This window comes from Lytechinus variegatus, chromosome 13 (genome assembly GCF_018143015.1).
Source record: "Lytechinus variegatus isolate NC3 chromosome 13, Lvar_3.0, whole genome shotgun sequence".
NCBI lineage: Eukaryota > Metazoa > Echinodermata > Echinoidea > Temnopleuroida > Toxopneustidae > Lytechinus > Lytechinus variegatus.
Genome location: NC_054752.1, coordinates 30,381,234 through 30,655,234, shown reverse-complemented (window position 1 = coordinate 30,655,234; position 274,001 = coordinate 30,381,234). Strand labels below are relative to the sequence as shown.

Below are 274,001 nucleotides of genomic sequence, written 5' to 3'. Positions count from 1 at the left end.
TTCTCCAATCTAAATGCTGAGCGCCTAGCAAGAAGGCAGAAGGTTCCATTTTTATAAGTCTTTGTGACACGGCCGAGGATCGAACCCACGACTTCCCGTTCATGAGGCGGACGCTCTACCACTGAGCCACCATGCCCGGTTTTTAATAGGGCGCCGTGGTCTAGTGGTAACGACTCTCGTCTTTCAATCAGACGGACGTGGGTTCGAATTCCAGGCATGGCGTGTTTTCCATTCAGCAGGAAATATACCCACAATGTGCTGCACTCAACCCAGGTGAGGTGAATGGGTACCCGACAGGATCAACTCCTTGATTGCACTGATCGCTAAAGGGTAGCTCGAGCTAAAGTCGGGGGGGGGGGGGGTAATTATGATTATAACAATGTGCCTCGGAAAAATTATTTCTAGATAGATGGCGCTATATTCCCACAAAATAAGTTTTGCATATCAAAATTTATTGACTTTTATATAATCGGGGAGGGAATAAAATATTGTTTTGATGCAGGGCGAGATCTTCCTCGACTTATACTTCATTATTACCAATAGAATTCTAATTATACTTCATACTATATTTGTATAATTTATGAATTGGATGTTGTTTGAAGGTTTGCATGGTGGCATGTACAATTGCTGATGTGGTTTACGGTACACCATGTGGAGTGTTATAGAAGCAGTGGATAGAAGAAGAGAGGAAGTGGATAGGCGAGAAAGTGGAGATTTGAGAATAGAGTATTCTTTCTTGAGAATAGTCCTGAAAAGGACTGTAAACCAGAAGGAATGTTGAGTGAGAACAGCTTGAGTAGTAGAGCTGATGAGGAGATGCTGGCTTGCGTCGGCGAGTAGAGATGATGAGTAGTAGAGAGACTCGACGTTTCGGACAGGTTGACTGTCCGTCTTCACTCCTGAAGACGGATATAATATTAAGATGTAATATTATGATTTACATGTATTTCATCAACGTTGACATACATGTCAATGAGAGGCTATTACATTTTTAGATAACAGATTTACTCTGAACACACAACATGCCCAATTACTGTAGACAAGCTTGAGCATATAAAAGGATGCGTGTACAACCATGGTTAACTGATTATTAAACCTGGTACATTTACTGTTATTCTACTGAACGGTATAATAAAAAAGTACCTCGAAAGACAGAATGTAATTAAGGAACATTGAATCAGCCTATGATTATATATATAATTATTAATCAATTGTTTCTCAATGAACAATCCTAGGAAATTAATCATTGAAATATTCCTCAATTCATCTGCATGGCAGATTATCTCAAATCAAGTATATATCATGCTTTTATATAATCCATTGATATTAATGTGAAATATTTTCAAATAATTTTATATCATCTTAAGGTTTTCTACATCAGCAGTAGAGGCGAAAATGGTCTCAATGGAAGAGCCATATAAAATATTCGAGGTTAAGATAAGAATTAATGTAGGAAGATTCATTGTAGGATGAAAATGATCAGATCTAAAAAGTCAAAATATATCTCTATGATCATATCAAAAGGTTGATTAAGTGGTGAAGGAGGTCATTAATTATTTAGAAAATGAGGCATTACTAAGGCATCGTGGTCAGATAGTATAAAGTGTAAAAATTGTAAATCAGTTTTTAATCTGAGACAAGAATACTAGATTTTTTTAGGGGGTTCCAATGGGTGAATACTAGACAGTACTCTTTGCGCACCTTTATTCTCATACCAGTACTTTAGAAATACAAGGCAAACGCCAAGCGTTGTCTCGCCTGCATATTGCAGTCATGAAGAGAATGTATGTCAAAACTATGCTATATGATTTCCGAGGCTGTCAGCAGTTTAGGGGGTGAATTGTGGTTCTGACAGTTTACATATGCAATAATGCTATAGGCCTACTTTATCCCTAGGAAATGAGATAACACTAAGAATGCTGTTAATACTATGAAGCTATAATGATTTCCATGGAAGGAAATGAATGTTAGTGAAAAAGAATGTAATTCATAATAATGTGAGTGAAATAGTAAAATTGAATTAATTATTAAGGTGTTATGGCAAACTTATTGTCATGGAAAGTTCATTGACCTTTGACCTTAATCAAATTCAACTCACATTCGAACTTGACCTGCACCTTCAAAAGATGGACCTCTTGTATGAATTTGGCAATCCTACCTCGAAGCTGTAGAAAGTTATTGGGTGTACAACACAGCACAGTGCCAGTCATGGAAAGTTCATTGACCTTTGACCTCATTCAAATTCGACTCATATTCGAACTTGACCTGTGCCTTCAGGAGATGGACCTCTGGTATGAATTTGGTGATCCCACCTCGAAGCTGTAGAAAGTTATTGGGTGTACAACACAGCACAGTGCCAGTCATGAAAAGTTCATTGACCTTTGACCTTATTCAAATTCGACTCATATTCGAACTTGACCTGTGCCTTCAGGAGATGGACCTCTGGTATGAATTTGGCGATCCCATCTCGAAGCTATAGAAAGTTATTGGATGTACAGCACAGCACAGTGCCAGTCATGGAAAGTTCATTGACCTTTGACCTTATTCAAATTCGACTCATATTCGAACTTGACCTGTGCCTTCAGGAGATGGACCTCTGGTATGAATTTGGTGATCCCACCTCGAAGCTGTAGAAAGTTATTGGGTGTACAACATAGCACAGTGCCAGTCATGGAAAGTTCATTGACCTTTGACCTTATTCAAATTCAACTCATATTCAAACTTGACCTGTGCCTTCAGGAGATGGACCTCTGGTATGAATTTGGTGATCCCACCTCGAAGCTGTAGAAAGTTATTGGGTGTACAACACAATTGTTGACGACGCCGCCGCCGACGCCGACACCGGAAATAGTGATACCTATGTCTCGCTCCGCTACGCAGGCGAGACAAAATAAAATCAAAAATAAATTCATACTTGAAGGGAACAAAATAGTGATGTTCAAATAGTTCTCTCATCGTACAAAATAACTTTCACGACAACTCTTGAAAGTGAAATTTGGATGGTACATTCAACGTTTGAGCACACTGGACGTTATTGCTGTCAGCACAGAAGAGCAGCATATTGACGTCAAAATAAGAAGATATAATTTATGATTGTCCAAAAAAAGATTAAAATTCAACAATGGTACAATGAAATCGAATCAAACTTCCTTGTAATATGACGTGCCAAGTAAAAAGATATTCTCCCGAATTGGAAGTCCATAAAATTGCTGTAATGTATTTAGATGTAAGCATACTTGAAAAAAAAGCTTCCTGAAAGATTTATACAATTTGATAACCATGGTTTAGATTAAATGAAATTTCATGTTTTCAAAAAAATTGTTCGATTGATAGATTTTATCATTACAATCGATAAAGAGTTTTATTGCTGTCAAACACGATTAACACTGTAACCATGTAGTAGGTCCATGCTGTAACTAAGACAAGGAGCTCGACAAGGATTTGTAGGCAGTAAATTTCCTTATTTCAATAATACTTGATTATCAGCATAGTCATGATAGTGGTGGTCGAGGTCGGGGATGTAGTTTACAGCACAGCTTGAAAAATAAATTGGAGTTTATTCTTCTAATCAAACATACGCATCAAATTTAAATAGTTTATCACATTGGTATTCATTTGTTTATGAAAAACAAACAAGTTCTAAAAATGTCTTGTTCTAGGGCATAGGTGCCGTGCAAGAAATCGATTCCTAAACATTTTTACTTAGTAGTTGGCAGGTCAGATACCAGGCCCCCATCTCCCTAGGAAGGCGATCATGGCGACCATGGCGATCTGTGTAAATCCCGCAAACCATAGCAGAATCTTCCTCGAATTCTATTTTTAGCCTGCGAGGCGATTGCATTGCAACTTCTCTGCGACCACGCGTTGAATACGATGGTAATACGTTGTAAGTACGACGCTGCCACTCTCTTGCCAAGATTCGAGGCAGATGTGATGCGCTGCTTCTGCGATCAAAGCGACTTTACAAGGCTCATACGCTAATTAGGACCTCGCTACGGTGGTACAATGAATGGAGCGATTGTGTTACGTTCATGATAGGCTCTTGAAACGATTTCAAGCAATCGCCATATTAAGCGCGGCACATGAGACATTCTTCAATCGATTGCCAACCTCCGACTAAGATGGATGTCCAGAATTTGGTTGGACTTATACACCTATAGCATTCTACAACAACATCGGTTAGAAGTTGGATACGAGGACAGGAGAAGGAAGAGGCCAAAACGATACTGGGTCCGATCCTGCCTGTCACTTAAGTCATAATAATATTCATTAAAATTTAATTCAAAAGATGTCGATGAGCCTAATAGTTGATATAAGGGATGCATCCAGAATTTTATAGAAGAGCATAGAAATCTTTGATATCTGTTTATTTTTTTTCCACAATCATGACAATAGTTTGTCACTCATTTTTGGGGGGTAAATTTGCTGATAAGAAATAGTCTACTGACGTGAGAGCACTCATAAAAAAGAGGCACAATGCCAGAACCTCCCTAAAGAGTGGCTTTCCCATTCAATACATTTTAGTGATCGAATCATTAACAAAATTTGATATTGTCTACTGTCAATGTGGTTAGAATTCAATCTATTTTTTTTTACATAACATAGTCTATTTATATATTTTTGCAGAGGTAACTAATTTCGTCATCAAGACATGAGAGCGTCTCTTTTCTCTTTCCAGCTCGCTCAGCAGTAATATTTTCATCATCCTCCTGTACCCCCTCCTCCAGACCTCTACACTGTTAAAAAACACGTGATTTTACAGAAAATAAACAGAAGATTTTGCAGAAAGCAATAACAGAATCATTCTGTAAATTCATAAAACGGGAATTTTTCTGCAATTTAACATAACAGGAGACTGTTGCATAAAACTTTTTACCTGAGAAAACTCTGGTAAAAACTGAAAACTAAGGTTAGTCTGATTTCTGCCATTGACTTTAACACAGGGCAAAAACTCCGGTAAAAACAACCTGATTTTTCTCAGGTTAAAAGTTTTATGCAACGGGCCCAAGGTCTGTTAAAAAAGGGGGAAAGGGTGTTTTATTCAAGGAAATTTGGAAGATTCCATACACCAAATACCAAATTCCTGTAAGATTACGCAATTCAATAAGATTACAGATGATCTCGAGACTCTGCTGCAGGAACTTCTTTTATTTTAAGGATAAATTTTCTAACAGTGTACCACCACCATAACCTCTTGTTCTTCCTCTTGGACTGCCGGCCTAACAGGGGTAGCTTGGGCAGCTTTCCCTCTTTTGGTCCTTTTTCTGGGAGGTATGTTTCAGGGGCCGCGGAACGGTTTTAAAAGTGGGGAGGGGGGCTAACCATGCAAAACATCACAAACCTATGGTTCATTTTATTACGTTTTTGTACACCGTTTCGGAAAAAAGTCGGGGTGGGGGGCTGAAAAACATTTAAACGTTAATGCTCCACAGAGGCGGATCCAAGAAGGGGAACATGTGGCCTGTGCCCCCCCTTGAGAGCCATAAAAATAATTTAAAATAATGTGCACATTCATGCAGGCGCGGATCCATAGGGGGGGCCGAGGGGGCCTTGGCCCCCCCCCCTTCGGCTAAAAAAGAGAGAGAGGGGGAAAGAAAGAAAGAGAAAAAGAGGGGAAGAGGGGAAAGAAAAGAAGAAAAAGAAGAAAAGAAGAAGGGAAGAAAAAAAGAGAGGAAAAGGGGGAAAAGAAAAGAAAAAAAGGGAAGGGGGAAGGAAGGGAAGGAAAAGAGAGAGGAAAAGGGGAAAGAAAGAGAAGGAAAAAGAGAGGGAAAGGAAAAGGAGAAAAAAAAGAGAGGGGAAGAGGGGAAAGGAAGAGAAGAAAAAAGAGAGGAGAAAGAAAAAAGAGAGGGGAAAGAAAAGAAGAAGGGAAAGAAAAAAAAAGAGAAGAGGGGAAAGAAAGAGAAGAAAGAGGAAGAAGGGGAAGGAAGAGAAGAAAAAGGGAGGGGGAGGGAGAAGAAAAAGAGGAAGAGGGGGGAAGAGAGAGGAAAAGGAGGAAAAGGGAAAGAGGGGAAGAGGGAAGAAAGAAGAGGAAAAGAGAGAGAGAAGGGGGCAGAAAATGGGGAAAGGAAGAGAAGAAAAGGGAAAAGGAAGACAAGAAAAGGGAGGGGAAGAGGGGGGAAAGAGGGAGAGGGGAAAGAAAAGGAGGGAGAGGAAGAGGTAGGAAAGAAGAAAAAGAGAGGGGAAAGAAAAGAAGAAAAAAAGGGAAAAGAAGAGGGGAAAGAAAGAGAAAAAAGAGGAAGAGGGGGAAGGAAGAGAAGAAAAGGGAGGGGAGGGGGAGAAAGAAAGAGGAAGAGGGTGAAAAGAGAGATGAAGAGGGGAAAAGGAGAAAGAGGAAGAGCGAAGAAAGAAGAGAAGAAAAAGAAAGGGAGGAAGGGGAAAGAAGAGAAGAAAAGTGGAGAGGAAGAGGGGAAGAACGAGAAGAAAAAGAAGAGGAGGAAAGAAAATGATGTTCGAATCAAAAGGGCGCTGAAATGCTGTTCGAAAGGAATGTCAAAATGCTGTTCGAACTGGGGGCAGAATTGATGTTTGAACGGGGGGGGGGCAATTGATGTTCGACGTAGGGGCGCCAAATTGATGTTGGAACTAGGTGGCGCCAAATGGATACTCGAGCTAGGGGGGGGGGGGCAAAATGGTATTCGAACTAGGGGCGCCAAATTGATGTTGGACCTACATGTAGGGGCGCCGAATCGATATTCGAACTAAGAGGGCGCCGAAATGATGTTCGAAGGGATGCCAAAATGATGTTCGAACTGGGGGCCGAATTGAAGTTAGAACGGGGGGGGGGGCCGAACTGATGATCGACCTACATGTAGGGGCGCCGAATTGATATTCGAACTAGGGGCGCCAAATTGATGTTGGACCTACATGTAGGGGCGCCGAATTGATATTCGAACTAGGGGTCGCAAAATTGATACTCGAGCTAGGGGGGGGGGGGGGGATGATATTCGAACTAGGGATGGCAAATTGAGTTCGAAGGGATGCCAAAATGATGTTCGAACTGGGGGGCGAATCGATGATCGACCTACATGTACGGGCGCAAAATTAATATTCAACTAGGGGCGCCAAATTGATGTTGGACCTACATGTAGGGGCGCCGAACTGATATTCGAACTAGGGCGCCGAAATGATGTTCGAAGTGGGGGCGCCAAATTGATACTCGAACTAGGGAGGGGGGGGGGGGCGAATCGATGTTCGAGGTAGGGGGCGCCAAATTGATACCCAAACTAGGGGGCGCCGAATTGATGTTCAAACTGGGGGGGGGGGGCGCAAAATTGATACTCGAGCTAGGGGGGCGAAATGATATTCGAACTAGGGAAGGCAAATTGAGTTTGAAGGGATGCCAAAATGATGTTCGAACTGAACCCCAACCGCAAGGTTCAATTTTTGAACCCCAAATCAGGGGTTCAATTTTTGAACCCATAGGGTGCTGATTTTGCATGAACCTTTCGGGGTTCAATTTTGAACCTTTATTTCTTAGTGTGCAATATGTAAAAGAATAAATGAAACTTTCATTGTAATGGTGAAAGTTTCGGATGCGTTTTTTTATTTTTTGACGAATCGTCAAATACTCAAATAACTGAAATAACTCTATGGTTTATATCGTTCCTATATTTTTGTTTCATGTAGTAATGCGTAAAAGACAGCTATATACAGTTGATACACCTTTTCGTTTCCAACCTACAGTGGGAAATCACGTTTTATTTCTTTTAAACGAATTCCACTGAAACTATTACGTGGATTTACTCAGGCCTAAACTGCATTGCTATCATAATTTACATTGTTACATCTTGAAATAGTTGATGTATACAAGATACATGGGACCTTGGAATTCATTTTTCACTAGTATTGTATGAAAGAGAGAGATAAGAACTTATCGTCCAAAATGATGCGAACTTAAGAGCATTGTTTTCATATTTATAAAGACACTGACAATAAAGTATATTTTTACAGTATATTTATCTTTAGTATCTTATATTCTTTTTATATACACCGTTTACACGCATTCTGTTTCTTTTGAAAATCTATTTGGAGTATATAAAATTTGAGCAAGATTATAAGATACATAACCTTTTGATACTTTATATGATTGTTGCAAGAGCCGAAGAGCCAATGTTTGTTGATTAGGATTGACAAGACAACTCACTGTTTTGAATGGATTTCGAGCGAATGACAAAAGATTATATAATATATCCAAACACTTACAGATCTAAGTAGGCAGTGCACTCCCAATTAGTAAATGCTGAGTGCTGACTACTGAGTCTACCTCAACTATATAATAAAAAACATGTAAATTTATATCTTTTCAAGAATATTTTACCCAAAATAAAATATTAATTTTCTTTCATGCAGAATATGCAATTTAGTTATTGCACAACCAGTTTTCATACGCGGCGATCCGCGCCTGGCTCCCGCTCACATAATTCTAGCAGGGCCTATTCTGATGATTAAACGAAATTGAAAGCATCAAATGGTTGAAATGGAAATCGCTCGAGTTTCCCGCTCGCATTGATTATTTTTTAAGGTGATATTACATTTATTCATGAACACATCATTATAAAACCATTATTCAATTGCCTCTTCTTCATGCATAGGCGGATCCAGGTGGGGACCTGAGGGGCCCGGACCCCCTTTTGGTAGAGCCAAAAAAAGGGGAAAGAAAGAAATAGGAAGGAAAAGAAAAGGGAAAAAAGAAAAAGGAGGAAGACGAATGAATAAAATAAGATGAGAGGAAGACTTGGAAAAAATATTTTATGTCACTATATAAAATTTTCGCTCGCGCTTCGCGCTCGCATTACCTGTTAAGTGATCCACATATCTTGTTCAACACGGAGCTTAAATATCAAGATTGGAAGTCAGTATACAAAACATATTTCTCCTTGGAAATTGAACTTTCATTAATTTTTGTGATTTACATATTGATTTTTAAAAAGTGCTCTGTAAAAATGTCAGTTTTATGGTCTGAAAATTAACATTTTCCAGTTGCGCTGCGCGTTCGCGAATTTTGATTTATCAGGTACCTATTATTTTCAAGTATTCCATAAAGTTTTCAAAATATCCCTTTTCAGGTCTGATTGTCAAAACGCATCAGCTAGCGCTGCTATGCTTGCATTTTTGATTGGCGGGTTATGTATGTCTCAATATTGATTGTATAACAAACTACTTAAAATCCCCTTTTCATGACAGTTTATCAAAAATTTCGGCTCGCGATTTGCGCTCGCATTAACTAATTAATGATGCATCCTATTCATAAATAAAAAGGTGCTTGAAATGTTCAGTGTTCAGGCCATAACATCATCAGATTCCGCGCCCTCATTATGCATTAATACTAAGATATCAATTCAATAATTAAATTGTCACTTTTGGTTTAACTCGCGCTTAGCAAAATGAATAGGAAGATATATAGTCATCATATTCATATGATAACATGTCCTAAGGATGTCAAGGTCCTATGTCTCAAAATTAAAGTAATAATGAAACATATCAGCTCTTTATCAAGTGCGATTTATATCCACCTTACAAGTTTCCTACAAAGTGTTTGAAATATCAGATCGGAATATCAAATATTTTAAGCTCGCGCTTCGCGCTCGCTTTTATTTTCATGATAAAAGATTGTTTAGAATGCCTAGATTCTATGTCTAAATCTGAAACATGCGCGAGCATTTTCATTCAGTTATCAAGTTTCAGATCACAATATCAAAATATTCTTCTCGCCCTTTGTGCTCGTATTATTAACGTAGGAAGATCCCCTTTCATGATTTACAAAACATGAATAGAGTATCCCGTTCAAGGTCGAAATCTCTTCGCGCTCGCATAATTTGATTGTGAAATATGTAATGTCTTCATGGCTAAATGCAAGCAGTCCTTAAAAGGCACTTTTCGATCAGTTCAAAACGTATATAAACATTTTCTGCTCGCGCTTTGCGCTCGCATTATTAATGTAGGAAGATCCCCTCTTATCTTTTTCATGATTTAGGAAACATGAATAGAGTGTCCCGTTCTAGGTCTAAATCTAGAATTTTTCCGCTCGCACTTCGCGCTCGCATCAATTGTTTAGTTATATAGCTATCTTGTTCATGATTACAAAAACTGATTAAAGTTTTCCATTCTTTATGTAGAAATGTCAAAAATTTTCAGCTCGCGCTTCGCACTCGCATTATTTGATTGTGAAATATGTAATGTCTGCATGGCTAAATGCAAGAAGTCCTTAAAAGGCACTTTTCGATCAGTTCAAAATGTGTACAAACATTTTCTGCTCGCGCTTTGTGCTCGCATGGTTAATGTAGGAAGATCCCCTCTTACTCATCTTTTTCATGATTTAGGAAACATGAATAGAGTGTCCCGTTCTAGGTCTAAATCTAAAATTTTTCCGCTCGCATCAATTGTTTATAGTTATACTGTATAGCTATCCTGTTCATGATAACAAAAACTGATTAAATTTTTCCATTCTTTATGTAGAAATGTCAAAAATTTTCAGCTCGCGCTTCGCGCTCGCATTATTTGATTGTGAAATATGTTATGTCTTCATGTCTAAATGCAAACAGTCCTTAAAAGGCACTTTTCGATCAGTTCAAAACGTATACAAACATTTTCTGCTCGCATGGTTAATGTAGGAAGATCCCCTCTTACTCATCTTTTTCATGATTTAGGAAACATGAATAGAGTATCCCGTTCTAGGTCTAAATCTAAAATTTTTCCGCTCGCACTTCGCGCTCGCATCAATTGTTTATAGTTATACTGTATAGCTATCCTGTTCATGATAACAAAAACTGATTAAATTTTTCCATTCTTTATGTAGAAATGTCAAAAATTTTCAGCTCGCGCTTCGCGCTCGCATTATTTGATTGTGAAATATGTTATGTCTTCATGTCTAAATGCAAACAGTCCTTAAAAGGCACTTTTCGATCAGTTCAAAACGTATACAAACATTTTCTGCTCGCATGGTTAATGTAGGAAGATCCCCTCTTACTCATCACTTTCATGATTTAGGAAACATGAATAGAGTATCCCCGTTCATGGTCTAAATCTAAAATATTTCCGCTCGCACTTCGCGCTCGTATCAGTTGTTTAGTTATACTGTATAGCTGTCCTGTTCATGATTACAAAAACTGATTAAAGATTTCCATTCTTTATGTAGAAATGTCAAAGTTTTTCAGCTCGCGCTTCGCGCTCGCATTATTTGATTGTTGAAATATATAACGTCTTCATGGCTAACTGTATGCTGTCTTTAACAGGACTGGTAGGCCTACCTTTCCGATCAGTTCAAAACGTTTATCAAAAATTTCTACTCGCGCTTCGCGTTCGCAGTAATTATTGCAGGCACATCTTTTTTCCGAATGTTCAAATTTTAGGAAAAAATACATACAATTTCAAAAAAAAAATGCTCGCGCTTCGCGCAGGCACTATAAAATAAGGATTATGATATTATACATTCATGTTGATTTAAAGAATAAAGCTAAGAAGTGACTTATAGGACTACCCCCTTCAAAGAAACAAACGAAAAAAAAAACATCTTCGAGCGGCCGATCGGGGAAAATATGGCTGAAAATAATTCCGGGCCCCTTTGTTGGCGAAGTCTGGATCCGCCCCTGATTCATGTGCTTATGAAATAAGATAATTCAACATGCATTTAAGGCACTTATGATAGCCTGGGGGAGGGAGGGGCCGCCATTTTTCCGAAAAGTACACAGGGGCGCCAAAATCAGGTCGAATTTGGGCCCCCCTCCCTACGAAATCCTGGATCCGCGCCTGCATTCATGTGTGTGATGTAAATCACCTTCATTTGGGAGTGAAAACCATTTCACTTATTCATATTTTTTGTTTGTCAAAAATTTTCGGAACAGAAATGGCCCCCCTTAAAATTCCTGGATCCGCTCCAATCACTAAAAAAAAGAAAGATACAATGGAACAAAAGTGATCAACTAACTCTCTTTCTACGCGTGTGGCAACCATGGTAACGCTAAGTCTCTCGTCTTTTGAATTTTTATGGCGCAATTCAGATAAAAAATAAGGAGTTTTCGCTCACCGACGCACGGGAAGTTCTAAAACTGAGAAACTGTATCGTCAAATGTCTTTCATGACAAAGAACTAAAAAGCATTTGTCGAAAATTGGTAAATCAAAAGAGCAGTTTCGTCTTTGACGCCGGAAAAACGAGAGTTTGCCATTTTTCGTCAACCCCGAAACTCAGAACGAAACTGCTGTTCCGGTTTACCAATTTTCGACAAAGACCAGGGGCCCGTTGCAGAAAGAGTTGCGTTTAAACGCAAGTCAAAACATCAAAGCAAGTCCCAAATGCGCGCTGTTGATTGGTTGAAAATCAAGTTGCGCATGATTTTTAGAGTTGCGATTGATTGCAACTCTTTGTGTTACGGAGCCCAGCTGTACTTTATCATTTAACGGGTATTTTCAATAGATTTAATGCATTCTTGAACCCTCGGTACATCGCAGAGTGAAAACTCACTACTAGTAACGAGGGAACACAACCCTCTATTGTGCGCAAGGAAATTCGCACTGCTTCTGAACTCAGTCGTACTAAAGTCCCTATGAATAATGCCATGGTCACATTTGTTCCATGGCGGCCGTACGTCGAGTCGAAAACAACCGTTTTAACATTTTTTGTCCAACTACATATAGGTGGTTTGAATCAAAATTGATAAAACGGCTGTTTTCGACTAGCCGTACGGCCGCCGTAGAACAAATGTGACCATGGTATAAGGAGAAGAGTAATCTTACTTTCCCCAACAAGACGATGTCTGAAGCAAGCTTCAAGGAATGGCCATGCATGATGGGAAGGCCAAATTTGCTAACCAAAGTCGATCTGGATTTATTTGAAAAACCAGAGTTTGCAATTTTTCGTCAGCCCCGAAACTTAGAACGAAACTGCTGTTCCGGTTACACGGGCCTAATTACAACTGGCAGGGTCTTTATTCTGAACTCCTTTGTAACCATCAGATGGTCTAAATAAGTTTTGGTTTATGTAGGGGTAGCCAAGTGAGACAAATTTCCCCACATCTGGATGATAACTTTATCATCACATTTGGCACTCAAGGCATTATGAATCCAGGTGGATGTTTCATAAAGATACGAAAGACTTTACGCACGACTGGTGACCCTTTCTTGTGCAATGTGATATCCCTGTACAATTGAGTTAAGACCTAAGAACATGTTCCAGTCGTGCCTGATAAAGTCATTCGTAACTTTGCGAAGAGCCTTATGAAACATTGAAATAAATAAACACAGTAGTTGTTTTCACCATGATGAAATGTGGAAAGATCCAAGTAAATTCACAGGAAACACAGAGTGTAAACAAATTTTTGACACGTATACACTGTAACAACTGTGGTGTTAAAACTGACACCAATTGGTGTTAATAGAGGACCACACCCTGAGGTGTTTAAAATACACCCTAAAGATTGAACATAACACCAAAGAGTGTAAATGTAATAAAACAATGTGTTTTAATAACACCTATAGGTGTAAAACTAACACCACTAATTTAACACCGGTGTGAAATAACTGGTGTGGTCCTCTATGTACACCGGTTAACACCACCGTTTTGCTGTGTATGTTCCCATAATTTCAGCTTAGACCTGGACCATTTGGTTTAAAAATTAAACATGAGTTGAGAATACGGGCCATGAAGTTTAGCGTGAGATACCACTTACTGAGAAATCACGGTTACATTTATGAATCTACCAGTATTAGATTAGCAAAAGAAACCATTATAATAATTATCAATAACCCGATGATATTACTCGGCATAATGATCGACGGCATGATGACCGTCATCATAAGTTGAAGAGAAAACTGGAATACAACTCACATTCTAATGATATAGTAAACCATTTTCTCTGAAGTAAAAAAATGTAATACAAACAAAACTAATATTGCCACAACAAACTCAATCCGAAGATCGCTAAATGGTTTTCCTGCGACATTTTCTTCTCGGAATCATAATCATGATAATATTGTCTATTCCGTTTATTGTCCCAACCTCAGTCGACTTTGTCGAAAACAGCCGATTTAACATTTTTATTGCACCAGCTACCTAATAGGTTGTTTGAATAAGCGAGGTCTTACCGTACCCCGGTACGCGCCGTCGGGTTTGTGGCGCAACCACTAAAAAAATACAAATTAAAAAATTGCGCACTGTGACGGATCCGCTTCGTGTCGTCCTGTAGCACGCATTTTGGTGTACACGAGTCTTCATTATTTAGGGCATATGTAAGACAACAACGTCCGCACACCACTTGATACGATTGCCTTGTCTGGATGAATAGCATCTCTATTTGAAAATCCTACTACCATCGACCATTGATCTATGAATCCAATTTTATTATCATAGCTCTTGAATACGTCTCGGAGTTTCAAATCCAGTTCCTTCGCGTACCAATCACTATATGTCGCAGAAGATCCCCAACTGGGATGAGAGCGCGTATTCGCGCTTTTGATGACAACAAGGGTTTCGGGACTCCGACGGTGCAATCTTTCTACCGCGGCCTTTATCCTTCGAACTCGATGCTCATAGAAAGACATGTTTACTGTTGTTAAATGAGCCCATATTGTAAACATGAAAACCGTATCCGGTGTCGCGGCAAGCTCGTCAAGCGCTTCCTCGATGTACTGCACTTCGGATGCATCGGTCCAGTTATTCCGGATCGGGTATCCGTGATGTCGATAGTGAACCGTGAAGTTGTGAACACGGTCTTCAGCCAGCGAAGGTCCTACTTTCCAGTTCGATTGCTTGGTGGGCGGGTTCGGTTTGAGGGTTCCTTTCAGAGTTTCCACGAGGTATTCAAAATACTGTCTGGTTGTTGAGTCGCCATGGAAATAGAGGGTTTTGTTGGTAAGACACTTCAGAGTTTCGGGGATTGCAAACGCACGAAGGCGACAAAAGTTGGAATACCACTGCCCCTTCAAGAGGTAGCCCGCTGATACTGAGCTAGAGAGATTGTAGGAACCTAAATAGCATGGAGGCAGTCTCTCGTTATGGCAATGCGGTGGTAGAGATGATGTATCTGAAAGACAAAAAACATTTATAATGTGAAGCAGTGGCATTCTGAGTCAAAAATTTCTAGGGAGCCAACTCTTGCGTACAGAGATAGGGAAAGGGGCTTCTGAATAGTCGCGAGAGAGTGAAGTAAGCGAGAAAAATGACCTTGTATGAGAAAGAAAATATAATTTGGTGATATTTTTGATACCCAGTAGATAATTTCATTTTTTCCATTTTACTTACTTTCTTTTTCTTCTCCCGTTCTAGGTAGGCTACTAGTGCATGATGGGTCTTACATTACAATTTTTCCAGTATTTTTTTTTATCTTGGTGATGACTCTTGACAGGTGGGCAACTAAGTTTTAATCAAATTGTGGAAAATTCCATAGACCAAACGAATCTATAGCTGTCAATGAATTACCCGTCGCTCCTTTGACAGACAACGGCCTATATACCAAATCTGTTGATGGCTGGAAACATAATATTTCAAGATATTGATTTACTTTTGAAATAGGTGTAATGTTTCAAATATGGACAATATGGAATACTAGTACATGTACATGCAAGCAGAAAACCCGATACCACCACGGGAAAAATTGTGGGCACATAGTGGACCACTTATAGTAAAAAATCATTGAAAAATAAAATATTTAGGATTAGAGTCCCTCACCCTCCCCCCAAAAAAAAGGTTTCGAATATTAAGTAGTGTGGGTGTTAAAATATGTATTCAATCTTATAAAATTAAGTTATTTTTATTATATTTGACGCAACATAATGCATAACAGAATAACGATCATTTTTGTTTATTTCTTTTGAATTCAATTCAATTCCATTGACATTAAATGAGATTCAGTTCCGGTTGAAAAAATGTTTAAAAATATCAATAGTTATAAAAACCATATAGATCTAAATCCATAATTGACACTAGCTGTAAAAAAATAAGGTTTTGGCCAAGAAAGTTTCCCTTGTAAATAGGATTAAATAATATTGTTGGTAAATTATGAATATATACATAATAAAAACAGGATCATATCATAAACAGAATTAGTGGCTGTGTTTTGATCCATACGGTATAATTTGGACTGTAGCTGCAACAAATGACCTGGGCCCCGTGTCACAAAAAATTGCGACTGATCCGATTAACCGCCACTTTAAAGCCAGCGACATCTGTATTGCTTTTCATACGGTTCCATGACATTTGCTCCGGCGACAATTGCTCCACTGTAAATTCCACACACTAATGACATTACCATCTCCAACCTTTGATTTAAAGTGATTGGTTAACATTGGTTTGACTTTTAAAAAATCTGAGCTAGAAGGTCATACTTGTCACCTGTGTCTGTGATATGTTACAAAAATGAAGCCCTGAAAAAATTGCGTTCAAAAATCATTATTTAGTGCTTCAAAAATTGAAATATAAAGTGACCGGAAATACCATCTTAATTTCATCCTATACACTTATGTGTACTATTTAGGCGTCTATAAGACGCCTATTTACAAAATCGGGGTTTGCCTTGTAGTTTTAGCTTTTCATTCTCAATAATGGTTGTTTTCAGGGTTTATTAGTTCTAATACATGCACTTGTACACATGGTTCATCTTGGATTGAGAATTTTTTAAATCGGCTGCCCACAAAGTTAAACAATACCTTTAACACTATACCCTATCCTAAACCTAACGTAAAACCCTATATTACAAATACAACCATATACCCTATATCTTAGACGAAAAGCCCGGAGCAATTGTCGCCGTTTTCTTAAACGAAGGACATTGTTTCTGTTTCTGTTTGTGGTAACTCCCGTAGGAACCCGGCAGGACAGCATTTTGCTGGTAAACGCCAAGCTGGTATATAACCAATTACCTATGAAACATTTTACGTCTAGGTTAATCAGTCACAGTGGCTGACGTTATAGACGACAGATATCAATCTCGGGCCTTTTTATCAAAGTGGAGACAATGGCAGAGTTGGGATTCGAACTCACAACCTTGCGATTATGAGTCCAGTGCTCTAACCACTGGACCACACGACCCGTGTAAATTGTGCAAATTCCCTATAGAAAAAATGTGACTTTGATGGATTTCCATAGTTGAGATTGATCGGATCAATCACAAATCTTTGTGTGACGGGATCCTGTTTTTTACCACTCACTTTTGTCTTGGTCGGTCACTGTGACAAAATTGGCACCTTGTGCTCTGATTTCCTTCTTTTGCCTGTAACATATATAAACACAATTATCATTATGGGTATGTTCATTATACAAATTAAAGGTAAAGTCCACCCCAGAAAAATGTTGACTGGAATCAATAGAGGAAAATAATATTTAGATACAGAAGCCCCTGACGACATACAAAAACCACTAAACCACTAATCACAAGCAAATTAGTACAGCTGCAAATGTGAGGGTTTTTTTATGTCTGTAGTCATTGAGGCCAGCGTTGCTTTTATGTGTGTGATTGAATTTTACTTAATAATACTGTCTACTACCCAGCATTAACAAAGTATAGGCCTAAAATATCAAAGCAGAAGTTACTTTTACAACACTAATTGCACGGTTAAGTAAAATATTACCACTATTGGGTAGAAACGAAGCTTTTGCATCTTTGTAGGCCTATAGTAAAAAAGATATTGGGTGTGTATGGTGTATCAAGTTAAACTTTCACACAATACTGCTTTAAAGATCAAGTCCACCCCCAGAAAATGTTGATTCGAATCAACAGAAAAAAATCCAACGAGCATAATGCTGAAAATTTTCATGAAAATCGGATGTGAAATATGAAATAAGTTATGACATTTTATTTTTTTTCAAAAAATAACTCAGTTATATGCACAATTTAGTGACATCCAAATTAGAAAGTCGATGATGTTCCTCACTCACTATTGTTTTATTGTTTGAATTATGTAATATTTCAGTTTTTACAGATTTGATAATAACGACCACCTAGATTAAATCAAAGAATGTTAAAACAACGCGGTAATTCCACTTGGGAGGTTTAAAGCTTTCTATCACACATGAAACCGCATACATTCGTAAAAAGCTTCGTTATTCCGAAGGTTCGGATATTTTGAAGGTTCGTTTTTCAGAAGGTTCGTATTTCCGAAGGTTTGTAATTCCGAAGGTTCGTTAGTCCGAAAACGAAATGAGGTTCGTAATTCCGAAGGCTCGTTAGTCCGAAAAAGAAGTGAGGTTCGTAATTCCGAAGGTTCGTTAATCCGAAAACGAAATGAAGTTCGTAATTCCGAAGGTTCGTTAGTCCGAAAACGAAATGATTAACGAACATTATTTCGTTTTCGGACTAACGAAACTTCGGAACAACGAACCTTATTTCGTTTTCGGACTTACGAACCTTCGGAACAACGAACCTTATTTCACTTTCGGATTAACAAACCTTCGGAACATCGAACCTTATTTCGTTTTCGCATTGTCGAACCTTCGGACCAACGAACCTTCGGGATAACGCCACAAATGTTCGGATTAACGAACCCTTTTACGTTTTCGGATTAACGAACATAGAGGTATAGGCAATTTACATGTTACGGAATTACTAACCTTCGGAATTAAGAAGTGTAACCGACAATAATAACAATGTTCCAATATTTTATATTTCATATAATCATAGAATAATTATAATCTATTGTATCATCATTGCTATCATTTTACCATTAATATAATAACACGTTCTTTATGATCATTATCATCATCGCAAAACAATTTATATTACTATTATCATAATTATACATTGTCAACAGAAAGTCTCACTATCTCTGTAAAAAATATGTACACATAGAGATAAGTGAATAATGAAAACACAAATTTGAATAGTCATGGCAATAACATTTTGAAAATAGAGGCTTTGAACAAAATCATATATATACACACGCACACATTCACACACACACACCCACACCCCCCCCCCACACATATATATATGTATATATATATATATATATATTGGCGGAGAAGCTCAAAAAGCATTGAAGCGGGAGACGTAGCCTAGATTTCTTCAACTTTTATTAATACAAGCTTTCGGCCATTTAGTTCGGCCTTCTTCAGGTATCTGAAGATGTAAAAGACATAATAGCTTTACATGTAATATGCATATATTTGGATTAATTTACTAAATAGAGGTATATCTTAAAAGAAGATGTTTTACATCGGTAATGTTTAATTAGGATTATCCAATAGCTATTAAAATTAATTAAGTTTGCGCAGATTTTTATTACGAACATTTTTGAAAGTATATAATATATACTTTCAAAAATGTTCGTAATAAAATTATGTAGACATATTGGGTTATGTGTTGTATAATACATATATCTCAAAATGAATAATATATAATATATATCTCAAAATAATACATATATAAGGTATTGATTCAATGCTTGATTCAACGCTTCAATGCTTTTTGATCTTTTTCGCCAATATATTACTCACTGAAGCACCCACGCAATGTTTAGGTCCTTGCTCATCACAATTATATACACATACAACATATATATATGTATATATAAGGTAATAGACACTGTCGGAGCTTTTATAAGATCCTCCTATATTTAGTCTAGTTTCGCTTTCATTCTTTGATCTTCATCAGGAGGAGTAATGGGGATCCAGTAGGTACTTTGCTTACCGTGTGAATAATTTTTGTTCTTCTGTTGTCATAGTGTGCTCAAGGAGAGACTTGGAGTAAACCGAGTTGCCACTGGTCCATGAAAAATCTGAACAACTCAAATTCGCCTTTTTTGGAGCTGTGCAGAACCATGGTGCGTCTATACCAGACCGCGTTAAATCACATATGCTTACCTGTAAGGGAATGTAAGATGTGGAAAATAGACATGATTTGAAACACACAGAGAGCACGGGGCCCAGTCATTGCTGTACACATGCGTGACCCCCCTTAAAAAAACGCATTTAAAGGGTGTTTCCAGTTTTGAACGCGGGCCGAGCGTGCACTCATTAAGGGTATAAAAAAACACCGATTTTTTTTAAGGTGGTTTGAAAAACTGGTCGATGGTCAATCGCGGGATCAAAACGTATTTAGGGTGTGGGTTTTTTTCCGAAGCCTTTTTTTTAAGACTAGCCAAACGTGATTAGGGTATCCCCTCCCAAGGCTTTTCCCCTGGGGCTTTTTCCTTCTCGTTTCTTATGAATGTTTGGGCCTGAGACAAAACTTGTTTAGGGGTCATATTCTGGCGACAACTTGTTTAGCGACCAAAACGTGTAAATGAAGCCCGGGAAAAACTTGTTTAGGGTGTTATTTTGCACACACAGAAAAACTCGTGAGGAGATGTTTGGAAATATTATATCATTATAGCTGGCCCCTGCATTTTTACCCACTTAACTATTTTACATTCTTCATTTATGTATTTTTCAGCCTTATTCATTATTTATATTTTCGATTGTCACACAAAGTGTACTCATATATGTCATTGTTATTGTATCATTCTATTTTCATTTGTTGATTTATGAATAAAATGCTTAAACTCCTGCAAAAAAAAATAATAATTTGGTCACGCATGTGAACAGCAATACATTTGACTGCCCCCTATCCCCGGAAGGAGAGGGCAACAGACAAAGATATATCGTATTAAAAAAAATGACACATAAAAAATCCCCGATTTAAGAAAAAATATGTCATGAGCGCACAATCATTATATAGATGGAAAGAGTATCTTTTTTTATTTAATTTGATTTGATTTATTTTATTCAAACACGGTAAAAAGCCCTCGATCAGCTAATTGCTGGTTTTCAGAGAGGCCGTGCAATATACAAACAATATAAAGAATAACAAATCATAACAAAGTAAAATAAGTAAAGCCAAAATCTATACACAAAACCAAAGAGGGAGGATGAAAGAAATGATTTGATACCATATTTATGTTGTATGTCTTCACGCCTGGATAATCAGTAGGTATTCTTTGCAGTGATGTAAATTTTTGACTTGCGCGTAAATTTTTACAACGCGGAAGCATTTCAAGGAATCAATTCTTGCCAGGTAGCCATTTACATCACCTGGGTGAAGTGCAGCACAATGTTGACCAATTTCTTGCAGAACGTATACCTGGCAAATGAGCGCACGGTTCGCCACTCTAGATAAGTGAATCATAATTTTTGTTTGTGCCCCCCCCCTCACACCGTGACCAAAATAATAAAAAAAATATTCGTACATTTTCTTTGGGAGGAACTACATTGCACAGCGTATCTTCAGCGAAAGTTTGATTTGCAACTGTCTTGGTGAATCGCCCAGAGTATCCGCATCTCGTCGGGTAGGTATCCCGGACTCGTCTCAACACTTTCACTGCCTCGGCTGGATGGACGAGTATTGCACGGACGAAAGTTTTCCCGACCCATCGTAATGTAAAAGATGCCTGTTTGGATCGAAAGGGTGATAGTTGCACACAAAATACGTTTACACTCATAAAACAATATTCAAAATTAAATACTTCTCAAGTTTTTTTTTCATATTTTCATAATGGTAGTGGCGAAATGAACCACGGAGTTTCCGTGAAATGAACCACAAAAATTAAGGGGCACTAAGTGAGGTTTGACTGAAAAGTTAAACGTGAACGAGAAAATGTTTTTTGACCTCTTTGAAATGAAAATATTTTTGGGGGTAAGATTTTGACATAAAATTCAGAAAAAAAACATCGGGTCCTCTTTTTTCTCCTCTTTTGCCCAACATACCCCCTCAAACCCCACTGATCCCCTAACAATATATCTGTTTTACATGTACACATGCTGTCTCTGTCGGATCTGAAATTGGTATGGTTTATATTCGTCCTGGGGCCCGTTGCAGAAAGAGTTGCAATCAATCGCAACTCTAAAAATCACGCGGAACTAGATTTTCAACCAATCAACAGCGCACATTTTGGACTTGCAATTGATTTTTTGACTTGCGTTTAAACGCAACTCTTTCTGCAACGGGCCCAAGTTCTGGAATACTGCACCCCAGTTTTTAATGATGGGCTTTACAAGCAAACATGTAAGAAGTTTAGAGCAAATTCAGAAAAGAGCTTGTAGAATCATGTTGTGCCCAAACTACACAGATAATGCTATATAGTGCTTGCCTATCTTATGAAATTTCTACTCTTGAATCCAGAAGGAGAAACGCAGCCTGGATTTCGCAATGTCTTTCACCAAACATGAAACATTTAGCGCCTGGTTACCTCCTAAAAAAATTAACGATCAATCTCCGAGATATTCCTATAGAAATCAGCAATACAAATGTAAAACAAATCCACTCCGCTATCTCCTGAATAAAGACATGCCTGATAAATAAATCCATTACTCCCTCAAAAGCAATGGGCATATTTGAAATATGAATTTCGAAATGGATGAGGAAAGCAACACTTTTATTTGAGTAATTTTTTCAATGCTGGGGTGGGAAAGTGTGACATCAGACTGAAAATATAAATTCCATTATAAAATGCTCTGAACACACCGAGTTATCAAACATTCATGAGATATCTACATAACCAGGGGAGACAGTTCAAGCGGTCCCAGACGATATCAACATATTGTAACTTTTTTCTTACGTATGGGTTTCTATTGGAATTTTTATGAATTATGCTTGGTGTCCGCCATAACAAACGTTACATGATATGGAGAATTAGCTTATTTTCTTCATGCAAAAGTTCAGCCTCTTCAAGTTTTTAGTTTGCGATTACATATGCACTGTATATAATTATATCCTGCCAATTAAACATGGCTGTGTTCGTTTCTTCGCATATTTTCTCATACCTCTGAAAATACATGGAACATTTGTTACAGTGCTACCTGACATGGTAGCAACATCATTACAACAAATGAGAACTCATGAAATATGTAGATAAGTTGCATCACATGTATACCCTGTTTGAGCATGCCACATTTGGTGTTCTCAAATCGACTATTTTTCCCATAGAAAGCCTTGTAAAATGAAAACGATTTATTTTTGTCTTTGGGCCTAATTTTATCATGTTTCTCTACATCATGAGATCCATGTACATGTAAGAATCCCTGAAAAAAAATTAACATTAGACCTTAAATTATTTGAAATATGACATGTTCAAAACTCTGTTGGAAAATCTCACCACTATCATAACAATACGTATTTGATATCCATATATTTTAATGACCTTTTACAACTTTTTTTTAATTTTTTTTTTTATTTTATCACTTCCTCATTATTCTACACATGTATGTATATGTATCTTTATTTATCGCCTAAGTAATCTTGCCCTTTTAACTACATACATATTTCTTATCTCAGTATTCACAAAATTAATGTTGCTGTTTTTTAATGCTTGAAATATGTAATGAGTCTATTGTTTGTACTCGGTATACATGACCAATTCAGCCATGTGGCTGCGACTCATGTTTTTAATAAACCTCTGGCCCATCAACCATCTTATGGTATAATTTTTTTCTTGCGCTGATAGACGTTTTTGCTTTTCTCCTTTCCCGGGAGCCCAACAAGCTTTTAAGATTTTAAAACAATTCGTTCTCGAGGTTTTTGCTTCACAGGTTGATTCATTTTAGATATATTATTGTTTATTCTATGTGTACTCTGCCTTGCTTTTATTGTTATAATCACTTTTTTGTTGTTTTTTTTCTAATGATTTTAATCACGTGTATATATTTTAATTCTCATTGATCTGTTTTATTTCCAAACCTTGGAGAGTTGTTTATATATTGTGTATTACATGTTATGCATTGATTTTAATAAATACATTAATAAAAAAAAGAAAAGAGAAAAAAAAATGTTTTTAATAAACCTTGTATTGAATTGAATAGCCATGAAACTCATGACATAGCCTTTATTTTTCTTGCATTTTTTCCCCTTAACATGCTCAAGTAATGCTTGGAAAATTGTAGGAGAACAACTATGAAATGGGGAATGATAATGCAAACCTTTTATTGATCACACTCAAGGATAAAACCTACGCTGTTACCATGGCAGCTGTTACCATGACAGCTGTTACCATGGCAATAGTTTCCAATACATAAACAAAAATACGTCTTGCCTATCTTTACCCCAAGATAATTGTGTGAGCCAAGTGTCATGAGAATTGCTTGGTATTAAAGTATAATAGTCCGTTACCTTGGCAACACGATTTCCGACATACACAAAATACATTTATGCGTCTCGCACATCTTCACCTCGAAACCAATGTGTTAGCCAAATTTCATGAGAATTGGTTGAAAATGATGAAATAATTAAAAATTCAAGTTTTTTTTACAGAGTTTTTGCATATGTCGTTTCAATGGCAACATGATTTATGACACACACAAAAGAATATGTCTTGTGCATCTTTACATTAATACCAATGTATGTGCCAAATTTCATGACAATTGGTTGAAAACTGAGGGAATACTTTGAACTGCAATATTACTACCTTATTGTCTGCCAAAATATACCGTTACAATAGCAACACAATTTCCGAAACATGCAAAAAATGTGTCTTGCACATCTTCACCCCAACACCAGCATGTGTTCCAAGTTTCATTAGAATTGGTTAAAAACTGAGGAAGTAGCTCGAGGCGCAAGATTTGCAACGGACCGCCCGACTGTATATCCCCTTCAAACCTCGTTTGGCGGGGTTTACAAAAGAAGAACCCTATAGAGATGAAACTCAAATAAACTTTTGTTTGCATTAAATTGTTTCATTTCATGTCCTCAGATCCAGCTATCAAAATAACCTAGAAGTTCGGTTTCAGCTTGAAGCTCACTCATGAATATTCTGTCAATAATCATATTTCCATCTGATAAAAGAAGAAGAAGATCTAATAGATCTAAATGCAAAAATATTATGTGGAATACGTTATAAATATCTCAATTACTCTAAAAGGACCATTTAAAAGTGTAAATTTCTTCTTTAATATTCACAGTATAAAGAAAAGCAATAGCGTATCATTGTAATAAAGAAATGAAGCGTATAACAGTCCATTCATTTACCAGCAAAAACTACTGTAGAAGTCTGCCCCACACTATACCCTCTATTGTTGATATTATTTTCATGAAGAAAACTGGAAAATTTTAATACTATTAACATTAGTTTTGGATAAAGCAATCGGATTTGAATTGAAGCTTGCGATTCCACAAAAAGTTTAATAGAGGCCCAGATGTATTATTTTCGTAATTCTACTCGACTTTCAATCTGGTCAACTTCAAAATAGGCCCATGGATCCTAGACCAATCATTATCTGATATACATTATAAATTTGTGCAAATTTTGGTGAAAATGTCATGGATTTGAATTTAACTGTAGATCTTCATGTGAAAAGTATTTCTCTGGTCGCCCATAGTACATTAACATGATTAAGTGCCCCGCTCCCGTGAGTTAACTATATTCCTTCGCCATGATAAAAGCATAGAATTTGAGAAGATAAAACATAAAAGGATGGAAGAGTAGGCTACCTTATATTTTCCATCTCCAAGATAGACGATTTCTCCATCGGGAGAAGCCCCAGCTTTGAGGTCATTATTAAAAATCCTGACCCGGAAGTAATCTCCTCCATTAACTTTTGAAACATGTTGAGCGTCTTTGGCCTGGATGATTACGTCAAGGCGATCACATATGTGGTACTCTGTTTCGGCATCCTTAATTTGAAAAGTAGAAAACTGATCACTTGTCACACCAGCAGTTTCCTTGTGAAAATGTAAAGCAAACACATATATTGTAATGATGTTAAAACGACTGACATAATAATTATAATGCTTGAAGTAATGGCATCCCAAACCAGGGGCGGAAATCTCTCCCAAAAGGTAGTGGGACAAGGGGCTGGAAAATTTGACAAGCAAAAAAAAAAGGGCTATCATCCCCAAAAGTAAGGTCATCTCGTCCTAAAATACATGTTTTATTTAGGTTTTGAATGATGCATTTCTTACCATCATAAAAGATCACAAATAGTAGGGGGACCTAAGACATTGTGTCCCCCTACTATTTTGAGTAGGGGGGGGGGGACACTTCCCCCCTGGGATTTCCGCCCATGTCCCAAACCATGTAAACATACATGAAAGACAAACGTGCTCATTCTGGGAAATTACTTAGTTCATTTGATGATAATCACCACATTGCTTAGTTCATTTGATGATAATCAACACATTGCTTAGTTAATTTGATGATAATAACAATGATATTAATAATAAAAAACATTTACAGCACCTTTTCTATAAAGATACAAAGCGAATTATACATATAGGCATTATGGAGAAAGAATTAGTAACGATGTTATAATATCATTAAATGTAGATAGATATAAACATATGCGAAAGAAAATGAAAGACCAATCTACTCACCGGTCTTGAGTTATTAATCTCTTGTGTTGGTGTTTGGATAGTAGTGTGAAAAGTATAATATCTCGTGCCATTTGATGAATGTACCTGCTATAAAAATAGACAATGAAGTAACTGGCATTTATGTTTATTCATTATTTATTCATTCATTTATGTTTATTCAAAACACGGCGTCAGGGTGTGGTCAAGATTCGGACATGGCGGAAAAGAAAAAAAATGAATGCAGAATAAATACTTTTCAATAAATTAAAAAAAAAATCAGCTCGCGTATTATTACGATGCGTGGAATTATTACAAAAAAGCGGGTCCGTAGAATGTACTGTTTTCATGTCTGAAATCTGAATATAATATCTCTTTAGCTGGCGCTTCGCTCTCGCATCATTTGATTCATGTGATACATGCTCTTCTTGGATTCCTACAATTATTCCTTGAAATTACTACTTTCATCCCAGTATAAATGGCTACCGAGCGCGCTTCGCTCGATTAAAAAGGGTCTCACAATTTTTGTTCGTGATCCCCCATGCCGTGACCCACAGAACTCCTATGAAATATTTTTATGATAATCACCATTTTCATATATTACTCTATTACTACTATAATTGTTTTAATTATCATCATTAATATGACTGTAGTTATCATAATTATGATAAGCTGTACTTTTTCTAATGTAAACTAATAATGTGTATGCTGCTTTTTTTCTTTTCTTATTTATTTATTCTGTTATGTTTAATTATATGTGATTTGTTATACAAAATTATGAAAACCCAATAAAAACTTAATAAAAAAATAAATGATAATTATTACTATTATTATTATTATTATTATTACTATCATCATCATCATCATTATAATCATCTTTATTAGTGTTATTATCATTATTATTTTTATTACTATTATTATCATTATCAGAACCTCGATGCGTATACTCATCAGACTCACTGTATAGGCCTACCAGTCATTCATTCATTTTGTTTAACGGCGGACGGAGGAGCGGAAACTGATTTTTTTCTGTCAATTTCCCAAGCCTATGGTATAGTTACGCTGAAGGTTCTTTTTGTTATATGCAGCAATTAATGAGAGTGCAATTAATGAGAAAGCAATTTTTTGCTTCAAACAATAATTTGTTTTTGATAATTACAAAATGCTGAAAGTGCAAAATAGTGGTGATCGATACCAGCAACTGGCATCTTAAATTGATGTCCCCTCCCCCCCTCCCTGTACATGCCCCACCTTTGCTTACCATCCCCCTCTCTCTCATAAAGTCGTCTAATATATGTAAGTTTTCTCGGTAAATAATAAACAAATAGATTAAATGAGTTTAGACCCTAGACTATCTGCATTGGCGGCGGAAGCCAAAAATTTTAGGAGGGGACAACCCAAGAAAAAAATTTGACAAGCAAAAAAAAAAAAAAAAAAATTTCGCAACCTAAAAATTTTAGGAGGGACGCGTTGGTAAATAAATTGACAAGCAAAAAAAAAAAAAAAAAAAAAAAAAAAAAAAAAAAAAAAAAAAAAGGTCATCAACTTCAAATTTAGGGGGGGATCGTCCCCCCCTCCTCAAATTTAGGGGGGACACGTCCCCCCCGTCCCCCCCGCTTCCGCCGCCTATGACTATCTGTATTAACCATCTGTTGACTACGTGCATTCCAATTGATAAGTTAACATTGTTTTTTTTAATAAACAATTTTCTCGATATAATCCCTATCATAATGGTTTTCTAACGAGCCCCCAAACACAAAATTATGGTTGATAGCGGCCCTATCAAGCTCGGTGTGCGCTTTCTCTCGTCATGTTTTCACAACAAATAGTGCAAATACAATTCATAAATCGTAGAACATTAGAAACTGCATATATCAAAGAAGTGGTAGCAAATGTGACCTTATCGAAACATCATTAAAGGGCGCGTGTGCTAGGGTTCTCTCTCGCGCGCGTTTGTGTGTGTGTGTGTGCATGAGGGGGGGGGGGACTGATCAAGCTCTGGTCAAGAGGTTAATCCATGACCATGGTCATCCAGTCCCCTCTGACCGTACACATACCACATTTATGTAATACAAATCTCACATAGCAGACTATACTAGACCAAAAGCCTCGGGTCACTTTTTTGTTCCGCTGAACTCCGTTGGCTCTTTGGCCATGATTATGGTCAATCCATATAGCTCTATTATGGTCAATCTATCCAATAATAGCCAATTAGTCCATTGGCCACTTGGTCTAATAACCAATTTGTCTAATGACCACCTGACCACTTGGTCTAACAGCCTTATGGTCTAATGCAAAGTTAAGGTAATTATCACTTGGTCTAATTTTCATTTGGTCTAATTGTCAATTCGTCTCATGTATTTTATTGTCACTTGGTCTTATACTAGTTCGTATTATCCTCACTTGGTCTACATGGTCTATTATTCATTTTGTCTAGATTGCAGTTGGTCTAAGTTCCATTTCGGCCATATTGCACTTGGTCCAATTTCCAGCTCGGCGAATTTCCACTTCGTTTAATGTCCAGATAGTTAATATTCTATTCGTCTACATGCCACTTGGTCTAATTTCCAATTAGTCTAATTTTCATTTGGGGTAATGGTTTGTTGGGCTATTTCCATTAGGCCATCATACATAAAGTTTATTCATGTTATTTGTGTTTTTCTTTGAATATGAACACTGTAGAAACTTAATATTGCATTGCATGTTGTCCACTCTTGGCCTTATATTAGGCCTATACATTTTCTTAAATGTAAATGAGAAATGAGAAGGGACGGGGGAGGAATAAAACGCCCTACACAGTAAAAAAAAATATACAACGCTGCTTACTATATGAACTTTACAGTAATTGTTTAAACAGTTTTAACAAGTGTTTAAATCTTAAGCAACAAAGTTTAATTTTCAATATCTAAACTGTAATAAATTAATCATGATTGTTTAAATGGTTAAACAAATATACTGTAGTGTTCATATAGCAAACAGCGTACTGTGTACATTAAAAAAAATGATGAAGAAGAAGAAGAAGAAGAAAATGATGATGATGATGGAGAAGAAGAAGTAGAACAAGAAGAAGAAAAGGAAGAAGGGGGAAAAAGGAAGAAATAGACAATGAAGAATGACTGCTGACACTGCTCATAAGATATCTGAGTAATTTTTATATAATTTTTCAAATTACATGAACCAATGGCTTTAATGAACACTCTTGTAAAAAAATAAAAATAAAATAAAACATGGTACCTTTCGGGGCAGTTAGCCAGAATATCAAAAAATTCTGCTTTTGCTGCGCGCTGGCATGAATAGTTTATTTAGCAACCAATCATATTCATATTTGACATCTCCCTTCTATGTTGTATTGCCATACATAATTATGTTTGAATTTTTATGAATATTTTCTTTCAATATATTCGCCCAATGTATATGTCGTTTGTGTTTGTATACATACTTTATATCCAGCTAGTGGAGGCCAAATTTCTTTGTATTTTTTCATGGATCAATAATAAATGAATCTGTATCAGAAAAATATATTGCTTAGACTATCCTGTTTTATGGTGTAACCATACCTATAACCCTAACCCCGCCCTAACCCCAAACTGCATAACTGTTTGCTTATTTTCCGTCAAATTCACGTATCGTCCGTAACATGGTGCATAACAATGACTATAAAAGAGGCATAAACATGTGTAAACAGATACATATCCACACAATCAATTACATTTATATTTCGTTCCTTTCTTCACAATGATGTTATCTTTTTTATGTGTTTGAATCAATTGAATGAATATAATCAATATAAAAAATAACAAAAACATATCAATGATTTTAACAATGATCAACAACAATGAAAATAAAACAGACAACGTAATGCATACGAAAAAGCAGTTCATATCCACACAAATAATACATATTACAACCTAATATGATGACAGCCGGATGACAGTCATCGAACTCTTAACTTCTCTACGCTAACATGGCATTGTTCTACAGACCATGAGAAACGCAAATTGAACATGAATTAAATTCCCATTTTCTTAGGGCATTCATACTATGTTCAATACTATATTCCAGGTTATTATTACAGGCAGTGGAAGTATTGTAGCTTTCAAAAGACGGTGATATATTTTGGAATTCACATATATAAATATAATCAATAAAAATCAGTGAGCGGAAAGAGAGGAGGGCTAAACCATTCTTAACGTTATTTGCAATTCATGCAAACAGTGGTCCAAATTTCCGGCATGGACAGACAGACCATATTGTGATATGGTGATTGGAGTTGGACGAGCCCAATTTTGGCGACCTTCGTCGGGAAAGGAAAAACATACTAGCAACACAGGCTTCAAAAGTAACATGAGCATATTACTATTTTGAGTTATGATATAAATTTCGATTCCTTAAAATGAGAAACGAACTTATTCTTTTTGGCAATGCTGTATTCCAGGTCCTTATTAATGACAATGTATGCTTTGTAGCCTTAAAAAGATGGCACTTTACTTTGAAATTTGCATATGTAAATATAATAATTAAGCAGAAGAAAAAGATGAGTAAGAAATTTATCGTTATCAAAACCAAACATTTTATCAAAGACAGTATATAGTAGGATTGAAAAAAAATGTTTTGCCCTCTCCTTTATAATTTCAATAGTCTCCTCCCAGATAGGCTAAACCACAGGACACTCAACAAACAAATGAACATAAGTTTCTTGGGTACAAAAGACACAGTTTGGCAAATCTTTCCTCGTTATTTTTTACAGAAACTCATTCAAACCTACCTATTGCTTTATGAAATAATTTCAAATAAAATGAACAAATACGTGTGAAAATGGTACATTTAAAATTATTGACATGGATTTTCCCCCAATTTTCTTGATCCGAGACAGAAAAATCTCTCCCAAAGTTTATTTTTCTTTATAATTTATTCATAACTTAATTTTCTCTGCAATTGAATGCTCCAGCCTTCATTGTCTAAGTACGTATGATGATAATCACCTGTGCTAATATTTGTAAAAGATGTATTTTCCAATTTATCACAATATTTGCAATTTTTAAAATAATTTTTCTTGTTTAAATTGTGCTATTTCTGACTAAGGCTACGTCTCGTCTGCTCTTTTTATCGATAGTATCGATATCAAGGTATTCTAGTGAGGAAGCTTTCGAGAAACAGGTTTAGAAAGATTTGAGCTAACTTCGTGCACATGGTTGGTGGATAAAGATATTACTAACTTGTCCATGTGATGAGAAACGGGCCCCAGATACAATTACAGTCACCTGAATATGTCCTTCTCTTCATAGGTCCAGGGTTTAATGATGTTATTCTGATGAAACCCCCGCCATTCGACCATAATAGGCTACAAGGTCCCAATCTCATTAGGGCCGTCTGCACCATCCCGAGTTTTCAAATTAGCGCGCTATTTCTGATCCGGCAAATTATCCCGATCTGAAAAATCTCGAGATTGTTTGTAATGCAGACGCAATTATCGCGCTAGTTCGTAGGATTAATCTCGAGATTGCAATCCCAAGTCAACTCGGGTTTATTTGCAAAATAGCGCGCTATTTACGAATTATCGCGCTAATTCGTAGGTGCAGACGCACTCGGTTTTGGACTCGGGTTAATTTATTCATGACCTTCAGTCCATAATGCAATTCGCGTTCCATTTCCGCCTTGGTAAAAACATAAACAGCGATTATACCGAACGCATGCGAAAGTCAACTTTATCATAGCGTTCATCAATTCCCCAATCAGCAACGATGGTGTCAAGCCCCCCGTGAATGGATTTTGGGAGAGACCAGACCGATGGGGGAGGCGCTCGTTATCGACGATGGTCATAGTCAATAACAATACTGACAGCATTGTCGTCTTATTCCTTCGCAAAATGTGAGCAAATAGCATTTCTTTCCTCCCCCTCTCTCTCTCCCCCTCTGTCGTTGCCTCGGAGTCCGCCATCACTCGCTTATAATTATAGCGCGGCTGAGCTGAGAGGATTGTTGCATAACAACGGTCGAATTCGGCGAAAGAGTACATGTACTTGATTGCATATCGCGGGAAGTTATTCAAAAGCGCGGGCCGTTGAAACTCCAAGATCGAAAGTGCGCATGCTCGGAATATCGGGCTTGTTGCCTCGCTCGAGTAAGAATCGCTCTTCGTGCGATGGTGGAGACGGGGTTTCTTGAATCTCGAGATTAATCGCGAAGAGGGCTGATCGGGCTAAAATCTCGAGATTGAGCAAACTCGGGATGGTGCAGCACCGCCTATTGTTCACCTGATACTTAGAATCTGTAAATGTGCGTGCGATTATGTAATGTTATTTGTTTAGTTTAGTTTCCTCCAACGATGTTGTAGGACAGTAGAATGCCTCAAGCCAATTCTCCTTCAGACAAATTAAATGCACTACTGTGTTGGCAGGGAAGGATGCAGGGATATCGTGGACAGCAACATTCCATGAAATCATATGAAACCACGAAAATCACTCAAAATCATAGGCAATCTTCTAAACAAGCAGTAACTAAACATCTTCTGGGAGACTGTTCCCTATTCCACACATCTATTTCCAGAAAAATATACGCACATCAAGACGATTTCTCTAGTTAAAGGAATGACCCCCGGGAATGACCGGTCCATGTGTTGGACAAGTTCTCAGACAGATATTAACACCAATTCTCAGTCAGAAAAGCTGATGGCGATTTCATCAGTATGAGTATGACATAATTTACAGCATCATAGATATAATAGACATAGATCTCTAGATCTAACGTTAGGCCTAACCATAAGAATTAATATAGGCCTAGATCTATTTGATTAGAAACGGACCTACTAGGTACTAGATCTAAAGTATAGGTCCATGACTAGAATAATTCATTCGATGAATGGTGAAATCGGTTGTCCTTCACATGGAGGTATTGTGCTCGCATATATCTTGTTCATATTATTTTTAAAGAGTTATGAATATCCAGTTTTTAGGTTGGAAAATCCAAACCTTCCGCTCACGCTTCGCGCTAGCATTATTTTATTAAATTCCTATCCTGTTCATGATATTTACAAAACTGTTAAGAATTCCAGGTTTTAGGTTGGAAAATGAAAAACTTTCAGCTCGCGCTCGCATCTATTATTTTGTTAAATTCCTATTTTGTTCATGATTTCAAAAAGTGTTACGAATGTTTAGTTTTTGGGTTGGAAAATAAAAAACTTTCAGCTCGCGCTTCGCACTCGCATTATTTATTGAGGCCTTTCATCTTTAATTGGGAATACCTCCCTTCTTCGAAATATACTTTATATATATATATATAATATATATATATATATATATATATATATATATATATATATATATATATATATATATATATATATATATATATATATATATATATATATATATATCTTAAAGTTTCACGTATTGGCTTCTCTAATACTATAGTAACAAAATATGCTGAAGATAAATGGTAATGCTTTCAAAGCCAATATAGTTTTTATTTCCTCGAATTTTCGAGGAAATAAAAATATATGTATATATACATATATATATACATATATATATATATATGTATATAATATATACATATATATGTATACACACACACACACACATATATATATATGTATATATATATATATATGTATATATATATATATATGTATATATATATATATATAGGTTGTGTGCAAGTGTGCATGGTGTGTGTTTGAGTTAGTAATTCTGTAGAACATAACGGAAAATTCAATTGTATCGATCCCCCTACCTTCAGGGAGAGATTTTCGCCCATGGAAATTAGGGCCTTTTGGGGCTTTGTTGATTGCACCAAACTTCAGGTGCAATAATATTATCCATTCTGTATTGATGTTTTTTTATAAGAAATAAATCGAATCACGTTAGATCTGTCGTTAGACTCAGTATATAAGTTAGAGCTAGAGCACAATCAATGAAAAAACAATGTCAATGAGCGGTAGACGCTAACGTGACTTACCATAACATCGAAAAAAGGTATCCGCGATGGTCTTTCTTGGCTTTGCTCAGATATCATGCCATACATCATGACCAGGAAAATGGAAATACACAGAGAAACATAAAACGCAAGCCTGAAATTTGCACAGATTTCTCTCACCATAATGACTGCTTCTTTTATAGTATTCTACTCGAGTACGAGTGGCACTGCACTATAGATCGCTAACTACTACTAGCGCTACTGCGCATGCCTGGCAGTGGCAAGCAATAACTAAGACGATTGCTGCTGTAAATAGCAAGCTTTAGCCTGAATGGCTGAATGCATATATGTATACAATAGACCAGTTCGTAGTTACTTCATGGGCAATTTTGGTCAAATTACCTTTCATTTCTTTCACCATGATAGGCAGATTTCAAAGCAAGATATTACGTAAGCTTGCCTTACATAGCAGGATGAAGAAATTGAATAGACCAGGTGACTAGAATAGCACACCAATGAACACTTAATGAAGGTATTTGTTGCATTCCTACTTTGAATGCATATCTTAGCATGTTGCACAATGTACTTGACAGTGAAATACCAGTCGTTCGTGGAAGCATTGTTGTTTTTTGTGGATGTAAATGAAAACGACAATTCAAAAGAATATATGAATAATCAAGACATCAAAGTTGGTGCTTATCTCATTAGATTTTAAAGTACCACGTCACTTTAGTACAAATGACCTTCTTCTGATCATGCGTAGAATCTTTTGATCATGCGCAGAAAGGAACTACGAACTGGCTTATAGATAGCACCTCGTACAGTACCTGCGGAAAACTATATATTTGCATATAACGTACAGATACTCAGTTGCAGCTCCCTCGTGATAAGCATACTTTTTCCACTTTCAGCTATACCCCCCTATAGTGGACATATTTTGAAGCAAATCATAAGCACCATTTGCATATTTGCTCATGCAAAATTTATGACTATATGAATTTACAGTCTGTAACCCCTTAATCCCTAACCACCAAACAAATCCAAGAAAATTGGAAAATGATGCTTTAATGATAAAATATATAAATGATCCCATAGAAAATGTAAATATGATCAAATAATTGGGTCAGTGGTGTAACATTTGACTCTGGCATGACGATAGGTTGTATAAAGAGAATCAAACAATCCCTTCCGCCGATTCTTAATTATATTTTGCCACGATTTCACCTCACATTGATTATTGTTGTACATCTTTGGGAAGCTGTGCAAAAACCAACAAAAAATATAAGCTAAAAAAAAACTGCAGAATAGTATGCCCGAATAATTTTGAATAAGGAATATCTTACTCCCCAATATTTTTGTCTACACTCATTGGCCAAAGCAGTGGAGGAGCGTATTAAATATATAAATGTTGTGTTCTTGCTTTCAAACTCCAAAACGATTTAGCCCCAGCCTATCTGAGATCATTTATCTGCAAACATAATGTAACGTATAAAACACAATATTCTGAACAATGTCCCCTTCCAATACCCTGTCCAAGGACGGATTATAAAAGAAAATCTTTTAAATATGTTGCTGCCGTTATTATTTAATTGTCTCCATACCTTTTTCATAAATTGACAATTTAAAATTTTAGTACTGCTAACGAATGGCTCTTTTTTTGCAATATTAATCAGCAAACTTGCTGGACTACCACAAGCTATAAGTCTGCAATTTAAGTAAGGAAGGATTAATGTAGAATACAAGGATATAACACAGTGTTTGATAGGAAGTGTTCTAATTTACCAAGGATATCAGTATTCCGAGCAATGCCGAAGACCTTCCGGTCTTATGTAATGGAACAAGTGTATTTGCGGGTATTTGACCCACCGTTTTGTCCCACCTCAACAGACCTCGCCCCAGCCCCATCCACTACATCAAATTCCTGTGTCTGCACAGCTTTTTTTTTAAATGATTACAGTTCGATATGTCACACCTTATTTTACAGGTTAAGAAAAGATCTAATAAAATTTCGCATTGTGCGCACCGCTCTCTCTCCCGATTAACTGCCCAGGGGCCCGTTGCAGAAAGAGTTGCAATCAATCGCAACTCTAAAATCATGCGCAACTTGATTTTCAACCAATCAACAGCGCGCATTTTGGACTTGCGATTGATTTTTTGGCTTGCGTTTAAACGCAACTCTTTCTGCAACGGGCCCCTGATGTATAGACAAGGGACGATTCACTCTTCCCGTTGCATGCCCTATGTTTATCGGTTACACTTCGTAATTCCGAAGGTTCGTTATTCCGAAACACGTAAATTGCCTATACCTCGATGTTCGTTAATCCGAAAACGAAAAAGGGTTCGTTAATCCGAACATTTGTGGCGTTATTCCGAAAACGAAATAAGGTTCGTTAATCCGAAAATTAAATAAGGTTCGTATTTCCGAAAATGAAATTAATTCATTTTGGTAACAAGAACGGTGCTGTTCTTACAAGATAACAGGATATTATGCAATGATAACGAACGATGATGTGTGTGTTGTGGCCAAAGCATGTATTGATTTAAGTGCACTTATATGCCAAAAAGGGCATTTTAGTGCAAACGGATATTTTCACCAATATCATCTGTGTAAAGAAGTTGTGTGTTTTGTAGTAATTAAGTTGAGCAAAGTTTTTTTAATTGACTTCTGATTGATAACATGACTTCTGATTGATAACATATATATCTAGGTTTTATTTTTCGCGAGAAAGCGTAGCAAGCAAGCGGTTTGGAAAAAATTCAAATCTGAAGTTGTAAAACTCGCTTTTTGGTCAATTATGGACTTAATTACTGTTAAAAGGGCATTATTGTGAGATGTTGCGAGCGAATCACGAGCTCAAACTCTTGGAAATTTCATGTAGGCCTAATAAGACATAATAATAATAACAACATCGGTATTTTTGAAGGCATTATTTTTATTTTTATTACTAGCAGAAGCTCTTATTAAAAATGACATCCCCTCCAATTTTCAACGAAAACTATAGCTCGCACTTCGCGCTTCCATTATTTAATAAGGGCTTATGATATTATTACATATTTACTTTATTTTACAATAATTATTGGCTATTAGGAATACCCTTTCAAAGAAACAAAAAAAAAATCAACTTTAAAGCTGCCGATCGGGGAAATTATGGGTGAAAAAAATTCGCCCCCCCCCATTGGCGAAAGTTGGATCCGCCTGGAGGGGGGGGGGGGGGGGTAGCAGGGGGCATTTGTACCCCTAAAGAAATAACAGGGAAATGCTATTTTTCCAAATTGGGAAATTCCTTTTTTTTTCAAAATAAATACCTTATTCAAAGAATACATTTTAGATTAATTTTTAGGAGAAGCTCTTATTAAAAATGACATCCTCTCCAATACAAATCCTACTATCTGGAGGTTACTCACAAACGACCAACACACTTAATCCCCTAGCTGCATCTTTAAACCATTTGCTTGGGCAGCATTTGCTCAGATAAAATCGAAATCAAGCGTATGTTTGATCCGGGCGCCTACATCCTTTGGCCACAATACACACATATATCATCGTTCGCTAGTTTATCATTGCATAATATCCTAATATCTTGCAAGAACAGCACCGTTCTTGTTACCAAAATGAATTAATTTCATTTTCGGAAATACGAACCTTATTTAATTTTCGGATTAACGAACCTTATTTCGTTTTCGGATTTTACGAACCTTCGGAATTACGAACCTCATTTCGTTTTCGGATTAACGAACCTTCGGAATTACGAACCTCATTTCGTTTTCGGATTAACGAACCTTCGGAATTACGAACCTCATTTTGTTTTCGGACTAACGAACCTTATTTCGTATTAACGAATCTTCGGAATTACGAACCTTCGGAATAACGAAGCTTCGGAATTACGAATGTATGCGTGTTTATCATGGTAGTCGGGAGTATTGGTATATTCCAGTGGACGACCTCGGAAACATTTTCAATAGTGGCAACAATTTTGACAACTATGATACAAAATCGATTTTTCTCAGGAGTACATAACAGGACCGTGCTGAAAAAAGAACAGTCAATTTGAGGACGTTATCCTGTATAAAGATATTCAAATAAATGAATAAAATAAACAAACATATAAATAGATAAACAAAATAAACAAATAAATACATAAATTCAATTCAATTCAATTCATCTTTAAATGAAAATGAATAAATAAATAGATAAATAAATAAATTAATTAATAAAATCAGAACAAAGAGCCCAATACCCCCTTCCCCTGAGGTTCGCTATTATCCCTTCATTAAACAATCGGAAATAGGCTACATTGCCGCTTTGAGGTTCAAGAACTATGAATTCTTAATTTAATGAACTGGAGCTGACTCAATATTTTCATTCTTGAAAATTATTGTGGTGTGAATTCATCAATGTATTGAGCACACCGGTGTAATTGTAAGACTCCGTGCATATCAACATGTCCAACTTCGATAAAGGAAAAGTTGTTGTCGTTGTTGTTGTTGCTAAATGTGATGGCGCTCTTCAATCTCTCCAGTCGCTTTCGTTAGTCGTCTGCAAAGGAAAGTCCATGCGACTTCAAACCATTTTCAAACCATCGGTGACGATTATGAAATATCAATATAGATTAGTCATCTACCTATTAACGTAGTAGGTCTTGCAAAATTACATATATTCGCCGAATAACAATTTAATATACATAAATATATAATAGACATAGTAGATAACGCGAGTGCTATAAAATGATTGGGTAAAAAAAATCAAATCTATGTTGCGTTTTCATGATTTTGTGTAACAAATAAAAAATAAACAATACAAGTTATTAAAAAAATAAACAAGGAAAACAAAAGAGCAGCATACACATTATGGCCCGTATTCTGAAGTCGGGTTTAACTTAGACCTCGGTCTAACTCTGTGCTAAAATTAAGGGAGCCAAAAAATCAAAAATTCTGTTTATATTGTATGTTTCTAATGTTTACTATTTTGTTTCCTTTTGCTTTCATAATGTAGAAAAATACTTAAAAATACTTCAGTTATCATTCCCAGACAATTTGGGTAACACATGAGTTAATAAATTGGATGTGCATTCTTATGGATTTGTACCCAAATTGGCTCTCCATAGATAAACCATAACTTTAAACCAGGGTTTAATTTAAACCCGAGTTCAGAATACGTGGCTATTAGTTTAGATTAGAAAAAGCATATCAAATAAGTGATTGACAAGTAGTAAAAGCATTTACTTTGTCAAAGTATTCATCATCCCCTATGGCAAGAATGTAAGAGTAGTAAAAAAAATAAAAATGAGCTCATTCACCTATTATTAAAAAAATCACCAAATTACATCATTAGAAGGCATATGAACATATTCTTCAGTTACCAAATTAATAATGATAGAATATCTACAACTTATATCTCCATTCTCGAAAATGACTTGCAAGTTTATCATTTTTATTGGCAATGCGACATTCAATACATGATCTCTTTCATAAAGGATGGACTCCCCTTATTGTTCATTTTGTAAAAGCTTCCCGGAAACCTTTTTAGATATTTTCATTGAATGTCCTGTTGTGAAACACAATCATTTGGGATGAAATTATGAAAGTTATTATTAAAAATACCCAAAAGCCTGATCTACAGAATGTTTCAGCATTCGAAAAGATGTTCGCTTATATTGATGATAAATTCCTACTTCGCTTCTTTTGCTTAAATATCATATTTGAATATGTAATTTTCAGAACAAACCCCAAACTTTTGACGGTTATAAAGCATATTTGACCTCCAATAAGGATTTTAAATATCGTGCTAAATGATCGCTCGTGGAAAAGGGTATGCAAGCTAACCAAAATAAGAAACAGTCTAGAATTTCATAAAATCTTCGCCAAATAACAATTCAATATGATACATAATTTTGAATAACGCGTGTGATACATCGCTGTTCGTGGAAAGGACAAAGTTGGTTGGTGCTCATTTTATAAACTTAAAGGTTATGTACATTTTTTGTCTCGCCTGCATAGCAGAGCGAGACTATAATTATAGGAGCCGCTTTTCCGACGGCGAATGTGCAGGGCCCTGGGAACGATTTTTTTTTTGACTGGGGGTGCTGAAGCATGGCCGGAAATCTCTCCTCAATGGTGGGGGATATAATCGAGAGTGCCATTTTTTCATATGCGCACACATTTACCCCCCCACACACACACACAGAAGTTTACATACACCAAGGAAATTCAGAAATTCATAGTAAAGTTGACACTTAAATAGCATCTGGTAATCTGTTATTGTATCTTATAAAATATTTGTGATATCATGACAAATGATATCGAACAAATGAGTATGTCATGCCCCTTTATCATATTGTTTTGTCATCAGGAGCGGAACAAATATTTAGATGTCACTTTTCCCACAAACCTTCATATTTTAGACTTTAGACAATTAAAGATAAAAAAATAAGCAAAAATATTTCATATTTTAGTTACTTCTTAACACAAACATTTCAGATTTTCTTTCTGTTCAGTGGTGACATATCATGTTAAAAAATGTAATATATACATAGATTTGACATTTCTATGAAACGATCTTTCAAAATATAATAAATAATAGAATACATTTGGCATGAATATAATTTATATTTTTTTCTTTAAAGAAAATTTCACCTGAAATATTTTGTAATCCCATCGGCATCCCAAACATGTGAAAAAGCTTAATACGTTCTTTTATTTAATACCAAATTCGTCATGGTAGTACATATATTTCTAAAGATATTATAAATTTTACGATGGTTGGCAAGCGAACAAATTTCACTTAATAATATATTTTCAGTGAAATTTACATATCAAACCTATAAAATATCATGAATACTCTCATGGCCAAATGATCCACTTACATCTCAAGTAGATATGAAAAAACGATACTAGTAATTTTGTTTAACAACAACTAATTTTGTGTTGTTAAACATGAGGCGCTTTAAACATGGAACTAAATATGCGTTATTCATAAAAAATGAAGATTTTGACAATATTTCTATACATTTTAGATATGTTTTAACGACTTATACTAATCAGTCAGGTCGCGTGTGCGTGCAAAATCACTCGGATCTTGGATTTCGATGCTAGTTTTTCTAAAGGTGTCTTCAATGGGAAAATAAAATGAAATTGAAATTCGAGTTTCGTTTTAAGCCGGCAAGGGCCTTAAATAAAATGTACTGGACTGCTGTTTTGACATAATCACATTCCACATTTATTGGCCTGATTTCTGTTGAATTTTTTTGTACATCCCACATTGTTATCTCCCATTTAATCCAACATGTACTTCTCTCTCCGAATTTGATCGTGAGGTACTGAATTGAATTTATTGGTCACAAACACACGAATTCAAAATTCGTTTGTCACCACTTCACACCACTGACAAAAAAAGAAAATGTAAATTTTTCCATTATGTCGTTGTACAGATTACATAAGTTCTAACAAAATCGCATAAAATATAACCCGTACACCTGGTGCGGAGTTTATCAATTTTTGTAAAACATTATTCATTTCATTCATAATTAATAATCATCATTATTGCAGTCATAATTCGAAATTTCTTTATAGAAATTATCTTCATTATCACCATTATTATTAAGAACAAAAGATCTGTCAAAACATAAGCTTTATCTTTTGATTCGCTGATAACATTTTTGCCGTCAATGATTAAAGGTCAAGTCCACCCCAGAAAAATGCTGATTTGCATAAATAAAAAAAAATCAAACTAACACAACACTGAAAATTTCATCAAAATCGGAAGTAAAATAATAAAGTTATGACATTTTAAAATTTCGCTTATTTTTAACAAAATGGTTGTATGAACGAGTCAGTTACATCCAAATGAGAGAGTCGATGATGTCACTCACTCACTATTTCTTTTGTTTTTATTGTTTAAATTACAATATTTCAATTTTTACGAATTTGATGATTAGGACCTCCATGCCTGAAGCACAAAATGTTAAAGTAATGGAATTCCACGTGTTCAGGGAGGAATGAAATCTCATTTCACATGACAATGACGAGAAAATCAAAATATTTCATATTTCATATAATAAAATATAAAAGAAATAGTGAGTGAGTGATGTCATCAGTTCCCTCATTTGTATACCGACTGAAATATGCATATAACTGTTTTGTGAAATAAAGCGAAACTTTAAAATGTCATAACTTTCTTATTTTACATCCGATTTTGATGAACTTTTCTGTGTTGAATTTTTGTTGTTGGACTTTTCTTGTTGAATTTTTCTCTTTTTATTCAAATCAAGTTTTTGTTCGGGTGGACTTGTCCTTTGAATAGTGGAAATTTGGAGTGTTCATCGTCCTATCTCCAATTCCTTTCACTTATTTCCATACTTTCCCAATATCTGTAAATCTATCAGTTTTACCAGTATTTAGATAAATACTAATACCGTACTCTCCGTTGCACCTTCTGAGCAAATGCTTTTTTTTCGAGTATAATTGAACATAATTTTTTACCATAATATCTTCTTAATATATTTTGTACAATCTCTCGCCGCTGCTTTTTGACACGCTTAAATATGATAAATAAAAATAAAATAACTGATGTAGCATTCCAACTGTAAATGCACAACATATCCTTTGATTTTACAATCAGGTTACTGGATGTAGGTGGCCTTTTGTCTCGTCGCCGAGTGCAATGGAATGACCTGCGCGCCGACCTCGACGAAGAAGGCCATAATTTTTCAGTACACACTGTACCTCTGACATGTCTGATGGGACTCTAACTTTAGAAGAAAGACTTCTTTTAAAGGACAAGTCCACCCCAACAAAAAGTTGATTTGAATAAAAAGAGAAAAATCAAACAAGCATAACACTGAAAACTTAATCAATATCGGATGTAAAATAAGAAAGTTATGACATTTTAAAGTTTCGCTCAATTTCACAAAACAGTTATATGCACACCCTGGCTGGTATGCAAATGAGGAGTCTATAACGGCATTCACTCACTATATCTTTTGTATTCTATTATATGAAATATGAAATATTCTATTTTCTCCTCATTGTCAAGTGATACAACGATTAATACCTCCCTGAACATGTGGAATTAGCATTGTTTAATACTATATGGTTCTGTCAAGTTTGTTCTTATTGTCGAATCTATAAAAAATGAAATATTGTATAATTAAAAAAAAAAAAGAAATAGTGAGTGATGGACATCATCGACTGACTCACCTAGTAATTTGTGCATATCACTGTTATGTGAAAAATAAGCGAAACTTTAAAATGTCATAACTTTCTTATTTTAATTTTACATCCGATTTTGATGAAATTTTTAGCACTATGCTAGTTTGATTTTTCTCTATTTATTCAAGTCAGCATTTTCCTGGGGTGGACTTGACCTTTAAACATAAAAGCTGTGATCTTGTATACTAAATCACTGTGTTTTTGGTCATGAAAGAAGAGTATAAGCCTATCATTGAATGCTTTGTTACCAAGTTCAACATCAGACTTTGGATTCAATACACTACTAGAGGCTAGACTGAAGTTTAATGGGTCATTCAATGGGAAGTCCAAGTATATTGAGAATAGATTGTGAAGTCCCTGAAGATTCCGAAATTGGATCACTGAAGCATAAAAAGCCACAGACCACTGTGTAATGTCAGAAATACAAATTGATAGAAGAAATTCATCTTGAAAACCACAGTTTATGCAACATCATGATCCAGTGAAACTTGGCTAGTAGATGGACTGCATCTTAATAGATGAACTGGTGATAAAAAATTATGAAAGTTGAGTAGATAAAACAAGAAAATAGCACAAAGGAGGAGAGCTCCAAAACATGCACAGCTGCAGCTATAGACATGCGCTGTCAATGATGATGATGAAATTTACGATGATGGTGATGATAATGATGATGAAATTTATGATGGTGATGATAATGATGATGAAATTCATGATGATGGTGATGATAATGATGACGAAATTTATGATGATGATGATGAAATTTATGATGATGGTGATGATAATGATGATGAAATTTATGATGATGATGATGATGAAATTTATGATGATGGTGATGATAATGATGATGATGAAATTTATGATGATGGTGATGATAATGATGATGAAATTCATGATGATGGTGATGATAATGATGATGAAATTTATGATGATAATGATGATGAAATTTATGATGATGGTGATGATAATGATGATGAAATTCATGATGATGATGATGATGATGATGATGATGAAATTTATGATGATGGTGATGATAATGATGAAATTTATGATGGTGGTGGTGATGATGATGATCAAATTTATGATGATGGTGATGGTGATAATGATGATAATGATGATGAAATTTATGATGATGGTGATGATAATGATGATGATGATGATGAAATTTATGATGATGATGATGATAATAATGATGATGAAATTTATGATGAAGGTGATGATAATGATGAGGAAATTTATGATGATGGTGATGATAATGATGATGAAATTTATGATGATGGTGATGATAATGATGATGAAATTTATGATGATGGTGATGATAATGATGATGAAATTTATGATGATGGTGATGATAATGATGATGAAATTTATGATGATGGTGATGATAATGATGATGAAATTTATGATGATGGTGATGATAATGATGATGATGAAATTTATGATGGTGGTGGTGGTGGTGATGATGATGATGATGATCAAATTTATGATGATGGTGATGATGATGATAATGATGATGAAATTTATGATGATGGTGATGATAATGATGATGAAATTTATGATGATGGTGATGATAATGATGATGATGAAATTTATGATGGTGGTGGTGATGATGATGATGATCAAATTTATGATGATGGTGATGGTGATAATGATGATAATGATGATGAAATTTATGATGATGGTGATGATAATGATGATGATGATGATGAAATTTATGATGATGATGATAATGATGAGGAAATTTATGATGATGGTGATGATAATGATGATGAAATTTATGATGATGGTGATGATAATGATGATGAAATTTATGATGATGGTGATGATAATGATGATGAAATTTATGATGATGGTGATGATAATGATGATGAAATTTATGATGATGGTGATGATAATGATGATGATGAAATTTATGATGGTGGTGGTGATGATGATGATGATCAAATTTATGATGATGGTGATGGTGATAATGATGATAATGATGATGAAATTTATGATGATGGTGATGATAATGATGATGATGATGATGAAATTTATGATGATGATGATAATGATGATGAAATTTATGATGATGGTGATGATAATGATGATGAAATTTATGATGATGGTGATGATAATGATGATGAAATTTATGATGATGGTGATGATAATGATGATGAAATTTATGATGATGGTGATGATAATGATGATGAAATTTATGATGATGGTGATGATAATGATGATGAAATTTATGATGATGGTGATGATAATGATGATGATGAAATTTATGATGGTGGTGGTGATGATGATGATGATCAAATTTATGATGATGGTGATGGTGATAATGATGATAATGATGATGAAATTTATGATGATGGTGATGATAATGATGATGATGATGATGAAATTTATGATGATGATGATAATGATGATGAAATTTATGATGATGGTGATGATAATGATGATGAAATTTATGATGATGGTGATGATAATGATGATGAAATTTATGATGATGGTGATGATAATGATGATGAAATTTATGATGATGGTGATGATAATGATGATGAAATTTATGATGATGGTGATGATAATGATGATGAAATTTATTATGATGGTGATGATAATGATGATGATGATGAAATTTATGATGGTGGTGGTGGTGGTGATGATGATGATGATGATCAAATTTATGATGATGGTGATGGTGATGATGATGATAATGATGATGAAATTTATGATGATGATGATGATAATGATGATGAAATTTATGATGATGGTGATGATAATGATGATGATGAAATTTATGATGGTGGTGGTGATGATGATGATGATCAAATTTATGATGATGGTGATGATGATGATAATGATGATGAAATTTATGATGATTATGATGATGATGATGATGATGAAATTTATGATGATGGTGATGGTGATGATAATGATGATGATGAAATTTATGATGATGGTGATGATGATGAAATTTATGATGGTGGTGATGGTGATGATGATGATGAGATTTATGATGAGGAAATTTATGATGATGAAGATGATAATGATGATGATGTAATTTATGATGGTGGTGATGGTGATGATGATGATGAGATTTATGATGATGAAATTTAGTTGATGGTGATGATGTTGCTGCTGAAAATGATGAGGAAGATTTTAGAGGAAGATATTAAAAAAAAATCATTTTAAATTTTAAAGTGGCCCGGGATGTTGTGGTCTAGTGGTTACGACTCTCGTCTTTCAATCAGATGGACATGGGTTCGACTCAAACCATGGCATATCTTCCTTCAGCAAGAAATTCACCCACACGTGAGCTGAATCGGGGGAAATGGGTAACTGGTAGGATTCCTTGAATACCAACGCCTCCAAGAAGCTGAAGCTACAGCTGGGGGTAATATAGTGCGCCGCGGCGCCCCGGATCGGCGCCTCATAAATGCTATATTATTATTATTTATATCTGTTTCCAAGTTATTTGTGTGTTTGCCCAAGCCAACATGAATTTTAATTACGTTCCGTGATTATGGGCGAATTAATTGAAGATCATGGAAAGATTCTTCCATTAATACCATACTAATATAAGTTCTAACTCAATGAAGGCAATTTAAAATGACTTACCTAGCGCCCACTTTGTTCAAGAAATGTTGAACTGTATAGTGCTACAATACAAGATCCAAGATATATCACCGGAATACTGTCGTATTCAGTCGGATTCAGTCTCAGGAATTCTGTTCCTTCACCGATAGTGGAATATTCGGGGATAAATATTTTCAACAAGCCGCATCTACAAGCCTTCAATTCTTCTGTGGTATAAGGTAGGGTACTTTTGTTTTTATCAAATTAGAATTTTTATAGACTCTTGTAATCTCGACTCGACATTACCTGCGATGAATGGATTGAAGAGTTGGAATAACGCCCAGCTACGGAGTGATTCCCATGCTCAAGAGTGGGTGGTAAACATTGATTGGTGTGGTGCTGTGGTATAAAATGTATGGTGGTACAAGTAGATTATGAATCTGTTTGTTTTGGGTAATATTGTAGATATACCTCGAATGACATACACAGTTGAGGCCAAAATATACATACACCTTTGGAATATTATGAAATTTGTTCACTTGCCAAACATTAAAATTTATAATCTTTAGAATTCAGAAATATAAATATTAGATTTAGTCAAGAGAATCTATTTGGTATCAAATGAAAGTTAACTTGCTCTTTCACTTTATAGGGATGCCTTGCATGGGGATTAAAGTAGATTTCAGGTGGAATTTTCTTTGAAGAGAAAAGTATTATTCGTGCTATATGTATTCTATTTTGATTTGTTATATTTTCAAACATCGTTTCAATATACATGTATGTGATGATAAAGGATGGGTCAATTCTTACCGATCTTGCCGAGCTAACTGCGGAAAGGAGATGAGATCTTTGATCCAATCAAAAATTCAGAATTTATCAGACATACAAGATACACACGCGATGCGAAGGAATGCTTCGAAGTGGTGCAAAGTACTTGAGATAGATGCTCAACACACAAACGTGTGACGATATCGTGAACACGAACAGAATCACAAAGTCCTTAGTTCAATAAAAGATTGCACTTTCCCATTGGAATAATAATTTGTGGTATGATGTGGATAAACTCTGAACAAAAGATGCAAATTTCCAAAAAGCTGTAGGAATTATGCTCAGTAAAATTTGATGTAAAATGGTGAAAATTGTATTCAAATTATCATCCAAAAAGTGACATGACCGCGAGATGGAAAATGCAAGGAGCACATGTGTAAACTGAAGGTTTTGCTAAGTTTTTTCTTTGTGCAATTAAATGTCTGTGATTGGCTCGCGAAAACAATAAGATGTTCCATGATTTTAGAGTAACTAAGAAAAACTCTGTCGTAGGCTGTCTCCACGGATGAAAATAAACAATGTGATGAAGAATGTCTAAATGTATTTTGATAAATGAAGAAAAAGTTCAAGTCACTACATAAATTTCAAGTCTGACTTATTTTACATTTTCTATCAAAGTATCAAGTCACCACTGAACAAAAGAGTGAAATTTGAAATGTTTGTTGAGAACTAACGAGCACAAATATGAAATGTTTTTGTCAATTTCTATTTTTGATTTGTCTAAAATATGATGATTTGGGGGGATGAATTGACACCTAAATATTTATTCAGCTCCTGATGACAAAGGGGCATGACATACTCATTGATTAAATTCGTCATGATAGCACAAATACATCTACTAATTTTTATAATGTTTGGCAAGTGTCAACTTTTCTTTAAATTTCCTGGGTGTAACTTCAGGGGGGTGTTTCATGAAAGGACTTGTCGGACATATCAGTATTTTCATTCGACAAGTTCTCAGATCTGACATCTTTCCATGATTTTGATTGGCTGAGAGGCACTGTTCCTATGGTAACTGTCGGATAACATGCAAAAATGATTTTGATGTCGACTGACTCGACTATTATCTCGTTTCATTTAAGTTTGACATTTATGTTGATCTCTAAAAAAAGGTTTAAACTAGACACCTCTATAAAGTTGGTTTACCACAAAATTTTATTAATAAAGGACAAGTACACCCCATGATTTGACTATTTGAGAAAATTCCAGCAAGCATAATACTGAAAATTTCATCAAAATGGGATATAAATTAAAGGACAAGTCCACCCCAACAAAAAGTTGATTTGATTAGACTCTAAAATAAGAAAGATCAACAATAACAACACCGAAAATCTCATCAAAATGGGATGTAAAATAAGAAGAAAGTTTAATGACATTTCAAAGTTTTGCTTAATTTTCCAAAACAGTTATGCACATCCTGCTTGGTATGCAAATGAGAGGACTGATGACATCACCCACAGACGCACTCACTATTTTTTTTGTATTCTCCCCATTGTCATGAAAAACAAAGTTTTATTGCGTTAGGTTGACAACTTTTAATGTAGGAGAAAGAACACCCCCTGGTCATGGGGCGGTAAAAATATGAGTTACACCTACAGGTGCAGAAAGTAGCTTGGAACCCTTCCCGGAAGGGCTTGCCTGACATAGGTTTCCAAATGAGAAGATAGGTAATAAATAAATATATTAAAACAATTGATATATCATGTAATCTTATTTTTAATATAAACAAATACTTCACTGTTATTTTTAAGCAATAATGAAATTATAGCTGGACTACATAATCAACGGAGTGATATGTTATGTAAAGATGGTGACTACATGTACATCTAAAAACTGCGGCAAAAGAAACTAGTGTGTCCTTAATTATCAAATTATTTTGGTCGCTACATACTAATTTGAGGGAAAAAAATTGCCTGTCCCCAAAACACATGAATAGACAGCAAAACCAGAGAAAAAGACCACCAAATAAGAAGGTTGTGGCTAAAAATGTGATTTGGCACACTTTTTCCTCGCACCCGAGACAAAAAGTATTGTCATTTCATAATTAATCTTTTAAAGGTAACCATTAAAATGTAATCTTATCTCTGTGAGATCATGAAATCCTAGCTCAAAAATCGATAATTCTGATGATCACTAACACAGAAAAGCATATGTGGGACAGTGTCTTACGATGAAAGATGTTCAAAGGAAAGTAGAAGAATCATGCCATCCATACATTGCTGATAGTCTTTGATATTAACAATTGTAATTGTAAACATAATAATAATAATGATAGGCATTTATAGAGCACCATCTATCTAAAAATAATCTATTCTGAGGTGCAGTGCTTATTTTTATTATTACCCTGGCTTTAGCTTGAGCTGCCTTTCAGCGCTCAGTGCATTCAAGGAATTACATGCCGGGTACCCATTTGCCACACCTGGGTTGAGTGCAGCACAGTGTGGATAAATTTCTTGCTGAAGGAACTTACACCGTACGTGGCTGGGATTCGAACGCACGACCCTCTGTTTCAAAGTCAGAAGACTAATCCACTAGCCCACAACACTTCACATGATAAACACACTCTACAGATGACATGTACATGTATTGAAGGATCCTTTATTGAGTTGACAAAAATAAGAGAGAGAGAGAGATAAAAGAAAGGGTTGCCCTCATGTTTATGAATGTAGAAGAGTCCACCCCTTTCCTGTACTGCCTGTTCATAATCATGTCTGGTCAATGTGAAATTATTCTATTAAAGTTTGGTGAAAATGCCATGAATTTCTTATCTTCAAGACTTCAACTGACTTTGATGTTTTTTTCGATGCTTTACATGACAATGAATTGAATTATTTGAATCCTGTACCATTTGTATTCTTTTGAAATAAAAGCTTATTTTAGGATAACACTTGTCCTTGTCATCTCTTCAAATCAGATTTACCAGTAAGCGAAATTTAACCTATTGCTCACAACACCAAGAAAAATCAGAAGAATTAGAATTACCTCGAAATTTCCGGCTGCTAACTGCTGCCTTCTTCAGCGATGACTGAAGTGATTTATCAGTATTGTCCTATAAAATGTACATTTTCTACATGTTGACGGGATACATTTTGGGGAATTTCTCTGGAAAATTTGCAATATTCTGTAATCTGTACTCAACTGGGTAGTTACTGCAACCATTTTGCTGTTGAATCAGTTGTCATATTTTTTTACATTCTTCCTCCTCTACAGTACTCGATATACATTTCTGGATGATTTTAACATAAATTGATAAAGGCATCATCAGGTCCTTCGCCGACTGCACTTGTGTATTTTTATGCGAGAATAAGCCCATCGATTACTGCAAGTGTCCGCAAACATGCTTACAATTCTTGTCATGTATGCGAGCATCTTTATGCACTGTGGAGTACATTATGTACACACTTCCATGGCCTCTCGATTCGGAGAGAATGGGATGCGTTACCTGTCCTTAGTCTGCAGACTCAGACCCTATTTTTGATATTTCATGAAAACTCAAGAACAGCTACTGAACAGCAACAGTTGCATGTACATGTAGGCCTCCATCTCTTGTTCCTGCCTACAGCTACACTGTACATGTACAAAATAACTTTTATAAGAGTGAAAATCAGTTAATCAACAAATCAGTCAGACATCCAAGAAACTACTCAATCACCAATCAGTCTGTCAACCAACCAATCAATTGATTAGTCTATCTGTCAGTTATACCTTGGTCACATTTGCTCTACGGCAGCCGTACGGCGAGTCGAAAACAGCCCTTTAATCAATTTTAATTCGAACCACCTATATGTAGTTGGACTAAACAATGTTAAAGCAGCTTTTTTCTTCTCAACATACTGTACGGCCGCTGTAGAGCAAATCTGACCAAGGTGTAAATAATCATTCAAATACAATTAATCATTTAAATTCTAATATCAATCACTTGATCAATCTATCAACAAATAATTTTAAATAATAATAATGTTAAAGCAGCTGTTTTCTACTCGACGTACGGCCGCTGTAGAGCAAATCTGACCAAAGTATAAATAATCATTCAAATACAATAATCATTTAAATTCTAATATCAATCACTTGATCAATCAATCAACAAATAATTTGATAAATCATTTATTTGATTAATCAATCAATAGAAGCACCATTGATCTTGTCAGTCAACTGTTAAGTCAACCCTGCAATAATTTTTAATTATCAGCCAGTAAATATCAATCAACTGTCAATCTATGTATCCATAAACAGCCAGTGAATCATTCAAATAATCAACTATTATGGGACTGGATAGTGAGTCGCTCCATCCACCCATCCATCCATGCATCAGTCCATCCATCCATCCATCAAAATGATTGAATCAATCAATCAACAAATGAATGAATGAATGAATGAATGAATGAATGAATGAATCAATCAATCAATCACGATCAATCAATCAATCAATCAAATTTATACATGTTTAATGTATTAATGAATCATCTATCAGCCAATAATCAAGTACTGTTATTTTTGCCATTATGTTTCACAACCCTTTTATAGGGTCTGCACATTCAGACTAATTTCCATCTCACTGACTCCCTTCAATTTTTTTTGCTCATCCCTTGAGCAACACATCTCAGCTTCCCCATTATCCAGCCACATAGGAATCTCAGTCAGCCCTTTCATCATAATTTCATCCTTCATAAACCTGGCTTATTGCCTCCTCCATTGAAGATTTTCTCTACATCTTAATACATATTTCATGGCTGGCTATTGGATATGCAATGGGAGGGAATTATTATCTGAAGAGGCATTTTACTTTCAATGGACTCTTCACTTTATGAGTTGAATAGAGGTTTATGATCAATCGAGAGTAAGGTGTAGAATTTCTTTTTATGTTCTAAGTTTTCTTTTACACTTGTTCACTCTGACTGTCTGCCGAGTTGTGAAATATAAGCACAGCAATAAACACTGATGTTGTTGGCTTACAGTAGTATTGAATTTGATTGCTCAGCGCTGTAATACGCCCTGGGGGTGGGAGAAACAATATGAATGTGGTAAAGCCATGAATGACTGGGATAGGTTTGTCTGTATGTTTTGATGCGATGAGTGCTTAAAAGAGTAAATTACACCATGTACATGTATTATTATATTACCTTAAAACACACAAAAAAATAAAAAGAAAATATGGAACACTTGTTTTCTATTCTTCTACTTTACTTTAAATTACATTTTGTTTTAAAATTTGGATTACATTAAAAAAAAGGCCCACATGCAGTAGGGGTTCTTTGTTATTAAATACATGTATGAAAGGGCATTAGGGGTCATATCAGGCTCACATGATAAGTCACCCAGGAAACTCGTAGCCTTTAAATCCCCCCTTTATCCCCTTTAAAAAAGAATTGTTGTGCTAAAGATATATTTCTCTAAAGATGATAGAAACAATGAAAAATGGAAAATTAAAGATGAAAGAAACACAAAGCTTTGTAATGATCATAGAAAATTTCTCTACAGTTGATTCCTTTGACTGCAATGAACAATCAATGGCAAAATTCAACTAAGTGTACAACTAATTGCTTTGAATCTTTGTGTCATGGGACCCTAGGGTCAGTGTGTAAAGGTTATACATGTACAAAATCAGATTCACATCTGTACACGGTAACTGGTTGATAATATCAACCAGGAATACCGTGTACAGATCTACCCGATACTGTATGTTTACTTTGTAAATATGTAGGCCTACACCGTACACACTACAGCATGTATTCTGAACTCGGTTTTAAATTAAACCCTGGATTATAAAGTTGGGGTTTAACTATGAAGCGCCAATTGGAACATACATGTAAATCACTAACGGTACATATTCAATTTATTAACTCATACATGTATGACACCAAAATTGTTTATAATCGTCTGGGAATGATAACTGAAGAATTTTTTTTCATTATGAAAGCAAAAGTAAACAAAATAGTAAACATAAGAAATATACAATATTAACATAATTTTTGGCTCCCTATGATTTTAGCACAGAGTTTAGACTTTGGTCTAAGTTAAACCTTACTTCAGAATACGGGCCTACGTGTTTATTATGTGGTTAAATTAGGGAAGTGAGAGTTATATTAAGATACAGGTACACTATACATACTGTTACATCTATAGTACTTGTAGGCCTATATATGAGGGGAAAATACAGTAGCGTTTCAGTCACATGGTCATGTTATCTCTGCATTTATGTGGAGACCATTGGCCAAGAAGTGAAATAACAAGCTCAAATGCAAAGAAATCAAAGTCCAAATGACACAATACGTGTACATGTACTCCTGGGAAGTACATGTAGGCCTATTGTGTGTTTGTATACTTTATATAGTTTTGTATCCCTAGTAAAATTCTTGAATATACAACAAAACATACAACAAAACAGAAGGTTCCATACTGTAGTGTAGGCCTACATGATGTAGAGCCTTTTCCCTATTTCACTGAAAAATTTGGAAGTTGGTATCTAACTGTTGTCCCACATGCAGACTTTCATGTTGGTAAATCTCATGTGACAATGCATGAAAATGATCTTTTAGAGTCAATCTGAAAGAACTACATGTAGAGGTACAGAGGCCTACACTATACGGTTTATTGCCATTTCGTCCACTGCCATTTTGTCCACTACCCACATGGTCTAATATCATTTCGTCTACCATCAGTTGGTCCACTATCCACATGGTCCAATTAACATTTCGTCCAATCACCATTTCGTCTAATAGCCATTTCGTCTAATAGCCATTTCGTCTATTATCATTTGGTCTAATAGCCATTTGGTCTAATGGTATTTTTTTGCCAATTGGTCCAATAGCCACTTTGTCCACTATCATTACGTCTATTCCCATTTGGTCTAATAGCTAAATGGTCTAAAGGCAAATGGTCTAATAACCACTTGGTCTACTTTCATTTCGTCCATGTTCCATTTGGTCTAACTGCATTTGGTCTACTATCACTTGGTCTAAACTCATTTCGGCTAACAATCATTTGGTCTAATTGCCATTTGGTCTAATAGCCAATATGTCCAATTGCCATTTTGGCTAATCACCATTTCGTCTAATATTCATTTCGTCTAATACGCATACTGGTCTACTATGCTGCACTAGCGCCCTATACGACCCGAGTCGACTCTATTCGCGATTGTGGGCCTAATTAATTACCAATTCTCTTCAACTTCTTGATTTATTTTATCACTGTTGACTAGTGTTGTTCGTCATTGATTACTTTGCAGGAAGTGTTTTCAACCCAAAGGGGGAAGCAATGTGTGTCTTATCGAGGTTATACATACACGATACGGGCGAGGAAAAACGTCATTTTCATGTCAGAATATCACAAATTTCGACCAGCGCTCGCATTGTTTATTTAGATGTGTATTATGTACAAATTTACAAAAAGTGATTAAAGTGCCCCGTTTTGAGGTCTGAATATAGGAAAATTTCAGCTCGCACTGTGATGTTGCATTTACAAAAGTAAAATATGTATCTTCAAGAATTCCTAAACGCAGTCCTTAAAACGCCCGTTTCATGTCAGTATATGGACAATTCTCAGCTCGCGCTGCGCGCTTGCAATCCTCGCATTAGTTATTAATCTAGAGAAATGTTCAGGATTTCAAACAGTGTCAAGACTTACGATTTTATGTGTAAAATAATAGTGGGCCTACATGAAATAAAATGTTTATAAAAAAAAAAAGATCAGCTCGCGCAAGCAAAAAAAAAAAAAAAAAAACGGAAAAAACCCTCTTCGATCCGCAGACAGGGGAATATATAAATGAATGAACATTTTTCGAGCAACAGCCCCCCCCCTGCCCCCATTAGCAAAAGCTAGATCCGCAAAAGGGATGTGTTATAATTATACCCGGCAGGCCTATATACTCGCGACCAAAAATCTACTCTAGTGATTTCAATACCCCCCCTTCCTGTAAACTCCTGGATCCGCGCCTACGTAGTAGTAATTATTTTAATTATGTATATTATTTCTATTATGATTATCCTTATTATTATCATTTTTGTTAATATTAGTAATATGATCATCATAATTATTATTATTAGTAGTACTTGTGAATTTTATTATTATTAATATTATTATTTATTAGTATCATTATGATGATTATCATTCTTATTATCATATCCATTAATTGCTACAGCATGAGTATATCACAAACATTATACTCATCGTTATTGTCAATACTACTAGGCCTACATTTATTTTAGGCGCACGCGGGCTTCTAGCGACGGGAAACAAACAAAAAGGGAGAGGATAGTACATGTACAGGGAAAGAAGATACATGTAGGACAGATCGGGAAGAGCTCTTTTTTTGGGGGTGGGGGGTATATTGATCAATAATATTTCTTTAAAAGGCTATATTGTCTTTCATCTGTTTATCGTATTTTGATATCGGAATACAATATTCTCCTTTCTTTTTTTAAATAAAAATTGAGCGACAAATTAAAATAAAAGGACCCTTTTCCATTTTCCCCATCTTAGTTCCCCCTTTTATATGGGTGTGTGTGCGTTTTAGGGGGGGGGGGGGGTGGGGGTGCCTGAATTGCTGTACCCACTGAATCGACCCTTGCGATAGTAGTTATCATCATAGTTTTTAGGGTTTTTTTAAAACTAATATCATCAATAATTTCAAGGTATTAAAGTCATTTCGCTCCCCTCCTCGGATAACGCAAATTATTTGTATTAGACGAAATGGCTATTGGACCGAATGGCTATTAGACTAAATGGCTATTGGACGATTTGGGAATTGGACGAAATGGTTAGTAGACGATTTGGTTGGTAGACGAACTGATTATTGGACCTAATGGTTGATGGACGAAATGACTATTAGACGAAATGGCAATTGGACGAGTTGATAAGTAGACGATGTGGATATTGGACCAACTGAAATTAGCCGACATGGCTATTGGACCAAATGAACGGTGGACGAACTGGTTAATGGACGATTTGGCATTAGACCAAATGGATTTAGACGAAATGGTTGGTAGACGAAATGGTTGTAGACGAATTGGCTATAGACTAACTGGCTATTAGACTAAATGGCTATTAGACGAAATGGTGATTTGGACGAAATGGGTGGTAGACGAAATGTTGATGGACGAAATGGCATTAGACGAAATGAATGTAGACCATGTGGTGAGTGGACGGGATGGCAGTAGACGAATTGGCAATTTACCCACTATACTACACAAAGATTTTCATTCTTTCATTCATTTGTACTGATTGATTGAATGATTGAATTATTCATGATGTTTAATATAGATTCAGCGGTTCAATCAATTATATTAAGCCAATTGATTGATCAATTGAATGATCAATCAATGGGTTTAATTGATTGATTGATTGATCCATTCATCCATCCACCAATCCATCCATCCATCCATCTGACCGACCAAAGTCACCAAACCACCCTTCCATCTTTCACTCATTCATGATATTTTTTGTAATTGCTATTTGCCTGATAGAGGGGGCACAGCTGTAAACGCTGTTTGCCTACCTTTACACTTGGAGAGCAAAATTTTTCAAAATAACAAGCAAGTTTATGTTTTTTGAAACAGCAAAAAAAAATCCATACGGCTCTAATAAAATATTGCAATGTGCATAGGCCTGCATATACGTGTATATACATGTAGGCTTGTATTTTAATGTACAGTATTGAGCCTGCAGTACTTCCTATGACTTTGCTAATTGCAAATCTACCTAAAGTATAACAATGAAGTTCCTGTTTTGTTGTATGGAAGGTCACCATCCTCTCTAACAATGGGAATCAACTCACCTACATGTATAATTGTACCTTTCAATGACTGTAGGACAGAAATAGTTCATGGATTTGTAGAGCTTTGAAGTTGTCATTTTCAGTTCTCACAATTTACAGTTACAATGAAGTAGACATGTAGCTTGACGTTCAAACACTTTTTCTCTTGGAAAGTGGTCTGAATATACACTAATATGCATTCTTTATGATGGAAAAAGCCAATGTTTCCAAGTACATACATGTATGTACTGCATATTCACTGTATACTGTATACATGTAGGCCCTATTCAGTGTTCACTCATGCATTTATTGATGCAATTTGCATTATCAGATCATGGATGTAATCTGATCAGGTCACAAAGTCATGCGAAAATATGAATGAAAAACAGTTTTGTGGTATGATGGGGAATGTACAGTACTATAATAAATCATCATTAATTTTTTTTTTTTGGGGGGGGTTAATAATGTACTTCACAGAAGAGGAGCTCTCTTCTTGGATTGAGAAAATGCTGTTTTGAGATTGGCGGATCAGTGGGTAATTCTTGTACCATGCTGTGCTTTTTTAGTCAATCAGTTAAGACTAGAAAAATTGTTGTATAGCAACATATATGTATTATGCTCTAATTCATTTTAGAAAGTTCTATGAATAGTGTACAACTTCAAGGTTTTGTATATAGTTGTAGACAGGCATAGATTTTTTTTGAGAAGAAATACACTACTTTAATATATTAGAAAGTATATACACTGTATGAGAATTTTATTTACAGTATGTTAGCTCCATACATACCTTTAATTATAGGCCTTTGGCATGGCATGGCTATCCTAAAAATGTGCTTGAGCATTCAAGGAATTAATACTTCCTACTGGGTTACCGTTGCTGCACCTGGGTGGAAAGTGGCAAATAAAGGCATTATTTATGTTTACAGATGTATTTATAGTCGCTGTTTTTTACTGGAAAATGGAAATTTTATTGGGATTTTAAAATGAACCCAGGTCAGCTGTCGATTACTCTTGATTTAGATTCAAATTTTAAAAGATTATATTTAAATCTGACCGGCCACTATACAGCTAAATCTTGTTTATTATTTACATGTATGCCTGCCATTTAGATTGACTGTATTTCTCCAACGTTAACACAAGGAAAGTCCATACATGTACAATTTTAAGCACATAATCGTGTTCTATGTAAGAAGGAAAACAAGCTGTAAATGAAAGACAACGCTGTACTAATGGATGCAAAAGAGACTGACTAGGGCGGAGGTTGCACTTTACATCATCTGAACAGCCTTCTTGAGTAATTATGCCTTGAAATGGATGGGTCATTAATTAGGAAACATTAGCTTCTCGATGACCCCAGGCAACAGTCGTGGACGACGATGACAAGCACAGACGGAGGAGGCGTTGTGCAGGCTTGGCTTGGAGAGCGAGAGAGATGCAGACAATGTTCGGAGAAAGCATTGGGCTTCCATCGCTGATGTACGGTATGATTCCCTGAACTGGAACAATTTATGTCGATGGATATTTTTGGGGCGATGTCGGCAGTGGATGTACATGTAAGATTGTTTATAAGATTTGTATGCAGGGATGGCGCAACAGGGTTTAACATGGAGCAATATCACTCAGTGTGAATATTTATGTCATTCTAGCTGTGCGAAGCAAAGGGCATCAACTATGTATACTTTGACACAGATCTTTTGCCTCTTTTTGCTCCAGAACATAGGATGTGTGTTTCTTGCTATCAATAGAACTACATGTATGTATCTGCATTACATTCTTCAAATTTACCTGATGGAGTGTATAAATACCGATGACTGTTAATAATTATCAGGCCGAGGCCCTGAGAATGAGGTCTGATTTCATTAAACCTTTTCTGTTCATTGAAATGTTATGTAATGTTATTTATTATTTTTGTTGTCATGTTAATACATGTAGATCATTCACAATATCTTTTAGTATATAGCAAGAAACACTCTAGTCAAAAGCTTAAAATCATTCGAAATTATGGAATCTACCTGTATAAAAGTGATTGTTGATTTTCCATAAATTATGTAGCTGCATCCCATGCAATCACAGTAGTCTGCAAATTCAGACCACTTAACCAACTAGTTTGCATGGTCTGCAAACGCCCGCCACATTATGTGTGTATACATGTAGGCCATCTGATATGACAAAGAGGCTGTTCTCATTAAGCTTTCTAAAACTAGTTTACTGGAAACCGATTCAGGAAACCGGTTTGGAAAATCGCTTTGCTAGCGTTCCCACTTGATAACACGAAAGTGGTTTTAAAAATCACGTCACGTAAAGCGCTCTTGTTGCTATGGAAACGCTCTCAGTGGGACGACACATTTCGCGCGAAATTCGAAACCGCAGCATAGGCATTCTACACCTGTCGTGTGGAGTAGCGCGTTCAAAATGTGCGAAGATCGCTTCCCAAAGAACGGTTGTGTCCTCACAATATGCTAAAACCAGTTTAACGAGGCAAAGCGATCTTAAAAACTACATTGCGAGGTGGTTTTCCAAACTGGTTTGGAAGATCGCTTTCAAGATTGCTTTGACCGTTCTCACTACGCGTTAAACTAGTTTCTACTAAACTAGTTTTAGGAACGTAGTGAGAACAGCCTCTAATACATGTAGACTACATGAACATACTTAACTGCCAGATGTCATTAAATCAATGAGAGGGAAATGTTATATAATGATGAGTGTGACCTTCCTATTGTAACTCTTCAATAAAAGATGACCTTTCACTAGTCATGCACAGCTGAGGCAACATTAGTTTATAAGGACATCAGGCAGGGGCTATTAAAGGGATGATCTGGGCTGAAAAATAAATAAGGCGGTGCTGCACCATCCGGAGTTTGTTCAATCTCGAGATTTTAGCCCCATCGACCCTCTTCGAGATTAATCTCCAGATTCAAGAAAACCTGTCTCCACCATCGCAAGAAGAGCGATTCCTGCTCGAGCAAGGCATCGATGCATTATGGTCTGACGACGTGAATAAATAATCCCGAGTGCGTCTGCACCTGCGAATTAGCGCGATAGTTTATAAAATAGTGCGCTATTTAGCAAATAATCCCAAGTTGACTTGGGATTGCAATCTTGAGATTAATCCTATGAACTAGCGCGATAATTGCATATCCATTACAAATAATCTTGAGATTGTTCCTATCGGGATAGTTTTCCGGATCAGAAATAGAGCGCTAATTTGAAAACTCGGGATGGTGCAGACGACTCTATAGAGCAAAATTCACAGAGTAAAATACTGAAAATTTCATCAAAATTTGATTGGAAATAGTGAAGTTATTGAATTTCAAATTTAAGCAATTTTTTGTGAAAACAGTTATATCATTGGTGGGCCGATGATGTCACATCCCCACTTTCCTTTTTCTTATGTTATTACACGAAATCATAATTGTTTCATTTTTTCATACATGTACATGTGTAAATGATGTGTCTCTAGTATGATGCGTCGTTGATGCATCATGGTCCAGTGGTTCTGACTCCCGCCTTTCAAACAGAGGGTCGTGGGTTCGAATCCTAGCCATGGCATGTTTTCCTTCAGCAAGAAATTTATCCACTCTGTGCTGCACTCGACCCAGGTGAGGTAAATGGATACTGGCAGTCTGATATAATTCCTCAAATCTGTGCGCAACAGAATCGGTAGACAAGCTTAGTCGGGGTAATAGAGCGCCTTGAGAACCTAGCAAGGTGGATACAAATCCTATAATCATTATGATGAAATACATGTACAGTGTATTAATGTTGCAGCAATAAATGTAAAATGTACATGTAGACCTACATGTATGTCTTGGAGCGTACAAACCATATTATTGCTACAGTGTGTACGCTATATAGCACAAAGGAGAAAAATAAAATAGGGCACAAAAATATCCAAGGCCAATCAATGATAGAGGCATTGAAGCCTAGAAATCAATAGGACATCAAAATGAATGGCCTTGTCTGCAATCCTAGTGAAGGTAATGGAGGTTTATGATATTTTTTCTTGTGAATGGGCTCGAATGTCAAACTTTACATTGTAGCAAATTCTGGCTGATGAAAGCCACCATACGATGATGATTAACAAGAATACATTAATATTTGTTTGTCATTCTGAATGATACAGACCCATTCATCAAAAATAATTGCATGGATCAGTTCTTTTGGTATGCTAAACTTGTGCACATCTTTTTCATAAGCATTCACGTATGAAACTGGTGTAAAACGAACTTGCTCATCTGTGTAATTTCTCCGCTAATTCCATTTCCTTCCGAACAAGGCAAGTTGTCGATTACTTCCTGTACGCGTAAACTCCGCTAAACTCATATTGACGACTGAGATTGACATATTTGTAAAACTATGATGAAAGCCAGATTACCAGTGTTTACAATGTCATAGGATGCAAAATAAAAACATCCTCTTCTTTGAGGTAGGGGAATAAACTGAAGGCCTTCAATCAAGAAATTTCAGGAAGCCTGATTTAATTTCTGAAGCTTAAAAGGACACAAAATCATGATAAAGTGCAAGCAAGCTATACACCAATTTCTCTCCTGTTGGTAATGAAAATTAATGATAGCTTGATTTATCTAGAGTGCTTTTTGCCAGAGGATACAAAGTGTGAACTCCGGCTGTAATAATAATGGTCAATGTTGATTTGAATAAATAGAGAAAAATAAAACTAGCATAATGCTGAAAACTTCATCAAAATCGGATGTACCGGTACACCAAGAAAGTAACATGACATTTTACAATTAAAGTTTTGCTAATGTTCTTATATAACAGTGATATGCACAATTCATTGACATGCAACTGAGACAGGCGATGATGACCTTCACTCACTATTTTGATGTATAACTTCATAAAAATGAACATATTTTGAGAGAAAAGCACTTTAGTTCCTTGGTATTATTGTATGTGGAGCATTGTGGCCCAGTGGATTAGTCTTCGGACTTTGAAACAGAGGGTCGTGGGTTCGAATCCCAGCGATGGCGTAATTTCCTTCAGCAAGAAATTGATCCACAATGTGCTGCACTCAACCCAGGTGAGGTAAATGGGTACCGGTAGGAAGTAATTCCTTAAAAAGCTGTGTGCGCTATGAACGCCTAGCTTAGCCGGGTAATATAGGAGCGCCTTGAGCACCTAACAAGGTGGATATGTGCGCAATATAAATACATGTACCCTATACTACTTAGTGGATTAATGTGTTATCATTCAAGTGGGGCTATGCTCAGGATGTTGCATTATGGGCTAGGAACCTGGCCAGATTTGAGAAGTTGAGGACTTGAGATGGTGCAGTGCTATGCAAGGCTACTGTTTTATCATTGCTTTAAAGGGGAAGTTCACCCTGACAAAAACTTTATTGTAAAAATAGCAGAAAAAATAATAAAAAATATTGCCGAAGGTTTGAGAAAAATTCATCAAATAATTAAAAAGTTATTAGAATTTCAATTATTTGATTTGTGACGTCATATGCGAGCAGCATTCCTACATAGCGAATGGTAAAAAATCAATGAAATGTCATTTTCTCAGAAAATTGAAAATGGTTTTCACTGTACCTTTTGTATATCAATAGACAAATCATTTCACACCCGACCTTGAATAGAAAACAAAATTAAGTCATCAGGAACCATGCAAAATTTGAAATTCATGCATTTTATATTACATAACAGATGGGGCAGCTGCTCGTTTATGACGTCACAAATCCAAAACTTTGAACTCTAATAACTTTCTTACTCTTTAACGGATTTTCATCAAACCTTCATCAATATTTTTTACTATTTTTTCTGCTATTTTTGCAACGAAGTTTTCTTCAGGGTGAACTTCCCCTTTAAAGTGTATGAGACTGACTGAGCATTATAAAACTCTGTCCTATTTTTACTCAAAAAGTTGAGTCGCCCCTCCGTGTTGCCCCCCTGCTTCAATGGGAAGGGAAGTGTTTAATACAGCTCAGAGAAGTACTGATTTACCTCAGAAGAGCTCCCGATATTCTTGAGGAACCACAACTGTTTGTCCCAGACAGACATTTGTTCATTCAGTCAATGAACATGAATCAGCTTTAATGTTATTCTGATAGTTGGTCTTTAAATAGAAGAGGTTGTTTCGGGTCATCAACTGTTATTGACAAATGTGGATGGATGCGTTCAATTACACTGTAACCGCGTACATCAGTGGGAGTAGATTCGTAGAGATTATACAGGTACGAAGCAGGAAGTTCCCGTTTTATCTAAAATCAAGGGGACATCATCTTCTTGTTTTTTGGTTCTATGGGTAATCAATGTACTCCTGTAATATTCCCAGCTCTGTTTCTCAATTTTTTTAACTCCTTTATTGTCGAAGGAAGACTACATTTATCTCATAATAGGCATACACAATTACACATTTGGTCTGACTCGATCGTCAGATTACCCGGTAAATAATCAGGTATTTTGAGCCGAAACAGGTTATGGCAGTTTGACGGCTATTCTGATGATATAGTCGGTCTGTAATATGTGTACACGGAGGGTGAAGTTTTATTATGCATGGCTTTGTGCACAACTTAATAACACAACCAATGTCATTTTTTGTGCTATTAAAAGTAAGTACCATAAAGTATTCCCATTATTCATATTCATGGTAGTGAACTTTGTATAAACCCTAAATCAATCTTCATAAACTATAACAAACTTTACATTCAAATACATTGCACTTGTCAACAAAACTGTAATTTCATTCTGAAAGATCAGATTTCAACTTTAGCTGATTGGAATGCAAATTATTGAGAATTCGTTTTTTAAAAGCAGAGATCATGACAGTTGTGCTTAATTCATTATGATGTTATGATTCGTTTTTTGTTTGTTTATATTTATGCTGATAAAAAAAAAATGGTTAGTAGATTTTTGTCTTTTTGTGAAAAATAAAAGTCGCTTGCCTCTGCATTTCATTTGAATGCCTCATATTCCACTGACCAATATTTACTGAGCTTTGGACATTGCAGAAGTTATCGCTTGTTTCATATAGTCTGTCCGTTGAAGAGAATACAGGGGAGCGTTTCATAAAAGGACTTGTCAGATGTTTTATCCGACAAGTCCTGTTTATCAGACAGTTACTATAGTAACAGTGCTACTTAACCAATCAGAATCCAGGAAAGTTGTCAGATCTGACAACTTGTCGGACGAAAATATTGATGAATTGCCCCCCCCAGAACCTCTGCTACAGTACAGAGTAATTGAAAGTGATAGCAATTATTTAGAGTGCAAGGCAAGGGTGTTTGCCATTAATGGTTGTTTCCAATAAAGAAGTGTTTATTATAGGTCGTACAAGTTCAGTTTGCATCAAGGCTGTATAGCTGGGGTGGATACATGATTTTCCAAAGGAGGGCATTTTTTAACAGAAAAAAAACAAGGCTTCATAAAAAAATGTCTTCATTCCCAATTGATGGTGTATGTTAAGAAAAAATTGACAAGCAAAAAAGGGAGGTCCTCCTTTGTATATTCATGACATATTCTCCTAATACATGTAGATATTTGTTATGACTCTCAAGGTGGGAGGGGGGGGGGGTGGGCTGGACGACACCTACCTGGATTTATGACATTCATCATACACATGTACAGAAGATCAAACATTCATATTTTTGTTCAGATAACCAGCATATTTAGGTAGGCATTATGCATGTTCAATCATTTTGGTGGGGCAGTGTCTGTATAGGTTTAGGTACATGTACAGCGTACACCACTTTCAGGCAATTATTAATATTGTGAAAGTTGCAGCAGGCTCACAAAAATACACTGTACAAGAAGGATTGAATTAAACCATGGGTTTGAGAGAGAGAACATATATTATTTTTAAGGCAGGACTTAAAAACTTTTTTTTTACATAACATGTAGGTCCCTACATGTTATGTAAAAAAACCAAGTAGGAAAAAACCTTTATTTTTATCAGTACATCCCATTCCCCCAACTTTTATTCTACAATACATGGGTAAGTCAGGCTACGAGTACTGCCTTATTTTTCGAACTGGTTTCCATTTGTATTTGAAGTAATAGTTAACTTTGAAAGTATTGTTTGATTTCACTGAAATAATGATACGTATCTGTAGGCCTACCCAGAAATGAGATACAATAAAAATCATATCCTCTTCTGTGGTTTCTCAATGCATGAATGTTGTCAGAACTTCCCTCATGATAGAGTGATACAGCATAATGCATTTACACTATCAAAGTCCAAGTAATTTAAAGATAAATTCCAGTTTTGGTAACGATCTGAAAATGACTTTTTACAGAATCTAATATAATGACCACCCAAGTGTTTGTTTGTATGAATAAAAAATATGTGCCAAAGGATTCTGGAAGAAATTGTGTAATTGCAGAGAAATCAGCAAAATAAGCGCGGATTCGGTCACTTCCGTCGGGTCTTTATTCCAGCAATAATAATACACTGTCCCACGTGTGCCTATCTGTGTTGGTTATCTTCAGTGTGAACATTTTCAGCGTAGATTTCAAGATTTCACAAAGTTCAGTTTATGTAACTGTACCAGATCTAGATCCTCGATGATATACTGACAATTAAGCATTGTTTTACAGACTTTGGCATGAAATCAGTGTTTACTGCAACTACTGGCATTTCTCTTTAAATGTGCGTAGTCCTGAAAAGCCAGACATGAGATAGAGGAATGTGGCAATAATCATTGGTGATTACACTTTATTAGTCATGAATTATATGTGGCAATTGTCATAAAGATATAGAATCAATCATTTGTATCCTGTATCAAAGTGAATTATGAATCCATCTACTTCTTTCCAATTGATAATTTACTACATGATCTGATTCACCCTAAGTTACTCTTCTTGGAATTTGCCATTTTTTTATGGCCTTTCTCGCAGAGCTGGAATGCGTGTTTAACTGCATGTACATCGCTTCTAATAAATGAACAGGTAGATAAAAAGGAGGAAAGCGATCGGGGCCCCTTTCACAAAGTCTTGAAATAGGTCAGTTGCAGCTCAGGAAAGCCATCTATATCATTATTTGGGTGTGGAAGTGATACCATATTTTGTTCCCTGACTTCCCTTATGGCCTCGTGTACTTGACTTTCCGAAAGTCAAATATTCACTCGGGTTGAATTATTTAGACAAGATTAATGTGTTCCTGTTCATAGTCGAATTTCCCTGAAGTGAAACATATTTCTGCGGGCCCAATTCAACTCTGTACCTGTGAGGACCAGTACTTGTACCCATTTGCACAAGATCTGAAATATTTTAAAGAACAACTTATAATGCATTCTTGATGATGATGTGACTTGTTTTAGCGGGGATTGATTGCAATTGTTTGTTAAGACAGGACCCAGTCTTACTCATCGGCCGATATTTGATCATACCAGCAAAGTTGTGAGCTACTTTGTCAGTTATCAGTGCTTAGGAGGATTTCCATCTGCACATGCAGGGTTCATTCTGCTCATTTTTTGACAAATTATCAGGAAATTCCTGAAGCTACAGGTATTCTCATGCTGAAAAGTCAGGGATTTGTTTTCTTCTTGAAAACCATGGAAAATTGATTAGTCAAAATATTTTTTTTTTAACAAGCTGTGTTCCAATCCTATAGGTATATAAAATTTAAGAAGAGTGTAAAGCCCTACACTTCTGGATCAATAATTATTCAAAGAAATTTACTTTTTTCTTCTTGTGGAAGTCATGGTGGAAACCATGAAATTCAGGGGAGTTTTTAATCATTTTTAAAAAGTGCATCAACCTTTGTTTTATAGTCGGGTGGAAATCTCTCCCAAAAGGTAGGGGGACAAGCAAAAAATATGAATAAAAAAATAACACCCCAAAGTTAAGGTCATTTCGACGAAATTAATTTGACAAGCTAAAAAAAAGAAGGAAAAAAGTAAGGTCATCTCGTCCTTAGGTACATGTTTTATTTCGATTTTGAATGATGTATTTCTTCCAATCATAAAAGACAACAAATAGTAAGGGGGACATTTGATATTGTGTCCCCTCTACTATTTGGAGTAGGGGGGACACGTCCCCCCTGTCCCCCTAGGATTTCCGCCCATGTATAGTTGATCATGGTCTCATCCCCTCCTATATTTTTGACAAACAATCCTGTTGTATGTTTCATTTCTTCTTATCTTTCTTTTTATCTCCAGGATGATGATTTGCTGAAGAGTTCAGTTTAGGATTGACAACGGACAGAGCTTTCGAGTACGGATACTTCCATCTTGACAGGTTTTCTCTTCACCACATAGACCGAGCCTACTTTCACCATCTGAGTCCTGCCTTCATGATCCTGAGGAGAGGCGGCTAGGACTGCGAGACCAGGTGAAGCATGCGGGAGAGAGCTCGCAGCAAAATGGCAACCCTTGATGCTGGAGGACACGTAGAACATGGATCTGGGCGGTCGCCCGGTAACCGATCCATCCAGGACCGGCTCGGCCTAGCCGCCATGCAGCCCTTCCCGTCCATCCGACGCATCCGTCGGCTCTCTGTGCACGACCGGTCCAACAGCGATTCCAACCTTGCGCACCCAGACCTGCAGCGGAGGACAGGACCCCAGTCGACACTGGTGGTCAGTAAGAATGAGATTATCCTCGGAGGGGAACATGGGGACAGCGCAAGCGTCAACGTGTCTTGGGATATCCGGGAAGATGTTGGGTCACAAGACTGGATTGGTCTTTATCTTATAGGTAGGTACTGGTCTGTCCTTAGGGCTGTTATCCTCTTGTAACCCAATGCAAGATTACTTTATTTCCATACATGTTGATTTTTATGTAGGACTACAGGAGTCCTTGTAGACAGTTGTTTTTCCCGCTTGGCCACATTGATAACTGCGTCAACGAATTTGATTGATCATTCTCATGGAATGGCACAATCAGGCCTACTGTATCTGGTCTCTAAAAACAGTAGTGCGGTACCCTGAAAAAAGTGATAGCAACTTTTATCTGCATTGGGAATATCCTTCTAATTTTCTTACTTTAATCTATACACAAATCGTCCAATCTGTTCATATCTCCATTTGCAAATGAGTTGGAGATCAGGAATCTCAATGTGAAGTCTTACGTTAGTCACGTATGGAGAGGTGGGTGGATACAACATTTGTCACAAAGGCCATGCAGTGGAACACAGAGAATTCAATCCAGAAATCATGTCAATAGAACAGAAAATCAACTTTTATTGGAGACGTAGTTGTTTGCATTGGCCTATAAGGACATACATGTAGTCTGCAGGCACAGACCCTGATTGAAACTTTGATCAACAAGTGGGTCTCCATTCAAAGACTAGCACATACGAAATTTGCTGTTTCAATTCTGAGCTAGAGGGCCTTCAGTACACAAGGCATGAGTTGGCTGCATATTCAGACCCTAACTCGAGTGAAGGGTTTGCACAGCAGACTAATGAGGACGTGACAACCTGCCCTGACCCTGTGGCTTTTATTGCACAAGGTCATTGGTTGTGTAGTCCCTGAGGTACAATAAAAATTACTATGCCTAAATGTTTGAAGCTACAAGAATTTCATACAAAGTTAAAGCAAAATTGTTTGCTAGTAATATCAATTTAGACAAATCAAGTGTTTCAGAAATTCACTTTCATCCCCTACTCTATAATGATCATAATCAATACAACTACAACATTACAAAGTGAAATCAACTCCGTGGTAAAATAGGCTGCATTTATGCGACCTCAACCCAGAATCATGATTTGAATCATGATTTGAATCATAATTCAAAACAGCAACATGAATCACAATCCAACAGAATCAGCGTTTATACGACCATCTTTCGAATGCTGTTTCTCCCTGAATTCGGGCCGATCCAGTGCGCATCACAGTGCGCAGTTTGACCCAGGAAGTATAGGTCAACATTTTCGCGCGTGTTTCTAACTTCAAGTCGGCTGCTAGATTTTTGCTGCCGCCCGAGCTAACGCGCGATCGTTTGTGCAACGTTTACTCGGCTTCCGAAAAATAAATCTTTTACTTCCAGAATTCCGTGTATTGTACCTCGTATTGTTTTTGTTTACTTGTATTAAATCTTGTCGGTTCATCGAAAATGGTGTTCGGTAGCCGTAGTACTGGGCACGAATTCTGTTAATTTTGTCTCGACAGGCGGTGCCACATCTCCGTAGAAATCCCTCCCTCGCAAGCGCCGCCGGTAAGGGATGCTTTTGCTTCAGGCCAAAGCACAAGCAGAGCCCTGAGTTCGTCGTCAGTCCAATTTGTGCCTTTGGAACTTGAAGATATGATTGATGAAAACAATGAAATATACAAATGATGCTACAGTACAACCCCGGGGGTACAATACACAGAATGATAATTCCTAAATGCACGTGACAATTGGCATATACCGGTACTAGTACACTGGCAGTACTGCTACACGAAAATTAACCTGCACGAAACACAGCGCGCGCCTTTGAGTCGAACCCGGAAGAAGCACGACACAATGACGTCATAGAATCATGATTCAAATCACGATATCGTTTATACGACCTTTTTCGTTCGTGATTCTACAGAAACGTCTTTCCAAACGCCCCTTTTTCCGTGTTTCATGTTTGTGATTTGAAAGACGTTTATTTCCACTTTCGACTAAACGCAATCGTGATTCTGCAGAATCGTGATTTGAATCATGATTCTAATCATGATTCTAGGGTAAAAAAGTGTCGTATAAACGCACCCATAGTCTTCTGAATAATGTCACCATCAGTTTGTAATTTAAGTTAGATATTAATGGTAATCATCATACAGGTGGCAGTTGCAGGTGTTCAGCATGCTATTTGATATCTCCTGGTTTTCCTTGCATACATGATATTATGGAGCAATAACAATTTTCAAAACAAATTCTCAACAATGGATCTTTTGTTTTAACATTTCAGTGGGGAAAAAAAATAAAGTCAGTTTCTGATGAAGACTTGCATTAGTTGATTATCTTTTACAATGAGAAAACAGTCCCTGATTAAACTTTAAATACTTACTTTCTCAAATACTTTTGGAATTAAAAGAGGAAACATGATTTACATGTAAATACAGTCAGATAAAAACAGCAAAAAGTTAAAAGTTTTGACTTCTGTCAATGTTTTATGCTTTTAGCATAGGGCATGGCGATGGCATGATTAGGTATGTATATCCGTTTTTTATTTTATGAGTTTACACTTGCCCTGTAATAATACCGAGAATTATATTGTAAGTCTGCTGTGCAAACCCTTCACTCGAGTTAAGGGTCTGAATGTGCAGCCTACTCATGCCTTGTGTAAACAGCAAGTTTTGTATATGTGCTAGTCTTTGCACGGAGACACAAATTTCAATCAGGGTCTGTGCCTGCAGACTAATTGTCAATCAGGGCAAAAATATGGAGATAAATCATGATAAACAGGTGAACTTTCAGCCTTCTCCGTGGTCATTCGCTCAGTTGCCATGGCAATCACTCTGCTTGTGATTGTTTATTTAGGGTTTTGGGATGTAGACCTATTTCCTATAGACCTAAAATGTTTTGAAGAAAAATACATGTTCATGAAGGTGAATTTTATAAGTTATATTTTCCAGAATTGCAAGAAAGCACTGTAAGTAAAAGACAGAGATGGATGAAAGAGTATACGAGTGATACAAAGACATAGGAATAGAGAATATGAATGGCAGAGACAATACTGCAACTAAAATAGAAAAGACAATACAGAAATAAAGCAATATGATTCATGATATAATGTATAAAGTGAACTGAGGGAAATCAAAATTACAGTAATTCAATATCCGCCTATCAAGCATTAATAAATTTTTTTAGGATAAAATGATACCCCTTTCATAAACCCAATTAAAGTGAATTAGGCGGCTAATAGCAGCATAATTTGGTCGTAAAATTGGAGGAGGACAAGAGTTATCCGCATTACTCTGATGCTGCTATTATCCGCATAATAGCGGCATCGGGATAAGATTTTGAGTTTATGAACGCATTTCCAAATAATGCGGATAATTGCCATGGTGCGGTCACAAGGTCACCCTTTTCCAACACAACCGCATCGGAGGGGGCGTGTCCAGTTGTCATGGCGATTATCCGCCTTTTTCAGGACGGGCGCTCGTAAAAATAATGCGGCTTATTTTCAGAGTTTATGAACGCAATTTTTATTGAATTATCCGCATTAATCTTAGGCGGCTAATTGGAGGATAGGTTTATGAAAAGGGTATAAGTTTGCCCAACACACATTAGCCAAAAGCAAAGTATAGAATTTATAGCAATGTCATCAGTGGCACTGAGATCAGGCCAGATTAGACACAATGGCCTGTATTCTGAAGTCGGGTTTACCTTAGACCATGATCTAACTCTGTGCTAAATATATGGGAAGCCAAAAGTGTCGAAATATTTATTAAGTTGTACGTTTCTTATGTTTATTGTGCTCTTTACTGATTCATTGATAGTGAAGACAATCATCTAGTTTATACTTCCTAGACAATTATGAATGATTTGAGAGCCAAATGAGCTGAAATATGATATACATGTACATGTACATGTATCTACTGTTATTGATTTATGTAACATTTGGCTATCCGTACTTAAACCACAACTTTAAACCCGAGTTTAAGTTAAACCCGACTTCAGAGTACAAGCCTTGTATATCTAACAGGCTGACTATAAACAAACCTGGCTTTATCTGCCTTTGATCATATTATTTGTTGATTTTAAGTCTGGTGTTGGGCTTGGTGTTGGTGTTGTCATTTGTATTGCTTCCCCTTGCTCCAAAACTTATTCTGAGTTTGTAAAACTGATCCAGATCAAATTAATGACATCTCAAAATCTAGTGGGTGACTTTTCGGGACCAACTTCATCTTAATGTATGTTTAGTGTTATAATAGTGTAAAAATTGACCTAACACCAACACCAAAAGGTCAACACTGAACTTGAAATCACCCAATGGCATTGAAGGCAGAGACAATTTGTACATAGGTAATGTCTTCATTTGATAGTTTTATTATAGAGAATCAGTGTTATCCAAGTATGGGAATGATGTGAATGTTCAGCATTCACAGCTTTCCAAAAAACTTAATATTGGAATTCTGACAGGTTCTTGTTTGTGATGCAATGGGCCCCGTCTTACAAAGAGTTACAATTAATCCAATTAATCGTAACTCATTGGAAATCCATCAGTGTCAAAAATTTCTAATAGAAAATTTGCAAAATGTCTTTTGTAAACAAAAGAGAACACACCTAATTGTCAAAAAATCAATGAATTTATGGATATAGATTCATATTAACTAGAATTTTTTTGAACAAACCTGCATTTTATATGTTGAATTTGCTGGCTTTCCATAACTGCGATTGATCGGATCAATTACAACTCTTTGTAAGACAGGCTTCTAGTCTATGAAGGAGGAGGGTGCCTCGTCTGTTTGGCAAATGCATGCATGAAAAGTACAACACAGATAATAATGTGACTGATATTTCATGGTTGGTTATCCTGTAGCCTCCATTCTTGCACACATCTGAATGTTGTTTTTTTAATGATTTATTGATGTGTGCCCTGAAATGACCTTATCAAACTTCCTTTTGAAGGAAGTGGATATGGTATTCTTTATATCCAGGGTAAAGTCTGCAATGTACTTTGACACGGTGCAGAATTCTTCATTGACACGGTGTGGAACTGAATAGCTCAGAATCTGTAATAAGTTTGCTGCCCTCTGTTGGTCCTTTAGTACAGTCTGTCACAGTCTTTTTATTATCCTAATCCTCTCTCTCCTTATGTGTGTCTATCCATCCTCTTATCCATCCATCCTTTCATCATCTGTCCGTCCTCCAATCGTCCTTCCATCCATCCATCCATCTTTTCATCCTCTGTCCGTCCATCTCACTTTACAAACAACTAGGAGGCCAGTATGAATTGTGAGCCAAAGTTTTTTTCTTAAAACTTGCTTTATTATAAATAATATCAAGCATTTATCCTTTATAAATATAATGTGATCTGCATTCTTGAGAAACCCATTTCGCTCACCACACTCCAGCCATTTTGAAAAGGCACGTTTAAACTGCATGAGCTGTGTTTTAACACCCGTAGATTGGCCAAACTTCACTAATCAATAGCTCTGTGCTAAAGATATTAATGGCGCCCTCTATAATGACATCAGAACACCTGTTTTCAGAGGAACACAACCTTTATGATCCATTATCACTTGTTTCCCCATTATGCACCATCATATTCAGATTGGCAGATCATATTCTTTCCTCATGGATTTGTTTTTATTTCTTTTAAATCAATGACATTCATATGGCCCATACATGTACCTTGCCCAAACTCAGAAAGAGTCGTGGTGGATTTAAAATCAACACATGAAGCTTCATTACAAATTTATGTCTTTCAAGTCCCTGCCTTTATAGAACCCAGTCAAAAAACTTGGTGCAGATTGAATTATTTGTTTCAGAGAGCCCCAGAAAATTTTCATATGACTGATTTTGATATTTAGAACACTTTTTACACATATAGATAGACATCTGTTTTATAATTGTTTTTGGAACAGACGGGGAGGGGGGGTAACATGAAGAGATACACTATTAATAATAGTACAGAAATTGTAACTTTTTCTACACAGTTTTCCATAGACTTCAATTTACGCTTAATCTAATACTCTCTAAAGTCTAGGGAGACTATGGGAGAGGTCACAGTAACCTTTAGATTATCATGTCTGCATGACTTGTAAATTACAAGTGGGACCTCCAGAACGCTTGGATAGTGCGTTAAACATACAAAATTGTGTGGTTTAAAGTTCTTTAATTGATTGTGGTAATCATCAAAATTAAAAACTTCAAAGTAACCTTGAAGTTTAAAAACTGTGTGTGAAGCTTTTGATGCAAAGAGTCAAGTCATTGCTTTTGAGACACCATAGAGTTTAGATACTTCTTTTGAATATAACTTTTGATGCAATGTATAAACTGCATTTGGGACACCTGGAAGTGTAGAAACTTCATGTGAACCTAACTTGGGAAACCTTTGAAATATATAAACTCTGTGTGAACCAATCCTTTGATGCGAAGAGTCATGTAATTGCTTTTGGGACACCTTGTAGTGTTTAGAGACATTCAACTGTCATGTTTTGAAGTGGGTTTGGATCCAGGCAGGAAGGAAGGAGTAATGTGAGTCAGGTTTGTAGCTAATGTCATGCCCAGGAGGTCTATCATCCTACAAAGTCTCATCCTTTATATTATACCGTTCAGGGGTCCCCGTAACACAATAGTTAGCGATTATCGTACACTTGATTTTTCATGATTAATTGTACATGCATACATTGTAGTCAGTGCATTCAATACAGGGCCCCTTGGTCGAGCAGTTCTTGTAACTGAAAGGGCTACCCTGTTAAAATAAAACGACAAATAGATAATCATAAAGAAAGTTCCACAATGATTGCTAAGGATTGTGTAACAGGCTCCAGATGAAAGCTTGATGTATTTGAGAATACAAGTGGGAGATTGCATCAGTGGTGCCCTTAAATGTACATCCTGGGGCTCATTTCATGTGGACTCAAAACTGTGGTAAATTTGCCATTATATCAACTACCATGGTAACAGGACTCCAAAGCCAATCACAATCAAGGTTTCCATGATATCATAAAGGCAAAGTTATAATGATGGTGTTTTTTTTCTTTATGGAACAGGCCCCTGATCAGACAAGGGTTTTTAGGGCAGTTCAGCTTTAAACCAAATCTTTCTCTGCTCAGAATGTTCCAGTGCCACTGACAGGCATCCATCTTTATAAAAACCATTGAAAACGGGACTACTCTCTGTTCATGTACACATGTTATGCCACCTCATTGAATTTCCAAATTTGTTTTAGGAATTATAAATCAGTTGGACAGTCTTGTTCAATATTGCAGAGTTACAATAGTTCTGACAGGATATAGCTAGTGCATTTGTAAGATTCATTAAAACTGAATGGGGATATCCCTCCAAATTGAGATACAAGGTCTTTCACAAGCATCTACTTTTTACCATCAGGACTTGTCACTGTTCAGAACAAAATGTGCTCCCCCCTGATACCACGGACCTACCAAAGCTGTGTCTCTCTTCCCTACTGCCTAAATCTGCAACATTAGAAAAGCTTTAACATTGTAATGAATGGTGTTTTTCCAGGGCTTCTTAATAGGTTTCCTGGGCTCTTTTTAGTATTTTGGGGGTGAAATCATCCCAAGCCCCCATGTGATTTTTCCCCTGGAAGGGGCGTTTAATTTTGTAAGGACGAACAGCTTGAAGAAATAGTCACACACAAAAAGACACTTGTCACAAGTGTCATCAAATGCAGAGATTGAGTGATACGAAGTGGGTCCTTTTGTCAATTAATAAATAGTGATGATAGACAACATGATTTTGTTATTTGTTTTCAAGATGTAATCCATTTGTTTCTTTAATGAAATTAGGATTAGAATTTCCTTTTTGAAAATAAATTGGACCATGTGTTTTCCATTTAATGAAAAAATAAGATTTTTATAGACAAATTCCAGGGAAAAGAATTAATGTAGTGAAGTACATATTGAAGCATGTCTTGTCTTCCTGGAGGGGAGGGGAGGGGAGGGGGGGGGGTGAGAATACTTTGAGTATAATATATAAAGCAAAAAAAAAGAAAGAGAAAAGGAATAAAAGAGCTTGTCCCCACCCTAAAGTTTCTGATTTTTTTGTTTCCAGGTGTACCTCAGGTCATTCTTGATGTCATCTTTTTGCTGTTTTATTATTATTTTTTGTTTCAGGTCTGGAACAATGTATAGATTGCAAGGTTTCCTGAGTTATCAGAGCTTTGATTTGTAAACTGTCAATAAAAAGGACTACTTGTTGGCCTATGTGTAAATACAATAATGATGTTTTCACATTTGTGTGAGATTGAACATATACCCCCCCACATAAAATGACTGCTCTCTCCGAGTGGGAACACTTTTGACGATACCTTTGGATCACTTTAAAGAGACAGCAAGTCTTTGTACTGGTTACGTGTACTAGCAATCCCTAAACAATAAAATGGAAGAATTATTTTTCATTACTGGAATGGAACATCATGTATGCTGAGCAACTTTTTGGTGATATTACAATAAAACATTAAAGTTTAATTGTCTTTTATTTGATTTGTTCAGGATGGGTTGATAATACCGAATTTGATTTTTGAGTACCTTTTAGCTAGCAAGGTCTCTCTCGAGGCAGACAGGCTACATGTAACTGTCAAACCTTTGATAAAAGAGAGAGTTTACATGTGAAATAGGAGGAAGGATATTAACAATGAGTCACATCAATTGACAGGAGCTCGCTTTCGGCTCTGCAATTCTCATTCCACAACCCAGAATTAAAGGACAATTGATCAGGGTTTAAATCGTGCCATTATTTGGGGAACTTTGACCTGTCCATAGTCTACAGATGGGGGAGGTAGGGGGGGGGGGCACTAGATACCTACAGGTATTTACCGTAGCGAAGTTGAAAGTGGGGGGGGGCTGTATTTGTTTTAGGCGTACACTCAACAAAAGTGATACTTGATATAAGTTACAGATTGGGGGCTTCGCAGAACTAAAACTCTGTTTTTAAACTGGGGTCTCGGGGAAAGTCTCTGGAATTGATGATTACTGAAGGTACAATGCCTGGAAACTTGGTTCTGTATTAAATTTGATGAAAATGAAATGCATTGTAAGGCGTGCCTGAGATCTTATTTGATAGGCTACACAGACATGGGGGTAGAGATCCATTCTTGACACTCCTAGAGTATACTCACAGTGGCTCTTTGGCATCACAACATGTCTCTATCGCAATTGCGAAAAAGGAAGGCAAATACAAATTTGATAAGGGTCTGTGGAATTGAACATTTTTTTGTTCCTGAATTCAAAATGGCACTGAAAGTAAGGGCTGAAAAAGCCATGGCACAAAAATGTATCACACAATGGTACAAGTACATGTAATAAAATAAGGCATAAGTAATACTTACACTCAAATGCTTTTGAGATTTTTCTGATTCTGGTAAAATAAAAGTGATTGACTTTGGTTTTTAAAAAAATCTTGTTTATTATCAATTCATATCCATTTTTATACCGGTACCTAAAACCATTCAATTTTGAGCCTATATATTAAACTTTATCTGAGAGAGAGGGATGATTGAAATTGATTTGCATTCCCCATTGAGGATGTTCAGCATAGTGATTTTAATTGAATTTAAACAGTGAAGACTTACATTTTAATGAAATTGTTTCGTTATGGCTATTAGAAACACAGAGTTTTATGCAAACTTTGAAAAGTCACTCACATGTAGAAGAATTGGTATACATTCTGCATTTGTGTGAAGCTCAATGCACTCCTGTGTGAAGGCTTGCCAGCATAGGTCCATGCTAGTCTGCAGGCACAGACCCTGATTAAAACTTTGATCAACAAGTGTGTCTCCATGCAAAGACTAGCTGACATACAAAGCTTGCTGTTTCAATTCAGCAAGAGGGCCTTCAGTTCACAAGGCATGAGTAGGCTGCACATTCAGACCCTTGACTCTAGTGAATGGTTTGTTCAGCAGACTAGGTCCATGCCAGCATGAATGCCTATGAAGCAGCCAAGACATAAACAGTTGGTGTGTTATCATTAGAATTGTTGAATTCACCAAATTATGATTGACTTTGAGGTACAAAATTAAAATGCCAAATAGATATTATTTTCTTCACAGACGTGGAACAGATTATTTCGAATAATTTTATACCAATTTTTTTCTCCTTTCTCTTCTGAAGCTAGTTAGGATTGCCTTTAATCCTAGTTACCCCACTACCTTTTAAAGAGTGGAGAAGGTTTACGGTTCACCGTGTGTAATATGAAGAAGGGAAGGAAATAAAGGTAGAAAGATTGAAATGGAAAGATGAGAAAGGATGAAGAATCTACATTTACCCGCCACCAATTCCTCCGACGTCCGCACTCACACCCGCACAACTCCATGAAGTCACAGTGCCACTGACCACCCACCGCCGTTCCGACCGGCCACTGATTCCTCCGATGTCCGCAATTCTCGCCATAAGTATCCCGTGCTCGTTTAGCATTCTTCACTCCTGAAGATGGAGAGTCAACCTGCCCGAAACGTCAAGTAACCTCTCGTCACTTCAGCCTGCTATGACTCAAACCATCGCGACTCAAGCCATATTCAGCTCATCTGGTTTACAGTCCTTTTCAGGACTTCACTCACTTTCAAGAAAAGAATACTTCTAATTTCCTCTTTTCATCCTTTCTCGTCTTTTCATTTCAATCTTTCTGCATTTACTTCCTTCCCTTCTTCATATTACACATGGTAAACCGTAAACCTTCTCCACGTAATAAACTACATGTATACCATGCAGACCTACAAAGATCATCTACCTTTTAAACCCCAACTTTGATTCATTTCAATCTTGTTTATTTCCAGGAGAAAGAAACCCAGCCAGCTACCTAAGCTATAAGAACCGAGGGGTCAGCGGCACGCATAAAGGTCAGATCATATGGGTCGTCGATGCAGAACCAAACTTCACCAAGCGTAAGTAACCTACCTTAAGTAAATCTGTCTGCCTTGAGTTTTCATAGGAATTTAGTAACAATTTGATGATACTGGATTCTGTGAAAAAGGGAAATCCCTTTAGCATTCAAGCATGAATGCTTCTTGGTAAGCAACTGGAGTAGTGTCCGAAATACATGAGGGTGAGGGGGGGCACTCAAATTATTTTTTGTTGGGGGTGTGCCTCACGAAACTCTGAAAGGTGGTTCTAAGGAACTGGCTAAAGGGTAAGGTACAGGGTCTTTGGAACTAAATATATAGCGGGCAATGTGAAAAACTGGGTCTACGGGACTGGATCGCGGCACTATAGGTACGGTTCATGCCAGCACCGTGCATGCGCTAGCTATGCATGGAACAGCTACAAGTTATATGGAGGGAGTTGAAAAGCCGTACGTGCATCTCCCGCATGCGGTGCTCGCGCTTGACAATTTTTGGCAGGGCTGAGGAACTGAGATGCCTCGCAATGGGGGTCTTGCGAGCGGGGCTGGGTGGCTTCTGAACTGAACTTTTATCATTTGGAGTATCTATAGATCTTAAAAAGGAGGTAAAGCAGCACGCCCCCGTGCCACCAATATATGTGAGTGCCCCCCACCCCATTGCAGCCAAACTTGCCACTAGAAGTTGCCAGATGAAATGCTCTGGGGCCACCTTTTTTTCTACAGTTGACCCAAGATCTGCCACAAAAAATATTCATGAACATTTAGAAAATAAATATTTGGCAGTAAATACAATGGGATAAAAAGCCCTTGAAATGAAAGAAATGGCCCCATAGAATTAACAAATTAGCTCACTTTGCCCCAAAATAGCCACCTTTTTTTCTACAGTTGACCCAAGATCTGCCACAAAAAATATTCATGAACATTTAGAAAATAAATATTTGGCAGTAAATACAATGGGATAAAAAGCCCTTGAAATGAAAGAAATGGCCCCATAGAATTAACAAATTAGCTCACTTTGCCCCAAAATAGCCATTGAAGATTGATTATTTCCTACTTAGACTTTAAATAGGATGAATACCAAAGACCTCTAGTGCACTGACTTACATGTGGGTTTGAAGTTGACTAGGACACCGTTCTCACTACCTTCCTAAAACTAGTTTAGTGGAAACCAGTTACACGTGTAGTGAGAGCGGTCAAAGCGATCTTGGAAGCGATCTTCCAAACCGGTTTAGAAAACCACCTCACGATGTAGTTTTCAAGATTGCTTTGCCTTGTTTAACTGGATTTAGCGTAAGTGAGGACACAACCATTCTTCGGAAACGATCTTTGCACATTTTGAGCGCGCTACTCCACATGACAGGTGTTGAATGCCTAACTGCAGTTTAGTATTTCGTGCGAAACGTGTCATTCCACTGAGAGCGTTTCCGTAGCAACAAGATCGCTTTACCTGAAGTGATTTTTGAAAACCTCTTTCGTGTGATCAAGTGGGAACGCTAGCAAAGCGATCTTCCAAACTGGTTTCCTGAATCGGTTTCCAGTAAACTGGTTTTAGAAAGCGTAATGAAAACATGGTGTCAAAGAATCTCTTGCAATGTCTGGCAATGCCTCCCCCTGCAGAACCCCTCCCCCATTCCATCCTTTCCATTCATTCTAGTATAATTACAGGGTGCGTCATGACCAGGTAATTTTTCTATTATGAGGGAAAAATCATACAGGCCGAAGCATCAAAATGGGAGGCACAATGGTAACCGTGGCCACAAAAATAATTAAAAATCAATTGGCAAGTTTGTTGTCACTTCAGGCTGTATCTTCCAATAAAGAATTTCTTCCTAGAATGAAATGCTCCTGTGTTCAAGCTAAAAGATGAAGACAAAAATAGGATATGAACTGGTTAATTTAACCTATACTTGGGAGTAGGGCACCTGTTTGATGAGAGTGGCAGGTGCTTGTCAAGAGTTAGGTTCATACGTGAATCTTCAAGAGTAACTCAAACATTCTAAAAGTTAAACGTAAATGGTTTTGAAGATTTGTTATTTTTGATTGAAGAAAGTTAGTGAGCCCCACCCTGGCAAGCAAAATAGCATAATGCAGTAGAACAAGAACGAGGTCAGATGGGCAATAAATTCAGTGAAAATTTTCATATAAAGAGAAATACCAGCAGTTGCAGTAAACAGTATATCATCAAGGATCTAGATCTGGTACAGTTTATATAAACTGAAATCTTGAAATCTACACTGAAAAATGTTCACACTGAAGATCACCAACACATATAAGCGCACATGGGAGAGTGTATTATTATTGCTCTGAATGTCGGCCCGACGCTTGACCCAAATCCTGTGCTTATTTGCTAATTTCTCAGCAATTACACAATTTCTTCCAGAATCCTTTGGCATATACATGTACATGTATTTTTTATTTATACAAACAGACACTTTGCTAGTCATTTCATTGGATTTTGTTTGAACTCATTTTGATATCGTTACCGCAACTGGCATTTACCTTTAAGAAATTTCATAGAGAAAATTGAAAAAAGCTCTTTCACAGTTTCAGGAATGTTTTTTTTTTTTTTTTTGGGGGGGGAGAGGTTGCCTCCCCCACTCATGTGCCATTTTGATTTCATGCCTACATGTATATACATTGTACGAAGATCCTTTGTGATCATGTTTGTGTATTTTAACATTCCGATGTACATGTACATGGTGCATAGAGCAATACTGATGTACAATTTCCCTCCTTCACCAGCTCCATTGGACACAAGGGTCATTGCAACATAAAAAGGGGATCCGTAATTTGCGCCATTTTGACGTTGGATTATTTGAGATGATTCACGACATTGAAGTCTTCACTGCAGCTAATTCTCACAAAATATCTGTATCCTGAACTGACAAATATTTTGTCAATGAACTCTCATTTGTTGTATCCTTGTGCAGTAGTCTTCCCTTCTCAACTTTTATTTTAAAAAAGATGAATAAAATTCTCGGATCTCCATAGAATATACATGTACCTTTTCATCATAGTCAGGTCTGTTTTGATACTCATTGGTAATAAGTGTGGCCTTTTTGCCCTTCAACATTTTTTTTTGAATACTATCAAATGTAGCATCAGTGAACACAGACAATTTTGGATAAATGATACGTTGAGGTCTGATCATAAAGACTAGCATGTAGAGAAGATAAAATATCCGCCTTGTGCAATCTTTAATCAATCTAATCATAGTGGCACCCACCAAGGTCAATATTATCCAGTTTGTTTTTATCTTTTCAATTAGCCGATTAATATTTTTAGATATTTTGTTTTGATTTAACCAATTTGGAACTTCATTATAATGTAAATAGTTTGTGGTTTGGTGTGCTTAAATTTTTGGAAGTTTGACTTTTTGGGTCACGATTGTCAACTCGGCTTTAATTAATTATCTTGTTTTTGGATTTTGGAGGCAAATCAATTAGCAAACATATGCCAAGACATTAAATGATTACCAGTCTTGATTTAGATATGAAGCAGATGCTGAAGGAACAAACACTTTATTTTAATTTGATAAAAAGTGATTTGTTTAATTATTTTTTGAAATGGTCTCAGGACTCAGGACTTCAGAGTATGAAGAATAGTATTATTTTAGTCCCAAAGTACGTGAACTGAAAATTCATTAACATGAAATAAATGAAGATGGTTGTTGTCTTGTTGACCAGCCTAACTCTTGATTTACATGTAGGGCCAAAACTTGTACATGTAACATTTAAATTCATTTTTTTTGTGAAGCGTACTCGAAGCCCCCTCGCCCCCCACACACACGCTCTCAAAACAAATTAATGTAAAATACAACACTGGAATCGAATTGGGCTATGAGTATGTCTTGTTGCCGGCTCAGAACTCCAATAACTTTTTCCAGATTGTACAAGTACATATATTTTGTAGGTGGGATTGGGAAGCAGTTTTCGATAGTTTTGCACATTCAGGACTGATGTTTTGACAATTCATTTTAATCAATTTCAGTTTCAGATCAATGTTCATTTTGTCACTAAAACTAGAGATGAGCTTCATCCTCAATGTCACCTACACTGGCATATCCCTAGCTGACACCTACTTTGTATGTTACAGTTCTGTCAACTCTCAATGCATGCGAGCAAATAATCACATGTGGAACTCTGGCACGTATTCAGAATGCGAATGTAAACATGGTACTCAAGAAGTCAAATGCAAGAGGGAGATGAGTTAGGGGATATGGCGCAATTCTTTGTTGAGTTTCAAAGAATAGCTAGCGGTTTAGAGTTTACCTAGTATCTTTGATGACTCATGTAACTCTACATGAGACATGTGTGAGAATGTTTGTAAGTATCTTGTAAACGAAGATTCCTGCCCTAGTCCCCTAGTACACTCTAAATATCAAAGGATTAAAAAAAATCAGATCAGTTATGAATAGTGACCAGCCAACATTAGATGGATCTTAATCCTGTGGATTGACTTTTGAATCTCCAAAGATTTGATTAAAATTTGTCTGAGCTTTGAATTCAAATCCGCATGACTTACAACTAATTTTAATGTTCAGCTGATTACAAGTCACAGCCAATCTGGATTTATTCTTTAATTAATCCTTGAAATTTAGAGTGTACCTCTTTCTCACTGAATGGTAACCTTCTTTCTTTTCAAAATCCTTTGCAATATACTCTGTTTACTTCCAAATGCCTTTTGAATGGAGGCTTTTTTTTGGACCACCGTAATTCTGTTCTCCCCTGGCCCATCTCATTCCCACCATTTCCCTTTGATATCAGGCACCATATCACAACAGCAGTCCCAGTCACATCCACTCCCTGTCACTCTTCTCCTTTCACCATTTTCAAACCCTATGGCCTGTATTCTGAAGTCTGGTTTAACTTAAACTCAAGTTTAAAGTTGTGGTTTAAGTATGGATAACCAATTGTTACAAAAATCACTGACTGTAGAGATATCACTGTTCAGCTCATTTGGCCCTCAAATCATTCATAATTGTCTAGGAAGTATAAATAAATGATTGTCTTCACCATCGATGAATCAGGAAAGAGCACAGTAAACATAAGAAACGTACAACTTAATACCAATTTTGACACTTTTGGCTTCCCATAATTTTAGCACAGAGATATTCCATGGTCTATAAGTTAAACCTGAATTCAGAATACGGGCATATCTCTCTATCTACCCCTCCCTCTTCCCCCTCCTGCACTTCAGATGAAACTGGGAGGGGGCGGGGGTGGTGCTGCTCGAATTATAACGTGATACCTATGTACCACACCGAATAAAAAAATATGGGGCTCTGGAACTTTATCTTGATCTTAAAATGGCGGTCTTCGGAACGGCTCTTGAATCAACGACTGCTAAGATGCAATACTCTATAACTGACCACATCAAAAATAGGGGTATCTGCGCCAATCGAGCTCGCTGCCAGGAATGGCTGAGGAGTTTAAAGGGATGGTCCAGGCTGAAAATATATCTTATGTATCTATGTGCCACACTAAATAAAAAAATATGGCACTCTGGAACTTTATCTTGATCTTAAAATAGCGGTCTTCGGAACGGCTCTTGAATCAACGACTGCTAAGATGCAATACTCTGTAACTGACCACATCAAAAATAGGGGTATCTGCGCCAATTGAGCTCGCTGCCAGGAATGGCTGAGGAGTTTAAAGGGATGGTCCAGACTGAAAATAAATATATCTTAATACATAGAGTAGAATTCACTGAGCAAAATGCTGAAAATTTCATCAAAATCAGATAACAAATAATAAAGTTATTGAAGTTTAAACTTTAGCAGTATTTTGTGAAAACAGTTGTCATGAATATTCATGAGGTGGACTGATGATCTCACATCTCCACTTTCCATTTTCTTATGTTTTTAGATAAAATCATATTTTTTTCATTATTTCATACTTGTGTGAATGATATGTCTCCCTTATAATGAAATAAGTTGCAGCAATAAATATCTAATGCACTGAATCAGTTGTCAATCCAATTTTTCTAGTTCTTGGAAGAAAAACTTTGAATAAACCTAATTTCATATAAGAAAATACAAAAGAACAAGTGGAGATGTGACATCAGCCCACCTTATGAATATTCATGACGACTGTTTTTACAAAATATTACTAAACTCTAAAATCCAATAACTTTGTTAATTGTGATCCGATTTTCATGAATTTTTCAGCATTTTGCTCAGTGAATTCTACTCTATTCATTAAGCTATAAATACTTTCAGCCCGGACCATCCCTTTAAAGCTCCTTGATATTAGTGAAGTTTCTTTTATTTGTACACTGTCTCGTTCAGTGCATACACACATACACAACCACAGAGTCTCGACCTGCTGTAACCGGATAAGGTCATTTCATTGAAATGGGTATATTACTATCCTTGTTAATCATTACTAGAATTCCACGCTGTCAATGTTTGTCAAGCATTTATGGTGATGATTATTCACATCTGTGGTACATATTTATAGTCTTAACACTTGAACTATAATGTACTATCAACTAATTATTGTCTCATAATGGATAATGATGATTTTAAGGGCGAATTTCATCAGAAAATTTTTTGAGTTTATGTAAAGTGCTTATTATATATCCTGGAAGGGAATCTAGGCCATGATGGTGGATGCCCTTTTGATGTTCCCTGTAGCCCCTTTCAGCATATTTATGTTCCTTAAAAAAGTATCTGGGTTATTTTGATATATGTGAGCCCCACCCCACGACTATGCAACAAACTTCCCCTCAACATTAGGAATTCAACAAATATATATAATTTCAAGTCAAAATTAAAAACCTATCTATTCCACAAAGCTCTTGCAGTGCAATAGAATATGTAGAGATAGTTTTTGCACTATATAAATGCATATTATTATATAGAAATGTGGAATTTCCTCCCATTGAAATTTAGGGCCAGCATTCCATAGCTAAGACAGATTTGGTCTCCCCTAAAAAATATTTTGACAAGTATAATTAGAGTTACAAGTAAAAATTAGTTGCCACATACACAGTGGAACATGCTTTTTGTCTCACCTGCGAAGCAAAGTGAGACTTTAGGCGCCGCTTTTTCGACGGCGGCGGCGTCAACATCAAATCTTAACCTGAGGTTAAGTTTTTGAAATGACATCATAACTTAGAAAGTATCTAGTTAATAAAACTTGGCCATAAGGTTAATCAAGTATTACTGAACATCCTATTAGAGTTTCATGTCACATGACCAAGGTCAAAGGTCATTTAGGGTCAATGAACTTAGACCATGTTGGAGGAATCAACATCGAAATCTTAACCTGGGGTTAAGTTTTTGAAATGTCATCATAACTTAGAAAATATATGGCCCTAGTTCATGAAACTTGGACATTAGGTTAATCAAGTATCACTGAACATCCTACATGAGTTTCACGTCACATGACCAAGGTCAAAGGTCATTTAGGGTCAATGAACTTTGGCCGAATTGGGGATATCTGTTGAATTCCCATCATAACTTTGAAAGTTTATGGATCTGATTCATGAAACTTGGACACAATAATAATCAAGCATCACTGAAAATTTTGTGCAAGTTTCAGGTCTCATGATTAAGGTCAAAGGTCATTTAGGGTCAATGAACTTTTGCCGAATCGGGGGTATCTGTTGAATTACCATCATAACTTTGAAAGTTTATTGGTCTAGTTCATTAAACTTGGACATTAGAGTAATCAAGTATCACTGAACATCCTGTGCGCGTTTCAGGTCATATGACCAAGGTCAAAGGTCAATGAACTTTGGCCGAATTGGGTGTATCTGTTGAATTACCATCATAACTTTGAAAGTTTATGGATCTGATTCATGAAACTTGTACATAAGAGTAATCAAGTATCACTGAACATCCTGTTCGAGTTTCAGGTCACATGATCAAGGTCAAAGGTCATGTAAGGTCAATGAACTTTGGCCATGTTGGGTTTTTTTGTTGAATAACCATCATATCTCTGTAAGTTTATTGGTCTAGTTCATAAAAAGTGGACATAAGAGTAACCATGTATCACTGAACATCTTGTGCGAGTTAGAGTAGTATTCAAAGTCAGCACTGCTGCAATATTGAACCGCGTGATGCAGGTGAGACGGCCAGAGGCATTCCACTTGTTATCATTACTTTATAGGAAATCAGACAGGGAAAGAAAAAAAAATCATATGGGAACTTGTTCATGTGCTTGTTTTTAAACTATCAGCACTTCTGTTGGAGGATATGAGCTCTTTGAAACCGCTTGTTAAAGAGATGTAAAAGTTACACGGCATACTGTATGCTCCTGCGACATTTGCTCTGGTCCTAATATCTCAGAGTTAATATTTTAATAGGTCCAGAATAATTTAAAGATTAGGATTATCATATAGGGTTTATTTAGTTTTGGAGGTTATAGTTTCATGTTTGGCATAATGTGAGGATTTTCCAAAGGTCATGGAACAGATGTAAAATCTTGGTAAAATGCAAGAAAACATGCCTCCTACCTGTTCATAAAAAAGTGAGTTTCTTCCCCAGAGATATGTACTCAAAATAACCCCAATGAAACCTGGTCGGCTATTATAAAAGAACAAACTTTCAAACAATTTATCATTTGAAGAAAAATAAACCCAACCCTTGATCTTACTACCCTCCTTTTCCTTACCCCTTTCCCTCCTCTCTCTTACCTCTTCCTATCCCCTCTTCCGCCCTTCCCTCTGCCTCCCTGGGGCATCTATATTTCCATGTTTCATGCTGTAAGCTCTACATGTATGGCTATTTCTAAGAACTTTTTGCTTTATATCCATAAGATTATTCTAGCTCAAGTAATTTTTTCTTTCATGTTCGCACTTGAACTCAATGATATATGCCACAGTTTACAGCTCGCTACATTTCTTGTTCAAGTGTCAGATTAGTCTGCATATAAAGACTATGTTTCTCAAGTTATGAACATAAAACCTGTGCATTGTTAGCATGTGCCTATTAAGGTGGAAGTGCTATACTGGCTCAGTGGCACATGGTGCAAGCCCCGGTTTTCTCACCAGCTCTCAATCACAATTTCTTTTTATCTAATGAAAAAGACTGCTTGAACTCTGACCTGCACTTAGTGCTTTTTGTGTTTGCATTGACAGTCCAAGTTGCCCTCTATCTAGTCTTTGCAGTGGGTGGGTTTTAAATTAGGGAGAATTCTTTCCAGTGGGTGGGCTTTAAATTAGGGAGAATCGGGTTTGATAAAAAATATTGCTTGAACTTGGTTGATTTTGCCTGCAGTTAAAGCCAGTCTTTCTTTTACATTGACAGTCCCAATTACATTTTGATGTCTTTTGTAATGCACATTTGTGATTGATTCATTTGTGATTCTTGATTTAAAGATAGATTGAATGGTCCCTATGATTGATCAGCCTCTGAGAGGGTTAAAGTGATTGGTTAACATTGGTTTGATTTTTAAAAAATCTGAGCTAGAAGGTCACACTTTTCACCCTTGTCTGTGATATGTTACAAAACTGAAGCCCAGAAAAAATTGCGTTCGAAAATAATTATTTAGTGCTTCAAAAATTGAAATATAAAGTGACTGGAAACACCATCTTAATTTCATCTCATTCACTTATGTGTACTATTTAGGCATCTACAAGACACCTTTATACAAAATCGGGGTTTGCCTTGTAGTTTTAGCTTTTTATTCTCAATAATGGTTGTTTTCAGGGTTTATTAGTTCTAATACATGCACTTGTACACATGTTTCATCTATGTTTGAGAATTTTTTAAATCGGCTGCTCACAAAGTTAAACAATACCTTTAATACCTGCAAACTATACCCGTCATTAGGTCAAATCATCCTGATCCCATGGAGATAATGATGATTCATTGGCTCATATCTGAAGTATTCTTGCTAGACCAAAGTCCATGGCAGCGAGGAGTTCCAGCTAGAACAGCTTCTCAGGGCCCAACCTCTTGCTACCGTCATCACCTCTTCAAACAGACCAAAGTCCTCTAGGGTTGCTCCATGACTCCGCCTATATGCCCATCTTCATATGCTTATTGCTGGAATGCTGGCACATATTGGCGGGATGCGCATAGGGCTTACACGTGTTAGAAGTGCTGAAGCCAGATGACTTGTGTTTTATTATAGATGTAAGGCCTATATCTTTATTGGAATTTTAAAACGTGAATCAATATTTTGGAGTATAGCAGAGCCAGGAACTGCACTTAATGGATTTTCTGTGTCTCAATAAGTAGAATAGTTGAATTTATTTATTTTGGTTATATGAGCAGGAATGTTTATTTGTCTTGGCATGAGAAAGTGTATAAAGAAGTGGATGTTGCAAAGTTCTAGGTTAGTATTTTTATAAGCTTAATTAGTTTAATAATGGTATTATGAATATTTTCTATTGTTAACTTCATATGACTGTTTCTAGGTTACTAGCATTTCCTCTTGCAATAATACCTGGGGCAGCTCAAAGGGACCAAGAGGGCCTTGACCCCCTTTCCTAGACCACTTTTAACATTTGTTACCACTGCCCTCACTCCTAAATCTGCCTTGCCTATACCTTACTTAATAATTCTAATGTTGAACATTTCCTACCCAGGATGATTCTTAACTTGACATCCATCATAAGACCCTAAACGCTAACAATACAAAAATAATTAATAAACCTTCTCTACTCAAAGGTATAAACTGTAACCTTATTGTCCTACTCCAATACCCTCAGCCATATCAATCTAGTCGTCCAGACTATTAAAACACCAAGAACTCTGAATCCTAGCTCCAGATCTTTGTGCTGAACTTGAAGTTGACAATAGAAAATTAATTCATACCTCTTATTACAAATTTAGGATCGTTAATAGGGTTATAGATGGTCATTGGCCAAGTGGTATTGTATGATTAGATTTATTCATAATGGTGCTTTTGACTTGGGGAAGGGGCAGGAAGTTGTTGTCACATACCTGTTGAGCCGTTGATGACTAAACAGTAGAGGAACTCCAGATCATTGTAAGACAAGGTGAGGATGGCCCTAGTGGATTAAGGGAGCTCAAGAGATGTGCCATTACATCAGTGGGCAGGGACAGAGTTAATTTTGAAGAGAAAGAGAGGGGAAAGGGGAAGGGAGAGGAGTAGGGAGAGAGCCAGGGAAAAAGGTAAAGAGGTATATTGGACAGAGAAGATTGAAAAAGTGAGAGGAACAGTTCAAGTATTAAAGGAAAAAATGTGAAAAAATAAAGAAACAGAGGGCGAGAAGGGGGTGGAGTTAGGGGAACAACCACAAAAGGAGGGAAGATCGAAAAGTAATGAAGGGGGGGGGGGCGATTGAATGGAGAAAAATATGGGGTTGAAAATGTTGAGAGATTGAGTAAGCCATTATAAAGTGGGCAAAGTTGATATTGGTCTTTCTGAAATTCTTGTCACATTAGGGCCTATACAGGATTGAAATTAAACTTGAAATGCATTATCAAAGCTTTTCATGATCACCAATCAGGAGATTTTGAATTAGTTGCATTGATAAGTACTAAAATGTAACACTCCTGATTTATGGAATTGCCCAAATGAAGAAAAATTATCTGGAAGTAATAAATCTAAGTTTATAGAAATATGTTGGAAGACCAAAAAATGCTGAATGAGAGATAGAAAGAGAGAAGCAAGTGAAAGATTGAATAATGGAAAGAGGAAGAAAGGAACTAGCATGGACAACAAGTAATTGTCAGCTTCCACTTCAATGCAATGGAAGCACCCTTTCGTAGTTAGTTAGGAGTTCCTGCAGGATCAACCGTCGTGCGTAACACTGTGTCTATTCCCCCTTTGCAAAGCACAAGTTGTATGGCAATTGTTTTCTCGCAACTCACGTGGATCTCACTCAAGAGTTGTGGGGCTTTCCAACGAAATAGTTAAGCTTCAGTGTAATTGATATATGGTAAAGGTGAAGACAGTTTATGTAATCTTAGTCTTCTCTTAGTTCTTTAATAGTTCTGTCAACTATACCCATCCGCCTGTATGTTTTGTCTACGTGACATCGAGCAGGAACATGTTTTAGGAGGAGGAACACTCGACGAGGTTTTGTGCCATTTTTTCTGAATCCTACGTTCGTTGCCAAACAACGTCTCTGAACAGGATCATTATTTGGTTATTGTCAAGAACAGACTTGTGTTATTGTCGAGAACAGACTTGTGTGTGACAGAACAGGCAAAGAACTTTAAATGTTTAAGTAACTTCTTTTTGGATTTGGTCAACGTCATGTTACGACAGAGGTATCAATGTGAGTATAAATGATTTATGTTGGTCATTCTTTGAATAAAATCAATTTGATAACATTTAACAGTTGTTTACATATTGGAAATCTGAATTAACATCTGTTTAGAACCACAGACTGATCTTAAAAAAACTTGAAAAAGGGATTAAAACAAAATATTGGCTGTAACCTACAAGAGGGAAGAGGTAATTCCTGTGCTCCACCCCCTCGACTCTAGAATTTTTATTTTTTTTTATTTTTGTAAGTCGACCCCAAGCAAGTTGTTATGAACAAATGAAGACAAATGAAAGTGTATGACCTGAAAAAATTCATTGATATTGGATGCAAAACTTATTGATAAACCTTTTTTCATTATTTTTTTTTCTTAAGTTTTTGCCTAGATTTAGAATACTGAAAATGTGGAAATGAGGGAGCCTATGATGTTGCACCCTCTTACCTTTATTTTTAATTCTGAAATGTCGTATATCATTTTCCCAGATTTTAATATATAATTTGACTCCTCTCTATGGAATTGTCATACAGTATAGACTCAGCATATTAAAGTCAACATTGAAGTCAAATAATTGCTGGAAAAACTGGAAACGTTTGATATTTCAGATCAGAATAGACAAAGCGTATTTGAATTTCACTCATGTCAAATGGATTTTAGTGGTCAGAACTGTTAAACTTTTTTTCAACTTTACTATTATCTTGACTACAAGAGATTCCCCACAATTTAATCAAAGATATTTTTAAATAGTTACAAGTTACATGTAGCATTCTACACAGTACAAACCTATGTTTATATTTGGGGGGGGGGGGTATTCAGGGGGAAATAAAAATGTTATATACTTTCAAAATTGATTTTGACTTTTAACTCAGTGATATGCTTGTTTCATTTTTCAGTAATTATGCAAATCAACTCATGTTGGTCTGGATTGTGTGGAATTGTATATGTGTTTCAGTATGTCAGAAAGGCCAAAAATCAGAAGAAAAAATCTATGTAGTTTAGGAGATTGATCTCCATATTTCCAAAGCATTGACAATTGTTCAGTATTAAAAAAATTATAAAAAAATAAATCACGGGCCAGTAATATTTCCATTACCATTAAAGATGAAAAAGTAATTAGAGGAAACTTTATAGCCCCCCCCCATGTAGTCATGTATGTATGATTTGATATTGTTCATTTTACTGCTTCAGAGCAAATAGCTCTAAAACTCATTCTCCTAATAGCAATTAGTGCAGGCATTGTCATCCCATCTCTCCCTCCATCAAAAAAGGAAACAGTTATAAATTTGCATGAATAGACAGGAAGCGAATTCACAAAAACAATTACATCTTCCTTCCTCTCCCCCTAATTACGCACCCCCTCAACATATGGGTTGAGTTTGGGGGAGGGGGAAGGCTTGTTTCACATTGTCTCAAAAATCAAGACTCTTTCCTAGAATATTTTCCTGTGATCTTCCATTCTTTTTCACTTATTTTCTATAGATTTTGGTTAAAAATGATAGTTTTTAAAAGCATTGGTTAATAAAGGTTGCTCAACATTTAGAAAAAAAAACCCCAAACATTCTGATACCTGAAAATGGTACATGTAGTTTGAAATTAATTACTCATATCAGTTCAATTTATTTATTTTCCACTTTATACTATTTTTCATATTAACACTGATGATACAGTAAGCATTACAAGTAAAATGTATAAAGATCAATAGTGAAATCAATTATTATCAAACCAAAATGATGTTTTGATATGGAAAGTGAAAAGGGGTGCCAACTAAAGGCAAGGCTTGCATAGTATACATGTAGGCCCACTTGTAAAAAGGAATTACATGTATCATGTATTATACAAATTGTTGTATTGTGTGGCAAAAATCATCTATCAAAAGAAAGTGAATTTGAATAGTGAAAATACTGAGAAAAAAAAAATTGAGTCAAGCCCAATATTTCAACACAATATTCTGTAACATGTGTGCTTTATTTTGATGTCCCTTCTAGATTTTTTTTTAAATGTTGATTGAAATTAATTAAGCATTTTAACATTTAAGTTCAGTTCTCTTATTCTGATACCATGGGAAATATATTCAAACAAAGTAATGGATAAAACTCTCTTCAGAATCATGATGTGATTTTCTAATATACATTATTTTGTATTTGTCAATTTCACACTAAAATGCCTTCTTAATTCAACAATCAGTCATTAATCAAAAGTGATTCCCTTGTGAAAAGTGTTTTAACATAGTGTTATAACAACACCTTTGGTGTTGTTACTTTGACACTCTTTGGTGTTATGCTCTTACTCTTGGGTGTAATGTTATCACCTGAGGGTGTGGCCCTCATGCTGATAGACGTCACATTGATAACAGATTATACAAAATGTTCTGTAATCTGATTGGTCTAAATCGGATCACATGGTATTCAGTGAATTGCACTATTGCATCCAAAATGCACTATCCTGCACTCTGACGTCATACCAAAAGTACTATCCTGCACTCTGACGTCAGAGTGCAGGATAGTGCGAGATCTGGAATTATCTAGAATAATCTAAAATTTAGATCAAATATAGCATCCGGGGCAACTCCGTATCATGGAGGACCTAAAGCATAATGGACCTAAATAATGAACTCTGTGCTTGACTCGCCAAATGGATATACCACACTTGGTCCTGTGGACCTCGGTGCGGTATATCCATTGGCTCTTCTCGCACATCTTCCATTATTTCTCCCTGCATGCACACGCTTACGTGCATTATTTGTATAATGTTTTCATCATGGGATAGCTTTGAAGGGATTTTCTTTAAGGTTCAGGCCTTCAACACTCTATTTCTTACATTGTTAAAGCTCAAGATTAATACTGGAGACAGCTGATTGGACCAGAATCTCAAGATTGAGCAGATTCAGGCTGATGGAGAAGAGCCGTATATATTACCCCTCGATCTATTCTAATAATAGTTGGAAGTGACTTTGGTGGGATGTCAAGGCAACGGAAATTAAGGAAGGAGAAATGATGATTAACAGACAACAAAACTGACCTCTTATTATTAAAGTTTAAAATAGCTGAAAAGTTTTTATTAACTACGGACTTTGTCCATGATCAAACTCAGTAGATGCATAGACCTACTTGAGTAGGTTCATGGTATGTTATGCCAGACTGAAGTAAAATTGGGTTATGTTCATGTGGCAAGATTGTTACTTTCATTCCAGTTCTCAAGATTAAAAAAAAATATGTGGTATAGATTTTGCATAACAGGACAACTATCCATATAGGATGACTCCCCCAACAATCTTTAACACATTTCTCCTGGAGATATCCTCAGAGTACATCTCCCCAGAGACCACTAACTGCACCCTTGGAATTTCCCTAGAAACACAGTTTTGATTTTTATTTGCCCAGTGACCAGGTTTTTTTTTTTGGGGGGGAGGGGCTGTCCCTGGGGAGTTTTCCTAGAAAGTAGAAGCATTTGTTGCCCAGGTCATTATGCCTGAGGCATATCTGAAGATGATGTGAATATAAAGTTTGTTTCTCGGAAATGCTATTCCATTTTAATAAGTCTAGGATTTCTAGAGAAAACGTACCGTAAAAATGCTGTTCAAATTTTTATACAAAATATTTTGTCCATTTATATAGCGCAGTTGCTATGTGCATATACTCAACTGCGCTTTGATACTTGGTGTGATATTATTACCCCGGCTGAAGCTGAGCTGCCATATAGGTGCTTAAGCATTCAAGGAATGAATCCTACAGGGTACCCATTCACCTCACCTGGGTCAAGTGCAGCACATTGTGGATAAATTTCTTGCCAAAGGTATTTACGCCATGGCTGGGATGCCAACCCATGACCCTCTGTTTCAAAGTCTGGAGACTTATCCACTGGGCAACAACGCTCCACTACGATCCACTAATCCACTGGGCCACATCGCTCCACTACGATAGAGTTTACTACAAGAACTTTACACTAGTTGTTCAACAGTTTAAACAAGTGCTATGAATTAAGCATGATTGTTTAAAATTTTTGAACATTTATGTAAAATGTTAAACAACTAAATTGTAAAGTTCATGTAGTAAACAGCAATGTACAATTTTTTTAACATCATGTTTGTGATTTATATTTCTTTATAAAGCTGGTCATATGTTTTACTTTGATGCCTGAGTACAATCTCATTCCAATCTTTATGATTCTAATTAGTAATAGGCATCTGAATGCAGATAAGATATAATTTGTCAAATTTTGATAAGGATTGTCAGAATTTGCTACAGCTATGATAAAACATAAAAGCAAAATGGGGGTATTTTAGTTTTCCATTTATACATCATTCTGGATTTGGGGTTTTATATTCATATTGGAAAGTGGAATTTATTCAAAGTATATTTGAAAACGTATTCTTGTTTGTGCCCATAAAACTACATAATTCATGTAGTAATCTCATAATGCATCCATTCTGTGGTTTGATACTGTTTTGTTGACATAGCGTGCATTTTACTGGAAAAAATAAATCGTTAATCATCAAGCCTTGTAATTGATCAGCTTTTTGCTACGGTTTTTTCCACATCATAATAATGCATGCTATATGATATATTTCCTGCTTTTATGCATCTTGTGCCAAAAAAGAATGGCAGAAGTGTTGTTTACTTCCGACATAGATGGTGACTTTCTAAAGGAGGGGCTAGGAGGAGGGGGGAGAGGCAGTAAATTAAGGGGGTGCATCATGATATCAAAAATTCGCTATTCAGAATTACAAGCACATTTTTTAAAGGCGAACTGAAGTTCTACAGATAGCATTCCTCTCTGCACAGGGACTCCCAACTCCCAGCTCTGTATATCAAAATGTGCAGAAGTTTGCAGCTTTTCGTGTTTCCAGTAGGCTAAAACCCCAAACTTGTTGGTTTATATCGGCTAGAGTTGACAGTTTGATCATTTTGTTCATCTTGAAACTTTAGTACATCATGGTATATGACAGGATGTTGTGGTTGATGTTTAAAAAAAATGGTTCATCAAACTTTCTGATTAAATGGTGACCAAGGTTTACAGTTTCTTAATTTCAGACGATGCACAGTTTTTAAGTTAGTGTAATCAGAAACAAATAAGTACACAAAAATTGTGATGTAAATCTAAATTAGTAACCATTTGGTGTGATTGAAGGGGCAAAATGATTTGTGTTGGATGATGAAATAGATAATGATAGCAATGAAAGCACCCCACCCACCCCCTACACTCACAGTCACACACATTCCCATGCTATAGATGACAATTCAAAACTATATATCTTTGTCATGAAAGTCACTGATTCGGCAGGAAATTTCATTGTATACCCAACAGGATGCACATTGATAGTAAGCAATAATCATTATGGCTGAGGCACTTGAGTAGTGTACTAATCATACATGCGGGCCCCATGTATGAAATATTGTCTTTGACATTAAATTTCTAATTTATTTCTTTTACCAGATCCTTTGACTCGTAAAGGCATTTTGTAATCAATAATGAAGGGGGGAGGGGGGTATATCACCCTTATTTGAATAGTTTGGAGGGCGATATTCACCTGTGTGTGTTGTAGATAAAAGGCTAATGAGAAAATGTGAAAGGGGAAAAACCCTAGAGATTGGGCTTATTTCTGATTTATAAAACTTTATTTCTGACTGATTTTTGCACCCCCCCCCCCGTTTTTATAACATATTTTGTCCAATATCAACTGTCCATTGATGAATTCAATCCAGATACTTTGATAGTTTGGCATATCATGAAACTGCTGCAATGATAATTCAGAACTTGTTTTAACTTTCCAAAGTAAGGCTAATTTTATGCTTTTCTTTTTAACTTTTAACTGTTTGTCACTCTTTCGATGGGGGGAGGACTGATATTGATGTACATTTAATTTATGTGGTGGCCTATTTGTATTCATATTATTTTGTTTAATTCCCTCTTTATTGATTTTCGTTGATGACTTTGAAAAATACATATCGTTTTATTTTTATAGTGAAAGGTAATTTTCTGACCAATGGCAAGCATGTCCAATATTAAGCTGAGGTCAATAACAGTGGTCACTATGGTGTGAGTAAGGCAAGGACAGGGAAACAAGGCTAATTAGTCATGCTTTAAGGGATTATGAAATCATTGACCTTTACTGATGTCCAGATAATGTAATTTTCAGATCCAGACATTGTCCAGAGCTAATCAATGCATTACTGTCTGATGCATTGAAGTGATGACAGATGCTCTGTATGTTGAAGAATGTATGATGACTAAAGAATTTTGTTTGTATTTCATATCTGAATACTTTGATTGAATTCCATTTTTTAAATTTATATTCCAGAATCTCATCTTGCAAAGAGATGCAATTGATTAAAATCATATTCAAACCTTGATTAATCTAACATAAATTTGTGCTGATAAGAGTTAATCGCACTTTGAGTTTGATTTGAAATTTCTACCACTCTTCAGGTGCAGGTATTAATATGTGCAGATAGATAGTAATTTGTAATTCCAGAAAAATTTAGCATCGGACACTCAACAGTCAATTTGAAAAAAAATGTCACCATTGAAGGGATCTTGGATTCACCTCACAATTGAAGCAATTACCATAATTGCAGTCTCCCTTTACCTTAAGCCCAAATCCTCCTACTCAGACATTAATGTAGAGATGTTGATTAGGACAATATCATTTTTTCTGAATATTTTGCTTTATTTCAGAATTGATTTCATCATCCCCCATGTAGTTTTGTGGTTCAAAACTTAATAGTGCCCTCTCTTTTTGTCTTTCACAGCTTTAACAAAGGTATGTTTTAAATACTACCACGGAGCTACAGGGGAGTTACGAGCATGTACGTCAACTATCAACATCAAGAACTTAGATGTCTGGGACCCAGAGTCAGATGATGACGAACTAGATGAATATGACCCCTTTATTAAGCTCACATTATCAGGTATGCAGTAGCTCTTAGACAACATGTGTGAGCGTGACGTGTGAAGTTGAGATCCCACCGCTGCCACCAACAGTTCAAATGTGCCAGATCACTCAAAAGTTGTTCAGATTTAAAGTTTGTTACAAAGATTAGATATCCAAGGGTGCATTTATGGTCATCCTTTTAAGGCTAAAATCATGTTGCGTGCTTCTAATTTTACGGATATCGTTATAGAAAAAGCAGACCCAGTCTGTAAAAATAGGGTTGAGATCAAAATGCAGCTTGCATTTGCTTGGAATCTTTAATAAAGACAACATTACTTTCAGCTTGGTAGTAAGGCATTTCATTTGACTTTATGCCACCCATGAATATTTGCAACTCTTTATCTTTCAACTCCTTGCCTGATAGCTTGGCACTCTGGAGACTTTGTAATAGGTGAACTTAAACTTACAAGTAGTTACACTTTTACTATTAATGCATTTTATAAGAGGCTTACTATGCCTTTGAAAATTAAGCATGAATACACCCATTTTTTGTTCAATAACACTCAAACAAGACATCACAAGAACAGTAATTTGATGACATAATCCCACTGCTGCCACCAAAAATGCTAGACTCAACTGGTTCAGTTTCGTTCATTTAGCTCATTCAAATGATATTTATTCAAGACATAAAGTCCAACCAGACCAAGCACACAGGAAGGGGAGAAGAAGAATCTGACTCAAGATGTTTTGAACTGTCTTACTCTCTATCCCTACTCTGCGATCAACTAAAAATGATGGGTAATATCCATTGGAAAGAACACATGTCACACAGTGTGTTGAAGGTAACTTTACATTGACCCCGTTCTCATTACCGCCCTATAACTAGTTTACTGGAAACTAGTTTCACGTGTAATGAGAACGGTCAAAGCGGTCTTGGAAGCGATCTTCCGAACCAGTTCGGAAAAACGCCTCGTGATGTAGTTTTCAAGATCGCTTTGCCTCAAATTGGTTTTAGCGTAAGTGAGGACACAACCATACTGTACACACTGTGAGTAGAATGTCTACGTTGTGGTTTTGAATTTCACGCGAAACGTGTCAACCCCACTGAAAAAGCGTTTCCATAGCAACAATGCCACTTTACGTGACATGGTTTTGAAAACCACTTTTGGCTGAGCAAATGAAAACGCTAGCAAAGCGATCTTCTGGTTTCACGAACCGAGAATGGTCGGTGTCTTAGTGAACATGTGATTCACAGTTAGCAGAAGCATGTCGTTGCTTCTTCTTGTTCAAATATAACCCATATGCTATGCCCTTTTATCAGTAAACATTGGGTTTTGCAAACAATATCCTATTAATATCCAGAAGTGATCTGTAAATTGTGGGAATTCCATTTCATGTCTAAATAGAACTGGAGTTGTCTAGTTTTGATGTGATGGAGTTGAAAATAGGTGGATGCAAACTACTTGTTGAAACTTTTTGGAGGTATTTTACAAGGAAAACATGAAGTCCCCATTTCCCTGCAGTACATATGTAGATAAAAAAAAACCAGGTGCCTAAATAGGCAGTATGAGAGAGGTCAAAAGGGCCCTTTTGATAAGAGAAAAACATTTTAGGGGGTGGGCAGTGTATTGGTAGAAGTAAAATTTTCACAAAATATCTGTTAACAGCTTTTAAACATGTTGAAGAAATTTGATAGTCATTATAATTGCAAAAGAGACAAATGTTAGATACTCCAATTGTTATAGTCCCATTATTTGAGTCTTAAGCTTTTGACAGGTTTTCAATCAATAATTTCTGGTTCTGTTCTTCTACTTTAGAAGAAGTGAATCACCTTCAATAGAAATAAAAATTGCTGAACAAAAAATATCAGAAGATTGTCATTACAAAGTGCAGTCGGTTGTTCCTGTGATTTGGGAGAAAAACAACATGAGCAGTGTTATGCAAACTGGCTTTCCTCCAAACATTGAGTGAAGGAGTGGGCGAATAGAAGAATTAAACCATCCTGTTTCAAGGTAGAAAGACAGTTTGTTGGGACTGGGTAGTCAGTCTGGCCAGACCCGTTTACATTCGCTCTCGCTGTGTTTGACACCAGTTTTCTTGCACTATGCTAATATTTTATTAGTGAATACAGTAGAAACCTTGATTGCGATGGGCTGTCAAGCCCTTTTTTCAGAGGATACAATTACAAAGTCCAACTCTTATTGTCCCCTCTATAGTTTGATCTGCAGCTTCATCACCAGCACTCTGTGCATTCAAGGAATTGACACTGCCTGGTACCCATTTACCTCACCTGGGTTGAGTGCAGCACAATTTGTACATCCCTTTTCCAAACTACAAACATATCTCCTAGTTCGACTAATAGTTGTTTTTTAAATTGCATCACTTATAAAACAGTCAGTGGTGTCCATGAGTGTCTAGTTACCAGCGAACAACCATTCTAATGATTGAGAAATGCCTTGAACCTATTATTCCATGATGCTGCTTTACATGAGATACCGTATGATGTGTGAAAAGGGTCTCCATGAAGAATAGCATCCGCCTTGACTACCTGTTTACATGCACATGAAATTAAGAGCGGGATCTGGAGCAGGACGTAATTTTGTGTTTTTGCCAAGTAAATACACAGAAGTGATTAGTCAAAGGCCAGATAACATTATCAAACATGAGCTGAGAGAATGCGCACATGGAAGACATTAATTAAATGATCAAATGCCAGAAATTAACTGTAATGTCGGAAGGACTTCTTGCGATCAGTTGAAGTATCCTGAACATGAAAGATCTCATTTTGTCCTTGACTTGAGAAAGAATGTGTATTGAAAGAGAAGAATGATGTTTTGGAAAAAAGTATTTAAACTTTAAACAAAACTGAATTTTGATGACTTTAGCGTCATTACAATAAAACATATGGTAGCATAATATTGACCAGTTTCATCTTAGTCTTATGCAATGTATTTTATTATGAAAGCCACAAAGGGCTTCCACTGAATCTAGCTTTCTTTATGTCCAAAAAACATACAACTTTGACCAATCATTTGCTTTCCATTTCGTCTTAATAATATAAAGAGAGTAATTTCAGATGGCTGTTTCATCAACTTTCTTATAATGTGGTCAGATCTGACAACTATTCTTGCTTTTGATCGGCTGAGTAGCACAGGTGTCTGTTACCATGGCAACTGTTGGATGCTGGCTATTTGTTAGAGCTGAAAAATTTCATCATGAAACGATCCTCGATCAGTACACGAGCATTGTGGCCCATTAGACTAGTCTCTGGACTTTGAAACAGAGTCTTGGGTTTGAATCACGGCCATTTATATTTTCCTTCTGCAAGAAATTGATCAATACTGTGCTACACTTGACCCAGGTGAGATGGATAGGTACACATGGCAGCTCAGCTACAGCAGGGGTAATCAAGCACAGTTAGAGTATAACTGTGCTATATTAATGATTATATTGTTACATTGAAAATTGCAAGTCTCATTAAAAATTCCCTTTTTATACATTTTATGAATTCTGCCCCATTCTCATTTAATCAACAATTGGTTCAAAATTTTCAATAATTATTTATTCAGTTTTAGCAGAATTTTGAAGCTCATTTCTACCTCACTTTCTTTTTTCGTCATAGTATTTTTTACAGGGTGTAACATCTTGGTATGTTTTTTTACAAGATAATTTAAAGAAAAACCTTCATAATCTCTTTGAGACAGTCTACTTGAAATATTAGAACTAAAATTTATCTTTAAAGATGGACTTGAAGGTATATAACAGGAAGGAAGTTAGGTTAGTCATAACCTAGTGGGGGTTTTGTTGAAATGCCTCTAAATTTAGGGAATAACCCCTCTCTAGACTACACAATACTCTATTCATAGGACTACAAGGCACATTACAGACTTCCTGCTCCTATAACAGGTGTGGGAAATGGGAACGTCAAAGTATTTCATTCTATTGAGGAATATGATGAAAACCTTCCCTCTTATTGAGTTATACTTGGCAAATAAAAAAATAGGTAGGGGCTACGGATCTGTTGAAGTATTTTTTCTTTCAATCTTTATTGATTAATAATGAATCTAGAAGTTGAAGTTAAACTATGGATAGCCAATTGTGACACATATCTCGAAGAGTAGGCCTACATGTTCAATTTATTAAGACATTTGGCTCTGAAATCATAACGGTCTGAGAGTAACAACTGAAATCGTTAAAGCATGGGAAAACATAATAATAGCCAATTTTTATATAGCGCTTTTCCCAGAATGGCTCAAAGCGCTTTACAGCATATTATTACCCCGGTCATTGGATTAATTTCAATCCCGCACGAAAAGTGCACAATTTCCACTCCCTGTTAACGTAAGAATAGTAAACATAAGAAACGTACAATGTTCACAGAATTTTTGGAATTTTTTCGGCCTCCCATAATCTTAGGACAGAGTTAGCATGGTCTCAGTTAAAGCTTGTGTATAGTTTTGGTAAATCCACCAAAATGCACCAATCACTATTCCAATTCATTGCTAGCTAATATGAATGGATATGCCCTATAACAGTTATGATGTGGAGGATATGAAATGAAAATGTGTTTTACAGGATAAATTTTGCGATTTTACATGGAAATTTAACTTGATCGGGTCACCCGATCAAATTGAAATATCTGTGTGTTTTTGTCTTTCAATTAAATTCTATTCAAAATCATGGAATGGGCTGAAACTTTCAAGATATGTTCTTTGTCTGTAACTTTTGGATATCTAATCACTAAAATTTACAAGATAAGTGTTGAATGCCCATTTTTTTAATTTAAAACAAGCATCGCCGAGAGAGGGCGCTATATATCCAAGATTTGAATATTTAAAATTTTCTCAGAGAAGTGCAGTTGGAAAAATATCTAACGGTCTCTACGCTTCAGTAAGACTGTCATATTAGATGATATTCGATTATCAATCACATTATTGACCCTTTACCAAAGCTATACACAGGCTTTAAACTGCACCACACAATTTGGGTGATACATTTCAACCATGGTCATTTTTAATCAAAAACCTCAAATGCTGAAATTGTGCTTTTTAAAAGGAAATTTTGCAGAAACATGAAGAACATAGAAAGATGATTGAATGCAATGATCTGAAAAAAATAATTCTACTACAGGCCTCCTGCCAGTAGAATCTTGCATAGCATGCTTCAATGTTAATTGACCTTTTCTTCCTGGGGTCAAACTCACTGATCTGTAATGTGGGGTGGGTGGGCTTTAAAAGGGAAGAAGTGGTCAAATCGAATGCTTCCCCAAAATAACCATGTTTTCTGTTCGTGTTTTGTGATTTTGTAAGTGGTTGCAGCCTTAAGAATTTGAATAAAAACACACTATTTAAGATTTAGATCATTGAAAAAAGAGTACATACGGGACATAATCTTGTACGTGGGAAGAGGGGGGGGGGGGGGGGGGCTAATAGACTTCAAAATATCGGAAATAGCAGGCCTCCTATTCTGTATTTCCTGAACATTAGACAATGTGGAAGCTTTTCATTACGACATGACTTGATGGCGAGGAACAACTGTACATGTAAGTGCCCCCATTTTCCATTCATAATTATGTTCACATGAAACTGTTATTTTGGTGATACGAAACTTTGATTATTGATTTGATTTGATCATACAATTTATTGGAAAAGAAGTGAAATGATTTTTTGGATGGGGAGTGATCAAGTAACAAAGAAAGAAGATTTTTTATTCATTTATATTTTTTGTTGGGGGGGGGGGTTCTGCCAAATCATTTACTGACTTCTTATTTGTTGTTTAAGAATACGCGTTCATAGTCATTGATCTTTCTTTTCTGCATTGTCTGTATTGAAAAAGCAGTGCAAATCTATTTTTATTGTTTATATCAGCAATCCTTATTGTCAACTCTCAAGTTTATGATGTGAAGAGTGCAGTCAACATCATGAAATTCACAAATATATATTTTTTCATGGAATGTATTTTACGAATGATCTTTTAGCGGCCAAAACTGGGACCGCTAACGGAAACATGTTGGTTACACAGAATTAAACAGATCATCCATTTAAAATTATTAATGAGTTTTTCAAAGCAGATGCTTCCTGACAGTATTTGTCCATTTCTCTAAAAGTAGAAATTAGATTGGGGAGAAATGATGAGTGTGAAATGACGAAACAGGACAGACTCTGCTGTCGGAAGTGTTCTAGCTTTTTCTCCGCATTAAGGGTGATTAAAAGCGCGGTATCGAGAACGGAAGACTTGAATTTGGAGGTGAAAATCTACAGGAAATCTTCCTGATTTTCCCGCAAATCCCCATCTTGTCGACGTCAAGATTTATGGAAATGGGTTATTGGAGGGGGATAAAAGATGTTGATTCGAGAGATGTAGAAAACAATGAGCATTACTCAATACGCATCACAAAGTAGTTATTATGTGAAGATTGAGTCATTTACGGTGCTGTAAAATTAGAAATTGAATTATTCCAAATAAAGTCAATAAGCAAGGAGTGGAAACAACTCAATAAAGACATCCAATGGTTAGCCAAAAGGAAATTATAAATAGCTGAAATTCAAAGACAGGCCTCTTTGAAATCATTGAATTTTGTTATTATTCGTGTGAACGACATGAGTGTTATTTGATTTATTATTCAAACTTTTTTTTCATTTCCATGACAAACTTACTTGTAAATACTTTGAAGAGGAATAGTCATTTTTGTGGTAAACGAAAAGGAAATTGAGAGTTAGCATTAGTGTCCAATTGGAAACGCGCTCTGTCGGTCTCATGCATCTGAATCAGTTATTATCAGGTTAAGATTTATGTTGCCTATTGGATTCTCATTTTCAAGACCTCTAATGCACGATATTGAACTGGTTCATATAAAGAAATACAATTGATATTGACAGTTAATTGTACCTTTTTTCCATACAAACAAGTAGTTTGCCATAGACTTTGAGTAATTGTTGAATAATGATTATACATTACAAAGGCAGAATATTTTATGAATTACAGTATCTTTCTCCTTATATTAATGGTATAATAAGGTGTGTATCTTCAGAGAGATATGTGAGCTGTACTTTTTGGCAAATTTACAGAAACAATGATAAGTAGGACGGTATATAACCCCTCCTGTCAAACGTTCTGATGTATGATTCAATTTTTATGGCATCTTCCAAAAATTCAGGATGTCCGATGAAAATTATAATGTAGGTTCTATTTTGCTATTCAGAAAAAGGTCAAGAAACCGTTTGGTGTGTCTTTGAGGCTTAGTTTTTGTTGAAATTTCTGCAAACTGCAAAATATAAATACCACAAAATATAAGATATGTTATAATTGAAAACAACAGAAGCTTTACTGAGTAGCTGCTTTAAAAAAAATCTGCACTATCATTCATAATTTTGGAATTCCACTTTTTTATTTCGTTGATAGCTGTCATTGAACAGGTGATTTAAAGTCTATACATGGAAATAGCATGTTTCTGGAAACTGCCAGCTTCAATTTGTTGATCATTACAGAATGATTTATTATTACTGTCATCAAATGGCTATGTGAGTGGTGTGTTTGTTTGTTTTTCGTTCATATTGTTTCTTTGATGGGGTTGTTAGTAGCTGCATTCTAAAACAAATAAAAAATAGGATTCATTCGAAAGAGATTAAATGGATTTTAAAACATGATGATTTCTTTGCGAAATCAAAATGTGTAACCAAAAATAAGATGAGTGCTGCTTTTGAGAAATATTCCCACTGTAGACTACAGGATTTCATGGAAGATGGTACTGACTAAATTGTTTGCATTGACTATAATTTCCATAAAATCCTTGGTTATGATTGGTTGAGGAGCACTTGTCTGTATAAACTCTACAGACTATAATTGTCCACAAGCTTCATGAAATTATGTCCTTGATGTTGTTTCGCTGTGGCATACAGTCTGCTGCCATCTTGTGGTGTGGTTCATACAGTCCCTTTGAAAAGGAAGCTCCTAAATTGGGAATGACTCAATACAAGCTATTGGATTTCTCTTCTGAATCTAGTTCATCATCGATGAGGATTTAAGAGTCAGGGTTTATTTTAGGGAAAGCTTTTACTCCCTCCCTCTCTCTCTCCTCAAGATGCATTTAGAAAATATGTTGTGCATAATTGTAAAGCATGATGATGACTTTTTTCAGTTCTTGTTTTCTGCATGAGACATGCTAGGTTTTAATCAGATAATGAAATAATTAGCAATCAAATGATAAAACCATTTTGAAAAATTTCAGCTTTTTTATACATATATTATTTGTATATAATATATAACAATATAATAAGGCAATCTAAAGGTGAGTTTAGATACAAATTTATATCGAGACTGGATGGTTTTACAATAGTAAAAGCAGATCTCCCAGTAATTTGAAGTTAGAGGAAAGACTCCGTTGAAATGTTTTAATATTTGAAGCTCTTTTTGTGATATAATTTCATAATTATCCTTTTGATTTCACTATACACTGTTGTGAAAAATGTTGTTTATTTCCTATTTTCTAAAACAAAATCATTAATCTTTGTCAGTTGGAAAGAATATGAATGCATTGATTAGATAATTTTTATTTGAAACTGTTTTTAGAAACATGTAGAATAAACATTCTGTAAGTCTTGAAATATTGCCATTATTTATCTTTGGGTAGAAAGCAACCATCAAGTCTCTCCTGTAGTTCATAGCGTTGAATTCAGCGTTATACTTCTTTATTGCTAGCATAGCATAATACACATCAGCCACTGTCAGCAACTTTCAGCCACTTTCCTGAATCTATATTGAATAGACAGCCATAGAATTACCCTATTTCTTGCTTGAAAAAAAAAAGAAGACTGAAATATTTTATTAAATAGTCAAATCTCCATTTTGGTCCCAGTTCAGTCAGGCAGTAAATCTTTCTTCCAAAACATCATTTTCCACCGTTTTCCACTGATGTCCATTAGGAGCATGCATGAGTGGACTAGCAGTCGTCGAGATGAGGGATGGAGGGTGACCCTTATTTTTAATTTGCTTCCTCAAATCAGCCACACGGCATCCAACTCTCAGCCATTATTAGTTCCTGGGGAGATTATTCGTGTTATTGATCGAGCTGAGGGGAAGGGGGGGTCTTCAAGAATATGCTTGAAGGGGGTTACAGGTTTGAGGAGGAAATGGCAGGAAAAAATGGTTGATTAGCTTTTCCCCATAATATGAAAGGATAGTTATGTTGTATCCCAGTTTATGTCATTGAATCTGACTTTATTCACAATTTTTGTAATCAGTGGTCAAGGCTAGTTATTGTCAATTGCATATAATATAGAGAAATTATAGTGTAAAATGTATGAAATCAAGGTCTTTGGTCAATTGTTAATATATATATATATATAGACAATGAACTCATCAACAAATTTCTTTTTATAAATAAAAAATCAAAAACACTTTTTAGAAAGTACCTTGATCTGTAACTTTGATGAGATTAAAATCATATGTTCTGGTTTGGATCAATCTTTCAGATTAATATCTAAAGCTTATTTGCCCGGGGTAGCCACTTTAGAATTTACCTAAACGTCTACCTTTAAAAAAGTATCCTGGATGAATTGCTATTCTAACATGCATTCACACATAGGTGAGGAGATGAGGATTCATTATTCACCTGTGGAAAAAAAAGCACATTATGTCATAGCGGTTCTGATTCATGCCGCCTCTATTGAGAGCAGTGATTCACATATACACTCATCCTCATCTTTGCACATGAAGACAAATTCACTCAATCTCATTACATGGCCGATGCATAGCACACGCTTGCACGGTCCCCCATCACCACTGCATACTTCAATGCTGTCACCCTCCACCCATACGTACAGAGCATCTCACGCTAGACAATCTAACCCCTGCCCCGTATCCGACGTTCACCCGCTTTCCTGGATAATGCACCACGAACACGGCTCCGGGCCGGATCGTTGAGGCGCTTTGTTGTCGTATCGGATACGAGTGGATGTGCGTGACGGGGGTGGCGTGCATCGTATTCCAGGTTGGCGCTAGAGGGGTGAGTTAATGTACCAACGTTGGCATATTTTGACACCTGCTGGAATGTACAGGTTTTGGTTATATTTGGATGTAATGGACATTTGTGAATCACTCACTCATTCATGTATGGTAGATTAATGCAAAATGTTGATGCAAGGATGCTGAGTATGTGTATGTAAGTTGTCAATGTCTAAATTGGCATTCTTCAAATTTTTTTGTGTAGATCACCTGACATACTCGTTTTGAAAATGTTGTTAGTATAAATACATCTATATTTAGAATTTTGGATTGAATGTATTCATTTTAATTAAACATTTTAAAAATAATTATCACTTTTGGATAGTTATTATGTCTACTTAACTACTTCGAGGCATACTGACTAGTAAGTCCTGTGTTTAAAAAAATGTATTGGCTCTGTCTCTGTACAATAATCTACTTTGTATCTGCATGCAAGAATTTGGAATGATATCTATTGGATTGATGTCTACGGTTTATTATGAGACAATCAAATATTGGAAGGGATTGCCTCTGGGATCTAGAATGATCTGACTATTTCGGTTTCCCCCTCCCTCTTTCTCTTCATTCATTCAGGTTTATTACATTTTGTATCTAGATTGTAACAGGTTTTGACTTGTTGCATTCTGTGTATGTGATTTTGAGCTTCTACTCCGATGAACTTTCAATGATATTTCAAATATCTGATTGTAATTACCTGTCTGGATTAGTGTGTATGTACTCTCTTCCCTCTGTCTTTTTTATCTATCTACTATCTATCTATCTATCTATCTGTCTGTCTGTCTGTCTGTCTGTCTGTCTGTCTGTCTGTCTGTCTGTCTGTCTGTCTGTCTGTCTGTCTGTCTGTCTGTCTGTCTATCTATCTGTCTGTCTGTCTATCCACCCATCCATTCACTATATTCCTACATCCCGATATATTTGATCCATCCAAACACCAATCCACCCATCCATCCACCCATCCATCCATCCATCTGTCCATCCATTCACCATATTCCTACATCTAGATATCTTTGATCCATCCACCCATCCATCCATCCATCCTATCTATCATCTGTATTCTATTTCTTGAGTATAGACAATCTAGACAATATATACATAAATATTTTATAGAGATTTTCCATTAGACCACATTCCGTTTACGAGTGTGCTTGCTGTATGCTACTGTATTCTAGATTGAGCTAAATCTCTCTCCATATGTAGTAATTCAATCACATCTAAAGCTATCAAAATAGCCAATTGATGTCCAGCTGTACTCTGCACTCACCAAAAACACTTCGAGGTTGGCAAGGACAAAGGAAATTCCATGTGACATTTTGCTATCCTTAACATGTTTTTATACATGGTGTGCTATATACATTTGTGCAAATGCCAATGAATGCACCTTTTGTTTTTTGTTATATCATGCTTTTGGTAATGGAAATCGAAAAATGGATGAAAAAATATGGTAAATATGTAAAAAAGGTTATTTGCAAGCATTGATATAATTCTCATGTACTATTCTGTAAACGATCATGGAAGTGCATTAAGTGCGACTGATGAATGAGGTGCCAGTACATGCATGGTATTTAACGCATACTTAAAAAGTCTCCCTGGCGATGACGCAGTAGTGGGTATCCCCTAATAATTATCTAACCATGGCACTTTAGTGTTCTAAGTGGTATGCAACTGGGAATTCAACTGCCCTTAACTGATAGTCAAATATTAGAAGCATAAATGAAAGTTATGCATTTATGATTTATGATTCAGGAATTTGCTTTGGTTGTTCAAAACATTAATCAATTGCGTGATAAAAAACAATTGCTCGTGACATGAATGTACCTAATATGAGATAAGAGAGTGCTAGTGAAGAATAACGTTGGGGCTCTGTAACATATATGTAGCTCAGCGAATAATCGTGGGGCTGAACATGATTGGTTGCATTGATTATTGTGTAATAATCAATTGTGAAAACCAGCCCCCTAAATCAATTGCCAAGTTTCATGATACAGGGACCTGGTGCATTCAGGCCATGCACTGTTTGTTTTGGACGATATATTGGATCTTATGAAGATATGAACGCATTTTTAGGATTTTCCTTTCCAACATCCAACAGTAGATATTTTCTGCATTTCACTCCAGTATGGCAAGTATAAACGTACATCAAGGGAATGTATTACAGTTCAATACAAATTATTTTATATTATAATTTATAATTATGTTATGATTTTTAAGTTATATTGGGGAACAGGGTTCAATTTTTCCCAGCATTGTATCACAATCTGTTATATATTTGTCAATAACTTCTATCTTAAACGTCTTTTGAGTGGGACTGTTCAGAACTCTTGTTGATCTGTTTCTCTACCAAACACTGCAAGGGGGGGGGGGGGCTCAGAAACATGGCAGTGGAAGATTGAGGGATGATGATTTCATCATCATTATGATGATATATTTATAGTGTATATGTCCTGAGACTCCAATAGCTCATGAGAAATTATGAAACATTAAATCAGTTAATGGAATTAGGAAATGATTAATTCTTACTGGGCACCTTATCCTATTGTGTGTTTTTTTTTTATCTTAAACACTGAAAGAAGGGGGAAACAGAGAGAGAGAGAAAGCAAGAGAGAGAGAGAGAAGGGGGATGATATTTACAGGAACAAGACTGATAGAAATTAATAGTCGTGATTGTTCAGTTATGAGCTCATAGGAAAATGAGAGACATTAAATCACTCAGTGGATCTAGTATTCCAAGGAAGTGATTAATTGTTGCCGGGCTTTTCCATTTTATTCTATTTATGTATGGTCCTGATTTATTATGACTTGTACAACAGGGGCCCATCTTTCAAAAGTGGAAAATGAATAAGTTGGAACAACGAGGAAAATGATAAACAGGGGGAATCAAATCTGGCATATTTACATACATGGAAATAAAGGAACATGAAATAGCATTAGGAAATTGGGAATTCTATGCAATGAAGATTTGATATAGGGGGTGTTGCAAGAAAATCTTTGCAATCAATCGCAAATATTCTGTTGCAAATTTACAATTGATTGATCACTTTTAACTATAGCAAATCAGATTACATTTCTTGTTTCATGGAGCAGATTAGCAATCAATTGCTAATTTGCAATAAATTGCACAGAATATGCTTGACTTCGGGAACGAAAAATAGACTTGCAATTGGTTGCAAGTATCTTGCAACGCCCCAAATAGTCTCATGTATTATTAAATTTTAAAAATGAAAAAATATATAATAGGAGCATTGATTATTTAGTGAAAAATATCAACTGCATCCAAATGAAAAAAGTCAGGCAGATCTATATTTGAAATGAATAAGCCTGTTCATGGTTGTAAACTGTGCACGAGCAGAAAAAGGTCATTTGAGATAAACCATGAAGGTGGCTTTCAAATTCACTGACATAGGCATTTGTGATTTGATGATTATTCATGTATTCCTTTCAAAACATTCATTCTATCACATCCAAGCTGAAGAGTAATAAATTGACCCTTTATAATCACTGGTATTTGACAGTAGCCTAAACAATAGTCAAAACTTTATCCCTGATGTACTATTCTAGTCACCTGGTTTACACAATGCCTTTTTGTTCTTAGAATTTGAATACTCTACCCGTAAAGCTTACGCAACATCTACATTTGAAAATGATAGTGCTTATCCCAATGAAGAATCACAAAGGTCATTTGGGAAAAGTTGATCATGAGCTAACCGTGAACTGGCTTATAATTATCTCAATTAGTGATAGTGGGGTTGTCGTTGTGATGCAGGAAAATTGGAAAAAAAACATTTTAAAAAGCAAACAAATATCTCTTATCAATATCTGAGTTCAATGTCCACTTCCTGCAACTTCATGTAATGTGTAGATACAATTTTTGTAGTTGATATGAAAAATAAATAATTACCATCATGGAAAATTCCAATCATCTTGTTCATGTTTGGGTACAAAGTGTGTCAACGTGAATATCAATTAATTTTGATGACAGACAAAAGAAATTGAATAAAGTAGAGGAAGCTAAAATAATTACTTTTAGTCTGGCAAGTGGTATCCTCGTACGCAGGATATATTTGACTTTGTATGGTATTCTTCATGTGTCTGAGTGTAGGAGGAAATTTTGCGAATCACATATATTGTATTGGAGATGGACAAATAATGAAGTTAAAATGATGGAGACTTGTAATGTTTTTGCATGATCAAAACGGAATTGCCGGGCAAACTTGTGAGCAGGATTTCTTTTTGACCTTTGTATGATGATAGCCATCTTGTGTCTTGATCGTAGGAAATTATTTTATGATATGGAGACCTATTCTCTTGTCATTTTTTATAAATAAAATGGACAGGTGTTTGTTCATGACTTGGAAACAAGACAGAATTTGTTTGTTACATCTGTATTTGAATAACTACAAGCGAAATTTCACTTTTTTGTGTAAGTATTAAATGATTGCATATAAGGTAATATTCTTAATCTCTTTAGTTTCTTTTGTTCTCTCTCTCTCTCCTCCTCTTTTTTTTTTTGGGGGGGTACAGAATTAAGGGAAATGTTCACAAGTTGCACAGATATTCTTTCACTATTTTTTTCTTCTACAATTCTTGAATGTCACAATGATCCCAAATCACAAATGAGACCGAACAGAATAGTTTGTATGAATGAAAATTTTGATCCAAATAAATTTGTAAAACAATGGATAATTGCTGAGTTATGAGCAAAATACCAATGGTAATTCTGCCATATTCATGTAGCAATGCATTACAGACTCTATCTGAACCAACAAAAGCTGTTCATACACAACATTGTCCTCGATTCGATACAATTAAACGATTCAACTACATCTTGTTACGAATGCAGCACATTAGCAGAGGGATAAATGTAGAGAAGTGTCCATATTTGCAGAGCTCTCCAAGGGCGTGCGCAGAAAGTAAAAAATGCCAAGAGCGTGCTTCTTTGAGCCGCCGGCAATGTGTGTGCTTACCACGTCATATATGTGTGTATTCAACAGGGATTTTCACCGATACATCCATTACCTTGGTTAGATCTGGGTGGTTTAGTCAAGTTTGGGGATATCGTGTTTGGTAGGGCTCCAGGTCGTTGTCTCCGAGTAAGAGATGCCGACAAGTAGCCCAAAACAGTGAATGCTCTTGGGATTTGTTTACATCGCATTTGCACTCTTTGTTTATGAGTGTGTTCAGAATACAAGGAATTTCTGTAAAGCTTGTAGAAATTGGCAGCCGGGTATACAGACTTGTGGACCCATGATACTGCTACTGACGATGGCGGTAGTGATATCTATGAAGCATGATGGTATTAATGGTGGTATTGGTGATGATGGAGTTGATGATGATGATGGAGTTGATGATGACGATGATGATGATGACGATAATGATAATGATGATGGTGATGATGACGACAACAACAATGATAATGATGATGATAATTATATTGAAGACGGTCACAATGATAAATATACACTGGAATTTCAACTCATCTGCCAGCACAGGCCAAAATTGGCTCTCCAATCATTGAATGAGCTGTGACAGAAATCTAGCTCAAGTTCCCACTTGCTGCCATTTAAGGCCTGGTTCCACTGGCTGACGGACACAAAACCTATTCATAACCGATACAGCGGACAAGCAAAATTTTGGGTGGCTATATCCGTTTACTTCCGCTACAGACAATGGACAAAATGGGCGAACAATGAAATCACAGTGGATGGATGCTTGATGGATGTAGAGCGTATAAAACACATATGCAAAGAGAACACAACGGATCCATATCATTTTTTAACGGATGGCAAGATTCCTTTCCGTTTTACATCCTCTCTGCATCTGTAAGTGCAGTTGGACCAAGCCTTTAGAGAAGCTGAAACATACAATACCCATTCAGCCTTCATATTCTATTAATTCAGACCATTTTAGCATGTTTCAGGAAAAGAGGGTTTACTCATTCAAACCCATCATAGCTTTTAAACCCTTTACGCAAATCCTTGTGCAAACCTGTGTGTCTCTGTCTCTCACTTTGATTCTCTTTTTTGTTCTTTCTTTATGCTCTCCACAGGAGTGAAAGCAGAAGGCTTGAAGAAGGGCATCATCTTCAACCCCCATCCTTACATCAAATTCAGCATCCAGACCAGAAGACCGGCCAAAGACCAGCAACAACAGCAACGTACCAACAACCACCACCACCACAACAACAGCCACCACAGCAGCACCCAACAACACCAGCAGCAACGCACAACAATAGCAGAGAATACCGTCATGCCGGCCTGGCAGGGCCAGGTAAGTAAAAAACAATGGTCCTGTTTCATAAAACTGGCGAGAATAACAAATTTGAAATATAAGTTTAAAGCTACTGATATCATTCAATTTGATTTGTTGATAGTAAACTTGTGATGGAAATTCTGCATTTGTTTGTCTTGAAATATTACCCTGTAGTATCTTGCTTGTCTTTCTCTCTCTCTTTTCTTGCTATCTCCCTCTCTCTATTTTCCCCTCTCATTACCTCTCTCCTAATCAATCTACCTTTCTTCACTCGATTTATCTACATGTACCTATATATCTCTGTGTGTCTACCTCTCTCTTTTCTTTTTCTACCATTTCCTCTCTATCTTTCTGTTTGTTTTGCATTTTCTCTCTTCGTTTCTCTGCAAGTGTCTGTTTCTCTCTCCTAGTATTGCCGTATACATGTCTGTCTCTGTTTGTCTCTCGCTCTATACTTACATGCACATTGGTTTGGTGACTTTCACCAGTGCCGCTATGAGTTGTTGATAAGGTCACATGAGATCCCTGCAGTGGAGGGTCTCTTGACTTTTAGAGGATCCAGTCTTTGCCTCCTCTCTCTCCTTCCTCTTCATCTTCTTACCCCAACCAGGGAATTCCTAGCTGTACATCCATGCCCTTCTAAGGAATCCTGACAATATTTTGAGCTTGTATACCACTTTCCCATCTACAAATAGCTTAAGATTTTGCTTAGCCAACAGCATTGTACCTTTTCCATCAGAGTTAGTTGACCGTGGTCAGACTTAAAGAAAAATGCCAGTTGTGGTAACGATCTTAAAATGACTTTTTATAGAATCTGATATAATGACCACCCAAGTGTCTGTTTGTATGAATAAAAAAATATGTGCCAAAGGATTCTGGAAGAAATTGGGTAATTGCTGAGAAATAAGCAAAATACGTGCGGATTCGGTCACTTCCGTTGGGTCTTTATTACAGCAATAAAAATACACTGTCCCACGTGTGCCTATCTGTGTTGGCGATCTTCGGTGTGATTGTTTTTCAGCTTAGATTTTATGATTTCACAAAGTTCAGTTTATGTAACTGTACCAGATCTAGATTCACAATGATATAGTATTACTTAACCTTGGTTTTACAGACTTTCCACGAAATCAGTGTTTTACTGCAACTACTTTCGTTTGGCTTTAAACCTCCTATTGGTCTTGCCCATAATTTTTTGCCAACCTAGTAAGAGGCTCTAGTAAGGGGTTTGATGTGACTGGGCACCGGAAGAAAATGTTGTTCTTTAGGATGCACAATATAACATCAAGTCAAACTATATTTGGCATCCTCGTATTCTGTTAGTAGGCTTTGCCACTATTATAAATGGTCAGGTGAAAGAAGGTAACCATGACAACTGAGTGATCTCTGGTCACATCCGACATATTACGCAACGTTTTCTGGAAAAATCGCCTCGACAAGATTTCAAGCACTTACGAATGCATCGGCTGACAACGTGCGACATCTTAAGTATCATTAGAAAATGGATAGATTCTGATATCAAAACCATTGCTCAAGTGTATATTGCTACTTATCGAGCCGTCAAGTACAGGGCCCGGCTATCATTTCCAAACCATTGTGTAACTCCCACCGTCCAAAATCCAATTTCATTGCTCCCGTCAACGTACCTCCGGGGCGCTTTTCCATCCACGAGTTGTCCCCTGCGTGAACGCGATTTACAAATTCATGAAATGCATCAGGGTGGATGTATGTTTCGCTATGCTGCCCTCGCTTGGTTCCGACCTGCTTTTCCTCATGGCAGCGTGACGATGCAAGTGATCCGTCGCCCAGACAACAGTCAATCCATAGTAGGATAATGAGGCCTTAATGAGAAGATTTAATGTTCGTGTTACATCTTGTATGATTTAGATCTCTCCCCTCATATCCCTTTCTATATTCATGGCTCCTTCTTTCTCCCTTGCATTCTGAGTTATTCTTGTACTTGAGATTTTTTAGAGCCCTCGCTAAAAAGCTATTAAATGAAAACTGCAAAGTGTGATCATGTTATCCTAAATGGGTTATACTACCATACCTTGCTGACTAATTTGTGCAGTATATCCCAGGTTTTGATGAGCCCCCCCCCCTCCTGATTCCCTCTTCTCTTCTACTACTCATGTGACAATAAAAGGACATGATGATATAATCAAGCATCAAGATGTCATCGTAGATTAGAGAAAACAATTTGATCAGGTTGATTATGACCTTGGTGAGAAGCGGGGTGTTGCTCACACAAAAGAAATCATGTGGGACTAAGTGGAAGTGATTCCTCAACAGGGAAGTATCTGGTTCCTGCGGACATGGACGTTCGCTATCCTTGAATCGTTCCCTTCTATCACAAACCCATTTCTCGATTTTTCTCGATTTGGCACCATTTTGGGGAGAGGGGGAGAGAGGGAGGAAGTCCGATTAAGGAAATGACAAACCGTGTAGAGCAAATTGTGTCATGGTACGGTGTGTCAGATATCCATTTAACCGTTCTTCCTCCCCTGGTTTCCCCGTCTTTTTTTGCCAAGACTTGTCTTGAATGGTCCATTCAAGCAAATGGACTTGGATTCGCCAAACACTTTGTAAGGCTTCCCACCTACTCAAATACATAGACGTTAATAGTGAGATGTCTCACTTGGGTCATTGATATTCTGGAACAACAATGTCATCAGCAAACCTCGATTCACCTTCAAAGGAGAGTCTCTCTGCTGTTACCATATTTTCTCTATGGATGCTAGTATCATTATTGGATCAATCTATACTAGATGAAATATTAAACACAGCTTTTGTCTACTGTAATTGGTGTGATCATCGTCAATACATGTAGGAAGATTTCATGCTGCAGGATGTACTTGTGAGTATCTGATGCTCTCGTTGAAATTGTTCATTTTCAAATTTCATTCTCTTAAATTAACACAGACATCTGAGATAATTTTTTTTGAGAGAAAGAATACAGCACATTAATAGTCACCCAGCATGAATTGCAGACTATCGATAGTTGATGTCTGGTTATTTCTGCCAAAGGCTATCTGTCTTGTATGTTGATCACTCATCATTAGATTAATTGGCTATCAGGCCAATTACAAAACCATTTGATGAGGGAAGGAGTATCATCATTGAAGGCATTAACGTGTTGTTAATCTTGCCGTTACATCATTTGCTTTATGGAAGGATGGTTAAAATATCGAGTGAGCTTTAATCCATTTTTTCACTTCCTTGAGATTTGAAATGAGTTTCTTCAGAGTTTTTGAAAAGGAAGAGCAAATTGAATTTTGTCAATTTTCCCTAAGACCAGTGTTAGAGATCTTTTGTTTGGGAGTAGTTATTCCTTGTATGAAAGAATGCTTATTTGAAAGAATCTGATTTTTCACTTTCCAACAATTTGGGTTATTTTTCATATTTCATAGAGAGAAGGGTGAAATTTTATTTTGTTATCGGGGTTTATTATTAGGCACCTAATCCTTAACGTTGTATCTTTAACCCCATACTATCCTTTTTTGTTTCACACTGCCTTTCTTAACCCATACTATTTTCTTAGCCAGGGTTAATGCCTGAACCTCGGGACTATCACACAGCTCATGAATATTGATGATTTTGCCACACAGAGCGTGATTAACGCGCAATTTTGACTTCTGTGATTGGCTAATGCTTAGCCCCTCTTTTCCTTAGCCTGGTTCCGTTCTCTTAGCACCCCAATCGTGATGCTAGCATCGCAATAAGCCGGCTAACTCTGCTTTTTTGCAGGGCCAGATACATTTAGTACCATACTATTTACCGTTCTAGCCCACTTTGCTAAAAACATAGTGTGAACCCAAAGGGGGCTAAGCTTAACCCTGGGTTAAAGGAAGATATGTGCAGTGTGAAAAGCATATAGCTGTCCAAAGTTGAAGTGAGTGATATACACCGAGACTCTTAAAACTGCTAACACCTTCACTTCCACCTTCTTAACGAACTGAGGAAATTAATTTACCCCATCTCCCACCTTCATTTCATTATGATTCTTATCGGTGAGAAAGCGAAGAAAGATCCGTTTCATAGGGCGATAGGTCGGAAAAAAAACCGTGGTGTCTGCTTGCAGACTGTGTGTCACAAACTTGTGTGTTTCATGTATTAAACTACATGTACGCGCTCTGTTTTAGCTCAGTTTATCAAGAATGTTTTTTTCATTTGTGTAAGTTGGTAGCTTGATTCTGGATAGCCTTTCATGAACTACCAGGTCAGTGTACATAACAAATACCCCTTTCATAAACCCATCCTCCAGTTATCCGCCTAAGAGTTAATGCGGATAATTCAATGAAAATTGCGTTCACAAACTCCGAAAATAATCCGCACTTACGAGCGCCTGAACTGAAAAAGGCTGATGATTGTCATGGCAACTGCACACGCCCCCTCCGATGGGGTTGCGTTGGAAAAGGGTGACCTTGTGACTGCACCATGGAAATTATCCGCATTGGTGAAGTTTGGGGATTTTTAATTGTTAAAATTATAAGAAATTTCCCTATTGTTTGTTTGTGATCATGCACAAACATAGATTTATGTTAAAATATAGATAATGTTGTTGATATCACTTTGTACTCCATTGTTGAAATATTAACATATAAAACCTTGATAAAAACAGGGAAGATCAAATTAGATATGATCTAGATTGACTTCTCATGCAAGAGAAACGTACAGAAGTCGGTATTATACACATTTCAGTCAGGTTTGCACTTGCTAATTTCAACAGATTGTAAAAGTATTTTACGATTGAAATGTATTTACTCTAGACACAAACAGATTTTTCATGAAAATTCCATCATAGATGCAGATTGAATTAGGATTGCATTTCTTTCAGGGGGGGATACATACCGGTTTCCTAATTGTGTAGAACGTTCCCTTGGCATAGCTGCCGATAATCGGTGTTTAATCTTGTTTGCGTATGATTGCTCATTTCCCTGTGTCCTGCTCTGTATGTCATGCCAACGCTTTACCCTCAAATAGAACGAATCAATTCCTCAGAATGACAGCTCGTTCCTGCTTCAACTCCAATGCATTTTGTTTTTAATACCACCATCACATTTTATCCCCATTCTATATGAATACAATCAAACACCACCCCTAAGGGCCATCTGCACCATCCCGAGTTTTCAAATTAGCGCTCTATTTCTGATCCGGCAAATTATCCCGATCTGAATAATCTCGAGACGCAATTATTGCGCTAGTTAGTAGGATTAACTCTGCAGTCTTAAGGAATCACTTAGTGGCAATCAGAGACAATAAGAAAGGGACTTGCTGTGAAAATATGACTACTTAGAATGCAAGGAAAAGCCGCAGAATATTGATGAAGTTGTGGGAAGGCTCATGTCTGTTCCCATCCATGATGGTGGTTTTCAATATGTTTTTAATTAAAACCTTATGTGTAGAAGAATGTTGAATAAGATAAAATGTTTGATTTTATATTTTATCATTATTTCAGTACTCCTGTGGACTTCAAAGTGCAATCACTCAACTCCTTCCCTTCAACGTTGTCGGCTTTTGAAATCTACATAATGTCAATGTGTAGTGTGCGTGGAATCGCTTGTGATTCCCATAAAATGAGCATAATTGCATCCCTAGATAGACAGAGAACTCGTACATCAAAGAAGATTTGCATTTTGGCCAGAGACATGTCGGAATTTTTTTTGTTCCGGAATCCGCTGGTGTTGCGCCAGTATCCAGTATCCCGATAAATGAATTCCTTTGAGAAGAGTCTTGTGTAGTGACCCTTAATTTTAAAAAAGACCCTCTTAATGGGGAGTATCAGGGTTCCCTGAGTACATCTATACAGGGAGCTGTGGGTGTGAAGGCCTGTAGATTGCATATATACACAAGTAACAGTTAATAATAATAATACCAACATGCTTATATAGCGCATATCACTGCCAAATGCGTCCGTATGCGCTTCATTGGATACTATTACCCTGGCTTTAGCCCCGCAGCCTTTTTACAGCGCGGTGGCATTTCAAGGAATATATTCCTGCCAGGTACCCATTTACCTCACCTGGGTCGAGTGCAGCACAAGGTGGACGAATTTCTTGCTGAAGGAAATTACGCCATGGCTGGGATTCGAACCCACGACCCTCTGTTTCAAAGTCCGAAGACTAATCCACTGGGCCACAACGCTCCAGTTAATATGTGGTTGTTTTGATTATTTGTTCCTGAAAATTCATCGGAAAACAAGAGTGGATTATTAGATAAATTGTCAAATTAATTTTTTTTTCATGGAACTTGGACCACATCAATTTATTTCTAACCATTTTCATGCCAAATTTCCATTTTCACTATCATAAACGGACCTTGTCTTTAAGTATAAATACACCGTTTGACTAATACATCACTCGTCTCCTAGCTAGGGGTCTTTGTTCCGATTCTTCCTGTCTTCTTTTTCAACAGCGCATCCAGACTCCCCCTGCAACTTCAATTAATCCCCCATTCTCCCACCTTTCCTTCCTCTGTGCCCCCTATCTGCGCCCCTCATCACAATAACATTACCCCCCAATTGATCAACGCTCTGTCAACAACATTACATCATCTTGCCTGGAAAGTCGTCTTTCAATTGTTCCCAAATTTAGACTTTCCTAATTATCCTTCTCCTGATCCCTGTCTCCCTTATATTATTTTAAGATAAATAGATCTGCGTTACAAAAATGATAGTAGGAATAGTCATTTATTTTTAAAACAATTGTCTGATACCCAATAATGAATTCCAATATCCCCCGCATCGAGCGCTTGTTCATTTTCAAGTAATTGCCCACCTTACTTGTACACCCCCATCTCTGCATATATTGAAAACTTCAGGAGTCCAGCAATGCTCATATATTCACTCCTGCTATTATGTCCATTGCACAATTAATAAAGGTAGATAATTCAACAATTAGAAATGCTGATATGTCAGACATTGTTCAAAACAGTATTTGCTAAATTATCAGCTCATACAGTTCGGTAATTAAACAGGTGATTGAGTGTTGTAGTACCTACGTTTCACTTTGGTAAAGTTGTGCTTGCTCCCCCCCTCCTCTCTCTCTCTCTCTCTATCTGGCTGTTACTGACTGTATGACCCCTGTTACATCTGAAAGTTTCCTACCCGAGACCCGACCGAGTCCACTTGCAACCTTGACTGGATTATTGATGGATTAGCTTCGCGAACGGACCGAGTCCGAAATGTGGTCTGTTTACATCACAGTGTTCATTCCCTCCCCTATCGCCCTATCTGTACTGTTTCGAGCGGCATCCGATTGCTGACACCTTTAAAAGGCGCTCTCGATCTAGGCTCCGAATAATTCGCGCGTGCTAATTGAAGTTACCCGAGATTCTGAAAGAATGCTGATGATCCCAGCAGTCGTTGAAGATATGATCGACTTGAAAAGGATACGGTTAAAATGCTTCTTTTCACTCAAATCAAAGACTTTATCAATCACAATTCACATGTCGCATGCCGCAAAAACATTCGAAGAACGACGGGGCTGGGGAGGGGATAGCGCGCGCTATGACGTAATTTGACAGCTGGCGAATGGACCGAGATAGGTTCGAAAGCTTGTGTGCGTTTACATCTACGAATCGGTGGACCGGGGCCGGCCCGATACCTACCCGAGACTACCTCTGGATGTGGTCTCGGGTAGGTTCGCTAAAAGGTGGCCCGAGGTAGGTTTGGGATGTTTACATCTGATTTCTTTCCGACCCGAGGTAAGCCCCGGGCCAGCCCGAGGTAGGGAAACTCTCAGATGTAACAGGGGTCTATGTCTGTCTTCTTGTCTCTTTCTCTCTCTCTTATTTGTCCCCCTATCTCTCTCTATCTCTTGCATATCTCATTCTTCTATCATAACTTTGTCTCAAGGCCATTTTGATTGTGTCATCTTGTTATTTTTATGAAGGTGGCTATACCTTGAGTTTGTCTGCACTTAATCATCTTTAGATTGGCCTCCATCAGCCTGACTAAAATCTTGAGATTCCAGTTGATCAGCCCACATACATGTAGGCCTGCATTCTCAACTCGAGTTTAAGTCAAACCATTGGCTTAGTCTGATCTAACATTATAGGAAGCTACCAGTGTCAAACAGTTATTTGTACTTTGTCCTTTTTGTGAATTAACTGGGATATTCCAATCTAATCCAATAGACATTTGATATAGCGCCTTTTCCTTTTGGTTACAAAGCACCATGCACACACTACTCCATGTTTGGGCCACTAAAACAATAATTAAACACCTCAGAATGGTCAGCTTAGTCCATGCTATCCTTTGTCCTCTCAGCAAAATAGATGAATATAATGGCTTTCTTGAACTGGTCAACAGAGGAGGTGGTCAATATGAAGAAAATTATTCGTGTCAAGGTTTGTGCTGGTTTGAGTACCTAATGTAATGGCAAATTGATCATCTAGTCATGGAGAGCTAACAAACATTTAAAGAGTTGGTTTAAGTTTAATTTGGAGTTCAAAATACAGGGCAAATGGATTGATATTGAGATTCAATTTATTGTAACAAAAATAGCTGGAAATTTGAATAATTGGAGATAGGCTTAATATTGCATTAAAAAATGTGAGGGTAAATAGTATCAAACCGCATAGAGAAAATTAGAGGGGTTATTTTTCTATATGATCATATATCCAGTAATAACTTAAAACTTGCAGAAAGTATTTTTTCTCAGAATGTGAAAATTAAGAACCCTCATTTGTTTTCTCAGCGGGAATGCTTTAACACATGTCAATAATGAGTCTATATCTACCTTAGATATATATATGCCCTTCTGAAACCAGGGGAACGTTTCATCAACATTTTTGTCTGACAAGTCGTCAGATCTGACATCTTTTCTTGATTCTGATTGGCTGAGAGGCACTGTTACTATAGTAACTGTCGGATAAAATGGGACTTGTCGGATAAAACGTCCGACAAGTCCTTTCGTGAAACCTCCCCAGGATCATAATAGGTTGTTATTTTTAGTCATTAGAAATGTTGTAAGAGTTTGCATGCTTTTGAAATAACAGCTTTTTTAAACATACTGAAAATTTGCTTGAGGGATTTCAGATACAACAACTGAAAACCATATTGTGTTACCATTACACCAAACACCTAATTGCCAAACTAAATAAAATTGCAGAATTTGATATTGTTTGGTGTTGGAAATCTGACACTCTATCTATAGATGAGAACCATTTTACACAAGTGCTGGCATCGTAGCGGTTACTACATTTATCACAGTTTCAAAATCCGTCGCTAACACCAGCCAGTGTACGATCTTCCCTGTTCCGACTTCAATATCTCTTGGTGTTAAGGCAACACCACGCACTGCCCTCTCCTAATGCACTCTAACGACCTGCAGGTGCTAGTGGATGTTTTCGATTTCCTCCTTGATGTGATACTGTCCTTCGGGGGCCTGTGGATATCCTCCCTCAGTCCCATCCATGCCGGAAAATGGCTCAGGACGCAAATTGATGACTTTGAATGAGTGGGACTATGACATCCCCATTCAGGGAGAGGAAGAGCAACGATGACAGGTTTCTGTCAGGCATTCCTCAATTATTAGGCTGTTTTCAGCGAAAAACCCTCAGGATTGCAGCTCTTGTTGATGGACATCTTTTGTATAGAGACGATCTGTCATGATTGACTTGTAGATGATGACGACCTGTCATGATTGACTTTTAGATGATGAAGTGTCTTCTGTCGTTCCCTCTGTACTTTTTTATTGCTTCCCCAGGAATGATCGGTTATTATGGTTTAAAATAAAGAGTTCTAGTGTGTTTCAATAGTTGTGTTTAAGCTAAAAATCTATTGTGCTCATTCTTGCATTTGTACATCTCTTATGTAAGTTGTTTATTTTCTTAATTGAGTTTTATATTTTTTAATCGATCATATATCGTCAGTGATTACGAACCCGCTCAAACCTTATTTTCGAAATTTATATTTTTTTTGCATATTCTGAAAACCTGTGATTCACTCTATTGATTTGCCATATTTCAGATTAAAATTTTTACCATTGAAAGGATAATAGCATATTTACATTTTTTACGAGCCGGCTCAACCCCCTTCTGTAGATGCTGCACGTATGTGGCTTGTGCCTCTAAAAACATGCGCATGGCAAAAATGATTTTATGAACTGGCTCAAACTGTGGTTTGTGCCGCTAAAAAATAGTGCACATGGTGCGTATGATTTTTGAGAACTGGCTCAATCCCCCTGTTTTGGGTAAAATTAGCAGCTTCTGAAATGCATGCGAATTGCAGCACAATTTTTTAAACAATATTAAAGAATAGAATGTATGCTTTAAATTGGTATGAATATTTTATCTGGTTTCTTTCAAAGATATTATCGTCTAAAAACCAAACTTTGAAGCGATTTTCTCGAAATCATGTTTTGGAGACCAGCCGAGGTTTGAGCTGGTTCGTAAAATCACTGACAATATGTATAATCCTTGAAAGTATTCTCTCTTTGTGTATTGATGCAACTTGTGGATAATAATTGATCAAACATGGGTCAGTTTTGGGGATGCTACATCTCAAAATCTTCGGAAGCATTTTCATGTCTCTGATTTACAAAAATGTTGTGCCTGAACTAATGGCTACCACGTGACACCATAATAGTAAGGTTTAACATCAGAAAGTATACATCTTCCTTTTCTCTCTAAATATTAATTCCAAATGATGTGTCTTATGATTAAAGATAGATAACAAGTTTTCAGAGTGCTATCTAGTAATGGGTGTCTGACCGCCTTTCTTATATCATTTGTAAAGTTTCAAGAGTTATCATTTCAGACTGCTTGATGTAATTATGTTCTTTGTGGTATTCATTTATCAACTGTTGGGATAAACCTCTTTTTCCTGATTAGCATATTTAGTTGATCTTCTCAAAGTTGTCTCAAAACGAGACATAGTGATGATCCATGAGCTTCAATTTATCAAGTTCTGTTTTTCATTAATCATATTAGTCTTCGACTCCAAATTTCTCACATTCTCACGAAGAGGAAAGAAAAGAAATCAAGTCGACATCATTAGGAATGACATGTATTGCTCTAGTCCATCTGAAGTCTCCTAAAAATAGCCATATTCTGCAACATTTCTCAGGCAAAGTACTTCAACTTAGTCACGCCAAAAACTTGGCATGAAGCAAAGCCCCCTTGCTATTTATCTCCATATCTTCTGACCGTGTTTTAATAACGGGAGAGCAACAACTTGCCAATGCTTGATGGCAGAGGGCTAATTCGAACTTCCGATAAGAAAACACAGCTTTTCCTCTCCCGGTGTTTCTTTCGTGGCGCAACGACAAGTAGAGTTGAGAGGAAGTCTTCTTTAGGGTATTATCATCGCCCAAGAATTACATCCTTGTGATTATTAAAACAAGATTTCAGTTTGTCGCTATCATCAGGTGTATAAAACTGGTCGTACATGTGCAGTATTGGAGCAATTATTTTAAATCTCACCTTGAAAATGGTATAAAAAATAAGTAGTGAGTGGTGTGTGATATCAATGGTTCCTTCTTTGCTAACTACCTATTATTATCTATACCCTTTCTTATTATCAAATTATTCAGCTTTTGTATGTAGGTCTAGGCAATTTTCAAAAGAATATTCAAGGAGATGATGAATAGATGATTTTTACAGTATAAGTCCACGTTACCTGGGAAAAGAGAAAGTAAAACAAAGTACTCTACCCCACATGCTTTCTGCTCCAACTTATACAACATCCACGAGAATTGAAACACATATTTCAGCTTTCTACAAAGGAAAGGAAAATAGTATTTTGATATTTGTAAGACCAAGCTTCGATTTAGAATGTGATAGCTTCTTATTTTACGTCAAATGTTTACAGGATTATGCCTTTTCAGTCTTTCACGTTTATATCTTGTTGCTGAGCTAGACTTCTTGGTGAACTTGGCCACAAGGGCTTATTGCAAACTGACAGGAGAAATTTAATGATTTGAAACATGAACAAGAAAGTGCATTAACAACATGCACATATATAGTCCTACTTTTGAATTGTTATAATGTTTGTAGGCACCAGTGAAGATACAGATATTAACATGGGTGATAAATCTGAGGGAAAATTAAACCGCAACCACCCGATGAATATTCATGAAACCGTCTTTTGTAAAGATTATACATTCTGAATGCAGCGTGATGTAATTATTATTCAACCACGATGCAATGCTGACTTACAAAGGAAAATGCGGTGGTGCATACTTAACACATGTTTCTTTACAAATCATTTCAAAGTTGGTTTAAACTAAATTATAGATACTAAAGGAAACAGGGAAGGATTCTCCTCCAACCTAAAGCACGGCACATCAGTTGATCAAACATGTTGAATTGTCTTGAAAGGGTGTCTGCGGTGCCTCAAGTCTTCTCATTCTTCTATGTATGTCATCTGTGACTTTTAAAGGGGAAATTCACCCTGATGAGAAGTTTGTTGTACAAAATATCAGCAAAAAAATTGTGAAATGTTGGTGAAGGTTACATGGGAAATCTATCAGAGATCAAGAAAGTCATTAGAATTTAGAACTTTTGATTTGTGACACCATGTACGATCAGGTGCCCCATATGAGAAATATAAAATGTATGATTGTCTATTTTCAAATGTTTCATGTTGACTAAAATAGCTCTTTCTTTCAGGAGCGAGTGTGAAATAATTTGTCTGTTGATGTGCTGAAGGTGCAAATATTTTTTTTTAAAGATAGTTTGGAGAAAATGACATTTCATCGATTTTCAATTAAACAATATGTATGGGGAAGCTAATCGCATATGACATCACTAATAAAAAAGTAGGAATTTTATTTATCTTTGATGGATTTTCCTCACACGTTCATAAATATTTTTTATCATTTTTTCTCCTATTTTTCCATTAAACGTTTTGTCAGGATGGACTTCCCCTTGAAAGCAGCAGACATTTATATTTTACATATCATGCTTGTGCTCCCCACGTAGTTCCACAGATGGAAGAGACAGAATCGTCATGTTTCATTATCTGATGAAATTATCTGTATCTCGTCCCGATTGCTAATTTGCCTTCGATGGGCCCCACATTTTCCGAATCAATTGATTTCAGGTTTCTAAGCTGAGAAAGGGTGGAATTTATAATAAACCATGATTCAGCAGTCGGCCTACACTGCATCTTTCTTTGTCCCTGTTTAAACTAGCAGCAGACAATTGAAATCATCTGTTCAGTCTTTTGTTTATCTTTTCTTAGTGTTTTCTTTATCCATCTATATATTCTCTTCCCCCTCTGTCCCTCTCTTTTACCTTCCTCTCTTTGTATTTCTGTTCTCTAGCTTGCATTGGTGTACCATTTTAAAAATTATTTATTCATATTAATGAAACTTGTACCAACATTTATATCATTTCACTTATCAAATAGATGATTTCATGTTTTAATGATATGTTCTTTCTCTCTTTCTCTCTCTCTCTCTTTGATATTTGACCTTCAGGAGTTCACCTTCAATGTGACCCGCGTAGATGTGCTGGAGATCGAAGTCAAAGACAAGTTCAACCGGAGCCATCCGGTCATAAGCCGATTCCTGGGCAAGCTTTCTATCCCGGTTCAACGACTCATCGAAAAGGTGGCGCTAGGGTAGGTACACCTAAAACGACAATTATTTGGTGTTGTGGATCAGTGCACAAGTCTCTGGAATGGTCCGGGATTCAAATCCAGCTTCAGCACACTAGTCCATTGGCAAGGACTCTATCTGAATTTGCCACTCTCCACCCAGGTTAATGGGTCCTGGTAGGAAGGAATTCCTTGAATGCAAGAGCACCCGATCACGGTAGCCATGCTAAAGCCAGGTCAATGGTCTTCATTGCTTAGAAACACTTGTACTAAATGCTATTTAAATCTTGCTTAAAGCAAATATTCAGAAATGATTCCTTTAGTTATCTGTATACTTTAGGCAAAAGAGTGCTTCTAATAATATTGTAACAAACTGCCATTTATAAATTATAACCTGATTCTCAGACAAGTTTTCTTGACTTGTGGATAAGGGTAGATAAACAATCAACAAAATTCACAAATATTGTTAGGTGCTTGCTAGCACATAGAAAATGGATGAATAGATATGTATCAGTGGAATACCAATTTATTTTATTGATAGAAATATAGATGGATAGAAATGGAATAAAACTTATAGGCATAACATAAATAATGAATTATATGAGAATTAAATTAGTGGTTCAGTAGTATGATTTTTCACTTGGAAATTCAAATTATGCGCAGGAATCAAGATTTGGCTTATAAATTTGTTTTGGCAATTAGGGAGCCAAGAGTCAGAAAATGATAAATGATTCGCAACACAGATTAAATTCTCTTTCCTGCATATAATTTACATGTACAATATCAATAATTTAAACAGTGCAGTGAACTTAGTGGAATGAGCAAATTATAAGTGATGTTTTTCTGTATCTCGAAGGATGGATGCTGGTCATAATCATAGAAATCGGAAGGAAAGATCTATCAAACTGCAGGATTTGTCCAGATACATTTTTCTAGGAAACTGGCTTAGGTTGAATGAGTCATGATGACAATAGTTGCATTATAGAAGGGTTTATGGCATAGGCAAGTTAGGGAATTATGTGTGATGTGTCCAAAACCGGGCAAAAAAACGTGAAAATGGCCATCCCCCCACTTTCGAATCCGTTTTTAGGCTCCTGGTAATAAGTGTCCACCTCCTATGATTGTGATAACAAAATAAGTGCATAGAAAACATGTTTCATTTTGTGGTTTTCTTCTACAGGGAGCACACAGTGACGTACAGCCTGAATAAGAGGCATCCGTCGGACCACGTCAGTGGTTACCTTACCTTCACAGTGAATATGGAGGAAGTCCCAGGTAAGGACATTACTTCTCCTCATCCTTGGTTGCGAGACTAGAGAAAATCTTACAAGCTCAACCCCCTCTGCTTGAGGAAAGTGGTCTTTTTGGAAAGACCCATTTTTACAGCCTTGAATTAATAGATAAACATTAAAATCTGACGTAAAGGAAGAAGTTATGAAATATATAAAGGTTTGCTTGATTTCACTAACCAGTTATAAACAAGTTTTGTGAAGCAGATGTCTGTATTCCAATCAGTTACCTTTTCTTATTTTCATTATCTGCATGCTTTCAACTTGAATGTATTGGTTATAGTGTTATATGTGGGTGACAGTATAGTTCTTTTCTTTCTGATAATAAATATTGTTAGTAGGCAAGTTGTTTCATCATGACTTTATTCAAGTTCAAGACAATGATATACTATATATGCATAAAGAGACAGGTCCATCGTTTCCATTCCAAACAAATGGCAGGTCAGTACATGGATTACAAGACAAATAATACGTATAGGTATATTATTCTATTCTGATTTTTAACATGGCTTTTACTGTTTACTTTTACTGTTATCATATTACGCCCGCTAGATGACTCTATTCCCAATGGCCACATGGGAGGTCCCCCAGAGTTTATCGACATGACCCGGTCAGCATCATTCCCAGTTTCTCTCAGCGTATCAGGCGATGCTTCTGTTGAATCATCACCACGACATTCCATCATCTCTGAGGAGTTGGAAAATGCGCACAATTCGGTCGCAAGGTCGTCATCAGCACCGGCGCATGCTGTGAACCACCAGAGGGAACCAAAAGCCATTCATGTACCACCCATAGAACCACCGACACCCACGGACACCAGCATCACAGCACCTATTTCGAATGAGCAGTGGTCACGGGCCACGCAGGACATGTCAGAGCGGTCGCTGGATCAAGTTGAGAGCATCTCCTGTCTGTACTCTCTTCATGGTGCAGGAGACAGCCCTACAAGGGAACCATCAACAACAGTTACCACAAGTGGCACCAATGGTGAGAGTATACACCGGCCATTGACGATTAATATACCTGGTGTACAGAATGCACCGGCTTTAGTGTCTAGTATCGGTACGCAAGTGACTCCTTCCCCAACGACAAGACCACTGGTCAGTTTGGCAAGTCCGGAAATTGATCAAAGAACTTCACCTGAAGAAAATCAGGAAGAGATTAGGGAAAGTGTAGATATCAATATAACGCCTCCTGAGGAGAGTGCAGATGTTCCTGCAAGTCCATTGGAGGCAGCTTCCAGTCACTCGATCAGTGCGCCTATAACAGTCTCGCGCAGGAGATCAACGGATGATAGTGAATCAGTTAGATCTCACCCTTCTCTTAGTCCACGCTCTTCGTTACCAAACAGTTTGTCACGTTCGCCTGAAGGTAGACATCGTGCCTTGAGCGATATTCTGCTGAAGCAGCAGATCGACGAGGAGGTCCGACGGTTACGGAGCAGGTCATCCCTATCGAACTCTGAATCCTCACCTCACCAAAGTGAACAAAACTCTGAAACAGGATCCTCACAAAGCAATGTTGCCTCACCGAGTACACCTTTCTCAAGTTCAGCCATTAAAGCCAATGGTATGGCAGTCGAGAGGACTTCTGCAGACTCTGCGACAGCGGAACCTGATGCAGGGTCAGGTAGCGGTCCAAGCATTACGCCGAAGGAACCAAGCGTGGTAGATTCTACTGATGGTGCTGCTATCTCACATACTAGGAACAATAACAACAGCTTATCTCAAGTAGCCAGTGAGAGCGAAGTTCCAGCAACTGTAGCTGGTAGTGTAAACGGAGAGTCCTCAAGGGAGGAAATACAAGCCATAAGCAATGGACCCGTTTCCACAGAAGGACAGGCATCAAGCGTGAATGGAGAGGCCAACAAGAGCTCGCCAGAGGTAGGTTCCTTTCTTTTCATCACTCCAACTTTCAAGATAATGCAATCTGATAACATTGTCTCATATTTTTACCACTGACAGTGTTCTGTAAATTATTCGTTCACAACCACTCTGCCTAAAATAATCAGTTATATGAGGTAGAAAATCAATTAAGACTTCAATTTGATCAATTCAGAGAGAGAAAGGAATACTTCAGAAATGTGAAGAAGAAATGGAACCAACTTCCAACTTAAAACAATGTTAATTTCAAGCCAAAGAAATAGTTACATGTTGGTAGGTACATGTACATGCAATATGGTTCTGTCATATTGATAAATTCAGGTTGAATTGACCCTACTATTGAGCCATGAAAAAATTCAGTAGTATAGACATTTTCATTTCTGCTTATTGCCTGCCTAGTACAGTAAGCAAATCTGGAATTAGCAGGTACTGCTAAAGCTTTAAATAGGCAATGTTTACAGAACTCCAGGCCAGTTTGGCTTTAATGGTAGAATCCCAACTAGTTATTCACCTGTCCTGCCCATCAAGGCTGTTCACATTTGGTTTTAAAAGCGATTCTTCACCATTTTTGAAAGGCATTTGTACCTGTATCTACAAGAACTTGTTGAGATATTTGTTTGTCTGTCAATGTCAACTGCTATAATATTTCAAGAAAAATATTTTATCAAATTTGGTGAAGGTGGTGAAAAGATAGTCGCCCCAAAGCATTCCATTTCGCAAATTTGATGGGCACTTGGTTGTCATGAGGGCCAAATTGCGAGTCATCCTTGTGTATTTCTTATTCTGGTAAGAACAATGTGTAATTGAAAGTTATCAGAAACTTCTCCCAGGGCAGTGTGATATTTTTAGATAAATCTTGAGTTATTACTCTGTTGTTTGTCTTGAACAACCTACGAAACAGGTCATTTACACTTCAACATAAATGGATTTAGTGCTAACGTGAACACTGCTCTTGCTGGTAATTATCATTGTGATCTTACCTGTAGCTGATGGCTAAAACAATGTGCGATTGAAAGTTATGGATACCAGTTCCTGGGCAGTACAGTGAAAGATAAATCTGAGTTATTACTCTGTTGTTTGTCTTAAATAGGCCAGTAAAGATAAGTTCATTCATACTACAGAATAAATGGATTTAGTGCTAAGTGAGAACACTTCCCTTGTCAATATTTATGGTTATGGTCCTGGTTTATACTGAAAACAATGCTATTGAAAGTAATTGGATCCCGTCCCAGGACAGTCCAGGGATATTTTTAGATTATATCTTGAGATATTACACTGATGTTTGTCTTAAACAGGCCAGAAATAATATAGGTCCATTTACACTGTAAATTATTACAATGTTTAAAGGAAGTTTGAAATTAAAAAAAGAGGTTAAAGTGTTTGCTCATCTTTATCGGTGAACAAACACTTGCGTGACTTGTCACTGCTTTTCGCATGTTGTATACACTGAAATGGAAATGAATAACGAGCTTCAGTTGTACATGTAGTCATAGACAATTTTATATTTGTTCCTGAGAGTTAGCTTTTGAACTGCTGAGATTGAATTGTAAACCTTTAAGTTCCAGTGCCCATGGAACATATTTCGGTGCCATTTCAATTAACATCACATATATACATGGCTTGTGCACTTCCAGAGAATCACTGAAAATCAAAATGGGAGAAAACCCAGCATTCTATCACTTATATATATATATTTTTTTTTTTAATGTGAAGCACAGTTTTTGTAATAGAACACAATGATATATTTTGAGCAAGCAATTAATGATGAAATAAGTGTTTTCAGTTTAAATGGCTGGAACCTGAACCCCCCCACCAATCGAAATAGCAAACCAAGCAAGTGTTTTGTTGTACAGTGTGAGTGACCCCATGTGCTCACCCCGTATGACCCAGTGCTATTTATGAAGATACAGATCAATCCAACCACAATGTTTTCCCTGGATCATATTCTATAAACATCTTGACTGGGATTTCAAGAGATATACATTAACTACTAAACACATGTTTATGCTCAATATCCAACCTTTTTTTTGGGGGGGGGGTATAATTTTGAAAAATGATAGTACTACATTTCCCATTTCAACCACTAAGCTGCAGACACTACTCAGGTTTGTAGATTGAATCCTAAATGTTTGGTGGAGACATAGTATATATAGTTCATATACTTTTGCATGAGCACAGAAATTCTCTTGCAATAAATTTCCACATTGATCAGTACATTAAAGTAGTTGAACATAGATTGTGCCACATTAATAAAAATTATGATATTCAGTTCTTTTATAGCACATATCAATGCAGTTATAGATAATTAAGTTAGTATACATATTTGTGCAGATATGACCAGCTGTGGATGTTCATTTTTTAAAGCGACTCACATCCCCCCCCCCCCCCGAAAAAATGATAATGATAATAATGACCTAGATAGAATAATCTTTTTTTCCAAGTCATGTTTTATTACATTTTGGCTCCTGTGGACAAGTGTTGATATGGCTCCCAATCAATTCAGAGTGTCTTTTGCACGGTATATACACACACATACATGGGGCCCATTTCATATAGCATCACAATCATTATGACAATTACCATGGTAACAGGGCTCAGCAGCCAATCACAATCAAGCTTTCCTTGGAAGAAACAATAATGGCAAAGTCACAATAGTGGTGTTTATGAAACAGGCCCCTGGACTCTAATTTGATTGACATATAATGATTGTTCTCTGTTCGTCCCGCCCATTTATTCCCAGGGTTCAGCTGCTACGACCCCAGCGGCTTCCACCAGTAGAGAAGATGTGGTTCCCCCCATGGGCACACAGAGCTCAGCTCCACCAGTGGGTAGCAGGACTAGAAGGAGATCGAGCCATAGGAACAGTGCTGTCTGGCAGAAGCGGCAGGGACTCAGGGCTGCAGCGGCTGGCCTGCATGGTGAGTGGTCGTGTAGGGTATTTCTTGTTGCTGCTCTGTTGCGAGTGGCAATGTCATGGGGCCTTTTTGGTAAACGTTGTGTTTCTTGTTTCTGCTGTTGGAGAGTGGTAGCATTGTGGGTTAATTGTGGTAGAAAGGTTGGGGGTTATTTGCTGCTCTGTTGGTGGTTAAGAGGAAAAATGATATATTGTTTGTCTTACAGAAGACAAATGGTGTGATAAGTATTTCAACAGAGATGCTTGGTGGATTCTAGACGTACAATGTCTTAGATCAAGAATTAGTTGTGTATTTAAATGAGGGAATATGTTTTGACTTTTGAACAAGGGAATATATTTTTAAAAGTATTCTTAACAGAAGATGCAGGGGGTATGAGTTGCTGCAGCTGGCCTTTTTTGTCTGCAGTGTGTGTTGTTATCTTGTTGTTGCTTTTTGTAGTAAGAAACATTTGTTGATGTGAAATTTGTGGTATATATAAAGTGATATGTGAACTTTATCATTTGTAAGATGTCATAGTGCTGACTTGCATGGTAAATTGTTAGTATGGGGTTTGTTGTTGCTGCCACCTTGTGAGATGTAAAATTGTTCCTGATGTATATTTTATTTTTCCAAAAATCTATAATTTGATTTGAATTTGTATGTATTAAAAAACAGAGTTTGTTTACCACTTTACAAAGCCCAATGCCCCCCCCCCAAAAAAAAAAAAATAATGATAATTAATTAATAAAACAGAAAGGGAGACAATTTAAGCAGCCTACATTTTGGGATCATTTTTTTTTCAATGTTATTTATCAAAGATTTACATGTAAGGCCATGATGACTCCACCATTGCCATGGTGATAATAATTGATAAAAATAGGCCTACCCTATCCCATTCCCATAATTTTTTTCTCCCGAAGACTAGTTCTTTGTTCATATTTCAACGCTTACAGTTACATCCAAGACATTGAATGGACTAGAACGCAGGATGGACCAATTAATTAGAAATCAGAAAGCACTCATAAATCAAGGCTTTGCCAATTTCAACAGGGAAAAATACAAATAAATTAATGTTTTTCTCTCTTCACTGTCACATTTCACGATGGTCCAATCCCCAACGGACTGCAGTGAATTTGACTTCCAGGAATTAGATATTATGTTTTAAGCGGGAGATTGTGAATTGCATCAAGGACTATGGAGGCTATTTTCTTCATAAAACACAAGATATAGAAGGTTTTGCTCGTTTACCCCCTTTTATGGATCTCAATAAGGATATCCTAATTACAGAGAGGGGGAAAATAACAAGGGAAAGATGCTCAAAATTGTGTCTGATTTGGGATGGGAAGGCTATATCAGCTCCAATTATGGCGTTTTAATTGAAATTTTGGCAGCAAGAGATTGATTTATAACCTTGAAGCGGCGAGCATCTCGGCTTGACGTGAAAGGACAGGCTTTCCAAATTCAGATCTTAAAGGAAGGGATCATTCATTGGCCGGACAGTTTAGGACAACAGCGGGATGTGATAATAAGCTCATTTAAAGAAAAAATAAGGAAAAAATACTGACTATCTTTTTATGATAATCTGTCATTAAAATCATGTTAGCTGAATGCACATCTTATGGATTAAATATATTTATGAAACTATTAGGGGTCTGTAAAAAATCACACGTGATTCACTTTTATATAAGAGTCATTGCACTATGTAATAAATGAAACCTTCCAGGGGTATATTTTATTTAAATTCTGAGAAATTGTTAATAATAATTTCCAGTCCTTGCTTTCCATTTCATAGCAGAGTCCCTCTCATTGATGTTTTCTTATAATTGTTCCATTTCGATTTGAAGAAAAAAGTATTCCAACTTTGATTTATAACATTTTGTATTCAATAGTATCAATGCCATTTCATCATACTCATAGAAACCCGGTGAAACTATATTGCGGAACTTTTGTTCTTTATTGTGTATAAATGTATCAAACGTGATGGGAATTAAGGCATGTAAACAAAGGCTCTCCATTGTCTAATTACCTCCTGATCATCCATTGTGTTTCGTAGTCAAAACATATGCCATGGTATATTAACAGGTAGAGAAGGAAGTTGACCTTTACGCTGGAAAGCCAATTTTACCTGGAAATGTTTGGCTTTCTCTGGCTGTCATTTTAAGCACGCTTTCAGTATTTGACAATGTAAGGCTTCTTGTATGTAAGAGATAATACTTTGGTGATATGATATTAAAATTCTCTTTGTACTTTTTACATTCAGGGCTGAATCCACCCTTGCCCCCATGTACTTTCCATAGTAGTTGCAATCGATGTCAAAGTTGTCATATTTTGCAAGTTGTTTTTGTGCAGCTGGGTCCCGGAATAAAATTTATAAAAAGGCGTATGATGGGGAGAAAATATGAACGAACAATGACTCCTGATTGATCTTTTGAACAATAAGTGCATGCTACAATGACCTCGATTGGCCATTGCAATTTCAAATTGATTTCAGATTGTTACCAAGCCCTGGACTCTTGTAATAAGGGTATTTCTTACCAATGCATATATTTGCTGATATAGTGTGACCTCTATGGCCATATTCTGAACTCAGGTTTAAATTAAATCCTAGTTTAAAGTTGTGGTTTTACTATGGAGAACCAATTGGGACACAAATCTCTTACAGTACACATTCAACTTATTAGCTCATATGACACCCAAATTGTTCTTAATTGTATTGGAATAATTCTGAAGCATTTTTCTTAATGAAAGCAAAAGGAAACAACTAGCATAATTAATATACAATATAAACATATTTTTTTAATTTTTGGCTTCCTATAAATTTAGCACAGAGTTAGTCCATATTCTGTTAAAGTTAAACCTGACTTCAGAATATGGTCCTATATCTTTATTTACAGTTACTATCCCTGGTACAAGCACAGATTCACCTATCCTAATACCATAAGAATGAATTTGATTTTGAATTTTGTTTGTTTGCAGTGACTATCCCTGGTACAACGTCGGAGAGTTCAAGCACTGATTCGCCTACGACCCCTGTCTTGACCCCAGGTCATCGAAACACCTACCAGAGATACGTTCTTCCCGAGGAAGAGGATCCACTTCCAGACAGTAAGTCAAGGGATATACCATTTACATTATTCTTACATCTGACCCCCATTTTCTCTATTGCTACTGCAATTCATAGTGAAGCCATGGTAATTTGAGAGCAATGCAACCTTTTATATGAGCTAGAAAACAGAGTTAAATTATTTTACAATGGTCCTAGATATTGAGAGGGGGGGGGGGTCTGACCTGCATAATTCATGGAATTGTCGCCATGCAAATTAAGAGAGAGAAGCTGTGACCATAAACCTCAATATTCAGTAAGTTGGCAATTACGTAAGATATTGAGATACATATTCTCTTTACCTCAAGTGCAATATATGGATGTATGTTGTTCTCATCTATTTTGATGTTTATGGCGAGTATTTTGAAGTATGGTTTGATAATATAGGCCATGGACTAAGCCTTTGCTGAGATTATGTAAAGACAAACATGTCAAAACTTTGTCTACATTGTAGATTACCTGTATTTACAGTGTTATTTCATCATGCATCAGAAATGAAGAAAACTATTTTAGGTAGATTATTATTCCAAAACTGTCATTTCCGGAAATGATTTGAGTGTCAGGTGTACAAATCAAATATCTCCATTTAAGATTCATGTCACACTTGGCTTTCATAGTTAAACCACAGCTTTAGAACAGAATTTAAATTCAACTGGAGCTCAGAATACAGGGGTATATGGTTTGTGGTATCAGAAAATAGAATCTCGATTTTTTGTTTCACTCCCATTTTTCACTCCTATTATTCTCTATTATAAGATTGGGAAGCAAGGATAGACCAGTACGGCAGAGTGTTTTATATTGATCATCAGAGCAGAGCTACTACATGGACCAAGCCAGGACGCAACCAGACTGGTAGACATCCCAGGGATACAAGGGCTTCAGAACAAAGCAGGCAACAGCTTGATAGAAGGTATGGATGGATGGAAAATAGATAGATAGATAGATGCAGATAAAGATTGATTGATGAATATGAGATTGTTAGAGACAAATAGATAGGATTATTGAAAGAAGTGATGTATAGTCATTTTATTGTATAATGAATGTGGTTGATATTTTTGTTATGTACTTTGAATATTTATATAAAATTCCTTAAACATCTTGGAAAAATGTTGATGAAGCTTCAGTGAAACCTCATGCGATCAATTGCCTCATCTTCCTGGCAAGTTTACGTGTTGACATGCAGAGAACTGAATTCAGTTATTTATTTATTATTGTGGTTGAAAATATTGTACTGCAGAGGATTAATGCGATGGTTTGAGGATTAACCTTGTAATAAATATGATACCTGCACTAAAATGTGATCAATCTGTATTGGGTTATGCAGAGATGCCAACCAGTACGATTTTATCGTATTTAGTACGATAAAACAAGTAAAATACGACAGTACGATTTTGGCCATCAAAAATACGATTTCCCGACTTTCTGTCATAGTCCTGTTTTTGTCCCATATGTGTGTGCTGTGTATGTATGCGCCCGCCCGTGAGTGAGCAGTGAAGCCATATCATACATGTAATTTAAATATCTGAAAAGCCAAAATCAAGTAACTTTCAACGATAAGTACAGTTTCAAATTGCCAAGTGCGTGTTTTTTTCAGTACCATAAAAAGTGAGCTACGTCCGTCTTTTTTTTTCTGTAATACATGTACGCGCGTGCTTCCAATAGCGGTAACAGTTTTTCCCTACTTCACCATGTGCAATTTCTAATGCACACATTTTTAGTCAGGATATCATAATTCTGTGATATAGTAATTCGAATTGCACAGGAGATAAAATCCCCGTTCACAACACAGGATATGCGAGTCTTGTATCCTCACAGTCGCCGACTTTGCTTGTCAAAACGGAGCCTTATTAATCCAAAGTCAATAGTTGTGAATTATAGCTTTTTAATTTCTTTCTTGGTGAGGGGTAAATATCAGACAATAAATCATCAAACAAGGCTCCTTCTAAAAAAAAATAGGACGCCGTGCACGTGAGTGTGGTACTTGGATGCTGTTAGATAGCCAGTTTGAGCTCATATTCTCTGCCAGAGCTCTGGGCTAGAATTCTATCAGTAATGGCCTAAGTGATGGTGATTTTCTTTTTCAGATAGAGTTTAGATTTCATGTTAACTTGTGAAAACTGTAAAAAAAAACTTCATGATTTCTTCATTGTGATGAATATTTAAGTTATTAATGAATACATTTTTGTCTCACCTGCGAAGCAGAGTGAGACTATAGGCACCGCTTTTCCGACGGTGGTGGCGACGGCGGCGGCGTCAACATTAAATCTTAACCTGAGGTTAAGTTTTTGAAATGATGTCACAACTTAGAAAGTATATGGACCTAGTTAATAAAACATGGCCATAAGGTTAATCAAGTATTACTGAACATCCCATTAGAGTTTCATGTCACATGACCCAGGTCAAAGGTCATTTAGGGTCAATGAACTTAGACCATGTTGAAGGAATCAACATCGAAATCTTAACCTGAGGTTAAGTTTTTGAAATGTCATCATAACTTAGAAAATATATGGACCTAGTTCATGAAACTTGGACATAAGGTTAATGAAGTATCACTGAACATCCTGCAGGAGTTTCACGTCACATGACCAAGGTCAAAGGTCATTTAGGGTCAATGAACTTGCCGGATTGGGGATATTTGTTGAATTCCCATCATAACTTTGAAAGTTTATGGATCTGAGTCATGAAACTTGGACATAATAGTAATCAAGCATCACTGAACATTTTGTGCAAGTTTCAGGTCTCATGATTAAGGTCAAAGGTCATTTAGGGTCAATGAACTTTGGCCGAATCGGGGGTATCTGTTGAATTACCATCATAACTTTGAAAGTTTATTGGTCTAGTTCATTAAACTTGGACATATGAGTAATCAAATATCACTGAACATCCTGTGTGCGTTTCAGGTCACATGACCAAGGTGAAAGGTCAATGTACTTTGGCCGAATTGGGTGTATCTGTTGAATTACCAGATAACTTTGAAAGTTTATGGATCTGATTCATGAAACTTGTACATAAGAGTAATCAAGTATCACTGAACATCCTGTGCGAGTTTCAGGTCACATGATCAAGGTCAAAGGTCATGTAAGGTCAATGAACTTTGGCCATGTTGGGGTTTTTTGTTGAATAACCATCATATCTCTGTAAGTTTATTGGTCTAGTTCATAAAGAGTGGACATAAGAGTAACCATGTATCACTGAACATCTTGTGCGAGTTAAGAGTAGTATTCAAAGTCAGCACTGCTGCTAAATTGAACCGCGTGATGCAGGTGAGACGGCCAGAGGCATTCCACTTGTTACAGAATTTAGACTCTCCCAGAATGAAAGGCATTTTCTTTGAAGATCTGCGTTTTCAAATAACTTATGAAAAACTTAAGGTACATGAACCTACAATACATGTACATTTAAAAATTTACATGTAGCCTGTGGCTATGTGCTGGAATTTGAATAGACTGAGTTAGATATTGATTTAATTTCTTCATTTCTTTAACATGATTTATATGCAATCCAAGTGCACCTCACAGTCACAATCATACACAAACACTCACCCACACCCGTGATTCTAACCATGAAAACCATGAAAATTTGTAAATTTATTATTTGATCTGAATTCTCTCTTTTTTATATGTTTATTTTAATTATTTAGATTTTCTTTTTTTTTTGGGGGGGGGGGGGTTCATTGTTTGTGGTTCATTAAAGATGAAAAGTAAATAAGCCCATGTAAAGGGGATGTGGAGTGAGGGTGTCAAAACACACTTAAACATTTAAATCTGATTTCTTAGTTGTTTGAATAAGCCTATTACTTAGCATGCTATTTCTGTACTAATTGAAAATTGCAGGAGCTGCGCTTACTATAAACAAATTTGGAGTGTGGTTCACAGTTATATTCTTTTTTTTTAATTGCCCCTTGTTCCAGAAAATTGCCCCCCGGTTCCTGTAAAAAGCTCGCGAGCCGGGGGCAATTAAAAAAAAAATTGCCCCCGGTCTGCAGCTGCTTAATTCAAGGCTTGCACTGGTCATATTGAGTTTTTGTGAAAATCTGATTTTTCACTAAAAAATATGATTTTTGAGGATATTCAGTCTGATTTTTTGTGTCAAGAGGTTGGCATCTCTGGCTATGGTGTGCATATTGTAATCTTTAACCGGACCCCCTATCACAGAAGCTTCAAAGTATTGTATAATTAATTTATACAATTGATACTCTCAATGCACAACATGATAATGCACACAATCATAAAACCATACTATGATCAACTGATTATAAGATATGGGTTATTGAGCTCATACATGTATGTCATAGAAAATACTATCATAAAACGATAATATGATCAACTGATTATCTTTAAGATATTTGTTATTGAGCTCATGTCTTAGAATATACCATCTTGTAGAATCACACTGATATGTACATGATTCAGGAGTAATTGTCAGCATGTTGCCAATTTGACCGATGTGACAGACCTTAGAGTTGATGGTGATTAACTGTATTTCATTCAACCTTTGCAGGTACCAGAGTATCAGGAGAACCCTACAAAGCAATGACAGCGATAGCCGGAGAAACAGCTCCGAAGGCCCTTCCCAGTCCAGTAAGTAGCCTACGTCTATGATCACACCCAATAAGCATCAAATAACATGCAGGATATTAGTAAAACATGTAAAAGCTTTGGGCTAGACATCATTCCATTCAGGGAATAAAACTTACATGGGGGCAAGGGACGAGTTTGCCAATTAGGAGCTGCATTAGTTAGGGCAATACATTCCTGTCATGTTCCCTATTACCTCACCTGGGTTGAGTGTGGCAAATATTAATTAATTTCTTGTGAAAGGTCATTCAGCAGTTTTCAAACCCAATACCTTACTATGTTCAGTATGGAGATATATCTATAAGACCATAATACCTAAATGAACTGTTTTTAAGTGTATGCATAAAATGGCACCAGAATACCTCTATAGTTTACTTAGATCCCCACACCGGCCACATTATAGACTTCGTTCTTGTGAAGACACTACAATTTTACAAATTCCTGGAGTTGTCTCAAAAGGGGGAAGCTAGTTTTGATTTTTGCGGTCCCAAATTATGGAATAGTTTACCAATTCATCTTCGATCATGTACTTCTGTTGAATATTTTAAAAGAAATTTGAAAACATTTATTTTTGTAGTGTAACTGTAATATTGGAGAGCAATTTGTACAAAGCGCATAGAGCAATTTCAATTGATTATGCGCTATATAAGAACCAATTTATTATTATTATTAACTGTTTATGTACCAGTTTTCGGGTGTATCATGTTTATCCAACAACTGTTTGATCTTGCAATGATATTAATATTCAAGTGTGAAGGGGCATATATGTATTATGCATGATATGATTCCAATTTGATGTGCATGTGTGAACAGAGTAGGCTACATACTATGTCTTTGTTACTTATGGCTATGTGCCCTCAGATGTATTGGAACTACAGTGGTTATATCTACTGTTGGAAACATGTGAAGAAAAATATATATATGTCGTAGAGAATCTAAGGTAATTTTTGTAATGATAAATACTTACATAATTTAGGCTTAAAAGTCTTGATGCTATGGGATGTGGTTTGCTCACATTTTAAGTTGACAGTAATGAGCAGAAGAAAGCATTGATCTGAAACTCCTTTGGGGAAGACAAAGATGATATTGAAAGTCGCGTTTAATTATCATTTATTTCCTTGTGTGAATGGGGTGTATTATGTGTACTTGAACATATGGCTGTATGGTATGCCAAGCTGGATATTTATTACACTGATAAACAGCTATCAGCTGTCATTGTGCAACCAGGGAAACTTCTAGGTTGCGGTATATAGTGCACTAGTTCTAATTCTCTGGATCTTCCTTGAGTGCGTACTGTATGTATAATGTCGACTGAACAGGAAGTGTCGCTGTGCAAGAGCTGTTACACAATCATCATCACAGACAATAGGATTCCAGGGATGTGATTAATGGACTGGGGTTTGTGGTTGAGCATGACGCGATTATCGCCAGAAGTAATGACGTGAGATTTGACATGAATTGGATTGTCGAATGCATATGGAAAGCTCTGACTATGTTTTACGGAGAATCCATGTTGCAGGGAAGTTTCTTTGGGTATGATGTGAAGCTTCAGTTGTTCCGATGACGTGCATTGGGATCTAATAGTAAGAATGTTGTTCTAGAAGTATGGATGTGAGATCTGACACGAATTGATTGTGGAATCAATATGCAAAGCTCAGACTATATTTTACACAGAATCTATCAGTTCTTTGCACTTTGATGTTGATTTGCATTGGGATCCATCATTAGAAAGTTGTTAAAGAAGTATTGATGTGAAATCTGACATGAATTGATTTGTGGAATTCCTATGGAAAGTGCTGGAGAATCTGCCTAAGTCAAATCCTATTAGACCACATAAATTTGTTTGATTTTTAGAATGAAATTACACACATATCATGCCTATAAAGGCTTCTACTTCAGGCAATTATTCGCCTCATGGAAGGCTGACTTAGGAAGAGTCTAGCTGTATGTACTTACCTGGAATTGATGTTGTCGTCAAATTTCTTTGGATATTGATGTGAACCCTGTGTTGGTGTGATGACGATCATTGGTATCTATCATAAGAATGTTATTCTTGTCTTGTCCCGTAAATTCTTTAGGTAGTAGTATGAATCACATTCTGCATCCTATGTTGGTGTAATGACATGCATTGAATTTATTGTAAGAATGCTGTTGTTTTTGTCCTGTAGGTTCTTCAGAGAGTATACCTCACATTCAGAATCCAAGGAATCAACAATCTCTCATGGAGTCGCCTGCAGTTCTCTTCATCACCAGGCCAGATTTCTTCAACTTCCTGCATTCAAACTCGGTGAGTAAACTACAGGTGAAGCCCTTCATTATTGTTCTTGTACGGTATTTTAGTTTTTCAACGCAACTTAGTTTATATTTTCTTATGGGTGGTTATTACAACAAACTCTAAAGGTTTCTATAACGATGAAATTCCAAGAATGTCTTATCTTTGTATTGCTATCTCTTTATTTGTATTGTCTGTCTGTACATTGTATTCCCGTATTATTGACATACTTGTTGTTATGCTGTTTTATACTCTAATAATAATGATTATACAGTTCTTGTATAGTGCACATCACGTTTTTGATATACATGTAACATCCCGATGCACTTCCAAAGGACTTGGATATTGAATTTCTCATTCTCTCCAGTATTTAATACTTATATCAAAAAGGTATATTTTAAAACAAACTACGTGTATTTATCACACACAGTCAATGAGACCACACACAGTGTAAGGTGCACGTCCCCCTTTCAGTTCTATATATAGGCAGAATACATGTTCGTATGTTCATTATATCTTTGAGTTTAATTCCTCTTTTTATTTTTCAAGGATGCTAAAAACACATTCCAGAAGAACTCGTCTGTCAAGCACATGGTGAACCGAATCAGGAGAGATCCTGGAAAGTTCGCTGATTATCAGCACAATCGTGATCTTGTCGCACTCCTCAATTCCTTCGCCGATCCTCGTGCCGATCTTCCGAGGGGATGGGAAACCAAGAAGGACAAGTCAGGCAAGGTACAAAAAAGAAAAGAAAGATATTATTAAAATTTGTCATGTATGATCACTGATATTATTTGGAATTCCTCCAAAGCTAGGCTCACACGTTGTTCGATTCATCTGTGACAAGTAAAAAGTTGGGGGGGTCTATGTCTACTTTTCACAACCTAGTGCCTGAATCTGTTACATTGGATAAGCTTCAATATTTAGGTGAATGGGGATTTCTGAGGCCCTTTTGTTCAATTTTCAAGGCTCTTTTGAGCATTTGGGCGGGGGGGGGGGGGGGGGGTGAAATCGTCCCGAAATGCTTACATGTGTAGTTATTTTGCTGGTCTGTGATTCATATTTTTTACTTAAGTTTTATTGTGCCCATCCCGAAGATACTGATATCCCTGCAAGGTCATGAGTGAAATAAGGTTGATATCTGCTGTATTAGGAGTTGTGTGACATCATTGTACAGAAGAGTATGTTCACTTAGGCAATCGGCGCTACGTCATTTAGCAGGAATCCCGCTGTAGGATGCTATGCCCCTTTTCATTGCAGCTTTTCCCCATTGTTAGGTCTATGGCGACTGAGATTGATTTGTAATGAAAAGCTTCTTACAGGATCCCTACAGAAAAAATAGTTGCTCTGACTTTTGACAAGATGTCTTTACTAGCCTTGCATGGAAATTTTCTAATTATCATTGCTATTTTTCAGGATTTCTTCATCGACCATAGCAACCGTGCCACAAGTTTCATCGACCCCCGTCTTCCTCTCAACATTGTGGATACGTCAGGAGCCATGTTGGTTCCCCCTAGAGGCAGGATCAGAAGCCGCAGTGAAGGGGAAGATGAACTACAGAACAGTACCTATGCAATCGTAAGTGATTAGAAGATCTCTATCTTGTTGCAGAAAGAGTTACAATCGAATGCAAGTCCTGAAATTAAATAGATTTTTATTTTTCCAATAAGGAGCATGCATTTAGGACTTGTGTATAATTTTTTTTTTTGCATTTGAATGCAATTTCAGCAACGAAAAATCGATTATTTAAAGACATGTAATCTGCATTTGATCCTTTAATTGGCAAAATTTGATTTTTCATTCATTGGTGTATTTTATCTTTTCAGGTTTTTCACACAAAAAACAAAATTTATACAGACTGCCATTAGAAATTGAAATTTTTCAAATCTGTGTTAAAAAGTATCATGTCTCAATAGTGTACCACCATATGATTTGAAATTCTTCGGTTGATCTAAGGCATGGTGTATGTTGAGCCTCAATTATTTTTCTCTTTTTTAGATAATTAACAACTTCTATTTTGTCTGAAACTTCAAATATTGTTAATTATACTCTAGGAAAAGATCAAGTATGCACCTCTTTCTAACAGAAGCAAGTTTTTTTTCTTCTTTTGGCAAATTTAATCCTTCCCTTTAACTTACATTCAAATTTGGCGAAAAATAGCCTTGACTGTAAGAGACATCCTCCATTCATTATTTTTCTCCTTACAGCAAGCAGCCCATAATGCCAGGGGAAGCAGGGGGTCAACAGGACCTCCTCCCGTTGTACCAAGACCGGTGGAAACCCTTCGAGGAGGGTCATCACGCTCTGAAGAAGTCCCCATGGGTAAGAAACCTCATCCGTATTTCTTGTGCTACGTTTTATGTAACTCTTATTGTGCCAGCAGCATATACGATGTAGTTTGTTGTTGCATGAATGCGGAACACTGAAGTCTATCTTTTCATCTTTTTTTTGGTTCATTTGCTAGCATACAATGAGAAGGTGGTAGCGTTTCTACGGCAACCAAACATCATGGATATCTTGGTCGAGAGACAGCCTGGTCTTGGTGCTAATCAGAAATTAAAGTAAGTCAGTGTATAAACTATTTTTAAAAATTGGAGGCGATCGCATCAACATGTCCATCACTACTAGATGGTGTGCATGGTAATTAGTGGGGTTTTGATGAAGTGTATGCCACTGCTGATGATGAGGATGTCGATGATGATGACAATGTTGGTGATGATTATAATGGTGTTGATGATGATGGTGATGATGATGATGGTGGCGGTGATGATGATGATGGTGATGGTGATGGTGATGGTGATGATGATGATGATGATGATGAAGACAATAATGAAGATGATGATGATGAAATTAACGATGATGACGATGATGATGGTGGTGGTTATGATGATGGTGTTATTGATGATAGTGATAATGGCTAACATGTTCAGAGCCATGATGGTGGTATCGATTATGGTGTTTTATTTTTCTATTCTTTTATTTCTTATACAGAGACAAGCTTGTTCAAATAAGGAAAGATGGTCTAGAAGCTCTTGAAAGTCTATCAAATGACATGGAATTAATTATGTTATTAAGGTACGTCATTGATTATTGTTGGGCTATTTATATAACATCTGTTTCAATTTAATTCTTGTGATTACTTAGAAAGTATAATTACTTTTTGAGTATTTTGCAGATCATATGGCATTGCAGTCACTTTGTGAAGAAGTTTGTTTTTACATTTGATAGATTAACGGAAATGTTTTGACAAAATTAGCTTAAAAGTGATTTGTTTCTCTATAAGATACTCTGCTTGTTTAGTTTTTAGACTTCATTCTAATTAATTCTTGCATTCCATACATATCTTTAGATGAAATGTTCTAGCAATTGAGATCTGTCCTATTATTCCTTATTCTATATTTCCACATTGGTTTATCCATTCCTAAATGTTATAATGATCCATTCTATATTTCATATTTACAGTTTATTTGAGGAGAACATTATGAGCTATATGCCCAACCCTCAACAAGCCAATGCCTTGAGATCTACGTTAGCACAAGCAATTTCACCACAGAACTCACCACAACATTCGCCTCATTCTTCTCCAGGTAAGATGATGGTGAGGATGATGATGATGATGATGAGGATGATGATGATGATGATGATGATGATGATGATGTTGATGATGATGATGACAATGATGGTGATGATGATGACGGTGATGGTGATGATGATGATGATGATGATGATGATGATGATGATGATGGTGATGATGATGATGATGATGATGATGATGATAATGATGGTGATGATGATGATGATGATGGTGGTGGTGATAATGTTGGTGATTTTGATGGTGGTGGTGATTGATGATGATGGTGGTGATGGTTCTGGTGGAGAGGATGAGGATGATAATGATGATGATTGTAATAGTTGCTGAGGAAGTTTTACTTGTTTAATTAAGCTATAATAACATTACAGTATGTTTAGAAATAACTTCGCATTCAGTAACTGTTACATCTCTTTGTTTTCCAGTTGTTGGGCGTGCCAATGCCAGAGCACCTGCCCCGTACAAGCGAGACTTTGATGCCAAGCTTAGAAACTTCTATCGAAAGCTAGAAGCCAAGGGCTTTGGTCAAGGCCCAACCAAGTTAAAGTGAGTCCAAATACCATTGTATAAAGTCCTGATCATACTTATTATTAATATAGTGTATATGAGCATTTCCATAAAGTATGTATTTCAACCCCCTATACATGTAAGTGTGTCCTTCCTGAAATGCTTTGTATCTATTTTCTAGCTCATATGAAATGCTCTCAATTTATCATGGCGTGAGCAGTTCGTGAAGTGAAGTAAGAATGGAGTCGGATGTACAAAGAAGTTGATCATTTCATGGAATTGCACATACATCTTTGAGACTGTATAATGATAATTGTAATAATCAGCATTTATGTAGCGCAAATATCTATAAATAAACTATTTCCAGGCACACTATTATAATCCCAACTGTGGATTGAACTGTTTTCTAGCACTCAATACATTCAAGAAGTCATCCCAAGCCACTCCGTGGAATAAAATTCTTAGTAAATGAGGAAACTGTGTCATTTTTACGTTGAAATATATAGTTATTTGCTTTTGAAACGTATATATTTCAGAAATCGGGGGCTGTGTGATTCCAATTCCTAGAGCATTATGTCATTGAGCATGCAGAAAATATCCAGAATCAGAAAAAGTAAATTTTGAAGAATAAAAAAATCAGGTTTGTTTCCTTTTGTCATGAGACATCTTGGAAACAACTCTGTTCTTGGCCATAAATCAAGAGTTTCCTTCCTGGTTTTACAATGAAATATGATCTCAATTGCTTTGCCCCAAGGAATATGTTTCATGAAGATTCGAGTATCATCTTCAAAGTGTTTTATTTTGCCCCTAGGGATGTGTTTTATTAAGACTAGTGTATCATCTTCAAAGTGTTTTATGCAGGCCATGGCTATCAGAAGCTAACATGAATCCAAAACAAACAGAACCTTGTGTTTCAATGGACTATTCGTGTGGGGGAACTGGTGTGAATGTCTTAAAGAATGGCCAGGTTGTTTTATAAGTTTCATTACTGAACAAAGTAGTTCGGTTCAAATGATGTCGCCAAATTTAACGATTAATTTAAAGTTTTATACTCTGATGATTTGGCTTGTATCTACTTGCATGAAGACGTAGTAAAAACTTTGCAATCTTTAAGTTTAGTCAAAGAATAAATATTATTTTGGTTTACACTCTATCCATGAGCAGCGGTTGAATTACTCATCATTTTGGCCTTGTGGACGTGATAATCAACATAGTTGAAATAAATGAAAATTAATTTTCCAGTATGCCATAGACTTAGTACTCCCAATACTTCTCTTACCACGATTTAATCATCGATTAGAACTCTTGCTCAAAAGTTAAATGTGATTAGAAATCATTTGAACGATTGTCATAGTATGAGCTCTTATCACTGATGATAAGCTATCATCGATGATTATCCACAGTATGAAAATAACTTCATATCATATCTCTTGTCTTTTTCAGATTGACGATAAGAAGAGATCATCTGTTAGAAGATGCCTTTGGTAAGATCATGGCTATCAACAAGAAGGACATTCAGAAGTGCAAGCTCTTCATCTGCTTCGCTGGAGAAGAAGGGTATGTTACACTTGTTGTAATCCTTGAAGAGGTTTATATGTATTGCCCTAACAATTCGAACACTTTGGAAAAATCATCTCCAGTAAATGTAAAATTTGTTTCGGTTCTTTAATATGTGAAAATTCATTGAATTTAGTTTACAAAATAAAATTTCTATTTTAGATCTAGTTTGCAACAGAATTACGGGCTTTCATAAATGGAAATGCCATTTTAAAAAACCAAATTGTCTTACCATAAATAATGTATATGATTAATACCTTTAAAGATCATTAGGATGTGCAATACAGCATGATATTGCACATCAAGTTTTGTACATATTAAGCACATTGCATATAAGGGGAATTCATCAGATAATTGTGCATTGTGCAATATGCTCTGATATTGCACAGGCAAATCATGCAGACCAAATATTTGTTTTAATAATGCACGGCTATAATCCCAGATATTATTATAAAGCTTACCTCAGCATAAAATGCAATACCATGCCCCCGTTTCGAAACCAAATTACATTGTCTTAAGATGTTTATTTCATTTTTCATATAATATTTTTTCTCAGGTTGGATTATGGTGGCCCGTCAAGGGAATTCTTCTTCCTGTTGTCGAGGGAGCTCTTCAACCCATACTATGGTTTGTTTGAGTATTCAGCCATCGATACCTACACTGTACAGATCAGCCCGATGTCAGCCTTCGTTGATAATTATCTAGAATGGTGAGTGTAACAAGTTTAACACTTTGAGTGCTGAATTCTGTAATTCTCATAGGAATTCACTCTCCTTGTGATAGCACAGGAAAAATGAATGTGTGTCTTTTGATTAGCAGCAGATCAAGTCACCATTTGTGCATAATTTAAGTTAAATAGTATGTAATACCGGTTGTAAATTCTATTTAAAAGATAATGTAAATTCCATTTTTGTTTTCAAGCCCAAACTAACTGTCGAGACTTCTTTAATTTCAGCTAATCGGGAGGAAAAATATGAATATAGCTTTATCAAAATACTAAAACCGCTTCACTGACTACAAGGTGTCTAATGTTTACCTTACCAACATATCCCCATCTCATATGGATGTCATACATTTCTGTCTATATGTCTTTATCCTTCTCCAGGTTCCGATTCTGCGGTCGTGTAATCGGGTTAGCGATCATCCACCACTTCCTCCTCGATGCCTTCTTCACACGGCCGTTCTATAAGGCCCTCTTGAGGCAGCTGTGTAGCTTGACCGACCTGGAGTCTCTGGACAGTGAGTTCTACCGTAGCCTTCTGTGGGTCAAGGATAATGACATCACTGACCAGCTTGATCTGACCTTCACAGCAGATGAAGAGGTCTTTGGACAGGTGAGACACAGTTGATGTTATCTTGGGGCCATATCTGAAAGAGATGCGTTCAAATGCAGCTCCAGAATTAAAGCTTTAGGCCCGTATTCTGAAGTCATGTTTTACTTATACTCGGGTTTAAAGTTGTGGATTATATATGGATAAAAGTTGTGGTTTAAGTATGGATAGCCAATTGTTACATAAATCACTAATGGTAGAAATTTATTCAGGAAAAATACAAGATCAGTATAAAAACAGTGTTTTACATCAAGGTCCTGAAAGAATTAAAAAGTTACATCAAAATTCAAAATCAAAACTGATATAAGAATATGACCAGCTGCATATAATAAGCTAAAAAAGAAGAATGACCTTGGCAGTTCGTATTTAATTAATTTATTGAAAATTAGTATTTACAGGATATCATATTTCAGCTCATTTGGCTCTCAAATCATTCATAATTGTAACTGATGGTATCTGATTTTAACTCTAACAACCCCTGTACTGGGAGCTGTTTCATAAGATTTATTGTAAAGTTATGCTTGGCTGTAAAGTGTCTAAATTCGAGCTCAAAGGTTTGAAGAAGATACTAAGTGAATATAGCCGTATTCTCAGTAATTAAATTTCTGTTAAGTCACAAAACTAATATGCTTTGCCTGAAAATGTGTTGTAAACTTTTTTAGCCGATGATCGTTTGACTTTTGTATATTTAACCAAGGCATTATTTGACATGAAGAACTACAGTGTTTTTACTCATTTAAGTGAAATTGATGCAATTCTTGTAGCTGATATTAATCAATGTGATCATTAAAATTTGTGTACTATTTTGATACAACATTACAGCTAACAGAGAGAGAACTAAAGCCAAATGGATCTAACATCGCAGTGACAGAGAAGAATAAGAAGGAGTATATTGAGAAGATGGTCAGGTGGCGTATCGAGAGGGGGGTGTCGGAACAGACGGAGAGCCTTGTCAGAGGATTCTATGAGGTAAGATAATAATTGCTATGAAGAACGAATATCAATTTATTCAAAATGAAAATGAATAGGAAGCTTACATTTAGGATTTCCTTTTCTGCTCAAGTCATCTCTTTGTATCGAAAAGGTTGTTGCTTATTAAAGGAGGTACCGCATCTGGTGGGTATTTCATAAAGCTATTCGTAGAGTTATGCACGACCTAACGCAGGACTAGAAACATGTTCTTAGGTGCTGAGGAAGTTACTTAGGCATGGTAGGTAATCAAGAAAGAGTCACCAGTCATACATAAAGTCATTCTTAAGTTACAAATGGCATTGTGAAACACCAAGCAGCATTGGCGGACCGTGACCCGGAGGAGATAAAGCATTGGAGGGGCACAGCATTGTTCACTAACAATACAGTGCCCCTCCAATGCTTTGTCTACTCAGGTCACGGTCTGCCACTGCCAACCAGGATGTATTAGCCAGCACATGCCAACATACATATTTCTGTTTCTGTATAGCAAGATTTTTTAAACTTCATTCCTACTTCTTGATATCAGTAGTTAAATTCCTAATGTTAACAATTTTTTAATAACAAAGAAAAAGGGTAATACGATAAAAGAGCTTGCCATACATATGTCGGGATGAGGACACTTATAACAGTCCCTGTGTATTTCTTCGATCAAAACCTGTGACGTTGATGGCTTTCCATAGTTGTAAATGATCAAATTAATCACTTTATAATAATAATATAGGGTATTTATATTGCGCATATATCCACCTTGTTAGGTGCTCAAGGCACTCCTATATTACCCGGCTAAGCTAGGCGTTCATAGCACACACAGCTTTTTAAGGAATTACTTCCTACTGGTAATCATTTACCTCGCCTGGGTTGAGTGCAGCACATTGTGGATCAGTTTCTTGCTGAAGGAAATTACGCCATGGCTGGGATTCGAACCCACGACCCTCTGTTTCAAAGTCTGAAGACTAATCCACTGGGCCAAAACGCTCCACATAATCACTTTATCATCCAACAGTCATTTTCAGGGCTAACCGCATGGTGAACCATATGCCTTCTCTTCACAATCATGATTCTTTCTAAACTGGGGGCCACGTTTTTCATTATTCTTTTTAGGTTGTTGATTCCAGACTGGTATCGGTGTTTGATGCGAGGGAGTTGGAGTTGGTGATTGCTGGTACGGCTGAAATCGACGTTGCTGACTGGAGAAGGAATACAGAGTATAGAGGAGGTAGGTAGACATGTTGTAGCAACAAATGAAGCAGCAATGTTGCTCCCAGCAATGCATACCTGCCAACCAATACGATTAAATCGTATTTTGGAGCATTTGTTACGATTTTTTAGATTAAAAAGAGGGAAAATCGTAGCAATACGATTTTTAACATTGGAGGGGAAAAAATTCACATATTTTCACTTGTTCACTGCTACCACCCTGCCTGTGGGGAATCTACAGGTAGGACTAAGGTATGCCAATGTTGTACAGAGCACACTTTAAAAAATCATTAAAATATCACTTTTGTGACCAAAATTACTTTTTTCCATAAGTTGCAATTAACTTTTCATTAGTAACTTGGGAATAATTTTTTCATTCACCAGAGTGCTTAAAAACTTGAATTTTGGGCATATATTTGTGTACGCCCTCTATTGGTGGAAAGTAATATGGCAAGAAAATTTTCATTATTTGATCTCTATTCTTAAGTAAGAAAAAAAATGATTTAAAGAATCAAATTTAAATAAGAGCCAAGTTGTATGAATAATAGGTGTTATGGAAACAGTCAGTGTAAAAAAATCAAGTATTTGCTCCAAAGAAAAAGAGAAAATAAGCCAAACATTGCCACCCTTATTTTGCCACACATGGAGATATAACTGAGAACAAGGTTATATTATAACCTTGTTCATTGAATGAGTGCATATTTTAGCACTCAAACGCTTTTAGCATTGCCTTATGTATTTGTGATGCACTACAATGCTTTAAAGACACTTTTATGATGTCTAAATCTATACAAAACAAGGCTTTTGTCTTGTTAAGGACAAAATTTTTGCTCGCTCTCTGCCGTTATATAAGTATTGGTCCTTTTTTTTTCGACACTGTGTTGACCATCCCGGAAAAAAAGTTGGGAATCGCGCGATCAGAGTAAGATTTTTAGTTTCTAAATGTTGGCAGGTATGACAATGTTTTGCTTCACTATCAGATGTTTTGGATTTCTGATTGAATACCGAGTGCAGAAGAGATAAATCATTAAAAATCCAACGAAGGAAGGAGCATTGTTACTTTAGAATGGCGACAATGCTGCTTCAACGTGGGGGCAACATTTTGCTTCAACATCAATGCGGAATTTACAAGGATACAGATTATTGAAGACATAAGCAGAATACGACGTGGAACCTTGATGGCAACATGTTCCAATATCAACATTGATGTTAGAAGGAAAACAGATTATAAGATACATACCGTAATAGAAATGCGGCAACATGTGTTTTAACAACATGGTGGTAATATGTTGCTTCCTAATACCATGGTCACATTTGCTCTACGGCGGCCGTATTCAAACCACCTATATTTAGCTGGTACAAAAATGTTAAAACGGCTGTTTTTGACTCGCCGTATGGCCGCCGTAGAACAAATGTGACCATGGTATTATCAATATTGGGATTTCATTTGGAATACTAAGTGTAAGTACAGGAGAGAAATTTTGGTGACCACTTTGCAGCATCATTTTGCTAAAATATCAAGATTCTATTCTGAGAAGGAATGCAGTTTACAAAGAAAATAAAATGAAATGTTGTACAGGCAAATCTATAACTACACCTTCCAATATCTTACATTGGATCAGAATTCATTCCAACCTTCAGTGCCCCACACCTCTTCCTTTACTTCTTCTTGTTGTCAAGTTTGCATAATCTAGGAGTCTCGCTTGACAAGCATGTTAGCTTTTAATGACTCCCCCACTTTGTGTAATATTGATTATTACATTATATAATTTGTATTTTATGTGGAAATAAGTGACTGAATGAATTTATCAATAATAGATAAATAATTTAATTAAATAAATAAATAAATAGTTATTCCAATAAATAACTTTGCTTATTATTTTTTCTTCCAAGGTTTCCATGATAAGCATCATGTAGTCAATTGGTTCTGGATGGCGGTGGAGAGGTTTGACAATGAGAGACGGCTTCGTCTGCTTCAGTTCGTCACGGGTACATCCAGCATTCCATACGAGGGATTTGCCGCCCTCCGTGGCAGCAACGGGCCTAGGAAATTCTGCATCGAAAAGTGGGGAAAGACCTCATTCTTACCAAGGTATGTAATCACAACTGAGAACTGAATCATAGCAGAAGTTTTAAAGAAAATCATGAAATGCAAAGAAGTCATTTCTGTCTTCTTTGGGTATGGAACCTGGTGGGCAGTGCCGTACCTAGGATTTTCCGGGGGGGGGAGCAAAGTTGTCCGCCAAAAAATTTGACAAGCAAAAAAAAGGGGGTTTTCAACCACAAATAAAGGATTTCGTATCAGAAAAAAAATTGACAAGCAAAAAAAAAGGTCTTCAAGTTCAAAGGGATCACTTGTAACTCGTCAGGGGGCAGGGATACATCCCTACACATTTACATGGTAAATGACAAACACCTTATCTCCATTGGTGTTGATATGGGATGCCATTTGTCCAATTAAAGAGTCTTTGAGGCTGTAAATGAATCTCTCATTTCAGGACCGACTGAAAATGGCCATCTTGAAGAGCTTGGTCTGTTACCTATATGGTTGTATGATTGAGAGGAAGCTGAAGTAACCTGTGGCCATCTTTAAGAAAACCTTCATCTGGGATCCATGTCAGTTTGACTCTTGTGATGGATTGAAAATTCAATATATGAAACACAGTAATCATAATGAATATAAAGAAATACAAAAGTAAATGAAAGAATTACAAATTGTGACGATTACATAATAGAAGAATAATTTACATAGATATTTATGTAAACAATAATATATGAAATAAAATGCATTGGCCAGCTATCGTAAGCAAAATGCTTGAGAGAATAGCAGCCAGAGGATGGCAGCTACATGAACTGGTGTTGATATAATTTCTAAGGATAGGGTCAGCAGTGGTTTGCAAGTCACTCTTAATGTATGAAGAGCTTTGTAAAATACCCACTTTGAAGTGAGCATGTCGGATATCCCTCTCACAAGGCATGTTACCAGAAGTCAGAGCTACTTTACGAATCTTCTCTCAGGCATTCTGCAAGTGACTTCTCAGAGTCTTCATATTTATCATAAACAAAGCCATAGGGTTGCAGGATAGCCACTATGTAAAATGCATATTGCCTTTTTAGTGGGACCGAAAGGGGCTGTGCATCTTTAAAGGTTGCAGTAGTTACTGAAAACAATTATTTCATGAGAATGTCTTTAAAATCAAGGTTAATTGCCACAATATTATCATAGATCTAGATCTGGTACATTGAAATAGCCTTATCTTTGTGAAATGTTGAAATTTTAGCTCAAAACAGATATTTCTGATTATCACTAACACAGAAAAGCATATGTGGGACAGTGTATTAGTATTGCTTGGAAAAATTCCTGACATTTGTTGGAATTCCATGCTTATTTTACTAATTTCTCAGCAATTACACATTTTCTTCCAGAGCCACTTGGCACATATTTTTATTCATACAAGCTAACACATGGATGGTAATTTTATCGGATTCTGTTTGAATTCAATTTGAGATCGTTACCACAACTGGTATTTATCTTTTATTCGTGGTCTTTGGCATCCCTATTGGTATGTCTGATTAATGTGAGGATAAGTGACTACAAATGCCCAAAATAGTCTTATGACTATGGAGAGAATTATAGAGAGATGGGAAGGTTATGGTGATTAACATTCAAGTACTTATCTCTTTTCTAGGAATTCTTGTTTATCTTGGCTCACATTAAATGGATTATGATTTAATTCTTTTCTTGTTCTGGTAGTAGAGCAACTCATAGATTAGTCAAGAATTACTGTGAACTGATCAACACTTCTTGAAGCTTCTCACAAGTTGCCTTGCCGTGACAGGTACAATACTAATAATCAAAGGCCGGTGTTTCTTAGCAAACCAAAACAAAGGATTTTACTGAATTTTTTCAGAGAAAGGAAAGTTAGTCATTGCTGACATCTGTCATGAAACATTTCACTTTTCACCATGGCAAAATGAAGTATATGACATTTCATCTAAGTAAGGAACATTAATCTTTTTTAATCTTGATAAATATAACATTTCTTGCCTGCCTCCCTTTTGCGTTTTCTGGCAGCAATGGGATGTTGCAAATAGAATTGCAAGCAATCGCAAGCCAATGTTAGTTTATTTCATCAATCACAAATCTTGAAATTGAATTAAAAAAAAATCTTTAACTGATCCCCATTATGCCTCTTACAACAGAGAATTCAAATTGAAATGCTTTATTTACAATCGCTTTTTCAATTACAAACCAGAGATTGAAAGTTTGCAGTTGATTGTAAAAAAAGCTCTAGCATAACCCTCATAGATTAAGGATTGAAATAAATCTAGATCAGACTGGATGCCACATTACCTCAGTGTCTAATACACTTTACCTATATGTCCCATGATGACCCCTTTGATTGACCTCCAAGTCTGTAACTGTGACCAAGCGAATGGAATGAAAAGTGCAAAGTAAAGGGGAAGTGGTACAATGGGTACCCACATCTTAATAAATGACAGGATTAAGGCCAGGGGATTAGGAGATGAAGATTAAAGGATTTAGACTTACTATTGATTGTGAAAGGTCTGTGGAGTAACAGTTTAACTCCAGTAAAAGGTTTGTTTCATTCAAAGGCACTTTAAAAGGGTGAAAAGAATGGAGCTTGACAGTGAAGAAAGGGGGATTTAACCTCTTATTTACTTATTCTTTGTATGGGGTAACTGTTTACACCTCTTATACCTGAGGTTAGATACAGGACTGGTAGGTTCTTTTCTTTTGGAGCTGCAACAGGTGCAGTACTGTGGTATCTGTTGATACTGTCGCTTTGTAGATCCTAAGCTGTTAATTTGATTAAAAACAACATTCTTTACACTGACTTAGACATGCACTTTATTAGTCTTGACCAGTGGCGGATCTAGCCTGGTTGAACACAATACCATTTTAGGTGCCTTATTGTTGTTGACTATATTCTGCCCGAATTCACATAGGTGGTTTTGAAAACCCACGGTTGAATACATGGTTTGTGCAGATTTCCTGTATAAATTACGTTTAATTTAGCGTGTATCAGGCATGTGTATAAAAATGTCCGATGCTGATGCGCGCTTTTGTCACAGTGTGCCAAATTGATGCCTGTTACCATGTTTAGATACGCCATTTTATTCATGAATCCACTGTTTGAAGAGCGGACTCGTTAATTCAAAACAGTGGACTCGTGAATAAAATAGCATACTTAACCATGGCAACAGGCGTCAATTTGGCTCACTGTGACAATAGCGCACATCAGCATTGGACATTATTTAATATACGCGGTAAAATAAGCATAATTTATACACAAAATTTGCATAAACCATGGTCTCAGCCGTGGGTTTTCAAAACTACCTTTGTGAATTCAGGCTATTGTGACTTACCCGGCTGGATCCGCGCCTGGTCTTGACCTGTGCAAAAAATCAAATGAAATAAAATGTAAGGAAAACCCAAGAGGGAAGTAGAAGAAATAAAAATAAGAGAGGAATAATTGTATTTTTTTTTATCCATTAATTGTTCCTATCCGTCCTTCTTTTCCCTACCTTCTCCCTCACCACATATTTTCCATTCTACTTCCCTGTTTCTTCAATCCCCTCAAGGACAGCAGTTCCTGAAGCCACACTGATTAAATAAACCTGAAAATAATATAAATTCTTTCTTTTTCCTTATTTGTTAGATTGTGTTTTGTCTACTGCAAAGGCCACTATTTTATCTTGCAATGTTATGTTATATATTCTCCATTTTCACAATTCCATGATAATAATAATAATAATAGTGTATATTTGTAGAGCGCACACACCGTCAGTAGACGCTCATGGCGCAAGCCGAGCAACAGTTCTCTTTTACAATGTAAAAATTCGATTTTATAGAAATTTATATAAATACTACACAAGAATAATAGCTTGAAGTGAAGCAATAGTCACATCCAAAAGTGGATATCGTAGCATTGTTGGATAAGTGAAATTTGACAAAAATGTGAAACCAAAACATAATCTCACCCAATACAATACCATTCATTTGCTGTAACTAAATTGCCATGAAGAAAAACAAAATCCTTGAAAACTTGCAAAGATGATGTATAACCCTGTGTCTTTCCACTTTGTTCGTTTCAGAGCTCACACCTGTTTCAACCGACTTGACCTTCCTGCGTACCCAACCTACGCTGTGCTGATGGAGAAACTGGTCATTGCGGTGGAAGAGACGAGTACCTTTGGAATCGACTGAGGTGTTGCAGCGGACGTATGAGACAAGTCCTGGATGATGACATGGAAACTTCAAAAGACCAAATGTTGCGGAGAGATCAGGATTGAGAGAGATGTTTGTTGTTTAAGATGGATGGGAAGATCAGAGGTTGGTGAAGATAAGGTTGGGATGCCATTGGTGTTGCTAAAGAATCTTTGAGACTGTAAATGAATCTCTCATTTCAGGACCGACTGAAAATTGCCATCTTGGAGAGCTTGGTCTTTCATCTATATGGTTGTATGATTGAGAGGAAGCTGAAGTAACCTGTGGCCATCTTTAAGGAAACCTTTATCTGGGATCCATGTCAGTTTGACTTTCTTGCAATGGATTGGAGATGATGAAACCTACAAAAATGACCATCTTCAGGATGATTCATGTGGGTTTGGCTTGTTTGTTACGGAGTGAAGATGAAGAGAACTGTGCCTCTGGTGTCCCCAGAGAGATACTGGATGTTTAACCCCTTGCAGCATGAGCAATCCTTCACAGTTACACTCTGAGTGATACTCCATGGGAACTTTTCAGAATACTATTGTATCAGATCCTTGCATGCAAAAAATTATAGTTTCCTTAACAAACCCAATAGAACAAGTGAATTCTGTAAGCTTTAGATCAACAGGGCTTTCCGATGACATCTGTCCAGAGAGGACATGTTTCTGGGAATATGGCATTGAACAACTTCAAGAATGAAGGAGGGTGAATTAGTATAACGTTCGTACATCCTCCTCAGTCACTTACCAGTATACATGTGATAAGAAAGAGGTTTAGATGATGGGCTGCCTGACATGTCAGCTCTCTATTTCATTTTACCAAAGCTATCCTACCTCTTATGCAATATGATAGTATTTTGTGTAAGATGCAAGATGAGTTTGAATTGGTATGGAGCATCAGATATTTCCAAGACCATCAGGTTAAAAACAAAAAATCCCACCAAGTTTGTAAAGTAAAGTAACGGTACCTCCCTCCATTATGGGTCACCTAAACTATGACATCATATATTTTTTCTATGGACTCCACACATGCAATCTCGTGTAATATTCCTTAGAACTGGTGGTGTTTCATGAAAGTTGTCACCACTGACCGAATTGTCAGTGCTGACAGTTTCAGTGAAATTCTTCGTTTTGATTGGCTGAAAGGCATGGCCTCTGACTGTTGCTGTGGTAATCGTCGGAGAAAGACACTTGTCAGTGCTGACAACTTTCATGAAACGGCCCCCTGGTGTTAAGTAAAGGTTGATTCCATTGTACTCTGTAATCTGTATCATCTCAAGGGGAAACTGTCTTTCATCGACGGTTGGCTGTAATACCTGGGCCCCGTCTTATAAAGAGTTGTGATTGATCCGATCAACCACAACTATGGAATGCCAGCAACATCAACCTCTAAACTGCATGTTTGTTCAAAATATTTTCCAGGTGCGATGTATATTTATGCATTCATTGCATTCTTGAAAATTCAGTGTGCTTCTCTTTATTTACAATGGACATTGTGCTAATTTCCTCTAGTAGAAATTATGACATTGATGGATTTCCATGTAGCTGAGGTTGATCAGATCAATCGTAACTCTTTGTAAGACAGGGACCATGTGGGTGTTTCATGAAGCTTTTCGTAAGTTACAAGCAAATTTACGGATGACTGGTGACCATTTCTTAGGAACTAAAATCAATGCCATTGGAAATCCGGTGTGTCTCGCTCATCACAAGAAAGGATCATGAGTCATTCATAAAGTCACTCGTAACTTTCGAGCAGCATTATGAAACATGCACCAGAATCAGGAATGGAAGAGCCAGGGCCCAGTAGCAGAAAGTAGAATGATTGATTTTACAGTTGATTTTTAGAAGTGATTGCATGCATTGATCAATGAAATCATTCACAAAAATCATACCATTAATGCATAAGATTGATTGCACAGTTTATTTGTTTGTGTGATTGTATGCGATGTTAAATGCAATCAATTGCAAAACTATCCTTACAATTAATCCATAAGTGTGTGTCACAGGGCCCTCAACTTACCATGAAATATGATCCTTTATCATTCAATATAGACTGTATCATTGGAAAGAATATATATCATCAGAATGATCTAGCCATCCTTGCTATGTTGTGCGGTATCATATTGCAAATACCAACCATTTCGGGGCTGAGTAATAATGTTTTCATTGAAAGTAACATACCCCCAGGAACATTCTGGTCACCTAGATTCCTCACATTCTTTCATTGTGAGAGTCACCGGGTGTATATTCCATGACCATAACCAACAAGCTCAAAACCATTGTCATATCCACATATCATTATCAGTCATCAGCTAGTAATTTGTAATGTACCTGACAGGAATTGATTCCTTGAAATGCCTGTGATCTGTGAATGTCTGCCGGGCTGAAGCAAGGGTAGTGATGACCAAAGACCTTTGGAAGCACATAGAGACATTAGATGATGATATCCTACATGTATGTGATTTAGTAGAACCAAATATTTTTATCATTTATTATCATCGTAATAATGAAACAGAGAGAATCATACGACACATTTAAACCTTAAATCACTTGTCTATATCGCATGGCCATTTTACAATGCATCATCAATTTCGGTTAAAGCTATAGTTGTATACTCCAAGATTACTTCCATTTATGGTAATACAGAGGTAGATACTAGAAATCAGTTGGTGAACAAAGTCTGATATTCCTTCGCTTTGACTAAAGCCAGCCGTCTCATATTGGCTGTTCTCCACGACCGGTTGTACCACGCTAAAATCAGTGTTTATTTGTCTTTCATCAGTGTATATAATGTTACATTTTAGAATTTATTTTTGAAACTTTTTATTCAATTTTTGTTGTTGCTTGGTATGGTTTGAATATCCCACCAGTTATTTGTATACAGCATGAATATGCAGAGGGGAGTAACGATATGCAATATCTCCTGAAAATACAAAAAATAAAAGTAAAAAAAAATGATTGTAGCAAAGGAAAAGGACATTATTTCAATGTTTTATAGCAATCTGTAACAAATCTCTACAGTTCATTTTGTCCATCATTCTTAATTTCTGTATGGACCTACTTGATGATAATATTCCTGTTGAATAAAATTAAGAGCAGTTATATATTTTGGTAAAAATATAGTCTATAGCACGAAATCAGAACTTCAGACATGCCACAATTGATAAATAAAATTAATCATTAGACGTGTATTTCTTCAAACCTGTTGGCTGGAAGTTATGCACAAGCACTGATCAAAATACCATTTCAATAATCTTCCATAATAATGCAGTTTATGGAAATAAATCCTCATGTACTGCCAGAGCAGACAAATTAAGATGTAAATAAGACAATAGGAATGAAAATCATGTGTAAACTAATTGGTCATTCTCACTGAAAAAATTGGTAAAATGTATATTTATGAACACTTTATTGATTGTAATGTACAATATACAAGCAATGTATGAGGAATTGGTAATGATGTATGGGGACTAATGACTTTATCATCTCCAGTGCATGTATGTATATCTGATCAAGAATATGTTATGTGGTATTTAAACAAAAGACAACGTATTCAGCTGTTTACATTTAATATATTATCTTCATTGTTATTACTATTATTATCATTTAAATTCTATTAATGCCTATCTCTTTAAGAGTATATGTTATTGTATTATTGATGTTATTACGAGATATTGTATGCATTATATATGCATGCAATCATTTCTCTTTGTCGATGAATATTAATAAAAGCAGTACTTCCGTGAACACATTTTAAGCATGATAAATGGGATGAATTGGAGGAATTTACAAGTATTGTATTTTCTTTTTTTTTGGTTTGTGTTATTATTTTGCCAGTACTTTGAATAATTTATCTATAGATATTATTTCTTGTACTCCATAAACTTCCATTAAACTATGGTTGTCAATTGAAAGTAAGTTTTGTATTTTGCCTCCTTGAGAGGGACAACATTTTCTTCCACGACAGGGGATTGGTTTTGTAGCTAAATCCATTATTTTCTCTTTTTGATGAAGTTGTTTCAGTAAAATGAAAATATGTATTATAGTATCTCTGCAAACATCATACATAACAAGACTATTTTATAGTGAAATTGATGACATGATATTTCAAATTCAAAAGTTATATTTCTTTCCTTTTTCATTTCTTCTGTAGTTATTTGATTGCTATATCGTGAGTTTAATTGATAATGTCTATAATAATTATGATTATACAAGGGGGAAAATGTTGCAGCAAATTATATTAATTTGGATAATTGCACATTTTAGAACCTACTATTTATTAACATCATTAGATTTGGTTCAGTAACAAAAGAAAAGTAGAGATTACACCTGTATGTGAGGGGAAAGTTATGCCCCTGTGAGTAATATATCCCATTGATATTGGGATTCAAATAATGAGTCATTGAACAAAGTAGCATTGTAAATAGCAATTTAGTTAATGAGCTTAGACTGAACTGGTTATCATCAGGGGAGCGTTTCATCAACATTTTTGTCTGACAAGATGTCAGATCCGACAACTTCTCTTCATGGTGATTGGCTAAGAAGCAGTGTTACTATGGTAACTGTCGGATAAAATGGGACTTATCGGATAAAATGTCCGACAACTCTTTCATGAAACGCTCCCCAGGTAATTGCATTCATTTTTCGTTCCTCTTAAAATTGGGCCTTGACTGGGAATGGAATCGTTTTAAAATGATAAATTTTAAATCGTGGTATATTTATTTTGCATGCTATCAAACCATGGTGGAGATATTTTTGCGGTTCTGTTATCCAATACCATCTCAAGGCCATCTGTCTTTTCCGCCATTCATCTAGCCTTTTGCGTAAGATGCTGTCACTCGTGCAAATTCATGCAAAATTTCCAGATTTTATCAAACAATTAGTATATCCTCTGTAAACCTGCAATTCAAAATTTATATTAATTTACATTTATATCTGCAATCACTATATTCTACATTCGTGTATATTATGATTTTGTAAAGCTATTACTTATTAGTAAAATTTATATACTCTTTATTTTGGTATTTATTTCTAATATTTCTAACATAGTATGTATCTTACAAGTGTGTTTGTGTGTCTCGTCGTACAATGTATGATATTCATATTTCGCTCTATTCCATTCTGTAAATTGGCAATTATGTAATGTACTTTAAGATCCCTCAATATATTACATATCCTTAGTGAATTTACTATCAAGTGAAGATTACTTCCTGATTAATGCAATTTTCATTTCTCTATCATGCTACCCCATATTTCTTCCAGATGATTAATTTTTATTAATATTCAAAGTAAATTTCTTCGAAAATTAAGGACCACAATCCTCCTAGCCAGTTTCAAGACAATAACTCACCAATACCTATTTGATGAGAGTGATAGACTTTATATATCGTGTGGTGATTATATTGTCGATAAGGTGCTCAAAATAGAAAATTCCGATTTAACCCCCCAAAATAGTTTGAAATACAATTTTAGATGGGTACCTGTATGCCTGATATATCTTTTTATCCATCTCTAGTTTTTGAGGAGTGTATTTAGTCTGTGTGTCATCTATTATTTGGTGAAGGGTATATTATAGAACTATATAGAAGAGAAAAATAATTCTTTAGGATGTTTCTGCGAGCTTTTTCACAATCGATTGCAAATATCAATAGCAAGCTTATAATTGATTTAGTAATCATATCTATAATAAATGAATTCATGTATTTTGTTGCAAAATGCAGATTGATTGAAAATTTACCATTATTTTTTTTTTTTGGGGGGGGGGTTAATTGTGAATTTTCAAGAGTTATTGATTGTGGTACCCGTAATTGGCTTTTAATTAGTTGCAAGCTTCTTGCATCATAAACAAAACTTTGATTGCATGCTGATACAATTTGATGTAAAATGAGGACATGGAAGCCGTAATCCAACATCAAGGAGTCTTGGTCATGGTAGAGTTATTCCAGGGGGGGGGGGTCAGTTACACAAAGAGTTTACGTGTGGCTTAACTTTCGATCTGCTTCTATCAAGAGAAGTATGAATTTATTTGCTTTAAAATTGATCTATCCACCAAATTTGTGATTGACATGGGCTATCAATTGCAAATAAAATTGTAATGTTCCCCCCCCCCCCCCTCATGAAACAGCCCTACACCTACATGTATATCCATATGACCTTTGCCTGATATTCTCTTAATTGTACTGAATTGAATGTAATTATTTAGTTGAATAAATGTAGCTTTGAATAGTCGCATTTTATGAAAAAGGGCTATGTTATTTAAAATCTGAGATTTTGGAACATCTATCTTTCTCTTGTAGTATCATTTTCAAATTAAGTGAAGAATTATGAGTAGGATCATCTGAAACCTAGCTTATTGAGGTGATTGCACTGGGATATAAGTGAATAATGATTGCGAACATGTACAGTTTATGTAATTTTATTGGTATAAATCTTGTCTGTAATTAATTATATTTCTTTGATTGAAATATTTGAGAGCCTGTACAGAACATAATTATGATATGAACATTCAATATAAATATTGACCTGTAAGTGATGAGGATTATATGAATTTTTATTACAGTATAGTATGATATGAATGTAATATAAGTGATATTTCAAATTTTGGGGAGAATATTACATGTGACATTTTCACTAAAACTCTCAATAAATGAATTACTGAAGAACAGATATTTGTGTCATGATCTGTAAGTATGGAATTGTATGCATATTTATGGTAATGTCCAGGTAGGTGTTCGCAAGGTATGAGCAACTTTATGAACAAATGGTGATAATTTCTTGTAAATTATGTGCACCAATTTTCATGGGTGTAGATTTAGCTCATAAGAAATGATTACCTGTTGTTCGTAAAGTCGCTTGTAACTTAAGAAAAGGTTTATGAAGCTCCTACCTTGTGGTTAAGGGAAATGTTAAGTGGATGGGTGGGTGGATGGATGAACGGACGGATAGATGGATGGAATGGATGGATGGATGAATGGATGGACGGATGGATGGACGGATTGACGAACAGATGGATGGTTGAATGGATGGATGGAGGGAGGGAGGGAGGGATGGGTGGGTGGGTGGATGGATGGATGGATGGATGGATAGATGGATGGATGGACGGATAGATGGATGGATGGATGGACGATGGATGGATTGATGGGTTGGATGGATGGATGGATAGATGGATGGATGGATGGATGGATGGATAGATGGATGGATAGATGGATGGACGGATAGATGGATGGACGGATAGATGGATGGACGGATAGATGGGTGGTGGGTGGATGGATTAATAGGTGAATGGATATGTTGATAAATGGATGAAGAGTTTATGCAAAATTAATAAGAAATCATGAGAAGTTTTTGACATCGTTGTATTAAAAGGTGTCTCGCAAAAATGAATGATATCATTATTCTTCATCCATCTTTGTTTGAAATGCTCAGATTTTGCAATTCCTTCCCCTATTATTTCAATAGCGGAAGCAGGATTATCTGGAGCGGGTCAATGACATAAAACCTCAGTCTTCTTTATAAAAACAGGACCCATCATTTCCTATACAACAGTTCAAAGCACTTCGAGTGTTTTACCATGTGAGTGAAAAAAAATTGACACTTCACAAATCCCAAATTTAAAAAAAATAGTTCATGAACACAATCATTATATATGGCATGAAGGAGAATCTTCTAAATAATAAGTATTTACGCTTGGAATTGGGTATTCTTTGCATTGATGTAAATTTTGACTTATGTCAAATTAAGGCATGACTGCAATGAATGAATCCAGATGACAATGATCCCATAATCCTACATGAGTTAGTAATTTGCTAATCACTTTTCAATGTAATTAACTTGAACTTGAGCATTGATAATAAGAAATGTTTATTAAACATATATCATGTTAATTAAACATTTCTAATGTTAACTATTGAATAGGTGTTTAGCAATAGATTTTTATGCAACCATTGTAGAATTATAGAAAGAAAGAAAGAAAGAAAGAACGAAAAAGAAAGAAAGAAAGAATGAAAGAAAAAGAAAGAAAGAAAGAATAGAAAGAATAAAAGAAAGAAAGAAATAGAAGGGGAAGGAGAGAGAGAGGGGAGGAAATTAGAAATTAAACAAAAAGAAGAGCGAAAGGGTCTGAGAAAGGATAGAGTAAGGAATGAGAAGAAGGAAGAAAGAAAGAAAGAAAATGACGAAGGATAAGAGCAATAACAACAAGTAAAAAGAAGGAATGGGAGGAGAATTTTTTATCATGAAATATTATAGCTGAATTTCATTCTTTGATGCAAAAAAAAAACTCGAAAATGGGATATGAAATTTGACTACTGCGATTGTTTCCTTAATTTCAAAACGGAAGATAAATTTGCTTAATTCTCAAAATATAGAGTTTAATAAGCTTCGTCTGTAGGAAACTGGCCAATCATCTCCATAGACCATTTTGGAAGGAAGTAGAGGACACCTCTTTCCTGAACATTAAAACATAACGGAGAGGATGATGATATACGGTTACGAGTTTGCAATGTTTGTCATCTTTTGGGGCATTTTAAAACCTATAAATAGTTCGTATTTATTTTTGTTTCCTCCGGAGTCGGGAAAATGAAACAGTATATACCCTCGCAGAGAGGAAAATAACGTAAACCATAATATAAACATACATAGGTTATGAATGTATTCCGTTTGTCGGAAATAACCATAGCATTTATTTCCAACGATATGAGCGTGATGCTCTTCAGTTTACGTTGAATTTAATGATTCTGCAAATTTTTATTTGATAATTCGATAATATTATGGAGAGATCTTACGTACGAATTCCCATTATTGATGATGATGATGTTGATGATAAGTCCAGTTAATGATAAGAATAATAATAATAATAACATTGATGATGATGATGATAATAATGATTATGATAACAATAATAATAATAACAATGATAAAAATAATAATAATAATTAATAATTATATGCAACATTTATATAGCGCTTAATACAATATACCAATATAATTCCTAAGACGCTGGTACTTGAAAAGAATATAATACTGCGAAAAACGTTATAGTCCAAGCTGAACAAAATTACCAAATGTCATTAAAAATCTACAAATTGAACCATATTTTTAAAATCGCGATTTCCGTCATAAACCGGGAATTACTGAAGGATTTTTTTTGCGGGGGGGGGTCATTTACAGTTCTTTACTTCGGTTTAAATGCATCCTTGTTTTATGAAGGAGAATATCTTGGCAAATTAATGTTTCATGAGTAAAATGCAAGCGAGCAAAACAGGGGGGGGGGGCTAAAGATTACATCTTTACTTTTAACATTGAAAAAAAAAAATTCCGTCAATCTGCATGGTCTGGGATGCATTTAATGTCAATACCCTTTTATTTCGTTGGTAGACATTGGTAAAAATAAGTTTCGAAAAACTAAGGGCGAAAATCACCAAACATCACACATTTGCTTTTAAGTTTTTGACACTAAATGAATTTCTAGTTACAAAAAAATCTGAAAATCATCACATTAAAAAAAATACGTGACGGGATACCTGGCAATATACTGATTACAAATTAGGCTGCATTAGACCAACTCAATATTTTGATATCGGTTTGGCTATATACAGCACCATACAGCACCCGCCCTCTCCTCCTTTAAAGAGTCTGTTACGAAAAAGATGGGGAATGGGATGGATATACACTCCAGGGATCCTGCTCACCATCACCTCCACTTCCCCCATCATACATGGTTTGTGGCAAGCAAATGGCCGAGGCTGTTTTAATACCCCCATAACCCCATTTTTGAATTTGAAATAAATATCATAAAAATCTTATCAGTTTAGTGAATGAACTAAGAGCCCAAGAGCATCATTAACATGGCCGCATTATGCAGGGGGGGGGGGGGCTGTTGACCACGCAAAAAAAAACAATCGTAGTCATTTTAAGTTCTTGTGCACGTTTATTGAAAAAGTGCCCCCCCCCCCCCGGTCTTGCTGTCCCCGATCAATGTAGACAGCATATAATGAACTACAGTAGGCCTACATGTGTATACCAAATTTAGTATATGGTAGAGGGTAATTCACGCAACGCCTTGTGTTGTTAGATCATGTTTCTATTAAAAAATCATCACTGCTCGCTACCGTTCACCATTTTCGATTTCTATTGTTTTTATTTTGTTTTCGATTTTTCCACAATTTTGTGAGCAAAATTCGACCCTCTCTCCCTACCGCTCCACGACCGCTCCAATAACGCTCGCTTTAATCATGCCTATTATATATATACCACGCTCCACAAACATAACGGGACACTGGACATTCTTGCTTGTTACCCTTGTTAATCCATTGGGGGATAATCCGATAATCCATTAACTGTTTCAATTGTTTAGGGAGAGGTATGGGTGACAACAAGGTCAAGTACGGAATTTAGTGAAGACTGATTTATTTGACTGTTGTATTTTTTTTTCAATTGATCTCTTCACACGGCGTCACCTTCATTACGATCATTGGCCGCTAAGTCATAGAGATGTATATCTCTATGCCACTAGTCCACTTGAATCTGGAATGTCGCCCTCTATCGTATTAAAAGTTATCAAGGTTTTTACGTTCTCATCTTTCCGAGTGAAGTCCTCCCATTATGACTTTGGTCATACGAAAAATTCAACCCTATGATAGGTAAAAAACAAAAACCAACTATCATTTGTAAGTGACCGTTCCAGGTTTCTACAATTTAAGAAGCATCCGAATCTGGTAAAATATATAATATGAAACATATAAAATAAAGTTGCCTTCCAAGTTCCAACCCCCATGACCCCTTTTCATAGCTATTACCCCCCCTCGGGCTGCCGGCCTGCAAAGCTCTTGTAAAAATAACTTTCCCCCTCCCACCACTGTTTGGTGCTGACGTAAATTGGACGGGCAAGGCCCCTCCCCAACAACAACAAAAATATTTTACTAAAATATTTAGGTCATTTTGGTTCCCCAAACTTGACATGCACACCAAAATTAATAAATAAAAAAACCCGATAATAATTAAATAGATAAGAAAAAGTTTTCACTAAAGAATGTAGGTCATTTGCGTTGCATTTCTCCATTTTACGACATCCAGTCATGGATGCATGCTGCCTATGCCTATAATAACAACGTGCTGAAGCCCCCTGCTTCCCATGGGACCATATCGTTGGACTCACATCACAAAAACCTGAGAAATAATTTTACCATTGAGGTACATTCGTTTGGCATGCCATTCGTTTTTGTTGTATTTTTCTATGGATATAAAAAAAAAGTTTTGGTAAATCAAATTCAATAAATTTTCTATGTAAATTTTCGATACACCGGTCCGGTCAAAATTCAATCAGGGCCTCTCTTTGATGACGACACAATCTACGCTGAATATCTTTGCGCACGCGCACACATTGCCGACCAATGTGCATTTCCGGTTTTACTTCGAATTCGTGAAATAACAAAGATATGCGGCGGACACAACGCTACCGGTGAAAAAGATGCTGCGTAGAAAGTCACATTTTTAACTCTTCGTGATGCCTTCTGAGAACAAGAAAGTCCATGTTCATCGACGAAGTATTCCTTCGAACGGATAATCAATCAGAGAATGCCAGGGGAAAGAAGATTTTTGAATTACAAGCAGTTTTGTTCAGAACAAGATAATACTTTGCGTGCACGCATCGCTGTGAACTTCCAGGCCGATGGGAGCCCGTGATGAATAGGCCGATCGTCGCATTGATCGCGTGAGTTCAGCAGCTAACACTGTGTAGCAGAAGCAAGCCGACTCAGAATCACGGCCTTCACTTCTTCTTTTGTTTAAGTATCAACAAATCGCTCTTTGTCGCTGGAAACTCTTTAAAGCGAGTTAACGATAAACGGATTTTATTTTTAACCATTTGATTAAACTTGGATTGTGAATTGTGTTAGATTTGCAAAACAACTTGAGACGAGTGACCAAACATTTTTGAAAAGCATCAACAATTTATACCAAAAGTTTTACGAATCAGACAGAATTTATCGTGTGATTTTTCTAAGACTGATGCCTCTTCGACAAGTACAAATCATGAATAGATCTCGAGTGGTTCCTGATGGAACTACAAAGAAATATAGAGAGGGCAACTTCCATTCCTCGTATTCAACGATCAATGAACTTGGAAGGTAATTTTTCTTTTTTTAACTAAAAAAGGGAACAGCTTAGCCAGGAGGCTTCTATAGAGATTAATTCATTTAGGCTACTACATGTACGTAGAGTAGTGAATCAATGAATTAATCTTTAGGAACCTCCTGGCTAGACGGGATCTGGGATGGTGCAATTATGATGATGAAATCCATAACGTTAAATTAGCCTGCGCTGTGAGTTAGTCTTAGAGTTAGACCTAGATCTATTTGCATTTGTAATTTTGTAGTATGTTCAGTTCCCCCATAGGCCCATGTCTGCGCGGTCTCCCAAGTCTGCGCACCCGCGTATCTGCGCGATTCTAATTAAAGAAGATACGCAACGAGCACGAACTTTACAAATGCAATACATAGGCAGGTATTCATTAAAAAATCCGACTCAAAATGGTGGAAAAATAATGAATTCAGGGCATTTCATGTGACAGCCTGCCCTCATAAATGCAGCCTTTGTCATCAAAATCCGCGAAACGTGGGCAAAGTGAATGAGTGCGCAGACATGGGGTACCATTGTTTTTTTCAATCTGAAAATAACTGCCCGCAGTTTTTTCAAGAAAATCCTATATTTTTTATTTTTTAATGAGAAATTTGGTACACTTACTCTTAATAATATAAGGAACATTATCAACTCAAAGATTTTGTGTAATAAGAAAAAAATTGTGTTAAATCTGAACTCAAATTGTTAGGTGCGCAGACTTGGGGCCCTCCATCATAAATAAATTAAGCCTTTTTTTTGGGGGGGGGTTGATTGATGCTTTATTAAAAATGGAATAACATTTTTAAATTTTTCATCTCAACTTTGGGAGATGAATTTGTAAAAACAGCTAAACATTTATTTCTAATTTTCTACATTGTAACTCAATTTTGTTTTCCTATTATTGGCTCCTCTTCAATTGAAGATCAGCTCCATCTGTTCTAGGGAGTGATTTTATCATTTCATTCCAATCTTATTCTGAACGATTTAATTTTTGTATCAGATTATGTAGTCAGAGCAAGATGAAATCTCTGTAGATCTACCTCATGTACGTACAACCGACAATATATGAAAATAGTCACAGAATTAGCCAAGGCAACAATACATCAATACCGTGTCAGCACTTAATAAAGGTATTGTTTAACTTTGTGAGCAGCTGATTTAAAAAATTCTCAAACCAAGATGAAAAATGTGTACAGGTGCATGTATTAGAACTAATAAACCCTGGAAACAACCATTATTGAGAATGAAAAGCGAAAACTACAAGGCAAACCCCGATTTTGTAAATAGGCGTCTTATAGACACCTAAATAGTACACATAAGTGTATGGGATGAAATTAAGATGGTGTTTCCGGTCACTTTATACATGTATTTCCATTTTTGAAGTACTAAATAATTATTATCGAATGCAATTTTTCTGGGCTTCATTTTTGTAACATATCACAGACACAGGTGACAAGTGTGACCTTCTAGCTCAGATTTTTTTAAAGTCAAACCAATGTTTATCACTTTGAAATATTAGTCCAATCATATTCAATATTTCTAGAGAAAAATTGACTTACATTATAGAGTTATGTTTGATTTGTTACTTCTATTCCAATCAACACCCCTTTACCATGTGTACACATTATGCTGAGTAGAGAGGATGATGTTTGCATACTATTTGCTGATACTAGAGTTGGACATTCGAAGTTCAGATGATTTACATTTGGATTTTGGATCATAATGTTAATGACTACCCCTCATTCATTTTGTTTTTGTGATCACTTTAATTTCATATCACCAACACCATTATGTAACTTTCAATATAAATTTACATCCTGTTAGCCCTACATTTTGCATTAAGTTTATGTGTCTGCAAGGCTCCACACTAACTTTTTTTCTTGGTGGCCCAAACAATCTACCAAAATCATCAATTTCATATTTTTGGTGGCCCTAAAACAATAGAAAACATTACAATTTATCAAAACTTTGGTAGCCCAACCGGGCCACCAAGTGTTGGCTTTTACAAAATTTTGGTGGCCCGACTCTCATTTTTGGTTGCCCCGGGCCACCGGGCCACTGCTAATGTTGAGCCCTGTGTCTGCATTGTGTGGTTTTGGGGTATATAGTCCTTGCTAAATCCATACTTGCTATGCCATCAGCTGTGAGCTGTTGTGCCTCCATTCATCTTCATTTAAATGCTTCAAGTTCATGAATCAGTCCATTGATGCCCTACCTATAGTACAACAAACAAAAGCATTTTATGCGCAGATCTTTAACCACAAGAAGAGGCCATAGAGTAATCTCCTGGCACACAGATGGACCTCTCACAGAGTGAATCCCTTCATTGTGCAACAAAGAGCTGCTTAGTTACACCTCATAAGGCGGTGCTGCACCATCCCGAGTTTGCTCAATCTCGAGATTTTAGCCCGATCAGCCCTCTTCGCGATTAATCTCGAGATTCAAGAAACCCCGTCTCCACCATCGCACGAAGAGCGATTCTTACTCGAGCGAGGCAACAAGCCCGATATTCCGAGCATGCGCACTTTCGATCTTGGAGTTTCAACGGCCCGCGCTTTTGAATAACTTCCCGCGATATGCAATCAAGTACATGTACTCTTTCGCCGAATTCGACCGTTGTTATGCAACAATCCTCTCAGCTCAGCCGCGCTATAATTATAAGCGAGTGATGGCGGACTCCGAGGCAACGACAGAGGGGGAGAGAGAGAGGGGGAGGAAAGAAATGCTATTTGCTCACATTTTGCGAAGGAATAAGACGACAATGCTGTCAGTATTGTTATTGACTATGACCATCGTCGATAACGAGCGCCTCCCCCATCGGTCTGGTCTCTCCCAAAATCCATTCACGGGGGGCTTGACACCATCGTTGCTGATTGGGGAATTGATGAACGCTATGATAAAGTTGACTTTCGCATGCGTTCGGTATAATCGCTGTTTATGTTTTTACCAAGGCGGAAATGGAACGCGAATTGCATTATGGACTGAAGGTCATGAATAAATTAACCCGAGTCCAAAACCGAGTGCGTCTGCACCTACGAATTAGCGCGATAATTCGTAAATAGCGCGCTATTTTGCAAATAAACCCGAGTTGACTTGGGATTGCAATCTCGAGATTAATCCTACGAACTAGCGCGATAATTGCGTCTGCATTACAAACAATCTCGAGATTTTTCAGATCGGGATAATTTGCCGGATCAGAAATAGCGCGCTAATTTGAAAACTCGGGATGGTGCAGACGGCCCTATAGAGTGTTTTTGTGTGTATGTGTGTGTGTGTGGGGGGGGGGGTCAGTACTACATTTAATAGAGTAGATCTAGGTTTCGTGATTCATGTATCTCCTGGGACTTGAAATTTTAAGCCAAGCCCTTATAGTGTCAAGAGGAATAGCATGAATAAGTTTGTAAAAAATTTATGTACAGCAGTTCAAATAGACCTATAAGCTCAGCTACAACTACAGCATTCTTCTAGTATTTGTGGTAAAGAAAAAATAACTTGAAATGAACTTATTAAAGCCATTGGGGGAAAAGCCCAAACCAGTGCAGAAAATACTACTGCCTGTATGTTCATACTGTATGGTGTTAAAATGTTAATTGTGCAATGAGCATATCTTGATCTCTCTAAATGTATATTTTGACTTGGATCTAAAAGTTTTGTACTCATATTTAAATAGTCTATCACATTATACCCCTTCAGCCCTGTACCACCAGCACACGAACATTGTTCCTTTTCTTGATACTGCAATCAATCCATCGACTGTCCTGATATCAAACCAAACTGGAAGAGAATTAAAGGAGAAATATATTGAATATGAATGTGGTCTTATTATATATCAATGGAAAGGTAATGATGTGGGGATCATCAGTGGGTCATTCAAAAATACCGAAAAAAATACAAAAAGGTGAAAATCGCCGATTAAAAAACGCTAAAATGCCCCTCCGAAATATGCCTCGCATCGGTCTCTGAATTGACTGGAATTTGATGACGTCACTGTCTGTACGAGAGGCGTGATTGGCTCTCCCACGTGAAGCTCCACTTGCATGCAAAACCTGTTGCGTGGGTACGTTTTCTCCACACTGTCACTGAATACTTCTATCACGAAATGAAAGAAAACCCAGAATTTTATCTAGATTTGGATTTTCAAATTGATGATTTTAAAGATGAAGAGAATGATGATGAAGTGAACAACACAGTGAGGTAGTTGGAGGTAAATAATGGGGGAACAATGCCGATGATTATGATGAAAATTCAACTTGCCTGACGATCACAAGTAAAGTCATGTACATGCCGATTCGCTACCAACTCATGCAGCTGCTGCTACAAGTGGTAGCTATACGTACACCGCGCGGGCCCAATTTAATCCTTGAAAATGAATAACCACATCCAGAGAGAGTCTATCATAAGAAGGAAAATAATGATATAACTGTACTTACAAACAAGTGAATAATCCGAATTAACCTGAAAGCAAATCAACTCAACGAATAGCAGCAGACGATATGCACCGACGATAAACTTCATGTGGCTGGGATAGATTGTCACTCGTTCTGTTAGATGTAATTTGTAACTCATTAATTTGACAAAATTACGAAACTCGGGGAATTATTTATATATATAAAAATATAGTAACATCTCTTATTATTTTTTGTATTACGATAAAACCTCTTTTGAAGGAAAACGTTGAGATAAACTAAAATTACTTTTAAATCCCCCCCCCCCAACATGCGTAGCTTGTATGTCATTGCAAACAAACCATCGCAAACATGCACGTATCCTTCCTTGCTGATTGAGAGCTGTGCAACACGTGCATAGATCTATTCTCTCAGTCTCAGCCAAGGCGAGCAAACAATACGGCATGTGTTGTTGTGATGGTTTGTTTACGATCACATAATGCTACAATGTACGCATGATGGGATGATCTTTTACATCTAATTTTAATTTACCTCAACGTTTTCCTTCAAAACAGGTTTTATCGTAATTCAAAAAATGATAAGAGATGTTACTATATTTTTATATAGAATAATAATTCCCCGAGTTTCATAATTTTGTCAAATTAATGAGATAAAAGTTACATCTAACAGAACGAGTGACAATCTATCCAGCCACATGAAGTTTATCGTCAATGCATATGCCATATCGTCTGGTACTATTCGTTGAGTTGATTTGCCTTCAGGTTCGGATTATTCACTTGTTTGTAAGTACAGTTATATCATTTTCCTTTTTATGATAGACTGTCTGGATGTGGTTATTCATGTTCAGCATGAATTCAATTTGGCCCGCGCGGTGTAGCTAGCACTTCCAGCAGCATGAATGGGTAGCGAATCGGTATGTACATGTACATGACTTTACTTGTGATTGTGTTGCAAGTTGAATTTTCATCATCATCTTCATCGGCGTAATTATTTCCCCCAATTTACCTCCAACTACGTCACTGTGTTGTTTCACTTCATCATCATTCTCTTCATCTCAAAATCATCAATTTGAAAATCCAAATCTAGATAAAATTCTGGGTTTTCTTTCGATCATTTCGGGATCGAAGTATTCAGTGACAATGTGGAGAAAATGTACCCTTGCAACAGGTTTTGCATGCAAGTGGAGCTTCACGTGGGAGAGCCAATCACGCCTCTCGTACAGACAGTGACGTCATAAAAAAATCCCCAATTTCGCGGACGTAATTCTGCGTGTTTGAAGCATTCAGAGAGAGAACTTTAAACTATCAATTAACTGAGTTTCATCTGTCTCCATGATAAATGATGTACACCATCGAGTTCTCTTTATTTTCTCCTTTATTGTGATATATGATTCTCCAGTTTTTACGATTTTCAATATATTTCTACTTTAATGTCTATTTGAATCTGAAAAGTTTCCAATCAACATTGTTTTTTTTTTGCAGATGGTACAGTACATACATGTATGAACATGCAGGCCTATACTGCCCATTCTTAAAATGATGTGATGAAGGAAGAAAAATTCCAAAACTCAATTTTTTTTTTTTTTTTTGATGTGACTTGTTCCTTCCGAACTTTGAAGTTTGCTGCTTTAGCATGCAGGGCTGAAATACATGTATATTGCCCCACATGTAGAGCCTACATGTATATAGTCTTTCACAGTGTCTCAATTGTGTACCATACAATCACCCTGTAGCTATTAAACCAAGGAGATATCACCTCTAACAAAACACACAAAGTAGTTAAATTCAGAAGATATAAATGAATGCAGGTTTTTCTGCCTATTTCCATGATCTGTTTAAGATTTTTTTCCTTTGGCATGGAATACATATTGCCATCAGAGTTGTAGTGTTAAAGATACCATTTGTCATAGTAGACAGGATTAAAGGTCTGAATTACAAGACTACATGGCTATCCTGGACACTCGCATTGAGTGGAGTGTGAGTCATCGTTCGTTACACGTTGTATCCCAGGAGTCCTGTGAACTTTGTTTCCATTCAAATTTCAAAAAGCGGTATTTTGCCATTCTCTGTAGATGTACCTGGGACATGTGTTTTTTCCCATTGCAAGGTTTTAGCAAACACTACTGTACATGTACGTGTACATTTTGGCCTACATCTATGCAGTGTAGTGCTATACATGTGGTATAATTTCTTTTTTCAAGAGTGATAGACATGTACGGTATGTCTATCAAAATTACGAAAGATTATACAGGAGTATTAAATCAGTATAAAGACTGAGCTAACAAAATGATTGAAAGAGAATTGTAAAAAAAAATAAAAAGGAGAGGCTTTGAATGTCTGCTTGCCAAGGTACTGTGTGTACTGTACATGTATACATAAAATGATAAAGTGAAATACAAAATATGCATTTTTATGGTTACAACTTCATGTACAGTATTTCCTTGGCTTATTTTCAATTCCAGTGGTTTATTCAACCTGCAGTCAAAATTCAGTCAATTCAGTCATTCTTGCCAGTTACAGCCTTACATACAGTACATGTATCATGTACATGTATGTACCACGAGGCCCTACATGTACCTATTCACCTCACATTCTACTTCAGCACAATTTGAATGTGAGTGACAATCCTTTACTTGCTGGCAAAAATTGATAACATGGCTGTGTTTTGAACCGCGGCCGACTGTTTGAAAGGCAAGAGTTAAAAAAGTCTACCAAACCACCTACATGTAAACCTACATACATGTGTACATATTCCTTCAACAATTGCATAGGCTTTACATGTACATCATTGTGTTACATCAAAATTGATTGAGGTTTCTCTCCCCTTCTCATTGCATTCATTCCACTCTCGTGTCCGATGAAACATTACAAAGATTCCAAGCTCAAACTCCGTTGTAACATTTCCCAGGTATCACTAGTCGTTTCCATTCACTACCAAAAACACAATCAATAGTATTTCAGTATTTTATTCAGCTTTTATTGATCTGTTGATACTTGTGTGTCTGAGTGCCTCATCACACCAACTTTTCTCATGCACATGTCATGCATTTCCATACATATGTATTTTAAAAAAAGCAATCCAAAATGAAATTGAAAATATCTCATAGTGCAGTGCTTTATAGCAGACCTGTTATTAGCACTTCACATGATCTGCCTGTGATCTGCAAAATTTATGTTTTCAATGAAAATGTATGTTGATTGAACATGGCAAAACTTTATTGATCATAATTTATTTCAGGCACTTCACATCACATTTCTTGAAGCAAAACAAGTCTTTTCATTTCGAGATAATCATGTTTCTTAAAAAATATATAAATATTGTCCATTTTCACTTTGAGCAAATTTGCATTTAATGACATTCACATTCTAGCAAGATTCCAAGAACCATGGACCTACATGTACATGTACTGCAACATGCAAGAAAGTTTGAAATCTTGAACAAAGTCATACTTGGGAATGTACTGTACAGTATGTTCATGGATACTAATATTGGATGTTGCTTTGAATACAATATTTACATGAGGAAGTGAAACTCGATACATTGATAGGTAACACTTGTTGGACATGAGGTTCAGACACATGTATTGGCAGCACTTATGTAAAGGACTGCTTCACTTTATAACCTTCAATGATTCATCATGTTCAGATAAGATACAACACAGCATGGTGTATGGTGATAGCTGGTAATTAGTTTGAATACTATTTGAACTTTAAGGAAAGCCTGCTAGAGTGTGATCTCTTACATTTTAAAATATAACAAAGTTGAAACGAAAACAAATGTCATTCATAAGTGTCTCAGCACTGAAGTACGTGAACGTTGTTGAAGGGTGATCATTCAGAACTGTCTCAGCAATATTGTAGGCAGATTATATTGGAAAGTCCTGCTAGGCTACAAAGGAACGTCATTATTACTTTAGCCTAAATTCCCATTTACACTTTATTTCATTGTAACCCAATTTTCAGACTTCAAAAAGAGGGAAAGTAACTTTTCTTATTGCGCTGTCAATACAGCTACATATTACAACTACAACATCAGATTTGAAAAATTACGAATTCTTTTCAAAAGTTATAGCCAATCACATCTCAAGATCACATGTACATGTATACACTCATGAAATAACTGACATTTTGAGAATGATGAACCAGGAAACGCATTCTGTACATGTTTATGAGGTTATGAACTGCATGGAGACAAGCGTCTAAACTCTTCTAATCCAGGGATTAAAGTACTCTGTCAATTGAAAGAATTGTGAGCGAGTTGTAAGAATGCCGAGAGATCTATGAAATGCAGTCTGTGTTTATGTGTTACTGTATACATGTAGGCCTACATGTATACCATGCCAGGCAATTTTTAGTTTTAAGAATTTGGGACGATTGTTCAACTGTATAAAGTGCGTTTGTACATGTTGCAAGTAATTGCTCAGATAATGCATGTGATTGTGCTTTTCTTGTTTTTGTAGAGTAGGCTAATTCTACATTAAAGAGCATTGAATGGTATACTCTGTAGGCTTGTACAATACATGTACATACATGTATGGACATTTTTTTTCTTATGGACATTGTCAGACAGCCATGCATTTCTTTCAACTGCCAGGAAATTGCAGGCGAGCTGGGATACTATTGTCGGCCTACAATATTTAATCACCAGCATGCAGCCAACCCCCAAAATAATCTTAAAATACCTGTTTAAAGATAAACTCTAAACCTCAAATTAGAAAAAAAGGACCCCTAAAAGTTATAGTTATCAGTCACAAACAACATAAACATGCACAAAGAGTCATGTCCATACTAAGTGTGTTGCTTTGCAAAATTCTGTTGTTGTTTCTCCAAGAATCTGACTCTGACTAGATACGAGTGCCAGGAAATTTTTAGAAAATCAGAGGGTACATGAAGTTGGCGTAATCTCCAACATGCAGCTGATACAAGCATGTCACTTCTCTGTGGTGCTGTTGCTATGTGCACAAATCTTTATCCGTCTTTTGAAGTGATGTCACAAGAGTGGCGGTTTAAGAACCACAAATTGCTTTGTACAAGTAAGTCACTTTGATAGTTGTAATTACTGCCTCAGGCTATGGAAAGAGTTGTTTTGTTGTCTGGTTTGGATGGGTACAGTTTGGCCAAGCATAGACCTTCCACGTGTAGGCCTATCTGGTGATTGTAACAAGGTTTTCCGTGGTTGAATGGTCAGATAGTTAAGCTCCAATTGTCTGTTGCTATGTCAGTTCATGAATGTTCTGACACAGTTGAAGCCACCCCCCCTTTCCCAGTTAGAAATAAGCATAAAAAATGAAAATTGGCCACATACAATTGTCTTTTGTAAGTCTACATGCTGAAGCCATTCCCCCCTACTAGTATAAGCATAAAAAACAGCACCCAAACAAAATTGGTCTGTACAGAAGGAGTAATGTCAGGCAATGACTATGGTCAAGCTATTAATCCGACATTTAATTAGCACCAATTTGTTGCTGGAAATGGTCACCTTGCCTTTTATTCACTGCATTGAAGCTGAAATATTTTAGAGTTTGTACATGTACATGTAGTTGTCTTGCCATACATGTACTGTTTGTGCAATTCTTGTTCACTTTTTTCTTTCTCTCTGTTTCATTTGAAACTTGTTTCTGTGTGTGAGCTTTGCACGCGATCTTTTGTATTTGGTGTTCTGAGAACACTTGTATGGCTTACCTGGCTTGACCAGGCCGAATGGCTCTGCGTCATCAGAGGTGATGGCCTCTACTGGTCACTTTCCAATGGTCAATTTGAATGGTCAGTCCATGGACTGGACAATCGATGTCCAGCAGACTGGAAGGGATAAAATGAAATCTCAATAAACCTTGTTTATTCTAGAAAATATTTTGGGTCCATTTATTCTAGGATAAAAGAATTGTCCTTTGGCTTTTCTCTCTCTCTGATTAAGATTTTAAATGAAATTTCTTAATTTTACTTGCCAAGGTCTTAATAACAAGACAAGATGCAATGAATTACATTTCATTTGCTCAACATGTAGGTCTACATATACATATATATTTTACTCTAAATTCTCAGAAACACTACCGACCCCTCCCATGCTTAAATTCCTTAATTACAGATTTGTAAACAATGCTTTATATTGACCTTGCTTTATAATTGATTTGATATACATGTATTCAAAATTCAAATTGAAAAAGTATTTCACAGGTGTTGGAACATGGGGAACAGATACAGGTACACTGTACTACATTGTGTAATTGCTCGATTTTTGTAGTCAAATGCTCAAAGTCATAACCATTACCTTTTCAATCTTAAATGAAATGCGACCTTGTCATGGACATTCTAAAATGATTTATTTTTATCAAATTGAAAAAAAATTGACTAACGTGGGTGTGAGAGACGAGCCCAGTTTTCTTTCATTATCAGGATTGGTTTATTGAAGTTCATAGAATAAAAAGAATAGAGAAAAGAAAGACAGAGAGAGATGGAAAGATTAAAGATTGGGCAATATAAAGAGAATTAGAAAGAGAGAGAAATGAAGTTAACCGTGAAATTCTTTAAATTCTCCTTAACCAGTGACACGTGCAAAAGGAACATGTACATTGACACCGCACAGCTCTTTTCATCCACCGACACTGTAGATGTCTACATTGTACCTACATTTATAATAAAAAATCTATGAAAAAAATTATCTATGAAATTAAATTATGAAAGAGGCAAGAGGATGAACGACAGAATTCACAGGGTATTATTCCATCTCAGTAATTTAAACAATTTTCTTTGTAATTTAAACAATTTTCTTTGCTATTAATGATTTTTTCACGTATAAAATTGTGTACAGTATGCAGTTTTGATATGGAAAAAAAGTACATGTACATGCAAGTGAAGCTTTATGTTTTTACAATACTGGAAATGGAATAGAATGTACATGTACACACATACATGACTACTCACTGTCTACTGGTTTTCAAATAAGAACAGAGCATTGTGCATACTTGTTACTATTTGGAGGTGTGCGTGGGGGTGAGGTGTGATCTTAAGTTAGCAAAACAAACCCTTTTCCCAGTGCCTTTCAGAGGGTGTTTTGGCATCAAAGGTTGCCATGGCAACTGGTTTCGAAAGTAACACTGGATCTCTCAGATTGGCAGTCGCTCTGAATAGACCAGGTAAAATATTTCTCAGGCTAGTTAGTCCCCAGTTTCTATTCTCTTTTTTTTTCTGTTGTGTTTTTTCATCCTCCGGCATTTTTGTACAGAAAGAAAAAAATTACATGTACCAAGGTCCCTCATACCCATGCAGCTTGTTAAAAAGTTTTTTTTTTTCTGAAATAAAAAAATATATACATGTATTGGGAACAAAATAATTCCAAAGAATTTTTTTTATTTTTGAGAATAGAGATCTTCAAAATGAAACACCGTACATACTGTACATGGAATACTTCACCCATCCCTCAAACCAATGATCTTGAAGCTCCTTAATATTAAAAACTACTTTCACATATATATACACCATTTGTGTTGTGTGTTGAAAATATTATAGACTTTGCAAACATTTTTTTTTCTTTGTGACTCCTTTCGCTGTTTGATTTGTGAGGGGGGGGGGGTTTGGAAAATTGGCTTAGGTCCATGATTCAAAATGTTCATTCTCTTCATCTTTTCTCTTAAAGTCTTCTCTTTGCAATTGTGCAATATGGCATTCTTTAAATGTATTTTACATGTACATTGTATCTAACATATTTTGTGAATATTTTGGAAGCAAGTTGTTGCCAAATCGCTGACAAGATGACATTGCTCTCTTGGGGAAGTCAGTGACTTCGCTTAGCATGCCAGTGTGAATTGGTATTCCCTTTCCACTCTAGGAAGACAATACAAAAGTCATCCTAATACTGTTTGTAAGTGGGGTGGAGGAGGAGTAGCCCACTTACAAATTAAGAGGTCTTCGACCCCATTTGAAAAGCAATTTCGGAGACCCTCGGTGCTCACAGGAGGAGAGAGTCAGACAGGAGTGATTTAGAAGAAACAGATTAATGCAAATTTTCAAGCAGGCTATTGTCCAGTGGCACTTGACCACCGACTTTTGACAAACCTGATCCTATTACGAGGAATGACTGCTGAGTATATCAATGCCCAAGTTCTGTTTTGTGATGATTTCCTTATTATTGATGGACAAGGGTTTCGTGCAATTCTTCAAGGTTTCTATATTCGTAGGAAAAGACGGGAGTAAACAGCTTGTTGACTGAAAAGGAGGAGTGTGTGTTGTAATTTCCTGGTCAGTGACTGACTGTTTCTGGTAGGACTTTGTGATCTTTTTGAATTGTCAGAAATCTGTTGTTGTCAAGAGCCCAAACTGCCCTTCAAGAATGTTGAATCCCCCCCCTCTCATTACGTTTGTTTGATATGTCTTGTACACAAAGCAGATCCATAACAAGGCTTCATGTGTGGGACCTGCGTCAATACATGTACAGTTGCATAACTTTAGTACCTGCATAACAATAAATTTAAAAGCTAGGTAAATATAAAACTCAAACACAGATGAAGTTGTTAAAAGGGTATTTCAGAGAACTGGGTGAATCATTCTGTTTATCATTGAATCCTGTAATTCTTGAAAGTACATGTAGCATACCGGTACACATTATTTATGTCAGTTTTGTAAACTGTTTTTATTTGTCCTATTGAGCATCCCAAGTACTGTACTTGCATAATTCGTAATGTACATACTGTACATGTACATGTATGAGTTCTACTGAATACTACCCTTTTGTAAGGCATTTATTTCATCACCATGTCCCTCAGAGAGGACTTTAAGCTCTCTGTCCTCTTGTTTCTTATACTAGCAGTCAGGTATCAATTACCACCACCAGCTCAAGCTCCTTTTTCAGAATCAAATAATTATTAATTTGTTATTTCATTATTTCAGTTTACTTTTATTTTAACTTTTGATTATTTTTTGGCAGGTGTTTTCCCCCTAAATCAAGTGGTGACATTTTTTAAAAAGGAGTTGCTCCCAAGTCCCGACACACTGGCTCATACTTCAGAGTATTTGGTTGATTCTTTGTCATTGCTTAAGCCATTGAGTACCGGCCTAATTTGGCACATGATTTATGACTCATTCCCCTATCCACCAAGCAAGGGAGACAAATTTTCCACCTGACATATGTTTCCAAGCAAATGAATATGAAATTCATCCTGGAACGTGTCTACAGAGACCCCGCGAGACGAGACGGGAGGGGGGTAATCTTGACTTCACGTGTGCATGTGGTGTGATAAATGCACTTGCCGTCAGAGCCTTTCCCTTGAGATATTAATGGGTTTACGTTGTATCTTTGTATGCAGCCATTTATTCTTGCATAACAAATTGAATGAATTCAAGTGTATGATAAGTGCATCCTGGTATCCTTGTCTTGTCCTTGTCTTTATAGTGCAATCAAGTGTAGATGTATTGCATTAATTTTACAGAGTTCCAGTGTGAGAGTAACACGGCATTTGTAATTGATTGGGTTTTCTCGCTTTGGTTGCTCTTGTGTTACAATTTGTCATTTTCTTTGAATACTCACTTTCCAACCAGCCAGCTTTTCAATTGTATTATAAGCATAGTTATGGCCTCTTGTACAGCTACTCGTCCATAGATGTGCAGTGTTTTCTCAATGAATTTACCAGGTGTGCATTTATCTACAATTTGCAATATATCATCCATTTTTGTCTCACCTGCGAAGCAAAGTGAGACTATAGGCGCCGCTTTTCCGACGGCGGCGGCGTCAACATCAAATCTTAACCTGAGGTTAAGTTTTTGAAATGACGTCATAACTTAGAAAGTGTATGGACCTAGTTAATAAAACTTGGCCATAAGGTTAATCAAGTATTACTGAACATCCTATTAGAGTTTCATGTCACATGACCAAGGTCAAAGGTCATTTAGGGTCAATGAACTTAGACCATGTTGGAGGAATCAACATCGAAATCTTAACCTGAGGTTAAGTTTTTGAAATGTCATCATAACTTAGAAAATATATGGACCTAGTTCATGAAACTTGGACATAAGGTTAATCAAGTATCCCTGAACATCCTGCGTGAGTTTCACGTCACATGACCAAGGTCAAAGGTCATTTAGGGTCAATGAACTTTGGCCGAATTGGGGATATCTGTTGAATTCCCATCATAACTTTGAAAGTTTATGGATCTGATTCATGAAACTTGGACATGATAGTAATCAAGCATCACTGAAAATTTTGTGCAAGTTTCAGGTCTCATGATTAAGGTCAAAGGTCATTTAGGGTCAATGAACTTTGGCCGAATCGGGGTATTTGTTGAATTACCATCATAACTTTGAAAGTTTATTGTTCTAGTTCATTAAACTTGGACATTAGAGTAATCAAGTATCACTGAACATCCTGTGCACGTTTCAGGTCACATGACCAAGGTCAAAGGTCAATGAACTTTGGCCGAATTGGGTGTATCTGTTGAATTACCATCATAAATTTGAAAGTTTATGGATCTGATTCATGAAACTTGTACATAAGAGTAATCAAGTATCACTGAACATCCTGTTCGAGTTTCAGGTCACATGATCAAGGTCAAAGGTCATGTAAGGTCAATGAACTTTGGCCATGTTGGGTTTTTTTGTTGAATAACCATCATATCTCTGTAAGTTTATTGGTCTAGTTCATAAAACGTGGACATAAGAGTAACCATGTATCACTGAACATCTTGTGCGAGTTAGAGTAGTATTCAAAGTCAGCACTGCTGCTATATTGAACTGCGTGATGCAGGTGAGACGGCCAGAGGCATTCCACTTGTTACTCTTAATGGCATACATTGTACATGTACCTTTTCTGTCTACCTGTATGTTCATGGGCTTCAGTAGCTTAAAGAAATCATGTAGCAATAGTAGTAGCATGAGAAAAGAAAGTTTTATTAAAATAATTGCAATTTTGCATCAAGTCAATTTTTTTACTCTACACTAATGCTAATTTCCCCCAGTTATCCCTATGTCCGAGGACAAAACTAAAAAATACGTTCAAATGTTATTTGAGATTCTGTTTTCCCTGTTTAGTTCAAAAGCTTTACCTAAATGTACCAAGTGGCATCATGAATTACTAGGTGAAAAAGTCACAGAACAGAAAAATTGCATCCGGCCTCAGGTTGATGTGGGAATATCAGATTAAATATTGAGTAAATAATGGTTTTAAACAGCTGAAAATTATGGATGATTGATTAAATAACCTGTGTGTGGTTTTTACCTTTTGTCTGTCATGTTTTTGTGAATCACGAAGGCTGAACCTATGGACAAACTACCTGCGTATTAAGAGCAATCATGGATGCAACCCTGATGAGACCCATCCATGAAGCATGGACCTATTAAATAGGTCCATGCATGAAGCAACTCAATAGCAGTGTTTGAGAGTAACCTCACATATATCCAGTCCCTGAATACTGTAACCATAAATCATTGTGCCAACTGCCAAATGAATTATAAAAATGAGCAGTAGCAATTAAATAACCATCAAGTACAAGGTATAGATATTGCTGCAAAATTTTAAATTTGATTGAATTATAAAACTGTACATGTAAAAACTCCTCTATGATTACATCGTCCTAGTCGAGGACATCTTCCTTTTTGACTTGGATCCTCTTGGGAGTAAAGTTGTCCTCTAGGGCATGTACATGTACATCATGTACTGTAGGAGAATGTTTTGGTGAAGTCATATCCATAGAAGTTATTTTGTTGTTATTTCTTGAGGATCGTTCGCCTACATGTACATGTAGCTAAAAAACGGGCATAAGGTTTTTTACATGTACGTCAATTCCCATTTCTGTTGGTTAAAAGTCGAAGGGCATAACTCTTGGCACATACATGTACTGTTCATTTCGCATCGTGCATGCTTGAGCTCCTATTTCAACAACGTCATATAAATGAGCTTGACAAGAGATTTTTACCTGAGATTTTGTCTGAACCCCTCAGCAGATAACTTTCATATCAAATGTGAACAAGCCTACAAACTTTTTAAAGATCATTAATAAATGTCATGTGATGGTTATCCTTGCCTTCATGGAGAGTCTTGGCCAGGTGGCACTTGGTATGGATCAGGTGATCAATTTGCTGATCATGTGAGTGGATGTTGTGGTGAGATGAGTAAGGTAAGCTACCAGGGTCAGTCTCTTCCCATGATGACATTACAATCCATTGTGGCAAACCAAAATGGATTTCTGTTTTGTTGTCCTGCTCCAGATGTAGGCCTGCATGAACACTGTAGGTACTTACTTACATGAAGGTCTAAACACAGTCATTGTACAAGGGCATTCAGCGGTACCTGCATATATTTACTTCTCATTGTATTCATGATTGTGATTTTGTTTCCACTGCAAAATTCACGGCCCTTTTCCTTGGTGAGAAATGACCAAGGTACAGTTACATGTATGTATAGATTGCACAACAGCATTTTTTTTTGCTGTGAAGGCGATGATACTCAAATTACTATCGATCTAGCACAGATCAATACATTAACAATCATGTACAAAATTTAAAGTTGACCCCCAAAAAAATCAGCTGAAAATCAAATGGAAGCCTCCAGTAATAGAATACAGCATGTGTATTTTTAAGAGCCGTGGCATTCTGCTGTACTAAACTTTAAGCTCATTGTTCACAGTTGTTTCATTGTAGGGTCCGCCCAAAAGATGGAAAATTGCTAAATTACCTGATTATCCAAACATGTTTGTGTAAAGATATAGAAAAATAGGCAAAAGGATCATCTAATGATCGAGTGCTTCTTTATAATTGCACAAATTAATTTAATACTTCTCGCATCATTTACTAGGTAGTGGGCTGTAGCATCAACCATGAAAAGTTTTTAAATCCTAAAATTGTTTTTCCTTTTTAAATGGGAACTGTGTTGGACTTGTTCCTTTTTGAGAACCAACCAAGCATAGATCCTCTGGACTAGACCTGGACTTTTGAAACAAAGTCACCCGTCTTTTGACTTCTCAAGCATTCAATTCTTATTGTCCCATTAGAAGTTGGAGGTTCATCAATAAAGATCACCGATTGGTTTTGTTGCTTTGTATTGATTCTGACTTTACATAAAGCAGGAAGTCATTTATCACCGTTATTGTAGAGAATGATAATCGCCAGAGACAAGACAAGGTTTAGAATGACGTTACATGTAGTATCCTTGCTTGTGTTGCAGGGAATGTTTCATTTCAAGTTTTCCTGATAAATTAAATTTCTACCCACAGAATATTCCCTCAGGAGAGGGGGGGGGGGGGACACTCAACTATGATGAAACATGAGTATTATCAATGTATATGTTCATGTAGAATCGATGAAAGCAAAATAGCTTCAGATTGAAAAAAACATGAAAACCTCTACATGCATATCTTTCGCACATGCCACATGTCTCCTAAAGACTCGTTTATAGTCTTCATGTTGCCACTGAAATATCCTGTTTCATAACTTGTATTAACCCCATATAAAATGTACTGCAAGAAAATGTATTTTCCTCACTCAGGGAGTAAGGACTGACGTCATGAACGATATCTTTGCCCCTGAAAGAACCGAAACCCCACAAGTTCTGTTTGCAAACTATTTGCCCAACGATTTCATAACAAGTTTTTTTCCTCTTGCCTCTGGAAAGAAGTTTGGAACTCCGATAAGTCAAGGTGAAAGGGAGCACCTTTCTGTCTCGCGTTACTCAAACTACCGTGCAAATTGCCAACTCTCTTGACATTTCTGAGCGATGACTTTCAGAAAGTTGTTCAAGATCGGAGTCAAAAGTCCAAAGGTATGCCTCAAATATGTCTCCAATCAATTGGCAAACATGCTTGCTCCGTTGATGAACATGTTCAACACAAGATGTGTCCCTTACAGTATCAAGTAGATATTGCTTGTTCAAAATACACAAATCTTTAGCAATCATCATATTTGATTTGATATAATATCAAAGACATACAGGCTATATGTTCAAATACATACATGTTACGCAGTATGTAATCAATCATAATAATTTGCCTAGTGCAATCAGTCCCTGAATTTGAGTTTCTGAGTCCTATGCCCTGGAGAATCATTTGTTGAAATCTTCAAATACTAGAAATAAGATTAGCCAAGTATTTTATGATAAATATCTTAAGGGCAAAGTTCTATTAATAGTTGATAATGAGGCATGTGGCAATGATTTCCTTAAAGTAAATACTATTTACCCCACATATAGCTTCATCATCAAATACAGTAAGAACATCTATACAATTATGTCATAATACTTTAATCACAGAATTGCCACTTTGATTTTTTTTTATCCAACTTGATATACATGTAATGCTTGTAAACTTATGGCAATTTTGATAAAATTCATGGTTTCAATTGGCTAAGAAGAAAGGTTACCATAGTGACAGTCAGTGGATGAAAATTATAATTTCAAATTTTGTGAAACAGTCTCCATTTTTTTGGGTTTTTTTTATAACCCTCTATTTTGAGAAGTGAAGATTTTTTAGCTGTTCAGTTTCCTCATGAAATATTAAGATGATTACTGCTGATGACATCACAATACTTTGTGGATACCCAATTCACCATAACATACTGTTTAATATGTACAGTAAGTACTAAAGTATCACAATTTCTTTTTATAGGTCTTTATACCGTGAACAGTCAATTTATCAAACGATTGAGATGTTATTGCACATGTAATAACTAAGTTATTTATACTTTATAGACCCACTTTTGCAAGTGATCATGTTTATTTAAAGCAAATATTATCTTATTGACATGAACAATATTTACTACCCCAGAGTCATTAGAGAATTAGCATCTGTAGTTTATCATCTGTTTGGTTTCCATAACTACAATCTTCCAATCAGCATCCTTCCTCTTTCGATGTTGTAATTTTGAAAAGAGAAGTTTGCATTTCAAATTTTAGTTACTTATGTCAAAGTCACTTCCATTCATACTATTTGTTTGGATTTTTATATATAAAAACAATATTTTGACTCTTGCATTTTCAGATATTATATTGTTGAATTGCATATCTACTGTTCAGTACTGTACATGTTTTTTATTAGCGATAACTCCAGTCTGCAGTTTATAATATGTACTTTTAGGAACAGGGTGGGGTGTATGGCATCATTGGCATACATGTATCAAATGAAATTCCATTAGGGAGCAAAGTCGGCCAACGGTTTACCCCAAATATGTCAGGTATTCCCTGCTTTTTCCTGTAAGTCAATAGGATTTGGGTTGTGGGTGTACACAATGAACAAAGCGGTTTTTGATACTAGTGTTTGTGGTGTTCAAATGTTAGCTGTTCATTCCATTTCATTTTCTAATGATGCAATATACAATATTCTCCTACTTTACTTTTCTTCGGTTTATTAAAAGAAGGTATTTTATTACACATAATGCAGCGTTCTGGGAGCAGACGGAATTATGATTTGAACTTGGTTTGGTCCCAGACAAGGACATGTTTTATGTGAACAAGCAAACATTGTATGTGTGGATATGTGAAGTATACCTTGAGGCAAATGTTATGATGACTTATGAGTAATAAGTTCAAAATAAAGATTTCAGCTCATATTTAGGCAATGCAAACAGGACTCTTCTATATTTTGGGATTTTTTTCCCCCACTTTCCTTTAATACAGCCTAGACAATACATGTTTTCATAATGTTGTTATTCATATGAAAGAAAAAAAAGTTATGAAGTGATTTGGAATTTGGGAGAACTGATGGTTCTTTTATCTGAAGACTCATAATATTAAAAATTTAAAAAGGCTGAATTAGGCAACATGATCAACATCATGGCGGCCAGGAATCCTGAAGTGATGGAGGCACCTACGTTTTTAGGATAAAAAAAAATGTTGCAAGGCTGATCTTCCAAGACCCTGGCTGCCATGATGCTAATGAGGAAATTACTATGGAAGTACACAACCTCACAGGCATATTGATTTCATGATTTGCATGTGAACAATGAAATACCAAAGAATAAAACAAGCGTAGAATGACTGTACATTCATTCTCTATTACACAACTACTGCTGTGGTATTGCACCATCTTCGATTGCTCGTTAATCAATATAGGCAAACTCAAAAGTACTGGTCCTGTATTCAGCAGAGCTCCCTTTTTGTTTAATTCTCCTAATTGTCCTCTTTGCAGTATCTCCTGTTGAATACCGGCCTTCGTGTGGTAGCTCTAAAGAGACAAAAAGATTGAAAAGAGTTGCAAAATGCCCAGACAGTAGAATGCTGCAGGGTTTAGCCCAGAAGAAAGGAAAACCAGCAGTTCAATATTTTCTTTGTTCGTTTTGTAAGGCGTGGAATTCCGTGCATAGAATAGATAGTTTTGGCGATTTTTCACCCATAATATCCCTCATGCATCACGCCAGATATTACTTTGTGCAGGAAATCCATCAAATACAATGGTGAAACAGAATAACCTGGAGTGAAAAATGTGGGGCAAAATGGGTGAAATTTGATTACTTTGAAGAGGGTCCAGCAATTAATGTGCCAAAGAATAATGAATTGAGTATGATTTATTAGATACCATTTCATAGAGAGGATAACAGATAATAGGAAGGGTGATAAAAAAAATAGAATGATAGTGAGTTTAAATGAAATTGAATAGCAAAATCAAATGAATTGCAGATCTGCATTGAGTGCAGACGTTGACTGTGTACATGAACGCCTCTTTTAGAATCAGTCACAGAATCTGGTCTGAATTATTATTTCAGTGATCAAAGCTAACTTTTTATAAAAAGGTTCAACTCAGAAACCTCAAATCACTCATTTATCAATCACTTCTTGTTTGTGCTGTTGCGGCTATTTTTGTTGATGTTTGTTCATTGAGATGCTTGTGTACAACGGCGTACGTGCGTGGAGAATTGTTGATTATCACAACAAGTTTTGTGGGCGAAAGGGTTATCTACAGGCTGGGAGTTCAAATCTGGGTCAAAATCACGGATAACCACCTTTGAAACATCACTCGGCCCATGAGAAAATTTTTGAAAAATGTAATGAATTTGATATCATCACTATTTTGATGAAAAAAAGGAAAAAGTCCCGTCTTGTTCAAATTTGACAGTATCAGTGTCCTCCATAGAGACGGCTCTGTGATCTTGAAAGACGAATGCAGTCATTGCCCGGGCATCGGAAATGCACGGATAGTCATTAGGTATGCGCTTAAAACACAAAACAATAGATAGGGGATGATGAGAGGGTGAAAAGCTAATTCCATTTACTAGACAGTAGACAGTCTTCAGTCAGGGGGATCATTGCAAAGAGCATGCCTATTTCCTAATTGATTGACTGGTGCCATTGTCTGGTTTGATTTTATAGGATATAGATAATAGACAGATAATGGACATCTTATGTGGGAGGGTTGCTGGAGTTGTTTTTTGGTAATCTTGCAGTCAGGGTCAATAGAAAGGATGCTTGTAAATGGTTCCAATAAAGTGGGAGACAGTACTGAGTTGGATTGATAGGTCAAACTCATGTTTGATGTGATAATGAAATGAATAAAAATGCTCATTGAATACCAACAAAAAATTGGAGGAAAGTTGAAAGAGAACGTACAGGCCTATATATATATACATGTAATCTTAAATGTGAATGCAACAAGGATTGGAAATGCCATTGTCATGTTGGGATTAATTACAAAAAACATTTGTGTCACAAGAGCCAAGAAGTTTTTTTCAGTATTGATCAAGAAAACTTTGAGGACATTCATCTGCCTATACCATGGTCTGTTTGATCTTGCATACATGTACAGTGTAACACCAGAAATGGAGGGGGGGGGGGGCAAAAGGAAAAGTATAGTAATATGACTGAGCCAACTCTTCCATATCCTTGCTCACTTCCTCTTTTCTTTATATCTTGACAATAAGAGTTGAAGAAGTGTATCCCTCAGGGCAGGCTGCCTTCTCCTTCAATAGTTTCTTCCATAGCACCATACACCCTGTGATCTTTGTCCCTTCCCCTCTAAATCTGTTTTGAAGTGAGGAAGATATTAAAAACTTGCCTTAGTTCCGCTATCACGTCCATCGATGCCAATAACATCAGCCCTAATCTTCTCTCATCATCTTTCATCGTCTCTGACACCTTGGCTGTTCACGATTATTGAGATATCTCGTTAAATCCTCCTCAGGGTGCAAATGAATCACCCCCTTGCCCCGCCCTGGGGAACGATTTATCGCCAACTAATTACGGGTCTGTCTGATCAAGCCTGCGAAATGAGCCCATCCTTTGCAAATATCATTTTGATGAAAAGGTAGATTTTCATTAGGTGGGTCATGGGGTTTGTCACTTGTAATGTCGCATTAGTCTCGCTTCCTCTCTCTCTCTATCTTCATGTGCTACTGCGCATGATTTTTAAAGGTCTTGATTTAATGTGCCAATATACTTTTTGTTTTTAACTTCATTTCACAATTCACAGTCTGTTTCTAAATTGGGATTTTGATCAACGGTTTCAGGAAATCTGCACATGTAGGGCCTATATATCTATACACCTTCCTCAGAAGGCTAAGATTGTAATTAGATTTCATAGTTCTTCAAAGTTGAAATGTGTAATTTCTTTTGTCATGTTGTAATGGCATATTTCCAAAATTCATAGACCCTGATTAATTGTAGGTCAAAAATTGGATCACATCTCAATATCTTCATTTATTAATTTCAAACTACATAATTATGGCAAGTACATGTATAGTGTATTATTAAAGAAAAAATATCAAATTCTGCGGGCAATATGCCCACTTGTGTACACATGTACACATATGTACATAGGGGAATTGATAGTCATAAACATGCATTAGTATTGCATACTTCAACAAAAGAATTTGACATTTATTTTCCTAAGTGAATTGTAACAGAAAGATTTTGAATTAAAAATAATTCATTTAAAAATAATTCATTTGATCTATCGTACATGTAATTTATTTTTTAAATAACTCATTATACCGTCTACACCTGTCTCGTGTTAAAGCTATATGAATTTTACATTATACATGCACTGTCACGGCTGTGGTTTGATAATTTGATTATGATCAGAGGATTTTGAAGCACCTGCCTTGAAATCTCCCGGACTTTGTGGCATCAAAGATGATGATATCTGAGCTCTTCAGTCTAATTATGGACCAGAATCTTGAGATTATTTGAGACCTCGTCATGATTTTGAAGGAAATCATTCTCGTCTTGTGGCCTCAATAAGGGTTATCCACTCAATGATAATAGGAAGTCTCTTCATAATTTGCTTCAATGATATCACAAGTGGGGTCTCCAGTACATTGTACATGTAGGTCAAGAACTGTGTCGACAGCACCGGATCCAGTAGGGGGCACAATGCACGAGCCATTCTTACCCTCCCCCCTCCCAGTGATCTTGGGAGCATTTTCATGAAAGAAAGTGATTTTTTTTCTAGTCAATGATTCCACTGACAACTGTTATAAGGTACTGATATCCTTGCATCTGATTGGCTCAGAAGAACAAATTTAAAATCAATAAATCACCGACTATTTTCTCCTTGAAATACTCCTGTACCCCCTCAAAAAAAAAATGTTAACGCGGAGTTGTTAATGTAGGATTTTTTTCTACAATATCGATAAAATGCTTGGTTTTATAAATTTTATATCTTTTAGCCAAAATATGAAACCATCATATTCTTTTTAGTGCGTGACCAATCCATTATGTATATATATAGCCAGCCATTGAGCACAGGCCTACATGTACGATTGCCTTGCCACTGAATTTAGGGACAGTGATTTTCCGTTTCAAAAAATTGTATTTTCCGTTTCAGAAAATCATAAATTCCGTTTCAGCATGTCAGAAAACGGAATTTCCGTTTCCCCATAGACTTTGTATACACGGAAAAGTGACAATTCCGTTTACACATTGAATAGCAAAATCACACGTACACTCGCACTGGTCAAAATTTGTATCTGCTACTGTACCAAAATCACAATAGAATCCGTTCTAATCGGATCTATGCGGGCGTATACAATATTTTTACAGAGATATTTAGCATGCATAAATCCTCACCTTTCACATTATTAGCATTATTTCACGGTAAAATGATATTTCATCGATAATTTTGGGGGTTTTTTGACATCGTTATCATTAGTCAACGGCTTTTGCCAGTCCGCCATCTTGGATTTTAAGACCACGATATCGTGCTGTTACATCTTCAAACGTAGAGGGCAGCAACACAGGACCGTGTAGTTGGAACGATATGCAGTGAAGCCATAGAGTTGAGAAGCCCAACCCGGCCGGCCGGGTACGGGCGGCGCGTTTCCGTTTTACACCCTGGCGAAGAAACGCGCGTACGGGCGCGGGGTACAGTTGAATGTGCTAATGTCGAGTGCAGTCACGATGTGTGAATTGTCATGATTGTAGCGAAGTAAGATCGTGTTTTCTGGGGTTTTGTGGCCATTTAATATTCTCATTTTGTTGTTATTTTGGAGTAATTTCTGTTGCTATTCTGTGTATTTTGAGGGAAAATACGTTTTCCGTGATTTTCCGTTTGAAATGCCACTTTCCGTTTCAAAAGGCCCTTTCCGTGAATTCCGTCCGTTTTCCGCGATCGCGGAAAATCACTGTCCCTATGAATTTACCAAACCATTCTCATTCTGGGATGTATTTCAAAAGTTAAACTTGAGAGAGAAGTATGCCTCATTGACCTTCCATGGAGTTCAAATACTTTGATTCAGTAATCTGATCCTAGATCATGAAAGGCAATGTAACGGCCCAGTGGACCATCACAGAGGAGTCTATTCTTTGACAGTCACCCTGGCTCCCCAAATGGGTCCCAGATTATTGACTTCAAATGCACCTCAATTTCTTTTTACAATTAAAACTTGGAAATGATTCTTTAAGTGCATTATTAGTAATTAATCATAATTCTTTACAGCTTAATGATTTCAATAACATTAATTTCTGTTTTAAAATTGAGTGAACAAACCATTTATGTACAGTAGATTCTCTTCATCCTCATTACTTGTGTTAAAGAGATTTCTGTGTCTGGTATAGGCCTACATGTATGTAATCCTAAACACAGACTTCCAACATGATTTTTAGACTGTGGGATGGTCGCTAAAATTGTGACTTTCCGTGGGGCGGCAAATGCAACCACGGTCCTTGGACATGATAATATGTAAAATATTATGAGTGAATACATGCAACATGTTGCCATCGCTAAATTCTGCTCCTGACCTCAAAATTAAAATAATAATATGCGAAATCGTACCATTGATTCGACTGGAATTCCGCCATTCACCCCATGTGTTAAGGACTCCCGCGAACGCGCGCAAACGTCTACAATGCATGTAACCTCGTTCGCGTTTATTTTTTATTCGTTGTAGAATATACGATGGCGGATAAGATGTCGTCGTCTTCGTCGTGTTTTGACAGCGAAAATGACGATTTACCAATAGCAAATGTATGCTACATGCACGTCTTACCCAAGGAAAGATGGCCAGTAAATTTCTTCAAGTAAAGAGCTAGAACAAATTTAAGCCTTTGCTGGATTCGTTGGTGTAGACTACCTGGGACTTCAGAATAAAAATAACTATTCGTGCAGCAGAGCTGTTTGCGATTGACTTGCATGCAGCTCGATAAGCATTTCAGCAAGATCCGAATGGATCAAAATAAATATAGATGTACCGCGTTACTTTCAAAAGAGGGGGTACACCTCGAGTTGGTTTTTTTTTAAATAAATCACTTTTTCATGACAATCTAACTGTTCTTCTTTCTTTCCTTTTCCAGTTTTCACTTTTTATGTCTTTTCTTAGTTCCCTTCTCCCTTTCCTCTTTTTTCCCTTTCTTTCTCCCCTTTTCTTCTTTTCCCTTTCTTTAATTTCCCGGTGAACTCCGCCAGGGGGCAGCTTGCCCCCCGGCCCTGTTAAGCCACTGCTCCCTGGGCCGGGCTGCATGAAAGTCAATCGCAAACTTCTCTGCTGCACGAATAACTAGTTTTATTCTGAAGTCCCAGGTAGTCTACACCAACGAATGTAGCAAAGGCTTAAATTTGTTCTTTACTTGAAGAAATTTACTGGCCCTATTTCCTTGGGTAAGACGTGCATGTAGCATACATTTGCTATTGGTAAATCGTCATTTTCGCTGTCAAAACACGACGAAGACGACGACATCTTATCCGCCATCGTATATTCTACAACGAATAAAAAATAAACGCGAACGAGGTTACATGCATTGTACACGTTTGCGCGCGTTCGCGGGAGTCCTTAACACATGGGATGAATGGCGGAATTTCCAGTCGAATCAATGGTACGATTTCGCATATTATTATTTTAATTTTGAGGTCAGGAGCAGAATTTAGCGATGGCAACATGTTGCATGTATTCACTCATAATATTTTACATATTATCATGTCCAATGACCGTGGTTGCATTTGCCGCCCCACGGAAATGAAAAACGAGAGACATTTTCCTTGTCCATCCCACAGTCTATTTGGGTGTGACTGCAACAGGATACAAACACTGATGTTAATGTATCTTCAGGTCATGGATCTCTCATTTTCCTTCAAATTACATTTTTTTTCATCCTGGAAAAGGCTAAAGCAATGATCCTTTTCCATTACTGTTTGTAACAGTGAAATCATGGATTTCAATGGTGAAATCTCCGGCGGTAGGCATGTACATGTATGAGCAAGTAATCTGGACAAGTTCCCCGTAAAGAGTATGTTCAAATGGGGAAAACTAACGAAGGAAAAATAATGATGTGGTCTTTTTATTCTGGTAGTCTTTCTTTACAGGTGGTAGCCAAAGCAGGTTTGACCTAATATTAAAGATTATCCTAAAACTTGCATACACCAAACCTTCACCTGTTTCTCTTTTGATCCACAGGGGGCGCTTTGCAGTTGTCCGCAAGTGCAAGCACAAGGAGAGCAACCGGCACTACGCAGCCAAGTTCGTTAGAAAGCGTAAGATGGGCCGAGATTGCCGGGAAGACATCCTCAAGGAGATTCGCATCCTGGAGAACTCCGTCCTGAACCAGCGGCTCATTGGCCTCCATGAGGTCTACGAGACGTCAACAGAAGTCATCCTTGTTTTAGAATAGTAAGTTACTGTTACATTTTTTTATCAAGTTATCGATTCAAGGTTTCCGAAAGCAAGATTTGATCAAGGAGCAACCACAGCTTCTTAGTTTTGATAAAACAAAGTTTTAGGGAATAAAAATCTATCCTCAGTTTTTGAGTGAGTCGAAGAATGCTAACTGATATACAATTTGTAGATTTAGATGTTGTGGATCGGTTGATTAGCCCCTGGATTGTGAGCCACATGCTCTGGGGGGTTTGAATCCCCTGCAATGCTAGTTGTGGCTTTAGAAAGTTGGAGAGTTGTCCAAAAAATGTCAGGCAAAACATGCAATAAGGATCCATACATTCACCCTTCTGCGGGATCTCTCTCCCTCTTTCCCCCTCCCCCTTTTCTCTCTTTCTCCCTTTCTCTCTGTTACTTTTTTTTCTCAATATCTGACTGACTCTCTTTCTGTATATCCCCCTTCCTCTCTCTCAAAACATTTCTGTGTCAAACTATGCAAGTTCAACTGAAGTATCATTGCCTAGGACATTTTCAGCTGGAATCGTGCCATCTTTGTTACCTTAATCGCTTCAAAACCCAACAATCCCGATAACCTCACTTTTTCGGCCTGGATTTCACCTGTGCTGTTGATACTGATAATCAACTTACAAGCTAAAGTCACACAAAGAAGCCTTGCACTCATAGCCACGCACTTTAACCCCTCAACACCCATTAGGAGGCATCTGATGGCCCTTCTATGGAAGGAAGGGATGAGGATCGGTGGGCAAGGGGTTAACAGTGTGACAGCTCTGCATTGAAGGTTCAAACTTGTCACATTCTTCAGGATTGTGCTCTGTGAACCTACTGCAGCGGCTCATGTTACGTTAAATCTCGCGATCACGCAGATTCCCGTCTCTGCCCAGATTTGAACCTTACCCTCATTTCCTTTTCACATTGACAGGCAGGAAAATACTTTGATGGAAGGAGGAAAGAAATATATCAGAAGAGAGAAAGAAAAGGGGGTTTTGAAATCATAATTGGCTCAAGTATTCCGAGTATTCCTTCCTTTTATTGAGAGCAAGTTTCACATCGTCACTATTTTATATGCAAGTCTAGGTCCTTCGTGTAATTTTTGATAGGCATTTGGATTATAGGAACTTCTGTTTCAGCTGAATTAAACACACACACACTATACATGGACCAATGCTTCATTGATTAATTCTTTATGTCATCTACATGAATATCTTTCAAAATTGAAAAAAAAAAGTTTCTACAGTTGATACTGATTTCTTATATGAAAAACAGTTTAGAAATTTGCATGTTCATGTATTGTGAAGACATGACAATGAGTTGGTGAAAAATACTGTACATGTATTATAAAACAGGCTTTTAGTTATTACATGTACTAAAAAAAAAAAAAAAAAAGGAAAGCAAGGATACATGTACATGTACTGATAGGGTGTACATTCGATATGCCTATAGATTCTTCGAACATGAAAGAAGGATTCGCATTGATAGGTCTGATAATGATATCCTCAGTTTATCAGTATTCAGAAGGGATTGATTGTACCTCGTAAACAAAACTTCAAGGATGGATAATCATGGATCCATAGTGCTTTAGAATATAGATTCTTAGAATTGAAAATAGGTTTTCACAAATAATTGGTAAAATCTATTCAGCATAGACGGATCTACTGTATTCGTACATTTACCTTTTAATAAACTTTATTCAAGGAAATCTGTAGACACTTTCAAAATGTTGATTCTCCGAATGGTAAGTAGAATTGAAGGTACTCCGTGTAAGTACTGTACAATGGAGGTACATATATACTACATGTAGGCAATGCCAGACAGGACTGGGGCTGCGTTTATGCGACCTCAACCCAGAATCATGATTTGAATCACCATTTGAATCATGATTCAAAACAGCAACATGAATCACGATCCGACAGAATCAGCGTTTATACGACCATCTTTCTAACGCTGTTTCTCCCTGAATTCGGGCCGATCCAGTGCGCAGTTTGACCCAGAAAGTATAGGTCAACATTTTCGCGCTTGTTTCTAGCTTCACGTCGGCTGCTAGATTTTTGCTGCCGCCGGAGCTAACGCGCGATCGTTTGTGCAAGTGCAACGTTTACTCGGCTTCCGAAAAATAAATCTTTTACTTCCAGAATTCCGTGTATTGTACCTCGTATTGTTTTTGTTTACTTGTATTAAATCTTGTCGGTTCATCGAAAATGGTGTTCGGTACGTAGCTGTAGTACTGGGCACGAATTCTTTTAATTTTGTCTCGACAGACGGTGCCACATCTCCGTTGAAATCCCTCCCTCGCAAGCGCCGCTGAAAGGGACTCGTAATCCCGGTAAGGGATGCTTGTGCTTGCGCTTCAGGCCTGAGCCCAAAGCACAAGCAGAGCCCTGAGTTCGTCGTCAGTCCAATTTGTGCCTTTGGAACTTGAAGATATGATTGATGAAAACAATGAAATACACAAATGACGCTACAGTACAACCCCGGGGCTACAATACACAGAATGATAATTCCTAAATGCACGTGACAATTGGCATATACCGGTACTAGTACACTGGCAACACTGCTACACGAAAAGTAAGCTGCATGCACGAAACGTTAAACACAGCGCGCGCCTTTGAGTCGAACCCGGAAGAAGCACGACACAATGACGTCATAGAATCATGATTCAAATCACGATATCGTTTATACGACCTTTTTCGTTCGTGATTCTACAGAAACGTCTTTCCAAACGCCCCTTTTTCCGTGTTTCATGTTTGTGATTTGAAAGACGTTTATTTCCACTTTCAACTAAACGCAATCGTGATTCTGCAGAATCGTGATTTGAATCATGATTCTAATCATGATTCTAGGGTAAAAAAGTGTCGAATAAACGCACCCATATTCTTGTCAGGTTAAACGATATAGACTTTCAAGATAAATCCCAGTTTAATATGCTAACCATCACCAAAATGGATTCTGACAAAAAATTCAATGAATGACCCATCAGGTGATTGAAGAAATTGATATTTTCATTTACAGGTTACAAGAGATACATGTACACTAATTGGTAAAAACAACATTGTTAATAAAACCAAGGATATTGGTTAAATAATGATTTTTTGAGCGAGATGTAGACAGGTCATCTGCTGAGGTTTGATCCCTTCATTTCATGTGCCCATGTGTCAACAATTTTCAGTTGCAGTTGACAAATCAGCGATTTACTTGTTTTGGATAAAAAGGTTTTTTAATGATTTTTCACAAACAAACAACGTTTCAGGGGAGAGTTTCATGAAACGACTTGTCAGATGTTTTATCCATTAAATCCCATTTATCAGACAGTTATTATACAATATAGTAGCAGTGCTTCTCAGCCAATCAAAATGAAGGAAAGTTGTCAGATCTGACAACTTGTGAGATAAGAATATTTATGAAAATGCTCCCCAAATATCTTGTTACGATCTTTCAAACTCAAAGATCTTGTGGAAATTACATGAAGGCCTACTGTCCATGTATGTATAAGGTATTGTTCACTGTGCTCATGATTGTCCCTTGGGAAATTTGCTCTTTACTAAAGGAGATTATGTAATATATTCTTACCAATGCTTGGGATTAATAAGGGTAAACACGTGATATCACAGGTGGTGACATTCACACCAGGAAAATATCAGTCCCTGTTCACACTTGAGGCTTGTATGCAAGATGATGATTGAATGAATAAGGACATTTAATTTCATTGGTCGTGACATAATTAGACCCGTTCGGTCAGTCTTTTCTCTTCGATTACCGATACAACAGGTGTTTTTGATAGGCGGAACTTTGATCGATTAACATGAGGAAAGAGCGATGGTTTTATGGGCTTGTAGTACATCCTGTGATATTGAGTGTGATCTTGATTCTTCTGATGCGTCAGCAATCACACGCTCGGGCCCTCTTACCTGTAACGTCCACTACATGTGAACTCATCAGTGATTCAATTAAATTGGAATCAGCTGTTCCTGAACTCCATTTATTCAGTGTGGTTTTATTTGCTTTTTATACCACTCAAGATAATGTTGACACATTTTTATGAAGTTTCTATTTTGCCTCCCCTTTCGCCTCATGTTCCATGGATGAAAGAAGCAAATTGCATGTACATTGTATGTCATCTGTGTCTGTTTTGACTGTCACATTGTACATTAGTCTGTCCCCTACAGTTTATGTCTGAACTATTAGTTTGCTTGACTGTCCCTTATCCAGGGCTATTTGGTTGGCTGGGGAGGGGCAATTAATAAATAACAATAATAATATTCAGTTCTTGTACAGCGCGTAACACATTATGAATAACGTCTCTATGCGCTTCCAAAGTCTTGGATATTGTTACTTGTCAAGGAATAAGTTCCTGCCAGGTACTGAAGTATCCATTCACCTCACCTGGGTGGTGTGCAGCACAATGTGGATAAATTTCTTGCTGAAGGAAACTACGCCATGGCTGAGATTTGAACCCACGCCCTCTGTTTCAAAGTCTGGAGAACTAATCCACTGGGCCACAACACTTCACGAGGGCCACAAATGAGTGAAGGACTTCTCACAAACTGATCATGGATTCATGAGAATTAAAAAATATAAAAGCTTGAAGATTGGGAGTGTGTAATTGCCCCTTCCGTTTACAGTCATGTGCCCTGGGCCCCATTTGACAAAGAGTAGCGATTGATCCGATCCACCACAACTATGGAAAGCCAGTAAAAACTTCAACATACATGTATAAAAATGCATGTTTGTTCAAAATGTATTCTAGATATGAATTATGTCCATGCATATTTTTTACTTGACAACTCGGTATGCTCCTATTTGTTTACAAAAGGGCATTATGCAATTTTCCTGTAGAAAAAAAATGACATTGATGGATTTCCATACAGTTGAAAGGCCCTCGTCTGCACGATGTTCTGACAATACCTGCAACTATACACGACAGGAAATATATCATAATCAAGTATAATGATGACCACCTGGTAATATTTTAGACCATGGAACATAGTATGTAGGCCTTTACATCATGGACCCTACTACCTCCCTTTCCCGTCATTTTGGTATATGTACATAATACTGTACATGAAGTATGGATACAGTTTACACTAATGTGACTTTTATAGTGCAAGTCACCGCTATTTTGTAATAGATAATCTTTATTGCTTCGATTGTAGCACTGACAGGAAATATTGATTTGAAGAATAAAAAAAATTTCATCTTCGTCAGGAAACGGGTGGTAGGAAGCGGATGATTGGCTCACACAAATGCAACAAACCTAAACCAGGAAAACCCTTGCTGGGTTATGACGTGTCCAAAGCCAAACCGGCAGGCTGTGGCGTATGTTTTGCCCGGATTACTCTCCATTTTGCCCTTATTTGTCTCTACAGTGTACAGTATCACATGATTATTTTTCTAAGTCACCCCCCTTGCCCTTCTCAACAGTGTAAAATGTATGACAAACTAGAACTAAGTTATCCCCCCCCCTCTCACTCTCCCTGTCATGAGTCATGTTTTGGATCTGTCTAAAAGCCATTTTTTGTGGAAAAGATGGGGAGATAAACCATGTGATCATTTTCCTTTGTTTGGGTGCGCTAAGTACTGACATCTGGAAGTTGATTCATATACAAACGTGAAAATCATCACATGGGGCCATGTACCTGTCCAATTTTTTTTTAGTTTGCGACGGCAAAGTATCATCAGCATTCATTTTTAAATTGTTACTCCGAGGGGTCATTCATTGTAGAAAGATTCTTTTTTTGAACCCAACATAAAATATCAAACACAACTCAATTATCATCCAATCTAAAAAGTGGATATTTGGGAAATGCAATTTGTGCTAGTTGTGTAATAAAATGCAACTTTTTTGTAACAAAGTAGGTTGCTTTTTAATAATAGTGTGAAATGATAGGCTTTGATTTAAAGAAGAGCATGCTTAAGGTAAGAGTTTCATGGCGTACAAAAAAAATGAGAGAATAAGAACACAACTAGAAATTCTTTGTGCATAACTTCCAAGAAGTTCCCACCAAGTATCACAAGTTTTTTTTTGTTGGGGGGGGGGGGAGGGGGCTGATATGATTAATAAGGAATAGACCAATTTACTATTTGACACTTGTCGAAATTTAACACATTTTAAATTGACAACTGCTCTACAGTGTGAGAGCAAGTTTGAGGTTTGACTCACTTCTAAATCCTAGCAACAAGTGATAAGGATTCCAAGTATTATAGTTCATTCAAGAAAACCTTGTAAAAGAAGGACCACATCAATTGAAACGATTCGACTAATTGTTAATTAGCTTCAATAGTTAACCATTCTATTGATTGGGGGTGATGCACACTCTTTGCCAAGTCTCAAATTGGCAACTCCGGCTTCAAATCGGTCTTAGCTAATCCTGATCCGATGATTAACACATTCTAACCAAATTAGTGGCGCCCAATTCTTTTCAAGACTGAACCGATAAGTGGTTAATTAAAGAGGCTAAACTGCTTCCCGTTGATGATGATGCCCGTGATTCGAAACATATGGATAATATTATGCAATATAGAATGCCAATCAATTTTCTTCATATTGAATACCCTTTAATACACCCCCAGTGACCTCTATTCAATGACAGAGGTAATTTTCTTTTGTACATTTGTTTTTCTATCAACATGTGATTTCCAAACTATAAACAAATCAATTTCAAAATTTTCAATGCCTTTTTGTATTGTATGGCCATTTAATTATGATTCCATATTGATAAAGGTTCTTGATTGACACATACATGTACAATGATACATGTACTATTGGTGACCTTGTATGTTTAATATACATGTACCCAAAGGTTATTAAAATTTCCCCAAACACACTCACTCAGAATGTTTAAAACCATTAAATAAATGAAAAAAAATGTTCCGGAAAGGTCTTCAATTGTTAAAATTTATAGCATGTAGATATTTTAGCATGAAGAAGAGGAGAAAATTGTCTTGTTTAAAGAAAATGACTACCTGTACCTGATAATGTTACCCCAAAATAATTTGAAATTACAGTACTACTTTGATATAGTATTGTTTCACTAGAAACAATATTAGAAATATATAGCCTGTAGTGCATGCAATTTTCCATGTGACTTTGCTTTTAATTTTATTTTTTCTGAGTATCTCAAACCACACAGAATGGTCTATCATGCGTCGTTTTTTATAGAAGTGTGTATGAAAGGAAGGGAGTTAATAAAGAGAAATTGATAAATAGTATTCTCAGAATTTATCTTGTTATGGGAGAAAAAAATATATACTCTATAGTATTTTCAGTAATTCAATTTACTTCAATAACTCCATACATCTACTTGATTTGCTAGTTCAGCCCTCTGGACTGCCATACCCGAATAGAACTCCCAAGGATTTAAAAAGCGCGAGCGCGCCCTCTCCCGTTCAGGCTTACTACCCATGATCACCGCGCAGTTAGCGTCCATCTCCCTCTTTTGCTTTCGGCAAGCCACCTGTCAAGACGTGCTCAGATAAGTCTCCTAAGAGCTCAAATCTTTTTGAGCTTTGGTATATTATTTTCGCTTATCTGTGGTGCATTCTCCCTTTTATTTTCAATCTTTCCATTTGTGTGTAAGATTGTGTTCAGAATTTACACTTGGCGTGACTTTTTAGACGTGTTTTTGGTGACACTTAAATTGTTTTTCTAACGTTTGAGTTCTCGTCGCGCCGCATCGCTAGCGCGTTCGCGAGGCACCGGGCTTGGCCTGCCTACGTGGCAGCAAGCCTTCACCACCTGTCATGGTTATTGTTCTTCACGTTCAAAGCGTGGTGGCTTTTGGTGCCGTTTTTGAATTAAATTCTAGACAGCCTCTACACTTTGTTGTCGAGGGTGTTATTGTTATTTCTTTTTGCAGGTTGGGATCTTCAACTCTGTTCCTTCCTTGCTTTCTGGAATTGATTTATTAAGATTTTCGATTGATTATTGATTGATTAATTCTTCAATTCTCTTTCCTTTCTGTTCTGAATAAATTTCTTAATTGATATTTTATTCACAGGCGGATCTTAAAGCTCAATTCGTTTTTCCTTCTGTTCTGAATAAATTTCTTGATTGATATTTTATTCACAGGCGGATCTTAAAGCAGGCGCATCCTAAAGCTCAATTCCTTTTCCTTTCTGTTCTGAATAAAATTCTTGATTAATATTTTATTCACAGACGCTTCGGGGATTGTTTAATTCGGCTTACGCAATTATACCTGATGATTGTTTGGTTATTCAATCCCCCCTAAAAAAAAAAAAAAAAAAAAAAAAAAAAAAAAAAAAAAAATTTTGTTCTTTACAGGTGGGGTCTCCTTCCTGTTAGAAATTTTTTTGACCTGTCCCGGAATTGTTTTCTTCGTTCAATTCCCTCTTCCCTCCTAGTCTTATATATTTTTTATTTCGACAGGCGGGCTCTACGATTCCCTTTGAGGATTTACTGTGTCGTTCTTCCTCTTGGAATCGTTACTAGAGACGTTCCTCCTTCCTCCTGTTCTGAATTTCTTTACCTTTCCACAGGAGGTTACTTTTTTTTTTCCTCTTGGAAATTATCGTAAAATTTCTCTTATCTGGAATTATTTGTCTCTCAATCCCTTTTCTTCCTGCTCTGAAATGCTTGTTTCTGTGTTTCTTCGCAGGTGGAAACTTCGTTCTCTTCTAACTTGCATTCATTTTTGAATTTTTGTTTCGAATTTTTCATTCGCAAAAAAAAAAAAAAAGAGAATATAGTAGGGGAACCTTGTAGGAGTTTCTTTTTCAAAGTCTCCGACCTCCTTTTTATTTTCTTACAGGCAGATACCTAAACTATTCTTAGGTTCTTCTTCCTCCCTACCCCTCCCCTCTTGTTTTGTTCTGTTTGCTCAAACAAACTCCTTTTAGGAGGAGGGAAAGACCACTCCGGTCTCCACCTTTAATCTAAGCGAGATCTTTGTAAAAAAAAAAAAAAAGAAAAAGAATAATTCTTGTTTTTTCTTTTTTCAGGGTAGAGAGAGGTATCTTTGAATGGGACTAACACAGCCCCAGAGGACCTGGTGCCCTCCACGGGGACCGTCCCGATTGCAAGTTACAGAAGTCAGCCGCCTCCAGGCGAGCAGGAAGGACGCCGCGGTGAGCGCCCAGCGGCGGTGAGTATGAGGGTGCGTCGATCAGCATTCCGAATTTGCGGTCGGATGCTAAGAGAAGGAAGGCCGAGACTGTGGTGCCACGGTCTCGGACAAAGGAAAAAGTGGTAGCCAAGGCTTCCAAGCCTAAACTAGGTCCTGCCGCCGCAGCACCCATAGGGCTATGCGACCCACCGGCTACCGGGTCACCAGAAGTCCGGAGGGAGAGTGCGGTTCTCTCCCCCCGGCACAGGTCAGGATCTCTGCCGTATAAGTCGTCCTCCGTTGACAGCATCGGGAGAGATCGCCCAGCCCCTGACCGCGAGAGGCGTCACACAGACTGTAACCACAATCTGATCGTGACCACAATCTGACCCGTCAGATTCGGGTGAAGTTTCGTTGTTGGCGGCCGCCCTGCCAGGGGCGGAAAATCGTAAGAGATCACCCGTGCCTCTTGTGCCTTCTTCTGCTCCGGCCACGCCGGCGGAGCCCGCAAAATAAGAAGAAGAAGAAGAGGTCGAAGGAGAGGTCGGCCAGCCCTGTTGCCATGGGCATTCCTCCTTCAGACCCTCTTATCGGTGGCCAGATGTTACAGTCATACATGTTATGCTGCTATATTCTGCTACCGCGAGAGGCGTCACACATCGGGCTGTGACCACAATCTGACCCCGTCAGATTCGGGTGAATTTTCGTTGTCGGCGGCCGCCCTGCCAGGGGCGGCAAATCGTAAGAAATCACCCGTGCCTCTCATGCCTTCTTCTGCCCCGGCCACGCCGGCGGAGCCCGCAGAAAGAGAAGAAGAAGAAGAGGTCGAAGGAGAGGTTGGCCAGCCCTGCTGCCATGGGCGTTCCTCCTTCAGACCCTTGTGTCGGTGGTCAGATGTTACAGCTATTCATGCTGCTACATTCTGCTACCGCGAGAGGCGTCACACATCAGACTGTGACCACAATCTGACCCCGTCAGATTCGGGTGAAGTTTCGCACCCCACCCTCGACGTCTACTCACCCCGCTGATGCCCCTGAGCATCAAGCGAGACAAGTGGGCAATAACCACCAGACACCCGGGAAATCCTCGAGCGATTCTGTTAAATCGCCAGCCAGTGCACCGACTAACCGGGTGCCCCAAGATCGCGTGTGCTTTCCAGCATTTTCGTCGATCTCAGAGCACGTGTCCCAGCCGACACGCGGGGCCACCCCGGCGCTTACTGGACAACCCCCGGTTCAGTCCATAGAGCGAGACTCCCTTTACGAGGACAACCCCTATCCCGCGGTCGACTTTTCAGTAAGCGCTCAGGCGCTGCTTGACAAGTATCTACCTCACATCTACCCTCCGAGTGGGGGTATTGATGAAGCAAGGGAGTCCATATTTTCTCGCCCCGCCTCTTCAGGCGCTCCGAGCTCAATCGGCCGAATTGGGGGTCTTGGAGAATGACGGGGTAGCTCTAGACGAGGCGGCTCCTACGACGAGGAAGCCGCCAGCTCCGTGGGTGTAAACCCACCCCCGCTCTGCTGCTGCCCGGAAGCGCCAGGCTCCGGCGCCGCCGTCTCGAAATTTTCAAGCCTCTCGAGGCTAACGAGAAGGCAGAGGAAGGGGGGGGGGGGGCGATTATTATGCAGGTTCTCCCGAATTCGCCCTCTACGTCAAGCTCACATACGGCGACGACTCCTTCAGCGGTAACTCTCTCCATTCTTCCCCCTAAGCGGGCCCGTAGATTGGAGGTATGAATCTCTTACATACCGCATGCCGCACTTCTCTCGTGAGAATGTTTGGCTGCTTTGAGAGGACAACCTATCACGTCCGCGGACCGTCCGCCCAGGCGACGGGACCGTCGCTTTTCTGGCCTGAACCTCACTTTCTATTCGAAAGTAAGGGTGCCCTGTCTTACTTAGCTCCTACCCTTGCAACGCCAGAGTCAGGGCTAGTACAGACACCCGTTCTCCAGCGATCGCCGCTGAAGAGAGGGCGACTCTGATATGAGCACCATCACCGCTCAGCGGTATGTCTCACTATCTCATAGCTCTCCGAACTTATGAGTATGTATATCGGATCTGAATGTCACGGCGATTAAAAGTTCTCCTGTGCTTAATAATCGCTATGCCTTCACTACCCGGTGCATTATGGTTATGTTAACCTATTTGTCTCGTATTCGGGCGGCTCGTACGAACCCTGCCCGAGCTGCCATCACCGGTCGTCCCCCCGGACACCGCCGGCAGCACCCGCACCGAATACGTGGAAGGAATCAGCTTTTCATATGCTAGATATCCCTCCTGTTGACATTCACAGCTGTTCCCCGAGTCTTTCCCGGTTGGGTAAACATCATCTCGGAGGAAAGTAACCGCCGTACATCTCATGAGATTGTTGGCTATGTACGCGCGTTCAAACTTGTTTAAAGCCCCAGGATTCTCTGTCGGCATTCTATGCCTACTTTCTGGGCACACCCACCGTACCGGGTCGGCGAGTTCACACCAAACTGTACACCGCCAGACCATCGGTCGAGCTCTAACTGTCTATCTTATAGACTGCCCTCTACGTGGGTCAATCTTGCGGGCGTCTCCGCCGCTCCCTCCTTGTGCGGAGTGGTCTACGGTGGATGTCTTTACCGTGCCCGTTAGTCGAATCGGCTTCTTTCTTAGAAATTTTTTCACGGCACACTCGAGTCGCCCCGCATGCTGCTTTCATCCTCCTTCCATGCAAGGCATGTGGCCAGGGTCACCGCACGACCGAGGATGATGTAACAGTGGATGGATGTATGCTTATGCCTTCCTAACCACGATCACTACGACCCGCCTTCTCTCGGGCCGACTGTGGATGAGCCTCTCCATGTAAGTGATTTACATCACTGGAGTTCTTCTTTTAGAAATTTAGATTCTCATCCCCCGCTGCTTAGGGCGTCATTTTTGCCGCCCCCCCGCAGCTTTTTGGAGCTCCTTATCTTACTGATATCGGACTGTTCCACGCTGCCGCAACCGGCGCCGGCGGTGCTCGCTCTTACGATCACCTGAGAAACAGGCCTTGTGACTGTTTTCATAAACAACTGGTTCTCACCGCAGACTGATGGAAATTTTGTGATTACTTCCTCAAGTCTCCTTCGCTTGTTTCTTCAAGCGAGGACTTCGACACTCTTAGCCAGTTTCCGCCCCTAACTTGATAGGACAGGGCCGTTGCTACCTCATTCGATTCCGTTGGGAATGTAACGGTTGAGGTATCATATCTGGCGATGTCTGTTCGTTTAGAGCATCTCTTGATGGTCGTTTACACGTAATATCGTGACAGATTTTTTTTTCGCCAGCTCCCTCTGGCGTACACTTGCTGCTGCTAGGGATTCCCCCGCCCAGCGGACAGCCATCGCAGCCTAGCCTCACGGGCTCTCTCGGCGATGGTGGCTTGAGCCAAGCCACCTCTTCCACCGCGGGCACTGCACCCTCAGATGGGCGCTTCAATCAGTATGGGAGAAAGGGGATCCTGAGTTCTCTCTCGATCACTCGGTCTAACACACTTTTGTCGTGATGTGTACCGCGCTGTATCCCTGACACGCCCGGTTGAGCTGTTTTGACCAGACTGCTCTATTCTACATAGGCAACATGTCCGCGGCATTCCTTATTAACAGGATGGCACTCAGTCGCTTTCTCGACCCTTGTCTGCCTTACGAGTGGTTTTCTTCCTAAATCCCTACTCTCCGTCGTTCCTGGTCCCCTTCGGACCGCTAGTAACTTTTTACCACAGCTCTCTATCAGAATTCTGCAGATTTCTGCCCTCACGCATTTGAGACAGATATCGAATTCTGGGCGCTTTCTCCCACGCGGAGGCTTCCCCTACAGAAATTTCCAAGCTTGCGGGAAGCGTGCGACTAGCTTGCGCAAGCTTGCGGCATGCTAGTAACTAGCATGCGGTTAGCTTAATAAGCGTGTGATATGCGTGCAGAGCAATAGTTAAGCGATCTTTTAGCGAGCAGGGACTGTTCGCTAGCATGCACTCGCTTATTAAGCGAGTGCCCTGCTAGTCGCATGCTAGTTACTAGCAAGCGGCACGCTTAAATTTTGGTAGGGGTTCTGAGATATCTCGCCTTCTCAGATTGGTCGATTGATCACTTACTGAGCCTTAAAAGCTTCAGTTTTCCGATCACGATTCTTGTTGAAATTTTCAACAAATTTCGATTCTTACGCTCTAGTCAGCAGGTGATGTTGCTCTCCTGACACTAGGCCGAGGGCCCATGATACTTAGTATTCCTGAGTATACAGGGCATTCCTCTCGAGGACATTTTTGAGGGCCGCCTTTTGGCGCTCAACTAACTCCTTCACTTCTTTCTACTTGAAGGACATTCCGTCCAGCGAGGCGAGATTTGCTGCTTCGGCGCTTAAAGCATCTGCGGCTTTTTTCCCCCTCTCCCTAAATTTCGTTGTTTTTGTTTTTTTTTCTTTTAAATTTTCTTAGGCTTACAATTGAAAACATGCCTCCCTACGGTTTGAGTCCGTGCTGGTCTAGCAAATCAAGTAGATGTATGGAGTTATTGAAGTAAATTATGAAAATACTTACCTGATTTTCTTATTTACGAGATAACTCATACATCTACTTGATACCCTCCCACCGACCCTCCGCCTTGCGTAGCAACATGTTTCAACGTATGGGCTTGCGAAAGGTGAGGAAGATGGACGCTAATTGCGCGGTGATCATGGGTAGTAAGCCTGAACGGGAGAGGGCGCGCTCGCGCTTTTTAAATCCTTGGGAGTTCTATTCGGGTATGGCAGTCCAGAGGGCTGAACTAGCAAATCAAGTAGATGTATGAGTTATCTCGTAAATAAGAAAATCAGGTAAGTATTTTCATAATTAACCAAAATGTACATTACGAGGATATAGATTTCAATGTGCCTACAAGCATAAAATGTTATTTAAAATTTACAATACATGTATACACTGTACATCTGCAGGCCTTTCATGATCATTAGTTGATTTTTTTTTCAGCACAGTAAAATGCTGATTAAAATTTATACAACTCTATTTTAATAGAGAACCTTACAGTACATGTACCCTCTAAAAAAGATCTCCATTAGGGTAATTATGTGTCCAACAAGCATTCCACATTTCTTTTGGGCATTTTTATTTATCAAGTGTGGTGAAAATTTTGCCCATTATAAAGTAATTGCTGCTTATTTTTTAAACCTTACTGGACAATATGCTTCCCCGCATTGGGTAAAATACTGCCCCAAATTGGTTGGACACATACAGTAATTACCCTTGTGCTGGTTAATATTTTACCCAATATTTTTGACAGTGTAGTTGTTTATTAAACAACCATGCTTATTTTATTTCAAATTCAATATTAAAAAATTAAAGTAAATTTTGTTGTTTGAGATTTTAAACACTTGTTTAAACCACTTACAACTGCTATAATGCTCATATAGTAAACAGTGTTGAATATCAAACAGTGTTTTTACTGTGTGAAAGCATTTGATTTGCTTGGAAATGCCTGGTTAATTTGAACTTACCAATATGTGATGTAATTTAGGCCTTGTCCTATTTTCAAAATTACCAGCATATTTCAGCTATTACAAAGAGTATGTATGCTATACAATGTACATTACCAATTACTTTTTGTCAATGTCAGTCTTATGTAAAACACAGAAACTAGGAAGGTGAATTTATTGAGGTTATGGCATTTGTAAGGTCCAATATTTCATTTTTGCATCATTGATATATAACTTTACAATCGGTTTGAGTATAGAACTGCAATTTGTTTTAGGCCTACAATAAACATGCGATGATAATCCACACAAAACAGTGTCAGAAATAGAACTCTATATTTGCTGAATTCTAGATTTAATTCTGTACAAATCAAATGAATCATGTGATTTCTTCACACTCCCGTACATTTTCCTGCTCAGCCAAGAAATGGATGAAAAGATTATTCAAGCTATTATGGAATTCTGGCACACTAGATATTATCATTTGTAAAATGGCATTTTACAAAAGGCTATTTTAGATTCAGACTAAAATAAATCCTTCTCTTTGTGAGCAGTTCAAATGTCTAAATGAGAGGAATGTAGTCCCACTGAGTTAATCCGGTGGGGGTGAAAGAGAGGGATATTTAGACCAGCTCAGCAAGAGCTCTCACCCTCGGTGTGCACAAGAATTTCAGTAACGTCACGACTTGTTACGAAGGTGTCGTTTTAAAAAAAAAAGAGGTTGTCATCGGTCTCTAGCCATTTAAAGATGAATAGGATTATTGAGAGGCCCACTACAGATTCAATTCATGGTTTGTTTTGTTATAGTTATAGGGACCTAGATATTGCTAGAATATATTTTTTGTCTGGGGGTTCTTTACAAAATAATACAATATAGTTCATCCTGTCAGAAGCCAATAAATGCAGTAATATAGAATGTGTCTGCTTACACATGTACTATTATGCAAAGGTTTGTTACAGATAGCTATAGGCCCTACTGGGGTATTTTTTATTCTTTTCTCTCTTTTTTTTTGGGGGGGAGGGGGTTACCTTCCAGTCCAGTTAAGTATGCAGAACTTTGCAGTATGTCTGAACCATGAACATACAGAAAATGCACAATATGTTTCATGTGAATATTAAAGGTAGGCCAACCTCATAGTGGGAATTAGCTTTTTATGTGAAATCAAAACAAATAGTGATGTCAGAGATTAATCTGATGTTGTTTTTAATGATATTGGCAGAAAATGGATTCACAATTCCCTGTTTCGAGTGAATATGAGATTAACCCCAAAGTGAGCATTTGCTGAGCTATCATCATAACAAATGTAGAGTGATGTCAGACGTTAATCTGATGGTTGCCTACGTGTTATCCCATGATTGTTGTCACGTTATTGCCTCTGCATGTTTTAGTTGATAAACCAGGGACCGACCAGGCCCAGGGCTATATTTAGGTGAGAATCCAGCTCGCCTTGCCCGAATCAGCTAGCAATCAGGATTATCGGGCCAGAAATACATAGACTTTGCACTGTTAATCTGTGTACCCTTTAAACTATTCAAAGTTGCTAGACCGTGTGATGCCTAATTAAATACGTATACAAAGGAATCTGTGGATGCCCTGTTCAACTCTTACAAAGTTTTTATAAAATCTATTTTTGATGAAATCTATTGCTTCCATGTTGCAAATTGACACAACTGCAGTGATGACAGTGATGAAAGCAAGGGTGATGATGATGAGGAGGAGGATGATGATGATATTATTACAGTACTTGTAATGATGAAAGTTAATGGCAAAAGTTGTGTTGCTTATGATGTAAATTTATTTTTTATTCCAGTTGGGTCAGGTATTTGCAAATCATTTCAAATCCACGTATAAACTCTGCAGAGATTCTACATATCATGTCATGTGCTTGCAGTTGTGTTAAAAAAAGTTACCCCAAACAAATACATATTACTTTGATAGTATTGAAAAAAATAAGTTTCTCATGTCATCTACTAATCAAACAAATCTCTTTAGTGATTAAAACACAGTGCAGTTACATGTACTTGAATTTTTTTTTTTTAATGTAAATGCAAGTCATATCTCAATATGATATATTAATTTCTTTTGTTCATTCCTTTATTCGTAGTGCCAGCGGGGGCGAGCTGCACCAGTACTGTGTAGCAGACAAAGAAGACGGCTTCTGTGAAAGAGACGTGGTCAGACTATTACGGCAGATTATAGAGGGCGTTCACTATCTCCATTCACAGAACATAGCTCATCTAGATCTTAAGGTAATTATAGATGTAAATGAGGTTTTGAGGAATTTGAAAGATAAATGTTTACATAGATTTGAGTAGATACAAAGTGGGCATAAAGAAGTCTATTTCAATGGAGATATCGAAACAAGGCATACATCAATTGTGGAGTTATCTATTGAGGCCTCAGCAAGCAGCACTTTTCATCACAATGTTGAACTGTCAAAATGATAGCGAGTTGTGTTTGGGTAAAGTAGTATTCTTCAGAAATGAGCGTAGCTAAATAGTATAAGAAGATTAGAGAGATTAGCCGAAAGAGACAGATGTAAATGAACAGAAGAAATAGAAATAAGAAGAGAGATGAGGATTAGAGGATAAAGAAGGACAGAGAGAGAGATACAACTACAGTAATTGAATAAAAAGTACAATATCCAAGGAATATACAGGTGCATGTATCCAAATCATGAGTGCATCAGCTATATGAAGAACTACATGTAGATTGAAATGTTTAGCTTGCAAGTTTTGTAACATCTGATAGAGTGAATTTGTAAGATGAAGCCTCGATTGGAAAGGGATTGAATTTTCAAGATATTATTACATAAATGCCATGATAAATATAAGGGATAGTCCTTAGAGAGAATCGAGAGATGGAGAAAGAGGGAGAGAGAAAGAGATTAAGCTGAAAAATAAAGAAACATTTTGAGGGTGAGGATGTGTTAGGATAAAAAAGATTGAGTAATTTTTGATGATGACGTAGCCTCTCCGGTTGGTAAGGAAGTCCCTATCACATGAAGGATGTACACTGAGGACACATGGAAATTGGCAATCAGTGGAGTGGCCAGGGAACAAGGGCACGTGCTCTCTGCCCCCTCCTACTGGTATCCGCACCCCTGGATGGGGAACAGGAGTTACCCCTCTAGAGAGCTAATCAAGGATTTGGGAGGTCATGGGTTTTGTTTTCATGAACTAATTTTGCCTACAAGTAGGATTGACTTTGGCAATCAATGCAGTGGCCATTGACAAGGGCATGTGCCATCTGCCCCCTTCTACCGGTATCCGCACCCCTGGATGGGGAACAAGAGTTACCCCTCAAGAGAATTAACAAGAAGGATTAGGGTGTTTAATAAGTTTTGTTTTCATGGACCAAAATGTTTCAAGGATTGAATTTGGCATGATATGTTCTTACAGTTGTACTACACACCCAAATACTGTCCAGGTTCTGATTTTCAAAGTAGGATAAGATTTTATAAGAATACTCAAAGCTAGCTCTCCGCATGAACTCCTGAGGTTACAGCCAGTCTAAAACTTGATTCATATCTTGGAACACAGCCCATATGCAACCCCTAGAAGTTCTAAATTTAGAGATCTTTGGTGGAAGGGGATGTCTTTGAGACTGTTATGATGTCAAATTGAGAAAGTTTCTTGGCAAAAGCAGCAGCTCTCTTCCACAGCAGTCTATCCAAGCAAGGATTGATCCAAGTTCAGTTTTCTTTTAATTAAGTTGAATTTGGTTCGGTTCAGTTCAATATTTATTTAATTTCAATGAAACATCCCAAATATCATTGCAATTACAACAGAACATGAGTAAAATGGAGCAGTTAACACACAATACACTTTGGCAGTAATATTATGACTGTCTATGAAAGTGATTCCAGTGTATAAACATAATTTCTGTATTTTGTTGTCTTTAAAAAAATTTTTTTTTGCAAGGGGGGATGGCACTTGGAATCACCTATTTTCAAACTGCTAGAATTGATAAGCATTTCAAAATAAACATAAAAAAGATGGATATGAAATTACTAGATCTATCAAGTTGTGCAGACCAAGGGATAGAAATTATTTGATTTATTTGTACATATGTAATATCAGATTGCAGGAAGCTTTGTCTCTGGTCAAGGATGGCATAAATTTTGTCAACTTATAAAAAGCGAGAGAATACAGTTATGAAAGCAAAGTTATGAAAACAAAATAAACCAATATGGACATCACCAAATGAAATTGACAGAGGGAGTTGACCGGTTGAAAGTTCTCAGATCCTGACAACAAATTATTGCTATTTCGGGTCCATCAAGGCCGAGCTGTCTGTTTCCCTGGCATAAGTGGTATTGGTTTTCATCTTGAGGTATTTGTGTTTGTCTTGGAGCTTTTGATCTTGAGTGGAGATGGAGGACTTATCTTACATGTATCTTGTTTTATCAAGTTTGTCACGTTTTTGATCATGCTTGAGATTGCCTGCCTCTGCCGATCAGCTGGTGTACCTGTCATCACCAATTCTCATCTCAGGCAAGGACCTATTACAGAGAGGTTTTGGGTATCTGGACACAGTTGCTGGTCACTTTTGCCTCTGACAAATTGGAGCACCTCATTCGTACTACCGATGGATGCAGATTTTGGCAGACTCGACTGCTGACCTACGCTCATAATAACTTGCGGATGTTGTAATTCCAACTTAATTATGAATTGGACCACCATTTATAATAATAAATGTTTAATGATAATATTCTGCATTTATATTGCACTTATCACATCTGAACAACGTCTCTGTAGGCCTATTAAAACATTTGGTAGATGTGGTCTATATAGGCTGAGCTGAAGGCTCATATGAGGGGCTTTTCGATTTGCACCTAGACATAGTGGGTTATACAATCTCATTGTACTATTATTAGGCACTGGGAATGTTAGACTTTCACGACCTTGTGTAATATCAAAATCAAGAATATGGTTATGTTTCTCCTGTCACCCGAAATCTATAGGATGGCATGCAGTGGAGGGAATCAATGGGGCCACCTGACTATCCTGTTGACATGCATGACAAGTGGGCGGCCACATATTTGAAAACTCCCAAAGTTAACTCACGAATGTCATAATTCTTGTTTAATCGTAAAATTGGTAGATATTCCCCAAAGAAGCCTCGATTGATGGGGGGAAGAAATAGTTACGAGCTAGGGCCATATCCTGACGAAATGACCTCTGTGATAGTGCGGAAGTATTTGTAGCCCGTTTTGCTTGTAATAACTGTTTTATGGTCACTCATTTGGCAGTCCTTATCCGCATGTGCTTTCACGTGTCTGGTCTCAACACGAAAATGAAGCGAGATTGAAACTATTGGTTAATTTTATCATAGGTAGTTAGAGTTGGCTGCCCTTGATGAAAGATAATTGCTGGTCAAATATTTTAGTCCTGCAAGAATTTACCAGAAGTCTGACATTCATAGCAACCATGAAGCATCCCAAGTTTCAAGATTTTAATGCAAAGATGTTGTTTTACCTGCAAACTTTAATAGCCATCATAACATTCTCTGACATTCTCTTTCCATCTCCTGAGAGTTTGGTAGCTATCGGTTGGTCTCCTGATATACCCAAGAGAATATGCCATTGCTCGTGTCATCTTGGAACAAAATCTTGACACGAACGGAATTGTTTGAAGTCCCGAGTCTGAAGACGTTGGACTTGAGCTCGCTTCAGGGCTGTCTTGGTGCCAGCTCCATGCCAATGGATTCCAAAATATTGCTAATATTTTAAGAGAGTACTTGTGAAATTTGAAATCTTGCCCCTGAAGGTGATTTCCATGGTCTAGGTGGGGTGAGTTTGTCAGACAAATAAGATTTTCCTCAATACAATAGAACTTAGGGAATTCTATCCAAAAACTGCTGAGGATTTACAAGTATGCTAACCTCTCAAATTCTTTGTTAGGGTATCCATGCCCCTATAACTCAAAGCATAGCAATCGATTGTGGTGCTGTTTTCTACGATTGCACTGATTATTGTGTGTGATCGATTGTTATCACATCAGCCCCTTGATCGTTAAGGTTCTCACAACTCAAAGAATATCTCCCAAAGGGTGAAGAGGGCTCATCTACGTATACATGTAGGCCCTACACTGAATAAAAACCAGTATGATTCAATATACTGTAGCATCCACTTTTAGGGATTATCAATCTTTAATTTTGGATCATAAATATACCAAGTACCCACCCTCTGATTTTGTTTTATGAATATTGACTTTTTATTGAGTAGATCTAGATTAGCAGTAAACCAGTCGATCACTGGATAATGAATTAAACTTCATTGATTTTAAAGCATCAAATTTACATTTAAACACATTTGTTTCAAAATAAATCATGCATAAAACAATATTCAGAGTAAAAAAATACAGATTTTTAGTTCGAACATATTAAATTATTTTCATTTCTTTGTACAAATCATAAAAAAGAATCACAGGAAGGTTTCCACGGAAGTTGGTGTTGATGGTAAAGTAGTTACAGTCATGGTCAGCTTTTACCAAGGTACCTGTCCGAGATGGTTTTATGCCATGGGGCTGTTGGACTCTGTTCTCTGTAGGTTCCTAGTTCCAGAGCCATTGACCTTGTCAATTTACTGGAAAGTATGCTTCAAGAGAAAAATCTGTATACTTATAAAGACATTTCAACTTCTGGTTCTACCATGGACATGTAGGTTCGTACACTACATGTACATTGTCTTTTTTATCAGATAACAAGATTCTTGCAAAAATTTTAATTTTATCATGTTTCAGCCGATGAATCAACAGTTGATGCTCTGAAGATTTTTATTTACTTTGCAGTTAGTTGCTTTTCCCAAAACTGTTTTTCCCTCTAAGGAATCATTCTGTATCATTCCAGTAATCATTAGACCAAAGCAATTAACTTTTTTGTGTTCTGAAAATAAGTAAACAACACCATCAACAGGTAGATGCAGTGACCATTACTATTTGTCTCGCTGACCAAGTAGAAACTGTTTCTATGGATGTTGCGTGGTGCGGAGAGGCCATAAAAGTGATAAGGGGTGAAATTTCTTTGTGATGTCACTGTTATTTGGTTGTAGTTTTCCCCCTCGGTCAGCAGGGTCTTTTGTTGGTGTTTATGTGTTTGCTGTTTTTCGGGTACCCAGGCAAGGACGAAACTGTATTGTATCGTGATAATATTTTGTGTGTGGTGGTCAGTGAGAGAGATGGAAGAAGAAGAGAAATAGTAGAAGAGGGTTTGTGAGACAAAAATGTTTCAGATGGAGTATAAAACAAGAATAAAGGCCTAAATTATTCTCTTACTGAGAATATCAGATTTTCTTGATCTGAAAATATACCCTGATCTACCCCTATCAGAAAATTCCAGGTATTTTTGCCAGGGTGAACGCAATTTACTTGTCACTGAAAGAAAATTAGTGTTTAATTGGTGCTTTTCAAAATCATACCTTTCGCAGGAAACGTTTTAAATTTGCAGGTATTCTCTTAGTGTGAAAGTAAATTATTATGACTTTCCTTTCCTAGCGAGTATGTGGCCCCTTGGACTACTAGCTGCTGTGCTAGCGATACTGAAGTATTGAATCGTGGCCCCTGCTACTTAATAGACCACACTTTACAAACTTTGGCAAAGGGTCTGGTTTGGGTGGGTAATGAATGCCCCCCCCCCAAAAAAAAAAATATATATATATATATATATGGAGGCTTGAAAAAAAGTTTCATGAATTTACAGGTATTTTTGTGATCAAGTCAGTCTTAAAAGCACCTAAAGTAGAGAAAGAGAGAGAGATAGATGGGTTAAAACAAATGACACTTGACCATGGCCTATACTCATCATTGCATGTAAAGGGGGAAAGCACAAGAGAAATTCTAGATCAAATACTGCTCTACTTTACCTACATGACCATGAAATCTTTGTATAGTCATGTGCTAGGACATGTGACATTACCAATGAATACTATGTACTCTCTTTTAGGGCAAGTCCAAGAATTCGCGCGTGTTACGTATGGGACATTTCAGAGGCTTTAATGACCTGAAAAATAGTGTTAATTGACTTTGATTAGATTAATTACCCTCATGATGGTAGACATCTAGGAGAAGAATAATCATGCAAAAAATGGTGACATTTGACCTCGACCTTGGCCTTTTAGAGAGAAAAGATGGGCTGTTACGTATGGGACGCAGAAAAAAGACAACTTTTGAAACATTTTTTTCAAGTTGAGGATTCTCTGAAATTATTTCATTTGACAACTTGTAACTTAGTGTGATAGAAGTCACAATACTCTAGTATATCTAAAGCAAGTTTCATGTCATAAGCCAAATCCCTCTAATTACAGACTCTAATTAAACAAATTAATGACATGTTACGTATGGGACAGTTACGTATGGGACATTTTGTCCCCATAGAGAACGTACACAATTTTCCCCATAATTAAAAAAATTGAAATAATTTAAAATATGGAAATAACAAAAGAGTTTCTGTCTTTTAAAATGTTCTATAGATACATATTTGATATGACTGAAGAGGAAATTAGCCATTTCAATATTTCTTTTTCTTGTTTTTCATGGTTTCATGAATTTCTTATGTATTTCTATTGTTTTTCATTTTTTCATATTTTTCCATTTTCACAATTTTTTTACTTCAAATGTTTTCATTAATCAGTATTCATAACAAATCAGTCTTTAAAAACTAAAGAAAAGGTAAATAATCACTTTTTAGAGCACTCTTGAAATTTGTTTTTCTCCATTCACTTTGTACACAAATCTCCCCATTGACATTGTGTGTAAATGTCCCATACGTAACATGTTGTCCCATACGTAACAATTTTTTAATTAACTTTTAATTAAAAAGTAAACTCTATTTTTGAAACTTTTTTGGGTATAGCATTTTCATACTTGATAAATTAGAACTTCCCAGAGAAGCAACAATACAAGTATTGTATTATGAGAAATAACTTAAAAAAACATCCTCAAAATGTTACGTATGGGACATTCCATCCTTGGACAAGACCTAATTTGCATAATTAATTAGATGACACCGCTTTTTTCCCCAAAAAAGTATTAAGATGTTAGGGGGTCCATGTCCCACCTATGACTAAATCTCACAAGTTTTCTTTTTATTTTCTATGAGTTTTTATAATTGTCCCATACGTAACACCCATTTTACCAATTATGCAAATTAGGTGCCCCAAATTAGCATAAATATGCATATTATCAAATTTTTCTCAATGAAATTTTAAAATTCAACATTTGGGCTTTCTTACCCCACCAAAGATAACTTCTTAAATTAAAGATGAAATTTTGCCTTCTAGGGTGACCTTTTCTTGGACTTGCCCTTTATTTACCTCACCCCCCCCCATTCTCTTTCTTTCATTTGTCCTTTCCTATTTTCATTTCTCCCCTTGACACAAAGCTGCCAAACCTTGGTATTGTGATTTGTCTATTATCAGTCCCATTAGTTAGCTTTCTTATTATGTGAAATGTCACAATAATAATATGGTGCTGTTAGTGACAAGGTAGAGATGTGATCCTTTCAGTGTTGGATTATATTTGGCAAGTTACTAGTTGATCTCACCAAGGAGTTGGTCTCCCTAAATGAAATGACCAACTCACATTCAAACGAACATCATGTGGGGGTGTCATGGTCCTGTGGTTAAGACTCTTGTCTTTCAATCTGAGGGATGTGAATTCCATTCCCAGCAAAACATTTACCCACATTGTGCTGCACTCAACCCAGGTGAAGTACATGGATACCGGCAGGAAGTAATTCCTCAAAAAGCTGTGAACACTGGAATCTGTAGACTATCGTAGTCAGGGTAATATCGGAGCACCTTGCTCAAGTTGAGCACCTACATTGTAACAAGGTTGGTGTGTGAGCTATACAAATCCTTTGTTATTATTATCATTTATTATTATTGATACCTGGTCCTTATATAATACTTTTCTATTGAGCCAGTGGCACAATGCAAATGTTCTAATACTTGTTTCGTCTAAAATAATTATTATGAATTGGTGTGGCACAAGGAGTCTTGTAAGATATCATTTAGAGAAAGATAGCAATTACAGCATTCTATTACTATACAAAATTGCAATCCAAAGCAAAATTAGACCTTTTGGATGAGTGGACCAAATGGCAAGAAGACCAAATTGATAGGCCAAATGGGTTTATGAGGTTTGACCAACTGGTATTAAACGAATTGGTGATTGACCATAGAGAAATTATTCATATTGGTAGTAGACCAACTGGTATTAGACGAAGTGGTGATTGACCAAACAGCAATTAAAACATATTGGCAGTAGACCAACTGGTATTAGATGAAGTAATGATTGACCAAACAGCAATTAAAACATATTGGCAGTAGACCAACTGGTATTAGACGAAGTGGTGATTGACCAAACAGCAATTAAACCATATTGGCAGTAGACCAAGTGGTATTAGACGAAGTGGTGATTGACCAAACAGCAATTAAACCATATTGGCAGTAGACCAACTGGTATTAGACGAAGTAATGATTGACCAAACAGCAATTAAACCATATTGGCAGTAGACCAACTGGTATTAGACGAAGTAATGATTGACCAAACAGCAATTAAACCATATTGGCAGTAGACCAACTGGTATTAGACGAAGTAATGATTGACCAAACAGCAATTAAACCATATTGGTAGTAGACCAACTGGTATTAGACGAAGTGGTGATTGACCAAACAGCAATTAAACCATATTGGTAGTAGACCAACTGGTATTAGACGAAGTGGTGATTGACCAAACAGCAATTAAACCATATTGGCAGTAGACCAACTGGTATTAGACGAAGTGGTGATTGACCAAACAGCAATTAAACCATATTGGCAGTAGACCAACTGGTATTAGACGAAGTGGTGATTGACCAAACAGCAATTAAACCATATTGGCAGTAGACCAACTGGAATGGACTAAAGTGGTAATGAGACCATCATTTTTCCACTGATTGTGGCTCAGTGTGGGGTCAAATTTGTGTTAATTATTAATTTTGATTTTATCGCAAACACTTGATACGAATGGTGCAAATATTTATTGATATCCCCAAGGGGACCAAACTGCATGTGTGATATAATTATGAGAAAAGTTATGTTGCAACCTTACTTATGAAACAGAAAATATATAAGTATCATATTTTTATTTTATGGGTATGGCAATGGAAACTTGGAGATTAAAAAAAAACTACAAATAATGGGAAATGATGATTGACAAATGATGATACCTGATGTAGCCAAAAGTTATGTGTCAAGGAGAGAAAATATTTACACAAGAAAGTCATAGACCAAACTGACAGGTGATTGTGGTGTTTATGGAAAAAAATAGTCCATAATCATTCTAAGATTCATGGCCATTATGAGCTTGATTAATGCAATTGTACTTGAAAACTGCAGGTTTTATGTCATCAAGCTCATAAAAATATCTGTTCTATTCAGATATTAATAGTTTAGAATCAAACTGTTTTGTAATCCTAAATAGGATAGTGTTCTTAGGATTTTAGTTTTCAGCTGTAAAAGTAAGCCCCTTTGATGTATTGAGTACATTACACACATTTTTTGCCCCCCCCCAAAAAAAAAAAAATCTGCAGTGATCATGTTTATTGAAAACATGGAATAACACTATCATCACTGATAACACAAACATGATTAACAGTGAAGAAAAAAGTAACATATTTTATTACAGTTGAATGCCTTAGTGATTCTAACTTAGAAATTTACATGAATTTAACCTTCTTTATTAATCAGATGAATATAACTTGATATGTGCTATAAGAATTGAATATCGTTGCAGTATCATGGGAGAATTAGATTTTGTTTGACAATCCTTTAATCAGTATCACAAATTAAGCTTCCTTTAATATGTTTAGAATTGAGGAAATGGTATTGATGTTGAAAGAAGAAAAAAATAGTATGGGAAGATTGAGTAGTGTACATTCCTTCATGTACCTTTCTTATCAATGCAGCTGCAAGTTGGTAAAATAAATAAAATTCTTTCTTTCAGCTACCACTCATACACACGTGCCAAGGTGACTTGGGTGTTCATGGTTGTGTTGAAACAACCCTTTTTACCCAACAATTGTGTTTTTCAAACATATTTGTGTTCTTTTTTTTATTGGGGGCCGTTAATTAATGAAATTCATTTGCTAAGTTCTAATAATAAATGAGAAAACTTTTGTTAGTGCCAATTATTTTTAAAGCTGACAATCGACAGGTACCATGCAACGAGAAATGTGCATAAAACATGGACGAGTATTGATCTATGCAGAATGTTACCTTGATGCAAAAACATTCATGTAGTAAAGAAAGTTTGTTGTTCACCCCTTCATACCTACTCGAGAGAGAATAAGAACACTTTTAGAGCCCAATATTCAGTTTGCATAGTGATTGTCGAGGAACATACCTGTATGTTCTCTTCTCATTCTTTCATGTTCTGAAGTTAGCTCAGTTACAGGTGTACTGATGATTGATTCATTCTTCAGAAGTTTTTGGCAAAAGAGTATAGGTTCTCTTTCCAAAAGGGGGTAGACTTTACAACCCCCCCAAAAAACAAACAAACAAACACACCCCCAAAATGACCCACAGAAAGTAGATAGATAAATTCCTAAAAAATAAATACATGTTATAATGTAGGATTCTTTCATACTACTTTATACTGAACATACCAAAATGAACTACTCAGTAGAGGTCTTTAAATTCTTCAACCTTTTTGATGAATTGGAAATCAGCTAGACATGGCTTTTAGTGCCCACCTGTAAAACCAACAAAAATATATTTATAAAACACCTTTTATTCCAAGAGGGGATTTTTCATCAATAATAGCCACCCACCTTGTAAGTGTAGGTGTTTCTCTGAGGCAACGTTGTTCAGTTTTCTGATGAAGTACATAATTATCATGTGTATCTTCAACATTACAATGGTAGCTTGGATTAGTTTCTCTGATCGGTCACCGGGTGGGTTCAAGCATACATGTATATCTCCACCCTAGAGTTGTGAGTTTCAAAGACTGTATCATGGTTGCTTCAAAGTTATTAATTGCACTTTTACTATTTAATAGATGCTATATAATATGGTTTACAATATACATGGATGCATGAGAGTGATTTTCTGTTTAATAATCCTACTGTGTCTTTCAAAACCTAGGGATAAAATGCAAAAGAAACCAACAAATCTAACACTTCTAAAACATCTACCACAATTCGACAGAAGCATGGTCTATCCAGCATTAGTATTTGAAGCCCCATGGTCTTATCATTATCCAGGGAAGTTGAAGTTACCTTGGTCTATAAAGACTGTTCTCATCTACAAACTAGTTTTAGGTCAAACCGGTTAAGTGGAAACTAGTCTAATGTGTAATGGGATGCTCAAAGCGGTCTTGGAAGTGAGTGATCTTCCAACCAGTTTGGAAAACCACCTGACCTTGCCATGTGGTTTTCAAGACCGCTTCGTCTTGTTAAACTGGTTTCAGTGTTGATGAGGACACACGTGAAGAAAAATGTGCCATTGTTCTTGGTTTTAATAGTTTTATAGAAAGGGCTCTTTTCACGTGGTAGCCTGCATGTTCCAAGCTTAATAACGGATAGATTGCCCCTATATTTGCCTTTATCTTTCCATCTCAATCCTTTCTTCACTTCAATTAACAACATTAAAGTCAACATAGTGGAAACAGTTAGGTTTTTAATGATCCTATTACATAACCACCTGCTTCTCACTCACTCTGGCCAAACAAAATTAAAAGCTATCAACGGGATGAAGACTGTTGAATGACCCTTTGTTATTTGCCTTTTCACGTCACAATGCAAGATATATGGAACATTGCAAAGGGGTTATTTTTTTCTGGGTACATGTACAGTATACTCCATCACAGGTCATGTGAGAACTGTATCATTCGATGATCTATTTCACATTCTGTTTTTTTTCCTTATCTTGGTCCTTGCATGTATCATTGCCTGTATGTACACAAGAAACAATGAAAGAATAAAATAAATCTTTTGAAAAAAGGATATATAATAACTGAATGTTTTCTTTCTCCTAAAAATCATCCGATGTCAATTGTGTTTGAACTATCGCTATGGTTGATGAAAGACTATCGATATGTGAACTGGGCAACCAGCCAAGGCCAGGTTTTGAATTTTGAATTTGTTATGTAATCATGTATCAAGTATCATCCTGCATGAGCTTATTAATCAACCAGATGCTTCGATAGCTAATTGATAAAGTTAAGGGGTTTACAAATCCTTGAACTATTTGTAACCCACATTTGTCTCTGTTATGAAGGGTCCCCACCCTCTTCCATCTTGATAAGAAAATTAATTCTTGCGGCATACTTATTTGTAGGTGGTGCTGCATCAGCCGAGTTTGCTCAGCTCAAGATTTTAGCATGATCAGCCCTCTTCGCGATCAATCTCAAAGTTCAAGAAACCCCCATCTCCACCAGTGCAAGAAGAGCAGTTCGTGCTTGAGCTAGGCATCGATGCATTTATGGTCTGGAGATTGTTCAGATAGGGGAAAATTTGCTGGATAGGAAATAGCGCAAATTATTTGAAAACTCTGGGGGCCCCAATGATGATAATTTATGAGACAGAACTGATGTGCTACCCCTGTGCTACCCCTGTCTTCTCTATTTGATGTTTTTTATTTTATTTGTTTCCATGGTTACCATTGATATCGCAACACTACCCTTCCAAGAAGTGATGATAAGATTTTAATGACATGTTTACAAGTGTCATACATGTACATGTAGGCCTATATGATACCATAAAAATGCAAAAGAAGATGTGATCTTGTGAGAAGGGGATTTTGGACATTGTGCTTCATATTACAGGTATCCTCATCAATTGAATACCACCTACATGTACATACAGTATACACCTCCATACACTCAAACATTTGTCTGCATAAAAATGTCATCAGTTTGTTCTCCAGAAGTGAAAGATTTGTGGTAATATAGACATAGACTATCTATTTTTGTATTGCCCAAATCGATATTAGGTGGTTTCAGACCGCCTCGAAGTTCGCCAGTTCCAGGTATTCTCTGATCGGGAAATTTACCCCGATCAGAAAATACCAGGTATTTTGGTAATGTGAAAGCAAACTACGCGTAATTTCCCCGAAAGAAAATACCCGCTAAATAGTAGGTACTTGGCGAAATTACGAGAACTTTCGTGGGGATTTTTCCAAGGTCGCAGGTATTTAGGCGATGTGAAAGCAAATTACGGGAACTTTTATCCCAGCGTGTCGTTGGGCGCGACGGCGTGGGTGGCTGCTGGGCAAGTGATTTTGAATCTCCCGCCTTGCCTGCTTATCAGACCACACTGCTCATGCTCGTAACTTTGGGAACTTATCCCGAAGGATGTGTTTCGGGGCGGTGTGAATGCAGGAATAATTAACGGGTATTTTTTAGCCTTAAAAAGTTCTCGTAATTTAACGGGGATTCTTGTGATCGAGGCGGTTTGAAACCGCCTTTTGTGTCATTGCAACATGTTTTTCTTCAGGTAAGGTTTCAGAGATTATCCCAAGATCATTTCAACCCAAGAGCATGGGTTGCAACGTGCCTTGGACCAAAAGGGGGGCTTTTGCATCAATTATACCAGTCTGCCCCCCCATGATGCCTACCTGCACGTGTTCAAAGCATGGTTAATTTATCGTTAATCCCCTCCGTGTCCTTGAAGTAAATTTCTACGGATAAGATTCGGATGATGGTGTAAGAAAGCTGAAAATTGTCTCAGGCTCCCTCAATTATTTTTGAAGGGTAATAAAATTTTAACGATTCACACTGTCCAATGAGGCTAATCATAAAAGGTTTTTGTTTTGTGCTTGTAGATGTCCGCATGCACATGTCGCAGGCATGGTTTTTTAAATGGACTGTTGACCTTCTCAACTATCTCCATCACAATGTGCGAAACATAAGTATTAGAAATTGCAGTAAAGATTTTCAATTTTTTTCTTCAATGGGTTTTTTTTTTCTTTCATTCAGGTCTTTGACACTCAGCGACAAACCCTCGACTCTCCTCCAGTTTTGAAATACATTTTCAAAATTTCTCCTCGGCTGTCCTTTTCAAGCCATGCAAAGCAACCGCCCCTGTAACATAAAACTTCCCATTTGTTTTTATGGTTGTTTTTTTATGATTGATTGTGTTGATTGTTACCTGTGCAATCAATTGTACATATAGACTGTATGATCAATTCCTAAGCTTGATTCACAGAATCCAGGTCTTTTGTTAAAGTTTGATGTTTTTAATCCGCACATAGCGAACATTAATCACCTTTGAAGTGATGATATGTCAGCAGTATGTTAACTTCTCTTACAAACTAAACCACCATGCTCGAGGGATCATGCTCAAAACTTGGTCCACGCTTTTTGCTAAAAAAAGAGATAATCCATGCTTTTATTTCATCCATTTGTTCTAAAATTGAAGTTATGTCCTTGCGTGTGTCATGTAGGGATCCCATTAGTCTTGCATGGGATGATAAAAAAGCAATTTTTAAAGGATTAAACTTTTTTTTGTCAGTCACACAGAATTCAATGTGCTTTTAGTTTTCCCAATGGAAGCTTTTCAACCAAAGATGTTCTTCCTTACGTCATTACGTGGCACAGTATAAAATGTATTACATCTTGATTATTACGTATATTGCTAGCACGTGGAAGTCAATGTGCAGATGTGGTGATGCAACAGACTGCTGTAACAAAGTAACATAATATTTTCTTTGCATATTCAATTGGATAAGAGGCACCCCTCTAAAAAAAAGACAGGTGAATGAGGTGAAATATATTTATTGCTTTGCTAGTGTTGACAAGTAAAATTCTAACAATTAAAAGATCAGTAAAATAAATGATATTTGAGCCTATACATGTACTTGTAGCCGTACTTTCCTACATGACAATGACTGTTCATCAAGACAGAGTTGGAATGAGAATGTAGCAGCATTACATATGTTTACTTCTGTTCACAAAACTGATATTACATGTTATCATATGCAAATATGTGAGATGTTGTCACACACTGACTCTACCTCTTTTGAAATGAAATGTAACATATTTCCATTGAATCAGTTTTGTAGATTTAAAGGAAAACTCTTCATTGTCCGACAGTAGATGTAGAATAGAGGTGTAAAATATATGTTTCTTACTTTCTTTACTCATTCTTGTCACTCACAAAGAAAGAAAACAACACAATCAGTACTACCAGGTGTAATTGTGGCAGATTTGTCTCAGAAACCACCCAGTCATTGTCACTAACTTATTTACAAAACAGCTAGACCCCTCCGTCTCGTTCTCCAGTGTAAAGAATTATGCTAGACCTACTCAGTGAATTAGAAAAGAAAATTGTCACACTCGCAAACAAACTTCTCATATTCAAAGGGTGGCATGTAAGGTGATGTTTTCATCATTTAAAACCTGTCGCAAGTCGTTCTTTTAAATTGAAGGAATCAGAAGGTCAAGTTTAGGTTTAGATGAAAAATATTTGAGTTTTTTCATTGTCGTCATGTCAGTGTGGTACAAATATGCCATGAAATGGGGGCAAGTGCCCTCGTATAATTTGCAAGCTGTCAAGAAAGAGCAGAAATTGAAGTTATACACAGTTCTTTTCTGATTCAAAGTTGGCTGTTGATCTTTTGTCATGCATACTCACTAAGATAGTTTTGGACCCTAAGTGCAAAAATAAAAGGTGCAAAAATGCACCTTTTCATAATTATCTGCACCCAGAAATGCTCTTATGCATCTTAAAAGGTGCAACTTTTCACCTTGATAAAAATCCCTCGGGAGTCAGAATTGTATCTAACGTACACTCAAGTCTTTGAAGTTCAGAATTCTATGCAGCGCTGTTTAATTGTGTTTTTGAAGAAATAAAACAATAAAAGAGGATGGGTTATGTTGTAATTTGAACTTGATGGATGCACATGCTGCTGTCTGTCATCAGGGATACCTCTCGCATGGTAACCCCAGGTTAACCTCAGCGAGTGTTACCTACATCTATTCAGTCCCATCAACATCATTCATGGACTGCATTCCACAAACAGTCAGAGATTTTCACTTTGTTATAAGCTATCGCAAATCCTTGCATCTGGTTGGCTGAGAGCTAATTAGTCGGTGAAATCAATGACAATGCTTTTTGTGGAATGCTCCCCATTAGCTACTTTCCAGTTTTATTAAAATAATTGATATTGATGATCACTGAACATAAAAAAAAATGGGAGTGCGGGGGGGGGGGGGGGGGAGACCAAAATGTGAGGGGTGGAATAACTTTGCAAGTGATGCAAATCTGCCATGTGCTGCAATGACGTCTGAATCTAAGAGTATTCAGAATTTCAGATGCAAAGTTAAAATGATATACTGAATTTCTACATCTTTCATAGTGATGCTTAGGACCATCTGAAAAGAGGATTTTAAACTTTTAAGTATTAAGCATTCCAAACTCCTCTAACCTCTCTCTTGGAGAGTTTGTTTTAGAGCTCTAGAATGCTTTCTATGTACCACTTGCAAGACTCGAAAGCTCATGAGTGGCTGACAAGGGCTCTCTATTAGCGCTGAAACCATTCAACTGTAATTCTCCTGTTTGAGCAGACTTTTGTGTCCAGTTCAGGGTATTTCTTTCTTTCCAAACCTTACCTGGATATCAAGTGTGTATGAGGATGATTAGGCATAGGGGAAGAGAGGGGAGAGTGAAGAGAAGGCCCTGGGAGAAACAGTTTACTCTCAAAGAAAATTTGATGGGAGAGAAAAGATCCCTTTGAAAAAGATAGGCCTTCTCAAAGGGGGTCGTGTAGGAGGGAGAGAGAGAGAGAGAGTGAGTAACAATTTTGTTGAAGTTTTGCAAAGAGCTCCATGTACAGCCAAGGGAACATCACCCAACAGATATTGCACTGGAAACACCATACTTAGATACAATTAGGTTCTCATAAAATGGTGGCAGATGAAATGAAAAGAAGGGTTTCTTGCGGCTATGTATTATAATAGCTGTCTACATTATTATATAGGCCTTCTTTGATATGAAAATTATTCACTCTTTACTTTGGTCAGGTAAATTGCCCAAACCTTGAACTGTAAAGTGCATTTCTGAAGAACTTTTCATCTGGGAGTTCAGTCTGGTTAAATTGTGCTTGGAGCTGCTTGTAAAGTTTGCTGTTACAGCGGTTTGTTGCTGGACAAATAGAAAATTAGATTTCAACACTTTCGTCACAGCTTTCGACAAATAAATAATTTTTAATGGTCTTGTAGTCTAGCCCCAAGCTGCAAAACATTTGTAGTCTATTTAGTCAGACCCAGGGGGAACATCCTTCCTCCCGTGAAACCCAAATACATGTACAAGTGTGGAAAGTCTGAATGGAAGGTAAAGATCACATCTAGAGTTCTTCAAGTGACTAATACCCTTTTCATAAACCCATCCTCCAATTAGCCGCCTAAGACTAATGCGGATAATTCAATAAAAATTGCGTTCATAAACTCCGAAAATAAGCCGCATTATTTTTACGAGCGCCTGTCCTGAAAAAGGCGGATAATCGTCATGACAACAGGACACGCCCCCTCCAATGCGGTTGTGTTGGAAAAGGGTGACCTTGTGACCGCACCATGGCAATTATCCGCATTATTTGGAAATGCGTTCATAAACTCAAAATCTTGTCCCGATGCTGCTATTTATGCGGATAATAGCAGCATCAAAATAATGCGGATAAGTCTGGTCCTCCTCCAAATTATGCTGCTATTAGCCGCATAATTGGGTTTATGAAAGGGGTATTTGATATTCATGAATGCAAGTCGGTAAAATTGGTTTATCATGTAAGTTTTCTTTTAATATTGGTTTTTGGAGGATGTCTGTCTGGATCGTAGACTATGATTGACCCCAGCAGGGACCCTTATACCAATGTCCATTTCCTAAACTTGACCTGACACTGACCCCTCATGGTAATCCTGTAGGATTACTTGTTAGGCTTCCTTCAAAATGGAAAGCTGTTTAAAGGAAGTATTTCAGTTTGATCTTGAACTCTATTTTGCTTGGCTAGACAGTGTTTTGATTCTCCAGTATCTTATCTTCTGCTGGGCTCTAGATTAAAAAGGAAGTAAAATTGAAGTAGAACTTGAGGCCTTCTGGCTCTCATTGAGGAAGTGTATTTAGGGCACTGTAGATTATAGAGTTATCAGCTAAAACTGGGATTACATGTACATATACCCTTTCGAAAGTTGGAAAACTTTTGAAATGCACGAGTGAAATTGTGTCGCTTTCTTTTCAGTCAAGGACTGTATTTAGCTTGCATTGTTTTAAAGGTTTTCATTACAATCAGCATATTCTTCACGAAAAGCATTGTTGTCCTTATTCTAAAAGATCTTAATAAAAATAAGGTCTTTTGTCCTCAAATGGTGGGAATGATTGCATGAGATTTGCCATACCCTAGGCTTAATCCTAATACATGAATCCATATTCTCTTCATTCTCTGCAGAGAAATTCAGACTGGAACAATTGTCCGAAGACAAAATGTCACTCATAAGTGTTTCGATGTTGCTGTTGTTTACAAATTGAAACAGTCATGGAGTAGAAATTTACTTTGTTTCAAATCATCAATACACTCACCAGAAGTTTTGGTATCATTATAGAAGATTCCATTCGATGTAAAAGTAAAAAAATCTTGTTGCCCATGTAGCAACACAAGTCACTTGTAGTAGTAGTAGTGAATTCTGTCTTTAAATTCATGGCCTTATAACTTTGATCGTTGTCCACCTGTAATAATAGGCTTCAATGGGGGTGAGCTTAAGCAGAGACCGCCTCTCATCTTCTTGCGAAATTCCATGTTTATTTCGCTCAGCCACGAAACTATGCGGAAAGCCATCTCTTTAAGAGTTGACCCGGGGTATTGATCAAACAAACGTTTCGTGCTGTTGGTATTTATGCCGCTCACAGTTATAGACCATAAATGTCTAGAAATGCTTTAGTTCAGAGCATCTCTTTATCTCCAGACTCCTATGTTATGGACAGTATCATTCAATAAAATAGATAAGAGATCACTGTGACATTTAATTGCAATCTCTCCGTTGTTTTATTTTCAGCCTAAAACTCATTTTCTTACAGTTTGAAACTGTAGTTGCTCCTGACTCGACAAAACTGACAGTTTATCCAATTCTGAAAAAATCATGGCTTATGTGAATAGTACAGTTGTTGGTCAAACAACACATGACTTGTAAAACTCTTTTCAGAATTGTAAAAGAACTTAAAAGTCTCAAAAACTTTGGAACCATTCTTTCCGCTGAGAATTGGATGGATGACCTTCCTTTCCGGCGTCCCTCTCCCATATGTAGACTTCTTTTTAAATGTCACATGCTGGTTGTGCGCTTCTAGGGGACACCGATTGGGGGGGATTGGGGTTAAATGGAGTATTACAGAGAAAATTCTGTTGTCAAATTATAAAATGGGATTTTAACCCACACAAGTGAGATGTGATGAAACCTTGATTCATTCACTAGATTTCTTGTTCACAGGGAAAGTGCTGGAGGAGTGAACTTGGAGAGAAACTTTTCTTACCATTTTGAGTATTGTTCGTTTCTAAATAAAGTAGAATGTCTTTGCTAGGAATAGGAATAAAAAGAAAGTCTATTGAAGCAGCTAAGGATGGCTCTCATTAAAACCATACCAATCGTTTTTGGGGTTACCGGTTTCCAATTGTCGGAAAAATCATTATTGGTATTGTCTGCTTTTGGCCACATGTAATTTTTATTGTTTCAATCGGAACAGCTGATCTTTTACAAATTGCATATATTTTTTCTGCTCGGGGGTATTTTCTTTGTTCTTTCACACGGGTAAAAAACGTAGTGGATGTGGTCGTCCTACACATGTGTTCTCAAGATGGGTTTTTAGTTCTTTCATTTTCAAAGTATGGTTTCATTAGATTTGAGGAGAGGGCTTGCTGTGATGAACAGCGTGAAGTTCAAACCTCGATAGGCCTCCTCCCATTGAAACAGGTTCTTTTTAAAGTGGCCCCTGGGTCTGTTCTTGGAAGGACTATTAAGTTAAAAGGTGGCGCTCACGTACTGCACAGTTCCCCAATTTTTCTGAGCAGATATGCTCTAAAAACTTGTGTTTTCTTTTGGTTTCTCAATCATTTGTTGTGGATGACTTGTATTTTTTCATGTTTAATGGCCGCTACCTTCCATATGCAATTCAAATTGCTTGAAGGATGGATTTCAAAATTCACTGTGGAATCATGGTCTTCATATGATTCAAAATCAAGACCTCCCTTTTTTATACATTTTTAGATATATAGGGGCTTAGGTTGGTGACCCATAAATATCAAAGTTTTTCTCAATTCTCTTTTTTTACTTTTGATCTTATCTGTGTAGATATCTGATTAACACACTGTTTGGGGTTTTTCGTATAGTGATGTTGATTGCATCAAACGCTTTCATACTCATGAATTTGTTTTCCGATTGTCATTTCCTTTCATACTTTGAGGATTTCATGCAAATCTTTATAGCTGCCAAGAAATAGAACCTTGCAAACTCTAATGAGTGAAGTCCAGCTTATAGGCCTTTTGTTGAAGTCCCCTCTTGAAACTTTTTTTTTATGAAAACCCTGTGATCTATCTGGTTGGTGATTCTGTAAACAGCATAAAAGGCTTGATGGTGATTTTAAGTGCTTTGTGAAATCATGGATATTAACAGGATTAATGGTATTTACCAAGGCATGGGGTGCGTTTACACTCCTGTCATTTTGAATTACACTTGGTAAATCCAGACCGAAAATGTTCATGTAGCTGATAGGAAAGCAGTCAATATTCACATTGATGGCCTATGGTCTCAACACACCTCAATTGGCAACGAACATTACATGTACATGTATGTCACGGTTTTTAACTGGTGTGTTGGCTCAGTTGATAGAGCGTCCGTTTCACAACCGGGAGGTCTGAAGTTCAATCCCCACCCGCATCAGACAACAAGTTGTGAAAAGATAGGAGTTGCTGCTACCCTGTTTGGCGTTCAACATTGAAAGGGATAGAGCCTCGTTGATCTGAGGCTGCATAGTGACTGCCAGACACACATCAATTGGGCAAAATGAATGTTCAGAATATTTCTATTCTCAGATTTCTATTTCTAAAAATTAAAAAATATGGAATTTCATTTTCATTTTTCATAAGATAATGAGAAAGGATAAAACTTTGTTTTGAATTAGACACATTTTAGAACAAGTATTCTGGCCAATGAGAGGCCGGAGAGCCTAAACGCACCCCAAACTTGTTTGGGGCTTGATATCTGTGACTTTCTGAGACATCTCGATGAGTTTGATTAGGATCACAATGAAAGAGAAGTGGTTGAAATGTCTAACAAGATTAGAACTTGTTCGGGTTCTGAAGGGCTTCGGTCAACTTTCCATTAAAAATGGAGAGCTAAACACACTTTCTCTGGTTTCCTAATTGTATAGCTCAAAGAAGAACATAGCCGTATCCTTCAAAACATTGCTATCATTCAAGAAATGGGGACATTTTGTGTGTTTAATGAAAAAAAACTTGTGATCCACTTTTCTTAGAATAATATTCTATTTCATTGCTTACCCTTGCCTGTTTCTATGGAGACGGAGCATAAACGGGTAAGTTGCTAATGTGATTTGAGCCTCATGTATTCTTAATATTTTAAGGGGCTCCCTTTTTTTTATCATTTTGGGGCTTTTGGGGGGCGATTCCCCCCCCCTCCCCAGACGCCATGTAATTTATATTTTATACCCTGATGCTGGTAAAGCTCCATTGTACATTTTCGTGAGTGTGTACACTGACTGATGAAACTAATAAAAGGTTTTACAACCAGAGTTTAGTGAGAACATATCGTTTCTAACAAGAAATCAATAATGAAACATGGTCGCTGGTTTGTCTGAATGATGTTTGGCGACCATATAACATTGGAACAAGACGTGTCTACATTGTATCTTACATTGAGGCTTTTTATAGGATAGTGAACTGTTTTTAATTAGTCTGGGATTTGTATAAAGGAGGGTAAAATATGAAGACATAACAATCACAAGATAATGACATGGACAGAATGTCAATTATGTCCTTCTGAATTCTAACGAAATCTAAATCACATTGTAAATGAATTATTGATTCAATTACTGCATGACTCACGGAACATGAATAGTATTCCATGTTTTGAATGGTCACTTTAATGAATAAGCACATATGCTCCAAATTTCAATTTACTGCAACTTCAATCAAGTGACATGTTCCAATACATTGCCTTTGAAATCAATTCTAAGACATTAATCATCAATCACTTTTTCTCAGGGAAATCCAGGATTTTGTCACATTCCATGAAACGTAGCATAATTTGTTTACAGATGCTTGCTGACTTTTTGAAAAGACCCATCAAATCCCTTTTTAATCCCAATTTTCCGCAGGCTGCAGCTTATCGCATGTTGCCAATTTAGGGATCATTCACCACTAGGAAATCACTGCTGATTACATTCAATGCAGTGGTTTGAATTTATGCAGTGTTTTACTCTCCGCAAATCGTTATTTATTATTTGCCTTCATAATTTGAATTTAGTTCACAAATAAAAAGGTAGGATTGAAGTTAAAGTTCTCAAATTGCTGATATGATGTAGAATATTACTTGATTACAACTGGGAATAATTCAAATGGAACAATCTGTACATAGTAGGAAACAATATCAATATCCGTGAAGACAAGAAACATAAGTAGAAAGCTGTGGGAAAAACAACACAAGACAAGCACTGAGTTGTGGTCCTACAACTTCAAACATTGGTAGTTTCTTATGTTATAATGAAGTGGCTCCTAGTTGGGCGTGTACCTCATATATGCACCCCCCCCCCCCTCCTTCGATTGACAAAGAAAATACAAGGAATGTTTTCTTATAATCACATAAGTGAATATAAAAGGAAAGAGAAATAATGGCAACATTTGCGAAGATTTTATCCTATTCATGCCATGCCCATCCAAGGATATTCATTGTTGCTTAGTGGCCATCAATTTCTTGAACAAAAAAAGTTGTTTTTGTATTTGGTACAGATTGGCCTGATAATTCCATTTGTATCGCAATTTGCTAGTTATAGTCTTTGTGTTTGAGGAATGTGTGGTATTTTGCCATTAACTTTTGCCTGAACTGAGGTAATGTTGCCAAACGATGTTTTGCAATATTCTGACGCAAATGGGATTCTGTTCCAATTAGATTGTTTTCTGTTGCTGCGGACATAATCGTCACCTGGATTTTATTCTTTTTCAATTTGACATTCAGCTAAAGGATATGTGTCATTAGTTGGTCACGTTCTTTTACACTTTTTGGAACGTAATAGTGGTTAGATTATGTCTACCTTTACTGTGCATTGAGGATGTAGCAAAAAACAACTCCATTCAATTGGTTGAAAATAAAGTATTTAAAAAAACTAGTTAGAGTGGGGATAAAAGGGGAGAGTAATGGAAGAGAGAGGTATTGGCAGACTTATAAAAGAAAATAAAAAAGTATCGTCTGGTTTGTTTTGGAGACTACATTTACATGTATAATGTAGAAAATTAGATAGTGGAATCAGGGGCACTTATAGATAAAACTTAAAAGGAGAATCTGCTAAATAGAAGAGAAGGGAGAATATTGAGAATGATACTGTGATGCAGGAGAGAGTGAGCTCAAGGAGGGGAAAAAAGAGTAAAATGAGAAATAATACAAGAAACATGAGGGAATTCAAGGACCTTGACATCAATGTCAACTTTCGGATCATGGCGAGTTTTGAAAAATGGCTTTTGGCAAACATGGCGACAGCGAACGCTTATTTGGAGCATAATGTTTTCAACTTGACAAACTCAAGTGCATGGGACATTGAGGATATTCCAGGGTAGATGATTTCCAGCTTTCATTTGGAAGTTTGTCAGCTATAAATAAAAGACAGATGGTCTGGGAATATCATGTTAAATGTTACCTTTCATGGGGGAACTGTTTACTTTGGCTTCTTGGCACCTGGGGTTGCTATTTAAAGGGTTTTCTTTAAAACTACTTGGTTCAGTATTGTTGTGAAGGCTTTCTCTGTTTACAAAGTTTCCTGACTTTTCTCTCAATAATGCTCCAACAATGTTTTATCATTTCAACCCACCTAGGAAATGAAAATGACAATATTTCATATTCAGTGTAAATGATCTTTGTGTCTCAAAGATTAAACATGTACTTCATAAATGTTTTAACAATTCACACAAATACATAAATTTGCCTTTATGATAACCTTGCCATCATATTGTATTCCCTGGTAATACTAGTGATCAATAGCCAGCCAAAAAAAAAAAAACACTAACTGTGATCCCATAGTACCATTGAATGGCAAAATACCAGAATTTGTATATGATGTGGCCCAAATTACTTGGAGTACAATGTAAATTTACATCAGGAACAAGAATTCTAATGCTGATTGAATAATTTTTAAGTCCCTTTACTTGTTATTTAATATTGTTTATTTAGATGAAATGTGTCTTCCAAGATTAGGAGCTCTTTACCATACAAAGTCTTGATTTGTTTGTGTATGTAAACTGTGAATGTAAGCACAGTGTTAAATCACTCATCTTTCATCTTTATCTCATTACAGCCTCAGAATATATTACTAACATCCAAAGAACCCAGTGAGAGTGACATCAAATTAATAGACTTTGGAATTGCACGCTACCTCAACAACGGAGAAGAGATACGGGACATTCAGGGCACCCCTGACTATGTTGGTAAGCGGTTCCTTCAAACTTGATTCTGGCATCAAGTATTAGGCCCAAGTCATTATGTTTCCTTGCAACATATTGTAGTCCCACATGTAGACTTCCATGCCGGTAGATTCTTAATTCCAAACTTTCAGTTTTATTTGATATCCTATTGTACTTCTTTGAAAATACTGAATTATACAATATTTCAATTTTTATGAATTCAACAATTAGGACCCCCTTGCTTGAACCACAAAATGTTGAAATAATGGACTTCCATGTGTTCAGGGAGGAATCAAACTTTGTTTCACATGACAATGACGGGAAAATTGAAATATTTCATATAATAAAATACAGAATAAATAATGAGCGGGTGATGTCATCGGTCCCCTCATTTGCATACTGAGCAGGATGTGCACATAACTGTTTTGAGAAATTAAGCGAAACTTTAAAATGTTATAACTTATTTTACATCCAATTTTGATGAAATTTTCAGTGTTGTTTGTTTGATTTTTCTCTTTCTATTCAAATCAGCTTTTTGTTAGAGTGTACTTGTCTTTTTTTTAAAAATCATAGTCCACCTTTCTCTCTTTTACCCTACAGCCCCCGAGATCCTTAACTACGAACCCATCACGCTGTCCACCGACATGTGGAGCATCGGTGTCCTGACCTATGTCATGCTCACAGGTATCTCACCCTTCGCTGGAGACACCAAGCAAGAGACCTTCCTCAACATCTCCCAGCTCAACCTGGATTTTGCCGAGGAGGACTTCAGCAGCCACTCCCCGGAGGCCAGGGACTTCATCCAGAGTCTCTGTGTCATTGATGCAGAGTAAGTGTGTTGGCAAGTGACTGTTTCATATAGACTTACAGCTTGGGTAAAATTTGCCATTATTGTAACTACCACAGAAACCTTGATTGTGATTGGCTGCTCAGCCCTGTTACCATGGTAATTGCCATAATGACAAAGTTATAATAGTTGTAGGTCTGTATGAAACAAGCCCCAGGCAGCGTAAATCACCAAAGCTAAAATGACTACCAAATAGAACCAATTACTCTTGAGGTTTAATATTCCTAGGAGCGATGTTGCTTTCAGGAACCAATGCTCTAAGGTAGTAGGGATCTGTATGAGCCTTGAATGGCTAATCAGGCCTAGAGAGATCTGAATCTTTTACAACTAGTCATAATTGGACACTGTATTTTCATCTGACCCAACTGATGCTGAGGATGTATATTCTGAAATCAAAATGCCAATCAAAACATCAAAATTACAGTAAACGTATTCTTGGTTGAATACTTGAATTCTTTAATGACAAACCTTCATATTTGAGTGTTTCCATGGTGGGACCAATGAACCGTACATGTACACTTTTAGTGTGATGCACATTACAATGGTGGTGCAGCACACCATCACTTAATGAATTGTGTTGGTGCCCAAGTTTATCAACCAAGTCAAGTTCACCAGTATTGACAAAACTTCATGATGCTTCAGTGTGTGTCATATTTATTGAGAATATCACTTGATTATGTTTTGATTGCAGGAAACGCCTGACTGCAAAAGAGTGCCTTGATCATCCCTGGATCCAGAAATTCAGCAACGTGCCTGTCACCCGGGAGCTTGATGCCAATGAGAATGTGACGCAGCAAGAAAACGAAGTCTCTCCCCTTACCATCAGTGTGGTCATCCAGAACAATGATGACAACGGTATCCTCAAGAAGAAGGAGATGGATGATGAGAACGACAACTACCTGGAAAGCAAAACCGAAGATCACATCTCACGAAAGGAGAAACCTCAGAATGACGTAGTCCAGGATTCTGAAGACAGTTCAGATGCCACATGCAGAGTTGGTGTAGATGAATCCACTCCAGATATGGACATTCACATGGATGTTGAAAACAAAGACACGGACACTCATGAGGACCACTCAAAGATTCAGGAAGAGGTCCAAGTTTTATCTCAGTATTCAAATGGCATCAAGGTTTTAGACCATGAACTTGTAGAGAGGCGGGAATATCCTCTTGTCTCCCAACCAAGGCAAGTAGTCCTCGACAGTCGAGAGGACTCTCCTGCAGTTCCTGTGCAGATGGAAAGTGGTGTTCTTGGGGATACAAAGTGCAGGAGCTGCAACAGGTTGCACCCAGAATCACAAAGTGCCTCTGATAGGAGTAGGTCACCGTCGTCCAGCCCCATGGGTACGCGGCGGACCCTCTGCCCGAACAAGGAGAACTTTCCCAAAGAAATCCGAGAACCCAAGAGGTTCTGCCTTGAAGTGGTACCTCAACAACCAGGTCAAGTTGTCTGTTGATCAATTTAGTATCCCAGAACAATCCAACATATTTATTCTAGATATTGCTTTTTACCTTCGTTCTTAAGTCGCGACTGAAAGTTTCATTTTTTCCACTAAACAATCATTTGGGAGCATATTAGTGTAGGGAAGAGTTTTACATTCTTGGCGTTAATAGAGGTTTTATTTGAAATCATCTTCGGGATGTTTATAATCATTGCATTTTAGTGTAATCATAATGATAAAGATTTGAATGCGAATGTGTACAATATGATATTATTCAAATTGATGACAGTGCTGAGCACTTGGTAATTAAAAATTATGGTACCAAAGTAACAATGTACTTGAAGAAGTTGTTTAGTCTTGTTGATTCAAGGCTGTTGTAATCTAATAGCTTGCTGTATGCAGCGGTTAGTTCTGTGTAAATTCATGTTTACATCTAAAGCTTCCAGCCTAAGCAACATAAGTGAAAAGGGTGCTATATGTATTCTATGTGTAAGTATTAAAAATAACTATGCATTTTTTAATTTTACAATCCATCATGATTCCATTTGGTGTGCAGACCCCAAAAAAATATTTGTCTTCACAGAGGAAAAGGAAGATAAGAAATGTGCTTTTGATGTTGCATGCTTGGTGATATTGTGTAGAATATATTTACAGCATGTCTTACCACATATGAGTGATTCCATTAGATAAACATGTACACTTGGATGCGAGACAACTAGCTTTTTGTACCATTGAATGAAATTGGTTTGTTCCTAATTCAGAAATAATGATAATAATAATAATTATGACATTTATTAGGCACTTCATGCAGGTGTTTCTAAGCACTCAATTTTCTGCTTATCAATTGATTACTGTTATTATAAGAACAAAAGTGTAATCAATAAATGAATATATTACCAAATCTTAGATGAAACAAAAACAATAACAAAATGAAACATGGGTTTGCCTCTCCATATAGACCAACCAACCCACAACTGATATAAAGCTAGTGGAAATATTTAGATATTAAGAAGGTGGGTCTTTAGCATAATAGGAAAAAATGGAGGAGAAACTCTAGTATGTTTCATCTCGTAATGATTTTGTCTTTTTTTTTTTTATTCCATATTGAATTGCATAGAATATGTCATTTTGAACATAAAAAGGACCAAAACTCATGAACTGTGAAGAGAATCAATGAATGGGGAAAAGAATTAATCTTATTTCTTCCAGATTTTCAGTTTTATGATCATGGAATGGACCAACTTCAAAAGTGTAGCATTATGATAATTTTTGTTGTCGTCCTCTTAATTCAAACTTAATCCCAGCAACTCAATTAGGGTCTCAGGTGACAGAACCTTTTAGGAAACCCTGAAAATTTGATACTCAGATTTCAACATACTGCTTCTATTCTACTGTTTTTGAAGTATATATATATATATTATCATTTATTTATATTCATAATTGAGTTTCTTCATTGTCTTGGTTATATACATTCTGACAATGTCCTGATGTTTATTTATATTTTATATTTTAATTGTTTCTTTTTATTGTGCGTATTATATCTTCACGATTTTGTTCAGGCCTTTGTTGTTTCTGTTGACAGTAAAGTTCTCAAATAGGGAAGTTGTGTTATGAGGAGGTTGTAACACAATTGGAGTTGCTACTTTCTTGTACTCATTGAAAATGTCTTATGTATTTGATATGAAACTCTCTGTTTCGTCTGTGAGGAACCCTTGTCATGTTTTAAAGGAACCAAGTTGCAATTCATTTAAAAGAATACATTTTCTTAATTTTGTTAGTTATCAATTATATGTTGTAAACAGTTGACGTCCCATCTGCCATTTGACATACATGTAGTAGTTCTTTATATGTATGTTTAGTTGATAGAATGGGAGCTCAAGAGGGAATATTACATGTAGGTTTTGTTTTGTAACAATGTTCTATTTGAACTGTACTTTTTTGTTGTCGTTTTCCATGTTTTGACGATTCTTTGTCCAATGATTTTCTCTTTTTGTTTGTGTTTGGTTTTTGAAAGTCAGGAGTTTTGTATTCATAGATGAAGCAGGGCATTCTAGACATTCGTTGAACATCATTATGCTAATTATAAATTCAGTGATGCACACTATTTACACAGTTACACACTTCAATGAATATATCACTCAAATAATACATCACCAGTGACTGTAGATCCTTCAATTGTCCCCAAACAGAACCATATGTGTTTTTCGGCAGTGTGATTCACATTTATACTCTTGATCATTTTGAATGTAGTATTGTCAATTGCATTTGGAGTGGCAGATGTCTCCATTGAAGTCTGTCAGCTGTAATTGAAAAAAATAAATAAAACAGATAGAAGAAAAAAATATATAAACCATACTGATGAATTCTAGCTGCATGTTTTCTTTATTTGGTTTCTTTTCAAAGTTTAAAACATCAGTTGCAGTTCTGACGATGATCACAGGTTATTTTACGATCCACTTTTGGCTCTTCACCATAAATCTGTTATTGTTAGAAAATGTGAAATTTCAAGGGAACATAAAAACCTACATCAGTATTTATACACATACACCTGATAGTATTTACTCAAAATGATGATTCATTTGATTTATTGTTACTGCTCAATCTTGTTTACATTATCACTCCAATGTCGTCGTTCTTGGTCTTAGAGGTTCTTTACTTTCTTTAACAGTTTATTGTCTCAAATTTTCTCCATTGTGACTATACTCCTTGTTGGAATGTTATGATCAGGGATATATCCCTGTTATGATTTGGTTTTTGTTTACACGATGTGCTCCCAGTTGTAGTCCGTAAATGCCTAATGCTGGGTAATACTGCCAAAAAGTCAAAGTTCAGTCGTATAATAGCAATGTACTTGTAAGTAGTATATCATAAAAGAACACTTACTCAAAGGTTACACTAAAATAGTTTCAGAAAACCTTATATCAATATTTCAGATGGTTGTTGAAAGCTTCTTTTATTTATTGGTTATTAGCAGATTTTCTCATCAATATTAATACCCAGTTTGATATGGCTTACTCCAAACCATGTGTAAGATTGGGTTACGCGATTCCCCGAACCCATCATGATTATCAGATGGTTTGAAGTAAACCTTTGATAATTAGTTTTATTTAAGAGCGCCCTCACTTGAGTTTTCATTAGAAGAATGTCTTAAGAAATTTGTGAAAATTAGTAAAATGAAACATTAGGAGATACATACATGCATACATGAATAATTCATTACTAGAAAATACCTGTATCTTTTCTATAGCTGTTGAGGAACATTAGGATGTTGACCACTCGTAATATCTAATTCATTTAGTTCAGTTTTCAAATGTTAGTGTCGACGGTCTTTTCCTTCCCTTTTTTATGAGTATGCCATTCAAGATGTCTAATGTATCACCATCTTTGTGACCACATGTTTTTTTAGAGTATTCCTGTATATGCCTGTGTATATTTTGTGTTCTCAAATTTTTTATTTATGCGTGATACTCGTAAGTGAAGGGAGATAGTATTATTATATTTATCTGTAAGATCTGTTATTCATATTTTGCATCATATTTCATTTTCTCTGATCAGATAGTCGCTTATCCCTGATAGAGGTATATCTCAAACCATGGTCTAATTCTTAGTTTTCTCATGTGCAGACAGGGTCCTGTAACATAAAGAGATACAATCAATATTTATAATCAAGCATGAATGTAAAGTCTATTGAAAACCACATACAAAAAGTTGCGATCATTTGTAAATATTAATGGTATCTCCTTCTGTTACACCGGGCCCGGAAACGTAAAAGATAAAATCAATTGTACAAATAATCAAAGTGTAATTTTATGGCAAACCATATACAAAAGGTTACAATTGATTATAAAATTGATTGCATCTTTTGTGTAACAGCCCAGAAGTAACACGCCTCCCGTCTCGTTACCTAATTAGAGTTAAATTAATCCTCTATACGGAATACGATCCTTTCAGGCTACTTTTGGGGTTTGATCCAAGAAAAAAATCATCTAAGTTGAGAGAGTGTAATATTGCTGTCACGGTTATGTCTGATCATGCTGTCTTTTTATCCAGTATGTGGACTGTTTGCATTGGGTCATGATTTACCAACCGTTTAAATCAATTTCTATACGTTGTATACCAATCAAATCTCTGAAAATGTTGTCTTAATCCTCACTTAAAATTGATCACAGCTATTGGGGATTCACCCCTTTGAGAAGCTACCAATATGATTGGTAATAGCTTTTTATGTTATTATTTACAAAACAGTATTCATGTCTCTTTTAGACTTGGCAGCTTTTAGTCTTTTGAGACGTTCCGTTGGTGCTGATGTGCTGGGAGATTGCTTTTGGACATTGTCTTGAGGGGAGAATTCATGACCTTTAGGATTTGTATTTTTCTTGCTGACCAAAAGAAAATATTACAGAATGTGGTACCCTTTGAAGATGAGGGGTCTTCTCTGGCCTAGAATTTAAAGTGTTGGAAGCTTGTCTTGAAATGATTGTGTTGATAGGTTGATTATGAAGGAACTCAATGGGTATGCCGAAGGGATATGCAGTCACGGACACGATGAGAAATGACTTGTAGATTCCGCCGGAAGTCAACCACATTACTCTTAGAAAGGAATGTACATAAGTTTTCAGCCTGAAAATTTGTGTCAATTCCTTTAATTCAAGTAGTTCTTCAGAGGAGACCTGGGACCGTAACAGAAAAACTTATCAATGATCGTAGAACACTTTCTACGATTGATTCCATTGACTACAATGTACAATCAATCATGAAAATCAAGCGTATGATCAGTCGCTGAACTTTTGTTTACGGGACCCTAGTGGTTGTTTCATGAAGATAATTGTTACGAACAACTCTACGCTCAACTGGTGATACCTTCTTGTGCCATAAATAAATGAATGAGAAACAGATAAGCACCCAAGAAGGTATCACCAGTCGTTTGTAAAGTCATTCGTAACTTGCAAACAGCTTCGTGGAACACCTACCTTGGCAGAGGACATTTGATGTGTGAGCCTTTTGTGGTGGAACTGGGTGGATAATATTCCTCCAAAATGAAAATATAGATTATCCAATCTTCCAACAATTTAAGAATTATTCATTGCAACGAAGTGAATGTTGAGGATTATGCAAACACTTTAGATGTTCAACTCATTTCAGAAAGCATAGGTTTGTGAGAATTTATGCAACAGCTGTCTGTAAATATTACCATGTCACTTCAAGAAGTAGCCCTAATACTGTGATGAAGGAATAATCTTGAATGTTACCTTGCATGGTCTAGACTTAATGATTCTCACAAGATTGTTTTAACTGTATTGCTTGCAGTCTGAGAGTATGTCAGTGAAGGGATTTGATTTGAATTTTCGTGGCAGAGAAAAAAAGAAATATTACAATAAATCAGTTAGCTGTGATGCACCATGATTGCAATTCCAAGTTCATTTATTTAAGAGTATGAGATTTTTGAAAGCGAGTGATAACTTGAGGGAACGAGAAGGGGAGAAAGGAGAGATTGAAATGGGGATAAAGGGGAAGAGAATGAGAAGAAAGGGAAGCAACTTTCAAGAGAAGAGAAGCAGATAGAAGACAGAAAAGGGGAGAGATGAAGGGGGGGGGGGGGGTGTGAAGGAAGATAGAAAAGAGGATGGGTTAGGGAATAAGAGATAATATAAAGCTATGTATGAATATTGTTGAGGGTGAGAGCTTTGATTATTATGGTGGTGGTGATGGTAGTGGTGGTGATGATGATGGTGGTGGTGGTGGTGGTGGTGATGATGGTGATGATGATGGTGATTATAATGGTGGTGTTGGTGGTGGTGATGATGATGGTGGTGATGATCGTGATGATGGTGGTGGTGGTGGGGTGTCTTTTGTATAAGACGAAGGGTAAAAATATGAAATATTAGGTATAAAAAGTAGATTTTTAATATCACACCAAATATTTTTTTTTTTGGGGGGGTTATATTAATTATAGGGAGAAGACTGTTACATCTGAATTCGTCTTAGCAAAGATTAGAGGAAGATCGTGAGGAAGAGAGTTAAAAAAAAGAAAATTTGAAGAAAAAATCTGTAATTTACTCTTATCTTTGGTGACTGGTCAACTGAGTGACTCCTTTGTTCACAATGCAAAATTTGTAAATGTGGAGTATGTACCGCTAATCTTAGAAGTCATTTCACTTAGATTATGGGGGCGTCAGTGGAACAGGTAAGATATCATCGAAATGCTGACGTTTTGTTCTTTCTGTCAAGGTTATTAATTCCTATGATTTCATTTCAAGAACTTTCGATCAGGAGCCCTTTTTTTAACAGCACTTTCCCGTCGTCACGATATATTGAACGGTGATGGCGCTCTTGATCTTTAGCCACTGGGTTGGATCGGGTTGGATGTATAGCTTTCATCGCCCTCTCGCTCGTTCGGTTTTGCCATGGTCTCGGAAAGCCTGCTGTGTTTAAAAAGTTAGTGTGCTCGTGCGGAGTGAAAGACTACTAATAAGCAGCTGTTCTTGTTTGAGTACCACCCCCCCCAAAAAAAAATGCCATTATGTGAACGTGATATAACTTAGCTCGCATTAAAAAGAAGCAGAAACACCCTAATACAGACTTCACATTCCTATGTTCATATCAGAGGTAGATAGCAGAATGTACAGAAGAGTATTGAGACAAAGGCAGCTTGGATATATTTTCAAGGGGTCGAGATTAAATAGTCAGCGGAACAAAAGAGGGAAAATGGATACTAAATAAGGAGAGAGAGAGGGAGAGGGAGAGAGAGAGAGATCGGCAGTGAAAGGGGGATATGTAAACTTGTCTAAGAAGTTGCCAATAATGGTTTTTATCATATTGATCTTCACTGCAGAGAGAAAACGTGCGTCTATAAAATGGTTGTATTCCTCGGAAAAGATCGCGATCTTGTACCTTTTAATGTACGATCGTGTGCCCCTATTGAACTATAGATGGCGCCCATTCCTAGCGCTATCCACAATGGTTGTCTGATATTACACCAATTATTTCATGCCATTTCACTGTGTGCATAATCCCGCGGTAGACATGTTAGAGATAGGTAGATGTACCCTAGATGTATTAAAAACCCATTAGCATGATTAGCATGATCAGTCCGTGTAAATAAAATTTGAAAATAAGTAGAAAGAGATATCAAAAATCCTTTTATTCATCTTCTTCGCTATTAGAATGATTGACAAGATTTTAATTTCGCCCGGAGTTCATAACTGACACCGATCAAGCAGCAAAATGAATCCAATCTGATGAGCGTTGTTGTCAACCTTTGCTTTTATATGGGACACGTAGAAGCATAGATGGAAATATGGTCAGAGTTTAAAAGACAGAGAGAGAGAGGGAGTGGGAGGGGAAGAGATGGAGACTTAAGGGTTCTATTACATATGCATTTCGATATCAATTGCAATATTCTCGCACGAATTAAATTCCAAATTCATCGCTCTTGCAAAGTAAGTATTCTGTTTTCGCCTTTTCTATAATATATACTTTCTTATGTCTGGTTTCTTTGATTTTCATTTTGTTAAATGTCTGTAAAGGAAAAAAATAAACATAGAAAACATTTCTTTTAGATTCATTCTGAAATATTTATTGAAAGATATTTTTTTTAATTAACAGAACAGGTTAAAGATGTAAATACTCTTATGCTGTTTAGAAAGAGGAAGTCATGGTAGCATCATTTTCAGTGAGACTCATTTTCCAAGGAAGAAGTAAGCCTATGTCATGATGGTGTGCAGTCTACTATTGCCGCGATCATGGGTTTTGGTTGAGATATAGCGAGTGATCCTTTAGTGGCTCCGACCGTCTTTTTTTTTTTGGGGGGGGAGGGGGTTAGAGCGTTGTGGCTTAGTGGATTAGTCTTCGTACTTTGAAACAGAGGGCCGTGGGTTCGAATCCCATCCATGGAGGGATCTTCAGCACGAAATTGACAGATATGGGTACCTGCTAGGATTTATTCCTTGAATGCACTCAGAGCCGGTGATGCCTGGATACAGAGGTAGCTAGCTGAACTAAAGCCGATGTAGTTATATTTGGGTTGTATCCTCTGGCGAAAAGCGATTTATAAATCCAGCTATTATTATCATCATTATTTTGTTCTTGCTGATTTTTGACAAATAAATGACAGTTTTGAATTTGACGGAAATTACTGTATTTCTTTAAAGGAAATCTGTGTCTGAATTAACCTGAAATACATCTTTTTGCCGATTTAAACCTTTAGGAATGGCCGATCCATTGAGAACATAGATCTATCTTAATGCTGTGTGCGTTTTCACGTCTTTGGGCATCCTGATCAACCTAGCCACCGTGTGCGCCATCTTACTGAACAAGGCGTTGAGAAAGGAGCAGCATATCTTCACCTTCAACATGGCTCTCGCAGATTGCATCTCAGCTGTTTCAATGTTCCTCTTCAACTTATATAAGATTCCCGAGGTGAGATGTAGACTTGTGAGTTAGCAGGCCTATGATAGGCGATGAAAAGAAATGTGTGTGTGTCGATGGATGTGTTAAATGAGGGTGCAAGGGTGTGTGTTATTTTGGGAGAGTGTTTGGGCGTGTTCATTAGTTATGTGGTGAGATGTGGTATAGGCAATAGGACTGTTGTACGGTTGAAGGGGGTAGGGGTGTGAGGCAGAGTGTGGATATAGAAGATTTTCATAGTAATATCACCATTGATAATCGTTAATGGTAATAATAATAAAATTTAAATCCTAGAATTAAAATTGTTATAGTCAAAGGTGTTTAAAGAACCTCTCTACAGAATAATGACCACCTTTCTACACTTTTTGTTTTCCCTTGGATTGCCTTTACAGGTCTGACTGTAGTAGACCTCGTTGGTTTATGGTATTCTTATGTTTTAACATTCCAATGCAGGATTTATTTGAAGCAACAGGAGAGGAGTCATGGATGGCAAGCTTGGGTTCGACTGGTTTCGTCATATCGATACTAAGTACACTCGCCATCGCTTTCGAGCGTCTCATCATTCTTCGCATCAATGCTCTCGGAAGCCGTCGCATCGTCACTGCCAGGCGATCCATAGCTGTCTGTGTGGTCGTTTGGATAGTTGTACCAGCAATATACTTTCTTCATAGATTTAACAGTCCCATGTCAAAGGCACTTCGACATGTTGTATCTCCGTGTATCATATTGTCATCGCTCTTTATCACAGCAATATGTTACATTCTCATCTACAAAAAGATCGCCAGAATCTCGGAAAACGTCGGACTCGACGACGCAGCGCTCCAGCGACGCGCAAAAAACAGCAAGAAAGTACTTGTGACCTTTTCCCTTGTGGTCGCAAGCACGAGCGCCTGCTGGATAATCATGTGCTGCAATGTTCTTGTAGAATACATCTCAAACGTGTATTATCATCAACATTATCGAGAAAATCTTTGGTTCTTGGTCCTAAGTGATATTGCCAACATATTAGTAAACATGAACGGCATACTGAACCCGGTCATAATCTGGTTGCGTCTGACTGATTTCAGAGCACAGCTACGCGCTTGCCTTGAGAGACTACTAGGGTGTCGAAAGACGCATGAACTCCAGAACTCGTCCAATGTTACATTGGATCTGGCAACCACCACAACGAATCGACCAGTCTCTACCACCAACATCGTCATGCACGACATCAAGGTGAATTGACTGTTAGACAAAATGATGAGCCTAACCTTACTTTGCATCTAAACCTTAATAGCCTTTCACACACTCTCGACAGTTTTTTTTAATTATTTTTTTTGCTTCAGCAGACGTGGTCGGAAATTCATAATTTCCTTTATTTCTTCATCTCTTCCATAAATAATTGAAAACATGATTTCAAAGTTGGTTAACAATATAAGCATACTATCAACATAATAAACATAATGTAACTTCTATTTAGACAATTCCATGTCATTAGCCAGATAAATGTTACCTCTGACATCCAAACAGTCCAATCTGAAATTGAAAGGAGGATAGCTGATCAGCGCAAAGTGTTTTATGTTGAAAGTCAAACTGAACCTAAATGTTAAATCCGAGACAGTGCATGAATAAGTGGATCTTTTCAAATTAGATCAGTGGGAAACAGATGGTTTTTTTTTGTCTTTGGAAGTTTCCTTACAACAGAAAAGATCTAATGTCAATGCCCTATCTTAACTCATGTAAATGGTCAAATTACAGGAGGGGGGGGGGGGGGTATGGTTGCCTACCCATGAACTAAGTCCCCCTCGAGGTTTTGATTTAGCTATTTTTCCAAGTTGGACATAATTAGAGAAAAAAAATCTATATTTTCATGTAATAGAATACAAAATAAATTGTGAGTGTGCAATTTAATCGACTGCCTCATTTTGTGCAAATAATCGAAATTTTAAGATGTTATGTCATTTTTATCTGTATCCAGTTTATAATATTTTCAATGCATGCGCTTGTTTGTGAAGTGTATGGTAAAAATGTTATGGGCTTGTGAGAGATAGATAGACAGAAAGGGAAAGGGAGAGGGGAACGTGTCTAAAAAAACTGCCATTCTTTTTAAAATCTCGTTGATCTTGATTTCAGAGAAAAACGTGCGTCTCTAAAATGGTTCTATTTCTGCAACAGGATAGCGACCTTCCCTTCCTGTCATGTAAAATAATGTGCGTTCGTGTGCCTCTACAAAAATGGCGCCCATTCACCAGTACTATCCAAAGTTAGGTCTATTATCATTATACGAATCATTCCATGTCACCCCTGCGTTAATAACCTCGCTTATGACAGGTTAGAGATGTAGTGGATGTATTGTAAACCCGTTAGCACGATCAGTCCTTTTAGTCCTTTATCCCTTTTCTTCGTAACTGGGTGAAGGACAAATTTTTAATTGCATATCAAGTTCATAACTGACATCGACCAACAAGACCAAACAGCGAGTAAATCCAATGTGCATCTGATGTTCGCTGTCATACCAACACTTGATTTATCATTACACGCTTGGGAGAACTTGATGGAAACATGATTAAAGTCGAAAGAGAGATTTTGAGGAATCTATTACATTCTCATTTCGATACCGATTGGACTACTCTTGCACGAATTGAATTCTTAAGATACTGATCTCACAAAGTAAGTATTCTGTTTTCCCATTATTTGATCATGTCACGGTGATTTGATTTTTGTTTGTTTGAAGTCTGTAAAGGAAAAACAAACAGAAGAACGTTTTTTTCTGATTCACTCTAAAGAAAAAAATGTGTGGAAGAATGTAACTTAATTGAATAGGTTGAAGATGTAAAAATACTTCTGCAATTAAGATTGATGTCGTCATGATAGTATAGACCCGGAGTGTATGTCCTTTTTTAGTAAGGCTCATTTTTCAAGAAATAGATTAGCCTACATGATGTGCTGTCAAAAATTGCATGCTTTAATAATTATGGATTCTGTTTAGATATAGTGAGTAATTTTGTATCTCCAACCTTCTTTTTGGCGTTGTGGCTCAGTTGATTTGTCTCCGGACTTTGAAACAGAATTATTATTTTGTTGTTGATGTTTTCTGACAAATGAATAATAGTTTCAACCCTGACATAATCGGGTATTTTTTCTTTAATTTAAAGACTAGGTTTGAAATATCCTCAAATACATTTTTGCAGATTAAACCTTTAAGCATGGCAGATCCATTGAGAACATACATCTATCTTAATGCTGTGTGCGTTTTCACGTCTTTGGGCATCCTGATCAACCTAGCCACCGTGTGCGCCATCTTACTGAACAAGGCGTTGAGAAAGGAACAGCATATCTTCACCTTCAACATGGCTCTCGCAGATTGCATCTCAGCTGCTTCCATGTTCCTCTTCAACTTATATAAGACTCCCGAGGTGAGATGTAGACTTGTGAGTTAGCAGGCCTATGATAGGCGATGAAAAGAAATGTGTGTGTGTCGATGGATGTGTTAAATGAGGGTGCAAAGGTGTGTGTTATTTTGGGAGAGTGTTTGGGCGTGTTCATTAGTTATGTGGTGAGATGTGGTATAGGCAATAGGACTGTTGTACGGTTGAAGGGGGTAGGGGTGTGAGGCAGAGTGTGGATATAGAAGATTTCCATAGTAATATCACCATTGATAATCGTTAATGGTAATAATAATAAAATTTAAATCCTAGAATTGAAATTGTTATAGTCAAAGGTGTTTAAAGAACCTCTCTACAGAATAATGACCACCTTTCTACACTTTTTGTTTTCCCTTGGATTGCCTTTATAGGTCTGACTGTAGTAGACCTCGTTGGTTAATGGTATTCCTATGTTTTAACATTCCAATGCAGGATTTATTTGAAGCAACAGGAGAGGAGTCATGGATGGCAAGCTTGGGTTCGACTGGTTTCGTCATATCGATACTAAGTACACTCGCCATCGCTTTCGAGCGTCTCATCATTCTTCGCATCAATGCTCTCGGAAGCCGTCGCATCATCACTGCCAGGCGATCCATAGCTGTCTGTGTGGTCGTTTGGATAGTTGTGTCAGCAATATACTTTCTTTATGGATTTAACAGTCCCATATCAAAGGCACTTCGACATGTTGTATCTCCGTGTATCATATTGTCATCGCTCTTTATCACAGCAATATGTTACATTCTCATCTACAAAAAGATCGCCAGAATCTCGGAAAACGTCGGACTCGACGACGCAGCGCTCCAGCGACGCGCAAAAAACAGCAAGAAAGTACTTGTGACCTTTTCCCTTGTGGTCGCAAGCACAAGCGCCTGCTGGATAATCATGTGCTGCACTGTTCTTGTAGAATACATCTCAAACGTGTATTATCATCAACATTATCGAGAAAATCTTTGGTTCTTGGTCCTAAGTGATATTGCCAACATATTAGTAAACATGAACGGCATACTGAACCCGGTAATAATCTGGTTGCGTCTGACTGATTTCAGAGCACAGCTACGCGCTTGCCTTGAGAGACTACTAGGGTGTCGAAAGACGCATGACTCCAGAACTCGTCCGATGTTACATTGGATCTGGCAACCACCACAACGAATCGACCAGTCTCTACCACCAACATCGTCATGCACGACATCAAGGTGAATTGACTGTTGACAAAATGATGAGCCTAACCTTACTTTGCATCTAAACCTTAATAGCCTTTCACACACTCTCGACAGTTTTTTTTTATTATTATTTTTGCTTCAGCAGACGTGGTCGGAAATTCATAATTTCCTTTATTTCTTCATCTCTTCCATAAATAATTGAAAACAGGATTTCAAAGTTGGTTAACAATATAAGCATACTATCAACATAATAAACATAATGTAACTTCTTATTTAGACAATTCCATGTCATTAGCCAGATAAATGTTACCTCTGACATCCAAGCAGTCCAATCTGAAATTGAAAGGAGGATAGCTGATCAGCGCAAAGTGTTTTATGTTGAAAGTCAAACTGAACCTAAATGTTAAATCCGAGACAGTGCATGAATAAGTGGATCTTTTCAAATTAGATCAGTGGGAAACAGATGTTTTTTTTTGTCTTTGGAAGTTTCCTTACAACAGAAAAGATCTAATGTCAATGCCCTATCTTAACTCATGTAAATGGTCAAATTACAGGAGGGGGGGGGGGTATGGTTGCCTACCCATGAACTAAGTCCCCCTCGAGGTTTTGATTTAGCTATTTTTCCAAGTTGGACATAATTAGAGAAAAAAAATCTATATTTTCATGTAATAGAATACAAAATAGATTGTGAGTGTGCAATTTAATCGACTGCCTCATTTTGTGCAAATAATCGAAATTTTAAGATGTTATGTCATTTTTATCTGTATCCAGTTTATAAGTTTGTGAAGTGTATGGTAAAAAATGTTATGGGCTTGTGAGAGAGAGATCGATAGACAGAAAGGGAAAGAGAGAGGGGAAACGTGTCTAAAAAACTGCCATTCTTTTTTAAAATCTCGTTGATCTTGATTTCAGAGAGAAAACGTGCGTCTCTAAAATGGTTCTATTTCTGCAACAGGATAGCGACCTTCCCTTCCTGTCATGTAAAATAATGTGCGTTCGTGTGCCTCTACAAAAATGGCGCCCATTCACCAGTACTATCCAAAGTTAGGTCTATTATCATTATACGAATCATTCCATGTCACCCCTGCGTTGATAACCTCGCTTATGACAGGTTAGAGATGTAGTGGATGTATTGTAAACCCGTTAGCACGATCAGTCCTTTTAGTCCTTTATCCCTTTTCTTCGTAACTGGGTGAAGGACAAATTTTTAATTGCATCTCAAGTTCATAACTGACATCGACCAACAAGACCAAACAGCGAGTAAATCCAATGTGCATCTGATGTTCGCTGTCATACCAACACTTGATTTATCATTACACGCTTGGGAGAACTTGATGGAAACATGATTAAAGTCGAAAGAGAGATTTTGAGGAATCTATTACATTCTCATTTCGATACCGATTGGACTACTCTTGCACGAATTGAATTCTTAAGATACTGATCTCACAAAGTAAGTATTCTGTTTTCCCATTATTTGATCATGTCACGGTGATTTGATTTTTGTTTGTTTGAAGTCTGTAAAGGAAAAACAAACAGAAGAACGTTTTTTTCTGATTCACTCTAAAGAAAAAAATGTGTGGAAGAATGTAACTTAATTGAATAGGTTGAAGATGTAAAAATACTTCTGCAATTAAGATTGATGTCGTCATGATAGTATAGACCCGGAGTGTATGTCCTTTTTAGTAAGGCTCATTTTTCAAGAAATAGATTAGCCTACATGATGTGCTGTCAAAAATTGCATGCTTTAATAATAATGGATTCTGTTTAGATATAGTGAGTAATTTTGTATCTCCAACCTTCTTTTTGGCGTTGTGGCTCAGTTGATTTGTCTCCGGACTTTGAAACAGAATTATTATTTTGTTGTTGATGTTTTCTGACAAATGAATAATAGTTTCAACCTTGACATAATCGGGTATTTTTTCTTTAGTTTAAAGACTAGGTTTGAAATATCCTCAAATACATTTTTGCAGATTAAACCTTTAAGCATGGCAGATCCATTGAGAATATACATCTATCATGCTGCTATGGTCGTTTTCTCGTCTTTGGGCATCGTGATCAACATAGCGACCGTGTGCGCCATCTTACTGAACAAGGCATTAAGGAAGGAACAGCATATCTTCACTTTCAACATGGCTCTCGCAGATTGCATCTCAGCTGTTTCAATGTTCCTCTTCAACGTATCAGAGATTCCCGAGGTGAGATGAAGACTTATTGATTAGCAGGCCTTCGACAGGTGATGAAAGTGAATGTGCGTGTATGCGTGTGTGATGGTGTGTGTGTGTGTGTGAGGGTGGGTGTGTTAAAATGAAGTTGCAAGGGTGTGTGTGTTTTTGGGGGGAGAGTGTTTGGGCGTGTTGATCAGTTATGTGGTGAGATGTGGTATAGGCAATAGGACTGTTGTACGGATGAAGGGGGGGGGGGGGGTAGAGGTGTGAGGCAGAGTGTGGATATAGAAGATTTTGATAATGATATCACCATTGATAATTGTTAGTGATAAAATAACAATCCTAGAATTAAAATATTGTCAAAGGTGTTTCAAGAACCTCTCTACAGAATAATGACCACTTTTCACTTTTCGTTTTCCCTTGGATTGCCTTTACAGGTCTGACTGTAGTAGGCCTCGATGGTTAATGGTATTCTTATGTTTTATCATTCCAATGCAGGATCTATTTGAAACAACAAGAGATACCTCATGGATTGCAAGCTTGGGTTCGACTGGTTTCGTCATATCGATACTCAGTACACTCGCCATCGCTTTCGAGCGTCTCATCATTCTTCGCATCGATGCTCTTGGAAGCCGTCGCATCGTCACTGCCAGGCGATCCATAGCTGTATGTGTGGTCGTTTGGATAGTTGTGCCAGCAATGTATTTTCTTCTTGGAGTTAACAGTTCCATATCAAAGGCACTTCGACATGTTGTATCTCCGTGTATCATATTGTCATCGCTCTTCATCACGGCAATATGTTACATTCTCATCTACAAAAAGATCGCCAGAATCTCGGAAAACGTCGGACTCGACGACGCAGCGCTCCAGCGACGCGCAAAAAACAGCAAGAAAGTACTTGTGACATTTTCCCTTGTGGTCGCAAGCACGAGCGCCTGCTGGATAATCATGTGCTGCATTGTTCTGGCAGAATACATCTCTTACGTGTATTATCAAGATTATCTAGAAATTTTTTGGCTCTTGGTCCTATTCCTTATTGCCAACGTGTTAATAAACATGAACAGCATACTGAACCGGTAATAATCTGGTTGCGTCTGACTGATTTCAGAGCACAGCTACGCGCTTGCTTTGAGAGACTACTAGGGTGTCGAAAGACGCATGACTCCCAGAACTCGTCCAATGTTACATCAAATTTGGCAACCACCACAGCGAATCGACCAGTCTTGACCACCAACATCGTCATGCACGACATCAAGGTGAATTGACTGTTGGACAAAATGATGAGCCTAACCTTACTTTTCATCTAAACCGGAATAGCCCTTTACACACTCTCGACAGTTTTAATTTTTATTTTTTTTGCTTCTGCCTCAGAGAGCCAGACGTGGTCGGAAATTCATAATTTCCTTTATTTCTTCATCTCTTCCATAAATAATTGAAAACAGGACTTCAAAGTTGGTTAACAATATAAGCATACTATCAACATGATAAACATAATGCTACTTCTTATTTAGACAATTCCATGTCATTAGCCAGATAAATGTATTTGGAATTTTATGCGAGCGCGAAATAAAATTACAAGGTATTTCTCCTCCAAAGTATTCAGAGTCAGAGTGGGGGTCTCTCGTAAACTCTTCTGCTGTAAGCTTTTGATAAGGTAATAATTTAAGTTGTGAAGTTTTGTATAAATTATGGTGGCTATTTGGGGGAAATTGAGAATGTTCAGTTACGAGTTGTGATTCCTTTTTCTCTCAGAAACATCTCCAATTTTATGAAAACATTTAACTAAAGGTGTTAAAATTGTTGGTTATATAAAAGTTTACACAGAATCACATACATTAAAAAAGAAATCATGACATGACTTTAAAATCCCATGAATTTGACAATCAGATCAGAAAGGATGAGTATATCCACAGTAAAATAACATGATACACTACCTATGCCATGAACAGTTGAATTTAGCCATGTTTTACGTAATTGATAAAAAAGAAGAAATTAGATACAAAAGGAATGGGGGGTGTGCAATGGTATTGGTTCACGCAATTACATGTCACTATTTTGTGCAAGATATGGGAAAATGTAAACTCTTATTTCATTCTTATATGTATCCTGTTTCGAATATATTTTCAGTACATTGCTTGTTTGACATCTCTCTATCCGTCTATATAATTTAGTATCCACCCCCAACGGAAGGGGGTGGACTTAAGGTTTTTTTTACGTAGAGTATAGCGATAGACCTCTATGAGCACAGATGAGTTAAGGGAGAAGGGAGAGAGACTCTCAGAGAAAAGAGAAGGAGCGGAACATATCTGAATAAAAATCGTCATGGAAAAAATATTATTGATATTTATTCAGAGTGAAGAAAGCGTCTAAAATCCTTTTATCCTCATGACGGAGACCGCGATCTTCCCTTGATGGGGATACGCCATGTAAAGATGGCGCATATTCCGTCTCGCTTTCCACAATAAGGTCTATAAATCTTCTCACGAATATGATTTCATGTCACCTCCTTGCGTGGATAATATCGATTAAGACATGTTAGAGATTGTATTGCTTACCCTTCAATATGATTATTTTATTTTTTAATATAAGAAAGACAAATCAAAAGTCTTTTCGTCCTTATTTTTCGTAAAAAATGTGATGGACAGTTTTTTTTAATTCCGTTCCGAGTTCATTACTGACACGACCAACATGACCAAGCAGAAAGTCAATTCAATGAGCATCTGATGTTCGTTGTCTTGCCAACACTTTGATATTACACTGGACACAAATGGTTGTCTGATGGAAACACGATTGATATAAAAAAGAGACTTTTAGAGTTCTCTTACATTCTCATTTTGATTATCGATTGAAATATTCTCGCACGAATTTAAATTCCAAATTCATTGCTCTTGTAAGGTAAGTATTCGCTTACTTATTGTCTATATATTTGTTCATGTCCCGTTCTGGCCGTTCGATTGTTTTGTTATGAATGAGTCTATGAAAGAAAAAAATTGAATTTAAGAAATGTTGTTTTTCAGATTCACAATAAAAAATACATGAGTGAAAAGATATTTAGAAAATGAATTAAATGGGTGGAATATGTAAATTATTTTCTTTCGCAGCTTAGATGTTGTCAGACATTGGTAGTACAGGTAATTTTCAGTAGGCTCATTTTCCAAGGAAGTAGTGGGTCTAAATGACGTACAGTCAAAGATTGCATGGTTTCATGATCATGCATTTTGTTGAGATATAGTGATGCTCCTCTATTGGCTCCTACCTTTTTTGTGTTTTGTTTTGTTTAGTGGAGTGCTGTGGCTCAGTGGATTTGTCTCTTTACTTTAAGACAAAGGGTTGTGGGTTCGAATCCCAGTCATGGCGTGATGTCCTTCGGCATGAAATTGATCTACACTGTGCCGCACACGACCCAAGAGATATAAAATGGGTACTCGGTATGATTAATTCCTTGAATGCACTGGGCACCTATGAAAAAGTGGTCGTTCGAACTGAAGATGGGGTTGCGCTTTGTATCCTGTGGCAAACAACGCTTTATATATCCAGCTATATTATATCATAATTATTTTGTTGGTGGTGATTTCTGACAGATGAATGATAGTTTAGACCTTGAAGGAAGCTGGGTAATTGAAACAAAAGTTCGAATTAAACTTTAGATATATTTTGCCGATATTAACCTTTAAGAATGGCGATCCATTGAGAACATTTCATCTATCATTCTGCTATGCTCGTGTTTCGTCTTGGGGCATCTTGATCACCTAGCACCGTGTGTGCCATTTTACTGAACGAGGCATTAAGGAAGGAACGCATATCTTCATTTTTAGCTTGGCTCTCGCAGATTGCACCTCAGCTGTTTCAATGTTTATCTTAAAACTTGTATAAGTTTCCGAGGTGAGTTGGAGATTATTAATTAGTATAATAATGCTGAAAGTGTGTGTGGGGGTGTGTTAATGCAGTTACGTGTGTGTGTGGGGGTGTTTTTTGTGGGTGTGTCGGGGGAGTTGTGTGGATGTGTGTGTGTATGTGGGAGAGTTTGGGGGATTATCTGGGTAGTTATGCGGGGGGGGGGGGGGGGGGGGATTTTAGGACTGTTGTATAGTCGGGGATAGTGTAGGTGCGTGGCACAGTGTGAATAACAGTGGAAAATTTGGATAATAACATCGCTATCGATAATCGTTAATGATAAAATAGCTATCCTAGAATTGAAATACAAGTCAACAGTGTCCATTGTATTCAGATGAAAACCTGTCTTTAGTGGCCACCAAATTCTATTCCATTTGAAAGGAAAAAGAACCTCTCTATAATGGGCATCATCCTAAAGTTCTTTGGAATCCCTTAGGGTGGACTAAATAGAAAGGCTTGACAGTAGTAAGACCTGATATCGAATGCTATTTTGTTTTATCATTTTATGCAGGATATATTTGAAATAGGAAAAGTCTTATGGATTCGATGTCTTTATGCGACTGGTTTACTCACATCGATACTAAGTACACTTGCCATCGCTTTCGAGCGTCTCATTATCCTTCGCATTGATGCTCTCAGAAGCAGTCTCATCGTCACTGCAGACGATCTGCAGCTGTCTGTGTGGTAATTTGGATAGTTGTGCCGGCTTATATTTTCTTATTCTTGGATTTAACGGGTTTAACAGTCACGCATCGGAGGACTCTTCTCAAATTTGTATCTCGTGTATCTTTTGCCATCTCTCTTCATCACGGCATTATGTTATCCTTATCTACAAATAGATCGCAAGTATCTCTGAAAACGTCGGACTCAGCGACCGCAGCGCTCCATCGACGCGCAAAAAACAGCAAGAAAGTACTCGTGGACCTTTGCCCTTGTGGTCGCAAGCACGAGCGCCTGCTGATATATCATGTGCTGCATTGTTTTTGTTGAATATATCTCCTACGTGTTTTATCATCAAGATCTTCGAGAACTGGAAACTCTTTGGTTCTTCGTCCTATTTGAGATTGCCAAAGTGTTAATAATCATAAACGCATCCTGAACCCCGTCTTAATCTGGTTGCGTCTGATGATTTCAGAGACAGCTACGCGCTGGCTTTGAGAAACTAGGGTGTCGAAAGTATGAATCTCAGAACTCGCCTCAAGTGACATCGGATCCGACAACTGCCGTAACCCAATCGATCCGTCTCTACCATCAACATCACTATGGGACGACATCTAGGAAAAAATGACTGCATGTTGAACTCAGTGATGAGCCTACCCTTATTTGTATCTAGACCTGTAACGAACACGTACATATATATAGCCCTCTAATGTTTGAATGCTGTATCTATTAACGAATTTGTACATATAGTATAATTTCATTTAGGGTTCTAGATTTTGAGTGCGAGAAAAATTAACAGTTATATAAGACCTAATGGACGCCGGATGTTTATCATTAGAGAGTTTCTACTCCGTGACCCACGATGGACTCAAGAACAGAGAAAAATTGTCAAATTCCCTTCATGGACAAAAAAACAACAAAGAACTCTTTGTCGAAAATTGTGAATCAAAATAGCAGTTTAGACCTTGGTTCTGCACAAACGACATAAATATCTGTAACTCTTCGTCAGCTCCGAAACTTTCGACGAATTTCTGTTTCGGTTAACAATTATTACAAAATACTTCCCGGCTGTTCTTTGTCATCTGACAGATTTTGTGTTCTTTTATCTTCTGTACATCGCGAAGCAAAAGCTCCTTTTTGTCTCTACTATCAACATCGTTTATTGTCATGATGCACGACACAAACTATATGGCATATTGACCCGTGGACCATGTTACTTCTGACATCTGGGCAGTCCAATCTGAAATTGAAAGGAAGATAGCTGATCAGCGCAAAGTGTTTCAGGTTGAAATTCAAACTAAACATAAAGGTTAAATTGAGACATTAGTGGATATGTGGATCTTGTGTCAAATAAGATCAGGGGGAAACAATTTGCTGTTTTTTTTGTCTTTTGAAGTGTCCTTTAAACTGAAGAGATCTAATCTCAAATGCCCTATCTTAACTCATGTAAATGGTCAATGTACTGGAAGGGGGTATGGTTGCCCTACCAATGAACTAAGTCCCCCTCGAAGTTTTGATTTGCTATTTGTCCAAGTTTGACATAAACTAGAGAAAAATTACATTATTTTATATTTCATATACTAGAATACAAATAGATTGTGAGTGTGCAATGTAATCGACTGCCTCTTTTTCTGCAGTCAATCAAAATTTATGATTTTATGTCATTCTTATTTGTATCCGGTTTATGACATTTTCAATGCATTGCGCTTGTTTGTGACGTGAATGGTAATAATGTTATAGACCTGTGAGAGAAGGAAAGAGGGATAGAATGACAGAAGGAGAAAGGGAGAGGGGGAGCATGTTAAAAAGCTGCCAGTCTGTTTTTAAATCTCATTGATCTTGATTTCAGAGAGAAAACGTGCGTCTCTAAAATGGTTCCATTCCTACAACAGGATCGCGACCTTCCCTTCCTGTCATGTAAAATAATTTGAGTTCGTGTTAGCATGATCAGTCCTTTTAGTCCTTTATCCTTTTTCTTCGTAACTGGGTGAATGACAAGTTTTATTACCATCTCAAGTTCATAAACTGACACAACCAACAAGACCAAACAGCGAGTAAATCCAATGTGCATGTGATGTTCGCTGTCATACTAACACACGATTTAACATTAGACGCGTGGAGGGCGCTCGTCAAGATCTCGATTGAGACCAGTCTTCCAAGAACTGGAATCTGATTTGCTATTTTTGAACAGTTAGAAAGTGGTGAGTGAAATTTTTTGAGAGACAGTATTACTAAGTTAATAGAATATTATCGAACAGAACAATTTTGCCCGATTATCGACAAGCAGTTTTCAGAGAAACATGTATCAAAGCGGGAGCTCGACTCCACCTCTCGAGCCTGGCGCCACGTATGCAGGCGCCGCGAAAATCAGCGGCCCGAGACTCCGGTATCATAGGTGTGATTGATGGTGGTAGTGTGTTCAAGCCCGTATTTCTAAAGAACAGAGATGTACCATAGACGGAAAGCCGCTTTTACATGAAGAATTGTATATAGCCCTTCATAAACACCTAGGTTCTACTAAGAACTTAAAAGGTCTACAGAGGATTGGGGGGACTCTGGAGGATCTATTTTGATGACAGAAACGATAGGATTGCTCTTATTTCTACAGGACTTAGCATTAGAGGTGTGTCAGCCCCCATATATGACACAAACCCTTTCTTGATCCACCATGATTCCACCAAATCAGTAAAAGTAATTGTGAAAGACATCCCATTGTCAGTGAAAGATGATGTGATCGTAAATGAAATTGAGAAACAAAATGTAAAGTCAAAAGCAAAGTACAGAGAATGAAACTAAGAGTGAATGGCCTTCTGACCGACTGTTACACAGGAGATAGAATGTTGTTCATCACACCCCCAATGAAGCCCCTCCCGAGAGTCTTGAATATGGAAAACTTCAAAGCCCGAATCTACCATGAGGGCCAAGTCAAGAGCCCCACCCTGTGCTCAAAATGTTTAGCTCAGGGGCATCATGCATCAACGTGCACAAAAGAAGTGGTGTGCAGAAAGTGTTCGAAGGCTGGTCATAAAGCATATGAATGCAAGCAACAAACCGGTGGCGATGAGATTCCAAGTATGCGTGAAACCCAAATGTCTGACAGGTGCGACGGGAAGCCACGAGCACAACCTATACAGAAGACGCGCGACACGTCGATGGATTCCAATGCAGATGACTCAGCTCGCGATTTAATTTCTGATCATTTCCAGAGCAACAGATCATTACGTAACAGGAAAGAAGCACCAAAATCGCAAGCAAAGATCACGCAGTTTATTTCAGCGGAACGGGCGAGCGATCGCGAAAATGCTTCTCAGAGAGATTCGGAGAGTGATGGTGACTCAGAGAGTGATAGTGAAGACGCCAACACACTTGAAGTTGAAGAAGAGTACTCTGATATGTCGGCAGATTCACCGAAACTCCCTGAAGATGGGAAGAAGTTCGCCAGTGCTAAACGTAAACAAAAAAACAAAGCAAAGCTGCAAAAAAGAAATAGACAGTATTTACTGCCTGCTTCTAATCAGTGCAAAGTGTATATAGTGTAAATAGATATATGACCGGAATAAAAAACAAATGACTGCAACTTGGTTAGTTTGAATGTTAGAGGTATCAGAAACAAAGAGAAAAGAGACATCATCCTTTCATGGAGCAAGCACAAAAAAAACGGATATACTGTTACTACAAGAAACTTATGGACAGATGATATTTTGAAAATTATTCGAAACGAATGGAGGGGTCAATTTTTTTTGTTGTAATGGATCAAACCACGCTAGAGGAGTTGCCTTTCTTATATCAAACGATTTTCCAATTGTTGTACAACATATTATTCAGGGTCAAGAAGGACGGATGATTATGTTGAATGCTAAAATAAACAATTGTAATGTATGCATTGTAAATATTTATGCACCAACAGAAAAGAAACACAGAGATAGATTCTTTAAAAATTTATATGTATGGATAGAATCAAATAGACTTCCACATCACGATGTGATAATAGGGGGCGATTTTAACTCTACTCTTTGTCCAAACAAAGACGTGAAAAGAACCCCGAACGCTTATTATAAGACGCCACGAAATTTAAAGATTTTTATTAAGCGTCTCGATTTATGCGATATATGGAGGTATTTAAATCCTAAAAAACAACAGTTTACATGGAGAAACGTGTCTTTAGATGTGGCATCCCGCCTTGATTATTGGATGGTAAATGAGAAAGTCAAAAATAATGATGTGTGACATACGTCCATCTGTACGTTGTGATCATAATGCCATCTTTTTAAAGGTTTTGACAGGTAAGCTAGAGAAAGGTCCAGGATATTGGAAATTAAATACAAACATCCTTAAAGATGACTGTTATAAAAATCAAGTAAGACACATTATTAAAAACATCGAAAGGATGAATCTTAGTTTCTGTGAAAGATGGGAACTTACAAAGATTAAATGTCGTGAATTTACGCAAACATACTGTGTTGGAAAAAAACGTAATATAACAAATTAAAGAAAAGGTTAGAAGAAAGTATGGTAAACTTAACTAAGAAACTGGATGAACAAAATTATGTTGATGATGAGACTAAAAAGAGTATCTTGGAATTCAGGGTGAATTAGATAATTTGTATAAAAGAGAATGTAAAGGAGCAAGTTACGTTCTCGAGTCAAATGGTTGGAGAAAGGTGAAAGGAATACAAAATATTTTTGGGGCTTAGAAAAGAAAAATGCTCAGAAAAAATATATTACTAGACTACGAAAAGGTTAACAGGATTATCACGAAAAGAATTGAGCTACTAAATGAGGTTGTTTCCTTTTATGAAAAGTTATATGCTAGTAAAAATGGTACAGAAAGAAGAGGTGAAAAGATATTTTAAAAGTTCTTTAGTAAATAAGTTAGATGAAAAAGAGAAACAAAATTGTGAAGGACTGTTAACTTATTCAGAATGTCGAAAAGCTGCTTTTATAAATGAGCAGAAATAAGGCTCGGGAGGAGACGGTTTATCCATAGAGTTCTACCAAGAATTCTGGAATGATATTGAGTTTATGTTTGTTAATGCACTAAATGAAAATTTCAGTAATAAAATCATGTCAAAAACTCAACGTTTAGGAGTTATTACGTTAATTCACAAAAAGGGGAGAGTTGGAAGATTGAATAACTGGAGGCCGATAACTCTGCTGATTATGACTATAAAATAATGGCCTCTGCCTTGGCAAATAGGTTACATAAAGTGATTCCAAAAATTGTACATGAAAATCAGGTTGGTTATATCAAAAACAGAATGAGTGGTTTTAATATCAGACTCACACAAGATGTTTTTGAATACATGAAAAAGCAAAAAACTTAGATGGGGCATTAATGCTGGTTGATTTTCGAAGGCATTCGATACCGTTGAATTTGTTTTTATTGAATATTGTTTGCTCAATTTCAATTTCGGTGAAGACTTTCGTTGTTGGATCAAACTGATGTATGAAAAAGTAGAGAGTTCAGTACTAATTAATGGTTGGAGAACAAAAACATTTCAGATTTGTAGAGGCATTAGACAAGGCTGCCCTCTGTCGGCCATGTTGTTTATTTTAGTGGTAGAAATTTTAGCAGACAGAATTAGAAAAAATGATAAAATTAAAGGTTTTTTGTTTGGGAAACAACAGTGAGACAAAAGAATTAAAAATCTTGCAATATGCAGACGATACGTCTGTGTTTTTCAGAGGAAAAGTCTTCCATGAAATACATTTTGGAAGAATTAGATCAATTTGGAAATGTTGCTGGCCCAGTGGTTAATAAAGATAAAACAATACTGAAATGGTTAGGCTCCACAAAGAATTATTGGAACTTTGAAAATTTTGGGTTACATTGGACAAATGGCTGTATTAAATACTTGGGAGTTCACATAGATATTGATTTAGACTTGGTTGTCAAACTGAATTGGGAAACAAAGCTACAAAAGATACAGAGAATCGTAGATAATTGGAGGAGGAGAAATCTTACAATTGTCGGTAGAGTCCTCATAATTAAGACATTACTTGTTAGTCAAATAGTTCACCTGATAATGTTTTGCTCAGTACCCAGTTATGTTGTTAAGAAATTAGAAAAGATAATTTATCAATTTTTGTGGAAATCAAAAGTTGACAAAGTGAAAAGAGCAATGATTGTCAGAGATTACGAGGATGGTGGCGTACGAATGATTGATATTCAGAAACTGATACAGAGTTTTAGATTGAAATGGTTGGCTAGAATAGTTGATGACACACATGGATATTGGAAGGATTTTGCATTAATATACTTTCAAACACTTGGAGGTCTCAAACTCCTTCTAAATTGTACTATTGATCAATACATGATAGAAAAATGTCTTGTTAACAAATTGCCATGGTTTTATTTAGAAATTATAAAAGCGTGGTCATATTTTAAAGGAAATATCAAAAAGGACGATATTCATTCAAATAATCAGATTTTATGGTACAACAAATATATCGTTCATGATAATCAGCCACTTTTCTACAAAGATTGGTACTCAAGTAATATAATTTTTTTGAAAGATATTTGTATTGAAGGTAAATTTATATCCCTTTCAAAATTGAAAGAAAACTTTCATGCTGAAAAAACAAAGGCGAGAGTCCTATTTGTTTATTCCAAATTACAAAAGGCAGTACCGAAAGTTTGGATGAATAATATAAAGGAAACCAGTTTGTTAGAAATTCCAAAAATACCAGTACGTCAAAAAGAGAAAGAAATTAAGTTTTGTTCCAGTAAATTGTTTTATCATATCTATTTAACATATGAAAGAAGTAGTGTTGGTCCATCATACTGGACAAACTTAACTGATGATTACATAAATTGGAAAAATATCTTTCAAAGAAATCTAGAAAATACAAAAGAAAACAAATTGAAACAGTTTAATTTCAAATGCTGTATAACTTGATCCCTACTAGAAGGATGTTGTTTTTATGGCAGCTTAGCAATTCAGACAAGTGTGAAGCTTGTAATTGCACAGAAGACTTACTTCATGTTTTGTTGAAATGCAAAATGAACATTCCTTTTTTTGATAATCTGTTTATGATGGTTAAGAATGTTTATAACGTAGAACTTTGCTTTGACATTAATACTTTGTTGAAAAATTATCAAGAAAAAGTATTGATGATATCATGTCTATTGCTTTCTGGAGCATATACAAGATGTTGATTCTGAGGAACGAAAGGGAACAGATCAAAGGAAGAAAAGATTGTGGTTTACTTTTTTGAACGAACTTAAAATACGAATTGATAACAATAATGCTCTTGTGAAAAAGGGAAAACGAAAAATGTACAATTTGCCTGAAACGTTGAAACTGTATTTGTAGAATGTCATATGGCTTTGTAACCGAATGTGAGATTTTTGTTGGAAAATAAATGCACCTGTTAAGGGTGAAAAAAAAAAAAAAAAAATACCATCTCAAGTTCATAACTGACACCAACCAACAAGACCAAACAGCGAGTAAATCCATTGTGCATCTGATGTTCGTTGTCATACTTACACACGATTTAACATTAGACGCGTGGGAGAACTTGATGGAAACACGACTAGTGTCGGAAGATAGATCATGAGGGTTCTATTACATTATAATTTCGATACCAATTGGACTACTCTTGCGAGAATTGAATCCCCAAAATATTGATCTTTTAAAGAAAGTATTCTGTTTTCCCATTATTGGTCCATGTCCCGTTGATTTTATTTGTTTGTTTGAAGTCTGTAAAGGAAAAACAATCAGTGAAAAGTTTCTTTATAATTCACTCTAAAGGAAAAAAAAATGTGTGGAAAGATATAACTTAATTGAAGAGGTTGAAGATGTAAAGATTATTCTGCAGTTAAGATTGAGGTAGTCATCCATGGTAGTATAGGCCCGGAGTATGTGTCCTTTTCACTGAGGCTCATGTTCCAAGAATAGATTAGCCTACATGATGTGCTGTGAAAAATTGTGTAAGGGTGAAATATTCATTCCAAATCCGATGTAGAAGTTTACTAAATTATACATCAATAGACCATGCATATATTTAGGCAGTGACACAACAACATTACCCTTTAATAACAATACCCTACCCAAATGAAAACACCAGCTTCAGTCGCAAATAATAGATTCCTCAGATTAATCTTCCTCCCTTCATTAGTTCGTCTAGATCCTTCATTTATTACTCTTTGTTACCTACATCTTCAGACATGTCCTTTGTTATATTTCATAAAGTTGCCTACTCATGTACAGTTTCAATATATAAGTCCAAAGGGGGTAAACAGCTGCCCTCAGAGTATAAATTAGAGGGGCTTAATATTCTCTGGGTTCTGTTCTTAGTCTTCGGACTACTACTACACAAGCTTGCGCTCCTGCCCTTTGAGGCCATGATAGGGGAGTGCCTGAGTTCACAACAAGCGACTGTTTAGTTATATATGTTTGTGTTAATAAATATCTCAATTTTATACACTTCTGAGTTTGGAGACATTTATTGAAGTATACCACTAGATAACACTCACATCTACCACGCTATTTTTTAAAGAGTGTTACAGTTGCATTCCTTCATAATTATGCATTTTGTTCAGATATTATTATCTTGTTGTTGATGTTTTCTGACAATGAATGATAGTTCAGTTTTAACGTAATCGGAAGTTGAGGGTGTTTTATTTTTAATTTAAAGATTAGGCTGAATTAACCTTAAATATATTTTTGCAGATTAAACCTTTAAGAATGACCGATCAATTGAGAACATCCATCAATGGTTCAACGCTAGTGTTTACTAGTTTGGGCACCTTGATCAACCTAGCCACCGTGTGTGCAATCTTACTGAACAAGGCGTTAAGGAAGGAACAGCATATCTTCACTTTTTGCTTGGCTCTCGCAGATTGCATCTCAGCTGTCGCAATGTTCATCTTCTACCTGTTTACGTTTTCTGAGGTAAGATGTTTATCAGATCGATGATAATGATAATGAATCGCGTGTGTGTGTGTGTGTGTGTTAATGATGTGCGTGTGTGAACTGTTGGGAGGAAGTGAAAGATATATATAGGCAATTAGGACTGTTGTGTGTTTCGGGGAAAGAATAGGTATATGTCAGAGTGTGGATGTTGTGGAAGATGATGATAATAAACATCGCTGTTGATAATCATCGATAATTTTATGATGATGTATAGAATGAAAATATTAGGCCTTCATAGATAATATATGGGATCCTTGTGTTTTCTCATTCTAATACAGATATCATTTGATAAGGGAGCCGACTCATGGATTCAATGTCTGTTTGTTTCTGGTTTGGTAATATCGATACTAAGTACACTCGCCATCGCTTTCGAGCGTCTCATCATCTTTCGCATTGACGCTCTAAGAAGCCGCCGCACCGTCACTGCCAAGCGATCTTTTACAGTCTGCATGGTCGTTTGGATAATTGTGCCGGCGGTGTATTTTCTTCTTCGTGGATTTAGCAAAGTTGCATCACACACTCTTCTGTATTTTGTATCTCCGTGTATCGTAATGGCATCTCTCTTCATCACGGCCATATGTTACATCCTCATCTACAAAAAGATCGCCCGGATCTCGGAAAACGTCGGACTCAATGACGCAGCGCTTCAGCGACGTGCGAGAAACAGCAAGAAAGTACTCATGACCTTTGCCCTAGTGGTCGCAAGCACTAGTGTGTGCTGGATCATCATGGGCTTCTTTCTTGTGGTTCAGTACATCTACTCTCTCATCGTAAACAAGCATCAGGCTCAGTTCGAAGAACATTGGCTCTTGAATGTACTTTTCGATATTGGCGACATGTTGGTAAGCATGAACGCCATACTTAACCCGGTCATAATCTGGTTGCGTCTTACAGATTTCAGAATGCAGCTACGCGCTGGCTTTGAGAGACTAGGGTGTCGAAAGTGTGAATCCCAGAACTCGTCACAAGGGACATCGGATCCGACACCCGCCGTAACCAATCGATCCGTCTCTGCCATCAACATCACTATGGACGACATCTAGGAAAAATGACTGCATGTTGAACTCAGTGATGAGCCTACCCTTATTTGTATCTAGACCTGTAACGAACACGTACAAAAATATAGCCCTCTAATGTTCGAATACTGTATCTATTAACGAATTCGTACATAAGCATAATTTCATTTAGGGTTCTAGATTTTGAGTGCGAGCAAAATTAACAGTTATATAAGACCTAATGGACGCCGGATGTTTATCATTAGAGAGTTTCTACTCCGTGACCCACGATGGACTCAAGAACCGAGAAAAAGTGGTCAAAAGCCCTTCATGACAAAGTACAACAAAGAACTCTTTGTCGAAATTTGTGAATCAAAACAGTAGTTAAGTACTTGGCTCTGGACAAACGACATAAATATTTGTAACTTTTCGTCAGCTCCAAAACTTTCGAGGAACCTTCTGTTCTGGTTCTGCAATTATCTACAAAGACTTCCTAGCTGTTCTTTGTCATCTGACAGATATTTTGTGCTCTTAATCTTCTGTACATCGCGAAGTCAAATCTCCTTTTTGTCTCTACTATCAACATCGTTTATGATCATGATGCACGACATAAAATACATGGAACATTGACTCGTGGAACCATGTTACTTCTGACATTTAAGCAGTCCAATCTGAAATTGAAAGGAAGATAGCTGATCAGCGCAAAGTGTTTTATGTTGAAAGTCAAACTAAACATAAAGGTTAACTTCGAGACATTAGTGGATATGTGGATCTTGTGTCAAATAAGATCAGGGGGGAAACAGATGATTTTTTTTCTTTTGAAGTGTCCTTACAACAGAAAAGATCTAATCTCAATACCTATCTTAACTCATGTATATGGTCAATGTACTGGAAGGGGAGGGGGTATGGTTGCCCTGTCCATGAACTAAGTCCCCTCGAAGTTTTGATTTTACTATTTTTCCAAGTTTGACACAATTAGAGAAAAAATTCTATATTTTCATGTAATAGAATACAAAATAGATTTTGAGTGTGCAATGTAATCGACTGTCTCATTTTTTGCAAATAATCGAAATTTTATGATGTTATGTCATTCTTATTTGTATCAGTTTATGACATTTTCAATGCATGCGCTTGTTTGTGAAGTGTATGGTAAAAATGTTATGGGTTTGTGAGAGAAGGATAGATAGACAGAAAGGGAAAGGGATAGGGGAAACATGTCTAAAAAGCTGCCACTCTTTTTAAATCTCATTGATCTTGATTTCAGAGAGAAAACGTGCGTCTCTACAACAGGATCGCGCCCTTCCCTTCCTGTCATGTAAAATAATGTGCGTTCGTATGCCTCAACAAAAATGGCGCCCATTCACCAGCACCATCAAAGTTATGTCTATTATCATTATACGAATTCATTCCATGTCCACACGAATCATGCCATGTCACCCCCTGCGTTGATAACCTCGCTTATGACAGGTTAGAGATGTAGTGGATGTATTGTAAACCCGTTAGCACGACCAGTCCTTTTAGCCCTTTATCCTTTTCTTCGTAACTGGGTGAATGACAAGTTTTAATACCATCTCAAGTTCATAACTGACACCAACCAACAAGACCAAACAGCGAGTAAATCCAATGTGCATCTGATGTTCGTTGTCATACTAACACACGATTTAACATTAGACGCGTGGGAGTACTTGATGGAAAACATGATCAGTGTCGAAATAGAGATTTTGAGGATTCTTTTACATTCTAATTTCGATACCGATTGGACTACTCTCACACGAATTGAATTCCCAAAATACTGATCTTACAAAGTAAGTATTCTGTTTTCCCATTATTTGTTCATTTTCCGTTGATTTGTTTCCTTGAAGTCTGTAAAGGAAAAACAAACAGAGAAACGTTTTTTTTCTGATTCACTCTAAAGAAAATGTGTGGAAAGATATAACTTAATTGAATAGGTTGAAGATGTAAAATTACTTCTGCAATTAAGATTGACGATGTCATGGTAGTACAGGCCCGGGGTATGTGTCGTCTTTCAGTAAGGCTGATTTTCAAGAAAGAGATTAGCCTGCATGATGTGCAGTCAAGAATTGCATGCTTTCATAATTATGGATATTGTTTAGATATGAATAATCGTCTTGTATCTCCAACCTACTTTTTTTTCGTTGTGGCTCAGTTGATTAGTCTCCGACTTTGAAACATGATTATTTTGTTTTTGATGTTTTCTGACAAATGAATGATAGTTTCAATTTGA

At 37.0% G+C, this 274,001-nt stretch overlaps 4 protein-coding genes across 9 annotated transcripts; 3 read left to right on the top strand and 1 right to left on the bottom strand.

The window, feature by feature from the left end:
- Positions 1–13,474: 13,474 nt before the first annotated feature.
- LOC121426342 (NXPE family member 3-like) lies at positions 13,475–34,463 on the bottom strand. 3 transcript variants are annotated; one of them, XM_041622614.1, is made up of 7 exons: positions 34,197–34,463; positions 26,266–26,352; positions 25,384–25,566; positions 21,152–21,352; positions 19,615–19,787; positions 17,138–17,199; positions 13,475–15,015 (listed from the first exon to the last, which is right to left on the bottom strand). In XM_041622614.1, exons 1-7 carry the CDS (start codon positions 34,335–34,337, stop codon positions 14,207–14,209), a joined length of 1,656 nt encoding a protein of 551 aa, XP_041478548.1. In that variant the 5' UTR covers positions 34,338–34,463; the 3' UTR covers positions 13,475–14,206. The 3 variants fall into 3 exon arrangements, with proteins under 3 accessions (XP_041478548.1, XP_041478547.1, XP_041478546.1); XM_041622613.1 differs by having other exon boundaries at positions 25,384–25,614; positions 26,266–26,349; XM_041622612.1 differs by having other exon boundaries at positions 25,384–25,614; positions 34,197–34,462.
- Positions 34,464–46,989: 12,526 nt separating this feature from the next.
- Positions 46,990–160,546, top strand: LOC121426035 (E3 ubiquitin-protein ligase HECW2-like). Of its 4 annotated transcripts, none has more exons than XM_041622167.1 (27): positions 46,990–47,158; positions 67,616–68,152; positions 78,831–78,938; positions 97,835–97,993; positions 114,002–114,222; positions 127,629–127,771; positions 128,928–129,022; positions 129,592–130,919; positions 133,660–133,837; positions 136,790–136,918; positions 137,673–137,826; positions 141,417–141,496; positions 143,662–143,780; positions 144,315–144,500; positions 145,182–145,343; positions 145,973–146,087; positions 146,230–146,326; positions 146,757–146,840; positions 147,228–147,352; positions 147,780–147,900; positions 149,305–149,418; positions 149,975–150,127; positions 150,524–150,752; positions 151,572–151,718; positions 152,823–152,937; positions 154,812–155,010; positions 159,039–160,546. In XM_041622167.1, exons 2-27 carry the CDS (start codon positions 67,795–67,797, stop codon positions 159,148–159,150), a joined length of 5,031 nt encoding a protein of 1,676 aa, XP_041478101.1. In that variant the 5' UTR covers positions 46,990–47,158; positions 67,616–67,794; the 3' UTR covers positions 159,151–160,546. The 4 variants fall into 4 exon arrangements, with proteins under 4 accessions (XP_041478101.1, XP_041478100.1, XP_041478099.1 ...); XM_041622166.1 differs by having other exon boundaries at positions 46,991–47,151; positions 129,589–130,919; XM_041622165.1 differs by having other exon boundaries at positions 46,991–47,158; positions 129,589–130,919.
- Positions 160,547–170,561: 10,015 nt separating this feature from the next.
- Positions 170,562–242,707, top strand: LOC121426050 (serine/threonine-protein kinase 17A-like). Its single transcript, XM_041622192.1, has 6 exons — positions 170,562–171,280; positions 198,469–198,681; positions 215,323–215,467; positions 239,760–239,889; positions 240,466–240,694; positions 241,404–242,707. The coding sequence occupies exons 1-6, from the start codon at positions 171,162–171,164 to the stop codon at positions 242,167–242,169; spliced, it is 1,602 nt and encodes a 533-aa protein (XP_041478126.1). The 5' UTR covers positions 170,562–171,161; the 3' UTR covers positions 242,170–242,707.
- A 21,922-nt stretch (positions 242,708–264,629) lies between these two features.
- On the top strand, positions 264,630–265,703 carry LOC121426006 (zinc finger CCHC domain-containing protein 10-like). The gene is made up of 2 exons (XM_041622135.1): positions 264,630–265,293; positions 265,669–265,703. The coding sequence occupies exons 1-2, from the start codon at positions 264,630–264,632 to the stop codon at positions 265,701–265,703; spliced, it is 699 nt and encodes a 232-aa protein (XP_041478069.1).
- The last annotated feature ends 8,298 nt before the right edge of the window (positions 265,704–274,001 follow it).

Excerpts from the sequence above, each read along its gene's own strand:
- LOC121426035 (XM_041622166.1), top strand. The coding sequence starts at position 67,795 with ATGCGGGAGAGAGCTCGCAGCAAAATGGCAACCCTTGATGCTGGAGGA. Across the intron at positions 114,223-127,628 it reads TGCCGGCCTGGCAGGGCCAG|GAGTTCACCTTCAATGTGAC; the intron begins GTAAGTAAAAAA and ends TTTGACCTTCAG. Across the intron at positions 133,838-136,789 it reads TGCAGCGGCTGGCCTGCATG|TGACTATCCCTGGTACAACG; the intron begins GTGAGTGGTCGT and ends GTTTGTTTGCAG.
- LOC121426006 (XM_041622135.1), top strand. The coding sequence starts at position 264,630 with ATGAAACTAAGAGTGAATGGCCTTCTGACCGACTGTTACACAGGAGAT. Across the intron at positions 265,294-265,668 it reads GAAGTTCGCCAGTGCTAAAC|GGTCAAGAAGGACGGATGAT; the intron begins GTAAACAAAAAA and ends CATATTATTCAG.
- LOC121426342 (XM_041622612.1), bottom strand. The coding sequence starts at position 34,337 with ATGGTGAGAGAAATCTGTGCAAATTTCAGGCTTGCGTTTTATGTTTCT. Across the intron at positions 21,353-25,383 it reads TTGGAGATGGAAAATATAAG|GCATCTTTTACATTACGATG; the intron begins GTAGCCTACTCT and ends CGATCCAAACAG. Across the intron at positions 19,788-21,151 it reads TAGTTCCTCCCAAAGAAAAT|GTAAGCATATGTGATTTAAC; the intron begins GTACGAATATTT and ends ATTCCCTTACAG.
- LOC121426050 (XM_041622192.1), top strand. The coding sequence starts at position 171,162 with ATGCCTCTTCGACAAGTACAAATCATGAATAGATCTCGAGTGGTTCCT. Across the intron at positions 215,468-239,759 it reads TAGCTCATCTAGATCTTAAG|CCTCAGAATATATTACTAAC; the intron begins GTAATTATAGAT and ends ATCTCATTACAG. Across the intron at positions 240,695-241,403 it reads CTCTGTGTCATTGATGCAGA|GAAACGCCTGACTGCAAAAG; the intron begins GTAAGTGTGTTG and ends TTTTGATTGCAG.